General features: G+C 40.9%; 8 protein-coding genes, 2 long non-coding RNA genes, 2 other non-coding genes and 1 pseudogene across 23 annotated transcripts; 8 read left to right on the forward strand and 5 right to left on the reverse strand.

The window, feature by feature from the left end:
- Positions 1-4204: 4204 nt before the first annotated feature.
- Positions 4205-8495, forward strand: LOC138930863 (transcription elongation factor A protein-like 5). Its single transcript, XM_070291254.1, has 3 exons — positions 4205-4222; positions 7221-7288; positions 7974-8495. The coding sequence occupies exons 1-3, from the start codon at positions 4205-4207 to the stop codon at positions 8386-8388; spliced, it is 501 nt and encodes a 166-aa protein (XP_070147355.1). The 3' UTR covers positions 8389-8495.
- Positions 8496-24264: 15769 nt separating this feature from the next.
- TCEAL8 (transcription elongation factor A like 8) lies at positions 24265-26462 on the forward strand. 2 transcript variants are annotated; one of them, XM_070290985.1, is made up of 3 exons: positions 24265-24393; positions 24790-24861; positions 25480-26462. In XM_070290985.1, exon 3 carries the CDS (start codon positions 25519-25521, stop codon positions 25870-25872), a length of 354 nt encoding a protein of 117 aa, XP_070147086.1. In that variant the 5' UTR covers positions 24265-24393; positions 24790-24861; positions 25480-25518; the 3' UTR covers positions 25873-26462. The 2 variants fall into 2 exon arrangements, with proteins under 2 accessions (XP_070147086.1, XP_070147087.1); XM_070290986.1 differs by lacking the exon at positions 24790-24861 and having other exon boundaries at positions 24317-24393.
- A 27130-nt stretch (positions 26463-53592) lies between these two features.
- On the forward strand, positions 53593-53664 carry TRNAE-UUC (transfer RNA glutamic acid (anticodon UUC)). The gene has a single exon. It is a non-coding gene; the product is annotated as a tRNA-Glu (tRNA).
- A 6729-nt stretch (positions 53665-60393) lies between these two features.
- On the reverse strand, positions 60394-61893 carry BEX4 (brain expressed X-linked 4). The gene is made up of 3 exons (XM_070292168.1): positions 61878-61893; positions 61348-61425; positions 60394-60999 (listed from the first exon to the last, which is right to left on the reverse strand). Exon 3 carries the CDS (start codon positions 60992-60994, stop codon positions 60632-60634), a length of 363 nt encoding a protein of 120 aa, XP_070148269.1. The 5' UTR covers positions 60995-60999; positions 61348-61425; positions 61878-61893; the 3' UTR covers positions 60394-60631.
- A 19018-nt stretch (positions 61894-80911) lies between these two features.
- On the reverse strand, positions 80912-136067 carry LOC138931222 (uncharacterized). Its single transcript, XR_011446477.1, has 4 exons — positions 135971-136067; positions 135183-135377; positions 102823-102912; positions 80912-81025 (listed from the first exon to the last, which is right to left on the reverse strand). It is a non-coding gene; the product is annotated as an uncharacterized lncRNA (long non-coding RNA).
- Positions 93213-94921, forward strand: LOC138930048 (E3 ubiquitin-protein ligase RNF168 pseudogene; annotated as a pseudogene).
- Positions 131766-131837, forward strand: TRNAC-GCA (transfer RNA cysteine (anticodon GCA)). The gene has a single exon. It is a non-coding gene; the product is annotated as a tRNA-Cys (tRNA).
- Positions 136068-158816: 22749 nt separating the features above from the next.
- On the reverse strand, positions 158817-209139 carry LOC138930865 (uncharacterized). The gene is made up of 9 exons (XM_070291256.1): positions 209134-209139; positions 207315-208077; positions 201355-201459; positions 194901-194959; positions 183405-183534; positions 173921-174005; positions 173579-173644; positions 171543-171619; positions 158817-160410 (listed from the first exon to the last, which is right to left on the reverse strand). Exons 1-6 carry the CDS (start codon positions 209137-209139, stop codon positions 173971-173973), a joined length of 1098 nt encoding a protein of 365 aa, XP_070147357.1. The 3' UTR covers positions 158817-160410; positions 171543-171619; positions 173579-173644; positions 173921-173970.
- On the forward strand, positions 159951-163222 carry TCEAL4 (transcription elongation factor A like 4). Of its 6 annotated transcripts, none has more exons than XM_070292170.1 (3): positions 159951-160091; positions 160966-161038; positions 161392-163222. In XM_070292170.1, the coding sequence occupies exon 3, from the start codon at positions 161418-161420 to the stop codon at positions 162222-162224; it is 807 nt and encodes a 268-aa protein (XP_070148271.1). In that variant the 5' UTR covers positions 159951-160091; positions 160966-161038; positions 161392-161417; the 3' UTR covers positions 162225-163222. The 6 variants fall into 6 exon arrangements, with proteins under 6 accessions (XP_070148271.1, XP_070148274.1, XP_070148273.1 ...); XM_070292173.1 differs by having other exon boundaries at positions 159980-160091; positions 161397-163222; XM_070292172.1 differs by lacking the exon at positions 159951-160091 and adding an exon at positions 160245-160385 and having other exon boundaries at positions 161397-163222.
- Positions 172313-173792, forward strand: TCEAL3 (transcription elongation factor A like 3). The gene is given in 5 exon segments (XM_070291255.1): positions 172313-172344; positions 173161-173543; positions 173546-173591; positions 173593-173659; positions 173661-173792. Coding segments are annotated over 5 exon segments (660 nt in total).
- Positions 206680-208824, forward strand: TCEAL1 (transcription elongation factor A like 1). Of its 2 annotated transcripts, XM_070292175.1 has the most exons (3): positions 206680-206916; positions 207346-207405; positions 207772-208824. In XM_070292175.1, the coding sequence occupies exon 3, from the start codon at positions 207790-207792 to the stop codon at positions 208267-208269; it is 480 nt and encodes a 159-aa protein (XP_070148276.1). In that variant the 5' UTR covers positions 206680-206916; positions 207346-207405; positions 207772-207789; the 3' UTR covers positions 208270-208824. The 2 variants fall into 2 exon arrangements, with proteins under 2 accessions (XP_070148276.1, XP_070148277.1); XM_070292176.1 differs by lacking the exon at positions 206680-206916 and having other exon boundaries at positions 207254-207405.
- Positions 209140-220214: 11075 nt separating the features above from the next.
- On the reverse strand, positions 220215-230431 carry LOC138931225 (uncharacterized). Of its 2 annotated transcripts, none has more exons than XR_011446478.1 (3): positions 229934-230431; positions 227923-228030; positions 220215-223711 (listed from the first exon to the last, which is right to left on the reverse strand). It is a non-coding gene; the product is annotated as an uncharacterized lncRNA (long non-coding RNA). The 2 variants fall into 2 exon arrangements; XR_011446479.1 differs by having other exon boundaries at positions 220791-224274; positions 229934-230356.
- A 6234-nt stretch (positions 230432-236665) lies between these two features.
- MORF4L2 (mortality factor 4 like 2) lies at positions 236666-249178 on the reverse strand. Of its 4 annotated transcripts, none has more exons than XM_070290989.1 (5): positions 248679-249178; positions 245868-245953; positions 245137-245205; positions 239598-239695; positions 236666-238211 (listed from the first exon to the last, which is right to left on the reverse strand). In XM_070290989.1, the coding sequence occupies exon 5, from the start codon at positions 238185-238187 to the stop codon at positions 237324-237326; it is 864 nt and encodes a 287-aa protein (XP_070147090.1). In that variant the 5' UTR covers positions 238188-238211; positions 239598-239695; positions 245137-245205; positions 245868-245953; positions 248679-249178; the 3' UTR covers positions 236666-237323. The 4 variants fall into 4 exon arrangements, with proteins under 4 accessions (XP_070147090.1, XP_070147089.1, XP_070147091.1 ...); XM_070290988.1 differs by lacking the exon at positions 248679-249178 and adding an exon at positions 247354-247628; XM_070290990.1 differs by lacking the exon at positions 245137-245205 and having other exon boundaries at positions 248679-249154.
- Positions 249179-260939: the final 11761 nt, after the last annotated feature.

The raw sequence follows: 260939 nt of genomic DNA on the forward strand, positions 1-260939 counted from the left end.
ATAAAACTGGAGTAAATTTTACATTCATGGAATGGAAGACAGTATTGTTAAGATGTCAGTACTAGCCAAAATAATTTATAGATTCAGTGCAATCCTTATCAAAATTTCAATGATGTTTTACTCAGGTACAGAAAAACCTATCTTAAAATTCATATGGAATCTCAAGTGACCCTAAATAGCCAAAACAACCTTGAAACTGAAGAACAAATTTGGAGGACTCACTGTAAAGTTATATAATCAAGCAGTATCATTCTGTTATAAAGACAGATCAATGGAATAGAATACCCCAAATAATTCTCATATGTAAGTCAAATGAATTTTGACAAGAGTGCCAAGATCATTCAATGGGGAAAGAGTTCCTACCAGCCACTAAGACCAGAGTCCCAGCAATGCATGTGTGTTACCTTCCTTAAGATATTGACAAATTGGACACAACATATTTATTACTTTTCTTCCTTTGATTTTAGTGATCTTATTATGTCTTGAGTTCATCATTTATTTAGTACATGACCCTGGTATATGTTTTACTCACTGCCAAAACTTATACACATCTCTACTCCTATGCCTGAAGGGAAATCTTATAGAGGTTATTACTATTAATGCCACTATAAAAGTTAATGGAGATTATTGCTTTCCTCAGGAAGCAACTACCTCCTAGAACACTCCTCAACTACCTAGAAAGAGGACCTCCCACTTCTTAGCACCTTATCCTACTCTTCAACTCCAACTTTCTATCACTATCTCCTGTTCTATGTCTCTGACCATGGACACAATTACCTCTTCTCCTTGGCTATAAATACTAGTAACTTTTCCCATATATTTTACTAAACTATCAGTTTATACCCTCCAACAATATAACTACTGGACTTGTCACTAAGATACTTTTGTCATAAAAATATATAATTATACTTATAACACTTTTCAAGTCTACCAAAAATACTGTTAGAGACCTTGAAAACTTCGTATCTGATTTCTTGGCTAATGCCATATAAATAAGGAATTTGGTTATGGTTGGTCTACAAAGACTCTTTATTCTTCTATTTGTTTTCCTTCTTTAAATTCTCACAATAAAATGTTTTCTATGCTATTTAGGGCAACTTATTTCCTACTCTCTGCAAATATCCTCTACTATTTGGGCTGCTCAAATATCCCAAATAATCAAGCTTAAAACAGAAGTCAAGACATCAAGGAGTAAATTGCAATTTTTTTTGTAAAAATGCCTTTTGATCCATTCAAGTGACAGTGTATAATGCCCTGCCATCAAAAGAATCTTTGAATCTTATACATTCATCCCTGGTGGCTCAGAGGTTAAAGCATCTGCCTGCAATGCAGGAGACCTGGGTTCGATCCCTGGGTCAGGAAGATCCCCTGGAGAAGGAAATGGCAACCGACTCCAGTATTCTTGCCTGGAGAATCCCATGGGCAGAGGAGCCTGATGGGCTACAGTCCACGGGGTTGCAAAGAGTTGGACACGACTGAGCGACTTCACTTTCATAAAAAATTAACTCAAAATGAACCAAAGACCTAAATACATGAGCCAAAATTTTAAAAATCTTAGAAGAAAACAATGTGATAAATCTTCATGTCCTTGGATTTGGCAATAGATTCTTAGATATGACATTAAAAGCATGAACAACAAAAGAAAAACATAAATTGGACTTCATAAAAATTTAACACTTTAGTGAATAAAAGGACACTATCAAAAAGTGAAGACAACCCAGAATATACGAAAAATTCCTGCAATTCGACAACAAAAAGACAACCCAATTAAAAATAAGCAAAAGACTTAAATAGATATTTCTCTAAAGAAGGTATGTAAATATCAAATGAGCACATGAAAGGATGCTCAATTTCATCAGTCATTAGGAAAATGCAAATCAAAGCTACTTCTCACCAACTAGGATTATAAAAATAAAAAATGGAAATTAACAATTGTTTTGGGGAATATGGATACATTTCATACATTGCTGGTAGGAGTGCAGAATATTGCAGCCACTATGGAAAACAGTTTGGTAGTTCCTCAAATAGTTAGACATAGAAACAGAATTACCATATGACCTAGCAACTCCATTCCTAGGCATATACTTAAAAGAAATAAAAACATACATCCACATAAAAAACATACTTAAATGTTTAAGGCAGCACTAGTCACAATTGTTAAAAGGTGGAAACAACCCAGATATCCATCAATGTTTGAATGGATAAACAAAATATGATATAGACATAAAACAAAGCATTTTCAGCCATAAAAAGAAATGAAATACTGTACATGCTGCAATGTGGATGAACCTTGAAAACATTATGATAAGTGAAAGAAGTCAGACATAAGAGGTCACACATTGCATGATTCCATTTATATAAATTATTCCATAGAAGCAAGAGGTAGATTAGTTGTCACTAGGGACTAGGGAAAAGGGAGAATTGGGAGTGACTGTTTAATGCATATGGAATTGATGACAATGTTTTGGAACTAGATAGAGGTGATAGATTCACAGCATCATGAATGTATGCTATGCCACTGAGCTGTACACATTAAAATGGTTAACCATTAATGTTAATTTCTCCTAAGAAATAATCCTATTTGAAAAAAAATATGAAAAAATATATATATATTTTTTTACTTTATTTTACTTCATTTTTTACATAACCCCATTTGAGCATTTGAAGAAAGTAATAGATACTATCCTAGTCAAATGTACACACTCAGTAATATCCTACCCACCCCCACACACATGTAGACACACATCATTTTGAACATTATTCCAGGGGTTTCTTTAGCTAAGAATGCCTGAACACAAGGAGTAAGTGCTCTCCTTTAATATAGATCTGCTGCTATTTGTCTCTTCTGGTCTCATTCCCAAGTAGCTGCTTCTCCGCTGCCTTTTCTTGACCTCATAGCTCCTGCTTCTTCATGATGTCAACCAGCTCATGTCTCAGGATTTCTGAGGTTCCTAGGATACAGATCTTCTTTTCATAAGTCTACATACTTTCAGTTCAGTTCAGTTCAGTTCAGTCGCTCAGTCGTGTCCGACTCTTTGCGACCCCATGAATCGTAGCACGCCAGGCCTCCCTGTCCATCACCAACTCCCGGAGTTCACTCAAACTCACAGCCATCTCATCAGTGATGCCATCCAGCCATCTCATCCACTGTTGTTCCCTTCTCCTCCTGCCCCCAATCCCTCCCAGCATCAGAGTCTTTTCCAATGAGTCAACTCTTCGCATGAGGTGGCCAAAGTATTGGAGTTTCAGCTTCAGCATCATTCCTTCCAATGAACACCCAGGACTGATCTCTTTTAGAATGGACTGATTGGATCTCCTTGCAGTCCAAGGGACTCTCAAGAGTCTTTTCCAACACCACAGTTCAAAAGCATCAATTCTTCGGCACTCAGCTTTCCTCACAGTCCAACTCTGACATCCATATGACCACTGGAAAAACCATAGCCTTGACTAGACGGACCTTTGCTGGCAAAGTAATATCTCTGCTTTTGAATATGCTATCTAGGTTGGTCATAACTTTTCTTCCAAGGAGTAAGCGTCTTTTAATTTCATGGCTGCAGTCACCATCTGCAGTGATTTTGGAGCCCCCCAAAATAAAGTCTGACACTGTTGCCACTGTTTCCCCATCTATTTTCCATGAAGTGATGGGACCAGATGCCATGATCTTCGTTTTCTGAATGTTGAGCTTTAAGCCAACTTTTTCGCTCTCCTCTTTGACTTTCATCAAGAGGCTTTTTAGTTCCTCTTCACTTTCTGCCATAAGGGTGGTGTCATCTGCATATCTGAGGTTATTGATATTTCTCCCAGGAATCTTGATTTCAGCTTGTGTTTCTTCCAGCCCAGCGTTTCTCATGATGTACTCTGCATAGAAGTTAAATTGTACTACCTTTTAAACATATGCAACCTTGCCTATTATTTCAGGTGGTTCATAGACTCCCTCAGTTGAAAACACCTGGTCCAGTCAATCAGTATGGTTGGCTTGTCAGAATTCCTTAGAATTCTGATACTGGTCTAAATGTGGCTGAAAGCATGCCAGGGCAGTTGTGGACTAGCAGGCAGCAACTCTGCTGGTTCGCTAGGCTCCTCCAAGATGCCCTGGAGGTAAAGATAATAGAGTTGAAAGACCCAGCAGGCTGTATCTCCCTAGCTAGGTGGTAGGTAGCAGATAGCCAGAATCAAGGAAATTTTCACTTGGGCGCTGGGAATAATGGCAGACAACAAGCAGGTATGGAAGCTTTCCCCACAACAATCACTTCTACAGGCCTTATGGAACCCCTCTGCTGCAGGGGTCTAGAAGGGATCTGTTTTGGTCTCCAATTGTCAGAACAGCATTCCTGCCTCTGCTGGAATTGAGTAATCTCTGTGGGAATTTGGGGGAGGGAGGGGAGGAGCCAAAAGCATTTATTGAAGTCACCATCTTGGTCACCTCTCCATGTATATTTTTGGAGTAAGCAACAGTCAGGTAAGCAACAGTCAGGTAAGGCAGGGAAGATCAGATCCTGTTCGGCACCCCTCAAATGCTCAGCTGCCTTTATGCATGGTTAAACCTCTGAATGAAATAGCCTTAGGCCAGATTTTCAAGACTGATCTTGTGTTAGGCATCACATACCAGCAAGTGCACTTAGCACTCAGCTATTGTTTGGGAACATTAAATACATGGACTTTTCAGCAGAACATGACATTTATGAAAACTAAAAAAAAAAATATTTTATATGTAGCCAATCAAATCCACTTTCTATATAGTAAAAATATTAGAAACTTGCTCTCAGAATTCGGGGATCTTGGTTTTTTCCTCTATGTTGAACATGTTCTTTTTCCCAAATGAAAAGAGCTTTATTTAACTTATAAGAATAACTCATGCTGTGAGGAATACATTAAATAAAGCTGAAAGAAAATTATTTAGAAGAAAAGAAAATCGCTGTTTCAACTACCTGCTTCTCTACATGCCAATCCACCCTGTACTTATTACGTGAAGACAGAAAGAGTAACAATCAGGGTCAGAGTAGAGAAGTAGGAGAGGACAGGCACTTTGAGATCAAAGGAGAGAAAGAAATTCCTCAGAAATGTACCAGTGGGGCCAGTAGCCCTGGGAGAAGATATGTCAGCTGATAAGGCAGCACAAACACATACCACAGGAGCAGGGGCCCCATTTGACCTCTGGGATTAGTCACGACCAAAATGAGGGACAGGGCCTCAGGCAGTGAGGGAAAGGGACTGAAGGAGGGTGAGCTGGGAGTGGGCAAGTGAAGGGAGGAACTGGGCTGACTTCTGACACGCTTATTGCAGGAGGGAGGAGAGCTAGGGATCCGAGCCCACTGGTGACACTCCTTCCTGTGATCCAGAGCTGACGCCTGCAGAAGTCCCTCTCCTCCAGGTATCATTTCCCTATTTCTGTGGAGGAAGATAGATTTCAGATTGAAGGTTAGAGGGGACAACTGCCCAAGAGCCCCACAGGTCACAAGTTGGTACCAGCCAGAGCAGGGGAGGGGGAGACTTGAGGTAGGGATAGTAACAGAAAGAGAGGCTACACAGGATCCAGTCTGCTTTCCAGATGCTCCCCTATTCATTCTCCCACCCCTTTTCATTTTGGCGCAGAAAACTGTGTGAGTGTTGGGGGAGAGGTCCAGGTATCACTTATTCCCTAGTGAAGTACTGGCTTATGGCAACAAGGCTTCCCTGGTAAAGAATCTGCCTGCAATGCAGGAGGCCCCGGCTCAATTCCTGGGTCAGGAAGCTCCTCTGGAGAAGGGACAGGCTACCCACTCCAGTATTCTTAGGGTTCCCTGGTGGTTCAGACGGTAAAGATTCTGCCTGTAATGCAGGAGACATGGGTTGAGAAGATCCCCTGGAGAAGGGAATGGCTACCCACTCCAATATTTTTGCCTGGAGAAGCCCATAGAGAAGAGACTCGTGGGTGACTGAGTGACTTTCACTTTATGGGAGCAAGAAATTTGAGAAGGAAGCATCTCCCTGGAATGATCACAAAATCACTGCTGCTTGTGGACCCCTAGGGTGGGGGGGGGCAAAAGGCAAAGACCAGAGCAGGTTCAGGACTGGATTCTCTCTACCCCTTCCCTGATGTTTATCTATTTGGTGCAAGAGACAGAGGACTCCGTGGGAGGAGACAGAGAAGGACCAGAAGATGAGAATGGGTACCGGTTGGGATCTCCTAGGAGGCAGTTTATCAGGGACATTTGAGGAGGGAGAAGGCCAGGGGAGGGGGATGGAGAGGAAATGGTGTGATCCTTCCAGGATGGAGGGAAGAGGACAAAACCTGGGAACCCAGAATGGGGAGGCAAACCCCTTTGCCAAGGATCCGAGTCTGTTCTTCTTCATATTTGATCCATTTTGGAAGGGAGGGAGAGGGGAATAAGGGTAAGGAGAGGGGGAGGGGTGCTAAAGAGGAGGGGGACAGAGGTTCAGTCTGGAAAGCAGCTCCCTATAGGGCAGGGAGAGGCTTCTGAACTAGGAAGAGTCACGAGGAGGTAACATGGACCAAAATTTTAATTGAGTTTGGAAATAATTTATCTCTTGAATTGCAGGAAAATGTGGTTTTCTGTGTCTGCAGAGAGGGAGGGTGTGGCAGGAATGCTCTGGACATTTCTTCCCAGCTCCATGACTCTACCATCACCATTTTTCAGAATGACTGATGGGTTCATTCTATCTGGGTGTCCAGGCGTGGGGGTTTGGAGGGCAGAGACCTGAGCAGAGCTCACTCTGTCTTCTGAACATTAATGCCCTGAACCCCACAAGAAAAAGTGAGATAGAAACTTGGAAGGAAGATTGGGAAACATAGAAATACTTTGGAAAAAATCTTTCTCTGCCATTTCTCATGGCAAAAAGAAAAACGGAGGCTGTTAGGGAGGGACTGTAGAGGGGGAACAGTGAAGCAGGGGAAAGGGCAAGGGGATGGTAGGAGCTGGGAAAGTTTTGACAAGCAGTGGGAGAAGAATCAGTTTCCCCGGTGGCTCAGTGGTAAAGAATCTACCTGCAATGCTTGGTTGGGAAGATCCCCTGGAGGGGGACATGATAACCCACTCCAGTACTCTTGTCTGAGAAATCCCATGGACAGAAGAGCCTGGTGGGCTACAGTCCATAGGGTCACAAAGAGTCAGACATGACTGAAGCAACTGAGCATGCATGCAAGGGAAAAGAATCAGTATCCCCTTGCCAGTCATTCACTTCTCAATCCCTCATTCATCATCTGTCTCCTGTCTCTATAGATCTTCAGGTCTGTGGCTGTAGGCGCCAACCCAGACAAGGAAAGGAAAGACCGGAAGTATCAGTGCAGGTCAGTGGGAGAGGGCAACTGCCCCAGAACCCCTGGAAGTAGGAGTCACTAAAGCTTGAGAGAAGTTGGGGAGGCCACCATCTGCCACCCCTCCTCCAAGACTCCCTATTCCAGCCTCAGAATGCATGGCCTTTGTCAGGACCCTAAGGGAGCATGGTGTTTTATTGTTGGTGAGGACAGAGGGGAGAACAAGGAAGTGAGAGTTGGTAGGCATGGTATCCATGAAGCCCTTGAAGATATCAGAGTATCTCTGAAATCTGAGAACTGGCCATTGTTCAGTTGTATCTGCAGTTCTAGAAGTCTTACAACTGTAGACAAGAGGAAAAAGAAACTGGACAGAATTCTTGCAGGTCAGTCTAAATTGGGGCCACCAGGTTAAAACTGTTATGGGCATAGTCAAGACCAGAGCAAAGTTTAGGGACAAATCTGCTCTTATGGACTTGTCAGCACAGCACACTTAAATGGGAGAAATACTTACACAAGTGTCTGCAAGGCGGGCTCATATAAACGTGTGTGCCAACCTTGCAGACACAGGGCAAGAAAGGAGAAAATATATGGGCAGGAGTGCACCTGAAAGTTGGGATAGGCTGATAAAGATCCTAAATCATAGAGGCAACTATTTAGCAGGACCTGTATTTCGCCACCTAAATCCTGTCTACTTTGTCTCCATTCTGTCTCCTAACAGGCAAAGGAGGGCAAACCTCAACATGGAGAAGGTCTACAGAGAAAATGAAGGAAAGCTGGAAAATAAAGGAAATGTAGGCAATGAGGGAAAGCCAGAGGATGAAGTACAGTCTGAAAATGAAGGACAGTCAACTGAGAAAGAAAAGCTGGAAGTGGAGAGGAAGTCAGAACGGGAACCAGAGGTCCAGAATGAGAGGAAACCAGACAATGAGAGACAACCAGCCGGTGAGGGGAAGCAAGAAAAGCAGGGCAAGTCCGAAGCTGAGAGAAATCCACTCAGGGAGGGCAAGCGGGAATCCCAGGCAGAGCCAGGGAGCCAGTCTCACGCTGCCGCAAAGCGCCCTGCTGAAGATTATGTGCCCCGGAAGGCAAAAAGAAAAACGAACAGGACGACAGAAGATTCCCCCACACACTGAAGATTCTCCGGGTTGTGTCAGTAGAGGAGATGATCTTTTCATCTGTACTTTCCCCACTAAAGAACACAGATTACTGTTTGTCATAAAATAATAAAAGATTTTAAAAATAGGAAAGTGTATACAAAGCAATCAAAATAACTGCTTAGTGAGTTTATGAAAGTAGGGGATACACTTAAAATTATTGTTGTCAGGATGTGAAATGATGTGTGAAACACATTATCTCTGGGATTTGAAGCTGGAAGAATCAACTTGGCAGTTATTACAGATTCACTGCTGTAGAAAACAGTCTTGTGATCTGTGAATTGGGGATAAAACTTGCCTTCCAGGGCTATGGAAAAGATCAGATGATACACTGACTGTGTAAGCTGTGTTGGGCTGGCTCCTATGCTCTCCCCTGCACTAGCAAGGCCAGAACTCCATCAGATGTTTGGGAGAGGGCTGGGTGAGGTCTCAAGTGTGTCCATAAAAAATTCAGACAGCTGAGAGGTGGGTGCCACTCTGCCCTGGGTAATGCTGTTCCTGAAGCACACTCTACCTCTTCTCATGGGTCCTGTATTCTCTTAAGTGCCCCACTGCTGCTGGAGCAGTGAACTCCTCAAGGTAACACAGCTCCTTTGATTTCTCTAGAGTCTCTAGTGAGTTATACCCCACTATGTTCCCTACTGGCTTCCCAGATGGTGCTAGTGGTAAATAATCCACCTGCCAGTGCAGAAGACATACGAGACATGGGTTTGATCCCTGGGTTGGGAAGATCCCCTGGATAAGGGCATGACAACCCACTCCAGTATTCTCGCCTAAATAATTCACATGGACAAAGGAGTCTGGTGGGCTAAAGTCTATAGGGCTGCAATGAGTCAGACACAACTGAAGCAACTAAACATGTACACACACTCATGTTCCCTACTGAACTAAGGAGAAAGTCCCTCTTCTCACATTCAGTTCAGTTCATTCACTCAGTCATGTCTGACTTTGCAACCCCATGGACTGAAGCACACCAGGCTTCCCTGTCCAGCACCAACTCCCAGAGCTTGCTCAAACTCATGTCTATCGAGTCGGTGATACCATACAACCATTTCATCCTCTCTCATCCCCTTCTCCTAATGCCCTCAATCTTTCCTAGCATCAGGATCATGAGTCAGTTCTTCACCTCAGGTGGCCAAAATATCAGAGCTTCAGCTTCAGCATCAGTCCTTCCAATGAATATTTAGGACTGATTTGCTTTAGGATTGACTGGTTTGATCTCCCTGCAGTCCAAGGGACTCTCAAGAGTCTTTTCCAACATCATAGTTAAAAACTGAAGAAGCATCAGTTCTTCAGCACTCAGCCTTCTTTATGGTCCAGCTCTCATATCCACACATGACTACCGGAAAAACCATAGCTTTGACTATAAGGATCTTTGCTGGCAAAGTAATGTCTCTGCTTTTAAATATGCTGTCTAGGTTGGTCATAGCTTTTCTTCCAAGGATCAAGTGCCTTTTAATTTCATGGCTGCAGTCATCACCTGCAGTCATTTTGGAGCCCAAGAAAATAAAGTCTGACACAGTTTCCATTGCTTCCCCATCTATTTGACATGAAGTGATGGGACCGATTGCCATGATGTTCATTTTCTGAATGTTGAGCTTTAAGCCAACTTTTTCACCGTCCACTTTCACTTTCATCAAGAGGCTCTTTAGTTCCTCTTTACTTTCTACCATAAGGGTGGTGTCATCTGCATATCTGAGGTTATGGATATTTCTCCCAGCAACTTAAATCCAGCTTGTGCTTCATCCAGCCTGGCATTTCTCATGATGTACTCTGCATAGAAGTTAAATAAGCAGAGTGACAATATACAGCCTTGACTTACTCCTTCCTCAATTTGGAACCAGTCCATTGTTCCATGTCCGGTTCTAACTGTTGCTTCCTGACCTGCATACAGATTTCTCAAGAGGCAGGTCAGGTGGTCTGGTATTCCCATCTCTTGAAGAGTTTTCCATAGTTTGTTGTGATCCACACAGTCAAAGGCTTTAGCACAGTCAATGGGGCAGAAATAGATGTTTTTCTGGAATTCTCTTGCTTTTTCTATGATCCAACAGATATTGGCAATTTGATGTCTGGTTCTTCTGCCTTTTCTAAATCCCGCTTGAACATCTTCAAATTCTCACTTAGCTGGTAAAGAATCCACCTGCAGTGCAGGGGACCCCAGTTTGATTCCTGGGTCAGGAAGATCTGCTGGAGAAGAGATAGGCTACCCACTCCAGTATTCTTGGCCTTCCCTGGTGGCTCAGTCGGTAAAGAATCCTCTTACAATACAGGAGACCTGGGTTTGATCCCTGGGTTGGGAAGATCCCCTGGAGAAAGGAATGGTACCCACTCCCGTATGATAGCCTGGGGAATTCCATGGCCTGCATAGTCCTCGGGGTCATAAAGAGTTGGAAGCAACTTCTCACATTATAGTTTTATGAATGCTGACATAAAATGTGAAAAAATGCTTTGCAAAATCTTTCTTTTTGAATTTATCGATTTATTTTTTACTATACGGGGTCTTTGTTGCTGCACACAGACTTTCTCTAGTTGCGGAGAGTGGGGGCTTCTCTCTAGTGTGGTGCATGAGCTTTTCATTATGGTGGCTTCTCTTGTTGCAGGGCACAGGCTCTAGGCGCACAGGCTCAGTAGTTGTGGCTCACAGGCTTAGTTGCTCTGTGGTATCTGGGATCTTCCCGGACCAGGGATTGAACCTTGTCCCCTTCATTGGCAAGCAGATTCTTTACCACTGGACCACCAGGGAAGTCCCTGCAAAATCCCTGCATTTTTCAGGCACTATAATTAGCCTACTAGACTTGCTCTTTTCAAAATAAAGATTTTATCTTACTCATTTGGGTACCTATAACACATAATAAAAGCTTTAAAAATCAATACATTAATTACTGAGTCAGAACACCTCAATTCTTGACCCAGTTCTGTCCCTGATTGAATACAATGCCTTGAGCATGTAATTTCATTCTTTAGCAACTGAAACTTGCCAATCCAAAAGGAACATAGTGAGAGGGGTTATACCATAATCCATTGCTAAATAATTCTAACGTTGGATGTATAGTGTTTCTCAAAGTTTGCTAGCTACTAGCAGACAAATCACCTACCTTGATGTGTATCACCTACCTTGATCTGCTTGCTTTCCAAATAAAGTCATTATTCCTTGCCTAAACACCTTGTCTCCCAAATTATTAGTCTGTCATGAGGCGGTGAGCAGAGCGAGCTTGGACTTGGGAACAAGGGCGGCTGAGCCAGCCAGGAGCTTTGCTGCTTGAGGCTAGCTGGCCCTGATCAGGGAATATTGGGGCAAGACCCTAGCAGCTGCTGGGACCATTTGTCCTGAGGATCTTCCCTTCAAAATTCCCTGAAGTGGTACTGGGCAGTTGAAGCAAGGAACCGACAAACTTCTGAGAGTTGACCAACTTGATTTTGTAGAATAAGTTGCTCCAGTATGCACACTGGGACCATATTCCCCCTTCAATTTGGTCTTTTCCTTTATGGGACAAGTCAGTTTGTTTGATTGGGGTACCTTGTGGGAGAGGGAAATTATTGTTGGACTCTACCTGATTTAGAACCAGTTCGTTGGGAACTAGTTCATTGGTTTTTAGTTTTGTGTGCATTGATGCTAGAATTTGTTTGACACTTTTGTATTGGAATTTGCATTTTTGTGTGTTTTGGTATTATCAAACTTATAAAAATGGGAAATATTTCATCTATCCCAAATATATGGGACATATATGAGATATGTTAAGATCAAGAGTGATGGTCCCTGAGTGGGTCACCCAAGTATTATATGATCTTGCAATTAGAATTGTTTTGCAAACGAGCAGGCAAAGGAGATGAGAATCTACAGGTAGACATTTTTATGCTATTTCATCAGGAGAAGATATCAGAGGGTTGCCCCCTTATGGTATATCAATCTGAAAGGAAACCCAAGGGAGAACCTGTTCTACAAGGAGAAGAGAGAGGAAATGAGAGTGAAGACATATTATTTCAAAACTTAAAACCCCCTCTAGCCTATTTAGCTTCCCCGCTGGCTGAACAGGCTGCACTGGCAGTTTTTCCAACTGCCCCTCGCCATGCCACCAACATATTCATTCTTTTCACCACCTCCTATTTCCCCTACCCATGAAAATCAAAGAGAAGTTTCTATGTTCATCCCCAAAGCATAGGGCCCTGGCTTAGCATCACCATCTAAGGCCTTGGATGGACTTGAGGTGTCCAATTCTAATTTCCCCACAGGTGTCCTGGGTAACTGACAGTGGGGAACAAGTTGATTGATTTTCTAACAGATATCACTCCCCAAACCTTCCCTATTTATTTGAAGAGGCTTGTAAGTATTAAACATAGAGGAAACAAAGTTATTCTAGGAGAAACTTCCCTGTATCATGGAGATGCAAATGTCCTATCTGATCTTCTCAGGAACCCTCATCTTTGCCATACTTTTAAAATGCAAAATTTGAAAAGATGGTTAAGTAATTTAGAAACTGATTTGTTAAGGGTAAACAGAAATTCCAACTGTGTTTCTGTAAATATTTGGCCATCCAGACAAGTGAGCTTGATTTGTTCCATCTTCCAGAAACCTAACTTTAATCCAACCACTTTTATAAACTGATGGGTTTTACATTTCTGTACCTGACTCAGGGCTGAAATTGTGAAATGAGAACTATGAGGTCTCTCTGTTTGCTTCTGTGTTTGCATGTGTCTCTGTCTTTGGATAACATTGTTAAGGTTGACTTGTGGATGAGCTCTGTTCAGTGGGCTTAAAGAAAAGTAAGTGCTTACAATCCAAACAATTCTAAGTATAAGAAAAATTAAGCTAAATGAGTTTGTTTCACTTGAACTGGGAAATGTTCAATATTAAATTAATACCTGGCATTTACATTTAAATTTGTTGTTCCAATTAATATAGATCTATCTTCAAAGTCACCAACATTAAGTATAATACTTTAACTGCATTTAGATTTAATACTAATTAAATGAAATCTTGTTCTCTGTTGCAAATTTGTCAGCAAGAAAAATAACTTGATATGTTGAAACTTTAAAGTAAATATAAACAAAATAAGAGCTTTTAGGTAAACTCTATAAGAATAATTATGTTTTAAAAATCATCTAAAATAGTCTCTCTGGATTTTAATAACTATTACTTGCCTCTTGGTTTTCACTAGAAATCAAGGTTTTTAAGAGTCAGGGATTCTAAATTAAATATATAATTAGAGCTACTGAAAATAATATTTCAGTATGTGTTTTTGGTTAGGAAGGTATAAGGAACAGAACTACATTTTACTGAGAAAGTTTTATGCATGGTCAGGATTAATGAAATTTAGATTGAAGTTAACTAAGTAAATGTATTTTGATAAGTAAGTTAACACAAGACTAGAATTTGATCTCTCTGTTAGAAGTGCTCCTTTTTGATAACAGATTATATGAGCTTCTGTGCCCTCAGGTGACCCATATTTGTTTTCTTTTAATCATTTTGTGACTTTAGTTTTGTGACTTTAGTTAAATAAGTATTGTTTCACAGTGACCTATGATCCTGTTGTATTTAAAAGCTTTTTGGTATTTTTTGACAAAAGTTCCCAAGTCAAATTATAAGGAAGTTCCTTTGACCTTTAGCTAACTTTGGGATGCTTCAAAGGGCCCCCTGAAACACCCCAGAGAGAGATACTAAATTAGCTAATTTCACTTGGTATGTTAGATTACATGTGAAGTGTTGTCAAAAGAGTAATAAGTCTTCTTATGTTATATTGTATGGTAAATGCTACAGGTATTCTAGAGATTATATGGAGCTCCTAAAACTCTGATACATCCTGGTAAAATTATCAATCATACTTCTAGCTATTATCTGAAAGTGTTATATGTCCCAGCAGTAACCAAGTTGTTTTGTCAATTGCATTATAATCAGATTTAAATGTGCCTCCTTAAGTCTTTTGTCATTATAGAGTTACAGTTTCACTATGATGCCATTGCAAAAATGCTTCCTCTGCAAGATTTATAAAAAGGACTTCTGGGATAAATACAAGTCTCTGATATTCAGACCATTATCCTGAACTGAGTAAGAAACTGAAGAATGGGAAATCTAATGGCTTTATAACCTGTCAACAGAAGGGATTAGTTACATAGGACTGTGTGAACTGGTGAATATGCTTATAATATTTATGGTTTCTGTCTGAAAAATTACTGACTTAATTCTGTGTCTTTCCAAGGGTAAGGAAAACCTTTCCCTTACACTAATTATGACTTACAGTAATTTGGTAAATTATTACCATTGTAAACAGAATTGAAACATTTATCTTTTTCTGTTTACCTGGCTGATCCTGCCAGTAGCATATGCTTATCTCAAAGATTAAGCCATGCATGTCTAAGTACACAGGGCTGGTACTGTGGATGGCTCATTAAATCAGTTATGGTTCCTTTGGTCACTTATATCAACTGAATTACAGCTAGTTACACTAATCATTGTTTTTAATTTGCTCTTTGTTTCCAAATTTTTCTGCTTTGTGTCTCCATGGTGTACTATGTCCTTGTCAATGTTACTAGCTGAATTACTTATATCCTTTCTATTTTATCAGATTGTTGTTTCTCTCAATATCCAGTGTGTAACCAGGACTCCAACAAAACTTCTATGGCTGACAAAAAGAACTATACAGAAATGCTATGTTCTGGTAGGGAAATTTGTTTCTCACAGGGGTGCATGATAGAAATTCTGAAACTAATTTAATCACATACTGCTGCTGCTGCTGCTGCTGCTAAGTCGCTTCAGTCGTGTCCGACTCTGTGCGACCCATAGACGGCAGCCCACCAGGCTCCCCTGTCCCTGGGATTCTCCAGGCAAGAACACTGGAGTGGGTTGCCATTTCCTTCTCCAATGCTTGAAAGTGAAAAGTGAAAGTGAAGTCGCTCAGTCGTGTCCGACTCTTAGCGACCCCATGGACTGCAGCCTACCAGGCTCCTCCGTCCATGGGATTTTCCAGGCAAGAGTACTGGAGTGGGGTGCCATTGCCTTCTCTGAACTATATACTAGAGTTAATTAAATAAGTAAATAAATTATGCATAAAGGAGAACCAGGTTTCTCACTGTCAGAGATAGAAATTAAAAATAAAAAATAAGAGAGAAAGCTAAATGGATATGTGTGGTACTGGATTACAGTCACATGTATTAGTATGAACTTGTGTGTGTCTTTATATCATTTGTATCTATAGAGATACAAATAGCTATAGATATACATGATAAATAAATGTAGAGATTGTATATATACAGTTTGATATGCATCTCCTTGCTCTATCAGCTGAGAAATTTGAGAAGCAATGACACCCAAGTAGCAACCAGAACACCCTGCACTCAGATCTTAATTACTGAATATGATTATCCAATAAAATTAACCAAGACTCCTGAGAGAAATGGCTGATTATTGGGCTGGGAAAAGGATAAAGCCAGATGAATCTGGAAGATTTCATAGTACCAGAAAGCAAGGAAGCAGAAAAAGGATAAAGCTATGCCAACCTGAAAGAGCTCCCAATTGCCAAGGCTAGAAAATTTGGGCAAAAAACCCCCAAATGATTGTATTGTGTCATAACCCTGAAGATTTAAAAATCCATGTGTCACACTGATAGGAATGAATAATTGTACGACTAAATAAATGGGGGGGTATCTTTCTTACATAATAATTTCAAATATTAAATGTAGAAGGAAATGAGGGATATGAAAAGTTACCCTCAGAACGTCACAGTAATAATTTTTACAAATCCACAGAATGTTTGCACAGTCTCAAGTTATCTGACCCCATATATTTATCAATTACTGTGGTTGTTTTCAGACATATCCACAAATTCTTTGATGTTCCTCCCTCCAGGAGGTAGAGTTTAATTCCCTTCCTCTCTAATATGGGCTAGACTTAGTAACTTGCTTCTAAACAAACAGAATACGAAAAGAGAAAAACAGTAATTTTACAAGTGGAGAAACCCAGCAGTCATCTTAATCAAACGATCAAAGTTAACCTCACCAGTGATCAGTCATGCTGATGTCATGCAACCCTGACATTGTGATAAAAAAGGACACTTTCCCCAGATTAATAACAGCCACTGTAATTACAAGAAAACATAAGACAAATCCAAATTGAGGACCATTTTACAAAATATCTCACTCTTTAGAAGCGTCAAGGTTATGAAAAACAAGGAAAGACTGAGAAACTCTCATAGAATAAAGAGACATATTAACCAAATGCAACATTGTGTCCTGGATTGAATCCTGGGACAAGAAAAGGATAGTAGTGAAAAACCTGGAGAAATCGGAATAATTCTGTAATTTAGTTAATAGTAGTACACAAATGTTCATTTGTTTTTTTATAAATGTACAACAATTATTAGGCAAAGCAGGATGAAGTGTTTACAGAAATGCTTTGTACTACCTTTCAAATACTTCTTTAGAACTCAAATTATTTCAACACAAAAAGTTTAAAAAATAAACCAGACTGAGTTTCAAGAACCCAAAACAAAACTCTCTTAACGAATGAAAGTGATTGAATAGTTGAGAAAACAAACTGAAACATAATTGAACAAATTCATTATTCAGTGAGAAAGGGAAGATTTGACAGACCACAGCTGACAGCAATTATTGGAAAAAATAAAATTATTCCATGATTATACCAGAAAATTAGAACTACTTAATAAATTCATTGCATGCATATATATATATATATATATATGCACTATGTGTTTGTGTGTGGAAGAGTACTCTCTAAATACTGTTCTGCCACTTTATACACTCAAAAATACGACTTCAATATCATCTGCTGTTACTGCATGTGCAATATTTCATTACTTTTAATTTCTGCACAACTTCCACAGTATGGATAATTTCTTTAACCGTTCTCTTCTGAGTGAAAGTTTAAATCATTTCTGTCACCTTGAACTTTCATCACTGGAATGGTTACAAAGTTGAACCAGATAAGGTTTTTTGTTCTAATGGACTTACAGATAAATAAGGGATTCAAAGTAGAAAGTCAAAAAACCAGGGGGAAAGCCTTAGGATAGGTAAATAGAATGCCTCAAGGATAAAGTTGCACAGGCAACTAAGCAGAATCAAGAGGTCAGCAAAAAGACTTTCTTTTCCACTATAAAGTTAATTTTTAAAAGCACCCGGAGAGCAGCAATAACACTGTCTCCCCAGCAACTCTGTTTTTTGCCACAGGAAAAAGTTGCCTGGTCTAAGCTGTAGTACAGCTGACATGTGCCTCCCTGCAACCCAGCAACATGCTCCACATAGACATGAACCTCACAGTTTACGCAAAGCAATCTCAAGAATCCAGTTGAGGTGAGTCTTGAGCATTCTGTCACGTAGTAGGAAAGTCTAAGTAGACCAACTCAAGGATTCCTAGGACTGTGGCCAACACAGAGACCATGGGGACATATGAAATGGCAGTGGCTATGATACAGCATTTCAGGTTCACAGTAACTCATCAACATTATGCCCTTGATAACTAGAAACTCTTGACTACAATAATCTACAATGTGTGCAACATTTAGCTGAGAGTTCAGGAAGGAGGGCAGAATTATCTGGAAGAGATGAAAGTTGCACTTCAAATTATGTTCATTTGCTTGGATGTAGCAAATGTCTGTTTTGGAGAGTTTTTGGACCTTGTGAAACTTATGCATGCCCAGTTCCCAAAAGTGAAGGAACACAGTGACAGGAGGGATGGTAGATGACTTTACTTTCTGGGTTTTTGTTGTTGTTGTTGTTTTGAGTTTACTTTCTGAAGCAGGGCTTCCCTCATGGCTCAGAGGTTAAAGCGTCTGCCTGCAATGTGGGAGACCTGGGTTCAATCCCTGGGTTGGGAAAATCCCCTGGAGAAGGAAAAGTCAATCCACTCCAGTATTCTTGCCTAGAGAATCTCATGGACGGAGGAGCCTGATAGGCTGCAGTCCATGGGGTCGCAAAGAGTCGGACACGACTGAGCGACTTCACTTTCACTCACTTCTGAAGCAGAGACATACAATCTAAGTAGAAGTCTGCTTGGGCACTGTGTGCACCACTCACATCAGAACATGAGTGGATTCATGCTCAGCTGAGCAAAGCGGTGAAATGTGTTGGGTCTACTTCCATTCCAGAGGGTTTATCATCTCAGATGGCAGCTGCTTCAGTCCATGCTCTGAAGCCAGACCTTTGGATCTGCAGCAGATTCAGCCATATCGGGAGGGATGTTTTCAAGCCACAGACAGCGTACCAGAGAAACGAGGGAGAGAAACAGCCATCTCAAGCTCTTCTGTGGGATAAGCTTTGAAAGAACAATAAGAAATATGCAGGAGTTGTTGAATTCAGAGCTTCAGAAAATAACTTCTAAAGGGAGCATAGAAAATAATATTCTAGATGTCATAGGGCTGTTTAAGAGCTCCTTTCTCCTCCCCTCACACCACTTGAAAGGTTGTGGACTTTGGAGCTATCCCTAGGGCTCTCTTGGTACACAAAAACAGAATATTGATTGGGTCAGAGGGGCAGGGTGTCTACTCTCCAGAACTCACGTCTTCATTATTTAAATCAATGTGTACCTCCTCTTCTTTCCTTTTTAAAAATAGTTCTTAATTGACTATAATGCTCTTGTTTCTAAAAATCTTACATTTAAAAGCTACTGTGATTAACTTAATTTAAAAGTAGCTGAAGCAAAAATATATAATAGAGAAAAGACAATCTCTTTAACAAGTGATGCTGGGGAAACTGGTCAACCACCTGTAAAAGAATGAAACTAGAACACTTTCTAACACCATACTCAAAAATAAACTCAAAATGGATTAAAGACCAGAAACTATAAAACTCCTAGAGGAGAACATAGGCAAAACACTCTCTGACATAAATCACAGCAGGATCCGCTATGATCCACCTCCCAGAGTAATGGAAATAAAAGCAAAAATAAACAAATGGGACCTAATTAAACTTCAAAACTTTTGCACAATGAAGGAGCCTATAAGCAAGGTGAAAAGGCAGCCTTCACAATGGGAGAAAATAATAGCAAACGAAGCAACTGACAAAGCATTATCTCCAAAATATGCAAGCAGCTCATGCAACTCAATTCCAGAAAAATAAATGACCCAATCAAAATATGAGCCAAAGAACTAAACAGACATTTCTCCAAAGAAGACATACAGATGGCTAACAAACACATGAAAAGATGCTCAATATCACTCATTATCAGAGAAATTAAAATCAAAACCACAAGGAGGTACCATCTCACGCTGGTCAGAATGGCTGCTATCAAAAAGTCTACAAACAACAAATGCTGGAGAGGGTGGGGAGAACAGGGAACCCTCTTACACTGTTGTTGGGCTGCAAACTAGTACAGCCACTATGGAGAACAGTGTGCAGATTCCTTAAAAAACTGGAAATAGAACTGTCATATGACCCAGCAATTGCACTGCTGGGCATACACACCGAGGAACCCAGAATTGAAAGAGACACGTATACCCCATGTTTATCACAGCACTGTTTACAATAGCTAGGAAATGGAAGCAACCTGGATATCCATTGGCAGACGAATGGGTAAGAAAGTTATGGTAATATACACAATGGAATATTACTCAGCTATAAAAAAGAACACATTTGAGTCAGTTCTAATGAGGTGGATGAATCTGGACCCTATTATACAGAGTGAAGTAAGTCAGAAAGAAAAACACCAATACAGTATATTAATGCATCTATAGGTCAGGAAGCAACAGTTAGAACTGGACATGGAACAACAGACTGGTTCCAAATAGGAAAAGGAGTACGTCAAGGCTGTATATTGTCACCCTGCTTATTTAACTTATATGCAGAGTACATCATGAGAAACGCTGGACTGGAAGAAACACAAGCTGGAATCAAGATTGCCAGGAGAAATAGCAATAACCTCAGATATGCAGATGACACCACCCTTATGGCAGAAGGCGAAGAGGAACTAAAAAGCCTCTTGATGAAAGTGAAAGAGGAGAGTGAAAAAGTTTAGCTTAAAGTTCAAAATTCAGAAAACTAAGATCATGGCATCTGGTCCCATCACTTCATGGGAAATAGATGGGGAAACAGTGGAAACAGTGTCAGACTTTATTTTTGGGGGCTCCAAAATCACAGCAGATGGTGATTGCAGCCATGAAATTAAAAGACACTTACTCCTTGGAAGGAAGGTTATGACCAACCTCGATAGCATATTCAAAAGCAGAGACATTACTTTGCCAGCAAAGGTCCGTCTAGTCAAGGCTATGGTTTTTCCAGTAGTCATGCATGGATGTGAGAGTTGGACTGTGAAGAAAGCTGAGTGCCAAAGAATTGATGCTTTTGAACTGTGGTGTTGGAGAAGATTCTTGCGAGTCCCTTGGACTGCAAGAAGATCCAACCAGTCCATTCTGAAGGACATCAGCCCTGGGATTTCTTTGGAAGGAATGATGCTAAAGCTGAGACTCCAGTACTTTGGCCACCTCATGTGAAGAGTTGACTCATTGGAAAAGACTCTGATGCTGGGAGGGATTGGGGGCAGGAGGAGAAGGGGACGACCCAGGATGAGATGGCTGGATGGCATCATCAACTCAATGGATATGAGTTTGAGTGAACTCTGGGAGTTGGTGATGGACAGGGAGGCCCGGCGTGCTGCGATTCATGGGGTCACACAGAGTCGGACACGACTGAGCGACTGAACTGAACTGATGGAATTTAGGAAGATGGTAACGACGACCCTATATGCCAAGACAGCAAAAGAGACACAGATGTAAAGAATAGATTTTTGGACGCAGGGCACTCAAAGCTGGTGCAGTGGGACAACCCAGAGGGATGGGATGGGGAGGGAGGTGGGAGGGGGGTTCAGGACAGGGGGTGGGGCGGGACACATGTACACCTGTGGCTGATTCTTGTCAAAGTATGGCAAAACCCACCACAATATTGTAATTACCTTCCAATTAAAATAAACTAATTAAAAAAATAAAAGTAGCTGAGTGCTCTATTGATGTACTGAAATTGCTCAGGGACAAAGATGAAGGTGTAGGCATGTACCATCTGGCTCTTGGTCAGGTGTGCACCAGTGAGCTGACTGATCTCTCTTATGACTATTTAGGAAAACAGGGCAATATCCTCTGTCAGTAGCTCCATAAAAATGGTGTTAGTGTTGTTCTGACTAACCATAAGCAGAATAAACAGAGGAGGAGACAGTGAAATTTCTGCCCCAGTTTTGGGCAAGCAGGGAAGGTTCGTCTGTGAGCCAATTGGCATACAGCTCCTTCTGAATCTCTGAAATTTCTGGGAGATGCACTGTTTAAAATCCCAACAGCCACTCAAGCAGCTTGAGAGCTGGAGCCTGCCCCTACTCCCCATTAGCAACCCACATCTGAATATTTGCCTGGTTCAATAACCCCACCCAACATACACATTAATACACAGGAAAGGGGAAAGATACAAGGCAACCTTTGCTGAGGGTAATATGAGGGGTTCAGACCCTATGTGCAGCATTGACAGGGGAGTGAGAGCTCACTTACAGCTGGGGAGGCTTTTTAGAGGCTCGGTGATGGAGCTAGGTCCCTAAGAATGAGCAGGACCAGGATCTAGGAGGAAGAGGAGTGCAATCAGGAGGAACAAAATGGGGTGCAAGGACAAAGAGAGAGAAGAAAGCACACTTGGGCACAGTGAATGAGAGTTCCTTTTGGATGGGGCAGAAAAGTAGATGACAAGTGTGGCTCAATTCTGATCAACAGTGAAGGTCAGGATGAGAAAAGCAGGATATACTTGACAGATGGGTTGCCATCCAGAGCCTTTGAGCAGGAGAATGACAAGTTTAAAATAAGGAAGAGTGAATTTAATTTGACAAAAATGTGCAAAGTAAATTGAGAAGGGATAAGGAGGTATGAAGGTAGACAGGTCAGAGAAAAGGTTACCCTAACAGTCTGGTTTGAAGCAATCACGGCCTAACCCTGTACACAAATGTTTACAGCAACTCTTTTCATTATTACTCAAAACTGGGAAGAATAAAAATGTCCTACTGAGGGTAAATGGACAAATAAACTGGAACATATTTATACAAAATACTACTCAGTAAAAAGAAAAAATGGGTTATTAGTACATGAAACAGCTTAAATGATGAATCTCTAGGGCATTATGCTGAGTGAATGAAGCCTGTCTCTAAATGTGACATATTATAGATTTCATTTATATAACATTCTGAAAAAGAGAAAATGATAGATGAGAGGTTGCCAAAGTTCATGGAAGTGGGTAAAGTATAACTGCACTAGGTTTTTTTGGGGGGTGAATGAACTGTATCCTGACTATGGTGGTACTTCCACAAATATATACATTTCTTAAATTTCATAGAACTATACACCCTAAACAATGTTAATTTCACTATATGATAATTTTTTAAAAATATAAATTTCCCCCATTAAATATAAGGGAAATATTTTGTGGTAATGGTTACCTCTTTATAATTCAATAGCTATATTTATATTAAATACTCTCCCTTGAATACTAGGAAATGTATCCCTCAACTGTGGAATAAATAATCAAGCTTAAATATAAATTGTGAAACATAAAAACAACAAAAATACTTCTTCCAACCCTGCTTTCTCTGTGGTGGGCTCTGTCTTTGGCTACCACATCCCACCATGACCACGGTAGATAAGAGACCCCTCTTTACCTCTTTCCCTGACCCTCCAGCAGGCTCCACTGGCCAGACTGCCATTCCTGGTACCAACATACCTCCAAGTACCAGTGGGTGCTGGGTTGCAAGAATATCAGTTTCCTCTTTTAACCAATATTTTTACAGCAATGATGTTCTCTCTGCTTTCCGATTATAACAATTACATATGTTGTTTGTGGAACAAACTGATACCAGAATACCTCAAGAGCAGCCTGCATGAATGAAAATTCCACAAAGCCTCACACCAAACTGTCAGAACTCACCAGGAACTCTCTCCTTTCTGTACTCCAAGAGTGTGTGAGAGTTATTTTCCAACACATTTTTTTTTTGAGTTTCAAATTAAAGTAGACTCCATGGAAAGGAGGGTTTTCTATATATTAATCTGATTAGCAAAACGCTGGATTCTACAGAGGCCATAAGAAGAGGAAGCCTGAAGCCTCCACTTAAAACAACCAGAAGCCATGCAGCAGCAGTCCTCACAAACGGTCAGAGATTTAACACTTTACAACGTGAGTTTAACCAGAAAGAGAAAAACTAGTGGATTACTTACATAAAGCTGCTAACAAGAGAAAACTGGGCCTCTTCCCACCGGTTAATTTGGCGTCAGTTTTAAAAGGCGCTGTTTTAATAAGATTTAAAAAAACATTTTCTAACACATCAATATGTTTTGAAAACTGTCATTTCATTTGCAGCTATCAGAAAACTTTTCCAAAGTCTTAAAAATTGATGTAACTAATTTGTCTTCCATATTGTGTCAAATATTGCTTATGTGGCATTTCTTTTTTAAACATCATTTTTAAAGAGTAAGCTTATTGTTTAAAACATTAAAGCAGAAAACTATTTAAGAGAACTAGTAAAAAAAATCCCACACTCTCACTCCCAGATTCTTTTCTAGCCGCCCTCTCGCCCCGATCTACCACCTTCGCCCATTTTAATGCTAGACAGGACTCCAAGGGAAATGGTGGACTGTAGGATATTGGGGGGAAGAGAGGAGGTGAAATTGGAAGCAGGAGAAAGAGATGATTCCCCAAAGAAGGAGAAATTGTCTATTCACCCCGAGAGGCTGATTCTCCCTGGTAACCCGAGAAAGGCGAATAGAAACTGCAGGAAGAAGATACCAGTTTTATTGTCTCTGATTGGCAAATATGAAAGAAAAGATTGACAGCATCAAATGGAGGGAACGCAGGGGGCGGGCTGCAGTGTTAAATGGGAGGAGTAACCGAGGACTCGAGCTCATTGATGACGCGGCCCTCACGTGACCAGGAGTCGACGTGTGCAGAAGTCCTTATAGTCCAGGGCCTGTTTCCCAGGAGCAGCTCCCTATAGCTGGAGAAGAAAAGTGCCCGGGATCCTTTCAGGTCAGTATAAAGCCGGGCGCTGCCTTCGGGACGCTGGGGTCTAGAAGTCAGATAGCAGAAACCGAGCGTAGCCGGTACCACTTTCCTAACACCACGGTTCCGCTCAACTTCCATTTTTGTGCGGGGAATTTTGGGCAGTTTGAGGGTGGAGAAGGAGAAGGATAGCTAATTGAGGATCCCAAGAGAGACACAGGAACAATTTAGGAACAACTTGAGTCGCTCACTCTCTGCCTGAAGGGAACCGGTGGGCACCGGGGAGGGAGGGCGGGGTTGCCTTTAAAGGATCGCGACGATGAGGACGTGGGGAAACTTTTAGACGAACAAGGCCTAGAATCGTTAAAGGGACCCGTGATTCAGGTACTGACCTCCTCACAGAGCAGTCTTGTCGGTCTGCAGGACTCTTGGTCTTTGGGGAGCGACCCAAATCGACTGAGGGAAGAGGGAGGAAAATTCCCTGGATCCCTGCAGGTCAGTGCAAAGGTGCAGTTGCCTCCTGTTCCTGGGGGTGGGGGTGGGGGGGTGAGTGCGGATGACACCGAAGCCCATCCCGGGGTCACTGCAGCCTCTCCCCATCCGGATGAAGCGCCAGAGGCCTGTGCAGAGCCTGCAGCGGAAATGGGGCGGGGGAAGGGGGAGACTGGAGAGATGTGGAAGGCGGAGGGGAGGCCAGAGACTGGACCAGCCGGTCTCAGGTGAGAGGTAGGAGGTTGGAATGGCTTGGGAAAGCCTAAAAGGGCGGGAGTGTTGGAGATCGGAGGCGAGGGAGGGGTTAATTGCTTCCGCGCTTCTCGCTGCTCCCTGCTCCTGTTTCGGTGCTAGGAGAGGCCTGTAGCAGGGCCTGCTGGGAAATGGTGGGCTGGAGCGCGAGGAGAGAAGATGGAGCTGGAGCGGGAGGGGGAGGGTGAGGAGGGGGAGAGAGGGGCGGAGCCAGGGGAGTTCGGAGCCTGAGGATCTAGCCTTTTCCAGTTGGAAAACTTTGACAGTTAGGAGACCTAAATGAGAAGAAGCCTGTCTCTATGGAAACCCATACTCTAGCTGCTGGTTCATTTGCCTGGCATCTAGTTGTTCTGTTCCCTTGTTTTCCAGGGTTAATTTATTCAAAAAGGAAATCAAAAAATACTCAACATGCAAAAGTCTTGTGGAGAAAATGAAAGAAAACCACAGAACATGCCAAAGGCTGAGGAAGACCGCCCTTTGGAAGCTGTACCACAGGAGGCAGAAGGAAATCCTCAACCTTCTGAAGAAGGTGTAAGCCAGGAAGCAGAAGGAAACCTTAGAGGAGGGCTGACTCAGCCTGGTCAGGGATATAAAGAGGACACTCCCGTTAGGCATTTGGACCCTGAAGAAATGATAAGAGGAGCAGATGAGTTGGAAAGGCTTAGGGAAGAGATAAGAAGAGTAAGAAACAAGTTTGTGATGATGCATTGGAAGCAAAGACATTCACGCAGCCGTCCTTATCCCGTGTGCTTTAGGCCTTGAATTCTTCTTTTTTTCTGATATTAAAATCTTGCCCCAGCTTTCTGTTAGCATTTCCTGATGTATCTGTGACTTTTGCTTTATTTTTAATCATCTGGTGGAGTTTTGTTTTAGGTATAGTTTCCTTGTTTTCAGCATCTGCATTTTGTATTTTGACACATTCTCTAGGTCTATTTTTCGATTGGGAAATTTCGCACATATGCATGAAAATATGTTCATTTCATATTGTAAAGTAAAACATAACAGGTTACAAAGCAGCATATTTAGTACCAGCTCACATATGTAGGAGAAAGTCTCAAATTGTGTGTGTGCGCGCGTGTGTATACATACATGCATATATCAGAAATCTAACTGTGCTTGTTTCTGTGTGCTTTTTTTTTTGCTTATATGTATTTTTTAATGAACACATCACACACACAAAGAGAATTAAAGTTTTTTTATTAATTAAGAGTCAATCAAATAATTTGCAACCAGCTTATAAGGGCAATGGGGGCACTTAAACTCTTGATAAAAGAACTATTAAAAAAATGTAAACCTCGAAATACTTCTGGATCTCTTAGCCAGAGGAATAAAACTGGCAATTATTACAGATACACTTGCTTAAGACTTGATCTTTTCATGGGAAAACACTCATCTCACAGGGCTGCTGTGGGGAAGAAATGAGGTGACTGAGCTGTACTTGGTGGGCTCTTGTTCCCACCTAGGCATATAGAACCCCAACCCATTGTAGAACATCAGTTTTGAGGGAGGGTCCTAGTGTGACTTAACCTGTGCTCAGGAACAAGTCCAATAGGCAGGGAGGTGGGGTCTTCCATGCCAGGCCTCTGCTGTTGAGCTCCACCCCTGGTTTCCCTGGGTCCTGCCATGCCTGCTGGGCACTGGAGTCCGCCAGTGCCAAAACCCCACTGAGTTTCCTGGTGTCCCCAGTGGGTTGAATCCCTACTCTTGTCTTCTGAATCTCTCTCTGCTTTATAACGATGCTTAACACAGCGGGAGGACTTCCCAGGTGGCCTGAGGGGTAAAGAATCCGCCTCTAATGCAGGAGACACAGGTTCGATCCCTTGGTCGGGAAGATCCCCTGGAGAAGGAAATGGCAACCCACTCTAGTATTCTTGCCTGAAAAATCCTATGGACAGAAGAGCCTGGCGGGTTATAGCCCAGGGGGTTGCAAAGAGTCAGACATGACTTAGCAACTAAAAAACAACAACCACTTGGGGGCTGTTCCAGGATTGCATGGGCCACAGTGTGATGCAGAATTCTTAACAATAGTCCCATCCAATTTCAACCACAGGATACCTCATCCCTAGGAGTCAGACATGATGAGTCCATTTTGGGAATTGGGCTAGAGTTCAAATTTGAGTAAAAGATGCCACTCTACAGTCAGAGTTTCTGCTTTAAGTCTAAAAAACTGAAGTTTTGTCTTTTGTGGGATGATCTCTCCCTGAAGGCTCCTGGCAGGCCTGTCCTACTGGTTCAGAAGACTCAGAATATGTGTAAATTGCAAAAAGTAATACAGGAAACAGATCTAAGGGAACAGTTCCTTCATCCCATCCCCAATCGATAATGTGGGGAAAAAAAAACTTGAAAGGTAAAAACTTTATAAATACACTTAAAGTAGAATGGCTACTATATAAATATTAGAAATTATATTTTCCCTGCAGAATAAAGACTATCTTTTCCTTCTGATATCCACACATACTTGTGATACATCATGTTTCAATATTTAATTGATCTTTTATTTAGTTGATTTTCTGATTGATTTTTGCTAAGGAGCCAGTTGTTGTTTAGTCACTAAATTGTGTCCAGCTGTTTTGCAACCCCATGGACTGTAGCCCACCAGGCTCCTCTGTCCATGCAATTTTTTCAGGCAAGAATATTGGAGTGGATTGCCATTTCCTTCTCCAGGGGATCTTCCCAACCCAGGGATTGAACTGGCATCTCCTGCATTGCAGGTGGATTATTTACTGCTGAGCCACTAGGTTTGTGCAAATTCTGTCATTGACTCAATAATCTTCCCCAAGTTCTTTTATCGTTCTAGTATTATGATAAGCAATTCCAGGAAGAAACAGTTCATGGAATGGATTGCACTTCAAATGTTTTATCAAAGCCTTGCATAATTACCTGCATCAGAATCAGCTGGGGAGCATCTTTAAAATACTGATTTCTGGGCCCCACCTAAGACTCACTATCTGGAGGTGGGCTGTGGAAGTTTCAGTTAACAACTTGTTGGTCAAGCTGGATTCTGGCAGGAACTCACTTGCCAGCATTATAAGACTCCTGGCACTGAGGAGTGGCACTGGGGCAGGATGTAGAAGGGCTCCAGCAAGGAGGCACACCCCTCTTCAGGATGGTCTGACATTGGCTTCTCTGCTCCAGCCTGCAGCAGGTACCAAATTCTTCTAGACTGATGGCCCGGCTGTCCTGGACATGTGTACCTGAAGGATCACTGTCCCCATTGCAGGTCAGAGCACTAGACTTCCTTTCTTCCCTTTTTCCTTCACAAGGAGGCTTGATGGGAGCTTTTTTTTTTTTTTTAACTGTTTGAAAAACTTTATTTTTTTTTTACAGAAAAGCATTTTATTTTAAATATAGCTGTATGTACATGTCAATCCCAAATTCCTAATCTATCCCTTCCCCCAACTCTTTTCTCTGATAAACAGTCTGTTCTCTAAGTCTGTGAATCTGTTTTTTGTGTGTAAATAAGTTCATTTGTATCATTTTTTTAAGACTCCACATATAAGCCGTATCATATATTTGCCTTTCTCTGTCTGACTTACTTCATTTAGTATGATAATCTCCAAGTCCATTCATGTTGCTGCAAATGGCATGGCATTATTTCATTCTTTTTAATGGAATAATATTCCATTGTATGTATGTACATACCTCAGCATAATAAAGGCTGTATACAACAAACCTACATCATACTCAATGGTGAAAAGCTGAAAGCATTTTCTCTAAGATCAGGAACAAGACAAGAATGTCTACTCTCTCCACTTTTATTCAACATAGGTTTGGAAGTCCTAGCCATGGCAATCAGACAAGGAAAAGAAATAAAAGTAATCCAAATTGGAAAAGAAGTAAAACTGTCACTGTTTGCAGATGACATACACACACATAGAAAGTCCTAAAGATGTTACGAGGCAATGACTAGAGCTCATCAATGAGTCTGGTAAAGTTGCAGGATACATAATTAATAACAGAAATCTCTTGAATTCCCATACATTAACAACAAAAGATCAGAAAGAGATTAAGGAATCAATCCCATTTACCATCACGGCAAAAAGAATAAGATACATAGGTATATTCCTACTTAAGGATGGGAACTTTTAAAGGGAAAAAGACTTCAAAATTCAGTAACTGAAAACATTGGCTTTGATCATCTTTGGCCAAGGGGGATAGGTCTTAAACAAGATCTGCCTCATGCCTCTCCCACCCACCTTGCTCAGATTTCCAGAAGAGCCTCTGTTGTGTCTGCCTGTTTGGGGCTTCCCTGATGGCTCAGTGGTAAAGAATCTGCCTGAAATGCAGGAGACCTGGGTTCAGTCCTTGGGTCGGGAAGATCCCTTGGAGAAGGGAATGGCAACCCACTCCAGTGTTCCATGGACAGAGGAGCCTGGCGAGCTACAGTCCGTGGGTCGCAAAGAGTCAGACACGGCTGAGCACATGCAGCTCTGAGCTGTAGTGTCTTCAGTTCTGTGTGTGGCTGATGCAGTGCTTCTGATGTCTGCATGGGTCCAGATCCAGAGACAGAGGAGAGCCCAGGTGGAGGAAGCTTGCAAAGGCACGTGGCCCTACTGCTCAGGAGAAAAGGATTGTTGCCTCCTGTTTAAACAACCCTGTGTACTATAGTCCTAGCCCACAACTTGGGGACCAGGGTAGTCAAGTTATGAACTGGTATGAAGATGCTTTTGCAGGCATTGATGGTGGAGGAAGCAATGCCATTGTGACAGCTGTTCTTTAGGTCTGTCGTCTGAGAAGTCAATACTGCTTTTTCTGGTTGGGCAATAAGGTAAAGATGAACTTGGCTTTAGGAATGCAAAATGGTTAAGTACATGACTTTGCTGTACTGTGCTCCGCTAAGTTGCTTCAGTCATGTCTGACTCTTTGCAACCCTATGGACTGTAGCCCGCCGGGCTCCTCTATCCATGGGATTATCTAGGCAAGAATACTGGAGTGGGTTGCCATGCCCTCCTCCGGGGGATCTTCCCGACCCAGGGATCCAACTCTTGTCTCTTCTGTCTCCTGCATTGGTAGGTGGATTCTTTACCACTAGCACCACCTCAGGTTCCAATCTGGACTCTTCTTACAGTACGTGACCTTGCATAAATCTTTTCTTGGAGACCCGTGGGGTTCCCAGATATAAAACTCTTGGATCAAAGATAAAGGTTCCTCTCCATTACCATCATTGCTTTTATTATAATTATCATCATCATCACCATCATGATCAAGGGATAGTACTGAGTGAATACCCAGTGGATTCCTGTTGGACACATATCTCATACTGTGAAGGCTTGTAACAATCAGTGGCCAAGCCTTGGAAATCTACTCTCTGAATGGGTGGACACAATATAGTCAAAAACTACTGGCTAGTTTTGAATCCTCTAATAATAAGAAGCATGAGGACAGATTGGTTCATTCATCTGTAAATGAGTATAACCCACAAGATTGTCATGGGAAGTAAATGCAGAAAACGATGAAATTCCTGGCATATAATAGGCTTTCAGACAATGTTAGACCTTTGATCATCATTATCATGTGTTGTCATTATCATTGTCATCATCATTATCATCAGTTCAGTTCAGTTGCTCAGTCATGTCCGACTCTTTGCAACCACATGAACTGCAGCATGCCAGGCCTCCCTGTCCATCACCAACTCTCGGAGTATATCCAAATTCATGTCCATTGAGTTGGTGATGCCATCCAACCATCTCATCCTCTGTCGTCTCCTCCTCCTGCCCTCAATCTTTCCCAGCATCAGGGTCTTTTCAAATGAGTCAGCTCTTCGCATGAGGTAGCCAAAGTATTGGAGTTTCAGTTTTAGCATCAGTCCTTCCAATGAACACCCAGGACTGATCTCCTTTAGGATGGACTGGTTGGATCTCCTTGCAGTGCAAGGGACTCTCAAGAGTCTTCTCCAACACCACAGTTCAAAAGCATCAATTCTTCGGCGCTCAGCTTTCTTTACAGTCCAACTCTCAGATCCTTACATGACTACTGGAAAAACCATAGCCTTTACTAAACGGACTTTGGTGACGAAGTAATGTCTCTGCTTTTTAATATGCTGTCTAGGTTGGTCATAACTTTTCTTTCAAGGAGCTAGCGTCTTTTAATTTCATGGCTGCAATCACCATCTGCTGTGATTTTGGAGCCCAGAAAAATAGTCAGCCACTGTTTCCCCACCTATTTGCCATGAAGTGATGGGACCAGATGCCATGATCTTCGTTTTCTGAATGTTGAGCTTTAAGTCATCTTTTTCACTCTCCTCTTTCACTTTCATCAAGAGGCTCTTTAGTTCTTCCTCACTTTCTGCCATAAGGGTGGTGTCATCAGCATATCTGAGGTTATTGATATTTCTCCCGGCAATCTTGATTCCAGCTTGTGCTTCCTGCAGCCCAACGTTTCTCATGGTGTACTCTGCATAGAAGTTAAATAAGCAGGGTGACAATATTCAGCCTTGATGTACTCCTTTTCCTATTTGGAACCTGTCTGTTGTTCCATGTCCCGTTCTAACTGTTGCTTCCTGGCCTACATATAGATATCTCAAGAGGCCGGTCAGGTGGTCTGGGATTCCCATCTCTTTCAGAATTTTCCACAGTTTATTGTGATCCACACAGTCAAAGGCTTTGGCATAGTCAATAAAGCAGAAATAGATGTTTTTCTGGAACTCTCTTGCTTTTTTCCATGATCCAATGGATGCTGGCAATTTGATCTCTGGTTCCTCTGCCTTTTCTAAAACCAGCTTGAACATCTGGAAGTCCACAGTTCACGTATTACTGAACCCTGGTTTGGAGAATTTTGAGCATTACTTTACTAGCGTGTGAGACAGTGCAACTGTGGGGTAGTGAGCATTCTTTGGCATTGCCTTTCTTTGGTTTGGAATGAAAACTGACCTTTTCCAGTCCTGTGGCCACTGCTGAATTTTCCAAATTTGCTGGCATATTGAGTGCAGCACTTTAACAGCATCATCTTTTAGGATTTGAAATAGCTCAACTGGAATTCCATCACCTCCACTAGCTTTGTTCATAGTGATGCTTTCTAAGGCCCACTTGACTTCACATTCCAGGATGTCTGGCTCTAGGTGAGTGATCACAGGTGATGTTGCTGCTGCTGCTGCTAAGTTGCTTCAGTCGTGTCCAACTCTGTGAGACTCCATAGATGGCAGACCACCAGGCTCCCCTGTCCCAGTAATTCTCCAGGCAAGAACACTGGAGTGGATTACCATTTCCTTCTCCAATGCATGAAAGTGAAAAGTGAAAGTGAAGTCGCCCAGTCGTGTCCAACTCTCCGTGACCGCACGGACTGCAGCCTACCCAGCTCATTTGTCCATGGGATTTTCCAGGCAAGAGTACTGGAGTGGGTTGCCATTGCCTTCTCTGCAGGTGATGTTGAGCAATACTCAAATTGGAACCCAAAACGTCTGTGCTTCCTTGACTCCACAACGTGTTTCTGAAGCAAAAGTCTGTGCTTGTCCCTCTCATCCAACCTTCTCCCTTGCCTAAAGAAACAAATAGTACATAAACTAAATGCAGTAAGCGCCATTCGTTTGGAGTTAAAAAAGAAATAAATCATTTATAGACTCTGGTGCCATTTCTCTACTGTACGATGAGAAAAAATTCCCTCCACATTTCCATATTTAGTTATGTGCCAGAACATGTGAAATCATCAGGAAAATCTTATTGTTGTGAATTACAAAATATAATCTAGAAATGCCTCTTTGGCATGAAAAGCTGTTCCTTACATATTGTTTTATGAAAAAGCCAGCTGCAAAACACACACAGGTTAAAGATAAATATCAAGACATTTGAAGTGAATATTTCTAGATGACGTTAATACTGGAAATTGCAACTTCATCTTTATCCGTCTCTGTATTTCCAATTTTAACTTTTTCAATGAGCATGTGCAGTTTTTATAATTAGAAAAAAAAGTTCGTGAAGGTGAAAATAGTAAAATTATTTTTCTCCTTTCTTTTTAGTTGAGATAGGGGCTATTGGATCTTGAAATTCCTCATTTGCTTTCTGTTCCCTCTTACTTCTGAGAAGTACCTGGTATAAGTGTCAGAACTCCGTGGATCCTGGCTGAGAAGCTTTCCCTCTCTATGCTACCTCCTTGCCACTGTATCTTGTTAGGCAAATTTATGCTGTATTTCTATCTTTGGTCACAGGTGGCATTTCATAATTATTGATGCTTTTTAAATATTCTCCCATGAAAATGATCTTAATTTTTCAAAAACGGCAATAAACAAAACTTTCAAAGAACATTATTAAATGAATTCCTAATTCTGCTTTTAAAATGTACAGGTATAAAAAATATAGGAAGGATATACCCTCAGTTGAATTTGCTGCTGCTGCTGCTAAGTCGCTTCAGTCGTGTCCGACTCTGTGCGACCCCAGAGATGGCAGCCTATCAGGCTCTTCTGTCCCTAGGATTCTCCAGGCAAGAACACTGGAGTGGATTGCCATTTCCTTCTCCAATGCAGGAAAGTGAAAAGTGAAAGTGAAGTTGCTCAGTTGTGTCCAACTCTTCTCAGCCCCATGGACTGCAGCCTACCAGGCTCCTCTGTCCACAGGATTTTCCAGGCAAGAGTACTGGAGTGGGGTGCCATTGCCTTCAGAGACTCACAAATTTACATTTCATTTATTTATTCATTTAACAAATATTTACTGGTTGCCTACTATGTGTCAGCCAAAATCAATTTATCCTTCTCAGCATCTCAGACTTTTCTCCTGAGACTCTATTTTCAATTGCCTGCTGATATTGACCATTTGGACTAAGACAAATCATTGTCCAACCATATGGGCATAACCCTGCATAAACACATACTCATCACTTTTGACCAGTTTATCCTTTAATCCTGGAGGCTCACCATGTAATGTGGAGACAGTATGAAAACACAGGAAAAGTGAAGAATTAAAGTCAGAAAAACTTTTTCAGTAATAGCCCTTTTCTTATTTCAAAACATTTGTAACTGATCAAAAGAACTCTTGGTTAGGTAAGAAGTGGAATAATAATATCGCTTCAAATGCAAGACATACCTATACCAACTAAAGTTGAGAGTCATAATAGCCATTGTGCATTTGGCAACCGTTGATGTAGGTGATTTCCAAGGCCTGCTCCTTTTTTCCTCAATGTTTATCAAGCTCTTGCTAAGAGCCCTGGCCCTTGGCTAGTTCCTGAGACACAGCAGTGAACAAAAAGTTCCTGTCTTATTGATGCTTATATTCCAATTTACACACTTTAAAAAAATGAGACAAAATTTGTGTACAGTGAAATTCACAGATCTTAAGTGTGTACAATTGAGTGTAAAATAGGACATTTTCATTACTCCAAAAAGTTTCTTGTTCTCTTCTCAGCCCCCCTCCCACCACAGGTAATCATTCAGCTTATTTCTATCAATTTATATTATTTTTGTCTGTTGTAGAATTTCATATAAATGGAATCATACAGCATGCATTCTTTGGTGTTTAACATCTTTCACTCATTTTACTTGATATAATGTTTTTTAGATTCGTCCTTATAGTTGTGTGTATTGGCAAATGATTCTTTTAAAATCATTGCTGGATAGTATTCTGATTCTTTGTGACCCCATGGACTGTAGCCCCCCAGGCTCCTCTGTTCATGGGATTCTCCAGGCCAGAATACTGGAGTGGGTTGCCATGCCCTCCTCCTGGGGATCTTCCCAACCCAGGGATCAAACCTATGTATCTCACATGTCCTATATTGGTAGAGGAGTTCTTTACCACTATCTCCACCTGGGAAACTGTCAATGCCTTGGAAGAAGGCTAGAGAACTGTTCTCGATTAAAAGAAATTAGAAAACATCACAACTAAATGTGATGTTTGAATAAGGACTATAGTTTAGATAACAGTATTAAAGCAATGCTAAATTTCCTGAATGTGATCATTGTATTGTAGTTGTTTAGGAGACTGTCCTTGTTGTTAGGGGACAAAATGTTGAAGTACTATAAAGTCTGTTAGCTTAGTCTAAGTTAGTCTAGCTTAGTCTATTAGCTTAGAATATTAATAGTTCAGTGTTGAAAAAAAGAAAGAAAAAATATATATTTCTCTCTCAAGAAAGAGAAAGAAAATATGTATTTATATATTTCTCTCTCTTGAGAAAGAGATGGTAGTTAGCAAAATATTAATTGGTGAGTCTAATCTAGATGAAGGATTAAGAGTATAGAGGCATTCACTATATTATTCTTGAAATATTTTACAGGTTTTAATTTTGTAAAATAAGAAGTTGATGGTGGGGCTTTCCTGGTGGTTCAGTGGTTAAGATTCCATGCTTCCGCTGCAGGGGGCATGGATTTCCCTGATCAAGGAACTAAGATCCTGCGAGTCATGTGGCACAGTCACACAAAAAATGTTCTTGGTAGTGGTGGTGGGGGCGGGGGGAAGAAGAGATATCTTGTCAGTCCTCCAGAAGAAAAGGTGGCAGAATGAGAATCTAGAATCGAGACTGACGAATTTAGTCATCTTTAAGCATGAGGTATGTCGATTAAAGAAAAGCAACTTAAAAGTTGTGAGTTTTATTCAGAGCCCTTACTGAGGACAATAGGCCAAAGAGATAGCCTATCAGATAGTTCTGAGGAACCGTCCTGAAGAGGTGAGAGAGGAGCCAGGATATATAGGAGATTTTGCTGAAAAATAAAACATGTAGTCAAACCTCAAAACATTACTGCTAATTGCAACAAGACAAGACAAAACAAATTCAGACATTTCAAGTTAGTGATTTTAGTGCTTTCTTATGTATGGGAAGATGTAAGAATCTGGGCTTGTAGAAATTATCCCGGAGATACAAATCTTAATTATCTAGGGCCTATATCTTGTTATCCTTTTCCATCCTGAATTCCCCTCGGGGTGCACTGTTGAGAGGTGGCTGCACAGGGCTTGTTGGCAGCAACATTCTTTGTTTATTGAAGTGACAGGAGACATTCTTTGTCCACAGGTGTGACAGGTTATTCAAACAACTTTGTGTGAAGTCGCTCAGTCGTGTCCGACTCTTTGTGACCCTGCCAGGCTCCTCTGTCCATGGGATTCTCCAGGCAAGAATACTGGAGTGGGTTGGGTTGCCATTCCCTTCTCCAAGGGATCTTCCCAACCCAGGGATCGAACCAGGGTCTCGTGCATTGCAGGCAGACGCTTTATCCTCTGAGCCACCAGGGAAGCCATAAACACTAATTATAAGAGATACGTGGACCCCAAAGACCCCATGGACTATACACTCCATGGATTTCTTTAGGCCAGAATAGCCTTTCCCTTCTCCAGGGGATCTTCCTAACCCAGGTATTGAACCCAGGTCTCCCACATTGCAGGCAGATTCTTTACCAGCTGAGCCACAATAACTTTAGGGGAACACAAAGACAGGGATATCAGGTTGAACTCTGCTTCTGCAATAGTATAAGAAATCATTCCATAAGTCAACTTGTTGGGACAGACCACCACATGTCACCAAAACTTTGTGTGAGAGTTAAAATAGCAATATCTATACACCATGGATATGATCACACTCCTCTAGGAGGAAGAGAGCTAGGGACTCGAGAACATTTACGTATCCAGTTAAAGTGGTCTAGGAGCATCTGTAGGCTTAAGACAAAAAGAAGCATGTAGTTGAATAAGAAAAACTTATAGTATTATATCAGATTTTGATGTGGAAAGACCATGTGAGCTGCTTTGCCAGCAATGAAAGTATCAAAAAGAGAGAGAGTCACAGGGATCAAGGTTAGCCCTGTTCCATTAAACCCCCATCCAGTACAGGAGGAAAGCAGTGGTCAGGAACCCCAGAGCAAGTATTCAGAGTGAGTGGAAGGAAATGTAGGGATGCTCAGAATGGAGTAATAGGATATGAGGATGTAGCAAGGATGAGAGTAGAGCAAAAGAATCCAAAGCAAGAGTAACATAATCCGTATTTACGCAAGGCCCAAAGGTTCAGACTACAAATATGCCAGAGCTATAGTATAGTAGTTTTTCAGGACATAAAGTTGCCTAGCAAGAGCCACATTTTGCTTTTACTCCAATCTTCTAAACATTACACAAATGGGGCGCATCTCCAATGACAGCTAAAAGTTGCCATGAGAATACATGAAAATGTTCTCTACATGTTAGGTTCTTCTTGCCTTTGAGAATTCTGCAAAAGCAGATTGAGAATTTCCCAAGAATATGCTGACTTCATAGGGTTGTTTTAAGGATTATTTAATGTGACATCTTCCTGTATATATGGAATTCTGGAACCATCCTATTATGGGATGGAGCAATTCTTCAGGTGGGGAGTGTGAAATAAAATTTGTATTTTATGGCAAGACAATAAAAGTTTAAACATAATTTTTTTTTTGCCTTTTGGCCTCCTCTTTCCCCACTGCTGTGCCTTGTGTATCTACATTATGGATTGCCCAAACATCCCCATTGACAGAAATACCTGCAAGTCCATAAAGAGCAACATTCTCCTAGAACCAACAAGATAGCTCCTTAAAGGATAACATTCCTTCTTGATCTAATAAAGGGCCATGAAAACGCATGACCCACTACTCACTTTGTACACTTAGATCTGATTTGTGTAAACTGTCAATAATATGTCATCTAATGTACAGCCCTCTGTCTCGAAAACATGTATAACCGCACTTTGACCTCTTAACAGTGAACAGTTCTCAAAGCTTTCTGAGAGGCTGTTCCTGAGTTATAATCCTCAATTTGGCTCAGATAAAAATTTCCGTTCCTTTCTTAGATGGACTGGCTAATTTTTCGTCAACAGGAGGACAGAAAGGAGGCAGTTACATTGGTTTAAAGGAGAATAAGCAGCAGGTGTTGGTGACTGATTGCATGGGGGAGACACTAAGAGAAAGTCTAGCACCCAGAACTGGTTGAATCCTGATGCCATTAATTTAGCTATAGACCCCAGAGATTTGGCTGTGGAGAGAAAAGAACTGAGAAAACACTTAGTTTAGGGTAGGACATTTAGGTGGAAAATCCAAAAGTAAAGTAAAGTAGATAAAATAATGTGGAGCTCAAAAGAGAGATATAGGCTAGAGAAACAGCTTTAGGAGCAAATGCTTATGTGAAAGTAAAAATCATAAGATTATTTGAACATTGTTGTAGGCTGAACAATGTTCCTCAATGGTATCTAGGTCTTAAATCCCTGAAACATTTGAAATTGATGAAACATGAATTTCACCTTAAATGGTAAAAAGGACTTGGCTGATGTGATTAAGTAATAACCTAAATGGGAAAAGAATTTGAAAAAGAATAGACACATATTTATGTATAGCTGAATCACTTTGCTGTACACCTGAAACTATCACAACATTGTTAATCAACTATGCGTGTGCATGCCAAGTTGCTTCAGTTGTGTCTGACTCTTTGCGGCCCTATGGACTGTAGCCTGCGAGGCTCCTCTGTCCATGGGATTATCTAGGCAAGAATGCTTGAGTGGGTTGCCATGCTCTCCTCCAGGGATCTTCCCCACTCAGGGATCGAACCCGCATCTCTTATGTCTCCTGCGTTGGTAGGCGAGTTCTTTACCACTAATGCCACCTGGGAAGCCATAATCAACTATACTCCAATATAAAGTAAAAAGGTTTTTAAAAGATCTTGAGATGGGGAGATAATCCTGTATTATTCAGGTGGCCCCGAATATGTAATTGCAAGTGTCCTTGTAAAGGGAGGCACAGGGAGAGTTGGCTTTAGAACATGGAAACAGAAAGTGTAGAGGTGCGACTGCAAGCCGAAGGCATCTGGCAGCCTCCAAAAGCCAGAGCCTTCGGAAGGAACCAGTCCTGCCAACACCTTTAGTTTAGTCCTGTAAAACCGAGACTCTGGAGTTCTGCTCTCCAGGACTTAAGGAGAATACACTGCTGTCATTTTAAGTCACTAAGTTTGTGGCAGTTTGTTACAGTAACAATAGGCAACTAATAACATTTAGAGAATAACAAAAAAAGGTCCAGGAAATAACTGTTGTTGTTTAGTCACTCACTCATGTTAGACTCTTGTGCAACCCCATGGACTGTAGCCCACCAGGCTTCTCTGTCCATGGGATTTTCCAGGCGAGGATATTGGAATTGGTTGTCATTTTCTTCTCCAGGGGCATCTTCCTGACCCAGGGATCAAACTCACATCTCCTGCATTGGCAGACAGATTCCTTATCACTGAGCCACCTGGGGAGTCCAAAAGAACTGTAAGGGACACCAGTATTTCAGGGGCCTACATCCAATCAGTCCATTCTGAAGGAGATCAGCCCTGGGATTTCTTTGGAAGGAATGATGCTAAAGCTGAAGCTCCAGTACTTTGGCCACCTCATGTGAAGAGTTGACTCATTGGAAAAGACTCTGATGTTGGGAGGGATAGGGGGCAGGAGGAGAAGGGGACGACCCAGGATGAGATGGCTGGATGGCATCATGGACTCGATGGACGTGAGTCTGAGTGAACTCTGGGAAATGGTGATGAACAGGGAGGCCTGGCATGCTGTGATTCATGGGGTCGCAAAGAGTCGGACACAACTGAGCGACTGAACTGAACTGAACTGAACTGAACAATATAACTTATTGGCTATGACCATAAGTGGTGGTGTCAAACAGATCTGGATTCAAATTCACCTCTTCACTTAAAAGCTGTGTGACTCTGGGTGAATTTAAAAAAACTATATACCTAAGTTACACTGTCTGTAAAATTATACAATAATAAACAATGTATTTCAAAGGACATTGTTGAGGATTAGAGGTGAATATCCAGTCAATGTACCTGGTACATTAAATACTTCATAGATAGTAGTTTTCAAGAGCCACATGTATAAGCATGATTTATAGCTATTATTGTGTACTTTATGTTTTTAATGTGAAGATAAGCCAAACCTCGAGAGTTGCATTAGATTGTCCAGCTCAGTTTAGCAATGTAAGGGATTATATGAGGTTTGATGCCAAGGCCTGCACTTTTTAAAAATTTTATTTATTTAATTGGAAGATAGTTACAATATTTTGATGGTTTTTGCCATGCATCAACATGAATTGGCCATTGGTATACATGTGTCCCCCTCAATCCTGAACTTTCTCCCACCTCTTTCCCCACCTGATTCCTCTACAAGGCCAGCACTTTTAATAAAGAATGCATCCATCTGGACTGCTATATGTGTATATGTGTATTGCATACAGGTATATCCAGGTGGCGTTACTGGTAAAGAACCCACCTGCCGATTCAGGAGTCATAAAGAAGTGTGGTTTTAATTCCTGGGTCTGGAAGATCCCCTGGAGGAAGGCATGGCAACCCACTCCAGTATCCATGCCTGGAGAATCCTATGGAGAGAGGAGTCTGGTGAGCTATAGTCCATGAGTTCTCAAAGAGTGGGACATGACTGAAGCGACTTAGCACAGCACACATACATTGGGAACAAACAGGTAAAAATACAGCTTGTTGAGGATGTGAGATGGCAGAAAAATCTTTTTCTACTTTAATAGTTACTTAATGACTGTGTCAATGACACCACATTCTCTATTAAGGTTGTTCTCTCCTTCCTGATCATTTACATAGAAGTGAATTATGGTTACAAAGTTAATAAATTACCTCTTTGAAGGAACATAAACTTGAAATGGTTTTCAAATCCCTTGGTTCTTTCTGAAGTTTTTAAAGTAAGCTGGTGCAATATTCAGTTCAGTTCAGTTCAGTCACTCAGTCGTGTCCGACTCTTGCGACCCCATGAATCGCAGCACGCCAGGCCTCCCTGTCCATCACCAACTCCTGGAGTTCACTCAAACTCACAGCCATCTCATTGGTGATGCCATCCAGCCATCTCATCCTCGGTCGTCCCCTTCTCCTCCTGCCCCCAATCCCTCCCAGCATCAGAGTCTTTTCCAATGAGTCAACTTTTCGCATGAGGTGGCCAAAGTACTGGAGCTTCAACTTTAGCATCATTCCTTCCAAAGAAATCCCAGGGTTGATCTCCTTTAGAATGGACTGGTTGGATCTCCTTGCAGTCCAAGGGACTCTCAAGAGTCTTCTCCAACACCACAGTTCAAAAGCATCAATTCTTCCACAACTGGGTATTGTTTTTGCTTTGGGTCCATCCCTTCATTCTTTCTGGAGTTATTTCTCCACTGATCTCCAGTAGCATATTGGGCACCTAATGACCTGGGGAGTTCCTCTTTTGGTATCCTATCATTTTGCCTTTTCATACTGTTCATGGGGTTCTCAAGGCAAGAATACTGAAGTGGTTTGCCATTTCCTTCTCCAGTGGACCACATTCTGTCAGACCTCTCCACCATGACCCGCCCATCTTGGGTTACCCCGCTGGCATGGCTTGGTTTCATTGAGTTAGACAAGGCTGTGGTCCTAGTGTGATTAGATTGACTAGTTTTCTGTGAGTATGGTTTCAGTGTGTCTGCCCTCTGATGCCCTCTTGCAACACCTACCATCTTACTTGAGTTTCTCTTACCTTGGGGGTGAGGTAGCGGCTACCCATTCCAATATTCTGCCTGGAGAATTTTGTGGACTGTATAGTCCATGGGGTTGCAAAGAATCGGACATGACTGAGCGACTTTCACTTTATTTTTGGTTGCATTCTCTAGTTATAACTGTGCTTATCTTATTTTTAAAATTCTGATGTTACTGGTTTTATTTTTATTAAAGTATAGTTGAATTACAATGAGTTAATTGTAATTAACTGTACTAATTAACTACTTAACTGTAATAAACTGTACTGCTATATGGCAAAGTGACTCAGTTATACATATGTATATATTCTTTTTCATATTATTTTCCATTATGGTTTAACGCAGGATATTGAGTACAGTTCCCTGTGCTATACGGTAGGACCTTGTTGTTTATCCATTCTATATATACCAGTCTGCATCTGCTAATCCCAAACTCCTAATCCAACAGTCTCCCACCATCCCCCTTGGCAACCACCAGTTTATTCTCTATGTCCCTGATTCTGTTTCTGCTCCATAGATAGGGTCATTTGTGTCATATTTTAGATTGCACATATAAGTGATACCATATGGTATTTGTTTTTCTTTTTCTGACTTACTTCACTTAGTCTGATAATCTCTAGTTGTATCCATGTTGCTGCAAATGTCATTATTTTATTCTTTCTAATGGCTGGATAATATTTCATTGTACATATGTACCACATCTTTGTCCATTCACCTGTCAATGGACACTGAGGTTGTTACCATGTCTTGGCTACTGTGAATAGTGCTGCTATGAACATAAGGATGCATGTATTTTTTTTTTTAATTACAGTTTTTTCTGGATACATGCCCAATAGTAGGATTGCTGGATCATATGTTAAGTCTATTTTCAGTTTTCTGAGGAACATCCATATAGTTTTCCACAGTGACTGCACCAACTTACACTCCCACCATCAGTGTAGGAGAGTTCCCTTTTCTCCACACTCTCTCCAGCATTTGTTATTTGTACATTTTTTAATGATGGCCCTTTCTTGGAGAAAAAGGAACCCTCCTACACTGATGGTGGGAACGTAAGTTGGTGCATCCACTGTGGAAAACAATATGGAGATTCCTCAGAAAACTAAAAATAGAATTAATGTATTATCCAGCAATCCCATTCTCCAGCACCACAGTTCAAAAGCATCAATTCTTCGGTGCTCAGCCCTCTTTATGTTCCAACTCTCTACATCCATACATGACTACTGGAAAAACCATAGCTTTGACTAGATGGACTTTTGTCGGCAAAGTGATGTCTCTGCTTTTTAATATGCTGTCTAGGTTGGTCATAGTTTTCCTTCCAAGGAGCCAGTGTCTTTTAATTTCATAGCTGCAGTCACCATCAGCAGAGATTTTGGAGCCCAAGAAAATAAAATCTGTCACTCTTTCCACTTGTTCCCTCCATCTTCCTTCCCAGAAGTTCATCCTGTTTGGTGGAACAATTACAAATGTGCTTGGAAAATTCCCACTTAGAAAAGCATAGACAAAGGTAATATATAATGACTTTTTATTGGTTCTCAGGTCTATCCTGATTGAGCACTTCTTACAACTCTAATGCCTAAAGCAGTGCTTTTCATACCTTAGAGCACATCATAATCACCTGGCAGACTTGTAGACACAGATGTTTGAGCCCTAACTTCAGAGCTCTGATTTAGTCTGGAGTGAAGGGTGGAAATTTGCAATTTTAACAGATTACTAGGTGATGCTGCTGCTCTGGCCATTATACTTTAAGAACTACTGACCTACAATAGTAGTTGCTAGCCATTCAATACATTTGTTAAATAAATGAATGAATGAAATTAATCTTAACAACAAGTATTTGAAATACATTAGAATTACTTTTTTACAAACAGAGCATCTGAGGGACAAAGAATTGAAGTGAATTGTGCAAGGTAAGAATTGTACCCAATTTTCTTATATCTTAAGTTCTTCAAACTTAAGTGGGGGCGGGAAAGGCATAGTTAGGGAGCTTGGGATGGACATGTATATGCTGCTATGTTTAAAATGGATAACCAACAAGGACCTACTGTATAGCACATTGAACTCTGCTCATTGTTATGTGGCAGCCTGGATTTGGGGAAGAATGAATACATGTAAATATATGGCTGAGTCTGTTGTCTGTTTACCTGAAACTATCATAACACTGCTAATCAGCTGCGCTGCTGCTGCTGCTAAGTCGCTTCAGTCGTGTCTGACTCTGTGCGACCCCATAGACGGCAGCCCACCAGGCTCCCCCGTCCCAGTGATTCTCCAGGCAAGAACACTGGAGTGGGTTGCCATTTCCTTCTCCAATGCATGAACGTGAAAAGTGAAAGTGAAGTCGCTCAGTCTTGTCCGACTCCTCTCGACCCCATGGACTGCAGCCCACCAGGCTCATTCGTCCATGGGATTTTCCAGGCAAGAGTACTGGAGTGGGGTGCCATTGCCTTCTCCATTAATCAGCTATACCTCAATACAAAATAAAAAGGTTCTTTTTTTTTTTAAAGAAGGTAAAAAAAAATAAAGTTACGATTCTTAACAATTATGTTTTGCTATGGCCTCTGGGTCAATTTAATGGTTTTAACTTTAAGATATTAGAAAAGTTATTACCACATTCCAGTGTTTGGATGTTTTTCCTATTAGCATTGTTCAATTTTTTTTTCTTTTATTTTTCTGCTATAAGCATTACTATAACCAGAAAATTCAATAAAAATATTATAAATGCCTTAAAACAAAATAATATCATAAAGTATGTTAAGAATACATATAAACAATGCTATGCAATATTTACAACATGTATTACAGATATGGAGTTTTTCATAATATTTGGGTGGCTCTTACAACTCAATAGCAAAATGGACTTGGATATGAATGGAAAACTCAGAATAAGGGAAACATGAACTCCGGGAGATGGTGATGGACAGGGAGGCCTGGCGTGCTGCGATTCATGGGGTCGCAAAGAGTCGGACACGACTGAGCGACTGAACTGAACTGAACTGAACTGAAAGCACCAATAAACAAATGGAAACTCAACAACAGAAAAAATACAAATGAAAACAAAAAAAAATCCTTCCTTTGTTTAATCAAATCATAAAAATTAAAAAGGCTGATAAGATTCTGTGTTTGTCTGGGTGTCAATAAATATAAGTATCATATGCTGTGGGTAGGAATAATATATAAGCACAACCTTTATGAAGTAGGGTTTATATACAGATGTCAATTAGAACAATAAGGATAATATTGAAATTTGGAAACAACACAAATATCCATGAGTAGAGAGGACTGGTTCAATACATTATGATACACATACTGACAAGGAATACAGGCATACTGTGGAGACATTTTTTGGCTTAGTTCCAGACCACCACAATAAAGGGAATATTACATAAAACTCATCACACTGGTTTCCCAGTGCATATAAAAGTTATGTTTACACTATACTGTAGTCTCTTAAGTATGTAATAGTATTATGTCTAAACAAAGTATGTACCTTACTTTACAAATACTTTATTGCTTAAAAAACACAAACTATCATTTCAGCCTTCAGTGGGTCACAGTAGTAACAGCTATGTTACTGCTATGTTACTAACAGTAACAGTAGTAGCATAGTAGTAACAGTAGCAAAGATTACTGATCACAAATCAATATAATAAATATAATAATAATGAAAAAGTTTGAACTATTAAAAGAGTTACTAAAATGTGACACAAAGACATGAAGTGAACAAATGTTAGAAAAACAGTGCCAACAGACTTGCTTGATGCATGACTGCCTCAAACCTTCAGTTTGTAAAAATACAGTGTCTTCAATACACAGTAAATTGAGGTATGTCCCCTATAGATGTAAATATGTGAATGTATGTGTATATATGAATGAGTACCTATGTCTGTGTGTGTACCTATACATATACAAGTATTGCCTAATTTTTTCCACCCTAATTCTAATTCACTCTAGTTTTTCCTCCCAGAGAGCTTGGGAGCCCAGCACCCCAATAGCAATAAGCACAACTAGAGTCCATATCTTGTCTTCTAAATATTGTTATCCAATAAAAAGAACAAGGACTCTTTGGAGAAATGACTGATTACATGGACAGGGCAGATAAAGAATACAGCAGGCCTGGAACATTTTGCTGTGCCAGAAAGTAAAGTGCTCAAAAAATGACGGGAGGGGAGCATACCAAAAGGACAAAAAGGTCAGTCTGAAAAGGCTCTTTAGAAACCTGATAAGATAGAAAACAGAACAGCTACACTTCCGTGATATTCCTGCCAAATATGCATAATCTGAATCCACTTAAGAAATATTAAGCAAAGCCAAATGGAGGGGCAATGTAAAAAATAACTGAGCTACAATGTTGTGAGAGCCAAAGAAAGTTAGGGCATATTTTATACTGAAGGAGAAGAGACATGACAACTAAATGCAACTAGTGATTCTGAACTGGATCCTTTTGCCATTGTTAGAATAACTGCTAAAAACCTACTGGGAAAAAAATTAAAAAAAAATAAATAAAAACCTACTGGAATCTGAGTTTAGATGATAGTAATATATCAATGTTAATTTCTTATTTTGATAATTGTATTTTGGTTGTGCTGGAAAATGTCTGTTTGTGGGAAATGTGCACTGAAGATGCTTGGGGTTAGTTTATTTTCTATTGCTGTGTAATATGTTACCATGAGCTTTGCAGCTTAAAACAATGCTTGTTTATTAGCTCACAGTTCTGTAGGTCAGTAGTCTGGGAGGGCTTGGCTAGTTCTCTGGCTAGGTCTCATGAAGCTGACATCAAGATGCCGGCTGTTCTGTGCTCTTATTTACCTGGGTGATCAGGGGAAGAAGCCCCTTAGAAGCTTATTTGGGTTGGTGGCAGAACTCAATTATTAATATTTTGTACTGATAGGACTTATTTCCCCATCTCCTTGCCGGCTTTTGACAGAGGGTTGCTCTCAACTCCTAGAGGTTTCTCTCTGTCTTTGCATTTGGCTCCTGACATCTTCAGAGCAGCTATAGTGATGCATCCAAGCCTTATCATGTTTCCAAATTCTTTGACTTCCCCTTCTGCCAAAGGCCATATAAAACTTTCTCCTTTTAAAGAGCTTGTGTGATTAAATTAGCCCCACCTGAATAATCTCCATTTTTCCATATATGTAACATAATAGTAAGAGATGAAAGTCATAAGGGCCCTCTTCAAATTTTGTGTAACCCCATGGGGTTAATGGGGTGTCAGGCTGGCATTACTCTCAAATAATTCAGGGAAAAAAATTCTTGGTACAGCTTTTGCAATTTTTCTATAAGTTTGTGATTTTTCTTCAAATTAAAAGTAAACATAAAGATTTATACAGTGAAGTTCTGGTCCCAAGTAACATAGAATAAACACTTTCTAACTCTGCAGCCTTGAACAGAGCTGTGAAAAACCAGAGAGATTGTGTGTTGCAGCTATTTGAATTCTCTGTAAAGGAAATGTTAAATGGCAGATGTCCTGGTGAAGAATACCAGAATCTCAAATGGATAGATGTAAACAAGACCCAAAATTTCATAACATCATATTCAATGTCCAAAATACAAACCAAACTTCTATACTCAGCATAGAAGAAACCATGAAAATCTCCAAAAGTATGGGGAAAGGCAATCAACAGACACCAATGATAGGTTGCTATCTGTAAATATTTGCTAGTCTTTTAAGCAACTATTATAAAAGTGCTCAAAAGAGCCATCACCCTTGAAAAACTAATTAAAATGGAAATTATCAGCAAAGAAATAAATATAAAAAAGAACTTAATGGAAGTTTTAGAACTGCAAAATGCAATAACTAAATTTTAAAACAGACACAATAGATTTAACGCAAATAGGGAGATAACAGAGGAAAGAGATAGCTAATTGGAACATAAATCAATAGACATTGTCCAAATTGAGCAGCACTCAAGATAAAATAGATAAACTCATTAGCCCTACAACTATTAAAGAAATCATGTTCATGGTTTAAAAACACCCAATAACAAAACTCTACACCTAGATGGTTACACTGGCAAATTCTACCAAACATTTAAAGAAGAAACAACACCAAAGGTACACACTTACTTTCAAAAAGTAGAATATGTCGCGGGTAGGATGATGATTTCCAAATATCTGCACCCTAATTGCTACATGGCAAATGCTACATGGCAAAAGGGACTTTGCTGATTTGATTAAGAGTTTGGACCTTGAGATGAAGAGATTGCCCTCATTATCCATGTGAGGCAAATCTAATCTTTAAACTCAGAGAACATTTCCTATCTAGGTCAGAGAGATGAGATAGAAGGAGAAAGAGAAATTGAAAACGTGGCAAGCACTTTACCAGTGCTGGTTTTGAAGATGGAGAAAGAGAGTCATGAGCCAAAATATACAGTTGGCTTCTGGAAGCTGGGAATGACCTTTAGTTGACAGTCAATAAGAAAATGGGGATTTCAGTCCTACAATCACAAGGAACTGAATTTTGCCAACAGTCTTTGAGGAAAGAAACAGATATTCCCCTAGAACCTCCAGAAAGGAATACAACTCTGCTGACATCTTGATTTTTGGCAGATGAGGCCTATGAACCAGATAATTGTAAGGTAATATATTTGTATTGTATAAAGCTCTAAATTTGTGGCAATTTCTTATGACAGCAATTGAAAACTAATACAAAAAGGAAAAAATACACTCCAACTCATTTTGCAAAGGCTACATTACTCTGATACCAAACCAGAGAAATATACTACAAATAAAGAAAAGTAAGACCAATATCTCATATCACCAAATTAAATTTCTCAATATAGAGAAAGAATAATCTACTGCAACCAAGTGGGGTTTATCCCAAAAATGAAAGGTTAATTCAACAGTTGAAAATCAAGCAACACAATCCACTGCATTAAGAACCCAAAGAAGAAAAACCACATGAGCATAGCCATAGTTGCAAGAAATTTTTTGACAAAATACAATATCTATTAATGTTGAAAATTGTGAATAGAAGTCAACGTCCATAACCTGATAAAAGGCTTCTACAAAATCCTCCAGCTAACATATTTAATGGTGAGGGACCAAATGTTTTCTCTCAAGACTGGGAACAAAGCAAGGATATCCATTCTCAGCACTCTTATTCAACATAATAATGGAAAGCTTATTCCGTAAAACAGGAAAAAGGCAAAAAAAAAGAAAAAAGAAAAGAAATAAAAGACATAGAAATTGTAAAATAAATTTTTCTTCCATATTTGTGGATGACATTATTGTCTATGAATAAAACCCCAAGAAATCTATACTGGAAAAGAAGAAACAAAACCAAAATAACTGGACATGAATAACTAAAATATGGACTTCAGCACATACCTCACAACTTATAGAAAAGTAACTCAAAATGTAATGTACTTAAATGGTAATTTACATTTAAATATATAAAAATGAATTAAATATAAATGAAAGCATAATGTAAATCATAAAATGTAGATGAAACACATAAGAAAATAAAGATGAACTCCCCAGATCGGTAGGTGTCCAACATGCTACTGGAGAAGAGTGGAGAAATAAATCCAGAAGGAATGAAGCGGCTGAGCCAAAGTGGAAGCACTGGCCCAGTTGTGGATGTGTTTGGTGGTGAAAGTAAAGTCCGATGCTGTAAAGAACAATATTGCATAGGAACCTGGAATGCGAGGTCCATGAATCAAGGTAAATTGGAAGTGGTCATACAAGAGATGGCAAGAGGGAACCATCAACAGTTTAGGAATCAGTGAACTAAAATGGATGGGAATGGGCAAATTTAATTCAGACCATTATGTCTACGACTGTGGGCAAGAATCCCTTAGGAGAAATGGAGTAGCCCTCATAGTCAACAAAAGAGTCGAAAATGCAGTATTGGGTGCAATCTCAAAAATGACGGAATGATCTCAATGTGTTTCCAAGGCAAACCATTCAGTATCACAGTAATCCAAGTCTATGCCCCAATTGCTAATGTCAAAGAAGCTGAAGGTGAATGATTCTACAAAGACCTACAATACCTTCTAGAACTAACACCAATAAAAAGATGTCCTTTTCATCATAGGGGACTGGAATGCAAAAGAAGGAAGTCAAAATACCAGGAGTAACAGGTAAGTTTGGTCTTAGACTACAAAATGAAGCAGGGCAAAGGCTAATAGAGTTTTGCCAAGAGAAAGAACTGGTCATAGCAAACACCCTCTTCCAACAACATAAGAGATGACTCTACACATGGACATCACCAGATGGTCAACACCAAAATCAGATTGACTATATTCTTTGCAGCTACAGATGAAAAAGCTCTATATAGTCAGCAAAAACAAGACCAGAAGCTGACTGTGGCTCAGATCACGAACTCTTTATTGCAAAATTCAGACTTAAAGTGAAGAAAGTAGGGAAAACCACTAGACCATTCAGGTATGACCTAAATCAAATCCCTTATGATTTTACAGTGGAAGTGAGAAATAGATTCAAGGGATTAGATCTGATAGACAGAGTCTATCATAGCCTGAACAACTATGGACAGAGAAGAAAAAGAAATGCAAAAAGGCAAAATGGCTGTCTGAGGAGGCCTTACAAATGGCTGAAAAAAGAAGAGAAGTGAAAGGCAAAGGAGAAGAGGAAAGATATAACCATTTGAATGCAGAGTTCTAAAGAATAGCAAGGAGAGATAAGAAAGCCTTCCTCAGTGATCAATGCAAAGAAATAGAGGAAAACAATAGAATGGGAAAGACTAGAGATCTCTTCAAGAAAATTAGAGATACCAAGGGAACATTTCATGCAAAGATGGACGCAATAAAGAACAGAAATGGCATGGACCTAACAGAAGCAGAAGATATCAAGAAGAGGTGGCAAGAACACACAGAAGAACTATACAAAAAAAATTCTTAATGACCCAGATAACTACAGTGGTGTGATCACTCACCTAGAGCCAGACATCCTGGAGTGTGAAGTCAAGTGGGCATTAGGAAGCATCACTATGAGCAAAGCTAGTGGAGGTAATGGGATTCCACCTGAGCTAGTTCAAATCCTAAAAGATGATGCTGTGAAAGTGCTGCACTAAATATGTCAGCAAATTTGGAAAACTCAGCAGTGGCCACAGGACTGGAAAAGGTCAGTTTTCATTCTAATAGGAAAGAAAAGCAATGTAAAAGAATGTTCAAACTACCCCACAAATGCACTCATTTCACTTGGTAACAAGGTAATACTCAAAATCCATCAAGCTAGGCTGCAATAGTATGTGAACTGAGAACTTCCAGATATTCAAGCTGGATTTAGAAAAGGCAGAGAGGAACCAGAGATCAAAGTGCCAACATCAACTGGATCATAGAAAAACCAAAGGAATTCCAGAAAAACATCTATTTCTGCTTCATTGACTATGCTAAAGCCTTCATTGTGTGGATCACAACAAACTGTGGAAAATTCTTAAAGTGATGGGAATACCAGACCACCTTACCTACCTCCTGTGAAATCTGTTTGCAGGTGAAGAAGCAACAGTTAGAACCAGACATGGAACAATGTACTGATTACAAATTGGGAAAGGAGTACGTCAAGGCTGTATATTGTCACCCTGCTTATTAACTTATATGCAGAGTACATCATGCAAAATGCCAGGCTGGATGGAACACAAGCTAGAATCAAGACTCCCAGGAGAAATAACAACCTCAGATATGCAGATGATACCACCCTTATGGCAGAAAGCATAGAGAAACTAAAGAGCCTCTTGATGAAGATGAAAGAAGAGTGAAAAGCTGGCTTAAAGCTCGGCATTAAAAAAACTAAGATCATGGGATCCAGTCCCATCATTTCTTGGCAAATAGATGTGGAAACAGTGCAAACAGTGACAAACTTTATTTTCTTAGGCTCCAAAATCACTGCAGATAGTGACTGCAGCCATGAAATTAAAAGATGCTTGCTCCTTGGAAGAAAGTGAAAGTGAAAGTCACTGAGTCATGTCTAACTTTTCGAGACCCCCATGGGGTATACAGTCCATGGAATTCTCCAGGTCAGAATACTGAAGTGGGCAGCCTTTCCCTTCTCCAGGGGATCTTCACAACCCAGGGAACAAACCCAGGTCTCCCGCATTAGTTATGACTAATCTGCTGCTGCTGCTAAGTCACTTCAGTCGTGTCTGACTCTATGCGACCCCATAGACGGCAGCCCACCAGGCTCCCCTGTCCCTGGGATTCTCCAGGCAAGAACACTGGAGTGGGTTGCCATTTCCTTCTCCAATGCATGAAATTGAGAAGTGAAAGAAGTCGCTCAGTCGTGTCTGACTCTTAGCGACCCCATGGACTGCAGCCCACCAGGCTCCTCCATCCATGGGATTTTCCAGGCAAGAGTACTGAAGTGGGGTGCCATTGCCTTTGCCAACAAAGTTCCATATAGTCAAAGCTATGTTTTTTCCAGTAGTCATGTACGGGTGTGAGAGTTGGACCATAAAGAAGGTTGAGCACTGAAGAACCGATCCTTTCCAACTGTGGTGTTGGAGAAGACTCTTGAGAATCCGTTGGACTGCCAGGAGATCAAACCAGTCAATCCTTAAGGAAATCAACTCTAAATATTCATTGGAAGTCCTAATGCTGAAGCTCAAGCTCCAGTAATTTGGCCACCTGAGGCAAAGAGTCAACTCACTGGAAAAGAACCTGATGCTGGGAAAGACTGAAGGCAGGAGGAGAAGGGAATGGCAGAGGATGAGATGGCTGGATGGCATCACCGACTCAATGGACATGAGTTTGAGCAAGCTCCAGGAGATGGTGAAGGACAGGGAAGCCTGGAGTGCTGCAGTCTATGGGGTCGCAAAGAGTCGGACAGGACTGAATGACTAAACAACAACAAAGACAGAAGGAAATCTCATAACTTCCAGGAGAAAATATAGGAGAATATCCGTGATACACAGGTTTTGGCAATGAGTTTTCAGGTATGACACCACAAGAAAATATGTATTAGTATGACACTAGTAAAAAAATGATAAATTGAACTTTATCAAAATGAAAACTTTTGGTCTATGAAAGACACTGTTAAGAGAGTAAAAAGGCAAGCCATACTGTGTGAAAGTATTTGCAGATCACATGTCTTACAGAATACTTATATTCTGAATATTTTAAGAACTCTCAAAACTCAGCAAAAGAAAAAAATTCAATAAAAATTGTCAATATAACTGGACTTCTCTGGTGTTTCAGTTGTTGAAAATTCACCTGCCAATGCAGGGGAGATGGGTTTGATCCCTGGTCTGGGAAGATTTGACATGCCGAGGGGTAACTAAGCCCACTCACCACAATTATTGAGCACACATACTGTGACTACTGAAGTCTGAGTGCCCTGGAGCCCAGGCTCTGCAACCAGAGAAGCCACAGCACTGAGAAGCCCACGCGTCACAACTAGAGAGTGGCCCTTGCTCGCTGCAGCTAGGGAAAGCATGTGTGCAGCAACCAAGACCCAGCACAGCCAAAAACAGACAGTAAATAAACAGACACCATTCTTAAAAATTGTCAAAATGCCTGAAGAGACTTAACTGAAGGAGATATCCAAATGGAAAAAAAAACCATAAATGAAAAAATGCTCAATATTGAGAGTCATTAAGGAAATCCATATTAAAACCACAATGAGATACTAGTGTATACTTATTAGGATGGATAAAATTTTATTACCCTCCACAATTGCATACGGTGGTGAGAAAGTGAAAGAAGAACTCTCATGCATTGCTTTTGGGAATGCAAAATGATAGAGCTATGTTGTAAAACAAATTGGCACTTTAATATAAAGTTGAATATATATTTACCATATGGCTCAGTGAATTTCAAACTCATATTCACACAAAAACCTGCAAATGAATAATCATAGTAGCATTATTCATAGTCTCCAAAATCTGGGAATAATCCAGATGTTCTTCAACAGTTGAATATATAAATAACTATTGGCACATATATAAAATGGAATACTACTCAGCAATAAAAAGAAATACACTTTTGTTTCATGCAACAACATGTATTCATGTAAAATTTGAGTGCATTATACTAGTTGAATAAAGTCAGATACTAAGGGCAACATATTGTGTCATTACATTTATATGATGTACTAAAAAAATTAAAATTATGGAAGTAAAATCAAATCAGTGAGGGAATTCCCTGATGGTCCAGTGGTTAGGACTCAGCACTTTCACTGCTGTGACCGGGGTTCAATTCCTGGTTGGGGAACTAAGGTGCCACAAGCTCTGTGGCCAAAAAAAAAAAAAAAAATCAGATCAGTGGGTCACAGGGATTGGAGGTAATGGATGTGTTTGATAGCAAACAGGCTGCAAAAAGGAATTTTTAGGGTGGTAGAACTCTTCTATACATTATTATGGTGATTAACCTGCATATGTAAACCCATAAAACCATACACCACAGAGTGACTTTTACCTGTGCTAGTGCTTCTAAACTGGGAGTGATTTTGCCCATAAGGGGATATTTAGGAGTACCTGCAGACATTTTTTGTTCTCACACTGGGGAATTTAGTGCTACTGGCACCCTAGTAGGAGACTAGGAATATTGATAAACATCCAACAACTCACAGGACAACCATCCAAACAAAAGATGATCCAGCCCAAAATGTCAACAGTACCAAAGTTGAGAAAGCCTTCTACATGGAAGTTTTAAAAATCAACTAGACTGTCAGGAGAATACAGGAAAGAGTACAGATACATCTAACTGAAATTACGCATGTCTTAGTCTATTTGGGCTGCTATAATAAAACACCACAGGCTGGGTAGCTTATAAACAAAAGAAATTTGTTTCTCACATTTCTGGAGGTTGGAAGTCAAAGATCAAGGTGCCAGCATGGTCGAATTTTAATGAAGATTGTTTTCTGGGTTGTAGGTTGCCAGTCTCACTGCGTCCTCACATGGTGGAAAGGATTAGGGAGCTCTCTGGGGTCTCTTTTATAAGGACACTAACTCCATCCATGAAAAGTCTGCCTTCATGACTGAGTATCTCCTAGTACAATCACATTGCACATTAACATTTCAACAAATTAACTTTGGGGAGACACAAACATTCATACCATAGCAAAATGTATGAAATCACTTCCTTGAAGTGGATAGGGAATAATGGAGATGACCCAGGTAACTTTAAGAAATGACGTTTGACCGGGTGGTAGTAGTGTTTAGTCACTAAGTCATGTCTGACTCTGTGCAACCCCATGGACTGTAACCTGCCAGGCTCCTCTGTCCATGGGATTTCCCAGGCTAGAATATTGGAGAGAATTGCCATTTTCTTCTCCACCGGATTGTCCCAACCCAGCAATTGAACCCACGTGTCCTGCATTGGCAGGCGAATTCTTTACCATTGAGCTACCAGGGAAACCCTTTGACTGGGTACTGCAAAGCAAAAGACAAAATTAACTGTATTCTAGTTGGTATATCCATTTCAGAGTGTAGTATAGCAGTTCATTACATGCATAGCCATACATTGCATGTGTATGAAGGTTAAACAAAGACGTTTATATTATATGTTGTAGATAGTGGAAGCCAAGTTTCTCATGTCAGAGAAAGAAGTTGCAAAAAGGAAAGGATTTAGTGTCAGAGACATCAATATGAACTCCTGTGTGTGTGTGTGTGTGTGTGTGTGCACGTGCACAATTCGTTCTGTCCACTGAGAGGGCCTAGACACAATGCTGCCCCATTAGCAATGAACACACATAGGGCACAGATCTTGGTTTCTAAATACCATTTTCTAATAAAAGGAATCATGACTCCTTGAAGAAATAGTTGATCCTAGGATCGGGGCAGGGAAAGTACAAGATGAACCTGGAATGTCTTGTAGTACTAGAAGGTAAAGAAGTGTTTTGTAAAGAATATGTAAATGTATTTGTTTTCCTTTGCTGTGTAACAAATAACCACAAAAGTAGTGGCTTAAAACGGAAATCCAGGCGGGCTCAGCTGGATTCCTTGCTTAAGGTCTCAGAATGCTGAAATCAGGATGGCAGTAAGCTTGGACTCCTATCTGAAGGTTCTGAGAAGGAACCTGATGCTGGACTCATTCAGGTTGTTGGCTGAATTCAATCCGTGCAGTTAGAGGACTCTGGTCCCTGTTTCCTTCCTGGCTGTTGACTGGGTTTTTTTTTTTCCCCAGCTTCTAGAGACTCCTTATATTTCTTGGCTCTTGGTCACCTCCATTTTACAAACCCAGCAATGACAAATTGAGTCAATCTCTTGCTTTGAATGTCCTAGACATCCTCTCTTTTCTTTTCTGCCTTCTTCTTCTGCCACCAGCTAGAGAAGGTTCTCTCCTTCAACAACTCACGTGATTTTACTCAGCAGATCAGGATAATCCAGGATCATCTCCCACTCTTAAAGTCAACTGATTGAGTGTTAAATTATATCTGAAATAAATCTCCTTACAGCAATACCAAGATTAGTATTTTATTGAAGGACAGGAATCTTGAGGGGAATGTCTTTAAAATTCTGCCTAACACATTGGACATGTCGAAGGGACATGAGCCAATACCAAAGAGCTTCTAAAGGACAAAACTGGATCAATTTGAGAAAATCAGATGCTATTTGATTATATCACAAAGAATAAAACATCGAGGTAGCTCAGTGGTAAGGAATCTGCCTGCAATGCAGGAGACGTGTGTTCAATCCCTGGGTCAGGAAGATCCCCTGGAGAAGGAAATGGCAACTCACTCCATTATTCTTGCCTGGGACATCCCATGGACAGAGGAGCCTGGCAGGCTGCAGTCCATGGGGTCACAAAATAGCTGGACATGACTTAGCAACTAAACAACAATAGCAATACTGATATAAATTAATGATTAAATAAATAAGGTAAGACTTACTTACAGAATAATTCCAAGTAATAAATGTGGGTGATATGAGGGACATAGAAAATCACCGCAGGTAAGACCCACTGATGAATGTTAAACCTAATGGGCAAAACTTTAAGGAAAATCAAGATATTTGCATAGCTTCAAAGTATCTCACCTCCAAATTTTAATTAATAATTGTGTTTATTTTCATACTCACAAATTCTTTGGTACTTCTTCCTCCAAGAGGTGAAGCTTAACCCACCTCCCCGTTCTATTGACTATAAGCTGGACTAGATGACTGATTTCTAAGAAATAGAGTATGGAAATGGAGAAATAGAAATTTACAGAGGAAAAGCTTAGCTAAGGGATCAAAGTAAACACCACCACCAATAAGTCATGTTGATATATAATTTATATGAATGATAAAAAGAGCTATCAACTCTGGTCTTATTCCCCAAATCTCATAGTAATCCCAGTTATCATGGGAAAACATCAGACAAGTCCAAATTGAGGGCCATCCTACAAAACAGCTGATAAGTACTCTTCAAAAAGTGTTAAGATTATTAAAAAAAAATAATAATAAGGAACTGTCAGAGAATGTAGGAGAACGAGGAGACATGATGACTAAATACAATCAGTATCCTGGATTGAACCTTGGGTGGGGGGAGGACTTGGGGGAAAACTTGTTAACATTTGTATAATGTGTCTAGCTTAGTTAATAGTACTGAACTAATGTTAATTTCTTAATTTTAATAGGTGAAATATGTTAACTTAGGGGAATCTAAATGAAAGGTATACAGGAACTCTCCTTACTACCTTTGCAACTCTTCTGTAGATGTATAATTATTCCAAAGTAGAAAGTTAAGAAAGGATTATTAGTTTACTTGGGCTTTCCTTGTGGTTCAGCTGGTAAAGAATCTGCCTACAATGTGGGAGACATGGGTTCAATCCTTGGGTTGGGAAGATACCCTGGAGAAGGGAAAGGCTACCCACTCCAGTATTCTGGTCTAGAGAATTCCATGGACTGTATACCCCATGGGGTTGCAAAGAGTCGGACATGACTGAGCGACTTCCACTTAATTCTTGTGAGATTTCACAAAGAAAGGAAGACAAAAAATCTTGTAGTCAACTTGCAAAATTTAATCAGAAGTCTCCCCTAAGTTTTTGATTTGCTATATACTACAAATCATACCTCATACCTCGAGGCAGACCTCATTTTATTGTGCTTTGTTTTATTGTGGTTTTTACAAATAGAAAGTTTGTGGCAATCCTGCCTTGAGTAAAAAGTCTATTGGTGACATTTTTGAAAGAGCTTTTTCTCACTTTGTGTTTCTGTGTTACACCTTGGTAATTTTTGCAATATTTCAAACTTTTTATTGTTACTATATTTGTTACAGTGATTCATGATTGATGATCTTTAATGTCTCTATTGTAATTGTTTTGGTATTTTTATTGATAAGGTATTTTTATATTCAGATATGTATTTTTTAGACATAATGCTATTGCACACTTAATAGACTGCAGTATAATATAAACATAATATTGTGACTTGCTTTATTGTGATATCCACTTTATTGCTATTCTGGAACTGAACTTGCAATATCTCTGAGGTATGCTTGTAATGCTATTATAAACATTTGTGTACAGGTTTTGCGAACACGTTTTCAATTCTCTTGAGTATATACCTACAAGTGGAATTGCTAGGTCGAATGGTAGCTCTACATAGAACTTTTAGGAGGACTGCCACAATGCTTTCCACGGCAAGTGCATGATTACACTTTTCCACCAGCAATGCTTGAAGGTTATAGTTCTCCACATCCTTGTCAACCCTTGGTACTGATTTTTTTGTTCAAGGTGTCAGCAGGGCTGCATTCATTACAGAGACTCCAGAGAAGAATACATTTCTCTATTTTTTGAGCCTCTCAAGCCTGCCCACATTCCTTTTCTCAGAGCCCCTGTCCTCTTATCTTTAAAGCTAACAGCACCAAACTGAGTCGTGCTCATGTTCCCACTTCTCTGTTTCTACTGTTCGCTTTTTTTTTTTTTTTTTGGATACTAGCCTTGCTAGTGGATGTGAAGTGCTGGAGGGGCACATCCCCAGCGGCTCTGCTCTTCTCTAACCTTTCTGCAGAAATTGGTCCTCCTGACTGATTTACTTCTGGACCAAATTCTGCCATTCACTTGGAAACATTTGGCCTAATGGCATCCTTTTCAGATCTCTATCAGAAAGGATCTCAATAGGTTATTTCCATGAAGCTATACTCAACAAGTTGTGATGAGTGTAGGAAACTTCCAAAAATGAAAACGAGAGAGAAAGTGTCCTATGTGAAAGACTCAAGAGTTTTCAGCTTCTTTCAGTTTACAGAGACCCCAGGGGCTGGTTTAAGATGTTAGAAATACATCTTATAAGGTGACATTATTTCTTATATGTAAAACTAAAACAAGCTTTTCAAAGTAGTAATTCTTAAAACTACTTGTGGGTGATGAACAAATGCATTTCTTTTTAAAAAATTGCTTGTTGTGACCCACAAAACTGATTTCAAGAGCTGTAATTTGCAACAATTCCCACTATGAAGAACACTGGATTGAAGGATATTTGAGATTTCTTTCTGCTCTATTCTAAAAATTAACCACTCTACATTGGAAAGACAAAAAAGCAAAACACAGAAAAACAGCCTCAGTCTTGCTGAGTCTGGTCTTCTTGAGCTTGTTGTCAGTTAAAATAGTCAAATATTCTCCATTTCCAGATGACAAAGTCCTACAGAAAAAGCCCAAGTCAGACCACCCCCGCCCCACCAAAATGTACAGCAGAAGGTAACTTTGGTACTTGGCATCTCAACTTCAGTACCCTCATCTGCCATTGTCCCTACCCTTTTTATAATCAGTCTACTTTAAGGTCTTGTACTTTCCTTTTTTAATTCTTTTGCCCAGTGAATTCAGGAATTATTCATCATGTTATTACACTTACTTCATTTACACTTAATGTGACATGATACACATGTGTTCATGAAATATACATACAGTGGCTTAGTCAGTGAAGAATTTGCCTGCAATGCAGGAGACACAGAAGACACGGGTTTGATCCCTGGGTGGGGAAGATCCCCTCGAGAAGGAAATGGCAACCCACTCCAGTATTCTTGCTTGGACAGTTCCATGGACAGAGGAGGTTGGTGAGCTACAGTCTATGTGGTCGCAGAGTCAGACAGGACCAAGCAACTAACACTTCACTTTTCGGACAGGGCTAAGCGACTAACACTTCACTTTCCAACATACACACATACAATAGTGGCCTCTAGTGATATACACTAGAATTACCTGGAAAACGTACTAAAAACGGGATCATTTGGAGTTCCCACTCTGATTCTGGGCTTCCCTGGTGGCTCAGCTTGTAAAGAATCTGCCTGCAATGTGGGAGACCTGGGTTCAGTCCCTGGGTTGGGAAGATCCCCTGGAGGAGGGCATGGCAACCCACTCCAATAGTTTTGTCTGGAGAATCCTCATGGGCAGAGGAGCCTGTCAGGCTGCAGTCCATAGGGTCGCACATTCACTGAGAGACTAAGTAGTGCTCTTGTTCTAAAAGATAGAAACCAGAGGTCCCACATTCTCAGAGAGCTTCCCCCACTAAGGTATTTTTATGAAGATGGTGGACTCACACTCCTTGAAAACAGTAGGACATGCAAGGAGATCGAACCAGTCAATCCTAAAGAAAATCAACCCTGAATATTCATTGCAAGGACTGGTGCTGAAGCTGAAGCTCCAATACTTTGGCCACCTGATGCAAAGAGCCAACTCATTGGAAAAGACCCTGATGAGAAAGATTGAGGGCAGGAGGAGAAGGGGACAACAGAGAATGAGATGGTTGGATGGCATCACTGACTCAATAGACATGAGTTTGAGCAAACTCAGGGAGATAGTGAAGGACAGGGAGGCCTGGCATGCTGCAGTTTATGGGATCACAAAGAGTTGGACACAACTTAGCGACTAAACAACAACAATGCATTCTTAAACTTCTATCAGATATTGAATTATGAATATGACCCTTCCTGGTTGGTTGAGGACAAAAAAAAACCAAAGACAATTGATATTTTGTGTCTAGGGGGCTAGAAAAGTAACATTAACAAAAAATAAAACAAGGTGTGTACCAGGAAGATTGCTTTTAAAACTGCTTTATTAATTTCATATTATGAAAAGAATACTTTTTCTTATAACTGAATGAAATTGCCCTGCTGACAGAAAGTTATACAATGAGACAAAATAGTATTCAGTTAGAAACTGGTAAGTGGAAACACCAAAAGATTTACAGAAAAAGTAACTCACAAAAACTACAAGCATTTAGAGCAGAGGCCACATTATTAACCTCAGGAAAACTCTTAATATTCAAGGTATAAGGCAAAACTCATAATGATTGTCAGGTTCAGGAGTTTGGTAGGGCACATGATGTCTCATCTGCTGCTTCTTAGTCTTTCTCTTGATTTCTACCATTTGCCCAATATGCTTTTCTACATTATTTCCCACTTCATTGTGATCAATACGCCTGTTGGATATAGCCCATCGAAAATTAGGGACAAGCCGCCTAACCCATCCCAGCCTGATATTTCCTCCAGACTTCTGGACTTTGCCCCCTCCCAAGTCGCGTGATTCGTCTCCAGTCTTCAAAGGGGCCTGGTCCCCTCCTTCGTTTTCCTGTTGGGCATCTTCCATGTTGAAACTTTCTATTGCTCGTTCCTCTTTGGACGCCATTGCTCCTAGGAGACAGAAGATGCAACAAGGGGCTATTTTCTGGGTGGAATGATCAGCACTGAGGACAGATGCCCTACTACGCACCTCTCAAGATTCCCAGTCCTGGTGGTCAAAGGCTTTTCAAATTTTCCTTTTCCCACCTGGGAGGCCTCCTATGCCCTCTAGGAAGCCCCCAGTCCGAGCACTAGCCCCGCTCCCGCGCCCCAAACCCCCCCATTTTCCCTGCCGATCCAGGCCCAGGTCTCTGCAGGCACCAAAATGGAGGACGGGGTTGCAGGGAGCATTTGGAGTCTTAGGGTCTTCCCCATGTTCCCCCCACGGGCCCCCACCGCCCAACTGTCCCTCGCACCGACCTGGGCCTATCCTTGCTGTCTCCTGCTCCTCCTGATTCTTGCTGCAAGTGCGCCGCCGCAACACTTCGACTCGCAGACCTGCAGAGGGTCGGGGTGGGGGCAGGGGGCTGCTGCAGCCGGGTGCTCGGCCCCTTCCCGGGCCCAGGTCCCCTACCCTCAGCCACCCCCACCCAGTGTGCCCCGCTCCCACGGTCAACCGCCCGTCTCCCAGTCCCCACACGCCGCGCCGACCAACATTTTACAATCCCAGAAGAACGGGGGCGGGGCAGGGGTGTGGGAAAAGCTCGCTACCGTGCGAGAAGCAGGTATTAGCAAAGGCCTGCGGCCTTAAGGCCTCCCGGCCCGTCCCCCACCCCAGCCCCCAGGAAGGCCTGCCGCTTTCCGCGGCCAAACGCCGGGTGTCGGGGCGGGGGCGGAGTGGCGTTGGGGCTGCAGTCTCCACTCCGAGGCAGCGGACTCCCGAGGAGAGGTCCTCAGGTTGCGTCCGCTCGCCGGCGCCACCTTTGCGGACCCCGCTCTGGGTCCCTTACCTGCTCCTCTCGCTTCTCCTCTTAGGGGTCGTCCCCGGCCCGCGCTCCCTCAGGGCCACCCGGAGCAGGTACCAAGAGGCGAGGAGGCGACCGCCGGGTCTGACGCGAGAGCAAGCGTGCAAGCAAGACGAGGCACTGGCCGGTTACAGGGGCTTGTGTCACCGCGGAAAGCCACGCCCTCGCCCCGCCCTTCCTGCCCCTCGGGGTCTCGCAGAGCCCTTGGTGGTGCACACACACTTTCCGTTGCCCCTCACTCCTCACCACCACCACCCGCCGCCCCGTGACGCTTGTCCAGGAGCCGGCCGCAGAACCCTCCTTTCTTCACGTGTTCCTGGGCCTTTCTCTGCCGGCCACCTAAGGGCAATATCTTCACGGGGCCGATAGCCATTCCCATTTCTCTTCTGAGGACTTCCCTTTTCTCTCCTCTGCACCCAGGATACACCCCTCCCTCTGCTGGAATTTAGGCATAGCATTTTAGGGGAGGCTAAACCCCTCAGCACTGAAGATAATCACACTTTAATGCAGTATTCTAAAAAACAAAATTAATGCAAGAATATCAGTGATGAGCAAGGTGTCCCACCCACTTCACTCCCAAGCTGTTATATTCTCCTTATCATGATTGTCCACCATTTTCTTATTTTCTCTGACCACAAATGCATAGGGGAGAGTGGGGAACAAGAAATGAGTCAAGGAGATGGTATTGTTTCTAATTATTTTCACACTTTTTTTGGTTCCTATTTTTGATTAAAAATTCCTTCTATTTATAGTTTACATTAACTTTATCTTTTATTATGGAAAATTTCAAACATATGCAAAAATAGAACAGTATAATGAAAGGCAATGTACTCATCACTGAGTGTACACCACAACTGAAAATGTATCGGGACAACTCATGGTCAATCTTATTTAATCTATATCCCCTTACCCACTTTCCACCCTTAGAGGTTATCTTTGAAGTAAATCCCAGACATACCACTTTGTGCACTTCTACAAGGACTCTTTTAATGACAACCATTATATCGTTAACATGTGCTTAAGTTGCTTCAGTCGTGTACGACTCTTTGCGACCCTATGGATCATAGCCTGCCAGGCTCCTCTGTCCATGGGGTTCTCCAGGTGTGAATACTGGAGTGTGTTGTCATGCCCTCCTCCAGGGAATCTTCCTGACCCAGGGATGGAATCCATGTCTCCTTTGTCGCCTCTGCTGCAGGTGGATTCTTTACCAATAAGCCACTGGAGAAACCCCCTGGCTATGACAATTTGACGGCACTGTGTCTTGGTGAGTGTATCCTGCTTTGTTTGTTGAGCTTCTTGGATGTGTGTGTTTGTGATTTTCCTTGAATTTTAAAAATTCTATCCATCATTTCTTCAAATAATCTTTCTTCCTTTTCTCTCTTTTTTCTTTCTGCTCCTCAGACAGAGTAATAGACTTAGCTTAAAGTTTCCTGATTCCTTCTTCTGCCTGTTTACTTTTGATGTTGAACCTTGATATTTAATTTTTCATTTCAGCTACTGTACTTTTCAGCTTCAGGATTTCTGTTGGTTCCTATTTATCATTTTTTTCCTGTTTATTGATATTCTCTATTTGGTGAGACATCATTTCCCTGGTTTTTTTTAGTTCTTTATCCTTTACCATTTTGATAATATTAAAGACAGTTGATTTAAAGTTTTTGCCTAATAAGTCCAATCTCTGGGCTTTCTGAGTAATGCGCATGTTAAGTTGCTTCAGTTCAGTTCAGTTCAGTTCATTTCAGTTGCTCAGTCATGTCCAACTCTTTGCGACCCCATGAATCGCAGTATGCCAGGCCTCCCTGTCCATCACTATCTCCTGGAGTTCACTCAAACTCACGTCCATCGAGTTGGTGATACCATCCAGCCATCTCATCCTCAATCGTCCCCTTTTCCTCCTGCCCCCAATCCCTCCCAGCATCAGAGTCTTTTCCAGTGACTCAACTCTTCACATGAGGTGGCCAAAGTACTGGAGCTTCAGCTTTAGCATCATTCCTTCCAAAGAACACCCAGGACTGATCTCCTTCAGAATGGACTGGATAGATCTCCTTGCAGTCCAAGGGACTCTCAAGAGTCTTCTCCAACACCACAGTTCAAAAGCATCAATTCTTCGGTGCTCAGCTTTCTTCACAGTCCAACTCTCACATCCATACATGACCACTGGAAAACCATAGCCTTGACTAGATGGACCTTTGTTGGCAAAGTAATGTCTCTGCTTTTTACTATGCTATCTAGGTTGGTCATAACTTTCCTTCCAAGGAGTAAGCGTCTTTTAATTTCAGTCACCATCTGCACTGATTTTGGAGCCCCCCAAAATAAAGTCTGACACTGTTTCCACTGTTTCTCCATCTATTTCCCATGAAGTGATGGGACCAGATGCCATGACCTTAGTTTTCTGAAGTTGCTTCAGTCATGTCTAATTCTTTGTGACCCCATGAACTGTAGCTCACAAGGCTCTTCTGTCCATGGGATTCTCCAGGCCAGAATACTGGAGTGGGTTGTCATGCCCTCCTCCAGGGGATCTTCCTGACCCAGGGATCGAACCCACATCTCTTATGTCTACCTGCATTGGCAGGCAAGTTCTTTACAACTAGCGCCACCTGGGAAGCCCTTCTGAAGGACAGTTTCTATTAATTTTTTTTTTTCCTGTGAATAAGCCATATTTTATTTGCATGCCTCATAATCTTTTTCCTGTTGAAACTGGACATTTTGACTATTACTATGTGTTACCTCTGGGAATCATATTCTTCTCTCTCCCCTCGATTTGTTGTTGCTGGCCATTGTGATTTGTAGTTGAATTTTTGTTTAGAGATTTTTCAAAACTGTTTTTGTAAAGTCTTTATCCTTTATCATGTGTGTCCACTGAGATCTCTGTTGCCTAAACTTAGTGGTCAGCTGGTGTTTGGACAGTTTATATAAATACCTGGAGTCAATGAAAGTTAAGAAGAAAAAAGAAGAAACACTCTTCCAAATCTTTGCAGATTGGTCCTTGCTGGGGAACTCATTCAGTGTTTAGCCAGGCAATTTACAACTCTCTTAGTTTTTACTTCCTACTTCAGACTTTCCCTGGGTGGCTCAAATGGTAAAGAACCTGCCTGCAGTGCGGAAGACCTGGTTTCAATCCCTGGGTTGGGAAGATCCCCTGGAGAAGGAAATGGCAACTCACTTCAGTATTCTTGCCTGGAGAATCCCATGGACAGAGGAGCTTGGTGGGCTCCAGTCCATGGGGTGGCAAAAAGTCAGTCACAACTGAGTGACTAACACTTTCTTTTCTCACAACTGAGTGACTAACACTTTCTTTTCTTTCAGAGTCTGAAGGACATCCAGAGGTGAAAGCTTGGGGTCTCCTTAGGCCTGTAAAGCACATTCCCATTCTGGGCATATGTGTGGCCTTCTTGATACCCCTGCATATTTGAGAATTTTTAAAAGCCCTTATTCCCCCATGTGTCTCCTTTCACAACCTCTTCCTCCCAGTTTTTTCATTACATTTATTGCTGATTCTGAGTTTTGTCCTTTGCCCCAGGCAGCTAGGGCAAATATCTGAGCCTTTAAATGCTTTTAGCAAAACCCACTTTACTCCTTGGGAAAGCTCTGAATCAGGCAAAACAAAGATAAACATTCTGCCAGATGAGTTGAGATCCAGAGCCACAATTTACTGAGAATAAACTCCATAATGCTCCTTCTGGTACTAGCAGCCTTCACCAGCTGATCTGGGGTGTTGGGGATGACTACTTGGCAGTTTAAAATACCACAGCACTCTAACTACAATACAGGAGCTTCTCTCTTCAACAGGTTTTTCCCTGGTTGCTGACGAATGGCATGTTTCCTGTCATATCAGTAAACAAAGGATGTCACAGTCATCAACAATTGTAGCCACCACTGAAGGTGAGCTGATGAGCCCTGAGGGAACTCAGGGAGGAAAGAATACCTTCCATTTAGAAGCCATCAGACTGCACCACTTCCTACTCTGACCCTGAGGAAACTCAAGATCTGAAAACACAGGATACTGGCCCCAGATAGCTGAGGTGCACATCAAAAGAATGATTACAGTGAGTCCAGACTCTTGCATCTTCCCATACAGAGAAAAGCACTAAATTCTGTAGTTTGGCATATCTGGTTTCTCTAATCAGCAGTCTTTTGATGTTCCTGGCTACCTGCTCTTTGTTGCAAAACTCCTATATATCCTAGCTCCTCCCTCACCTCCTTGGAGCAGCAGTTTCTCAGAGCTATCTGGGAGGCTGTCTCCCCAGCTGCAGCCCTCATTTTGTCCCAGATAAAACTTAACTCACACCTCCCACATCGTGCATTTTTTCTAAAGCAACACTGCTGTAGTTGTTTGTGTTATTTAAAAATTAGATTCCAGTGTGATGCAAAAGTTTATTCTGACAGTTTTTGGTATGGACTCTGGATTTCTTATTACTCTGCCATTTTTTGAGATGTCTTCTCTCTGTATGTTTTTAAACTCTCTACAATATAATGTCAGCATGCAGTTATCTTTCAAAATTAACCTACGAAAGCAGTACAAGATTATGCTTGATTGTCAGTAATTTTAAAGTGGAATACTCGGTTAATTATAATGTTTGATACTTTGTCACAAATAAATTTATATATTTTACTTGATTAAAAAACATGCTTTCTTGAATATAGCTATGGAAATTTCATATTTCTAAATATGTTTAAAAGTTATTACAAGGTTAAAAATTATAGATAAATATCAAAAATAAGTTTTGTTACCATTGTGAACAGTAAATATTCGGGTACTGTTTGAGTTCTTCTCAATTTAAAAAATCATATCTAGTCAAAACAAATTTACTTAAGTTTTAAAGGTTACTAGTACATGTTTTCCCCTTTTACCTCATGCTCTTACCATGTCTGGTTACAGGAGCATTCCTTCCTTCAAGTCTCTAAAAAAAATCAGGATAAAAGATGAGTGAAAAAATAACTGCACATGACAAAAGATTCAAAATGATAGTGAAAGTGAAAGTTGCTCAGTCGTGTCTGACCGTTTGTGACCCCATGAACTATACAGTCCATGAAATTCTCCTGGCCAGAATACTGGAGTGGGTAGCTTTTCTTTTCTCCAGGGGATCTTCCCAACCCAGGGATTGAACCCAGATCTCCAGCATTGCAGGCAGATTCTTTACCAGCTGAGCCACAAGGGAAGCCCAAAAATGATAATAAAACATTATAATGAAATAGAATACGTCCTAGCAGCATTAAAAAAACCCCATTTGTGCAACAACCTATTTCTAGTCACATGGAAATCAGCACAAGATACAACCACACTTGCTCCATGAACCAAACTGTGGAGTTATCCAGAAATTACCAGCCCACAAAATGAAAGAAGGATTTGCATATTAAAACTCAGAGCTCTACTACTTGAAATATACCACATAGACTTGAGATTGAGAATCCATGTTATTAATGGTCAGTTGATTTTGCAAAGGCATCACCCTTATTTTTCAGCCATAATTGCAGAGACTGAAATGGAAGTTTTCTGACTCTGCATTAAGTATATTTCTCATTACACAAGTATACTTCTTTGTTCAATTCTCCACATCAGGGATTTCTGGCATAAAGTTACAATACAATATCCTTTAACATTCTCCCCTCTCCCCTAATAGGCAAGACGTGGCTTGCAAAGTAAACATCCTAGTGGGTTATATGTAGAGGGAAGCAGGCCATTACAAAAGGAGGGATAAGTCTAGTGAAGTGGGGTAGTTACTTGTCCAAAGTGGACAGAACACATAAACAGCCACTCCACAGCTTTCTTTTGGAGCTATCCTAGATAGAAAGACCCATGGCTGGGCCCACTCTAAAGAGGTTCATCCTAGGGGGTAGCGTCTTGTAAAGGAAAGAGCACAGCTGAATTGGGAGATGAACACCTGGGCTCTTAATACTGGTTCTGTCATGTGCTCACTGAAGACTCCTGAAGTTCATATGTTGGGAGTTCCTTGGTGCCCATTTTTGTCCACCTTTCCCTTTCATTCCACATTCTCTCCTTTGGCAGCCATCTCACCTATACTTATATCTTCAATTGCCATTCATCCACACATGACTCCTGCGTTTCCCTCTCTAGGTCAGTCTCTGATCTAAATATCTTGCTACATTCTTAACATTCCTACTTGGGTATACGAAGGTATTGCAAAATCAAGATGGTTCATCATGTTCCCACCAGAAAGGATCCATTATACATTGCTCATCCCAGTTGATATCACTACCTGTCACACAGATAATCGGGTGAAACAACTGAGAATCACACTAACACCTCCTTCTATATACCCCATCCAGCTCTCAAATCTTTCATGAGTTCACCTGTTTGTTCATTCTTTCATATGTCCTTTTGTCTAGTAGAAAGAAGACTGTTGCTGGCTCAAGGGAGAATGGGGAAAATCAATCACACAATCAGAGTCCTAGAGTGATCCATTGAAATTAGAAGGGGCTACTTCAGGAAGTTTTATCACAGCAGAGAAAGTAGGGAGCATAGGTGGTGAGGCAGGAGGTTCCGTTACCCTCCTGCTCTCCACCCAGGCACCCCTTCCTAATAAAGTCTCTTGTTTCGTAAAAAAAAAAAAAAAAAAAAAAAGAATGTAGGGGGCAAAGTGGGAATCAAAATGGCATCTTCTGAAGTGCCCCACTAGGTGCCCAACATTGGTACTTTAAAAATGAGGAAGGCTGAATGTCAGAGCAGTTAAATATCATTTTCAGGTCCCACAGTTAAAAGGCTAAGATATCTCCATGAGGGTTGTCTGACCCTAGTGACCAAGGTCTTACCACTCTCCCACTTGAACTTCTCTTCTATATGGTGGCCTTGCAAGAATGAGGAATGAGTGAGTTTATGCTTTCTGGGTAGGAAAATCTGTGTTGAGTGGTACAGGTTACCAGGGGATTTGTATTAATATTTATCTTCCTCCAATTGAAGATTTCTGATAGATACACAGGATTAGAGCTCATGTAAGAAGTCTGGGATGAAATGTGGATAGGATCCTAGCAGATACCTACTACATGCATGGTAGCTGTGTTCTATTTTACTCTTTCTTTTCTTTTTTTTTTAACTTTTAACAGTCAAAAAAACTTTTTAGTTCATTTATTTTAATTGGAGGCTAATTACTTCACAATATTGTAGTGGTTTTGCCATACATTGACATGAATCAGCCATGGGTGTACACGTGTTCCCCATCTTGAACCCCTCTCCCACCTCCCTCCCCATCCCATCTCTCTGGGTAATCCCAGTGCACCAGCCCTGAGCACCCTGTCTCATGCATAGAATCTGGACTGGCGATCTGTTTCACATATGATAATATACATGTTTCCATGCTATTCTCTCAAATCATTCCCCACCTCGCCTTCTCCCACAGAGTCCAAAAGACTGTTCTATACATCTGTGTCTCTTTAGCTGTCTTGCATATAGGATTATTGTTACCATCTTTCTAAATTCCATTATATATGCTAGTATACTGTATTGGTGTTTTTCTTTCTGGCTTACTTCATTCTGTATAAAATTCTTGCTGTTTACAGATGACATGATCCTCTACATAGAAAACCCTAAAGACTCCACCAGAAAATTACTAGAGCTAATCAATGAATAGAGTAAAGTTTCAGGATATAAAATTAACACAGAGAAATACTGTGTTCATGGATCAGAAGAATCAATAGAGTGAAAATGAGTATACTACCGAAAGCAATCTATAGATTCAATGCAATCCCTATCAAGTTACCAATGGTATTTTTCACAGAGCTAGAACAAATGACTTCACAATTTGTATGGAAATACAAAAAAATCTCGAATAGCCAAAGCAATCTTGAGAAAGAAGAATGGAACTGGAGGAATCAACCTGCCTGACTTCAGGCTCTACTACAAAGCCACAGTCATCAAGACAGTATGGTACTGGCACAAAGACGGGAATATAGATCAATGGAACAAAATAGAAAGCCCAGAGATAAATCCATGCACCTATGGACACCTTATCTTTGACAAAGGAGGCAAGAATATACAGTGGAGAAAAGACAGTCTCTTTAACAAGTGGTGCTGGGAAAACCGGTCAAGCACTTGTAAAAAAATGAAACGAGCACTTTCTAACACCATACACAAAAATAAACTCAAAATGGATTAAAGATCTAAATGTAAGACCAGAAACTATAAAACTGCTAGTGGAAAACATAGGCAAAACACTCTCTGACATAAATCACAGCAGGATCCTCTATGACCCACCTCCCAAAATAATGGAAATAAAAGCAAAATTATAAACAAATGGGATCTAATCAAACTTAAAAGCTTTTACACAATGAAGGAAACTATTTTACTCTTTCTGAGTCTGATTATTCTCTCTGTGAACTAAAGTTGCTAGACTAGGTAACTGGTAAGATCCCTTTCTGCTTTGTTTCTATAAGGGTTAAAGATGGCTACTTAGTAGTTTTTGGATGCTACAAAGTGAGTCAGAGTTCCTCATCAACACTCCATCCCTCCTTGTAGGCTGTACTTCAGCCATAGCAGACTGTCTCCTGGTTGTGTACCCCAAGCACATTGGGTACATTTCCTCTTCCATGTTCTTTGCATAGTCAAGAATATCCATATAGGTATTCCACTTCCTCTCAACAATCCTACTCCTGTACGATTTAGCTCAAAACTCATCTCCTTCCCTCATGATTCTGACTGGCCTTGCCTGGCATGCAATATTTTCTCAAGAAGGACAAAACAAAAGAATGAAGCCATTGCAGTGAAGGTTTAATATTCTTAATGCATAAAAGCAATAAATATCAGGAAATGTGGTTAACTGTATTGGTAACTAGGGAAATGGAGGTGAAAACAACAGAAAGCAATATTTCAGAGTAATCAGTTGAGAAAGACTTATTTTAAAATTCTAACATGAGTTTAGGTGAACTCCAGGAGTTGGTGATGAACAGGGAGGCCTGGCGTGCTGTGATTCATGGGGTCGCAAAGAGTCGGACACGCCTGAGCAACTGAACTGAACTGAACTGAAATACCAAAGTTCTGGGTTGTTTTTGGTTTTATTTTTTGTTTCTATGATACATAAACTGAGAATTTTTACCCATTGTTGGTGGCAGTTTAAAAAGGTAGAAACATTTAGGGGCATAATTTTATAATTTCAAGTAAATCTTATTCATATCCTAAGACTCAGATGTTTCATGCTTAGGCACATAACACCTGGAAACTCATATATACATACATACATATATTCATAAAACACTATACTACTTAAGGAGTGGGGTGAGAATTTTGTAATACTTTTTAAGGTCACGTAGCTTGTTAAGAGGATTACTGGAATTCTAACCCTGATTTTTCTCACCCTACACTAGCATACTGACTCCCCCACAGATAGTCGCCTTTTGAGACTCAGGTTCGGGTTTGTGTAAATTTATTTGATGTGAAAACCTGGGTAGAATCTTGTAGGTGTAAAGGACAGAACCACTAAGTAGGAGGTTGTTAGACAAGTTTAGGGCTGAACAGAGAGAAAGGTGTGAAGTAAGAGTTTGAATTCAGGTTGCCAGTGCCTGGCACATAGAAGTTGCTCATAAATATATAGTGAAAGGAGGAATGAATATTGGAAAGATCAGCCTTTGACAGTGATCATATTTCTTTCCAACCTTTTCTTAATTGTATACAAGATAAAGGCTTGTTTTATACTTCCAGTTTTAGAATCTGCTTTGTAAAAATTAATTTTTAAAATGTTAATTGCTTTGACAATGTGAAATACGAACTTCGGGTGATAAAGTGTATGTAGGTTTATTGATTGTAACAAATATACCACTCTGAGGTGGAATATTGGTAGTAGTGGTGGGGAGATTGTGTGGGTGTGCAGGAGCATGGGGTGTATGGGAACTCTCTGAACTCTGTACTGCTCAATTTTTCCTTGAACTTAAAGCTGATCTACAAAATAAAGTCTACGTAAACAAACAAAAATGTTTATTGCTTTGGTTTTCTTTCCTTGCTAAAATAAAGTGTTTCTGTTTTGAGAAAATTTAGAAATTAGAGGTCTTCATCAGCTGGTGACAAGAACTGAAATTGCAACTTGAATCTCATGGTTGAGAAGAACAGATTAGGAAGGGATGAGGGAGGACTAGGGTTCCCTTAAACTCATGTAACAGACTTTTCTAGATGTGAAATGCAGCACAAAACCCTGTGCTTCCATTGCTATTACCTATGCATTCTCTAAGCCTCATGACAGACAGATCCTACCTGATCAGTAAAATTTGGGATGATGGTATACATAGTATCTAATTTGCTTCCTCCCCTATTCATGATTAATTATGGAAATATTTTCAGAAAAGTAAATCTCTCATTACAACAACAATTCACAAATAAATTTAAGACCAGATTCCAGTCTCCTGTTTTAAAATGTTATTTTAATAGCTGTTTCAAATCCTGAAAGATGATGCTGTAAAAGTGCTGCACTCAATATGCTAGCAAATTTGGAAAACTCAGCAGTGGCCACAGGACTGGAAAAGGTCAGTTTTCATTCCAATCCCAAAGAAAAGAAATGCAAAACAATGCTCAAACTACTGCACAATTGCACTCATCTCACATGCTAGTAAAGTAATGCTCAAAATTCTCCAAGCCAAGCTTCAGTAATACATGAACCGTGAACTCCCTGATGTTCAACCTGGTTTTAGAAAAGGCAGAGGAACCAGAGATCAAATTGCCAACATCTACTGGATCATGGAAAAAGCAAGAGAGTTCCAGAAAAACATTTATTTCTGCTTTATTGACTATGCCAAAGCCTTTGACTGTGTGGATCACAATAAACTGTGGAAAATTCTGAAAGAGATGGGAATAACAGACCAGCTAACCTCCCTCTTGAGAAATCTGTATGCAGGCCAGGAAGCAGCAGTTAAAACTGGCCATGGAACAGACTGGTTCCAAATAGGAAAAGGAGTACGTCAAGGCTGTATATTGTCACCCTGCTTATTTAACTTATATGCAGAATAGATCATGAGAAACACTGGACTGGAAGAAACACAAGCTGGAATCAAGATTGCCAGGAGAAATATCAATAACCTCAGATATGCAGATGACACCACCCTTATGGCAGAAAGTGAAGAGAAGCTAAAAAGCCTCTTGATGAAAGTGAAAAAGGAGAGCGAAAAAGTTGGCTTAAAGCTCAACATTCAGAAAACGAAGATCATGGCATCCGGTCCCATCACTTCATGGGAAATAGATGGGGAAACAGTGGAAACAGTGTCAGACTTTATTTTTTGGGGCTCCAGAATCACTGCAGATGGTGACTGCAGCCATGAAATTAAAAGACGCTTACTCCTTGGAAGAAAAGTTATGACCAACCTAGATAGCATATTCAAAAGCAGAGACATTACTTTGCCAACTAAGGTCCGTCTAGTCAAGGCTATGGTTTTTCCTGTGGTCACGTATGGATGTGAGAGTTGGACTGTGAAGAAGGCTGAGCGCCAAAGAATTGATGCTTTTGAACTGTGGTGTTGGAGAAGACTCTTGAGAGTCCCTTGGACTGCAAGGAGATCCAACCAGTCCATTCTGAAGGAGATCAGCCCTGGGATTTCTTTGGAAGGAATGATGCTAAAGCTGAAACCAGTACTTTGGCCACCTCATGTGAAGAGTTGACTCATTGGAAAAGACTCTGATGCTGGGAGGGATTGGGGGCAGGAGGAAAAGGGGACGATCGAGGATGAGATGGCTGGATGGCATCATGGACTCGATGGACGTGAGTCTGAGTGAACTCTGGGAGTTGGTGATGGACAGGGAGGCCTGGCGTGCTGCGATTCATGGGGTCGCAAAGAGTCGGACACGACTGAGCGACTGAACTGAACTGAACTACATAAGTAGTAAATTTTGGATGTAAGGTAAATTCAAACAACACAGAAATACATATAATGTCTATATTTTGCCACAGCCCTGGAGATATTCATTACTGTAGTTGGTGTATGTATAATTTATATATAATGTACACTATTTAAAGAGCTTTATAGAAATACCATTTTGTAGAAAATTCTCCACATCCAGGCACCTGTAAATGCTGAATTCAGTGTTTATACATTGTCCTGGCAATGCAGAAGAATCAGAAAAACTAAAGATTGTTTATCATCTTCATCAACTTTTAGGCCTTGAACCCTCTATTTTCTTTATTAGGCCTTACATTTTCAACATTAATACAAACTGGTTTATGATTCTCTTTTCAATGAATAGATTAACATATATACCAAAACCTCCCAAAAACCCTTCCCTACAAATCAATATTCCTGAACTATATCCTCCCATCTCTCTTTTCATTTTCACAAACAACAAAGTTCTCAAAATAGCAGGGAACTATTAATATATTCACAGTCTCCACTTTCCAACCTCCCTGTCATTCCTCAGCCCATCCTTGTCTATTGCCTCTCCATTTAGCTCAATCTGTTCTTAACAAGGCCACCAATGGCATCATTGTTTTAAAATCCAAAGGGGTTCCTTTCAGCCCATATCTATATAGGAGCCCATGTTTCTGATGAAAACAATACATGCTCTTTGTTTCACCTTGTTAAAAAATCACAAACTTACAGAAAAGTTGCTGGTATAAAACAAAGGATCCTCTGCCCCACCTCCTTCTCTCGACCATAAGAGAGAAAGTTGCCAACACAATGCTGATGCCCTATAGCTCCCAAATACTTTAGAGTGTGTGTTTTAAAGACAAGAATATTCTCCTGTGTAACTAGAAGACAACCATCAAAATCAGGGAATTATCATTAATATTTATTACAAGCTAATCCTCAGACCCTGTTCAAGTTTTGCCAGTGGTCTTAACAATATCCTTCATAGAAAAAGGATCCAGGACAAAATCTTATATTGTCAGGTCTCTTTAGTTTTCCACAGTCTAGCAAAGCTGCTCAGTTTTTTCTTGACTTTGATGAACTCAACATTTTTGAAGACTGTGAGTCAGTTATTTTAAACCCTTTCCTCCCTCTCTTCCCTCTCCATTGCTTACTGCCTTCAGACTTTCAGAGCTACAATTGTAGATCTGATCACCAGGGGTATTTGTCCACAGAGACTGCATTTTACAGAGGAAAACCTATAATTTTCTTTCTTTCTTTCTTTTTCTTCTACTCTTATTTCAGTGACTCATCAAAACTGTTTAGTATTTCCATTATACTTTTCAAGTCTTGTGTATGACTTCTCTGGCATGTGATTAATTTGAACCAACACTTCACCTAAGGAATTACATAAATGGCAAATAGGTACATGAAAAGATGATCAACATTATTAGTCAATATGGAAATGTAAATTAAAATTACAATGAGATATCACTACACCCCTGTGTGAATGGCCAAAATTAAAAATAATGACTACACTAAGCACTGACAATATTGTGCTTGGAGGATTGAACCCTCATACACTGCTGATGGAAATGAAAAATGGTACAACCACTTCAGAACCAGTTTGGCAACTTCTCACAACATCAATCTTACATCTGCCATATGCTCCAGCCGTTGAACCCCTAAGTATTTACCCTACAGGAAGAAAGCATGTGTCCATCTAAAGACTTAAATACAAATGTTCATACTGGTGTCATTTAAAAGAGCTTCATATTGGAAACAATCTCATATCTATCACCAGATGAATGGATAAAACAAATTGTGATATATCCATATAACAGAATACCATTCAGCAATAAAAAGAAATTACCTATACAGGCAACAAATGAATAAATCTAGAAATAGGCTGAATGAAAGAAGCTAGAAAAAAGTACATTCTGTACAATTCTATTTACATAAAATCATATACAATGAAATTAATTGAGACAGAAGTCCAGTGGTTTCCTGGGAATGGAAAAGATCCAGGGGAGGAAGTTTTAGGCCAGAGGCAGGTGGGTGGGGAGGTTACAAAGAGGCAGGAGGAATTCATTGGCTCCTTTGTAGTATTAGTTTCATGATATAGACATGAGGTAGGAGGTAGATGGACCCCCACCACCCAGGAAAAGCAATTTAAGTTCCTTCCCTGTGGACAGAAACTCCAAACTATCAATAGCAGAACAACTGAGAGGAGGCTGGGCCCTACCCAGATAAGAAGTAAAAGATCACATATTATTCATTCTTTATCCTTCAGAGGCACAGGTCAGTAGTGGCCTGCCACAGGGACAGGGTTTCTGGCTGCGGCAGACCTGGGAGGTGCAGTGTGTGGCATGAGTCCTCTTTCAAGGAGGTCACCATTAGCTCCACTATAGAGCCACCGAGCAGATGACCCATAAACTGGAGACAAATTATACCAAAGAAGTTCTCACACTGTTACAACAGTTCTAGGGCTCATAACAGATTTCCCAAACTGGGGATGCAGCAAAGGGACTGAGAACTCCCAGGGAATTTGACTTTGAAGGCCAGTGGGATTTGATTATGGAACTTCCCTCGGACTGGGGAAACAGACTCTTGGAGGGCACAACGAAACCTTGTGTGCACCAGGACCCAGGAGAAAGGAGCAGTGACCCCACAAGAGACTGAGGCAGACTTGCCTGTGAGTGTCTGGAGTCTCTGGTGGAGGCATGGGTCAACAGTGGCATGCCGCACAGTCAGGGGCATGGACTACAACAGTCCTGGGAGCTGTGGTGTGCTGGCATAAGTCCTTTTGAAGGAGGTTGCCATTACAGCCATTACCCCTACCATAGCTTGGCCTCAGGACAAACTACAGGTAGGGAACACAGCCCCACCCAGCAGCAGAAAATTGGATTAAAGATTTACTGAGCATGGCTTTGCCCAACAGAGGAAGACCCAGTATTTCACCTAGCTAGTCCCTCCCATCAGGGAGCTTTCACAAGCCTATTATCCTCATCTATCAGAGGGAAGACAATATAGAAACCACAATCACAGAAAACTAATCAAACTGATCATTTGGATCACAGCCTTGTTTAACTGAATGAAACTATGAGCCATGCCATGTAGAGCCTCAAGACAGACAGGTCACGGTGGAGAGTTCTGACAAAACGTGGTCCACTGGAGAAGGGAATGGCAAACCACTTCAGTATTCTTGCCTTGAGAACCCCATGAACAGTATGAAAAGGAAAAAAAGATATGACCCTGAAGGATGAACTCCCCTAGTCAGTATGTGCCCAACATGCTACTGGAGGAGAGTGGAGAAATAGTTCCAGAAGAAAAGAAGAGGATGAGCCAAAGCAGAAAAAATGCCCTGTTTTGGATGTGTCTGGTGGTGAAAGTAAAGTCTGATGCTGAGAAAACAATATTGTATAGGCCCCGAGAATATGAGGTCCATGAATGAAGGTTAATTGCAAGTGGTCAAACAGGAGATGGGAAGACTGAACGCTGACAGTTTAGGAATCAGTGAACTAAAATGGATGGGAATGGATGAACTTACAAATGGGGATCCCTTATGATTATACAGTGGAAGTGACAAATAGATTCAAGGGATTAGATCTGATAGAGTGCCTGAAGAACTATGGATGGAGGTTTGTGACATTTTATAGGAGGTGGTAATCAAAACCATCCCCAAGATAAAGAAATGCAAAAAGGCAAAACGGTTGTCTGAGAAGGGCTTACAAATCGCTGAGAAAAGAAGAGAAGCGAAAGGCAAAGGAGAAAAGGAAATACACATCCATCTGAATGCAGAGTTCCAAAGAATAGCAAGGAGAGATAAGAAAGCCTTCTTCAGTGATCAGTGTGAAGAAATAGAGGAAAACAATAGAATGGGAAAGACTAGAGATCTCTTCAAGAAAATTAGAGATACCAATGGAACATTTCATGCAAAGACGGACACAATGAAGGCATGGACCTAACAGAAGCAGAAGATATTAAGAAGAGGTGGCAAGAATACACAGATGACCTATACAAAAAAGATCTTAATGATTCAGATAACCATGATGGTGTGATCACTCACCTAGAGCCAGACATCCCAGAGTGTGAAGTTAAGTGGGCCTTAGGAAGTATCACTATGGACAAAGCTGGTGGAGGTAATGTAATTCCAGCAGAGCTGTTTCAAATCCTAAAAGACGATGGTGTGAAAGTGCTACACTCAATATGCCAGCAAATTTGGAAAACTCAGCAGTGGCCACAGGACTGGAAAAGGTCAGCTTTCCCTCCAATCACAAAAAAGGGCAATGTCAAAGGATGTTAGAACTACCACACAATTGCACTCATCTCACATGCTAGCAAAGTTATGCTCAAAATTCTCCAAGTCAGACTTCAACAATTCATGAACCGTGAATTTCAAGATGTTCAAGCTGGATTTAGAAAAGCCACAGGAACCAGATATCAAATTGCCAACATCTGTTGAATCATAGAAAAAGCAAGAGAATTCCAGGAAAACACCTACTTCTGCTTTATTGACTATGCCAAAGCCTTTGACTATGTGGATCACAACAAACTGTGGAAAATTGTTAAAGAGATGGGAATATCAGACCACCTTATTTGCCTCCTGAGAAACCTGTATGCAGGTCAAGAAGCAACAGTTAGAACTGGACATGGAACAATGGACTGGTTCCAAATTGGGAAAGGAGTACATCAAGGCTCTATATTGTCACCCTGTTAATTGAATTTATATGCAGTGTACATCGTGCGAAATGCCAGGCTGGATGAAGCACCAGCTGAAATGAAGATTGCTGGGAGAAATATCAATAAACTCAGTTATGCAGATGACACAACCCTTATGGCAGACAGCGAAGAGTAACTAAGGAGCCTCTTGATGAAAATGAAAGAGAAGAGTGAAAAATCTGCCCTAAAACTCAACATTCAAAATACTAAGATCATGGCATCCAGGTCCATCACTTCATGGCAGATATATGGGGAAAGAATGGAAACAGTGACAGACTTTATTTTCTTGGGTTCAAAAATCACTGCAGATGGTGACTATGGCATTAAAAGATGACATTAAAAGATGCTTGTTCCTTGGAAGAAGAGCTTTGACAATCCTAGACAGCATATTAAAAAGCAGCGACATTACTTTGCTGACAAAGGTTCTTATTGTCAAAGCTATGGTTTTTCCAATAGTCATCTGTGGACGTGAGAGTAGGACCATAAAGAAAGCTGAGTGCCGAAGAATTGATGCTTTTGAACTGTGGTGTTGGACAAGACTCTTGAGAGTCCCTTGGACTGCAAGGAGGTCAAACCAGTCCATCCTAAAGGAAATCAGTCCTGAATATTCATTGGAAGGACTGGTGCTGAAGCTGAAGCTCCAATACTTTTGCCACCTAATGGGAAGAATGGACTCATTAGAAAAGACCCTGATGCTGGCAAAGAATGAAGACAAGAGGAGAAGGGGATGACAGAGGATGAGATGGTTGGATGGTATCACTGACTCAATGGACATGAGTTTGAGCAAACTCTGGGAGACAGTGATGGACAGGGAAGCCTGGTTTGCTGCAGTTCATGGGGTCACAAAGAGTTGGACATGACTGAGGGACTGAACTGAACTGAACTGAAATGGGCCTCAGGACTACTACAAAGCAAGTTTGCTGCTAATGGATTGACATTCCACTTGTTAAATCTCTTTCCCATGAGATCAAAGTACCTTCTCTACTTTTAGGGTAGAATCTCACAGGAGTATTTCTTTTTATTTTCTTAAAATATTTATTTATTTTTGGTTGTGTTGGGTCTTCATTGTTTCACTCAGGCTTTCTCTAGCTGCAGAGAACTAGGGCTACTCTTTGTTGCAGTGCATGGACTTCTTATGGTGGCTTCTCTTGCTGTAGAGCACAGGCTGTAGAGTGCACAGACTTGAGTAGTGCACATGTGTTCAGTAATTTTGGCTCCTTGGCTCTATAGCTCAGGCTCAGTAGTTGTGGAACATGGGCCTAGGTGCCCCACAGCATGTGGGATCTTCCCATACCAGGGATCGAACCATTGTCCCTTGCATTGCAAGGCAGATTCTTAACTGCTGGATAACCAGGGAAGCCCAGGAGCCATTTCATAACATGCTTTCATCCAGATCTATGCACTCACTAGAGCCAGATGTCACATTCCACCACGAAGTGAAGTGTTGGGGTCTCCAGAGGACCACTACCCTTGAACCTGGAGTAGACGCTCCATCAGCCATCAGGACACAGGTCCTCAGAACCTGCCTCCTTCAGACACCTGATATGAACAAGGCCATCAGCATGAGGAACCCACTCCAGTACTCTTGCCTGGAATATTCCATGGATGGGGGAGCCTGGTAGGCTACAGTCAATGGGGTTGCAAAGAGTCAGACTTTCTATAGTTCCTTTCGGAGAAGGAAATGGCACCCCTCTCCAGTGTTCTTGCCTGGAGAATCTCATGGACAGGGGAGCCTGGTGGGCTATGGTCTATGGGTTGCAGAGTCGAACACGACTAAGCAACGAACACACACACACACACACACGCACGCACGCACGCACGCACATATCTGCATGAGAGCTGCACAAGGAAAGACACATCCAGCAATCACCATGGTTTACTGGTGTAATTGTGTGCCCTGCACCGTGCTAGGCACTGGGTTAGTTGACAATGACACTGAAACAACTGGGTAGTGATTGTAACAATCAGATGTTACAATGAGCTTCTCACCATGGTCTTTTTCTTCTCCTTTCCTCATCTATCCCTTAACAACAAAGTTGAAAAGGAGTAAGAAGTGGCCTGACTTCATACAGACCTTCATGATCCCGCAATAACCACAGGACCATAGGCTTACTCATGTGTTATCAATGAATGTTCTCAGCGATCCTGTGGGGAAAGCAATCTTATCCCATTTTACAGAGGGAAAAACTGAGGCTCGGAGAGAGTCGCTACCTGTCTCATCTCCCGCGCTCCTGCCTTAAGGAGAAAAGTGGCTCCAGGACACCCCTGGAGCAGGATGCCACACTCACTGGGGCCGGGCGGGACCCCAGAGCTTTACCTACGAGACAGCGGGGCACCGAGACCCAAAGCGGGAAAGCGGCGGCTTTAATGCGGATCCCTTTGTCTCCCCACACCCCAGGGTGATCCAGCCCCCCACCCCCTGCCGGTCCCCATACCCTCAGCAGAGTCCCAAACACCTGAAGATTGAACATGTGGTACTCTCAGGTTACGCGTCTCCCCAGAAAAGCCGTCACGGTCGCCATATTTACGTCAGGTATCCATGGCAACGGCGATACGCAGGGTAGTCCGCCACATCCGGAAATGCCTTTTCACCTTCCTTCACCACCCCGGACTTCGGTGAAAGCTGAGCACATTAGCTTTGGCTGCCAACAGAAAAAGCGTACTAATTAGATGCACTAGACTGGGATCAGGGAAACTGGCAAACTCCAGGAGGAGAGTTTCCCCAGAGAGGTATCCTGGGGTTCTTAGAGATGAGCTATCCCTCAGAAGGCTAACAGCCGTCATCTGTGGTAGAACATTCAGAGAATGCCTATAATCATGTGATTGAACAATCTAGGAACTCGGAAAGACGTCATTTAAAGAGACATTCAGAGGTGCTTCAGGGAGGCAGGCCTAGAATAATATAATCATTTAATAGGCAGAAAGAAACCTGATCGATTCCCTATACAATTGGTTTCTGTTTGGGAAATTCTTATTATCCATTCCTGATACTTTCTTCCATGAGGAGGGACATCTATGACCAAAACATTTCTAGCTTCTTTATAATTCACTTCTCTACTGTGGGAATCAGTTATCTGATTAGTGGCTTTGGAAGGAAGAACACACAGCCCAGACCCTTTCCCTTCAAAACTCTTGAAGCAAGCTGCCCTTATGGAGCACATGTTTGCTTTGCTCTCAGGGCTGTGTCCACAGCTCTTCTTCCCTTCTCTGAGTATTGATGGCTCCCCAACTAGTCCTACAATCTGTTACAGAATGTTTGTGTCTTTAAGGGGTTCCCCAAATACATCCTTTCACCACATCTGGGCTCTGACCCAAGAACTATGACAAAAGGAAAAAAAAAGAACATCAATTCTATTACTTATAAAGGTGATATTGGGGGAAATGGCTTAGATTTGTAGGCAATTGAGCTTCCTTTTAATGAACCCCAGAATCGTACTGACTCGACCAAGTAAAAGTGCTTCATGAGGACTTCCCTGGTGGTCCAGTAGTTTCCAATCTGCCTGCCAATGCAGGAGACACAGGTACAATCCCTGGTCTGGGAAGATTGCACATGTGACCGGGCAACAAAGCCCAATCTTCACAGCTACTGAGCCCATGTACCAGGGAGCCCTAGAGCCTGAGCTCTGCAACAAGAGAAACCACCATAATGAGAAGACTGTGCACTGCAACTAGAGCAGTCTCCCCTCCCCTCCTGCAAATACAGAAAGTCTGCACACAGCAAGAAAGACCCAGTGCAGCCAAAAAGAAAAATACAACTGTTTCAATTGCAGCAAGTAAGTTTTTTTTAAAGTGCTTCATGAGACAGTCACAAAGGCCAAACGCCACAATGTAGAGCTATCTGCTGCTGGTGAAGAAACTGTCTATATGTGTTCAAGGAAAGTAACTTTTTTGCCAAAGGTCATCCCAGGAGCAAGAGAGTGTTTCAGGAAAAACCGTTGACAATCATTTCTCAAAGTGAATAAATACCCCTAGTTCTGACTGCATACTCACCAAGCAACTTTTTGAGGATATGATGCTCCATGGGTTCATGGAGCCAATTGTAGTAACTATCTCTCAGATCCTTAACACAGGAAATTGCACTGGAGGATCCTCTTGTGGAGGGGGATTGGAAATAGGTTCTAAATCCCAAGAGTAGGGTGAAAAACATGCATCATGAAAATTTCCTGTGGAAATCCCTTCAAGAAGGAATGGAAATATTCAGAGATTGATACCCACATATAAACCAGCATGCAATCTATAGCCAAAACTATAGTGAAGTGACAGAGGATGAGATGGCTGGATGGCATCACCAACTCGATGGACGTGAGTTTGAGTGAACTCCGAGAGATGGTGATGGACAGGGAGGCCTGGCGTGCTGTGATTCATAGGGTCGCAAAGAGTCGGACACGACTGAGCGACTGAACTGAACTGAACGGAACCAAGCCTTCAAGAATCAGTGAATCCCTATCCTAGTCAATGATTCCAGACCACAGGAAAAAAGTACACCTGAAATGTATGTTTTGGATATTCATTTTTACTTAATAAATTCCCCCCAATAATAGTCATTTATTATCTCTCAGGATTCAGTATGTTGACTTGGCTCAGTTGAGTGATTTTTGCTCTACATATTTATTGTCTGTCACTCAGGCTCACAGTCATCTGGAGGTGTCATTCAGCTGGGACATCCAAGAAAGGGTACTCACATGGATGATTGGTGCTGATTATATTCTGGGGGGCTCAACGGGGGCTGTTAAATTCACAGTCTCCTTCCCCAATATCAATCTAAAAGGTAAACTAAGGGGCAGTAAAATGACTAGTACATTAAAGAAATAGCTTGATGATCTTCCTTCACTCTGGATTCCTCAGTAAAGCCATCCTGCAACGCAGAAATGGCCTCAGGCTTGCTTTACTATGGAAGTGGTGTTGCTGTTGTTTAGTCACTCAGTCGTGTCTGCCTCTTGGCAACCCATGGACTGCAACATGCCAGGTTTCCCTGTCCTTCGCTATCTCCCAGACTTTGCTCAAACTCAGGTCCATTGAGTCAGTGATGTGATCCAACAATCTCATCCTCTGTCATCCTTATCTCCTGCCCTCAATCTTTCCCAGCATCAAGGTCTTTTCCAGTGAGTTAGCTCTTCGCATCAGGTGGCCAAAGTATTGGAGCTTCAGCCTCAGTATCAGTCCTTCCAGTGAATATTCAAGGTTGATTTCCTTTAGGATTGACTGGCTTGATCACCTGGCTGTCAAAGGGACTCTCAAGAGTCTTCCCCAGAACCACAATCCAAAAGTGTCAATTCTTCAGTGCTCTGCCTTCTTTATGGTCCAACTCTCTCATCTGTACATGACTACTGGAATAACCATAGCTTTGACTGTATAAACGTTTGTTGGCAAAATAATGTCTCTGCTTTTTAACACACTATCAATGTTTGTCATAGCTTTTCTCCCAAGAAGCAAGCGTCTATTAATTTCACGGGTGAAGTAACAATCCACAGTGATTTTGGAGCCCCTCAAAACAAAGTCTTTTACTGTTTCCACTTTTTCCCCATCTACTTGCCATGAAGTGATGGGACCAGATTCCACGATCTTAGTTTTTTGAATGTTGAGTTTTAAGCCAGCTTTTTCACTCTCCTCTTTCACCTTCATCAAGAGGTTCTTTAGTTCCTCTTCACTTTCTGCTCTTAGGGTGATGTCATCTGCATATCTGAAGTTATTGATGTTTCTTCCAGCAATCGTGATTCCACCATGAGCTTCATCTAGTCTGGCATTTCCATGATGTACTCTGCATATAAGTTAAATAAGCAGGGTGGTAATATATAGCCTTGGGATATTCCTTTCCCAACTTTGAACCAGTTGGTTGTTTCATGTCCGGTTCTAACTGTTGCTTCTTGACTTGCATACAGGTTTCTCAGAAGGCAGGTAAGATGATCTGGCATTTCCATATCTTTAAAAAAATTTCCACAGTTTGTTGTGAGAACAACAATGTGGCAGAATAGAAGGACGTGTGCATCTTCTCCTGTGAGAACTCCAGAATTGCAACTCGCTGCTGAACAACCATTGACAGGAGAATGTTGGTTCCCCCCCACACACAAAAAGATACCTCACATCCAAAGGCAAAAGAGAAGCCCCAACAAGATGGTAGGAGGGGCAAAATTGCATTTAGAATCAAACCCCATACCCACTGGAGAAGTTTGGAGGGCTCAAACAAAACCTTGTGTGCACCAGGTCCCGGGGGCCCCACAGAGACTGAGCCAGACCTGCCTTTGAGTGTATGAGTGTCTCCTGTGGAGGCATGGATCAGCAGTGGCCTGCTGCATGGACAGGGGCTCTGGCTTCAGCAGACCTGGGTCACCCAGTGTTAGCCGCCATAGAGCCACCAAGCAGATGACCCACAAACTGAAGAACAATTATGCCAAAGAAATTCTCACACTGTTAAGAAAGTTCTAGGACCAACAACAGATTTCACAACCTGTGGATCAGGCAAAGGGACTGTGATCCCTCACAGAATTTGAGTTTGAAGGCTAGTGGGATTTGATTACAGAATTTCCACAGGACTCGGGAAACATACTCTTCATGAAAGCAAAAGAGGAAAGTGAAAAATCTGCCTTAAAACTCAACATTCAAAAAACGAAGATCATGGCATCCAGTCCCATCATTTCCTGGCAAATAGATGGGGAAACAACAGAAACAGTGATAGACTTTACTTTTTGGGCTCCAAAATCACTGCAAATGGTGACTGCAGCCATGAAATGCAAAGACTCTTGCTTCTCAGAAAAAAAGCTATGACAAACCTAGACAGCATATAAAAAAGCAGAGACATTACTTTACTGACAATGGTTCATATAGTCAAAGCTATGGTTTTTCCAATAGTCATGTATGGATTTGAGAGTTGGATCATAAAGTAAGCTGAGCACCAAAGAATTGATGCTTTTGAACTGTGGTGTTGAAGATTCTTGAGAGTCCCTTGGACTGCAAGGAGATCAAACCAGTCAATCCTAAAGGATATCCGTCCCAAATATTCATTTGAAGGACTGATGCTGAAGCTGAAGCTCCAATACTTTGGCCACCTGATGCGAAGAACTGACTCATTAGAAAAGACCCTGATACTGGCAAAGACTGAAGGCAGGGGATGACAGAGGATGAGATGGTTGGATGGCATCACCAAACCAACTCGATGGACATGAGTTTGAGCAAGCTGCATGAGTTGGTGATTGTCAGGAAGCCTGGTGTGCTGCAGTCCATGGGGTCGCAAAGAGTCGAACACAACTGGGCGACTGGACAGAACTGAACCGAACTGAACACAGTTAAAGACTTCAGTGTAGTCAGTAAAGCAGACATAGATGTTTTTCAGGAAATCTCTTGCTTTTTTTATGATCCAGTCGATGTTGGCAATTTGATCTCTGGTTCCTCTGCATTTTCTAAATCCATTTTGCACTTCTGGAAGTTCTCAGTTCATGTACTTGAAGCCCAGCTGTTACGATTTTGAGCATTATGTTGCTAGCATGTGAGATGAGCACAGCTGTGTGGTCATTTGAACATTCTTTGGCATTGCCTGTCTTTGGGATTGGAAGGAAAATTGAACTTTTCCTGTCCTGTGGCCATTTTTGAGTTTTCCAAATTAGCTGGCATATTGAGTGGAATACTTTAACAGCAGCATTCTTTATGATTTGAAATATCTTAGCTGGAATTCCATCACCTCCACTAGCTGTGTTCCTAGTAATGCTGCCTGAGACCCACTTGACTTTACCCCAGGATGTCTGGCTCTTGGTGAGTGATCACACTATCGTGGTTATCTTGGTCATTAAGACCTTTTTTTGTGCAGTTCTGTTGTGCATTCTTTTCAATTCTTCTTAATATATTCTGCTTCTGTTAGTTCCAAACCATTTCTGTCCTTTATTGTGCCCATCTTTGCATGGAATGCTCCCTTGGTATCTTTAGTTTTCTTGAAGTGTTCTCTAGTCTTTTCCATTCTATTGTTTTCCTCTTTTTTCTTTGTTCACTTAAGAAGGCTTTTTTTTTTTTTTTAATCACTCCTTGCTATTCTTTGGAACTCTGCATTGAGATGGGTATATCTTCCATTTTCTCCTTTACCTTTTGCTTCTCCTCTTTTCTCAGCTATTTGTAAGGCCTTCTCAGACAACCATTTTGCATTTCTTTTTCTTGGGGAAGGTTTTGATCACAGCCTTCTGTACAATGTTACTAACCGTTGTCTTTAACTTTTCAGGTATTCTACTAGTCTAATCCCTTGAATCTATTTGTCGCTTTCATTGTATTATTAGAAGGGACTTGATTTAGGTCATATCTGAATGGCCTAATGGTTTTCCCTTCTTTATTCAGTTTAAGTCTGAATATAATCCTGAGGAATTGATGCCTTTGAACTGTGGTGCTGGAGAAGACTCCTGAGAGTCCCTTGGAGAGCAAGGAGATCAAACCAGTCAATCTTAAGGGAAATCAACCCTGAATATTCTTTGGAAGGACTGATGCTGAAGCTGAAAATCCAATACTTTGGCCAGTTGATGTGAAGAGCTGACTCATTGGGAAAGACCCTGATGCTGGAAAAGATTGAAGGCAAAAGAAGTTGGTGGCAGAGGATGAGATGGTTGGATTATTTCACTGACTCAACAGACATGAATTTAAGCAAACTTCATGAGATGGTGAAGGACAGGGAATCTTGGTGTGCTGCAGTCCTTGGGGTCACAAAGAGTCAGACATGACTTAGCAACTGAACAACAAAAACAAGAACAATAGGAAGTTAGGAGAAACTAGATAAAAGGGGAAAACTGCTTTTTAATATGTGCTTAGTCATGTAAACTATATTTCACTAAAGATTTCCCCGTTGAGTCCTGTAGCCTCCAGAACATGTCTGAATCCTAATTTCTTTCAGTACTCACATTTCATTCTGTCCAGGGTAGCAAATGTCTTAGATGTAATGAGCCATATTATTTTCAAATTATAATTTTTAAAATGTTAAAAACAGTATTACAAAATAATCATTAAATCTTGCTTGACAAGGCGGGAGTAAGTACTTACAAATTATATGGAGTGAGTTCTCATGATATTGAAGCATTCCCAGAGAAGTTCTAGAATAACACATGAAAAAGATGTCCATTTCTTCATAGGGGATTGGAATGCAAAAGGAGGAAGTCAAGAGATACCTGGAGTACCAGGAAAGTTCAGCCTTGGAGTACAAAATGAAGCTGAGCAAAGCCCAATAGAGTTTTGCCAAGAGAATGCCCTAGTCATGGAAAACACCCTCTTCCAACAGTACAAGAGATGACTCTACACATGGACATCACCAGACGGTCAATACCAAAATCAGGTTGATTGTATTCTTTGCAGCCAAAGGCGAGAAGTTCTATAGAGTCAGCAAAACAAGACCAGGAGCTGACTGTGGCTCAGATCATGAGTTCTTTAATGGAAAATCCAGGACTAAATTGAAGAAAGTAGGGAAAACAACTATGCCGTTCAGGTATGATCTAAATCAATTCCTTTATGGTATACAGTGGAAGTGATGAATAGATTCAAGGGATTAGATCTGATAGAATACCTGAAGAACTATGGATGGAGGTTCATGACATTTTACAGGAGATGCTGATTAAAACCATCCCCAAGGTAAGGAAATGCAAAAAGGGAAAATGGTTGTCTGAGTAGGACTTAAAAATAGCTGAGGAAAAAATAGAAGTGAAAGGCAAAATAGAAAAGGAAATGTAGAGTTCCAAAGAATAGCATCTCAATATAGAGTTCCAAAGAATAGCAAGGAGAGATAAGAAAGTGGACAATGCAAAGCAATAGAGGAAAACAATAGAATGGGAAAGACTAGAGATCACTTCAAGAAAACTGGAGATACCAAAGGAACATTTCATGCAAAGATGGGCACAATAAAGGACAGAAATGGCAAGGGCCTAACAGAAGCAGAAGATATTAGGAATACAGAGAAGAACCGTCCAAAAAGGATCTTAATGCCGAATAACCACGATGGTGTGGTCATTCACCTAGACCCAGACATCCTGGAATGTGAAGTCAAGTGGGCCTTAGGAAGCATTACGAAGAACACAGCCAGTGGATGTGATGGGATTCCAGGTAAAGATGAATGCTCTTAAAGTGCTGCACTTAATAGGCCCCAAATTTGGAAAACTCAGCAGTGGCTGCAGGATAGGTTAAGTTTAGTTTTCATTCCAATCTCAAAGAAGGGCAATGCCAAAGAATGTAGAAACTATGGTACAACTGTGCTCACTATATGCTAACAGGTGGCAGTAGTGGTAAAAACCCACCTGCCAGTGCAGGAGACATCAGCAAAACAGGTTCAATCCCGGGATCAGGAAGATCCCCTGGAGGAGGGCATGGCAATCCACTCCAGTATTCTTGGCTGGAGAATCCCTTGGACAGAGGGGCCTGGCAGGCTATGGTCCATAGTGTCACAAAGAGTCAGACACAGCTGAAGCGACTTAATACAGGTGTTTTTCTGGAATCCCCTTGCTCTTTCTATGACCCAATCGATGCTGGCAATTTGATCTCTGGTTCCTTTGCCATTTCTAAATCCATTTGTACATATGGAAGTTCTCAGTTCACATACTAATGAACCCTAGCTTGATGGATTTTGAGCATGACCTTGCTAGCATGTGAAATGATCTCAATCGTATGGTAGTCTGAACATTCTTTGGCCTTGCCCTTCTTTGGGATTGGAATGAAAACTGACTTTTCCAGTCCTGTGGCCACTGCTGAGTTTTCCAAATTTGCTGATATGTTGCATGCCACACTTTAACAGTGTCATCTTTTAGCATTTAAATAGCTTAGCTGGAATTCCATCACTTCCACTGGCTTTTCATAATCATGTTTCCTAAGGCCCAACTGACTTCACACTGCAGGATGTCTGGCTCTAGGTGAGTAGCCACACCATCGTGGCTTTCTGGGTCACTACTATCTTTTTTGTATAGTTCTGATGGACTTCCCTGGTGGCTCAGACAGTAAAGCGTCTGTCTACAATGTGGGAGACCCCGGTTCGATCCCTGGGTTGGGAAGATCCCCTGGAGAAGGAAATGGCAATCCACTCTAGGACTATTGCCTGGAAAATCCCATGGACAGAGGAGCCTGGTAGGCTACATTCCATGGGGTCGCAAAGAGTTGGACATGACTGACCGACTTCACTTCACTTCACTTCACTTCACCATGTGTTTTTGCCACTTTTTAAATCTCTTTTGCTTTTGTCAGGCCCTTGCTGTTTCTGTCTTTCATTGTGCCCATCCTTGCATAAAATGTTCCCTTCATATCGTAATTATCTTGAAGACATCTCTAGTTTTTCCCATCCTATTGTTCTCTTCTGTTTTGTGTTTTTTTTTTTTTGCATTATTCACTTAAGAAGGGTTGTCCAAGACACTTTAATTTGTAGAAAAAAATGAAAATGCATTTAGGAAAAAATCATTCAAAATCCCTGAAACCATCTTATTCATGAAGAAGAATTCCTAATGGTTGAGTATATATTTGTTTTTGAGACATTTTACTATATAAATATAACTGTTCATCTTAGACCATAGTAATGAGGTGATAGCCTACTTATCATTTTATACAACTGCTTTCTTTGGAGCAACACCAATGTGGGCTTCCTATGTGGTGCTAGTGGTAAAAGAACCCATCTGCCAGTGAAAAAGACCCAAGAGACAGGGATTCGATCCCTGGGTCAGGAAGATGAACTCAGGGAGGTCATGGCAACCCATTTCAGTGTTCTTGCCTGGAGAATCCCATGGACAGAGGACCTTGGTGGGCTAGAGTCCATAGAATCACAAACAGTCATGATATAGGCCCATGTAATCATAAAAATGGGAATAGAAACATGAATGGCCAATTTAGGTATGATAGTTCTAAGAAGTGTTAATTATTATTGCTGACTCCCTTGGTTCCCCACACAGTTGTAAGTACTAAACCTGTAGTTGCTCATTAAACCCTCACCACAGTCTATGAGGAGGAGCTACTCTTGCCCAACGTTAAACATCAGGGAAATGAGGCACATTGAGGGCAGGGCTAAGCAGTCACAAGACTAAGATGTGAACAGATTATAGGTGCCTGCTGAGCCCCACATCTAACTAGTGCCCACTGCTACCTCTCACCTGATAATACTCACTGTCATCAGGTCACACACACAACGCTTTGGAAAACCATACACAAAAACAAACTCAAAATGGACTAAAGACTTAAGTGTAAGGCCAGAAATTACAAAACTCTTTAATGAAACATAGGCAGAATAGTCTATGCCAAAAATCATAGCAAGATTCTCTTGGACCCACCTTCTAGAGTAATGGAAATAAAAGAAAAAATTAGCAAGTGCAATTTAATAAAACTTAAAAGCTTTTGCACAGCAAGGGAAACTATAAACAAAATGAAAAGACAACCCTCAGAATGGCAGAAAACAATTGCAAATGAAAAAACTGACAAAGGATTAATCTCCAAAGCTGCTCAGTCAGCTCAATATGAAAAAAACAAACAACCCAAACAGAAAAATAGGCAGAAGACATAAACAGACACTTCTGCAAAGAAGGCATACAGATGATCAATAAACACATGATGCGATGCTTCAGCACTGCTCATTATTAGAGAAATGTAAATCAAAACTGCAATGAGGTACCAGCACATACTAGTCAGAATGGCTATTATCAAAAAAATCTATAAACAATAAATGCTGGAGAAGATGTGGAGAAAAGGGAACTCTCTTGCACTTTCGGTGGGAATGTAAATTGATACAGCCACTGTGGGGAACAGTATGCAGACTCCCGAAAAAAAAACTAGGAAGAAAACTATCATATGACCCATCAATCCCACTATTGGGCATATATCCTGAGAAACCCACAACTCAAAAAGAAACATGTACTCTAAGGATTATTGCAGTACTATTTACAATAGCCAGGTCACAGAAACAACCTAGATGTGCATATACATATGAATGGACAAATAATTAGTGGTATATATGTACAACGGAATATTACTCAGCCATAAAAAGGAACGAATTTGGGTCAGTCATAATGAGGCGGATGAACTTAGAAACTGTTATACAGAGTGACGTTAAGTCAGAAAGAGAAAAACAAATATAGTAAATTAAAGCATATCTATGAAATCTAGACAAATGGCATTGATGAACCTATTTGCAGGGAAGGAATGGAGAAACAGAATAGAGAACAGACTTGAGGATATAGCAGGGGAATGAGAGGGTGAGACAAATTGAAAAAGTAGCACTAAACACACACACACACACACACACACACACACACACACACTACCATGTGTAGAAGAGACAGCTAGTGAGAAGTTGCTATGTAACACAGGGAACCCAGACTGGAGCTTTGCATGAACTAAAGGTGCAGGATGGGGGGAGGGGAGTGGAGAGGGAGAGGATACATATACATAGTTACAACTGATCTATAATGTTGTATGGCAGAAACCAGCACAACATTGTAATGCAATTATCCTCCATCTAAAAATTTAAAATGTTAAACTGAGGTCCAATATTTTCCTCCAATTTAATAACAAGAAATTTAAAGCACTGATATTCATCATTTTGGTTGTTATTGGAGGGGAATTTTCTTGTTATATGGAGGAAGGGGCTTCCTCAACCTCTAATCTCTCTTCCTGTCCCTGAAAAATATTACCGTTCTAAAGGCTTTTCTGGGGATGTAGTAAGAATGTACTTGATTCCCTGCCATTTTATGTTTTTAACACTTGCAAGAACAACAGACATCTCTTTTAGGTAAAAAATAAATAATATAAAAAAGAGCAGAAAAGCAACCTTTCCCGAAACATACAACCCCCAAACACCTGCTGAATGTTTTTATCTGCATTTCATAGTTCAAGAATATATTATATTCTTTCTTATGCAGGCATTTATATATTTATACATTTAGGCATGTGTTTGTTTACTGATCTACAAAAGGTAACATCTCATTTTAGTTTTCCAACCCTCCTATCACTATAGTGGGTTGACATATGTCTTGAAAAAGACATGTCCAAACCGCAACCCCTGAACCTGTGATGAGACCATTTTGGGGAATAAGGTCTGTGGCATGAAACTACATAAAATCATGAAATTGACATTAAATCATTTTGTATTTAGGGTAGACTCTACATCTAATGATTGGTGTCCTAAAAGAAAAAGGAGAGAGGGAGAGCGTTGTGACCTCACTAGCCCTTTTGAGATTGCTACAGCACCGCCCCCAAGATTAGGCTTTCCTTCTCCGTTAGTAAAAAATCCACCTGCAATGCGGGAGACCTGGCTTCGATCCCTGGATTGGGAAGATCCCCTGGAGAAGGGAAAGGCTACCCACTCCAGCATTCTGGCCTGGAGAATTCCATGGACTACGTGTCGCAAAGAGTCAGACACACCTGAGTGACTTGCACTGCACAAGAGAGAGGAGTGTCGGCTCAGAGCCCTGAGAAGTGCACAGGCGCGACCCCACAGCAAAGGTCAAACTGAAGTTTCTCTGCTGAGGCGGCATCCCGGAAGAAGCTTTGGTCTTTGTGGAGTGGTGGCCTGGGGCCTGTGCACCTCAGCGGTCTCGGGCTTAGCTGCTCAGGACTAAGGGAGAAGCCTCACCTGGGAACAGGGAGGAATGGAACTTGGCGCCTGCCTTCTCCCTCACTAGAGAGCCCTGCGCCCACCACTGCTGTACTGCAACAGTTGTCAGTGCCTGGGAGCAGTCAAGGTTCGTTTGCTTCCTTTCAGGATACTTGTCTTTAACACGGACAAATACACCACCTTCTGGGGCCGTACTGTTTACCTGGCCCACAGAACCTTTTTACTTAAAGACACTCGATGCTCCCAATCCTGAAATTCTGGTATTGATGTTGAATATAGCTTAGTAGCATATTAAAATGGCTGTACCCAAAGACAGCATCCCTTCCTTGTTGGAATGCCAGTGCCACATCTGTCTGGAAATCCTCAATGAGCCTGTGATGCTTCCTCGCAACCACACGCTCTGTAAAGCATGCTTCAAATCGACTGTAGAGAAGGCAAATTTGCACTGTCCTTTCTGTCACCCCTGGATCTCTTCGTGGACTCGGTACTGCACCTGAAGAAATTCCCTTGTCAATATGGAACTGTGGGAGATAATTCAAAACCACTATCCCGAGGAATGCCAGGTTAAAGTCTCTGGGCAACAATCAAAGGAAATCATTGATGACTATATGCCAGTTCATCTATTAAGTCAACCTGGGGAATTAACAGAATATGAAGAGGAGAGAAGCAAGGTGGAGGCAGAGTGACGAGCCATTCAGGAGGAAGAAAACAAAGCCAATGAAGAATACATAGAGATTACTGGCAGAAGAGGAAGAAGAGGAAAAGAGACAGGCAGAAAAAAGGCACAGAGGGATGGAAGAATAACTGAAAAGTGATGAAGCGCTGGCAAGAAGGCTAAGCCTTAATATTGGCAATGTCTGTGAGGAACGTGTCTCGGCTGTCCACTCGTATTCCAAAAAATCTAATCCAGTCACAACCAAGTCACAAAGGAAAAGGGAGAGCAAACGAAAAAACACTGGCAGTATTCAGAAGTATTTGTCACCGAATTCTCAACTTGAGTCAGCGTCACAGTCTGAAGTTGTAGAAGAAGACAGGAAAACCTCCAGGTCCAAGGACACTGACAGTGGTGATAGGACGAACCCTACATGGCAAGACACAGAAATTGAGGAAGATATGCCAGCACTTTCTCCTCAAATATGCCTTGAAGTTCAAAAGCAAGATGCAGAAGCTTCAGTGGAGTCACCTAGACCTCAGTTATGTGCCAGTGGTGGAGAATGGCACCTTGAAGGAAAAGTGAAAACAAAACAAAGCAGTCGTGAAAGAGTTATGTGTCATCAGTCATGAAGAACCTAAAGCTGGAGTTTCCTCTTCTGGAGAAACTGCAGTTAAGCCTTATGGCGAAACAGAGGGTGGATGTATAGTGTCAGATGTGACACAGACACTGAAAAATAACACAGATGTGAAAAGACAGAAAATGAGGAGTCTCACCTACTGACCAATAAGGATATCTCCAGAGCAAAAAACCAGGAATCTTTGTCTGAAGCAGTCAGCGATCCATGCTATTCTACAAAAAGAAGAAAAATGTTCCTCAAAGCTTCCTCCGACCAAGAGTAAACAAGTCCACTTAACCCTAAAACTGATAGATTTGGAACGTCTATTTTTTGAGAGATATAAACAAGAAGAACAGGATACGTTATTAGCATTGCAGCTTCAGAAAGAGGTGAATCAAGAACAAATGAGGCCAACCTGGCTAAAAGGATCCCCAGATGAATATCAGTTACATGCTACGTCTTCACCTCCAGGCAAATTACTAAATGGACAGAGGAAGAATGCCAAAGAGAGAAGCTTCAAAAAACAAACTGAAATAGAGCATCCAGTACCTCACAGAGCCTCAAAAAGTGAATATTTTCAACCTTCTTTTAAGTTCCAGTTGTAACATTGTTCAGTTAATGCAAGGAAGTACCAAGTTCTACTATAGATCCTTGTACATAAAATGACTCATTCCCTACAGCCTGGTAAGTCAAAGAAAAGTATTTTTCAGATGTTTCACAGATACACAAAGTAATGCTTGGGTAAGAAGAGTGTTTGCTGCTACTGCTGCTGCTGCTGCTAAGTCACTTCAGTCATGTCCAACTCTGTGGAACCCCATAGATGGCAGCCCAGCAGGCTCCCCTGTCCATGGGATTCTCCAGGCAAGAACACTGGAGTGGGTTGCCATTTCCTTCTCCAATGCATGAAAGTGAAAAAGTGAAAGTGAAGTCGCTCAGTCATGTCTGACTCTTAGCGACTCCAGGGACTGCAGCCTACCAGGCTCCTCCGTCCATGGGATTTTCCAGGCAAGAGTACTGGAGTGGGGTGCCATTGCCTTCTCTGAAGAAGAGTGTTTACAACCTAGTAAAGCTCGACTGTGAAGCTCTAGCATAGATTATAAATTTTTCATTAGTGCTGCTCTATGGGATTTTATATACAATAAAATGTCCTAGAGTTAATAATTCTAGGTTAAGTTTGTCAATGATTTTATACATTATTACATTTTTTGTCTGCAAATTACAAAACTAAAATCTGTAATCTTTGCATACTTGATGACATATACTTCAAAATTAATTGATAATGGGTAGAATTCTGAAGGTAATTTAAACTTTAATTTCCCCTTTCTCATAAATGATTGTCCCCTGAGTGATGATTGTGCTGAAATGAAGTGTAGTTAGAAACTCACCAAATTTGTCTAAAATAGACTAAAATCTCTCTTTTCATGAAACCAGTATTTTTTAAGACCTGTTTTGCTTTACATTTTAGGGATTCCTTGAATGAAAGTTTTGTAATTACATCTTCCTGGAGTAGTCCATAACCAAAATGTATCTAAAATAGTGTAATGTATTTAGAATTTACATAGATAGTCACTTATTTGTCTGTGTAAAGTTTTCCTGACTAACATCTTTTTTAAGGTAAATTTTCATTTTTCAGTTACTCTTTCCGATACTCCTACCATAAATGCATTTTTGTGATAAACTAGTAAATGTTTTGTGTCAGTCATTAGTACATACTGATGCTTTTTCTCCTATTTTTATGGAAGGGATATGACAGTGTGTAATTTCTCAGTGAGTAATAAAACTGTGCAGAGCTTGAGAATCTGGAAATGAAAATAATTGTTTAAAAGAAAAAGAAGAGAAGGAGAGAGAGATGTCACACAGGCAAGAAGGCCATGTGAAGATGGAGGAGGAGATTGGGGCCCTGCTGCCACAAACCAAGGAGCTCCAGAAGCATTCAGACCCGAGAAGAGGCAAGAATGGATTCTACCCCAGAGCATTTGGAAGAAGCATGGTCATGCCCAACACATTGATTTTGGGCTTTATGTCTCCAGAGTTATGAGAGAATACATTTTTTATATTTCAGACAACATAGTTTGTGGAGTTTTGTTAAGCAGTCTTCAGTAGCTAATATGCTCAGTAACAGCATCCCCAAATGTTCTTGTAAATAATCAACACACTGCATTCTGTATTTTTGATACCTACTGTGGGAGAAATTGCAATAAAGATTTATAAATAGAAATAAATATAGGTAATGTTTCTCATTACCAAGGTTTTTAAAATGTATTGTCACTTTCAGTGCTCACAGCATCCCTGTCATGTAGTCATTGTTACTAATTCCCATTTTATAATAAGAAAAAGGATAACCAAGGGACAGGGAGAAGAAGAACTTGGGGGAGAGAGAAGAGGTTACCCAAGAAAAATATAAAAAGTACAAAAGAGGCAGAAGTGTGTGTTGTTTAGTCGCTCAGTCGTGTCTGACTCTTTCGTGGCCTTGTGGAATGTAGCCCGTCAGGCTCCTCTTTCCATGGGATTTCCCAGCCAAGAATGCTGGAGTGAGTGGGTTGCCATTTTCTTCTCCAGTGTCACCTCTATAGAACCCCCTTAATTTAAAAAGAGAAGGAAGGGCTCACTGGAGTCAGAAATTCCTGAGAGGAGCTGGGCCTGGGATAGTGGGCAGGACCTAAGGGGGCTAGATGGAAAGGAGGGGATGGGGAGTCCATCCTGACTGGAGTGAAGAGTGGGGGTGCCAGGTGAGCAGACAGGGCTCAGAGGTAACTGATGGGGCACTCCAGGGATCTGAGGCCATCCGGGTGTAGGACTGATTGGGGAAGGACCATAGCTGCTTCCATGGGACACTACACAGCCCCTTTATACACTGATATGGTGTACAAAGTTGGTAAGGAGTAAAGTGCCCCGTGCTTCTGTCACCGGTCTACAGGGCAGAGAAGGACCAGGTCCATTGAGAGCAGGGAAGCTGAGCTGATACTCAGTTCCCAGAGCCTCCTTTAAAGTAGGAAGCAGACAGAAAGGGGAAGGATTCATGACTAAGGGGTCCCCCCCTCCCCCCCCCGTGGAGACCATACACCCTCTTTAGTTTCTCTCTGACCCCAGGTCCTATGGATTCCATCTGCCAGGGAGGTCCTGTCTGCCTCCTGGGGTCACATTCCTAACCAGAGCACTCTGTCCACTCGTTAGCTCTCCCCACGTTCTGGTTTGTTCCATCTCTGCATGCTGCAGTCCATGGGGTCACAAAGAGTCAGACAGGACTGAGCCATTGACACAGAAGTCTGGTAACGGAGGTATGTTGGTTCCACCTTGTGACAAAAGCCTGAACTGCAGTTTAAACATTTGGGAATAGGAAAGTGGGACAGAGGGGCAAACTCACCAGACAGAGCTTTCTAGAAGTCTGGATGGAAAGCGGGGAATTGCTTCGGTATGGCTATACTGATGGCTTCTTTCTGGCCACTTCATATAAAGGGAATCATATAATACATGATCTTTTGCATATTCGGGTTTTCACTTGGCATAAATTTTTCAAGGTTCCCCTAAGCTGTAGTGTGTATCAGTACTTCATTCCTTTTTATTGCCAAATAACATATCACGTTTTATTTATTCAGTCACAAATTGGTGGATATTTAGGTTATTTACACTTTTGGCTATTATTAACCATGATTTCTGTTCATATGTTAATATTTAAATGTCTTATTCAATTTTAAAAGGTTACTTTCCATTTATAGTTATTATGAAATATTGGCTATATTCCCCATGATGTACAGCACATCTTTGAGTCTATCTTATATCCAGTAGTTTGTACCTCCCACTCCTACTCCTCCACCCCTCTTTTGTTCCTTCCCACCCACCACTGCTAGCCATGAGCTTGTTCTCTACATCTGTGAGCCTATTTCTGTTATATTTGCTAGTTTGTTTTATTTTTTACAGTACACATGTGATATCATATAATATTTGTCTGACATTTCACTTAGCATAATACCCTCCAAGTCAATCCATCTCCGTTGCTTGTTGCAGGCATTATTTCATTCTTTCTTATGGCTGAGTAGTAACCATTCTCTCTCTCTCTCTCTCCATATATATATACCACATCTTCTCTTTCTCTCTATATATATCCATCTTCTTTATCCATTCATCTGTTGATAGACACTTAAGTTGCTTCCATATCCTGGCAATTATAAATAATGCCATGAACATTAATGCACATGTATCTCTTCACGTTAGTGTTTCTGTTTTGGTTATATACCCAGAAGGGGAAATGCTGGGTCATGCAGTAGTTCTGTATTTTAGTTTTTAAGAAACCTCCATGCTGTTTTCCACAGTGGCTGCACCAGTTTACACTCCCATCAACAGTGTACCAGGGTTCGTAAATCTCCACGTCCTAGGCAACATTTGTTATTTGTGGGGCTTTCATTAATGATAGCCATCTGACAGGTGTGAAGTGATATCTCACTGTAGTTTTGATTTGCATTTCTCTTATCATTAGCAATGTTGAACATCTTTTCATGCACCTATTGGCCATTTGCATTTCTTCTTTGGAAAAATGTCCCTTCAGTTCTTATGCCCACTTTTTCATTGGTGTGGGGCTGGTTTTTTTATGTTGATTTGCATGAGCTGTTTATGTAAGCAGAATATTAATCCCTTATCAATCATATCATTTGCAAATATTTTGTCCCATTCAGTAGGTTGTCTTTTCATTTTGTCAGTGGTTCCCTTTGCTGTGCAAAATCTTTCAAGTTTAATTAGGCCATATTTGTTTAGTTTTGCCTTTACTTTAGGAGATGGATCAAAAAACAAACAAACAAACAAAAAACATTGCTGCAATTTATACCCAAGGGTGGTCTGCCTATGATTTCCTCTAGGAGTTATATAGTATGCAGCCTTACATTTAGGTCTTTAGTCTATTTTGAGTTTATTTTTCTGTATGTTAGGGAATGCTTCAATTTTATTCGTTTGTAGTTGTCCAGTTTTCCCATGAGCCATTTATTGAAGAGACTGTCTTTTCTCCGTTGAAAGAACTCTCTGTTTAACTGTCTGAGGATTTGTCACACTGTTTTCATGACTCTGACAACCCTGAAGAGTACAGGCATATTTTGTTTTGTTTTGTTTTGTTTTCTTCTCATGATTAGACTGTGGTTATGGATTTAGGGGGGGGGAAATACCACAGAGTTGAAGTGCCCTTCTCATCACATCATATCTGGGAGGACATGGTACCCACATGACATCACTGAATCATTGGGAAGGTTGGCCTTCATCACTGGGTTAAGATGCTATTTGCTGAGTTTCTCCACTGTACAATAGCAGTTTTACGTCCACCCGCTCTATTCTTTATAAGTGAATCACTAAGTCAGCTCTGCCTTCAGGGATAGAAGGGGGAAGGTTCACCTCATGGAGGGAAGTTATCTATTTGTATTATTTTGAATTGTTTAATCAAGAAAATTTATTTCCTCTTTTTATTAATTCATTTATTTATATTAGTATGGATTTGTATATATTTTTATTATAAGGTTTGTGTTATTTTACTGAATGGATACATCCTAAAAATGTGATTTCTGTAATGCAGTACAAGTATTTTGACTTAAGAGCCAGGAACCTGCCAAAGACTTATCACCACCATTACACTGGTATTTCAAAACTAGTATATTGCTTAATTGTGGTATAACAGACAATGCTTTAGGTGACACATTTAACTGTGGCAAATTTTAGACATAATTTTAGATGATTTCATTGCATACTTGGAAATCTTTAAGAAAGAAATGAAAACAGGTACATTAGAGTTTATTTAAATGACCATAAAAAATTGCTAACATGCCTTAAATTTATTTATAAAATCCTTTTCAATGAAGCAAGAATATGGGATGTAAAAGGGAAAGTGTAGATTTCCCTGGTGGCTCAGATGGTAAAAGCGTCTGCCTACAATGCAGGAGACCTGGGTTTAAGTCCGGGTTGGGAAGATCCCCTGGAGAAGGAAATGGCAACCCACTCCAGTGTTCTTGCCTGGAAAATTCCATGGACAGAGAGCCCGGTAGGCTACAGTCCAGGGGGTCACAGAGTCAGACACGACTGAACGACTTCAGTTCACTTGTCTAAGGCACAGCCTTCACATTGTCTGACTGATTCTATGGAAGGTATTTTACAATTTGAGCTTTTTGGTAACTGATAGCATGACAATGGCAACCCACTCCAGCGTTCTTGCCTGGAGAATCCCAAGGACGGTGGAGCCAGGTGGGCTGCTGTCTATGGGGTCGCACAGAGTCGGACATGACTGAAGTGACTTAGCAGCAGCAGCAGCATGACAATATAATCTTTGTCTATATACAGCAAATGAATTCTGTCCTGGGGACAGACATACCTCCTGAAGAAATGTCTATTTGTCTACATTTGACTCATGATCTATAAATGTGACAAAGAGGTGAATATTGACACTGTCATGGTAAATTTAAAAGTGTGGGAGAACACAGCCCGTTAGATAAGGGATGAAGATTGAGTCAGAGGGCAGGTGCAAGGAGATGTGAGTTGAGTATCAAGAACTCTTTGTAAAATTTTGGTGCAAAGGGAAGAATATACATGAAGAGGACCATAACTAGAGATGTGGACAGATGCTCACAGCAGTAAATGAAGTTGTAAAAAATCACCATTTATAGAACACTTGAGCAGGTTGAGATCTTAATGAGAAGGATCCATCTCTTCTTAGATGTAACATCTCAAGGTACCACACCAGCCTTCCCATGCCTTACTGCCTTGTTTCCGTTCTAGAGACACCTAAGATTTATCCAAAGAGTGATGTAGAGTTTCTTCCTAATGCCTGTCAAATATATGAATGGAAGAATAGATGGATGTACAGTGTGTCAACGATGTGATAAGAATTTAAGGATCTTTATCCATGAGTGTGGAACTCCTCAGGGAGATGACTGAACCTGTGTGGTGGGTGGTTGAGAGGATATAACTCCTCAGGACTCTTCAACTGAGGCTGCAAGATAGGAGCCCTCTATTTCACAGCTAGGCAGCAGATTTAGTCAGACTGCCATACTTTACATCCTAGAGCGGTCTTTCCCTGACCTGAGCAGGTGAGTGAAGACAGGCTTGCCTTGCATCTGGGGAAAGGGACTACTGTCTGCTCAGACGCACGTTGTGGTCTAGCTGTGTGCCATTCAGAAAGACTTGGGAATGAGCAGATCAAGCTCCTCTCTAATCCTGAACTCAACATACATCACAGAGATATTCTCCACCTCTTTCCAGGGATACACACTGTCATTGGGAGCCCCCAGAGTCCACACACATACACACACACGTGCACACACAGCTGGAGCTTACAAGCAGGCAGTAGCATTAGGAGAACCTGCAGGCTTATGTGACTGTCACTCGTTGTTAGGCTTCCTATGTAAGTAGACTCATTTGCAGTTAAAAAAAAATGACAGTTATGACTGACAGTCTTGTATGGGAGGAAAGATTTATTTTCAATAACCTTGATATGCAGTTAAAAATGATGGCAAAAAAAAAAAAGTGATGGCAATAGATTTTGCATTCATCACATCGGAAAGTAAAACAACAGACTATGGAGTATTTCCAGTGGGTGAGCATGAGGGGAAACCTACACGTTCTGATACTGCTGGTGGGGTCCTCAATCAGTCAGTGTCCATTAGAGTCTGTGCACTCCCTATCTGTATGTATTTGGGGACTGATCCTTCAAGTAGTAATCCTCAACAGGAGAATTGTCCCTCTATTAGAGAGTGCATATTCCTTATGACATATAGGTTGTCTGGGGACTCTGCTTTCAAAAATACCTATAATAGTTTAAACATAGTCCCTTGTTTCTTTGTTTTAGCTTTACCAAGGTATAATTGATATGCCAAAAAATTATACATGTTTAACATATATATATTCTTGAATTTGGACGTATGCATAAACCCATAATAATCACCAAACCAAAGTCCTAAATGTATCCATCACCTCCAAAATTTTGCTTGTTTTCTTTTAATACTCCCCAGGTTTTACAGAATAGGAAATTGAGGTCGAATCAGGTTTACTGACTTGGAAAAATATAGGCAGACCTGGCATCCTGAAATCAGAAATGAAGATACAGATTACAGAAGTGACACAGGTCAGCAGGAAAGCAAAATTTACTTGATTTTGGCCTGACGTGTGGCTGAGTCTCATGTAGTCTCTGTGTGGACATGTAAGGTCTCTGCTTTTCTTAGTAGTAGGATGACCCCCAGCCAGGTTACCTAATCTCTCTATATCACTTCACCAGCTACAAAATGGTGTAGAAATCATATTCTCTACCTCCCTGGAATGTTGTGCAAAATACATGAGATTAGAAATAGTACACATTCAGGAAAGCTGAGTTCTTCATTGTTTCCTGAGGTCAAGGATCCTGCTTTTTGCAAGTTTTAAGTTCCAATCATCCTATGACCATGCATAAGTGGTCATTCAATTATGAAACAGTATGAGGACTTATTGAGTTCATCTGATACAGAGTGTGATAGGAGCTGGAGATTGGAAAGTGATTATTTGGAAATTACCACTTCTTCCTTCCCAACTAAGGTCTCCAAAGGAAAGGCTCTTTCCCATATGGGATCTCATTTACCTCTATATCTATCTCACAAATTTTATCTGAAAAACAACCAGCACAGGGGAAATGACTTACCCAAAGGTGGATGATGTAACTGGCGCCAGTATCCTATTGCAATGTTCCTTTGCAAACCTCCTGTTTCTGGATAATCTTGCATATATCATTCTGGAGAAATTAACACAGAAGATAAAAAGTGAAATGGGAAAGTATATGCAATAAAGTGACGTGGGGTGATGGTTTTGGTGGTTTCTTTCTCAAACCATATGGAGTTGGTCCAGTGATTGTTTCTTTCTTCCTAAACTAATTGGCAAGTTACGCCAGTGAAGAGATAGAACACAGAAGTTAATACATAATGGAAACTTACACATTTCTCTTCTGCTTAATATTTCCAGTTGTCATCATAGAGTAATGCTATTTGGATTATGTCAAGTGACGCTCCTATAAAGGAAAGATGGTATGGGATAGGAGGGGAACTAATATCTATTGAGTGTCCTATGTACAATATGCTGTGTATGACACTCGACATATTTTGTTCTTTTGCTCCTCAGAACAATTGTTTCCATTTTATAAATTAGAAAAGGCACACTCAGAAGTATTATATAATATCTAAGAATTATATGTGTGTATGTGTATATATATGAAAGTGAAAGTGAAGTCGCTCAGTCGTGTCTGACTCTTAGCGACCCCATGGACTGTAGCCTATCAGGCTCCTCCGTCCATGGGATTTTCCAGGCAAGAGTGCTGGAGTGGATTGCCACTTCCTTCTCCAGGGGATCTTTCCGACCTAGGAATTGAACTTGGGTCTCCCGCATTGCAGGCAGATGCTTTACCGTCTGAGCCACCAGGGAAGCCCAGCTTGTATATATATATATATATATATATATATATATATATATATATATATATATATATATATATACATATAAAAGCTGTGTGTGTGTGTATATCTATATCTATATATAATACCCTACCATAACTGCAGATATCACAGAAAAGCTAATCCTGAGGTAGTGCTCTCCTCATGTAAAACACTGCCTCCTTTTTACTTTGTGGTGATTCAGGGCTTAGAGATAAGTATTTTGAATTGAGTATGTTTTCCTTGACAATCATGCATGCATGGATGGATACTAATACTTTTCTTTCTCCAAGTGGACACTCTCAGTAAATATAAGCATCTAGATCGCAGAAGAGACATCTTCTAGGACGTGGATTTTCACTGGAGTGTCTGGCAAATAATATTCACCCAATAAAAATGCATTGAAATCACAAGTCCATGGATCAGTGAATGTACGTAGAGCTCCTACGACAAAATACCAAAGTGGACAAAATGTGTAAATAGTTCACAGATGAAGAAATTAAAATGGCCAATAATCATAAAAATATGTTCTAACTCACTAATAATTTAAAGAATGCTACTGAAAGCATCTAAATATTCTTTCATTATCTATCATCTGACAAATATAATTCACAAACATTTGAAAACTGGCTTGTGTGTTGGGGGTGCAGGTTGGGGAGGCTCAACTTCAGAATAAGTCAAGGAAACAGAACACAGTCAGAAATAAATGTAAATATTATGAACACAAGTTTAGAGGTGGGTAAGAAATGAGAACACTCTGACACCTTGTGAGAGAATTTAAACTATTGAAATCACATCCCAGGGAACATGGCAGGGAAATTTTTAAACATGTTCAAAAGTAAGCTGGTAAGAGGATATTTGCTGGAGCATTGCATGAAATAGAAAAGAAAAATGGAAATATAGGAAGCTTTCCAAATGTCCATAACTATGTGAGTAAAGGCTAACAAAACCATTTATACTTCTCTATGGGCTTCAAGGCGAAACGGAAAAAAAACGCCTAAAATTCCAGAGTTAGCTACTGATCAGGAAGAAAACAAACCTGTGTTCCTGATTAACTGAAATCCCCTAAAGTCAGTCCTGGAGGAAGGCATAGAAGCCCACTCCAGTATTCTTATTTTTGCTTATCTGGTGGCTCAGCAGTAAAGCATCCACCTGCAATGCAGGAGACGTGGGTTCCATCCCTGGCTTGGGAAGATTCCCCTGGAGGAGAGAAATGGCAACCCACTCTACTTCTCCATTCTTGCATGGAGAATACCATGGACAGAGGAGGGCTACAGTTCATAGGGCCGCAAAGAATCAGACACGACTGAAGCAACTTAGCACACACGCATGCAAAGTTAGTACTGTGTTCTGAATAATGGTCATAATAATGGGTAACTTGAATAGCTGCTAGGATTAAAGGACATGAAATATAAAATGCAATTCCTTAAAACACTTCTGCACATATCACTTGCCCTCCCTCCAGATCACCTGTCTCAAGGGCAGTACCTGAGCTTCTGCCTGAGCCCCACCCCTCTCTTCAGGGATGAGCCAATGCATGTGGCTGACACCGAGGTCAGCTGGCAGAAGGGGCAGGATTTCATCTTCTCTGTCCTCTTCCTCTCCCAATAGGGTAGATGAGTGAGTACTGTGGGACAACAGCAGGGGTGTGTGACCATTTCTCCAGCCCTGAAAGCCCATCTTCTGAAAGAATGGCTGCTCTGTGTCCTCAGGGAGGGTGAGGGATGGGACCTCATCCCATCCTGATACCTGCAGAGGTGATCCAGGCTCTGTCACCATGATCTTGGGCATCTGTGACTGGGACTCATGGTCCCTTTGTCACAAAGCTGTCTTGATGAATGAATGAATGAGGAAATCTGCCCAAAGGGTACAGCGCATGGTCAGACTTCAGGGCCCTTTAAGTGTTGGGGAAAGAAGTAGGGTCTGTCTGAGCCTTTGTCCTAAAGAAGGCACTGTGAAAAGTCATTTCTCATTTTTTTCTCCTATGACAATATACAAATCTTTATGAAGGAAGCAAGTATCTCTCTGTTATACCATAAGACAAACTTCTGAGATGAGATGGCTCTTTCATATTAACTGGTAATCTTTCAAAGAACTAATCCTTTTAGAGAGAGAATAGCATTGAAACATATACATTATCCATATGTAAACTAGATAGCCAGTGGGAGTTTGATGTATGATGCTGTCCTGCTCCCTAATTGTGCAGTGCTGGGCCATGTCTTTATGTCCCTGTCACTCAGCGTTTCCTCTATAAAATGGGGATGAGCACAGCAACAGTATCTACCTCATAGGGTGCTACAAGGACTGATGGAGATGATACATAAAAACGACTTAGCACATTAGTAAGTTTTAGCCATATTTCTTCCTTCTTATATGTCTTTATTGGCAATACTATCCCCACAGGCATAAAAAATAGGATATAGGCTGATGGTTCATTCATAACAGTCTCCTAGGGCCACCTTGGGGCTTCCCTGATGGCTCACGTGGTAAAGAATCTGCCTACAATGCAGGAGACTCGGTTTCAATCCTTGCATCAGGAAAATCCCCTGGAAGAAGGGAATGGTTACCCACTCCAGTATTCTTGCCTGGAAAATCCTATTGACAGAGGATACAGTCTAGGGATCGCCAAGAGTGGGACACAACTGGGTCACCGTAACAATTTATTATGAGCTTCATGGCTTAAAACGTCAGAAACTTCAGAGACAAGCTCTCATAGTTCTAGAGACCAGAAGTCTGAGATCAAGGTGTCAGCAGGGCCAGGTTCCTGCCAAAGGCTCCAGGGAAGCATCCATCCTTACAGCTGGTAGTGTCCAGTGGCTTCTGGAGCCCCTTGGTTTGTGGCAGCACAGCTGCAATCTCCGCCTCTCACTATCTGTTCACATGACTTTCTTCCTTGTGTGTGTGAAATCTCCCCTCCTTTCTCCTATAAGAACACTAGCCTTTGTCGATTTCACCTCAGTATCCTTAACTGGGGCTTCCCTGGTGGCTCAGAAGTAACGCCTCTGCCCGGAAATGGCAACCCACTCCAGTACTCTTGCCTGGAAAATTCCATGGGTTACAATCCACGGGGTCGTAAAGAGTCAAACACGACTGAGCCACTTCACTTTTCACTTTCAATCCTTAACTGAATCAAGTCTCTCAAGGCTAGTTTTTATTAAGGTCACATTAACTTGTATGAGGGTGTTAAGATTGGACACATCTTTTCAGGGAACCCACTTAACCAACTTCAGTGAGGTATGTAGGTTCCCAAAGTACATGTAGATGAGATCTTATCCACTGTAGATAAATATACAAATATACACATAAATGGGGGCTCCCCTGGTGGCTCAGTTGCTAAAGAATCTGCCTGCAATGAAGGAGACCTGGGTTCAACCCTGGGTCAGGAAGATCCCCTGGAGAAGGGAATGGAAACCCACTCTAGTATTCTTGCTTGGAGAATCCCATAGAGAGAGGAGCCTGGTAGGCTACTGTCCATGGCATCTCAGAGTCAGACACAACTGAGCAACTAACACTAAACACACAAATATATAAATATCTATGGGGAATTCCCTGCTGCCCAGTGGCTGAGACTCCAAGCTACCAATACAGGGTGCCCAGATTTCACCCCTGGTCAGGGAACTAGATCGCACATGCCACAACTAAGAGTTCCCATGCCAGAACTAAAGGTCCCACATGCTGCAATGATGATCAAAGATCCCGTGTATTGCAACTAAGACCCAGTGTAGCCAAATAAATAATAATCAATTAAAATTAAATAACCATCGATTGTTAGGTTAATAAAAAGATTAATATCTACATTAGAAAATTCTGGAGGAATATAATATAGAGGAAAATGCAGTTTAATTGGGTGGTATGTTTTGGGGTAATGCTTTTTTCACCTCTTTTCTATAGCATCTGTCTTTACCTAAAATGAATACCAATTGCTCTTGTACCTATATAAAAACAAAACAAAATGGAGCGGAGCAAGAGGGTTCCTAGCTCAAACATAGGAAAGCCTTTGGAATGGGAATGCCCTAGACGCACAGGAAGGGAGATGAGATATCGGGGAACCCTTCTAGATCATAACAGGACACATTCCACCCAATTCCAAACTATAGTGGTCACTATCACTATTTTAAATTCCTGTGTATTGAAGTGGGAAAAACAACTGTACATCAGTTTGGTTGATTATGCTTTGCAGATCTTATCAGATGAGAAGGAGTAGTGTCCACTGGTTAGATGTGGATCTCAGCAGCCACCCAGAATCTGTTCACATCTTAGTCTTGTGACTGGCGAGCCCTGCCCTCACTCTGTCTCACTTGTTGATGTTTAAATTCAGACAACAGAAGCTCCTCCTTGTGGGTTGCGGTGAGGACTAAATGAGCAAGTACACGTTTAGCACTTACAATAGCGTAGGCAGAGGGGAAATCAGCAATAACATTAAGTATTCTTATCACTACTATGATATACAAATTGACTATTAATGTTACCACTGCCATTTTTATTATTATGTGCATTTCTACTGATTGGCATAGACTGACCTTCACAATACATTTATATTAAAAAGTATTCTATAGTTTTCATTTGTATTCATTTTATTTTTTACTTGGAGGATAATTGTTCTACAATGTTGTGCTGGTTTCTGCTGTACAACAATGTGAATCAGCTGTAATTATACATATATCCTCTCCTTCTTGAGCCTCCCTCCCACCCATCTCACCCTTCTAGGTCCTCACAGAGCACCAAGCTGGGCTCTCTGTATTATATAGGAGCTTCCCACTAGTTATCTGGCTTACACCTGATAGTGTGTGTGTGTGTGTGTGTGTGTGTATACATATGTCTATGCTACTTCTCAATTCATCCTACCCTCTTCTCTCCCATATTATTTTTTAAAACTCCACATATAATCAATATGATATAATATTTGTCTTTCTCTGTCTGAGTTACTTCACATACTGTAAATGAACTATACTTAAATAAAAAAAAACTTACCAATTGCATAATAAAATTTATAAAAATGTATTCAAATGATAACAGTGCTTATCCACTGTAAGAATCTCTAATTTTTTTTCCTCTCCTATATTTCCCATTTTTTATTTATAACAAAAGTGTCTTGGTTTTTTGGTAGTAAAAAAAATAGTATTTTTAGCCCTTCCCAAAGGAAACTGTTCAGCAGCAAAATGAGGAACATCTCCAAGCCAAGGGAATGAGGTAACAGCATGGTCCAAGGTAGTTCATGAATCTACCACGTGACAGTCCCAACTGGGCAACTTTAGGGACAGGACAGAGGCTCAGGGGCGGGGCAAGCCTGTCTCTCAAATAAGCCTTCCAGTCAGCATTCAGATGATGTTGCCAATTCCCAGAATTTTAGTGATGTCAAGAGATGAAAGCGAGTCACAACATGCTTCTTTCTGTCCCCTCCAAATCAGGCCCCCTGAACTGAAACCAGGTTCACTGGTTTAACCACACAGTTAGCCAAGTTTAACTTGCAGCTGCTCCCTCAGGAGGAAAAGGCAAGAGTGATTCCCCTCTTCTTTTGCTCCAGGAAAATGTCTAGTAGACTCAATATCACACTTGGTTCTTCTCTACTGGATCTCGTTTCTGAGGCTCAGAGTCCATACCTTCTCTAATGTTCTACTGTAAGGAAGAGTAAGGAGATAAACACATGGAATAGAGAGGAAAATGAGAGGAAGGGAAAGCCCGTGAAAAGCAGGGGAAGGGGCTCAGGATCTGCTTGCCTGCCCCCTCTCACTTCCCTGGAAGCTGTGCAATGATGCCTTTCCTATTCCCCAGCTCCATCACACAGCCCCCTCCACACACAGCAGTGACACTGAGGCTCTCACATCATGGACTTGCTCCCTTATCCCTGCTTATGTTACATGTCCAGTATTCTCTCCCGTAGACATGCTATTATGGAAATGAGGCATCACATTGACAGAATCAAGGAGGTAATGTTGGAATGGGAACTAACATTGCTGAAAGGTTACTAGATGCCACACACGTTGGTTATCTTCATTTCCTCTTCATATGCTCAAAGTAATGCCTTGAAGTGAACATCATCACTTCCTTCCTGCAGACTGGCATATACTCACGCTCAGAGAGCAAAGCACATGTTCAGAGAATCCTAGGAAGGCATAAAATGGACAGAGAGACAACTTTGTAGGGCTGACAGGCCAATTTTGTGACAGTTTGATCATTAAAAAAAATAATTCTGTCAGATGGTAACCCTTTGAAAAAATAAGAATCTATGAGTCATACTAATAAAGGAAATATATGAATAAATAAATAAATAATAAGGGAGAAGGGAAAGCTCAACCCAACATCTGAATGTCAATTAACATCAATAAATCTAGAAGAAATGACAAAATTATAAAAGCAGCACTTAACAACTAACATAGTCATGACAGATTCAGATAAGAGTCACAAATGGATTTCAGTCTGTAATAAATCCCACAGCAGTCACTGAGTCACCATGGTAACCATGCTGACCAAGGAAATCTGTGATAAAACAAATAGCAATGATCTTGATACATTTCCTAATATGTGCTAGGAACTGAGCAAGGCTGACATAACACACAGAAATTAACCTCAAATATTCCTGACACAAATATTTCTCACAACTTTACCAATACACACAAACAAACACACACATCCCCACCTAAATACATGGATACCCACATTCATAATGCTCTCTCCCACTTTTTCTTACCACCCAAGAACCCAGGAATTCATCAAGGTAGATTTGTTTGAGGATAATGAAGATAACTCCACAATTCAATCCTAACCACACAAATGTTAAAGCCGTAAAACTATTTCATTTCAGTGAATGATTTTCTGGAGATGACCTATAGAATTATCTCTATGATATTTTTGTCCTTTGTTTTGGTACATTGCCAATGACATCTAAAAGCTGATATGAGCATCTAGGCAAATGAATATTGTGATGGTAATTTTATGTATCAACTTGCTGGGACCACAGTGCCCAGATATTTGATCAAACATTATTCTAGATGTTTCTGTGAGAGTGTTTTTGAGTGAGAATCACATTTAAATAGGTAGAATTTGGGTAAAGCACTTAGCCCTCCATAATGTGGATGGGCCTCATCCAATCAGGTGGAGGCATGGATAGACCAAAAGGCTGACCTTCTCTGAACAGAAGGAATTCTGCCAGCAGACTGCCTTTAAACTTCATCTACAACACAGGCTCTTTGTGGTTTGCTAGCAGGCTGCCTTCAGACTCCAGCTATAACTCTTTCCTGAGCCTCCAGCCTGTTGGCCTCCTACATTAGCCTTTGGACTCACCGAGCCTATTCAATTTCATTGGTCAACTCCTCAAAATACATCCTATTGTTTCTGTTTCTCTGGGAACCTAAGTAATGCACATAGTAAGCACCAAGAGTCTTTTCTATTCTCTTCTGTGGTGCTTTCAACCCAAAAGATTTCCCAGCAACATCTGGTTACTGACAGTTCAGTGAAAATATATCTGAGATTTGTATTTTAAAAAAAGTGCCATTCATGGAAGCAATTTAAATATCCATCAACGGCTGAATGGATAAAGATGGTGTGCTACATATATACAATGGAATATTACTCAGCCATGTAAAGTAACAAAGTCGAATCATTTGCAGAGATGTAGATAGAACTACAGTTTGCCATACAGAGGCAAGTAAGTTAGAAAGAGAAAAACAAATATGGTATATTAAAGTATACATGTAGCATCAAGAAAAATGGTACCAATAAACCTATCTGCAGGGCATGAACAGACATGCATAGAGAGTGAACTGTGGATATGGGGAGGGGGAAACAGGGGTGGGATGAATTGTGAGATTGGGATTGACATATACACATTACCATGTGTAAAACAGATAGCTACTAGGAACCTGCTGTATAGCACATGGAGCTCAGCTTGGTGATTTGTGGTGGCCCAGATGTGTGTGGGGGAGATCCAAGAAGGAGAAGATATATGGAGAGCTGATACACTACATTCTACAGCAGAAACTAACACATTGTAAAGCACTATTATCCCAATTTTTAAAAATGCCATCAATAATAGCATCATAAAGCATGAATATATAGAGATAATCTATGTAGCACACCTATGTCCATAGATGTGTATGACCTGTAATCTGAATCTGCAGAACCTTGCTGACAGAAATTAAAGAAGCTCTAATAAATAGACTGACTACAGCAGTCCTGAGCATGGCCCCACCCACTAGAGCAAGACCCAGTTTCCCCCACATCCAGTCCGCCCATCAGGAAGCTTCCACAATTCTCTTATCCTCATCCATCAGAGGGCAGATAGAATGAAAACCAGTCACAGAAAACTAACCAAACTAATCACAAGGATCACAGTCTTGTCTAATTCAATGAAACTATGAACCATTCTGTGTAGGGCCATCCAAGATGGATGGGTCATGGTGGAAAGTTCTGACAAAACGTGGTCCATTGGAGAAGGGAATGGCAAACCACTTCAGTATTCTTGCCTTGAGAATCCCATGAACACTATGAAAAGGCAAAAAGATATGACACAGAAAGATGAACTCCCCATTTTCATAAGTTCCATTTTCATAATGGAAATCTTATTGGTACAAGAAGGCAAAGTAGAAAGAGTAGAAATAAAAGACACACAAATTATAAAGTAAAAAGATTTCTTTCATCTTTGTGGATGACATTATTGTCTATGAAGAAAATCCCAAGAAAAGTATATTGCAAAAGAAGAAATAAAACCAAAACAACTGGACAGTTCAGTTCAGTCGCTCAGTCGTGTCCGACTCTTTGCGACCCCATGAATCGCGGCACGCTAGGCCTCCCTGTCCATCACCATCTCCCGGAGTTCACTCAGACTCACGTCCATCGAGTCAGTGATGCCATCCAGCCATCTCATCCTCGGTCGTCCCCTTCTCCTCCTGCCCTCAATCCCTCCCAGCATCAGAGTCTTTTCCAGTGAGTCAACTCTTCCCATGAGGTGGCCAAAGTACTGGAGCTTCAGCTTTAGCATCATTCCTTCCAAAGAAATCCCAGCATTGATCTCCTTCAGAATGGACTGGTTGGATCTCCTTGCAGTCCAAGGGACTCTCAAGAGTCTTCTCCAACACCACAGTTCAAAAGCATCAATTCTTTGGTGCTCAGCCTTCTTCACAGTCCAATTCTCACATCCATACATGACCATAGGAAAAACCATAGCCTTGACTAGATGGACCTTAGTTGGCAAAGTAATGTCTCTGCTTTTGAATATGCTATCTAGGTTGGTCATAACTTTTCTTCCAAGGAGTAAGCATCTTTTAATTTGATGGCTGCAATCACTATCTGCAGTGATTTTGGAGCCCAAAAAAATAAAGTCTGACATCGTTTCTACTGTTTCCCCATCTATTTCCCATGAAGTGATGGGACCAGATGCCATGATCTTTGTTTTCTGAATGTTGAGCTTTAAGACAACTTTTTCACTCTCCACTTTCACTTTCATCAAGAGGCTTTTTAGTTCCTCTTCACTTTCTGCCATCAGGGTGGTGTCATCTGCATATCTAAGGTTATTAATATTTCTCCCAGCAATCTTGATTCCAGCTTGTGTTTCTTCCAGTCCAGCGTTTCTTACTCTGCATATAAGTTAAATAAGCAGGGTGACAATATACAGCCTTGACGTACTCCTTTTCCTATTTGGAACCAGTCTGTTGTTCCATGTCCAGTTCTAACTGTTGCTTCCTGACCTGCATACAGGTTTCTCAAGAGGCAGGTCAGGTGGTCTGGTATTCCCATCTCTTTCAAAATTTTCCACAGTTTATTGTGATCCACACAGTCAAAGGCTTTGGCATAGTCAATAAAGCAGAAACAGATGTTTTTCTGGAACTCTCTTGCTTTTTCCATGATCCAGTGGATGTTGGCAATTTGATCTCTGGTTCCTCTGCCTTTTCTAAAACCAGCTTGAACATCAGGAAGTTCACGGTTCACGTATTGCTGAAGCCTGGCTTGGAGAATTTTGAGCATTACTTTACTAGCATGTGAGATGAGTGCAATTGTGCAGTAGTTTGAGCATTCTTTGGCATTGCCTTTCTTTGGTTTGGAATGAAAACTGACCTTTTCCAGTCCTGTGGCCACTGCTGAGTTTTCCAAATTTGCTGGCATATTGAGTGCAGCACTTTCACAGCATCATCTTTCAGGATTTGAAATAGCTCAACTGAAATTCCATCACCTCCACTAGCTTTATTCATAGTGATGCTTTCTAAGGCCCACTTGACTTCACATTCTGGGATGTCTGCCTCTGAATGAGTGATCACACCATCATGATTATCTGGGTCATGAAGATCTTTTTTGTACAGTTTGCATAACTAAAAAAATGGACTCTAACACATACCTCACAACTTATAGAAAAAACAAGTCAAAGTGTAGTATACTTAAATATTAATTTACATTTAAACATATTTAAATATATTAAAAATAAAAGTAAAGCATGCCATAAGTCATGAAATGTAGATCTAAGACCTAAGAAAATAAAGATGAACTCCCTAGGTCGGCAGGTGTCCAATATGCTACTGGAGAAGAGCAGAGAAATAGGTCCAGAAGGAAAGAAGAGCGTGAGACAAAGTGGAAACAATGCACAGTTGTGGATGTGTCTGGTTGTGAAAGTGAAGACAAAAGCTCACCCAGAAGTCTCCAAATCTACACTGAAACTAAGTTCCACTCAAGAGCCAACAAGTTCCATTGCAAGATACACCACGCTAATTCTCCAGCAAAACAGGAACACAATACTGAACATTAAAAGATGGGCTGCCCAAAGCTATGCAGCCCATAGAAACCCCAAAACTCACTCCTGGACACTTCATTGCACTCCAGAGAGAAAAGATCCCGCTCCACCCACCAGAACACAGAACACAAGTTCCTGCAACCAGGAAACCTTGACAAGCCACTGGTCCAACCCCACCCACAGATAGCAGTCTCCACAATTAAGAGGACCACGAACTTCCAGCCTGCAGAAAGGGCACCCCAAACACAGCAATTTAAACAAAATGAAAAGGCAGAGAAATATTTAGCAGGTGAAGGAACATGATAAAAAACCACCAAACCAAACTGAAGAGGAGGAAATAGGGAGTCTACCTGAAAAAGAATTCAGAATGACAGTAAAGGTGATTCAAAATCTTGAAAACAAAATGGAGTTATGGAAAAATAGACTAGAGACAAGGGTTGAGAAGATAGAAGAAATGTTTAACAAGGACCTAGAAGGAAAAAAGAAGAGTCAATCAATAATAAACAATGCAATAACTGAGATTTAAAGTACTCTGGAGGAAACCAACAGTAGAATAACTGAGGCAGAAGAGAGGATAAGTGAGGTGGAAGATACAATGGTAGAAATAAGTGAAGCAGAGAGGAAAAGAGAAAAAAAAAAGAATTAAAAGACGTGAGGACAACCTCAGAGAACTCTGGGACAATGTTAAATGCCCCAACATTCAAATCATAGGTGTCCCATAAGAAGAACATGAAAAGAAAGGGCATGAGAAAATATTTCAGGAGATAATAGTTGAAAACTTCCCTAAAATGGAGAAGGAAATAGCCACCCAAGTCCAAGTAACCCAGAGAGTCCCAAACAGGATAAACCCAAGGTGAAACACCCCAAGACACATATTAATCAAACTAACAAAGATCAAACACAAACAGCAAATATTAAAACCAGTAAGGGAAAAGCAACAAATAACACACAAGGGGATTCCCATAAGGATAACAGTTAATCTTTCAATAGAAACTCTTCAGGCCAGGAGGGAATGGCAGGAAATACTTAAAGTGATGAAAGAGAAAAGTCTACAACCAAGATTCCTCTACCCAGCAACTATCCCATTCAAATATGAAGGAGAAATCAAAAACTTTACAGACAAGCAAAAGCTGAGAGAATTCAGCACCACCAAACCAGCTCTTCAACAAATGCTAAAGGATCTTCTGTAGACAGGAAACACAGAAAAGGTTTATAAAAACGAACTCAAAACAATAAAGTAAATGGTAATGGGATCATATTCATCAATAATTACAGTAATTGTAAGTGGGTTGAATACCCTAACCGAAAGACAAAGACTGGCTGAATGGATACAAAAACAAAACCCCTGTATCTGCTGCCTACAAGAGACCCACCTCAAAACAGGGGACACATACAGACTGAAAGTGAGGGGCTGGGAAAAGATATTTCACACAAATAAAGACCAAAAGAAAGCAGGAGTAGCAATACCCATATGAGGTAAAATAGACTTTAAAATGAAGACCATGATAAGAGACAAAGAAGAAACCAAAGAATCAATTGAAGAAGACACAACAATTACATATATATATATATATATATATATATATATATATATATATATATATATATATATATATGCAGCCAACACAGGAGCACCTTAATATGTAAGTCAAATGCTCACAAGTATGAAAGGGAAAATTAACAGTAACACAATGATAGTGGGGGACTTTAATACCCCACTCACACTGATGGATAGATCAACCAGTTAGACCTAATTGATATCTACAGGGCATTTTGCCCCCAAACAATGGATTTCATGATTTTCTTAAGTGTACATGGAACATTCTCCAGGAAAGATCACACCCTGGGCCATAAATCTATCTTTGGCAAATTTTTAAAACTTGAAATCATTTCAAGCATCTTTTCTGATAACAATGAGGTAACATTAGATGTCAACCACAGGAAAAACACTATGAAAAACACAAATATATGGAGGGTAAACAACACCCCTCCTGAATAACCAACAGATCATGGAAAAAACCAAACAGGAAATCAAAATATACATTGAAACAAGTGAAAAGGAAAACACGACAACCCAAAACCTATGGGATTCAGTAAAAGCAGTGCTAAGAGGGAGGTTCATAACTATACAAGCCTACCTCAAGAAACAAGAGAAACATCAAATGAACAACCTAGATTTACACCTAAAGCAATGAGAAAAAGAAAAGTAGAAGAACCCCAAGGTTAGTAGAAGGAAAGAAATCATAAAAATCAGAGCAGAAATGAATGAAAAAGAAATGAAAGAGATTAGAGCAAAGATCAACAAAACTAAAAGCTGGTTCTTTGAGAAGATAAATAAAATAGACAAACCATTAGCCAGACTCATCAAGAAAAAAGGGAGAAGAAGCAAATCAAGAAAATTAGAAATCAAAATGGAGAAATCACAACAGAAAACACAGAAAAACAAAAGATCTTAGGAGAATACTATGAGTAATATGCCAATAAAATGGACAACTTGGAAGAAATGGACAAATTCTTAGAAAAGAGTACCCTTTCAAAACTGAACCAGGAAGAAACAGAAAATCTTAACAGACCCATCACAAGCACAGAAATCAAAGCTGTAATCAAAAATCTTCCAACAAAAATAAGCCTAGGGCCAGATGGCTTCACAGCTGAATTCTACCAAAACTTTAGAGAAGAGCTAACACCTATCCTAATCAAACTCTTTCAGAAAATTGCAGAGGAAGGTAAACTCCCAAACTCATTCTATGAGGCCACCACCACCCTAATACCACAACCAGACAAATGTGCCACCAAAAAAAAAAAAAAAAACCCAACCCTACTGAGCAATATCACTGATGAATATAGATGCAAAAATCCTCAAAAAAATTCTAGCAAACAGAATCTAACAACATATTACAAAGATCATATATCATGACCAAGTGGGCTTTATCCCAGGGATGCAAAGATTCTTCCCTATTCACAAATCAATCAATGTGCTATACCATATTAATAAATTGAAAGATACTCTCCAGAAAGCAGGCACAGAATAAATAATAAAAGCCATATATGACAAACCCACAGCAAATATTATTCTCAATGGCAAAAAATTGCAAGCATTTTCTCTAAAATCAGGAAGAGACAAGGGTGCCAACTCTCACCACTACTATTCAACATAGTTTTGGAAGTCCTAGCCACAGCAGTTAGAGAAGAAAAAGAAATAAAAGGAATCCAGATTGGAAAAGAAGTAAAAATCTCACTGTTTACAGATGACATGATCTTCTACATAGAAAACCCTTTAAAGATACCACCAGAAAATTACTAGAGCTAATCAATGAATATAGTAAATTCGAAGGATATAAAATTAATACACAGAAATCCTTTGCATTTCTATATACTAACAATGAAAAGGAGAAGGCAATGGCACCCCACTCCAGTACCCTTGCCTGGAAAATCCCATGGACGGAGGAGCCTGGTAGGCTGCAGTCCATGAGGTCGCTAAGAGTCAGACACGACTGAGTGACTTCACTTTCACTTTTCACCTTCATGCATTGGAGAAGGAAATGGCAACTCACTCCAGTGTTCTTGCCTGGAGAATCCCAGGGACGGGGGAGCCTGGTGAGCTGCTGTCTATGGGGTCACACAGAGTCGGACACGACTGATGCGACTTAGCAGCAGCAGCAACAATGAAAAACAAAGAAATTAAGGAAACAATTCCATTCACCATTGCAATGAAAAGAATAAAAAACTTAAAAATAAATTTACCTAAAAAAACAAAAGACCTATATATAGAAAAATATAAAACACTGATGAAAAAAATCAAAGATGACACAAATAGATATAAAAATATACCATATTCATGGATTGAAAAAAATCAATAAAGTTAAAATGAGTATATTACCCAAAGCAATCTACAGATTGAATGCTATCCCTATCAAGCTACCAATGGTATTCTTCACAGAACTAGAACAAATAATTTCACAATTAGTATGGAAACATAACAAAACTTGAATAGCCAAAGGATTCTTGAGAAAGAAGAATCGAACTAGAGTAATCAACCTTCCTGACTTCAGACTATACTACAAAGCAACAGTCATCAAGAGAGTATGGTACTGGCACAAAGACAGAAATATAGATCAATGGAACACTATAGAAAGCTCAGAGATAAATCCATGCACCTATGGACACCTAATATTTGACAAATGAGGTACAAATATACAATGGAGAAGACAATCTCTTTAACAAGTGGTGCTGGGAAAACTGGTCAACCACATGTAAAAGACTGAAATTAGAACACTATATGACAACATTTCAAAAGGTTCTAAATTAGAACACTTTCTAATACACTTTCTAACACCTTTCTAAATTCAGACTTAAATTGAAATAGAGAAAACCACTAGACCATTCAGGTATGGACTAAATCAAATCCCTTACAATTATACAGTTCAGTCAGTTCAGTCGGTCAGTCATGTCAGACTCTCTTCAAGTCCATGGACTGCAGCACACCAGGCCTCCCTGTCCATCAAAAACTCCCAGAGTTTACTCAAACTCATGTCCATTGAGTCAATGATGCCATCCAACCATCTCATCCTCTGTTGTCCCCTTCTCCTCCTGCCTTCAATTTTTCCCAGCATTAGGGGCTTTTCAAATGAGTCAGTTCCTCACATGAGTTGGCTAAAGTATTGGAGTTTCAGCTTCAGGTTCAGTCCTTCCAATGAATAATCAGGAATGATTTCCTTTAGGATTGACTGGTTGGATCTCTTTGCTGTCCAAGGGACTCTCAAGAGTCTTCTACAACACCACAGTTCAAAAGCATCAATTCTTCAGCACTCAGCTTTCTTTATAGTCCAACTCTAACATTCATACATGACTACTGGAAAACCCATAGCTTTGACTAGATGGATCTTTGTCGACAAAGTAATATCTCTGCTTTTTAATATGCTGTCTAGGTTGCTCATAACTTTTCTTCCAAGAAGCAAACATCTTTTAATTTCATGGCTGCAGTCACCATCTGCAGTGACTTTGGAGTCCCCCAAAATTAAATCTGGCACTGTTTCCCAATCTATTTGCCATGAAGTGATGGGACCATATGCCATGATCTTAGTTTTCTGAATGTTGAGTTTTAAATCAACTTTTTCACTCTCTTTCATCAAAAGGTTCTTTAGTTCTTGGCTTTCTGACATGAGTGTAGTGTCATCTGCATATCTGAGGTTATTGATATAACTCCTGGCAATCTTGATTCCAGCTTGTGCTTCATCCAGCCCAGCATTTCTCATGATGTACTCTGCACATAAGTTAAATAAGCATGGTGACAATATACAGCCTTGATGTACTCCTTTCCCAATTTGAAACCAGTCTGTTTTCCCATGTCCAGTTCTAACTGGTGCTTCTTGACCTGCATACAGATTTCTCAGGAGGCAGGTCAGGTGGTCTGGTATTCTCATCTCTTTAAGAATTTTCCACAGTTTTTTGTGATCCACACAAACAAAGGCTTTGGCATAGTCAATAAAGCAGTGGAAGTGAAAAACAGATTAAAGGGATTAGATCTTATAGAGTACCTAAAGAACTATGGATGGAGGTTAGTGACACTGTACAGGAGGCAGTGATCAAGACCATCCCCAAGGATGAGAATTGCAAAAAGGCAAAATCATTGTCTGAGGAGGCCTTACGAATAGCTGAGAAAAGAAGAGAAATGAAAAGCAAAGGAGAAAAGGAAAGATATACCCATTTGAATGCAGAGTTCCAAAGAATACCAAGCAGAGATAAGAAAGCCTTCCTCAGTTATCAATGCAAAGAAACAGAGGAAAACAATAGAATGGGAAAGACTAGAGATCTCTGCAAGAAAATTAGATACCAAGGGAACATTTCATGCAAAGATGGGCTCAATAAAGGACAGAAATGGTATGGACCTAACAGAAGCAGAAGATATTAAGAAGAGGTGGCAAGAAAATACAGAAGAACTATACAAAAAAGATCTTCATGACCCAGATAATCACGATGGTGTAATCACTCATCTAGAGCCAGACATTCTGGAATGTGAAGTCAAGTGGGCCTTAGGAAGCATTACTACAAACAAAGCTAGTGGAGGTGATGGAATTTCAGTTGAACTATTTCGTATGATAAAAGATGATGCTGTTAAAGGGTCACACTCAATATGCCAACAAATTGGGAAAACATAGCAGTGGTTACAGAACTGGAAAGGGTCAGTTTTCATTGCAATCCCAAAGAAAGGCAATGCCAAAGAATGTTCAAACTACCGCACAATTACACTCATCTCACATACTAGCAAATAATGCTCAAAATTCTCCAAGCCAGGCTTCAACTGTTCATGAACTGTGAATTTCTAGATGTTCAAGCTGGAATTAGAAAAGGCAGAGGAACCAGAGATCAGATTGCTAACATCCATTGGAACATAGAAAAAGCAAGAGAGTTCCAGAAAAACATCAACTTCTGCTTTATTCACTACGCCAAAGCCTTTGACTGTGTGGATCACAACAAACTGTGGAAAATTCTTAGAGAGATGGGAATGCCAGATCACCTTACCTGCCTCCTGAGAAATCTGTATGCAGGTCAAGAAGCACCAGTTAGAACTGGACATGGAACAACAGACTGGTTCCAAATCAGAAAAGGAGAACGTCAAGGTTGTATATTGTCACCCTGCTTATTTAACTTATATGCAGAGTACAAATTATGTGAAATGCCAGGCCTAATGAAGCACAAGCTGGAATCAAGATTGCCGGGAAAAATATCAATAACCGCAGAGATTCAGATGACACCACCCTTATGGCAGAAAGTGAAGAGGAACTGAAGAGCCTCTTGATGAAAGTGAAAGAAGAGAGTGAAAAAGCTGGCTTAACACTCAAAAAATGAAGATCATGGCATCTGGTCCAACCACTTCATGGCAAATAGATGGGTAAACAATGGAAACAGTGACAGACTATTTCCTTGGGCTCCAAAATCACTGCAGATGGTAACTGCAGCCATGAAATCAAAAGACACTTACTCCTTGGAAAAAAATCCATGACAAAACTAGACAGAGACATTACTTTGCCGACAAATGTCCATGTAGTCAAAGCTGTGGTTTTCCCAGTAGTCTTGTATGGATATGAGAGTTGGACTATAGAGAAAGCTGAGCATCAAAGAATTAATAATTTTGAACTGTAGTGTTGGAGAAGATTCTTGAGAGTCCCTTGGACTGCAAGGAGATCCAACCAGTTAATCCTAAAGGAAATCAGTCCTGAATATTCATTGGAAGGACTGATGCTGAAGCTCCAATACCTTGGCTACCTGATGCAAAGAAGTGACTCATTTGGAAAGACCCTGTTGCTGGGAAAGATTGAAGGCAGGAGGAGAAGGGGACAACAGAGGATGAGATGGTTGGATGGCATCACTGACTCGATGGACATGAGTTTGAGCATGTTCTGGGAGATGGTGATGGACATGGAAGCCTGGCGTGCTGTGTAGCCAATGGGGTCGCAAAGAGTCAGACAGGACTAAGTGACTGATATGAACTGAACAAAACATTAACTCTAAAGAGGAAATAAGAGGAAAATATGAGAAAAGTCAGTGGTTACTCTGAGGTGACATGGCCCCAGCAAATTAACTTCGTACTTTTAAGAAGTGAAAAAATATTTTTTAAAATCTGTTTGTACCTCTCATCCCCATACAATCACAGGCCTTCTTTCTCTCTCTTTTTTCCTTTCTCCCCGACCCTTCAACATCAAAGCTCCAGAAAGCATTTCTGCATTTGGTTTTTAATATGTTTCTTTTCCTACCGACCCCTTACCTTACCGCACTGTAGTTTCTGTCCCCATAATTGCAATGAATATGCTCTCACCAAGGTCACAAGTCTCCTTTTTGTCTCTAGCTTCAGATATTTTGTATAAATATGTTAACATCCTGAAAATTATTTTAATAACCATATAAAATATGCATGTTTGTACACATTGCTGCTATTGCTTAATATCAAATCTTCAACAGTTTCCTAGGCTCTGGAGCAGGACGTGCTGGGTTCAAACCCAAGCTGACCTGCTGCCTAACTGTGCAGTCCTGGGCCAAATCCTTATTTTTCTGTCCCACAGTTTTTTAATCTATAAAATGAGTATAAAAAATAAAATAAAATAAAATAAAATGAGTATAAACAATTGTATCTACCTCATAGAGGTGCTGTGAGCGCTGAAGAACTGATACAGGAATAGGACTTGGCATATGATATATAAAAAGGACTTGGCACAAATACAATTTTAGCCAATTTTGTATCTTGTTTTCTCTATCTTTATTGATACTACTATCCTGGAAGTTGTGAAAAATAGGGTTTACACTGATTTTTATTCATATTCAGTGACATCTGAGGGATGTTTTTACTGAGTGTGTTAGTTTCCTATCTCTTTGTATCACTCATTCATACACTAATTATAAATACATATTGAGCTTGAAACCCATACTATTCCATTAACACTTACTCACTAACTCTGAAGCGGAAATAAGAGGAAAATATGGGGAAAGTCAATGGTTAAACCTGAGATGACATGGTTCCTGCACATTAACTTTTATATTTTTCTGAACTGGCAATAAAAAACAAACAAACAAACATGAAATTCATTGCTTAAAACAACAGAACTTTTTTCCTCTTTCACTTCTGGAGACCAGAGTCCAAAAGTAGGGTGTTGACAGGGCCATACTAGAGCGGCAGACTCGTCTTTGCCTCCATCTTTCTTTACATGGCCTTCTTCCTTGTGTGTGTGAAATCACCCTGTCCTTTTTCTCATAAGGACACCAGTCATTGGTTTTAGGGGCCACCCTAAATTCAGTATGAACTCATCTCAATTGCATATGCTCAGACCATATGTCTAAATATGGTTGCATTCACAGATATGGGTTAAGGCTTGGACATATCTTGTTGGGGAATATAATTCAACCCACTACAGTGATATAAGCAGATTAAAAATCTAAAATGAGGTCTTACCTTTTGTACAGAGCATATGAATGCATCTGTACATGCATGAATACACATATTTGAAAGCTTTGAGGACCATATAACCCAGATGAAAACATTAGCAAGGATTATCTTTGAGTGCTATATTTAGGGTATTTTTATTTTATTTCCATTTGCTGCTGCTGCTAAGTCACTTCAGTTGTGTCTGACTCTGTGCGACCCCATAGATGGCAGCCCACCAGGCTCCCCCATCCCTGGGATTCTCTAGCCAAGAACACTGGAGTGGGTTGCCATTTCCTTCTCCATTATTTCCATTTATATGTTCCATTTTTTAACCTATAAACCTGTGTTACTCTTGTAAATACAGAAAATAATAAAAATCACTGAGAAACACAAGCAATCTCTGCTCTGCTTAAAGGACTGTCATAAATTTAGAACAGGACCATCCCTGAGACACAGGAAGGGAGAATAAGATGTTGGGGAGCCCATTCCACAGGATAACAGGACACAATTCCCAAATTCCAAACCATACTACTTACTATCAATATTTTAAATTCCTACCTATTTAGGTGGGGAAAAGGTGTTGTACCTCAGTTTGAATAGTTTTGCTGTGCCCTGATGAACAGTAAGGCTGAGGGTCTTATCAGGAGAGAAGCAGTAGTGTGTACTGGTTACATGTGGGGCTCAGAGACCACACAGAATCTGGGACATCTTAGTCTTGTGACTGGCTAGCCCTGCCCTCAACTGCCTCACTCCCCTGATGGTTGAAGTCCAGCAACATGGGCTTCCCTAGTGGTCCTCCATATTTTGCAGGTCTCATCCCTGGTCTGGGAACTAAGGATCCCGCATGCCCCATGGTACAGCCAAAAGAAAAGAGAAAACATTAAGTCGGGCAACAGTATCTCCTCCTCCTAGGCTTTGGTGAGGAGGAAAAGACTAAGTGTAGGTTGAACATGCACAAAAGTGTTAGGTAGTGAAGAGGTCAGGAATAAATATGAATGATTCTTATCATCATACTGAAATGGATCATTAGAAATTATAGGATCATTTTTATTATTCTGTGAGCTTATACTGGTTGGCTTGAATTGACCTATGGTGTTTGTCATTAAAAAGTAGCTTATAAAACCGTAAGAAGAATTTTACATCATTGTTATTCTTAAAAATGCATAATTATACTGGCATAGTACAATTTCTGAAAAAAAATATAGACAGTTCTTATCCATAAGAAATAGACCTTTCAGGTTTGGGAACGCATGTAAGAATTAAAGATATTAAAATTTAAAAAAAAAAAAAAGAATTTTAATGACTTTCTTTCCCTTCGTGAGTTGTCTACCCAGTTTTATCTACAACAAAAGTGCTTGGTTTTGGAAGTGCAAAATGTAGTAAGAACAAATATCCCTAGCCCTTCCTATAGGAAAGTGGGTCAGTGTCAAAATGGGGAATCCCTAAGCCATAGGAATTAGGTAACAGGTGGTCTCAGAACTAATTTTTGAATCTACCACATGACATTCCCAGTTGGGCAATGTCAAGAGAATTAGAAATGACTTAAAGGAAGGGCAATCATGTCTCTCAAATAGAGCTTCCATTAGGCAATCGAATGACATCTACACTTCCCAGGATTTTAGTAAAGGTTTTGAGATGAAAGCAGCTTCACAAGATGCTTCCTTCTGTACTCTCACAGTTAAAGCCCCTTGAGCTAACAGCAAGCCATGGTTTTAACCACCAGTTATCCAAGGAATGAGCTCCAAGGGAAAGGCAAACGTGACGGTCTGCATGATACTGCCCAGCCCCACAGCAAACCTAGAGGAGAATGCTTAAACAGCAGCATTCAGGGGGAAAGTTTAGTCACAGTTTCAATCAGACAAAGTCCCCAGGCACAATCAACATGTGAGAATGAAATAAACTTTAAAGTATCTTCCTGGGATGTCCCTGATGACCCATTGGTTAAGAATCCACCTTCTAATGCAGAGGACATGGGTCTAATCCGTGGTCAGGAAACTAAGATCCCACATGCCGTGGGGGCAACTAAGCCTGCATGCCACAACTAGAGAGAAGCCGCAATGAAGAGCCCACATGTCACAATAAAGATCCCACATGCCACATCTGAGACCCAACACAGCCAAATAAATAAATAAATATTAAAAATAAAATTGCAACCTCATCGCTAGAAAAAAGGAAAAGAGAAGAAAAGGAAAGGAAAAGAAAAAAGTACCTTCCTTATGCAACTAAAAATAATAAAAGAAAAGGAAAATATACAAAAGCCCAGCATTTCAAAAAAATTCAAAATGGGATACATGCTCAAGCCAACTGAGGGATCTGAGTGTTAGTCTGAACACAGGAGGTGAGGTGAGGTGAAGTCGCTCAGTCGTGTCCGACTCTTGCGACCCCGTGGACTACAGCCTACCAGGCTTCTCCGTCCATGGGATTCTCCAGGCAAGAATACTGGAGTGGGTTACCAGTTCCTTCTCCAGGGGATCTTCCCGACCCAGGGATCGAACCCAGGTCTCCCGCATCGGAGGCAGATGCTTTAACCTCTGAGCCACCAGGAACTACCTCTAATCATGTCACCTTTTACCTAGGTTCTGGATGTACAGGTCTAGCTGAGCAACAGTGGGAATGAAAGATAGAAAACTAGGCCTGGGCAAAGAGAAGAAGTTTCATATTCAGAAGGTACTGAGACACTGTTTAGAGCTAGGTGAGACCTGGCAACTCTTAAGACTTTGAACATGACGGATAAAAAGTGACTAAAAATAGTATCTGCTGATTCCCTTAGTGCCTCCTACAGCACAGAAACTGAGAAAATGGGTGTGTCCACCTTATCTTTGATAAAGGAGGCAAGAATATACAATGGAGTAAAGACAATCTCTTTAATAAGTGGTGCTGGGAAAACTGGTCAACCACTTATAAAAGAATGAAACTAGATCACTTTCTAACACCGCACACAAAAATAAACTCAAAATGGATTAAAGATCTAAACATAAGACCAGAAACTATACAACTCCTAGAGGAGAACATAGGCAAAACACTCTCCAACATAAATCACAGCGGGATCCTCTATGATCCACCTCCCAGAATTCTGGAAATAAAAGCAAAAATAAACAAATCGGATCTAATTAAAATTAAAAGCTTCTGCACAACAAAGGAAAAATAAGCAAGGTGAAAAGACAGCCTTCTGAATGGGAGAAAATAATAGCAAATGAAGCAACTGACAAACAACTAATCTCAAAAATATACAAGCAACTTATGCAGCTCAATTCCAGAAAAATAAACGATCCAATCAAAAAAAGGGCCAAAGAACTAAATAGACATTTCTCCAAAGAAGACATACGGATGGCTAACAAACACATGAAAAGATGCTCAACATCACTCATTATTAGAGAAATGCAAATCAAAACCACAATGAGGTACCACTTCACACCAGTCAGAACGTCTGCGATCTGAAAATCTGCAAGCAATAAATGCTGGAGAGGGTGTGGAGAAAAGGGAACCCTCCTACACTGTTGGTGGGAATGCAAACTAGTACAGCCACTATGGAGAACAGTGTGGAGATTCCTTAAAAAATTGCAAATAGAACTGCCTTATGACCCAGCAATCCCACTGCTGGGCATACACACTGAGGAAACGAGAATTGAAAAAGACACGTGTACCCCAGGTGTTCATCGCAGCACTGTTTACAATAGCCAGGACATAGAAACAACCTAGATGTCCATCAGCAGATGAATGGATAAGAAAGCTATGGTACATATACACAATGGAGTATTACTCAGCCATTAAAAAGAATACATTTGAATCAGTTCTGATGAGACGGATGAAACTGGAGCCAATTATACACAGTGAAGTAAGCCAGAAAGAAAAACACCAATACAGTATACTAACACATATATATGGAATTTAGAAAGATGGCAATGACGACCCTGTATGCAAGACAGCAAAAAAGACACAGATGTGTATAACGGACTTTTGGACTCAGAGGGAGAGGGAGAGGGTGGGATGATTTGGGCGAATGGCATTGAAACATGTATACTATCATGTAAGAATCGAATCGCCAGTCTATGTCCGATGCAGGATACAGCATGCTCGGGGCTAGTGCACGGTGATGACCCAGAGAGATGTTATGGGGAGGGAGGTGGGAGGGGGACTCATGTTTGGGAGTGCATGTACACCCGTGGTGGATTCATGTCAATGTATGGCAAAACCAATACAGTATTGTAAAGTAAAATAAAGTAAAAATAAAAAATAAAAAAAAGACCTTAAAGATTTAAAAAAAAAGCTGAAACTCCAATTAAAAAAAAAAGAAAGAAAGAAAATGGGTGTGTCCATTTCAGAACCTATAGAAGCTCTGAAAGAGAAGATACATGGCATAACATTCACAACATACATTTCCTTTCTGCTCCTTCAAATCCAAATGATCTCTATGAGCTCATCTTATTCAAGTCATCTCTTTTCTTGGGGGAGAACACAGGAGAAATGATACATATATTTGTTGAACTTTTACAATATTGAAAAACTGATATCTTCTATCGCTTTGTTCATTATTCCTCACAACAGATCTGTGAGGCAGGTATCAATTTGCCACTTCCTAAATGACCCACTATATAGTCACACACATCTACTTAGAGGCATCTCTCCTCATTTTCCATGGGTTATTTTTTCCAATGAAGAGACAATTTTTAGAAATAGAAACAAAAAGTTTCCTTTAAAGAAGATTATAAAAATTAACTATTGTATGATCCCAATGCCCTTTAAAGAATTCGTAGTGTGTATGTGAGTGTGTGAGTGATAGTTGCTTAGTCATGTCTGACTCTTTGCAACCCCATGGACTATAGTCTGCTGGCTCCTTTGTCCATGGAATGCTCCAGGCAAGAAAACTGGAGTGGACTGCCATTTCCTTCTCCATCATACATGTATAAAGAGAATGAAAGGACATATAGGTAGTTTTAATTTCCTGCTTACTCCTGAATCTACATCACATTTCTTTATTAACTGTGAGTTATGGACTTCTCTGGTGGCCCAGTGGTTAAGAACCCACCTTGCAATGTGGGGAGAAATAAATAAATATATATATATATATATATATTGTAATTGACTATATTTTTAAAAATTGAAAGTTAAAACTCAAATTCATAAAAGTGATTACCCATAAGATGACAGAGCAGCAGCTCAGGATGGAAGATGATATATATTCTCATTAAAAATACAATACATAATTACTGACTCCAGGTACTAAAAAGGACAACAAACAATGACCAACCCAGTAGTAAAGAGCAACTCTACTTGCTCAGATTGAATTAGACACATTTCACACTAAAAGGAACTGGCATTCTTTGGAGAAAAGGATGATTCCGGGACTAAGTGGGGATTGTAGCAGATGAGTCTGAACCAAACTCTCATACTAGAACACATGTCAAGGAGACAATAGCTACCCTAAAGACTCAGAAGCCAACCAAAAGGCTCTCACAGTCCAAAAATAGAACAATTTGAACATCGAAAATGTTAATACCTGCAATGGATTAAACATCAAGTATATAAACATCTAGAGCATATGATGACACTCTAAAAGAAAAAAAAAACAACAACTCAATTTTCACCTTTGGAGGATCCCACAGAAAAAAACTCACCATCTGGAAAAGTAGAAATACTGCAAAAGAATTAAGCATTAATTCCTCTCTTCTGTGTCAACCAGACATCAGTGTAACCTCATATTGATGAGAGGAAGTTTGTCTTATAGAAGAAATCCAGCTAATAAATGGAAAAGAAATTATAGAATTAAAATATTACCATTTGCAACCATTAATGGAATACAGATCGAGGTCATCATCTTAAGAGGCTAAGAAAACATGAGTTAAAAGGCAGATGGGAAATGTCATAATAGATGGATCAGATAACACCTGGACCCAGTGATCAGTCTCAAGGACAGAAGAGGAAGGACAGAAATGAAGAGGCTCCTGATATAGGGCTATAGGAAGTACACCACCACATCTCAGGTACTTTTTCCACAAATCTGAATCTGAGCAAGCCTCTATATGTACAGTAATCACTAATTTAAAGGAAATAGGATGAGCCAGAACAATAGAACCAACAGCACAATAGAGACATAATCAGCGTAATCCAGAATGCAGACTCCACAGGAAAAAGACCAGCTTGATAAGTAAATAAATAGAGATTTTAAAAAGGACATTTGGATGAAAAGAGATCAAGATTTCAGAGAAATTAAGCTTAAAACCACCATGAGCTGCTACCACATATCTATAAGAACAACAAAAGGAGAAAGATGGAAAATACCACATTGTCTAATGCGTAGAAATTGTGATGAATATTATCTTCTAATTTTTACAATCATTATCTTCACATTTTTGTTAAATAAATACACTCTGTATACGCAAAAATGCCTACCAAAACATAGTTTTCACCTAACAACAACTAACAGGGGCTGACATAGTTCAACAAATGTCTCTTTCTTCTTCCTAAGTATAATGGCGAGGAGTGTGGGCTCTGGAGACAGACCACGTCCAAGCCATCATTCTACCACTTACAAAATGGTATGAATTCGAACACTTTTACTTCACCTCATAGTCACTCAAGTGCCTCATCTGCAAAACAGCAATTATACAGAACTGATCATAGAAGAAAGAAGTTCAAAGTAAAAAATATTGCCTTGTGTTTTGGTTTCTACAAGGATAAATGGTGAGGGATTACATAATTTTAAAAAATCAACTGCAAAAACCTTGGGATAGCTGGCTCTCTCTGTACTATAGGAGAATGAAAGAACCTCTCTGGGCCTCAGTTTTCTCCTTTAAGAAGAACTGTCTTTACCTCATGGGTTGTTGCTTTGAGAATTAATTAATACATGCAAATACTTAGAGTGGCATGAGGCACACAATATCAGCTCAATAAATGGTACAATTTTCATAAGGACATTCGAGTTTTGATATTTTTACGAAAAGTTTCCATTTGTCTGCAATCAAGCTTGTCATTTGGACTCAACTCGAATATCACATCCCAAGAAAGAGCTTCACTGACAACTGTGTCTACAACGATCCCTGTCCTTGTAATTTTCTACTAATGGATTTTATTTTGTTGCAAGCATTTATTCCCATACAAATTAGTCCAGTTTATTGATTTGTTTCCTTGCTGATTGCCAGTTTCTCAAACTAGAGTAAAAGCTCAAGGGATACTGCCCTTTCTTATTCACTGCGTCGCATCCCCAGAAACTAGTTTCAGTGAATGTGATGGGTTGAAATGTCAACCCAAAAAGATATGTTGAAGTCTTAATTCCCAGTGCCCCTGAACATAACCTTACTTGGAACTATGGCTGCTGCAGATGTAGTTAGTTAAGATGAGGTCATACTGGAGTAGGGTGGTCCCTAAAACAATGTGAGTAGTGTCCTTATAAGACAGCCCCATGAAGACAGAAGAACAGGGATAATACCATATGATGATGCAAGCAGAGGTTGGAGTTATACAGCGCCAAGCCAAGAAATGCAAAGATTGCCATCAGAAGCTAGGAAGAAGCTTAGACAGATTCCCCAACTGGTTTCAGAGGGTGCATGGCCCTTTTAACACATTGATTTCAGGCTTCTCGCCTCCAGAACTGTGAGACGATACATTTCTATTGTTTAAGCCACCCAGCTTGTGGTACTTTGTCATGGCAGCCTTGGGAAACCACTGCAGTCCCTCCCATATAAAATGCTGAATAAGCATTACTGAAAAGAAAGAAGTGTTTCCTTTTTTACCCTTGTTGTTGTTGTTCAGTCGCTCCGTCATGTCCAACTCTTTGTGACCCCACGGACTGCAGCACACCAGGCTTCCCTGTGTGCCATCTCCAGAGTTTGCTCAAACTCATGTCCATTGAGTCGATGATGCCATCCAACCATTTTCATCCTCTGTCACCTCTTTCTCCTCCTGACCTCAGTCTTTCCCAGCATCAGGGTCTTTTCCAATGAATCAGCTCTTTGCACCATGTTGCCAGAGTATTGGAGCTTCAACTTCAGCATCAGTCTTTCCAATAAATATTCAGGGTTACTTTCCTTTAGGATTGACTGGTTTGATCTCTTTGCTGTCCAAGGGACTCTCAAGAGTCTTATCCAGCACTACAGTTCGAAAGCATCAATTCTTCAGCACTCAGCTGTCTCACATCCATACATGACTATCGGAAAAACCATAGCTTTGAATATATGGACCTTTGCCGGACTTTTCTACCTACCAGGATCAAATGCAGATATTTAAATTTGAGTTGTAGGAGGGAGAAGTTGACACCAAAATTATACATTAAAGGATTAAAACTTGTAAAACCACCTTCTTGCAAAGCCACAGCAGTGCTTTGCCAACTTGAATAATATCACAACCAACAGGAGAAATTATTCAACACATACACACCCTCCCAATCCACCTCCTTAATTTAGATACAGCAGACCCAAGGTGAGTCTAGAAATTGGCTGTTTCAACAGGCACCCCTGAACAGTTTTGATGAAGTTGTCTATGGACCACCCTTGGAAAAATCCTGACCTACACATCTGACATTAGTGTACTATTCCCTGGTGGCTCAGAGGATAAAGCATCTGCCTGCAATGCAGGAGACCCAGGTTCGATCCCTGGGTTGGGAAGATCCCCTGGAGAAGGAAATGGGAACCCACTCCAGTATTCTTGTCTGGAGAATCCCATGGACAGAGGAGCCTGGCGAGCTACAGTCCACGGGGCCACAAAGAGTCGGACATGACTGAGCGAATTCACTTCATTCAGAGGTCTCTCATAGCTGGTGTGTCTCTGTTAATGTAATTGCTCAAAAAATACACTGGTCCTCCCTTCCCACCTGCAACCACAGACTGCTTTCCCACATGGGTTCACAATTAAGCTCTTTTGGATTTTTTTCTTCCTTTTGGCCATGCTGCCACGTGACTCGTGAGATTTTAGTTCCCTGACCAGGGATTGAACGTAGGCCCTCAGCAGTCAAAGTGCAGAGTCCTAACCCTGGACTGCGAGGGAATCCCCTGCTTTGGACTCCATCTACAACATCAGCTCCTCATGACTTACCAGCAGACTACCTCCAGACTTCAACTAAAACTCTTTCCTGAGTTTCCCCCATCAGACTCCGCAAACTAATGTCTCCTTAAAATAAATCTCTCTATATATACATCCTATTGGTTCTCTTTGAGAACTCTGACTAATACAGGTATTAAAACTCAAGTATCTTTTCCATCCTAGTGTAACTTGTGCTTTCAACCAAAAAGATTTCCCAGCAGTAGTTAGCTACTGACACATTCAGTGAAAATATAATACCTGGAAATTATAATAAAAAATATTCCCATGACAGTATCATCAAAAAGTATTATCTACATAAAGATAACTTATATTGTACATCTGTGTCCACAAATGTGCAAGGCCTAAACTCTGAACACTATAAAACATTGCTGAGAAAATTAAAGTGGACCTAAATAAATCAAGGGATATGTCATCCTCCTGGGTCAGAGGACTCAGTATTGTGAAGATGTCTATTCTTCTGATCTATAGATTCCTTGTAACCCCAATAAAAATCAAAGTGTTCATTTTTTTTAAAGAAATTGACAAGATTATTCTAAACAGTAATTGAAATGCAAAGGGCTTAGTCTACAAAAAGGAACTTTGAAAACAAAAGGCTGGAGGATAGCACTATCTTATTTCAAAACTCATAAATCTATAGTCATCAAGGCATTGTGGTATTGGGATGAAGGTAGGAATGTGTATCAAAGGAATAAAATTAAAATTCTAGAAACAGACCCACATATATATGGGCAACTGATTTTCAACAAAGCTACAAAGGCAATTCAGCAGAAAAAGGAGTCTTTTCAACAAATGGTGCTGGGACAAGTAGATAGCCATATGCACCATAAACTGTGATCGATGGGGCTTCCCAGGTGGCAGTAGTGGTGAAGAATCCACCTGCCAATGCAGGAGATGCAAGAGACGCGGGATAGATCCCTGTGTAGGAAAGATTCCCTGAGAGGGAAATTGGCACCCCACTCCATATTCTTGCCTGGGAAATCCCATGAACAGAGGAGCCTGGCAGGCTATGGTCCATTGGGGTCACAAAGAGATGGACATGACTGAGCATCTGAGTGTGAACTTTGATCCATATAATGCACTACATACAAAAGTTAACTCAAAAAGAATGACTGATGTAAACATTAAAGCTAAAGCTATTTTAAAACTCTAGAAAAATTACAGTAGAAAATTCTTGTGACCTTAGGTTTTGTAAAGATTTCTTATATATGACATCAAAAGCAAGTTCAAAACCATAAATGAACAAATTGATGCACTGAATTTCCACAAAATTAAAACTTATGTTCTTCTAAGAACACTGTTGAGAGAATAAAAAGACAAGCCATTGAGTGAATGAGAGAAAATATTTGTAATTCACAGATCTGTTATTCAGAATTAAAAATCTCACAGAGGTCAGTAAAAAACAGACACTTCAATAAATAAGTGGACAAAATATTTGAACAGATACTTCACCTAAGATATACACCTGTCAAACAAGCACATGAAAAGATGCTCACCATCATTAGTCATTAGGAAAATATAATGGAAACTATGAGAAATCACTATACCCCTCTGTGAAAGTCCAATCCAAAATTAAAAAGAACGACCATACCAAATACTGGTAAGGTTGTGGAGGATGGAACTCTCATATCTCATACACTGCTGGTGGCAATGAAAAATGCTCTGACTACTCAGGAAAAAAGTTTAGCAGTTTCTTACATATTTAATTTTACAACTACCATATGACCCAACCATTTCTCTTATAAGTATTTATACAGAAAGAGAAAATACATGTCCTGGGAAAGAATTATATACAAATGTTCATAGAAGGTTTATTTCCAAGAGCCCCAAATTGGAAACAACCTAAATATCCATTAACAGGTGAATGGACAGAACAAATTGTTATATATCCAAATAATGGGATAGTTCCACATTATAGGAAAGGAAAGCTAATCTACAGTGACAAAAGTTAGTGGAAGCCTATGAATGAGGTAGGTTGAAGTAGGGAGAGAGGTAGAGGAGAGCTTGGTGGGCCAGTTACCTAAGAGCACAAGGAAGCTTTTTGAGATGATAGATATGTTTATTATCTTGACTGTAGTATTAGATTCACAGGTACATGCATATATCAAAACTTAGACCATATACTTTAAATATGCACAGTATATTGCATGTTGACCATACCTCAATAAAATATTTGAAATATATTTATATATTCATAATACTGATGCAATTAAATAAATCAGGTGAAAAATTCTTACAGTTAGGCTCTTGTAGTATTAACAGATCCACATTATATCTTATCAAATTGGTCATGCTCCATATAACCAAAATAATCATGTGCAATAAAATATACCCAAATATGAGGGTAAACTAAATGTTCATTTCTTTCTGAAGTACAGAAATAAAAATATTACATCCCAGGGAAATCATAATGATATTTAACAGGAATTGGTTATTTCAGGGAATGTGGCTGAGTATTATTATGTTAGGACAAACTCTAAAGTAAAAGTGCTTGTTTTTAAATAATAAATTCTATGGCTGACATTTTAAACTAGCACTTGGAAATTGTCTGTTTTTTTAAAAGACACGTCATTATAAAAAGGAAAAAAAATCTATCTGCAGCAGAGAACAATCTACATTTCAATGTCAAATTATTAGAAAGTCCTAACTACTGCATATTTGCATACCGATATGAGAGACACAGGGAATCACTGATTATTGTTATTTATAATGTGTATTTATTTAACCCTATTTACTACAAATGAATGTTAAAGACCAACTGCCTTCCCAGTTGGACAAACAATTGCTTTAAAGCACAAAAAAGAAAAAAAGGCTTCTCTCAGATGGGCCTCAAGGGTGACTGAAAAGCATGTAGCAGCTGATGGAACGTATTCCCACTTTCCAACTCTTTCCCATGAGATCAAAGTAGCTACTTTTAGGCTAGTTTGTGAACCTTAGAACTCATTTGAATCAGGCGTCATATCCAACTGAAGATGTGAAATGTTGAGGTCTCCGGAGGACCGCTGGCCTTTAACCTGCAGTAGAAGTTTCATCAGCCACCAGGAAACTGATCTTCGGAAGCTGTCTCCTTCAGACACTTAACATGAGCAAGGCGATCAGCATGAGGGCTGCACAGGGAAGACACATCCAGCAGTCACCATGGTTTACTGGTGTAACTGTGTGTCCCTCACCATGCTAGGCACGTGCTAGGCACCGTGCTAGGTTATGACAATGACACTAAAACCATTGGGTAGTGATCATAACAACCAGATGTTACAACGAGTTTCCCACCACGGACTTTTTCTTCTCCTTTTCTCATCTATCCCTTAACAACAAAGCGGAAACGGAATAAAAAGTGGCCAGAATTCATAAAGACGTCCATGATCCCACAACCACAGGGCCATCGGCTTACTCATGCGTTATCACTGAACGTTCTCAGCGATCCTGTGGGGAAATAATTCTTATCCCCATGTTACAGAGGGGAAAGCTGAGGCTCAGAGAGAGTCGCTACCTGTCTCACCTCCCGCGCTCCTGCATTTAGGAGGAAAGTGGCTCCAGGACACCCCTGGCGCAGGACACCGCACTCACAGGGGCCGGGCGGGACCCCAGTGCTTTACCTACGAGACAGCGGGGCCCCGAGACCCAAAGTGGGAAAGCGGCCACTTGAATGTGGATCCCTTTGTTTCCCCAGGGCGGTCCAGCGCCCCCCACAGGAACTCACTCTCCCAAATCAGTTCCAAACAACTGAAGGCGAAATCTTCTCTCCTCGCCAGGCGCTTCTGTCTCCATTAAAAAGTCTTCAAGGTCGCCTTGCTGACGTCACGTTTCTATGGTAACCGCCAGGCGCCTGGAGATCCTCTACCACCTTAAATACCAATACCCTCCCACCCTCCTGCACCCCCTTATCTTTAGCTTAAAGTAAAAAGCCTCAGCTCTTCAGGCTGCAACCGAGAAAACATACTCATTAGGGCCACTAGACTGGGACCCCGGCAACTAACAAAAATCTGTCCAGTTTGGAGAGACAAAATATGTGCTTGTGGTTAGAAACTGCGTTTGCTTTAAAGAGACTGTTGCGGTTGTCCGTCTAGTTATGGTTTTTTCAGTAGTCATGTATGGATGTGAGAGTTGGACTATAAAAAAAAAAAACTGGGCGCCGAAGAATTAATGCTTTTGAGCTGTGGTATTGGAGAAGACTCTTGAGAGTCCCTTGGACTGCAAGGAGATCCAACCAGTCAATCCTAAAGGAAATCAGTCCTGAATATTCATTGGAAGGGCTGATGCTGAAGCTGAAACTCCAATTCTTCGGCCACCTGATGCGAAGAACTGACTCATTTGAAAAGACCCTGATGCTGGGAAAGATTGGGGGCGGGAGGAGAACGGGACGACAGAGGATAAGATGGTTGGATGGCATCACCGACTCAATGGACTTGAATTTGAGCAAGTTCTGGGAGATGGTGTTGGACAGGGAGGCCTGGCGTGCTGCAGTCCATGGGATCACAAAGAGTCGAATAAGACTGAGCGACTTAACTGAATTGAACTAAAGAGGCAGTAGGGGATTCCCTGGTGGCTCAGAGGGTAAAGAGTAGGCCCGCAATGCGATAGACCTGGGCTCGATCCCTAGGTTGGGAAGATCCCTCGGAGAAGGAAATGGCAACCCACTCCAGTATTCTTGCCTGGGAAATCCCACGGACAGAGGAACCTGGCAGGCTACAGCCCATGGGGTCGCAAAGAATCGGAAAAGACTGAGCGACTTCAATTTCACTCTCTGCTACGATTCATGGGGTCGCAAAGAGTCTGACACGACTGAGCGACTGAACTGAACTGAACTGAAAGAGACAGTATAGGGCTTCCCAGGTGGTACAAGAATGTAGGGGAGGGGTGGAGGGTCTCGATTCCTATGTCAGGAAGATCCCCTGGAGATGGACATCTGCTCCAGTATTCTAGCATGGGAAATCCATGGACAAAGGAGCCTTTGGACAAATCCATGGACAAAGGCAGGCTACAGACAATGGGGTCGCAAGAGTCGGATACGACTTAGTGACTAAACCACCACCAGGGACATATTATCAGAACAGAGAGACCCAGGGAAATACCCTAGGGGTCTGGGAGATGAGTTACCCTCCCTCTGAGGGTGAATGTGTACTATCACAGTCCATGCTAAGCAGTTAGCCATCTGCAAAGAAATAACCTGTCTCTGGTCATGTGACTGATGTAGATACATACAGAAAAATGTCAATGAGGAAATCTCAGAGCGATTTCAGGCAAGCAAACCTGGAACATTTAATAGGCAGAAAACTAAGTCATTTAAACCATACATTGGTTTTTCTTGGGAAATTTTTATCCTCCATTCCTGATATTTTCTTTCACCATAGAGGAACAGGCCAGACCAAACCCATGTGACCTCTCCACACATTCACTCCTCTACCTAGAGAATCATTTCCCTGATTAGTGAGGTTGTATGAACAAACAAGTTGCACAGCAGAGGCCCTCTCCCATCAAAGCTCTTGAAGCAAGCTGCCCTTATAGAGCACATGTTTGCTCTGCCCTCAGGCGTGGCTGCTAAGTCACTTCAGTCGTGTCTGACTCTGTGTGACCCCATAGACAGCAGCCCACCAGGCTCCCCCGTCCCTGGGATTCTCCAGGCAAGAACACTGGAGTGGATTGCCATTTCTTTCTCCAATGCATGAAAGTAAAAAGTCAAAGTGAAGTTGCTCAGTCATGTCCAACTCTTCGAGACCCCATGGACTACAGCCAACCAGGTTCCTCCATCCCTGGGATTTTCCAGGCAAGAGTACTGGAGTGGGGTGCCATCGCCTTCTCCATCTACAAACAAATCCACAGCTCTTCTCCTCTTTTCTGTCTCACTGACTCCCAAACTATTCCTACGATTTTGCTCCAAAATGGTTGAGTTTTTAAGAGGCCCTGAAAATATACTCTTTCATGTCTTGACTCTAAACCAATTAGGAAATATGAAAAATAAGAAAAATACATCAACTTTGTTCCTTATAAAGCTGATAGTGTATAATGTGCCTTAGATTTCACACAAGGCAAGTGGGCTTCATATTCATGAACCCCAGAACTGCACAGATTTATCTACCCTGCACTGATGTACCAGGACAGTCCTAAAGGACCAGAACTGCAATGCATATCTCTCTGCGTTCTAGTGAAGGTATCCTATGTGTACTCAAGAAGAGTGGCTTCCTTGCAAGTCTATCCTTGTAGCAGGAGAAAGTGTTTCAGGACACCATCTTTGAGAAACTCTTCTCAAAATGGGTAAACACTGCTTGTTCTGACTGTGTACTCACAAAGCCATCTTCTGAGGACATGGCTTTCTATGCATCTCAGGGAGCAGTTTGCAACAATACCCTCTTCTTCCTTTCACAAACAGCAAAGACTTGTCTGGGCAACGGGATTGAAAAGAATTTCTAAAATTCCAAGAGTATGATGAAAGTCATACATCATGAAAATTTATCCTGGGAATCCAAAAAGGAATTGAGGAAATGTTCAAAACCTATCCCCACATATAAACCCACACACAGACTATAGCCAAAATTATGAAATCCTACCAAACCTTCAAAGATCAGCAAATCCCTGTCTTATCCAATGGTTACAAACTGGAGAAAAAGAAAAATCACCAAAACCATATGGTTCAGATATCCATTTCTGTTTGACAAACACCACCAAGACAATAGCCATATTTTAATCTCTCAGGATACTGTGGGTGGTTTTCTGCTCCATGTAGAGTCTCACCTGTGGCTGTTGTCAGCTGGAGGCTCCACTAGGCTAGTACATCCAAGAAAGCTCATTCACGTGGATGAGCATTGGTGCTGGCTTCTGCTGGGGACTCAGCTGGTGCTGTTGACAAGAGCATCTTGGTTCTCCTCCTGATCACTCCATTTGTAGGGTTACTGGATTATACTTAAACCATTTAAATTTGAATTTGAAATAACAAATATTTTTGGTGTAGATTTTTTGCATGAAATATTTCTTTGTTCATCTGAAGTTCAAGTACAACTGGGCATCCTGTGTGTTTACTTGCTAAATCTGGCAACCCTAGCAAAGAAGTGTGTGAATCTATAAGTTTAAGGACACAGCTTCTGAGGTGACTCTTCCACTGGGACTTGTCTGGGGAAAATGAAGAGATCCTATATGGAAATAAAGACAAAAGCTGCTAATGACTGATGCTGGTAGAATGAAGGGGAAATGGACAATGCCATACACTATTGGTGCCAAATGGGCATATGTATTTCTTAAGGCCCATGTCATTATGCCTAAATAAGTTGAATGCCTTTTGATACAGAAGCCCTATTTCCACCAACAAGGGAAATTAATATGAGGGTTTAGAAAAAGATCCCCAGGGTGACTGTGACCTGCAATCTGGGTAAGGCACCCTGACTGAAGGGGCAGGTCAGGACCACATAAGTTCTCTAATCAACAAAGGAAAGAGCTACTACTATTTATGAGGCAGATTGTTTAGAGGGGCCCAAATCTAGCTTCTTCATGTTAGTGACTGGATTTCATATCACAACATCACAGGTGTCATTATCATCTCTTCGTGGATGTGGGCAACTCCAAAGCATGTGCTCCTGAGCACAGAGAAAAATGGACAAGAAGTTGCTCCCCATGCAAATTGCCAGAGCCAGGATTGGGACCTGGCAGCCTGGGCACCTTTGGTTGCTGGTAGCAGAGCTTTAGCAAAGGTATCAGGACATGTACTTCCGAATTGGTTAATCTTTGCTCTCCCTGTGTTTACCCTCCTGCAGCAGGAAACCAGGCCTTGGGCTCCTGCCCCCTGCTACATGGGAGATTTATAACAGAGCAGGAAGCAGAAGTTGTCTGAAGCCAGTGTTTCTTCTGTCCTTTGTGAAAACTTATGGAAATGACTGGGCTTCCCTGGTGGCTCAGCCAGTAATGAATCCAACTGCAATGCAAGAGACACAGGAGATGCAGGTTTGATCCCTGGGTCAGGAAGATCCCCTGGAGGAGGATCTTCCCTCCACTCCAGTATTCTTGCTTGAATAATCCCTTTGATAGAGGAGTCTGGCAGGCTACCTAGTTGGGAGAATGGATATCTCAGGTAATAGAGAAGGAAGTGAGATTTCTCCCAGAGAGGGATGAGGTTGGAGGTCTACAGGTCCCTCCAAGTGTAGGGACTTGAGCATGGCTCCATATCAATGCTTTGAGTGGATCCATGGATGGTCCATCGAGGCCTGGTATCTGATCACGACATTTTTTGAATGTGGATCGTGGGATGGATGTAGAAGGAATGGGATTCCAGTTTTTGCCTTAATCACAATATACCATGCACTCTCAACAGATGACACCATGCCCAAGGGATCAAAGATGGGTTCTTGAGGATCAGATTTCCTAGATATTGCAATGGCTTGTGAGGGGATTCCTTGGAAGTCCAGTGGTTAAGACTTTGCCCTCTTACTGCTGAGGGCCTGGGTTCCATCCCTCAAACCATGTGGTGCAGACCATAAAACAAAACAAAACCCACAATGGTCTGTGAACCTCCAAAGGACCACAGCCACAGTACACAAACAGATCAACTACGTCTGGAGTATTAGAAATTTCACATTCTGCTGGGGAGTCAGGTTAGAGGTGATTAGGCAAAAAAAGGCTCCTGATAATGAAAGAAAATTGACAAACACTACATATACCCAGTGACCTCTTATGTAGGTGATAGGCCACCAGGAGTTAAGGACAGGTCATTTTTTTTTCACTTTATTTATTTATATTTTTGGAGGCTTATTACTATACAACTTGTATTGGTTTTGTCATACATTGACATGAATCCACCATGGATTTACATGGAACCCCCCTCCCACCTCCCTCCCTATCCCATCCCTCTGGGTCACCCCAGTGCACCAGCCCCAAGCACCTTGTATCATGCATCGAACCTGGACTGGCGATCCGTTTCACATATGATAACATACAAGTTTCAATGCCATTCTCCCAAACCATCCCACTCTCACCCTCTCCCACAGAGTCCAAAAGACTGTTCTATACATCTGTGTCTCTTTTGCTGTCTCGCATACAGGGTTATCAAAGGACAGGTCATTTAAAATCCCCCATAGGACAACTGCTCTTGGTGATGGTGATGATGATGGTAATGATGATTGATGATGATGAAAGCAATGAAATCCTACCCCTAGGTTCAAGAGAATTGAGTATGGGGATTATGTGAATTAATAACAGATGTTTCCCCTATGAAACACGATATGGAGGGTAAAGAAAATTAATATTTATAAAATTAATGTAGACAAGTGGTACTCTAAATTGTATTTACTTTAAACTTAACACTTATTCAGTTACCTGTTTAATCCTATACTTCAGATAAGGGTAAGAAGTTAGGAGAGGTGAAGTAGACCAGGGAAACTGCTTTGAATGCCTGCACAGTACTTAAACTTGAAATAACCCCAAAACTTGTCCCATTATATCCTGAAGCTACCAGGGTTCTAAATACTCTAATCTCGCTGAACACTGGCATTCAGTGCTGCCCAAATTATTGCTTGATTGGACATGAGTTTGAATGAACTCTGGGAGTTGGTGATGGACAGGGAGGCTTGGCGTGCTGTTATTCACAGGGTCACAAAGAGTTGGACACGACTGAGCAACTGAACTGATATTGCTTTTTAATTGAAGCATAGTTGATTTACAATGTGTTAGTTTCTAGTATAGAGCAAAGTGATTCAGTTATACATCAATTCAGTTCAGCTCAGTTGCTCAGTCGTGTCCAACTCTTTGTGACCCCATGAATCACAGTTATACATATATATACATATATCATTTTTAATATTCTTTTTGATTATGATTTACTATAAGATATTGAATATAGTTCCCTGTGTTATACAGTAGCACCTTGTTGTATTGATGTTAGTGTGTATCTGCTAATTCCCAACTCCTAATTTGTCCCTCCCTGCTCCCCTTTCCCCCATTGGTAACTGTAAGAGTGTTTTCTAACCATGTGAGTCTGTATCTGTTTTGTAAATAAGTTCACTTGTATATTTTAGATTCCACATATAAGTGATAGCATATGATAGTTGCCTTTCTCTTTCTGACTTACTTTGCTTAGTATGATGATCTCTAGGTTCATCTATGCTGCTGCAAATGGCATTAATTTTATTCTTTTTTAAGGCCAAATAATATTCCTATCTATATATAGGAATATTATATATATCCTCTTTATCCATTCATCTGCTGATGGACATTTAGGTTGCTTCCAAGTCTTGGCTACTGTAAAAAGTGTTGCTATGAATATTGGGGTGCATGTATCTTTTCAAATTAGAGTTTTTTTCAGATATATGCCCAGGAGTGGAGTTGCTGAATAATATGACAACTCTATTATTAGTTTTTTAAAGAGATTCCAGTATGTCAGCAAATTTGGAAAACTCAGCAGTGGCCACAGGACTGGAAAATGTCAGTTTTCATTCCAATTCCAAAGAAAGGCAATGGCAAAGAATGTTCAAACTATGACACAACTTCACTCATTTCACATGCTAGCAAGATAATGCTCAAAATACTTCAGGCTAGGCTTCAACACAACCCAGTCCAGTACCCTTGCCTGGAAAATCCCATGGACGGAGGAGCCTGGAAGGTTGCAGTCCATGGGGTTGCTGAGGGTTGGATACGACTGGGCAACTTCACTTTCACTTTTCACTTTCATGCATTGGAGAAGGCAATGGCAACCCACTCCAGTGTTCTTGCCTGGAGAATCCCAGGGACAGGGGAGCCTGGTGGGCTACCATCTATGGGGTTGCACAGAGTCGGACATGACTGAAGTGACGAAGCAGCAGCAGCAGCAGCAGCAGCAGCAGGCTTCATCAGTATGTGAACCAAGAACTTCCAGATGTACAAGCTGGATTTAGAAAAAGCAGATGAACCAGAGATCAAATTGGTAATATCCACTGGATCATAGAAATAGCAAGGGAATCCCCCCCACACACACACAAACACATCTGCTTCATTGACTATGGTAAAGCCTTTGACTATGTGGCTCACAACAAAATGTGGAAAATTCTTAGAGATGGGGGTACCAGACCCCCTTATCCATCTCTTGAGAAACCTGTGTGCAGGACAAGAAGTAATAGAACCAGATATGGAATAACAGACTGTTTCCAAATTGGGAAAGGAGTACAAAAAGGCGGTATGTTGTCACCCTGCTTATTTCACTTCTATGCAGAATACATCATATGAGATGCCAGGGCTGGATGAAGCTCAAGCTGGGATGAAGATTGCTGTGAGAAATATCAACAGCCTCAGATATGCAGATAATAACACTCTAATGGCAGAAAGTGATAAGGAACTAAAGAGCCTCTTGATGAAGGTGAAAGAGGAGAATGAAAAAGCTGGTTTAAAACTCAACATTCAAAAAACGAAGATGGGACTGGCATCCAGTCCCTTCACTTCATGGCAAATAGATAGGGAAACAATGGAAACAGTGACAGAATTCATCAAAATCACTACAGATGGTGAAAATAGCCATGAAATTAGAGATGCTTGCTCCTTGGAAGAAAAGCTATGATGAATCTAGACAGTATATTAAAGAGCAGAGACATCACTTTGTTGACAAAGGTCCATATCGTCGAAGCTATACTTTTTTCACTAGTCATGTACAGATGTGTGAGAGTTGGACCCTGAAGTGGAAAACCGCAGCGAAATATAATGTTGACTGATGGAGTTTTCAATAAATTAGCTATAGTAGATACCTATGTACATTTCAATATAGATATAATGCATAAGGCAAATATAGCATAAAGGGGGGTGGTAACAGGACATATTAAGGTGAGGTTTCTATTTATCAATTGAAGTGGTAACATACTGATTCTAAATAGACTGTGAAAAGTTCAGTAGTAGTTTATAATCCACAGAGCAACCACAAAAATGTTGCTCTACAAAGAGAGATATTCAAAATCAGAATTAAAAAATTAAAATGAGATACTCAAAGGCATTCAAATAACGCAGAGGAAAGCAAGAAAGGGGAAAGAGGGTAGTGAAAAACAGAGAGGACCAACAAAACATGGAAAATAAAGTGGTAGATCTAAGTCAAAACATACCACCAATAATTAATTGTCAATGGCCTAACTGCATAACTATATGAACTAGATTGTCAGAATGGATTTAAAAAACAACAATGTGAAACACAAATAATGCTCCAACTATATATTGTCTACAAGAAACTCACTTCAAATACAATGATAGGTAGCTTAAGAGTAAAATGATGAATAAAAATACACCAGGCAAACACTGATCAGAAGAAAGCAGGAGAATCTATAGATTATATTATCAGATAATATCAACTTGAAAACATAGTTTAAAGAGGATCAGTCAATTCACCAGGAAGATACAATAATTATAAATATGTATTATAGCTAACAACAGTCTTAAAATACATGAAGCAAAACTGAAGGAACTGAAAGGGGAATAGACAAATCCACAATTATAATTGGGATCTTCAATATTCCTCTCTCACTAATAGATAGAATCAGCAAAGTTATAGATGAACTGAACACCACCATCAACCAACTAGATTTAATTGACATTTATAGAGTGGTCCACCCAAAAACAGCAGAATGCACATTCTTTTCAAATGCATACAGAACACTCAGCAAGACAGACTATATCCTGAGTCAAGAACCAAATCTTAATAAATTAAAAAAAACTGAAACCAAACAAATTGTGTTATCTGACAATAGTGGAATAAAACTCTAGAAATCAATAATAGAAAGATAACATGAAATCTCCAAGAACTGGGAAACTGAACAATACATATTTAGTTCATGGCTCAAAGAGGAAGTCTCCAGGGAAATGAAAAATACATAGAACATTATTAAAATAAAAATAAAAGCAAAAATCTAGAGCTATAAAAATTGGGGAGTCAGAAAACACATAGGTCATTTTCAGGTTAACTACAAAAAGGCACAGGAGATTTTTTTTGGCATAGTGGAACTCTTGCATATCCTGATTGTGTAGTGGTTATATGACTGTATGTACCTTTCAAGGCTTACAGAACTGGACACTAAAAGGAGTGAATTTTATTTTCTCTAAATTATACCTTAATGAAAACAATTTAAAAGCACACATCTTGTTAAGTGAAGAATGTGAGTAGCAGATCAGTGTTATTCTGTGATTCCAATTTCATATCTAACAAATTAGTAAATCAGTTGATGAGTAGACCAATGTATCTATTTATGTATGTGTATTTCAATATACATAGAAAATTGTATGCCAAGTACCAATCAAACAGTAGCAGTGGCTACCTTTGGGGAGTGGAATGCAAAGGATTTCGCTTTGTCTGGCTGTGAGGCATATTAAACCGCACATAAATAATTTATATTGATAATCCATCATGAAACACTATATATGGAAGATATTCTAATAAACAGTGAGAGTACTGAGGAGCATAAAAGTAATATTCAATATATACTTAAAACACATTTGCCTAACTCTTTGATCCCCTGAAATTAATGTGGGAATGATAAGTAGCTCCATATGGTTTATAATCCAAAAAGGCAAAAAATAAAATCAAGTTCAGTGACTACAGCTAAAACTTTAAATAAATGTAATCTGTGTTCCTTTAGAATTATAGTTCATTTCAACCTTGAGTATTCATTGGAAGGACTGATACTGAAGCTGAAGCTCAAATACTTTGGCCACTTGATGAAGAAGAGTGAATCATTAGAAAAGACCCTGATGCTGGGAATGATTGAAGGCAGGAGGAGAAGGGGATGATAGAGGACAAGATGGCTGGATGGCATCACCAACTCAATGAACATGAGTTTAAACATGCCCCCTGACATGGTGAAGGACAGGGAAGCCTGTTGTGCTGCAGACCATGGAGTTGCAAAGAGTGGAACATGACTGAGCAACTGAACCACAACAAATGAAAACAAGGCCTTGTGTAGAGGTAATATTCATTGGATGAAATGCAGCACAAGAAACCCTGTCACAAAAGCTGACAAAGTTATATGTGCTTGCAATAGTTCCTGGACTATCTCAATCCATCTATTCTTCCCTGTTTTGGAAATAACTTTCTTGCCACCCTTCTGGGCAAAGATAAACTTAGAGGAATGCTCAGTTAAGAAGGACAGACCTTTGCAGTATCTTGAAATGAAAAAGTAAGGCAATGGAGATCTATAGGGTCTGTTTATATATGCTGTATTTAAGTAAGGCCTTGCATACAGTTCAGTTCAGTTCAGTTCAGTTCAGTCGCTCAGTCATATCCGACTCTTGTGACCCCATGAATCGCAGCACGCCAGGCCTCCCTGTCCATCACCATCTCCCGGAGTTCACTCAGACTCACGTCCATCGAGTCCGTGATGCCATCTAGCCATCTCATCCTCGGTCGTGCCCTTCTCCTCCTGCCCCCAATCCCTCCCAGCATCAGAGTCTTTTTCAATGAGTCAACTCTTCACATGAGGTGGCCAAAGTACTGGAGCTTCAGCTTTAACATCATTCCTTCCAAAGAAATCCCAGGGTTGATCTCCTTCAGAATGGACTGGTTGGATCTCCTTGCAGTCCAAGGGACTCTCAAGAGTCTTCTCCAACACCACAGTTCAAAAACATCAATTCTTTGGCGCTCAGCCTTCTTCACAGTCCAACTCTCACATCCATACATGACCACAGGAAAAACCATAGCCTTGCATTACAAGCTACATCTAATTTCACGCAATGCAAATAAAACTTGTCAAGACGTTCTAGGGAGTTATATGTGCTTGCAATTATTACTGTGCTATCTCTGTTCATCTATCCCTGTCTGTGTTAGAAGTGGCTTTCTTGCCAGCCTTCTGGGCAAAGATAGACAGAGAGGAATGCTCAGCCGGGAAGGACAGAAATTTAGAGAATCTAGGATAGAAAGAGAAAGGCAGTGGCAAGCGTATTTTCCATATTTAATATTGTATGCAAATTAAGCCTTGTGTAGATGCAACATCTGACTGGATGAAATGAAGTACAGAAAACCAAGTCACAAAACCCTAGGGAGTTATCTGTGCTTGCGATATCTACTATACTATCTCTATGTGTTCATCATAGTCTGTTTTCAAAGTGACTTGCCATGTTCTCCTCGAGGGGATCTTCCCAACCCAGGATTCAAACCCAGGTCTCACCAACTGCAGGTGGATTCTTTACCATCTGAACCACCAGGGAAGTTCAAGGTAGCCTCAGACAACAATTTTGTCTTGCTTTTCTTTTTCTTTGGGATGTTTTGGTCACTGTCTCCTGTACAATGTTATGAACTTCCATCCATAGTTCTTTAGGCACTCTGTATCAGATAATCCCTTCAATCTATTTGTCACTTCCACTGTATAATCGTAAGGGATTAGATTTAGATCATAACTGAATGGCCTAGTGTTTTCCCTACTTTCTTCAATTTAAGTCTGAATTTTGCAATAAGGAGCTAGCTCAGACAGTAAAGAATCCGCCTGCAATGTGGAAGACCCAGGTTTGATCCCTGGGTCACAAAGATCCCCTAGGGAAGGGAAACTACCCTCTCCAGTATTCTTGCCTGGAGAATTCCATAGACAGAGGAACCAGGGGGGCTACAGTCCATGGGGTCACCAAGAGTCGGAGACAACTGAGCAACTAACATCTGATTGAATGAAATGTAATGCAGGAAACCCTGTCAATAACCTAATGTAGTTATATGTGATAGTGTAGTTCTACCTGGCAAGAGCCAAATGAAAGGTGTGGAATAATCAGACTATCTAAAATCTTCTGTAGCCTTCACCTAGCCCTAGAGAGCACTTTGCAGGCGCCATCTACAGCACCTAAGTTGAAAAAAAATCAGTTTCCGGGCTTTGAGAGTCTGACTTCTGTAAACCAGGTCCATAATGCCAGAGGAAGGATGCAGGCCTTGTTTGGGCCGTTTGTGCACCAGCTGAGTATTTAAAAGCCTGGCTAAGCAACCCTGGCTTGAACGGTAACTCTCCAACCTAGGGAAGGAGCTCCTGGAAAATGGGACCAGTCTGGCAAGCCACTGCCTCCAATTCTGAACAAAAACCTCAGTGAACTGCAATAAAAAGGAAAACAGCAAAACCAGTTTCCAAATACAAAACACAAACAGAAGTAAACATATTTATAAAAAAGTAAAATATCCTTAAAAGTCAATCAAGATAAATGTTTTTTTCTTGACAATGCTTTAATCCCAGAAAAACAGCCTTAAATGTAAACTTGGTGAATAAATATGACAGCTGTTGCCTGGGGGGAAGAGATTACACATCTGAGTAACCTCCTTAGTGAGAAAAAAGGAATAATACAGAAAGTATTATTCTGTACAAAGGATATTTCTTTCAAGCATTTGTGATGATACATTGAAAAATTTTCTTAATTAATTTAATTAATTAAATTTAATTATTTTAATTGGAGAATTTTGATAAAACGTGTGGCTATGTGGAAAGTATAAATCACAGAAATTAAACCTTCTCTCCTCCCCACAAAAAGACTTAAGGATTAAGGAAATGAAAGAAATTGAGGCCACCAAGGAACTGCCATCCCAAATGCCCAAGTTTCCAAATGTACTTAATGTCAGACCATTTCTTAATGGTCCAATACTTAACAAGTATTTTTGTGGTTAGGCTTCCCTGGTGGCCCACATGGTAAAGAACCACACCGCCCCTCACCACCACCAATGCAGGAGACATAAGAGATGTGGGTTCGATCCCTGGGTTGGGAAGATCCCCTGGAGGAGGGCATGGCAACCCACTCCATATTCTTGCCTGGAGAATCCCCATGGACAGAGGAGACTGGCGGGCTACACTCCGTAGGGTCACAAAGAGGGACACAACTGAAGAGACTTGGCACAGACACAAACACTTTTGTTGTTGTTAATGAAGCAGTGTCAGATAATGAAGAACATTACATTTTTATTTAAAAGAAACAGAATATGAAAGGGGCTTCCCAGGTGGCACTAGTGTTAAAGAATCTGCCTGCTGATGCAGGAAACATAAGAGACATGGGTTCAATCCCTGGGTCGGGAAGATCCCCAGGAGGAGGGCATGGCAACCCACTCCAGTATTCTTGCCTGGAGAATCCCATGGACAGAGGAGCCTGGTGGACTATGGTCCATTAGGGCTGCAAAAAGTTAGACATGACTGAAACAACTTAGCATAGCATACTATGAAAAGAGCACACTAAAAAGAGTTTTGAGTGGTCACATTTATAAATAAGGATATAAAAATTCTGTATAAATGATTAGCAATTATATCTGGTATGGGAAAAGATGAAACAAACAGACAAAATATTTCAAATTGAGTAAAATACAAATGATTCACTTTACAATTTTAAAGGGAAAAAACCTTAATTAATCTCCTTTTCTAACATGATGTTTGTTTCATGGTCAGATACAAAAATTACCATCTTTAGAGACCAGATGCACAAAAATTGACTTTCTTGTCAGGAATAATTTATCATTATTTGACATATTAGAAAAACATTAGAAATATTAGAAAAATCTTATTAAAGGACTTGAAAAAAGGATTTTACTGCAAAGACCTAGACAAACTATCGCAAACTCAGCAACAAGTAAATCCACCTGGCAGGGTGGGATGCCATGTGACTGACCTACACATCAAAATAAATTTGGGAAAATGAAGGTTCTTTTCAGAGCTGTGTGTCAGGGAAAAAGAGCTATGGATATTTTCAAAAAAAAATTCACTAAGTCACTTTGTATCATGCTAATTGTTGTTGAGCCAATATTTGTCACTATGCCATATAGATGTTTTCACTAAAGCTATTGTAGCACATTGGTCTCATACATATTGTGTTAGAATGCATTTTGATATATCGAATCCATTAGGACAGTTTTATGTTTTGGCTGTTTTGCACTTGTAAATTCAGGAAATAAACAGAAGCATTAATAAAATAACATTTAAATGCCCGATAATTCAGCTGAGAGTGCAGGGTTGATTGAAACAGGTGAATCTGGTGAATAGAGAGACAAACCTGGCTTGATGTTAAAGACTGAAGGGGAGGGGATAATAAGTACATCTGACTTTTAACCTGATGGGCAAATAAGGAAAAATCATGCTCTGATGCTGTGTTTTTGGAAAAGGCTAAATAAGGGAAGTGAAGTTGCTCAGTCATGTATGACTCTTTGTGATCCCATTGACTGTAGCCTACCAGGCTCCTCCGCCCATGGAATTTTCCAGGCAAGAGTACTGGAGAGGGTTGCCATTTCCTTCTCCAGGGGATCTTCCTGACTCAGGGATTGAACCCAGGTTTCCCGCATTGCAGGCAGACGCTTTACCCTCAGCCACCAGCTGCAACTACAGTAAATAACATATTGCAAGTGTGAATCAGGGAGAAACAGTGTTAACAGAATAAAAATACCATAAACTTCTTTTGAATTCATTTTAATAAATAACAGCAACAAAATGCCCAGAAAGAGACAAATCAAATTTTCAAAAAATAATATCTTTGTCAAGTCTCCAAGATTCTGAAATTATATTTCATTCAGATTTGTTTTTGTTCTTTTCTGGCCTATAATCTTTCATTTTTAAAAATATAAGCCTTAATGATCTGCAATTATGCATCATTCTGAGAATGAGAGCATCCAGTGAGAGTAGTTCATGTCCCATTCTCCACTAGCTCAGCCAGTGAAGGACCTGCCTCTTGATTATATTAATATAATGGTATTAATTATATTAATAGGTGGTAATAGAGCAAGAGAAATATGACTCTCCCCCACCATCTTTTTTGTCAAGCTATCTGAATATTAAAGTTATTTTATTTTTTTCATCACCCAGCATGTATACCTGACAAAATAAAACCCAAAATATTAACTTGACAGGATGAAAACCTCATCCGAAGACAGAGACCAGTAAGATGGGGTTGGCCCTGATTCCTAACCTATCATCAGCCTCCTCCTTTTTGATCATAACCAGTCACTCCTGAATAAGAAGAAGATGAAATGAGTGTTGGGTGGAGGGGAAGAAAGCTTGAAAAAGTGGACATTTATGCTTTCTTCTTAATAAGAAGGACTTTAAAAGCAATCTAGGATTATTGGTGAGCACGAGCGGAGCATGAAGCTCTATAATCCCCTCTAGCAGGTTGTCAATCCAGTCCTTGCCATGCTGCCTAGCGTCCCTCTAGGGTTTGTGACTCGGCCAGTCCTGCTGCTCACCACCTCTGCTGGTGCCCTAGAATTCTTCTGAAATCTGGAAACCTGTCTATGATGTAACTAAGTCTTCCTTAAAAATGTTCCTTACACAGAGGTAAGTGTGAAAAATGTCAGCTCTTGGGAACTGGAGTTAGGTGGGGACCATATAACTGTGGGAAGACATGATGTTTGACCAGCTATTTTGTCATACACTACTGGGAATTTTGTTGTAAGAAATCATAAGACTCACAGTTATTGCTCTTGCTAAAATAATTTGACTGGCATAGTGAATTCTATCCCATTTAGGAACACAATGTCTTTTCCCAGATGGGATCTTCACAGAGAGGTAAAGGGCATTACCCAAGGTCACATAGCTACTGGGTAAGAACCGACACCAGGACCTAGGTGATCTCCCAAATCTCACTCTAGTGTCTGGTCTATCAGACATGGTATTAGCCTTTGAGTGTTTGGACCTATCAGAAGCTTATAGAAACTGTTTCTCTGCATTAATCTGCTTGACAGGAAATAATTTAAAAGAAAAGCTATTTGTTCAGTCACTAAGTCATTTCCCACTCTTTGTGACCCCATGGACTGCAGCATGCCAGGTTCCTCTGTCTTCCACTATTTCCTGGAGTTTGCTCAAACTCATGTCCATTGCATTGGTGATGCCATCCAACCATCTTATCCTCTGTCACTCCCTTTTCCTTTTGCTTTCAATCTTTCCCAGCTTCAGGGTCTTTTCTAATGAGTCAACCCTCCATATCAGGTGGCCAAAGTATTGGACCTTCAGCTTCAGCAATAGTCCTTCCAATGAATATTCAGGGTTGGTTTCCTTTAGGGTTTACCGGTTTGATCTCCTTGCAGTCCAAGGGACTCTCAAGAGTCTTCTCAAGCACCACAATTTGAAAGCGTCAATTCTTCGGTGTTCAGCCTTCTTTATGGTCCAGCTTTCACATCTGTACATGACTACTGATGTAGTCTACCATAGATCTGACTATATGGACCTTTGTCGGCAAAGTGATGTTTGTGTGCTTTTTAATATGCTGTCTAGATTTGCCTTAACTTCCCTTCTAAGGAGCAAGCATCTTTTAATTTCATGGCTGCAGTCACCATCTGCAGTGATTTTGGAGCCCAAGAAAATAAAATCTGCCACTGTTTCCACTTTTCCCCCATCTATTTGCCATGAAGTGATGGGACTGGATGCCATGATCTTAGCTTTTTAAATGTTGAGTTTTGAGCAAGCTGTTCACTCTCCTCTTTTGCCTTCATCAAAAGGCTCTTTAATTCTTAACTTTCTGCCATTAGAGTGGTATCATCTGCATATTTGAGGTTATTGGTATTTCTCCTGGCAATCTTGATTCTAGCTTGTGCTTCATCCAGCCTGGCATTCCATGTGATGTTCTCTGCATAGAATTTAAATAAGCAGGATGACAATACACAGCCTTGTTGTACTCCTTTCCCAATTTGGAATCAGCTCGTTCTTCCAAGTCCAGTTCTAACTGTTGCTTCTTGACCCAAATACAGGTTTCTCGGGAGGCAGGTATGTGGTCTGGTATTCCCATCTCTTCAAGAATTTTCCACAGTTTGTTGTGATCCACACAGTCAAAGGCTTTAGGGTAGTCAAAGAACCAGAAGTAGATGTTTTTCTGGAATTCCTTTGCTTACTCCATGATTCAACAAATAATAAATAAAATAATAAAAATAAATAAAAGCTGATACAGTGTTCATTTCTTTGACCCATCTCAGCCTCCACTTGGGGAATTAATCCAAATTAAAATATATAAGCATAAAATGCATAATGTTTTTCCCTTAATAAACTCCAACAGCTGGGAATGTCACACGTCAGGTTGAGTTCCAGGGTCTGCTTCTGCTTTTCCCTCTCCTAAATTCTTTCTTGTGACCACAAATCTGCCCCCATTTGTGACTCCACTGATAAGTGTTTTTGTAGGCAGGAGAGAGAGAAGGATTTACAATTGAAGTATCAGTGTTATATTTGTGATGTTTACCCCATGTTGTTTGTGTTTGTAGTTTGATTATTTTCATGTCTGTATTATAACGCGTTATAGGATTATAACACTCTTTTTTGCTTGATGGACATTTGCATTGCTATAAGTTTTAAGCTTACTAATCAGTCTTCTTCATATCTTTTGGTGGACACAAGGACATGTTTCTGTGGAAATATACCAAGACTGCAACTGCTGAGTCAAAATGTACATGAATGTTTAGCCTTAGTAGATGTTGTTTTCCAAAGTGGCTGTATCAATTTATACTTCCACCTAGAGTACCTATGTGTTTTTAAAATAATTTATCTATTTTTGGCTGTGCCGGGTCTCTTTTGCTATAAGCGGGCTTTCTCCAGTTGTGACGAGCAGGGGCCACTCTCTAGTTGCAGTATGAGGGCTTCTCATTGCAGTGGCCCCCTCTTTCTGTGGAAAGGGCATGCAGGCTCAGTAGTTGTGGTCCACAGGCTTAGTTGCTCCAAGGTATGTGGGATCTTCCCAGACCAGGGATCAAACCTGCATCCTCTGCACTGGCAGGTGGATTCTTAACACCTAGACCTCCAGGGAAGTCCACCGCCAGTCTTTTGACTGCTATCCATTCTCCCATTTGACAGATGGATGGGCAAACCAACTGGGCCTAAGAGAAGTTAAATTTTTTTTTTTTAAGTTCCAAGTCTGAATTCTAGGCTCTTCCTACTAGGCCATCAACTTTTACTGCATGGGTTTTCAATACTCAAGAATTAGTCATTTCAAAAATACATGGAATGATTTTTTATAAGATTAAAATTGTGTTAAAGTTACCCTCTTAAATGAATGAAATGTTACCTGAAATTTACCCTGAAATGCATGAATATTAGTACTTAATCAACATCATATCTTAATAGTAATGGTTGTGGCGGTAGTGGAGGTTTAGTTATTCCCTTTGGTCTAGGACCTGGGTTGACAAAATTTCTTTGTAAAGGACCAAATAGTAAATATTTTAAGCTTTGTGCACTATCTATTATCAAACCTAGTATTTACATATCCTTTATATTGTTCTGGTTACTATTGGTGCATAACAAATTACTCCAAAAATTAAAAGATTAAAATAATCATTTATATTCAGAAAGTATTCAGCTGCTAGGTTCCTTATTATTGTTATTCCACTATTATTTTCTTCCAGTTTTGCTGAGATATAATTGACATATAATACTGTATAAGTTTCAGATGGTAAAGAATCTGCCTGTAACGAAAGAGACCTGGGTTCGATCCCTGGGTCGGAAGGGAAGATCCTCTGTTGAAGGAAATGGCAATCCACTCCAGTATTCCTGCCTGGGGAATCCTGTGGACAGAGGAGCCTGGTGGGCTGCTGTCCATGGGGTCGCACAGAATCAGACATGACTGAAGCAGCTTAGCATAACATGCATCATCTTACATAGATACAAGATCAAAGAAATAGAAAAAAAAATTGTGATGAGAATTCAAGATTTACTCTCTTATTATTCATGTGTAACATATGGCAGTGTTAAATATATTATCTTGTACATTACATCCCTACTACTTATTTATCTTGGGCTTCCCTGGTGGCTCAATAAAGAATTCACCTGCCAAGGCAGGAGACAAGAAACACAGGTTGGATCCCTGGGTCGGGAAGATCCCCTGGAGAAGGAAATGGCAACCCACTCCAGTATTCTTGCCAGGGAAATCCCATGGACAGAGGAGCCTGGTGGGTTACAGTCTGTGGGGTCAAAAAAAAAAAAAAGTCAGACATGACTTAGCGACTAAACAACAACAGCTTATGTATCTTATCATTGGAAGGTGTACCTTTTGTCTGCCTTCATCCAATTCTCTTTTCTTCCCCACTCTGGTAACCACAAATCTGATCTCTTTTTCTTTATTTGTTTTTGAAGTTTAATTGACCTACAACACTAAGTTAGTTCCTGTTACACAACATAGTACTTTGGACTTTCTAAACATTTCAAAATGACCACTGCAATAACTCAAGTCACAGTATGTCACTATACCAATATATTACATAGTTGTTGATTATATTCCACACTGCATATTTCATACTGGTGACATTTATTTTGCAACATGAAGTTTGTACTTCTTTATCTCTCTCACTTCTTTCTTTCCTCCCGCAACTCCCCTCTCCTTTGGCAATCACCTGTTTGTCCTCTGTGTATGTAACTGTTTCTGTTTTGTTATGTTTATTCATTTGTTTTGGTTTTTAGATTCCACATATAAGTGAAATCATACAGCATTTGTCTTTATTTAATTCAGCATAATACCATCTAGATCAAATCATGTTGCTATAAATGGTAAGAATTCATTCTTTTTATGGCTAATATTCCATTATATATCACATCTTCTTTATCCATTCATCCATTGATGGGCACTTTGGTTGCCTCCCTATCTTGCCTATTGTAAAGAATGTTGCAATGAACATATGGGTGCATATATTTTTTCTAATTGATGTTTTTGTTTTCTTCAGATAAATACCCAGAAGTGGAATTGCTGGATCATATTGTAGTTCTATTTTTAATTTTTTGAGGAATCTCTATAGTGTTTTCCACAGTGGATGCATGCTCAGCTGTGTCTGACTCTTTGAGACCTCAGGGACTGTAGCCCACCAGGCTCCGCTGTCCATGGGATTTCCCAGGCAAGAGTACTGGAGGGGGTTGCCATTTCCTCCTTCACGGGATCTTCCTGAACCAGAGATTGAATCCACATCTGCATCTCTTGCATTGGCAGGCAAATTATTTACCACTGAGCCACCTGGGAAGCCCTTTTCATAGTGGCTGCACCAATTTACATCCCCACCAACAGTGCATGAGGGCTCCCTTTTCTTCACACCCTCGCCAACGCTTGTTATTTGTTGTCTTTTTAATAATAGCCATTCTGACAGGTGAGATGATACCTCATTGTTGTTTTGACTTGTAATTCTCTGATTAGTGAGAGTAAGTATTTTTTCATGTGCCTGTTTCTACAGTGGTACATCATTTCCCATTCCCACCATCATTGCGTGATGGTTCTAACTTCTCCGTGTATTTGCAAATGCTTGTTATTATCTGCCTTTTTATTATATCACTACTAGTGGATATGAAGTGGTATCTCATTGTGGTTTTGATTTGCATTACCCTGGCAGCTGATAATGTTGAACATCATGCTTATTGGTTTTCTATACATTTTCTTTGCTGAAATATCTATTCAGATCTTTGACCATTTTTATTCATTTATTTATTCATTGCACCATGAGGCTTATGGGATCTAAGTTCCAACCAGGGACTGAATCCATGGCCTTGGCAGTGAAAGTGCACACAGTACTAACTACTGGACAACCAGGGAATTCCTTGCCTATTTTTAATTGCATTGTAAGTTCTTTTTGTATATTCTAGATGTAAGTCCCTTATCAGGCATATTACTTTCAAAAATTTTCTCTTCTGCGGGTTGTGTTTTCACTTTATTAATTGTGTTATTTAAATTTAAAAGTTTTCCATTTTGGTGATGCCCCATTTTTCTATATTTCTTTTATTGCTTGAACTTTTAATGTCGTAGTGAAGAAATCATTGCTTAATCCAAGATCATGAAGAATTACACCTTCATTTTCTCCTAAGAGTTTAATAGTTTTAGCTTTTATATTTAGGACTTCATTTAAGTTCTGTATATGGTGTGGTGTGGGAGTCCAAATTCATTTTTTGCATCTGGATATCTAGTTGTCTCACATCATTTGTTAAAAAGATTCTTCTTTAAGCACTAAATTTTCTTGGCATTCTGGTTGAAAACCAACTGATTATAAATCTGAGGCTTTATTTCTGTATTCTCAATTCTGTTGGTCTGTATGTCCTTCTGCCAGTGCCACACTGTCTTGATTCCTGCAGATCTATGGTAAGTTTTGAAATCTGAAAGTGTGAGACCTCAAACTTTATCCTTCTCTTTCAAGATTATTTTTGTCTGTTCTGAGTTCATTGCATTTCTGTATGAATTTTGGGATCAGCTTGTCAAAATCTGCAGAGAAACCATCTGAGATTTTGATAGAGGTTGTGTTGAGTCTGCAGATCAATTTAGGAAATATCGCCCAACTCAATGATATGAAGTCTACCAGTCTATGAAACATAGGATATCTTTCCATTTATTTATGTATTTTTTAATTTTGTTCAACAATGTTTTATAGTTTTCAGTATACAATTCTTGGACTTTCAAAATTTATCTCTAAGTATTTTATTCTTTTTGATGATATTTTAAATGGAAATGCTACTTTTCTTTCCTCTTTGAATTATTCATTGCTAGCATATAGAAACACACTCAATTTTTGTTTATTGATCTTATATTTCTGCCACAGTGTGGAACTCTTTCATTCTCATAGTTCTTTAGTGAATTCCTTGGGATTTTCCATATGTGTGATCATACAATTTATAAATAGAGATAGTTTTTACTTCTTCCCTTCCAATCTAGAAACTTTTCATTTTATTTTTCTTGCCTACTCTGAAAAGAATTTGCGTGTTTGTCAGAAAATAAGGCTCTTCATTTTCTTTAACTATTTAAATAATCATACAAATTTACTTTCCATAATAACCTATACCTTACTACTGAATAGAAATGCTTCTTTATCTTATACTAAAAACTTTATACTTGGAGATGTTTTATTCCTCTTACTATCTTTATTTCAGTACTACAGTGAGTTAAGCTTGTAGCTTTATAAATCATTCTGCTTCACTGAAGTATGAGTTTTTCCATCAAGTATAAATGAAATCCACACCAGATAACATAAGGTAACAAGCACAGTGCCTGGCACATAGGTGGTATTCTCTAGAGCAAGGGTCCCCAACCCTCTGTTAGGAACGAGCCCTTACCGCCTGAGTTCCACCTCCAGTTAGGTCAGTGGCGGCTGTAGATTCTCACAGGAGCACAAACCCTACTGTGAACTGTGCATGAGAGGGATCTAGGTTGTGCCCTCCTTAGGAGATTCATCCCCAAACCATCCCCAGTCAGGGTCCATGGAAAAATTATCTTCCACAAAACCAATCCCTGTTGCCAAAAAGGCTGGAGACTGCTGCTCCACAGGTCAATACCACATCCTGTGGTTATCCTTTGGGTCACAGCATCCACAGTAATTTCGGGTTATGGATAGTAAATAATTATTTTTACTGCATTTTGAGCACCCAACATAAAAGGATTCTTTTCCTAACCAGATGTCCAAAGATAACCAGAGTAAACAAATATACCAAGAAGCTTATGTAACCCTGGTTTGATTCCTGGGTGGGGAAGATCCCTGGAGAAGGGATAGGCAACTATATCTGTACTGATGGACAATTGTGATGTTCCCTTTTTTCCCATTGTAAACAAAGCCTACAGAATCCCTACTGTAGCCCCAATTCCAGCAAAGGTTAAATGCATAATAAATAATTGGTATGGGAATTTAAAAACATATTAAAACACAAGATTCTATTTTAGCGTTTTATTATCTCCATGGGTAAATATTTGAGTTGGAATTGCTGAACCAAAATATCAAATATTTTTATTTTTAAACAATTTACAAAATTGCCCTGCAGAAAATTTTTACCAGTACACTCTACAAGAGCAGGGAGGGGTCGGGGTGGGAGGGAGGTGGGAGAGGATAGCAGCAGGAGTTTGGGGTTAGTAGATGCAAACTGATATATATAGACTGGATAAACAAGGTGCTACTGTATAGCACAGGGAACTATATTCAATACCCTGTGATAAACCATAATGGAAAAGAATATGAAGAAGAATGTATATGTATACGTAACTGAGTCACTTTGGTGTACAGCAACAATTAACACAACGTTTTAATGCAACTATACTTCAATAAAAAATAAATTTAAAAAAAAGAGCAGGGAGAAATGCATGTGTCCCCCATCTCTTACGTTTTCATGTAATCAAATCCATCAGTCAAGTTCTTAATTGTTCAACTTTCAGTTATTATGTTTTTAAAGATCTTCTACGAAAAGCTTATGCAGAAGCAGAAGCTAGTTATTCAGAGCTTGTTATAACAAGGGAGTTAGCCACCCTAACTTGTGTTTGGCAGAGACTTAAACAGGCAGGGCAATGGGAAAACTTAAGAGTGAAAAAAATGAAGACCATGTTTTCTCTGATTGGAAGTTGTTGGCAGTGAAACGCTGGTGAGCCAGAGGTATTTTATGTGATTGGTTTGGGGAGCATATTTAGATTTCTGTAGTTAGTGGCAGGGCAAAAATAGGAAGGCTGGTAGTCATTGATCAAGTCCAGAAGATTGCTGTAGAAGCTGTGGTTTGGCTTGTGGGGCTGCTTGCTACAGAGGTTGTGGGTTACAATTCTATTGTCATCTGGTCATCGTCCGTTCTGTATTCAGTCTCTCACTTAAAGATAAAAATCATTCTTTCATTTTGTTTCAAATATAAAATCATTTTCAGATCTAAATATTTAATTCATTAGAAAACTTATGTTTTGCATACCAGGACAAAGGGACAATTTCACTTTGACGGTAACATTTTTTCCTAAAAGTGCAATATTCTACTCTTTGTACAATATTAAAGTTCACAGTCATAGCATTTCATTTATACGTCTACGTTCTTTCAAAGGAATTTAAGAGCAAAGTTAGACTCCTCCCCCAAACTGCCCAACCCATAAAAAAAAAAAAAAAGCCTCTGAGGTTTTGTTTTGTTTTGGTGGCGCCAGGCAGCGTGTGGGATCTTAGTTCTCCCACCGCAGATAGAACCCGTGCCCCCTGCAGTGGAAGCGCGGAGTGCTAACCACTGGACTGCCAGGTAGGTCTCCACCTCTGTGGTTTTTACTAAAATTATTTCTTTGACCAACTTCTCAAGAAGAGGAAAGGGACAAAAGGGCCCAGAGAGGTTAAGAGGTACCTGCCCGAGGGAGGCGGTGGGCGGCTAGCAGACGCCGGCTGGTGGGCGGGGTGCGGGGGCGGAGCTCGGGTGACGCGACGCTCACGTGACCGCTGGGCCCAGAAGTGGGCACCGGTCCGGGTAGTGGCCCTCCCTCGGTGTTGTCGGACCCGGAGCCGTCTGCGAGCCCCTAGTTGTTGCTCCTGGTTCTTTCAGGTCAGTGTGAGGTCCTCGTCGCTGCCTGTGGGACACCGGAATGGGGGAGGAGGAACGGGCGCAGAAAGGAGAAAGGTTGGGGATGGGGTTCTGGTCGAGGGGAGCTGGCCAGACTGTAGCTAGAGATGGCGGAGGGAAGACGGCTAAGGGGGAGCAAACGGCCGTTGGGCGGAGGGAGGGGAAGGCGGACACCCCAAGTACCCATTCCCCTTTCTCTAAACATCCTTTTCTCTGCCCTCCGTCCATTTTGGAGCCGGAGATTGTGAGCTAGGGGGCGCCCCAGCAGTGAGGCAGTGGAAATAAATCCCCTCTGCCACTCTGTGCGTAGAGTAGAAAGTTGACCTCGAGGGTGGGGAGGCGAGTTGCCTTTGGGAGAGAAGGACGCAGAGATCCAAAATTAGTTTGGAAAACATCCTGGTCTGGCGCCCGAGGCATGAAAAGAAATGGCGGCTGGGGTGCAGGGGGCGGAGGAGGGGGTGGGGGAGGGAAACGGTGGGTGAGGAGGGCAGAGATTCTGGAAAGGGGCCCGAGTTCCTGTGCATCCACCGGTGCCCATCCCCGGTCTCCTGTCTGTCTGCAGGTCTACGTGTCTGTTGTTCCCTGCGCTCTACTGGGCTATAGAAAGAGGAGGAACCTGTCCAGAATCCCCGCAGGTCAGTGAAGGAAGAGGGCACTGGACAGGGACCCAGAGGGGTGGGGAGTGTGGAGGGACCGCCCGCGAAGAATTGGGGGCCCCACTGCCCACTTCCCAACACATTTACACACTGCCGCGCTGAGCAAGCATAGGGAAAAATGGCAGGGCCTGCCAGGGAAGTGTTGTCTCACGTGTGCACGAGGAATGGTGGGGTAAAGGGTGGGCAAAAGGCACTCTCGGAGGGCCAGACCAGGTCAGGAGATCCCTGACAAAGGGCAAGAAATGACTACTACTGTCCGGACCTGCATTTCCCCCCAAACCTCAGTCTCTCTTGTCTCCTCTTTGTCTTCTCTTCCCCCGCCCCACTCCCAGGACAGGAAAAGGAGGGGACGCTCAACATGGAAAAACTCTGCAGTGAAAATGAAGCGAAGCCTGAGAACCAGGGCAAGATGGAAAACAAAGAACAGCCACTGGATGCAGGAAAACCAGGAGCAGCTTGTGCTAGGGAAGATGAGGAAAACTTAGAAAACCAGGGAAGGACAGATCCCAAGGGAAAAACAGATGAGGAAGTATTAACAGTTACAGAAAGGCCAGAGAGTGAGACCAAGCCAGAAGAAGGAGCCCCAGAGAGCCAAGAAAAGCCAGAGAGTGAGGAACAAGCGCAAGAAAGAAAAGCAGAGAGCGAGGGGAAGCCAGAGAGCGAGGGGAAGCCAGAGAGCGAGGGGAAGCCAGTGAGTGAGGAAGAAGCAAAAGAAACAAAAGCAGAGAGTGAGGGGAAGCCAGAGAGTGAGGAACAAGCACAAGAAAGAAAAGCAGAGAGCGAGGGGAAGCCAGAGAGCGAGGGGAAGCCAAAAGAAGACAAGCCAGCCAGCGAACCAAGGGAACCGAGGGCTGGCAGAAAGCGCCCAGCTGGGGAGGATGTACCCAGGAAGGCCAAAAGAAAAACCAACAAGGGGCTGGCTCAGTGTCTCAAGGAATACAAGGAGGCCATACATGATATGCATTTGAGCAATGAAGAGATGATAAGAGAATTTGATGAGATGGCCAGGGTGGAGGATGAGGTGAAGAAAACCAGACAGAAATTGGGGGGGTTTATGTGGATGCAAAAAAGTTTACAGGACCCCTTCCACCCAAGGGGCCCAAGGGAACTCAGGGGTGGCTGCAGGGCCCCGCAAAGAGGCTTTGAAGACATTCCTTTTGTGTAGTGCCTCTGGCAGGCATTTACCAGGCCTTGTGCTTTATTAACCTTAAATGCTAATCCTATACTTTAGGTGTCGCTCTCATTATTCAACTGCAGCCCTCTATGTTTCAGTAGCAGATTTTCATCCATTGCATGGAAAAATGTTTATGGTGCATTGTAAAATTAAAAACAAAAATAGTTTTCAGAACCATATATATGGCATCAGTCCATTTTTGTAAAACTACAAAGATAATTTACTAGTGATCCATGTACAAGAAAAACTGAAAACTATCTACTAAAAAATCAATAGCAGTTATCTGTGGGTGATTTTTTTTCTGTTTTTTGTTCATCTGTTTATATTCTCTTAAAAAACACACAGCTTACTTTTTATCATAGCAATAATGAAAGATAAAAAATAGGAAAGCAGTACCAAGCAATCAAGTACTATTCAGTGAAGTGCCTTCTGAGGCAGTGGAGACACATAAAATTTGTGTTGACAGGATGTGAACTGAGTAAAAGTCACATTACCTCTGGGACTCAAAGGTGCAAGAATCAACTTGGCAGTTAGTACAGATCCATTGTAAGGGAAACTCTTGGCATCAATGAGTTGGGGATAAAACTTGCCTTCTAGGGCTGTGGAGAATATTCAATAAGATGCTGAGTATGTGAGCTGGTTCCCACTCTCTGCCCTGCACTAGCAGGGCCAGAGCCCCAGCAGATGTTTTGGAGAGGGCTGAGGAGGTTTCAAGTGTGCAGAAGTAAGTCCAGACAGCTGTGAGGTGGGTGGCCCTCTCCAGCTGGGGTAATGTCATGACTCTTGGGGGGTATGCCTCTGCTTGTTGGTACTGTACCCTCCTAAGGCTCCCACTGCTGCTGATGGGCTAGAGATCGTGATGGTCTAAAACAACACCATGTCACAACTGAAAGGTGGAGAATTCTCTACAGTAGAGTTACCCTAACTCACCTGGGTAGCACGCAGTTGTCACTTGGGTCTTGCTATTTATAAAGTTCTTATAAAACATACCTTTGTTGGTTTGTGTGTGTTTCTGTGTACAGCCATCTGCACTGGATTTAGATACTGGAGATTGAACCGGGAGAAAAATCTGACCAGATGCTGTGCTATTCTCACCTGTTAATCTCGTGTCTGCTGACGCTTTTTTCTTAGAAGTCGTCTCCTAGGAAATTCCTGTTAAGCCCTGGCTTATCATTTCAGCAGACCCATCTACCTATGTGATTTTTTTCCCTCTGTCTCTTCATTAGCCTTTTATTTGCTTATAGTGTTTCTTTAAATAAATGTTTAGGCTAGTTGTAGATTTACAGAATTATTACAAAGATACAGTTTCCATATACCCCATACCTGTTATTAACATCATTGGAAAAGACTCAGGCTGGGAGGGATTGGGGGTAGGAGGAGAAGGGGACAACAGGATGAGAGGCTGGATGGCATCACCGACTCGATGGACGTGAGTCTGAGTGAACTCCGGGAGATGGTGATGGACAGGGAGGCCTGGCGTGCTGCGATTCATGGGGTCGCAAAGAGTCGGACACGACTGAGCGACTGAACTGAACTGAACTGAACTTTTAGCTTGAAGCGTTCGTCACAATGAACCAATGTTGATAATTTATCATTAACCAAGATACATACTTTATTCAGAGTACCTCAGTTTTTCCCTAATGTCTTTTTTCTGTCCCAGGATCCTATCCAGGTTTTCATCTTACAATTAGTCATCATGTCTCCTTAGGCTCCTCTTGGCTGTGACAATTTCTCACACTTTCCCTGTTTCTTATGCCTTGACACTCTTGAGACGCACTGGTCAGGTACTTTGATTAGTGTACCGCAGTTTCAGTTTGCTTGATTTTTCTCTTATGGTTAGTGAAGTGAAGTAGCTCAGTCGTGTCCGACTCTTTGTGACCCCATGGACTGTAGTCTACCAGGGTCCTCTGTCCATGGGATTTTCCAGGCAATAGTCCTGGAGTGGGTTGCCATTTCCTTCTCCAGGGGATCTTCCTAACCCAGGGCTCAAACCCGGGTCCTCCCACATTGTAGACAGATGCTTTACCATCTGAGCCACCAGGGAAGCCTCTCTTATGGTTAGACAGGTGTTAAGTGCTTTTTTGGGAAGAGGATCACACAGGCAAAATGGAATCATATAAAGGGTACATACTATCAATATTATCACTTTATGTTAATATTGGTCACCTGGCTAAAGTAGTGTTCTCAGGATTCTACATGGTAAAGTTACTCTTTTATTTCTCCCTTTCTAGACTATACTCTTTGGGAGAAAATCACTCTGCACAGTCTACACTTAAAAGACTGTGGTGTTATGTTCAATCTTGTTGAAGATGGAGTATCTCCAACATTTATTTGGAATTCTACATATTTGATTTCTCTCCATTTATTTAATATACTTTGGACTATACTACTACTATATATATTTTCATTGCTCAAATTTTTCCACTTTTGGCCATTGGAAGTTCTTTCAGTTGGCTCTTGCATCTATTTAACATACCCCCATCATTGTGTACGTGTGTATGTGTGTGTTTATAAAACTTTCTGGTGCTACAAAATGGTCTAGTCATATCTTGCATATTTCCTGCCCAAATCCTAGAATCAACCATTTCTTCAAGGAACCCTGGTACCTTTGGTTGGAGAACAGTACTAGAAACCAAGATTTAGGTGTTAAGTATACACCCTACCATTTGGATATCATGGCTTCTAGGCCCTTTCAGTTGATAAAGAAGATATATATGCATCTCTTTCTGTCTCTCTCCATATATATATATATATATATATATATATATATATACACATATATATACATCTTTATATGTTTTAAAATATATATAGAGAAAATTTTGTCTTTAGTCTTAACAGACTCCACTCATTTCCAAAGTTACCTATATCAGTGCCTTATTCTTCCATCCCTTTCAGTGAAGTTGTTTCGTGCATTTGTGATATACTTGAGTCTTTTGTCACATTCTGTGTTGTGGGAATGTTGTTATAAATGCACTTTTAAATATCAATTCCAGTTGTTCATTGCTGGTATATAGGAAAGCAATTAAATTTATATATTAACTTATACCCTGTGATCTTGTGACCAGGAGTTTGTCAATGCTTTGGCATTTTCTACATAGACCGTCATGTCATCTGCAAATAGGGATAGATTTATTTCCTCAGTTCTAATCTGTACACTTTTTATTTCCTTTTTTGTCTTAATACACTAGCTAGGACTTCCAGTATGATGTTCAATAAGAGCAATGAGAAAGGACATCCTTGCCCTGTTCCTGACACTTCAGGTGAAGTGTCTCCTTTTATATCACTAAGTACCATGTTAGTTTCTTGTAGTTTTTGTTGTTCAGTCACCATGTAGATATTCTTTATCAAACTGAGGAAGTTCCCCTCTACTCCCAGGTTGAAAGCGTTTATCATGAATGGTTGTTGGAGTCTGTCAAATACTTTTTCTGTATCAAATAATATCATATAATTTTTCTTTTTTAGTCTGTTAACATGTAGTGGATTATATCGATTGATTTTCAAATGTTGAATCAACCTTGAATACCTGGAATAAATTTCAGTTGTTTGGCACATAGCTTTTTACACATTATTGGATTCAGTTTTATAATACTTTGTTGAGGATTTGTGTCTGTATCCATTAGAGATATTGGTCTGTAATTTTCCTTTCTTGTAGTATCTTTTATCTGGTTTTGGAATTAGGGTAATATTGGTCTCACAGAATGAGTCAGATGTTCTCTACTTCAGTTTTATGGAAGAGATTGTGGAGAATTGGTATTATTTCTAACATAAACGTTTGGTAGAATTCACTGGTGATTTCTAAATGTTTACTGGTGGTCCTTAAATATTTGGTACAAATTGGTCCTAGTGATTTCTATCTTTGGAAGGTTATTGATTCAATTTCTTTAATAGATACAGAACTATTCAGGTTATCTTTTTCCTCTCCTGTGAGTTTTAGGAGTTTGTATTTTTTGAGTAATTAGTCCATTTCATCTTAAGTTATCTAATTTGTAGGCATAGAGTTTTTCATAGTATTACTTCATTACCTCCTTAATATCCATGGGATCAGGAATGATAACCCCACTTTGATTTCTGATATTGTTAATTTGAGTCTGTCTTGTTTTCTTGATTACCCTCATAAGAGATTTAATAATTTTATCTTTTCAAAGAACCAACTTTTGGTTTTGTTGATTTTCTCTGTTGTTTTCCTGTTTTCACTTTCCTTTCATTTTATTTCTAGTTATTTCTTTTTTCCTATTTGCTCTAAGGTTCGATCCCTGGGTTGGGAAGATAACCTGGAGAAGGGAAAGTCTACCCACTCTGGTATTCTGGCATGGAGAATTCCATGGACTATACGGTCCATGGGGTTGCAAAGAGTTGGACATGACTGAGCAACTTTCACTTTCACTAGGCTTAAATTACTCTTCTTTCTTTAGTTTCCTAAGAAGAAAGCATAGGTTATTGATGGGAGAACCTTCTTTTCCATATATGCGTTTAAGCTAGAAATTTCCCTTTAAGCATTGCTGTTGCTTTACCCCAGAGATTTTGATATGTTGTATTTTCATTTAGTTCAAATCATTTTTAAATTTCTGTTGAGAATTCTTCTTTGACTCGTGTTATTTAGACATGTGTTGCTTAACTTCCAAATAGTTGGGTTCGCCATCTATCCTGTTATTGATTTCTAGTTTAATTCTACTCTTTTAAATTTGTTAAGGTGGGTTTTATGGACTCTCTTGAGCTCATGTTCTATATGAGCTTGAATGTTGAATGGAATGTTCTATAAATGTGAATTAAATCACCTTGATTAATAATGCTGTTCAGGTCAACTACGTATTAGGTGCTCAGTTAGGTGTCTTGACTTTTTGTGATCCCATGGACTGTAGCCTGCCAGGCTCCTCTGTTCGTGAAATTCTCCAGGCAAGAATACTGGAGTAGGTTGCCATTTCCTTCTCTGACTATATCCTTATTCATATTCTGCCTGCTTAATCTGTCAATTACTGATTGGGGGCATTAAAGTTTGTAACTATAATAATAATTTGTCTGTTTCTCCTTTCAGTTCTATCAATTTTTGCTTCATATATTTTGACACTTTTGTCATGTACATATAATGTTTAGGATTATTATATGTTTTGCTCAGAATTGATCCCTTTATCATTATGTAGTGCCTCTTTTGATCTCTGATAACTTTCCTTGTTCTGCTTTGTCTGAAATTATGTAACTACTCCGGCTTTCTTTTTTTGTCCAGTTTTTTTTTTTTTTTTATTAGTGCAGATCTTTCTCTGTTGCTTTGCTTTTAACCTCTCACTCTTTATCAGGGCTTCCCTAATAGCTCAGTTGGTAGAGAATTCATCTGCAGTGCAGGAGACCCCAGTTCGATTCCTGGGTTAGGAAGATCCCCTGTAGAAGGGATAGGCTACCCACTCCAGTATTCTTGGGCTTCCCTTGTGGTTCAGCTGGTAAAGAATCCACCTGTAATGCGGGTAGACCTAGGTTCGATCCCTGGGTTGGGAAGATCCCCCAGAGAAGGGAAAGGCTACCCACTCCAGTATTCTGGCCTGGACAATTCCATGGACTACAGTCCATGGGGTCTCAAAAGAGTTGGACACGACTGAGCAACTTTCACTTTCACTCACTCACTGTATTTAAAGTGGGCTTCTTGTACACAGCATATAGTTGGGTTTTTTAATTCACTCTGATAGTTTCAATCTTTAATTATGTATTTAGACCATTCATATTTAAAATGACTCAATATATTTGGATTTAGTATGAAGCATGTTTATAACTGTCTTCTATTTGTTGCCAGAGGCTTCTTTTTCTGCCTTCTCTAGTTTATTTTTGCCTGCACCAGGTCTTAGTTATGACATGTGGGATCTTTCAGTTTAGTTGCAACATGTAGGATCTAGATCCCTGATCAAGGATCAAACCCATGCCCCCTGCATTGGGAGTGTGGAGTCTTAGCCACTGGACCACCAGGGAAGTCTGCCTTCTCTAGTTTTCATTGAGTATTTTACATGATTCCACTTGTCTTCTCTTAGTGTATTGATTATATTTCTTTAAAATTTTTTCAAAAATTTTCCTTGAGTTTACATTTTTAACTAAGAACATTTTCAAATAATACTGTTCTGCTTTACTTATATGTAGTACAGGTACCTTAAGTGTTCATTTCACTCATCCATTTCCTGCAATCACTTAATACACTGTTATTTTATTACTTTTGATAAAGAGTTATCTTTTACATCAATTAAGAATAAGACAAAAAATTTCATTATACTTTCACTTATTGCATTTCCAACGCTCTTCCTTTATGTAAATCTGAGTTGCAGGCCTGCACCATTTTTTTGCAGAAAATCTTTTAACATTTCCTGAAGGAAAGGTTTGCTGATGCTGAATTCCATCAGTTTTTGTTTGTCTGAGAAAGTCTTTATTTCTCCTCCACATTTGAAGGATTATTTCACTGGATATAGAATTTTAGGTTAGTTTTTTTTTCTTTCAATATTTTAACTATTTACAGTTATAGAGATAGGAGTGTTAACACTGAAATGAAAGATATTTTTTTATTTCTTCTTGTAGTTCTGTCAGATTTATTTATTTTGTGGTCTATTTAATAAATGCATACAAATTTTAAATATCACTAAGTGATGCTTATGTCTTGTAATGCTTTTTGCTTTAAAGTCTATTTTGTTATTAATTTAACTATAATGGCTTTCTTTTGGTTAGTGTTTTCATGTTATTTTTCCCTTATACTTTTACTTTCAGTCTTTATGAATCTTTATATTTCAGATATGTCTTTTGTAAATAGTATATAGTTGGGTTTTTCCAGTCCAAAAATCTGTTTTTTAATTGCTTCATGTAAACCATTTACATTAATGTACTTACTGCTATTAATACTGGATATAACCATTGTACCACATTCCTTCTCTTATATCCCATCTGGTTTATGTTTGTTTTTCCTTCCTTAGGATTGATTAGTTTCTTATTTTTGCCCCTCTATTAGCTTAGAAGTTTTACTCTCTTACTCTTCCTTAATAGTTATCCAGTAATTACAGCATAGTCTTGACTTACTAAAGGCTAACATTAATTTATACTTATACATACTCTTTAGATAATGCCAGAACTTTAAATGCTTTTACTCTAGTCCTCTTGACTCCTGTGTTGTCAGTATGAATTAACAAGATAATATTATTTTATATAGTATTGATTTAAATTTAAATTTATAGATAGATATTTAGCCTTTTAATTACTTTCTTTTCCTTCCTTCATCCCCAGTCTTCCATCTGAGATCATTTTCCTGTTATCTGAAAAATGTCCCATAGAATTGAGTATTTCCTTTGGTTTCTGACTGCTGCTAGAAACTCTTTGTTTTGGTTTATTTATAAAGCTTTTATTTTGCCTTCATTTTTGAAGGGTATTTTTGCTGCTTATTTTCTTGGTTGGCATTTACTTTCTTTCAAGATACTAAAGATGTCACTTCACCATCTTTCATTATTGCTGTTGCAAAGCCATTAATTAGCCTAAGTTTTGTTCCTTTTGAGGCATACTCTATCGTTTTGGCTATTTTTATGATTTTATATTTGTCTTGAATTCTCTGTAAATTCACTATTATGTATTCTATGCATGGGCTTCTTTTTATTTATCCTGTTTGGGATTTGTTAGACTTCTTGGATCTATGGATCAATGTCTTTAATCAGTTTTGAAAAATTCTCCACCATTAAATCTTCAAAGAGTGTCTCTGAACAGTTCCATTTCTCTTTTCCTTTTGGAATTCCAATTGAACATGTATTAGACCTTATCCTTGTCTGTATTTTCCATCTTTTTGACCACCTGTGCAGCCTTACAGATAATTTCATCTGAATATAAGTTCTAGTTATTTAATTCTCTTGAGTTGCATCTAATCTGCTGTTAAAAGCCATCCACTGAGTTTCTAATTTCAGCTTTGTTATTTTTCAGTTTTGGAGTTTTCTTTTTTCCCTACTTTTTTTTGGTTTTCTGGTTCCATGTTGAAATTTTCAAGATTGGATTTTATTTATCTGAATACACTGAGCATTGTGGTTTTATTGTTCAGTCACTCAGTCGTGTCTGACTCTTTGAAACCCTATGGACTGTAGCATGCCAGGCTTTCCTGCCCTTTACTGTCTCCCAGAGTTTGCTCAAACTTGTGTCCATTGAGTTGATGATGCCAAGCACTATGGTTTAGTAGTCTGTATCTGATAATTTGAATAATTCAAAGCTAATGGATCTGCTTCTGTTGTCTATTGCCTATGGTGCTTCTTATCTATGATGTCTCTTCTTTGTTTTTCTGGTTATCTTTGTGTATGGGCATTGTACTTAAATAGCTGTTTGTTGGAATAATTTGAGGCTGAGGATGGTGGAATCTTTTCCAAAGAAGATTTTGTTTGCACTGGTTAGGCCCATAAGGATACTTCTTGTCTAAAACCACCATAATCTATATTCAAAAATTAAACTTTACTAGTCCACCTAGATGTTGCAAAGCCAAGCTAAAAGACTTTGTGAGGGCTAGTTTATTTCCAGTTTATAATTACCCTTAAAGTGAAACATTTGGAGTTCCTAGGAAACTCCTTCCCTTTTAATAAGACTTGGGCTTTGAGTTTTATTATTCTAGTGCTTTGAGTCTTCTAAAGCTTCAATTCACTTAACACTGGTTTATTCCTTAACCTTTACTCCTTAACCATAGATGCCCTTAAGACAAATACAGTTAACCTTATGAGTACTAAAAGAAAATGGGGAATTCTTCTTTGACCTCATATAGGAAAAGTTTTTAACTATGAGTCAAAAATCTAGATGCAATAAAAGACAAATCTGATAAATGTGACTACTTTTTTTTAATGTATGGCAGAAATACATCATAAAAAAAGTCAAAAAGCAACTAACAAGTTGGAAGTAAATATTTGCAACTTTTATAACAGATAAAGGCCTAATATAATGTATAAAGAACACTTCAAAAGTGCAAAGGAGCAATAACCCAATAGAAGAACGTGGAAAAGGGAATTCCCTGGAGGTTCAATGGCTAAGACTCCACGCTCCGAATGCAGGGGGCCCAGGTTTGATCCCTGGTCAGGGAACTAGATCCCACACACCACAACTAAAGATCCCACATGCGGCAACTAAGACATGGTGCAGCCAAATGAATAAAAATAAATTAAAAAAAAAAGATGTGGAAAAGACATGTACAGACAATTCACAATGATATTTAATTTGCTATTAAACAGAAATGCAAAATAAAATGCCATGGATATACTACTACTCACTTATATCAGTGAAAATTAAAAAGTATGCCACATTATGTCGAAAACGGGAAATAAGCACACTCACCTTTATTTTTGGTGGGAAAGCAAAAATGAGCTTGAGATTCAGGAGAGGGAATAACCTGGATGTGTAGATTTGGGAATCTGTGTTTACAGGAAAATGGACAGAGTCAGGGAGAGAGAACACGTGGATTGAGAAGAGCTGAGGCTCAGGCACGGCTACACAAGGTGGCAGCGCGGCTCCCTGGCGGGACCAGCACCAGGACTCTAGAGTCAGGAGGAGCTAGTCTTGAAAGCGGGCTGTGGGGCTATGTGGTGCTTTAGGCAAAATCTGGCACCTTCCTTGTGATCAGCTGCCACAACTGGGGATGATGGGCATCTCAGAGGGATGCTGAGCGAGGACCCGAGATGCTCCAGGTAAAGCACCTGCAGTCAGGAAGCCTCTCCACTCCTGCTTTATTGGTAATGCCTCCTTCTCCAACTACCACCACCCTCCGCCGGCCCCCACCTTCTGGAGCTGTCGGGTCCCTCTGGGCTGGGGGCGAGGGAGTGGGGCGGAGGACCTGGCTCAGGTGATGCGACGCTCACATGACCGGCTGGGCGCCAAAGTGGGCAGCAACCCCCATGCCCACCCTGCCCGAGCAGAACCAGTTCCCAGAGCTGCCCGGGCGAGGGGCGAGAGGGCTTAGGCGAGCCCGAGGAGGTGCAGACCTGGCCCAGGCCCCACAGGTCAGTGTGAAGGTGGCCACTGCTGGCGTCCCGGGCAGGGGTGGAAGCTGATGGGACTAGGATCCAGGAGCAGTGGGGAGAGATGGGGAGAGAGGAGGGGGTCCCGAGATGAATGTGGAGAATGGCGAGGCGCAACGTGGGTAGGTGGCCCCGTCTCCTCCTCGACGGCCCTCCTCTGTGCCTTCCACTCATTTTTGAGCCTGAAATTGCTAGGGTTGGGGGGGGATGCGCCCCCGCAGTGCAACGGTGAAACGTAGACAAATTCTGATAATAATTCCCTTTCACACTCTGAGCCCAGGAGGAAATAACTGACCTCACGTAAAGGGGTGGGGATGCGGCGGGTTGCTTGCGCGGGAGGAAGACACAGACCCAAAATAGTTTGGAAAGCATCCTGGTCTAGTGCTTGCGGCCTGAGAAGTAATGGTGGCTGGGATGCAGGAGAAGTAGGGGAAAAATTGTAGGATGAGGAGGGCCCAGATTCAGGAAAGGGACCCCAGCCCATGGACCGTGCAGTCCCTCTCTGTCTTCTGCCTGTCTGCAGGTCTGCATGTCTGTTCCCAACACTCTGCAAGGCTAGAAAAGGAGGAGAAACCTGGCCAGAATCCCTGCAAGTCAGTGAAAAATAAGAGGGCACTGGACAGGCATGGGTCTTGGGGGCACAGCTTTGGCAGCATTTTAAGGCCCCACTTCCCATCCCCCCACCAGATAAAATATATACCCTCCCTGCCACGCTAAAGGATGGTACAAGGTGGTAGGGCCTTCCAGGGAATGGTTGGCTCTCAGTGCAGGAGGAATGGTGGGGTAAAGGGTAGGCAGAAGGCACACTAGGCTGGGCCAGGTCAGGGGACCACTGACGCGGGTCAGATGCCAGTGCTGTCCAGACCTGCCTTCCACCCAAGCCCGCAGTCTCCCTTGTCTCCTCTTTGTCTCTTCTCCACCCCCACCTTCACCCCTAGGACAGGAAGGGGAGGGGACATCTCAACATGGAAAAACTGCAATGAAAATCAAGGAAAGTTGGAAAGTGAGGGAAAGCCAGAAGATGAAGTAGAGCCTGAAAATGAAGGAAAGTCAAATGAGAAAGAAAAGCCAGAAGTGGTGGGGAAGTCAGAATAGGAATGAGAGCTCCAGAATGAGGGACAGCCAGATGATGGGAGACAACCCGCACATGAGGGACAACCAGCAGATGAGGGGAAGCAAGAAAAGCAGGGCAAGTTCGAAGCTGAGGGAAACCCACTCAAGGGAAAGCCAGGGTCCCAGGCAAAGTCAGAGAGCCAGTTGCGTGCTGCCAAAAAGTGCCCTGCTGAAGATTATGTGCCCCAGAAGGCAAAAAGAAAAAAGGACAGGATTCCCCCAAGGACTATCAGGACAACTTACAGGAAAGGCATCTGGGAGGAGATACTGAGAGAATATGGAGATCTGTCAATGGCTCAGCTTGAAGAGCTAAGGAAAAGACAGAAAATTGGGTGGATTTCATTGGATACAAAGAAATGTACAGGATCTATTCACCCCAAGGGGGCAACGGGGTGTCAAGGGAACGAAGGGAGGAGGGAGGAGCCAAAGGGGCATACATGATATCCCATATCTTTAATGCCTTGGCATTTGATTCTGGTTTCTTTGATGAGAATATCACTGACACTGCTTTCCCTGGCAGGCACTTGCCAGGCTATGTGCTTTATCCTCAAGCTGATACTTTGCTTTAGGGGTCACTGTCCTTACCAGCAGCCATTTGATCCAGCTACAGTGCTCTGTGTTTCAGTAGGGGGTTTTCACCCACGTTCATGGAAGAGATGTTCATGGTACACTGTAAAAAGAGCAATAAAAAACACTAAATGTATAGTATCAAACCAGTTTTGTAAAAGGGCTTCCCTAGTGGCTCAGACTGTAAAGAATTCGCCTGCAATGCCAGAGACCTGGGTTTGATCCCTAGGTCTGGAAGATCCCCTGAAGGAGGAAATGGCTACCCACTCCAGTATTCTTGCCTGGCAAATCTCATGGACAGAGAAGTCTGGTGGGCTACAGTCCATGGGATCGCAAAGAGTCAGACATGAATGAGTGACTAATACTTTTCACTTTGTAAAAGTAGTAAATGTTTGCATAATGCATTTGTGCACAGAGAAAACCATGAAAACTAAAAACTAGGTGATAGTTTTTTCCTGCATTGTAGCCAGAAAATAGGTCTTGCCTGTACTCAAAGATGAGTCCAATCATCAGATGGTACCTCCATGCCATTCCTCCACAGGTATGTCCATCCCCATGTCTTCCCCTAGTTGTAACCATGTCAGTGGGCACTGGCAGCCCTTCTCCTGGGTCCTCTACCATCCTATGGCTCCTCCCAACATGTGTGATTCTTTTTCTTGTCTTTGCTCACTCATCTCTACTTTTTCTTAAATGATGTTTGTCATAATAAAAAAATTCCTAGAAATCAATACATGATAAAAAAATGGAAATGTTCAGTGAGCTTATGAGGGCAATGAAGATTCCTGTTGTCAGACTGTAAAATGATAAGTAAAACATTACATCTAGGACTCATAGCTAGAGGAATCAACCTGACAGTTACAACAGATCCAGTGCTCTAAAGGTCAGTCTTGTCATCTGTGAAATGGGACTAAAACTTGTCTTACAATCTGCTGAGTGGATCATATGAGGTACTGGATATGTTAGCTGTGTTTGGAGAGCTCCTTTGTAGCAGTAGGACTCTGAACCTTGTCAGACACTCAGGAGAGAGCTGAGGGTAGGTCTCACCGATGCCGAGGAACAAGTCTAAGCAGACGAGAAGAGACTGCCACTCTTCTCTGGATACTACCATATCTGCTGGGCATGCCTGCTCTTCCCGGCCCTGTACCCTCTGCTGACAGCTATTGATATGATGGAGGCCTTATGGTGACAAAGCCCCTCTGGTTCCCTTTAGTCCCCAAAGGGTCAAAGCCCCTATCTGACTTCTATAGGAATGTGGGTAAATTCCCTCTCCCAACTTCAGAGTTGTATCTACCCTGGTGGCATTGCCCCAGGGCAGTTTGGGCTCCATTATATTACATAGTTCTTAGCAAAGTAGTCATTAACATTTTAGTTCATTTTATATTTGCTTATAGTAGTTTCTTATCTCTTACAGGACTCATATATTTTGGGTCCCCTGGGGATTGTATCCTGAGACACATCTATGGATGAAACAGTAGATAGTTATTTGAACTACACACCACAGTACCTCAGGGAAGCCATATCTAAATTTATATACCATTATTAGTGTGAGTTTTCTCTCTAAAAAGTCTCCTGGTTGGTTTCCTACACAAATTCAAAGGACTTGTCTACACATAATCAGAGAGGGTTACACAACTGAATTTCAAACTGAAAATATCCCTTCCCATTCCAGACCAATTCCAACTAAAAACTGTAACAGTGCTCTTAAAAATATTAAAAACTCTCAATGTTAGGGATTTTAATTTAACCCACTAGTATGTCGCTTTTTCCAAATGAGGACTTTCTTATTCACATATGTTTAATAAATTATGTGATACATATACTTAATTATGAATGAATCAGAAGCCCTGAGTTAAAAAAAAAGATACCCTATTCATGGATTAGAAGCCTTGATAGTGTTAATATGGTAATTCTCTCCAAAAGTTATCTATAAATTCAATTTTATATGGAAAAGCAAAGGACACAGGATAGCCAAAATATTTTGAAAATGAAGAACACATTTGAAGGACTCGTTGCCTGATTTCAGGGCTAACTAAAACTACAGTAATCAAGACTATGTAGTATGGCATAAGGATAGACATATAAATTGATGGAATAAGACACAGTCCAAAAGTAGACCCACATGTATATCATCAATTCATGTTTTAAAAAGGACCCACAGGAATTCAGTGGAGAAAGATTTTTCAACAAATGATACTGGAACAACTGTATGTCGTCTTGGTCAGTTTGGATTGCTATAACAAACATACCACAGACAGGAATTTTTCATAGTTCTGGAGTGTGGGAACCCATGATCAAGATGCTGGCAGATTTCGTATCTAGTAGGTGTCAGATTCCTGGTTCATAACCAGATGTCTTCACATGACAGAAGGGGCAAGGGAGCTTTCTGGGGTCATTTTTATAATGAAACTAATTCCTCATGAGGGCTCCACTTGCATGGCTTAATTGCCAAAGGCCCTACTTCCAAATACCATCCAACTGGATGAATTTTGCAGTTACACAAACATTCAGTCTATAGCAGACATCAATATACAAAAAAAGTACCCTTACCTCACACCATATACAAAACATGAATTAAAAATGGCTCACAGAACAAAATGTAAAACCCCCAATTATAAAAACTTTATTTAGAGAATTCCTGGGTGATCTCAGTGGTTAGGATTCTGAGCTCTCACTGCCAAGGGCCTGGCTTCAATCCCTGGTCAGGGAACTAAACTCCCATAAAGCCACGTGATGTGGCCAAAAAAACCCAAAATAGAATAAAAATAAAAATTTCATTTAAAGATAGGAACAATATGGAATAGTTTGTTTCAGAATAAACTATTATTGTTTATTCTGAAGTAGTGTAAAGATTTTTTATTGTAATTTTTTATTTTAGGCTGCATAGGGTCTCCATTGCTGCTTGGGCTTTTCTCTAGTTGTGGTGAGTGAAGGCTACTCTTTGTTGCAGTGTGCAGGCTTCTCACTGTGGTGGCTTCTCTTGTTGCTGAGCACAGGGTCCAGGGCACTAGGGCTTCAGTAGTTGTGGCATGTGGGCTCCAGAGCACATGCTTAATAGTTGAGGTGCACAGGTTTAGTTGCTCCACATCATGTGGGATCTTCCCGAACCAGGGATTGAACTTGTGTCTCCTGCATTGGCAGGCGGATTCTTTACCACTGAGCCACCAGGAAAGCCCAGTTCAAAGATTTTTGAAATGAATTTTCTGCCACTATCTACTTCATAAGTTCCAGAGTTTTCTTCTACTAAGAAATGGGAAAAGGTGAATGCTAATTATAAAATATTACATGTGGACAATAAAATTTAAGATATCATTAGAAGAATAGGGAAAAGGGTAATCCTGGATTAGCATATAACATGAATTTGTGCCATATGACAATTGAAGATAATAACGACAATGAGGGTATTGACAAATTTCTGTGAAGTTCAAACAAGTCTAGAATATCTATCTTAGTAACATATATCCATACATATATAACCTAAGAAAGCATAATATTTCTTATTTGACAATGTTTCCCATGTAATTTAACATACCAAAAAAAATCTAATTGTTTTAACATCTCTTTTATAAAGTGAGAGACAATTTTTTTGAGATTTCCTAAGGACCCTCTGGGAAATCTCAAAACTAGTTTGAGGTCAAAAAGACTCCATTTAGATTTTGATTTTGGGAAGTTGCCAAAAATGACAAAAAGTTTTAATATTTGATTAAACAGGATCACAAATCAATATGAAACAATACTTACTTATCTATTTAACCAAAGGGACAATCAAAAAAAATTTTAAGGTAAATACAGAAGGTTACAAAACTATGAATGAAAATATAGCTCTTTTCACATTGAGAAGACTCAATTCTCCCACATAATCAAAGACCTGATAAAGACAACATGAAACACAAAAAATTCTTTTGGTAAGACAAAATCTTTGCTTTCCAGGCAGATTACCCAAAAGGTAAAGAAAAACATTTCACAATCTCTTGTCAAGAGAAGACCAATAGTCCAAAAGACATTTTCTTTTTAACGGAGAGAAAACCAAACTAATTTTGTACCATTGTACCCTCCCTCCCTCCCTTTCTCCCTGCCTCCCTCCCTCCCTTCCTTCCTTTCCTTTCTTTCTTTTTTTCTTGCCATACCTCTAAGCAAGCTAGATCTCACTTCCCCGACCTAGGATCAAATCCTTTCCCCCTACAGCGGAAGCATGGAGTCTTAACCACTGGACTGCCAGTAAAGTCCTTGTACCACTGTACTTTTGAGGTTAAAGCTCATTCTTTAAAAAACTTATAAATAAATCCATTCTAATCTTAGCAAGCTTGACCACACATAAAATTCCTTTCCCAAGATTTTGTTTACTGAAACTGTCTACCCACTCAGCCACTCAGGTTTTTTTACCTGTATTTTCCTCTTCCTCATTCTAGAATACCAGTCATTTGACTTTAGAACAAAATTACTCTTTTTCCCTTAACAAAAACATGTCTTTCACACTTCTTATCCAAAACACACATCCTACTTTTTTTTAACCTACTTTTCATACATAGTTGTTTCCTTTTACCCTTATTGTTTCTTGTATTTTTAATTACATATATAGATTAGCATTCTTAACCCTTAGAAACCTTAATTTCTACTGAAACTAAAAAGTAAACAATTGAGGACTGCCTGTTACTTAAGCATTCTATAATTGGCAAATTTATAAATATATTTCATAATTTCTAAAAGCATATTCTTTCTGACAGTGAATTTTCCAATATGGTACAACACATGTTTGCTGATACATACAAATATCTTCAGTTCCTTTATAAGAAGATGCCAAAGTAGATAAACCTATGTTCAGTAGTGTGTTTCCGTATTTTATTTTATCTGAAAATGATCTAGATATTCAATGTTTATCCATCATTAGTTAATATAACTTTTAAGTTTTCAAGTTATCAAAAAGATTTTTGAAACTATTTTTAAGTAGACATATCATGAAACATAATTACTGTGGAAAAGTTCATATATAAAGTTTTATCTTAATTATATCTATATAATTAACCTTTTAAATCACTCATGAAAATTTATTGAGGCATTAAATAGCTAACCATCATCTTAAATCAATTTTCTTTCTAACAAATCCTGTAACATAAATAATATGACTTTTAGTAAACCTGGTAGAATAAAAGCTGTATGTTTACATCATACTTAATGCTGATACCTCTGAAGACATGCCAGTTTTAATTAAACCAACAAAGTTAGACTAACTATTATTTATGAAAGATTATCCTCAGTTCAGTTCAGTTCAGTCGCTCAGTCGTGTCTGACTCTTTGTGATCCCATGAATTGCAGCACGCCAGGCCTCCCTGTCCATCACCAACTCCCAGAGTTCACTCAGACTCACATCCATCGAGTCAGTGATGCCATCCAGCCATCTCATCCTCTGTCGTCCCCTTCTCCTCCTGCCCCCAATCCCTCCAGCATCAAAGTCTTTTCCAATGAGTCAACTCTTCACATGAGGTGGCCAAAGGACTGGAGTTTCAGCTTTAGCATCATTCCTTCCAAAGAAATCCCAGGGTTGATCTCCTTCAGGATGGACTGGTTGGATCTCCTTGCAGTCCAGGGGATTCTCAAGAGTCTTCTCCAGCACCACACTTCAAACGCATCAATTCTTCTGCACTCAGCCTTCTTCACAGTCCAACTCTCACATCCATACATGACCACTGGAAAAACCATAGCCTTGACTAGATGGACCTTAGTTGGCAAAGTAATGTCTCTGCTTTTGAATATGCTATCTAGTTTGGTCATAACTTTTCTTCCAAGGAGTAAGTGTCTTTTAATTTCATGGCTGCAATCACCACATGAACTTGAAAAACATTTGGGCTAATTTCTGTATTTCTGAGAGAATACTTTAAAAAAAATTTTACTGGATCAACAGTCCAACTTTCAATTATCCAAATTCCTATATTAAGATTCAGGGGATTCTGAATTGCATGATTTATTAGCATAAATAAGTATAAATTTTCTCTGCAGGAAGTTTACATCATCCTAATCCTACAGTTATTTTGGTGAATAGTCTGTCTACATAGTAAAATGTAGCCAGGTACAAAATGAGTGCAGACATGAAAAAAAAAAATTCAGCAGAAACAACACACAGCAAATACAGATCTATAGGAGTTCCAGATATTGGAATTATAAGACTCAATTTAAAAATAATTTTTCTGGGAATTCCCTGGCAGTCCAGTGGTTAAGACTGCACTTCCACTGCCACTACATGGGCTGTGTTTGATCCTCGGTTGGGAAACTAAAATCCCATCTGCTGTCCAATGCAGCTAATAATAATAATAATAATTTTTCATACTAAATAGGGGATAAAAGACTGACTCATGGAAATTTCAGCCAATAACTAGAAAGTATAAAAAACATGAAATAGGCCATTCTATAACTAAAATTTTTAAATTTATTTTTCATTATAGTTGAATTACAATGTTGTCTTAACTACTGCTTACAGGGAAGTAACTTAGTTATATATATATATATATGTATATATATATAAAATATTCTTTTCATATTCTTTTCCATCATGGTTTTTCACAGGATATTGAGTATAATTCCCTGTGCTATAAGTAGGACCTCGATGTTACATGCCAGTCTGCATCTGCTAATCCCAAACTCCTAATCCAACAGTCTCCCACCATCCCCCTTGGCAACCACCAGTCTATTCTCTATGTCCCCAGTTCTGTTTCTGTTTCATAGATAGGGTCATTTCTGTCATATTTTAGATTCTACATATAAGTGATATAATATGGTGTTTGTCTTTATCTTTCTGACTTACTTCACTTGGTATGATAATCTCTAGTTGCATCCATGTTGCTGCAAATGGCATTATTTCGTTCTTTTTTATGGCTGAGTAGTATTCCACTGTATATATGTTCGACATCTTCTTTATCCATTCATCTGTCAATGGGCATTTAGGTTGTTTCCACGTCTTGGCTATTGTAAATAATGCTGCAGTGAACATTGGAGTGCATGTCTCTTTTTGAATTCCAGTTTTGTTTCTACTATCCTGATCATTTACAATATCTATAAGCACTTTTGATACAAATAGAGCAAATTTAGGATTTGGTAAAAATGATAGATAGGCTTTAATTGCTTCTAGAGCCACAAATTGAGTTCTCTAAAAGACTCTATTTGTAAGACAATTACAATTATTTTTAATTCTTAAAAGAACTGGGTTGAAACCTGAATGATATCAAGAGGCTAACCCACCCATCCAACTATCATCAATTTGCTTCTTTATATCAGGGAGAAGATATCCAACTAAGACAGAAATCAAAAGAATCATATGTTCTAGACTTAGAGCTGTATCGTTGGACATTATTTTCTTGGGATCCAAAATCACTGCAGATGGTGCCTGCAGCCATGACATTAAAAGATGCTTGCTCCTTGGAAGAAAAGCTATGATCAACCTAGACAGTATATTAAAAAGCAGAGACGTTACTTTGCTGACAAAGGTTCATCTAGTCAAAGCTATGTTTTTTTTCCAGTGGTCATGTATGAATGTGAGAGTTGGACTATAAAGAAAGCTGAGAGCCAAAGAATTGATGCTTTTGAACTGTGGTGTTGGAGAAGACTCTTGAGAGTCCCTTGGACTGCAAGGACATCCAACCAGCTCATCCTAAAGGAAATCAGTCCTGAATATTCATTGGAAGGACTGAAGCTGAAGCTCCAATTCTTTGGCCACCTGATGCGAAGAACTGACTCATTGGAAAAGACCCTGATGCTGGGAAAGATTGGAGGCGGGAGGAGAAGGGGACGACAGAGGATGAGATGGTTGGTTGGCATCACTGACCCGATGGACATGAGTTTGAGCAAGCTCTGGGAGTTGGTGATAGACAGAGAAGCCTGGTATGCTGCAGTCTATGGGGTTGCAAAGAGTCGGACACGACTGAGCAACTGAACTGAACTTATTTGGAATGTTTTAGTAAATCTTTCCACAAAGACTTCAGAAGGTCTCATTTTGTTTTCTGTGCTCTGGGTGCATAGTTTCATTTTAGCTTAGGGGTGGTGGTGGTGGTTTAGTCACTAAGTTGCATCCAACTCTTGTGATCCCATGGACTGTAGCCTGCTAGGCTCCTCTGTCCATGGGATTTTTCAGGCAACAATACTGGAGTGGATTGTCATTTCTTTCTCCAGGGGATGTTCCCAACCCAGGGATCAAACCTGGGTCTCCTGCATTGCAGGCAGATTCTTTACTGACTGAGCTATCAGGGAAGTTCTTGCTTAGGGGAAAAGCCTAAAAATGTTCCTATCAGGCTGTGAATATCAGCTTCCAATTTGCCAAACTTCTAACCAGAGCTTCCTTTAAAGAAAAATTTTCTCAAATATCTTATAAGGTTTTCAAAAACAGTAAATATTCCTGGCAATATTGAGCTCTTTAATATTTTTCCCTTTACCTTTAAGTCAAGTATATACCTATCAAGTTATTTCCAACCCAAAGCAATAAGCCTTTTATGATTAACCATGGACACTTCAAGCGTCCCCAAAGATGGTAAAAACATGTAGTTTTCCCATGATCCAGGACCACTTGCAAAGACAACCAAAGGAAAGAAAGACTTGGACAATTCCCCTGAGAGCTAGCAACAATCAGTAAGACACTAGCTGCAAATGGAACGCAAGTCATTCTTGGGGGTCCAAACCTGACAGTTGAGCTGCCTGTACATGTAAGCAGTGACAACTTGTGCTCCCCAGCAGGAAGAAACCCGAGCTAGTTCCTCAGTACACATAATGAGAGACACGCAGGAAAGTAATAGTTGTCCTTGGGGTGGAAAGGATTAATAACAAATGGGTATCCCCAAACCAAACTCACAGAAGTCTGAATTTAGAAAAGAAGGAACACCATAAATTTTTACTTAATATTCTCTCTACCATTCTGAGTATTTGGCTGATAACTGTTTTCTCATAAATAGATGAGCTCATCTAGGCTAAAAGTTTCTTACTGTGGCCACTGTAATTAAAAGATTATCTTTGGTAAAAGTAAACCATTTGTTCAGAAAAACATAGGTTTGGGGATCTTAATTTTTATCCACATTTATACTTGATATGCATAATATACATATTTATATTTATTTTTCATATATACATATAATCCCAGTTAACTGGAATCCAAGATGGAGGAGTCTCTGATTCTTTGGCCTTGAACAAACCCATTTTTTCTTTTTCTCTCTTAAAACAAAATTTATTTACTTGAAGCCTCACACTGGCCCAGTGCAGTTTAAGTCAGACCAGTCCAACTTCAGACCCAGTCTAGAAAAAGAAATGCTCAAGTGAAGTCAGCTCACTCATTATGCAAAAACAGTAGAGCTTGGATATCCAAGAGGGACTTATTCATGACCCCCAGACAGAGCAAGAAGGCAATGAGCACAATGGGATCAGCAGGTATCTGCTCTTGCTCATTGCTCCTTAGGACCATTGGTGATCTACTTTGGATACCACCAGGACATTTAAAGGGCTTCCCATGTGAGTTTAGTGGTAAAGAACCCACCTGCCAATGCAGCAGACATAAGAGACATGGGTACAATCCCAGAGTCAGGAAGATCCACTGGAGAAGGAAACAGCAACCCATTCCAGTGTTCTTGCCTGGAGAATCCCATGAACAGAGGAACCTGGAGGGGCTATAGTCCATAGGGTAGCAAAGAATCAGATATGACTGAGTGACTAAGCCCACAGGACAATTAAAACATATACCGAAGCATATTAAACATCTTAGAGTTTATCTGGGGCTTCCCGAGTGGCTCAGTGGTAAAGTATTCACCTGCCAATGCAGGAGACACGGGTCTGATGCCTGATTCGGTAAGATCCTGCATGTCACAAGGCAGCTGAGCCTGTGCACTACAGCTACTGAGCCTGTACTCTAGAACCCAGAAGCCACAACAGTTGAGCCTATATGCTGCAACTACTGAAGCCCGCACACCTTAGAGCCTGTGCTCTGCAACAAGAGAAGGCACCACAGCATGAGAAACCCTCACACCACAACTAGAGAAGTAGCCCCCACTCACTGCAATTAGAGAAAAGTCCATGCACAGCAACAAAGACCCAGCATAGCCCAAAATAAACTAATTAAATTTTTTTTAAAAGTTTATCTGAGCAAACATTGATGCAAACTAAGCTGTACAAAACCAGAAGTGGTTAGAAGCACTCCACCAACAGGACCTAGGGGGAAGGATTTTATAGAGAAGACACAGAAGCAAAGCAAAAAGAAAATTATTTGATCAGTTATAGCTTAAGTGGTAGCATTATTTTGGAAAGTCTAGTTGGCTGCTTGTGATTAGTTGTTCTTCTTAACCTTGAGAAACTTACAGGAATTGACTCTGGCTTACATGGACTACCAAAAGTCATTAGAGCCACCTCAGTTTAGTAGTCTCCTTGTTTGATTACTGTAAGAGTATAGTAGAGGAACACTTCCCAATTGACTCTATGAAAGCTGTATCACTCTGATATCATAACAAGACTAGGTACAACAAGAAAAGTACAGACCAATATTTTTTATGAATATAGAGGCAAAATCCTTAACAAATTACCAGCAAGCTGAATCTAACAATATATAAAAGATTATACACAATGGCCAAGTGGAATTTATTCCAGGAATGCAAATTTGGTATAACACAGAAAAATCAGAAAATATAAACTACTGAATTAATATAATGAAGGCCCCAAACCACATGATCATCTCAAAAGATACAGGGAAAAAAAACATAAATCCACTACTTTTTCATGATAAAAATATCCAACAAACTAGGAATAAAAGGTGACTTCCTCAACTTGATGGAGGAAATCTACAAAAAGATGCAACTGACATCACACATAAGGATGAAACACTAAAATATTTCCTTCTAGGAACTGAAACAAGACAAGGATGACTTCTATTGCCACTTCTGGAGGTTGTACTAGAGGTTCTGGCCAAGGTAATTAGGCAAAAATAAATAGGCATCCAGTTAGGAAAGGAAGAAGTAAAAACATCTCTATTTGAAGATAACAGTCTTGTACATAGCATAACCTAAGGAATCCATGAAAAAAAAAAACTATGAGAACTAATACATGAGCAGAACATGGTGGCAGGATACAATATCAACATACAAAAATCAATTGTATCTCTTTATAATAGAAATTAGCAATCTGAAAATTAACTGAAGAAAATGATTCTACTTATGATGACATCAAAAAGAAAAATATTTTAGGGATACATTTAACAAAAGAAATTTCAGGCTTATAAATTGAAAATACAGAATGTTGTTGAAAAAATTAAAGAAGACCTAAATAAATGAAAATAAATTCCATGTTTGTGGATTAAAAGACAATATTGTTCTATTGGTCATATTACCTAATTGATCTACAGATTCAGTTCAATCCCTATCAAAATCCTATCTGGCTTTTATGTAGAAAATGACAAGGTGATTAAAAAAAAATCAAAAGATGCAGAATAGATAAAACTTAGTTTAGAAAGAATAACATAGGCTATCTTATACTTCTTAATTTCAAAACCTACTAACAAACGACAGTAATCAAGACAGGGTGGTACAGCAACTAGAGATGATCATACTAAGTGAAGTGAGTCAGAAAGAGAAAGACAAATACCATATGATATCACCTACATGTGCAATCTCAAGTATGACACAAAGGACCCTATACATGAAACAGAAACAGAATCAGGGACATAGAGACAGACTGGTGGTTGCCAAGGGGGAAGCGGGTGGGAGAGGGGAGGAGCAGGAGTTTGTGGCTAGCAGATGCAACTGATATTATATAATGGATAAGCAGCAAGGTCCTACTGTATAGCACAGGGAACCATATTCAGTATACTGTGATAAACCATAATGGAAAAGAATATGAAAAAGAATAAATATATATGTATTTTATGTATTAAATGTCTCAGTATATATATACTGAGACATTTAATTGTACAGTAGTGATTAACACATTGGTATTCAACTATACTTCAATAAAAAGAAATTTTAAAAAAAGACAGAATGGCCCTGTATGCAAGACAGCAAAAGAGACACAGATGTGTAGAGTGGACTTTTGGACTCAGAGGGAGAGGGAGAGGGTGGGATGATTTGGGAGAATGGCATTGAAACATGTATACTATCAGGTAAGAAACGAATCGCCAGTCTATGTCCGATGCAGGATACAGCGTGCTTAGGGCTGGGGCACGGGGATGACCCAGAGAGATGTTATGGGGAGGGAGGTAGAAGGGGGGGTTCATGTTTGGGAACGCATGTACACCCGTGGTGGATTCATGTCAATGTATGGCAAAACCAATACAGTATCGTAAAGTAAAATAAAGTAAAAAAAAAAAAAAAAGACAGACTGGTACTGCCATAAAGACATATAGATAATGGAAAAGAATTTAGTCCAAAAGTTAATTATCACATATAGGGTCAATGGATTTTTGACAAATGTAACAAGACAATTCAAAGGGGGAAAGAATCATTTTAAAACTAACAGTGACGGAACAATTGGATATCCAGATGCCAAAGATTGAATTTAGATCACTACATTATAACATACACAAGGGTGATAAATATTAATGCAAGAGCTAAAATTATAAAAACTCTTAGAAGAAAACAGGAGTAAACCTTCATGTCCTTAGGTTTTACAGTGTTTTCTTAGATATGACAGCAAAGGCACATGTGACAAAATATAAGATTAGAAGTCATCAAAATAAAAAAAAAAACTGTGCATCAAATGATACCACTAAGAAAGTGAAAAGACAACCCACAGAGTGGGAAAAAATACTTGTGAATCATTTATTCAATAAGGAACTAATTTCCAGAAAATACAAAGAACTCTAGAAATTCAACTATAAAAAGACAAGTAACCCAACTAAAAAATGGGCAAATGATTTGAATAGATATTTATGAAAGTCATATAGATAACCAATAACCAATAAGCACATGTAAAGAAGCTCAATACCATTAGTTGTTGGGGAATGTAGATCAGAATCAAAAGGAGAGAACACTTCATATAAATTATGGTGGTTAAAATTAAAATGATGGAAAATGACATATTTTATTGAGGATGATGATAAACTGGAGCTTTCAGATTACATCTGAGTTTATACTAATGAGGTAACTCATGGTGAGTCCCCAGATAGCTTCAGGTTAGGGGCTGGTCACTATAAGGACCAAATAAATTATTAGAGGGATATGTGGACAAAAAAAATGTTACCTGCCATTCAGGCAGACAACATGTTGCCTACTATCAAGCCATCAGCCACTGCAAGCATCTACAGTGGTTCACCCAGAGGGTAATTCAGGATGAAGAAAAACAGAACACTGGCCCTAGGTAGTTAAGATTCGTATCAAAGGGAAAATTTCAGTGAGCCCAGACTCTTGTATTTTACCACACATAGAAAAGCACTAAAATTATTAACTTGAGAGGTCTGCTTTTGTGATTAACAATAATTTTTGATGTTCAACTACAAGTTTGTTTTTGGTTTTGTTTTTCAATAAAAACTCCTATATATCGTGGCTCCTGCCTTATCTCTTTGGAACAGTTCCTCAGAGCTATCTGACAAGCTGTATCCTGGGCTACAGTCTTCAGCAAGGCCACTGAATAAAACACAATTCTCAACTTTTAGGCTGTGCATTGTTTTTCAATCCACAGCTGAAACTTTCAGTCTTAACATCCCACCCCTCTCCCCTGACCTCTGGAGAGAGAAAGACTGAAGATTTTCTGCCGAAAATTTTGGCTCCCTGTCCACCAATGGCAAATAGAAATATGGAGACAGTAAGGAGGAAATAGAAAAGAGTAGTTATATTTTTGCCTGACAAAAGGGAAACACAGCAGGCTAATGCTAAGAACTGTATACTCCTTCCTGGGGTACTGAGGATCTTATAGGTGGAACTCATAGTCCAGGGTGAGTGAAGGTTTTGTATTCTTCTTCTTCTTGCATTATTATAAAATAGTCACTGCTGGCATCAGCCAGCCTGGTATATGGGTCCATTCCTTTCTGGGTTATTGGCCTGTGACCTTTTTTCTGAAATGTAAATAGCTATAAGGGGTAACCTGCTACAAGAGAGTACAGGGAGGATAAATACCAGTGCAGGACATAATTCACACAGTATTAGGGGGTGATAGGTTAGCTTTCTGAAGAATAGATCTAGCACAGACACTACAGATTAATAATAGTGAGTGAAGTCACTCAGTCATGTCTGACTCTTTGTGACCCCATGGACTGTAGCCTACCAGGCTCTTCTGTCTATGGGATTTTCCAGGCAAGTGTACTGGAGTGGGTTGCCATTTCCTTCTACAGAGGATCTTCCTGACCCAGGGATTGAACCCGGGTCTTCCGCATTGTAGGCAGACGTTTTACCAACTGAGCCACCAGGGAAATCCAGATTAGTAATAGTTAAAACTAAAATTAGCTAGCTCTTTCAGGCCAGTTTAGGTTTCTTCTCTAGCCTGTTCACTGTTCTCTTTATTTTCCTTGTTTTTCAGGAGAGAGGGAGAAAAAAAAAACCTCATTTCTTTTTTTTTTTTTTTTGGCAGCAGATTGAGTTCAATCACCATTGGTTGATGATTTAATCAATCATTCCTATGTAATAAAACATCCATAAACCACCCTAAATGACAGGGTTTGGGAAGCTTCCGGGTTGAATGTGCTGGGAAAGTGGTGTGTCTAAAGACAGCAAGGAAACCCTGCCTTTCTACTTCCCCCCAGTACCTTGCCCTATGCCTCTCTTCCATTTAGCTATGCCTGAGTTGTATCATTTAAAATCAATACTAGAAACTAAAGCATTTTTCTGAGTGTTGTGAGTTGTTCTAGTAAATTATTGAAATTGAGGAGAGGGTCATTCAGTTCAGTTCAGTCGCTCAGTCGTGTCCGACTCTTTTCGACCCCATGAATCACAGCACGCCAGGCCTCCCTGTCCATCACCATCCCCCGGAGTTCACTCAGACTCACGTACATCGAGTCTGTGATGCCATCCAGCCATCTCATCCTCGGTCATCCCCTTCTCCTCCTGCCCCCAATCCCTCCCAGCATCAGAGTCTTTTCCAATGAGTCAACTCTTCACATGAGGTGGCCAAAGTACTGGAGCTTCAGCTTTAGCATCATTCCTGCCAAAGAAACCCCAGGGTTGATCTCCTTTAGGATGGACTGGTTGGATCTCCTTGCAGTCCAAAGGACTCTCAAGAGTCTTCTCCAACACCACTCAGTTCAAAAGCATCAATTCTTCGGCGCTCAGCCTTCTTCACAGCCCAACTCTCACATCCATACATCATGGGCATCCCCAAATTTGTAGTTGGCTGGCAGAAGGGTAGGCAGCCAGGGCACCCCATTTGTGGCTGCTGTCTGAAGTGGAGACATTCTTGTAGGACTCAATCTTTAAACAGTGATGTTAGTCTCAGAATTGAATTGACTTACAGGACACCCAGTTGAGGTTGAAGAATCAGAGAACTGGTTGGTGTTGAAAAACACGCTGCCTCTGTTGTCAAAAGTGGTGTCAGATAATACCATACATGGTGAAAAGAAGCTGAGAGGACATTGATAGATTCATTGGAAATAGAAACTAAACTGCATGTCAGCTCATTTACCAGAGAAAACCTGGGAAAGAAAGAGCTGGGAGGAGACCTGGGAGCAGAACTAATTTCAGTCTGCAGAACAATTTATGCTTCAGGACATTGTTGAAAACAATAGAGCAATCAGCAGGCCAGTTGTCTCTGGAGAATCAGAAAATTGGCTGCTGTGGAAAAATGCACTGCCTTTGATATCAGAAATGGTGTCACATAACACCACACATGGTAAAAAGCAATTGAGAGGACATTGATAGATTCATTGGCAATATAAACTAAACTGTAGGTCAACTCATTTACCAGAGAAAACCTGGAAAGAGAGAGCTAAGAGGCCTGAGAACAGAACTAATCTCAGTCTGCAGAATAATTTATGCCTCAGGGTATTGTTGAAAACAGTAATGCAATCAGCAGGCAATTAGTAGTGTTTTAGTGGCAATTAGTGGTTGCATTTGGTCAGGGACAAAGAGAGTCCTGCCAAAAGGCACTGTCATTCCAGAGTGACTGTGGGCATACCTAAAGCTGTGCACACTGAGGAGCAACAAAAGACGTTCCACACATCTTATGTGTGTGGGCACAGGCATTACTTATTTAGAGACTCGCTGGATTACCAAAAATAATCTAAATTATCTAAAATTACCTAGCTAGTCACTAAACAAATAACCTTGAAAAAAACAATAACAAGCCCCACATGGGGAGGAGGAGTTGCTATATTATCTAATATGTTGTTTTCAACAAAAATTTATGAAACATGCAAAGCAAGAGGAAAGTATGACCTATATATCAGGGGAAAAAAAAAACAGGCAACAGAAATTGCCTGTGGGGGGGGGGGGAAACTGCCTGTGAGAATGAACATATTTCAGATTTAACAAAGACTTCAAAGTAGCTGCTATACATGTAATCACAGAACTAAGAAAAGTCATGATTAAAGAATTAAAGGAGGATGTGATGACGATGTGAAATCAATAAAGAGAATTTAAAAGAAAACAAATAAAAATTCAGGTATGAATTCAAAGTTACAATAACTGAAAAGAAAAATTCAACAGTGGATTTAAACAGGCAGACTAATTAGTTAACTTGAAGATAAACTGATGGATATTAATCAATCTGAACAATGGAAAGAAAGAAAGCTGACAAAAAATGTTCAGAGCCTCAGAGAAATGTGAGACACTATTAAACTCAATATTGGTTAAAGAAATGACTCCCAATTGATACATTATGGTGATAGATTATGGATTCTTGATCTCCAAAGAACAAGATTTAGCTTCGGACCAGAGACCAGCCTTGATCACTCAAGAGCTTTTGTGTAGCAGAGTTTTATTAAAGTGAACAAAGGGACAGAGAAAGCTTCTGACAGAGACAACAGAAGGGAGGCAGAAAGTGTCCCCTTTCGCTAGTGTTAGCAAGGGAGTTATATGTTTTAAATTAGTTATTCCGTTCACTTAAGTTCAGTCGCTCAGTCGTGTCCGACTCTTTGCGACCCCATGAATCGCAGCACGCCAGGCCTCCCTGTCCATCACCAACTCCTGGAGTTCACTCAGATTCACAGCCATAGAGTCAGTGATGCCATCCAGCCATCTCATCCTCTGTCATCCCCTTCTCCTCCTGCCCCAAATCCCTCCCAGCATCAGAGTCTTTTCCAATGAGTCAACTCTTTGCATGAGGTGGCCAAAGTACTGGAGTTTCAGCTTTAGCATCATTCCTTCCAAACAAATCCCAGGGCTGATCTCCTTCAGAATGGACTGGTTGGATCTCCTTGCAGTCCAAGGGGCTCTCAAGAGTCTTCTCCAACACCACAGTTCAAAAGCATCAATTCTTCGGTGTTCAGCTTTCTTTATATTCCAACTCTCACATCCATACATGATTACTGGAAAAACCATAGTCTTGACTAGACGGACCTTAGTCGGCAAAGTAATGTCTCTGCTTTTGAATATGCTATCTAGGTTGGTCATAACTTTTCTTCCAAGGAGTAAGCGTCTTTTAATTTCATGGCTGCAGTCACCATCTGCAGTGATCACTCACCTAGAGCCAGACATCCTGGAGTGTGAAGTCAAGTGGGCCTTAGGAAGCATCACTACGAACAAAGCTAGTGGAGGTGATGGAATTCCAGTTGAGCTATTTCAAATCCTGAAAGATAATGCTGTCAAAGTGCTGCACTCAATATGTCAGCAAATTTGGAAAACTCAGCAGTGGCCACAGGACTGAAAAAGGTCAGTCTTCATTCCAATCCCAAAGAAAGGCAATGCCAAAGAATGCTCAAACTACCACACAATTGCACTCATCTCACACACTAGCAAAATAATGCTCAAAATTCTACAAGCCAGGCTTCAGCAATTCACGAAATGTGAACTTTCAGATGTTCAAGCTGGTTTTAGAAAAGGCAGAGGAACCAGAGATCAAATTGCCAACATCCGCTGGATCATCAAAAAAGCAAGAGAGTTCTAGAAAAACATCTCTTTCTGCTTTATTGACTATGCCAAAGCCTTTGACTGTGTGGATCACAATAAACTGTGGAAAATTCTGAAAGAGATGGGAATACCAGACCACCTGACCTGCCTGTTGAGAAACCTGTGTGCAGGTGAGGAAACAACAGTTAGAACTAGACATGGAACAATAGACTGGTTCCAAATAGGAAAAGGAGTACCTCAAGGCTGTATCTTATCACCCTGCTTATTTAACTTCTTTGCAGGGTACATCATGCAAAGCGCTAGGCTGGATGAAGCACAAGCTGGAATCAAGATTGCCAGGAGAAATATCAATAACCTCAGATATGCAGATGACACCACCCTGATGGCAGAAAGTGAAAAGGAACTAAAGAGCCTCTTAATGAAAGTAAAAAGAGGAGAGTGAAAAAGTTGGCTTAAAGCTCAACATTCAGGAAACTAAGATCATGGCATCCAGTCCCATCACTTCATTGCAAATAGATGGGGAAACAGTGAAAACAGTGGCTGACTTTATTTTTTTTGCGGGGGGGGGGGGGGGAGGTGCTCAAAAATCACTGCAGATGGTGATTGCAGCCATGAAATTAGAAGATACTTACCTCTTGGAAGGAAAGTTATAACCAACCTAGACAGCATATTAAAAAGCAGGGACATTACTTTGTCAACAAAGGTCTGTCTAGTCAAGGCTATGGTTTTTCCAGTAGTCATGTATGAATGTGAGAGTTGGAATATAAAGAAAGCTGAGCACCAAAGAATTGATGCTTTTGAACTGTGGTGTTGGAGAAGACTCTTGAGAGTCCCTTGGACTCCAAGGAGATCCAACCAGTCCATCCTAAAGGAGATCAGTCCTGGGTGTTCATTGGAAGGATTGATGTTGAAGCTGAAACTCCAATACTTTGCCCATCTGATGCGAAGAGCTGACTCATTTGAAAAGACCCTGATGCTGGGAATGATTGAGGGCAGGAAGAGAAGGGATAACAGAGTATGAGATGGTTGGATGGCATCACTGAATCAATGGACATGAGTTTGAGTGAACTCCAGGAATTAGTGATGGACAGAGAGGCCTGGCATGCTGTGGTTCATGGGGTCGCGAAGAGTTGGACACGACTGAGCGACTGAACTGAACTGATCTCCACTTTGAGAGCCCCAGGCCTCTTTCTCCTCCTCGGGGACCCCAGACTTCTTACCAACCTGCCTAGGAACTGACTCTCATAATGGTAACTCAAATCCAGAGAAGCCAAGTGAAGAGACCCAGAAATGATGCATAAGAAGGTTGATATAACAAAAGCTATGAATATATACTAGCTTTCCTTCTTTCTCTCCTAAGTTATATAAAGTAATAATTATAACAGTATATTGTTGGGTTTGAAGATATATAGGTGTCATATATATAGATATCTCATGCTCATGCTCAGTTGCTCAGTGGTACCTGACTCTTACATATATGTGTGTGTGTGTGTGTGTGTGTGTGTGTGTGTGTTAGTCGCTCAGTCGTGCCCGACTCTTTGCGACCCCATGGACTGCAGTCCACCAGGTTCCTCGGTCCATGAGATTTTCCAGGCAAGGATACTGGAGTGGGTTGCCATTTCCTTCTCCAGGGGATCTTCCCAACCTAGGGATCGAACCCAGGTCTCCTGCACTGCAGGCAAATTCTTTACCGACTGAGCTACAAGGGAAGTATATACATACATACATACATATATATATATATATATATATATATATATATATATATATAACAATGAAGTCTCAGAAAAGGGTAAAGCGAATAGTTACACAGGAATAATTTTTCTGTATCTCAATAGAATTAAATTAGTTATAAATCTGCAGCTCATTCTGGTAAATTAATATGTATATAGTAAATAACTAAAAAATATAGCCAAAAAGTTAATGAAATTAGAATGCAACATTAGAAAATATTCACTTAATGCAAATGAGGAATAGAGGAACAAAAAAAAAAAATTATGAGCCATAGAAAACAAAAAGTAAAATGGTAAGTAGAAGTAAATCCAACTACATCAGTATTAATAGAAAGTGTAATGGATTAAACTATGCAAAAAAGATAGAGTTGTCAGACTGGATATGAAAAAAAGGCTAGGGACTTTCCTGGTGGTCCAGAGCGTAAGACTCTGCACTCCCAATGTGGGGGGGCCGGGAACTAGATCCCACATGCTGCAACTAAGAGTTTCATGTGCTGCAGCTTAAGATTCCAGATGCCACAATGAAGATTGAAGATCCTGCATGCCACAACTAAGACCCAGCACAGCCAAATAAATAAAATAAAGATTAAAAAATAATAAAGTCTAGTAATATGCTATCTGCAAGACACACACTTCAAAGATGCAAATAGATTTAAAGGAAAAGAATAAAAAAGATATACAAGCAGCAACCATAAGAAAGTTGATGTGACTATAATAATATCAGACAAAATAGACTTTAACACAAAAATGTTAGTAAAGACAAAGAGAGACATTTTATAATGATAAAAGGATCAATCTATCAGAAAGATATAACAGTTATAAACACATATGCACCTAATAAGAGAACATTAGAATACATGAAGAAACATTGACAAAAATAAATGGAAAGTAGACAGTTCAACAATTTAGTTGGAGATTTTCAATATCTAATAATATATAGAACACCTAAGCAGCAGACCAACAAAAAATAGAAACTTGAACATTATAAACCAACTAGAACTAATAGATATCTATAGAACTCTCCACCCAACAATAATAGGATTCTTCTCAAGTACACATGGAATGTACTCCAGAATAGACCACATGCTAGTTGACAAAACAACCATGATATATTTATCATCAACCATGATAAACTTGAAAGATTAGAAATACTATTAAGTATGTTTTCTGCTAACATGGAAACTAGAGAACAGAAAGAAATTTGGGAAAATCACAAATTCATGGAGATTAAACAGCATGCTCCTAAATAACCAATAGATCAAAGAAGAAATAAAAAAAAGGAAACTCAATTATATTGAGATGAATGAAAATGAAGATACAACATACCAAAACTTCTGGGACGTAGCTGAAGCAAGGCTTAGAAGTACAGGTGTTGCAATAAATGCCTATATTAAAAAAGAAGAAAGATCTCAAATCAATAACCTAACCTTTTACCATAAGACCTCAGAAAACAGCAAACTAAACCTAAAGCAAACAGAAGCAAGGAAGTAATAAAGACTAGACAGAAACTATTGAAACAGAGACTAGAAAAACAGCAGAGAAAATCAATCAAACTAAAACCTGGTTCTCTGTAAATATCAACAAAATCGACAAACCTATAGATTGAAAATAAAGAAAACTCAAACTACTAGAGTCAGAAATGAAAGAGAAGACATTACTACTGACTTTACAGAAATAGAGGGATTATGAAGGAATACTAAGAATAACTGTATACCAAAGCATTAGTTAACTTAGATGAAATGAGCAAATTTTTAAAAAGACACAAACTACCAAAACTGACAAAATGGGAAATATGAACATACCTATGAAAAGTAAAGAGAATTAATTAGTAAACAAAAAGCTACCCCAAAGGAAAAGTCTAGGCCCAGAGTGCTGCACTGGTGAATTATGCCAAACATATAAAGAATTACTACTACTCTCTCAAAAATTCTTTTAAAAAATACAAGAAGAGAGAATACTTCCTCACTCATTCTGTGAGGTCAGTATTATCCTGGTATCAAAACCATACAAAGACACCACATGAAAAGAAAACTACAGATTAATATCTTTATAAATATGGATGCAAAAATCCACCACAAAAATACCAAAAAGTGAATTCAGCAACATATATAAAGAATTACACACCGTGAGCAAGTGGGATCTATTCCAGGAGTGTGAAAAGTGAAAGTCACTCAGTCGTATCCAACTCTTTGTGACCCCATGGACTATACAGTCCATGGAATTCTCCAGGCCAGAATACTAGAGTCAGTAGCCTTTCCCTTCTCCAGGGGATCTTCCCAACCCAGGGATCAAAGCCAGGTCTCCTGCATTGTGGGCGAGTTCTTTACCATCTGAGCCACAAGGGAAGCCCAGGAGTGTGAGGTTGGCTTAACATCCAAAATTTAACCAATTTAAAATGCCATAGCCATAGAATAAAACACAGGGACTTCCCTGATGGTCCAGTGGTTAAAAGTCCACCTGTCAATGCAGGGGACATGGGTTCAATCCCTGGTCCAGAGACTAAGATCCCACATGCCGTGGGGCAACTAAGCCCATGAGCTAAGACTGCTGAGCCTCAGTGCTACAACTACTGAAGCCTGCACACCTCACAACAAGTCACTACAATGAGAAGCCCACACACTGCAACAAAGAGTAGCCCCCCCTTGTTGCAACTAGAGAAAGCCTATGTCCTGCAAAGATGCAGTGCAGCCAAAACTAAAAGGAATAAACAAACAAAAGACCCCACAAAAACCACATGATAATCTGAAAAGGTGCAAAAAAAGGTATTTTAAAAAATCAAACATCTTTTTGTGATAAAAACACACAACACATTAGAAATAGAAGACAACTTCCTCAAGCCGGCAAATGGCACATACAAAAAATGCACAGCTAACATACTTAATGGTGAAAGACTGCATGTTTTCTCCTTAAGATTAGGAACAATACAAGGATGTCTTCTCTTCCCACCTCTATTCATCATTGCGCTAGAGGTTCTAGCTATGACAGGCAACACAAAAAGAAAAGGCATCCAGATTGGAAAGGCTAGAAGTAAAACTATCTTTATTCACAGCTGACATGATTTTATATAGAAAATCCTGAAGGATCCACTAAAAAACTGCTGCTGCTGCTGCTAAGTCGCTTCAGTCGCGTCCGACTCTGTGTGACCCCATGGACAGCAGCCCACCAGGCTCCTCTGTCCACGGGATTCCCCAGGCAAGAATACTGAAGTGCACTGCCATTTTCTTCTCCACTAAAGAACTATTAAAACTAATAAATGTGTTCAACAAGGTGGCAGAATACAATTTCAATATATAAAAATCAACTGTATTTCTATATACTTGCAATGAACAATCCAAAAAAAGTGACAATGAGAAAGCAACTCCATTTACAGTAGCATCAAAAAATAAAATACTTGGTGATAAATTTAACAAAAGTGTAAGAACTATACATTAAAAAAACTAAGAACAGGACTCCCCTGGTGGTACAGTGGAAAATAATCCACCTGCCAATGCAGGGATCAGAGGTTCGGTCCCTGGTCTGGGAACATTCCACATGCCGTGGAGCAACTAAGACTGTGTGCCATAACTACTGAGCCCATGTGCTACAACTCCTGAAGTCTGTATGCCTAGAGCCTGTTTCCTGCAATACGAGAAGCCACCATAATAAGAAGCCTGTGCACAACAATGAAGAGTAGCCCATGCTCCCTGCAACTAGAAAAAACCCATGAGGGAACCAAGATCCAGTGCAACCAAAAGGAAAAAAAAAAATTTAAGAACACGGTTGAAAGAAATTAAAGCTCTAAACATGGAAAAACATCTCATCTCCATAGATCAGAAGACTTAATATTGTTAAAAAGACAATAATCCCCACTTGATTTACAGATTAAATGCACTCCCTATCAGAATCCCTGTGAACATCTCTAGACACTGACAGTTCAGTTCAGTTTAGTTGCTCAGTCGTGTCCAACTCTTTGACCCCATAGACTGCAGTAAGATGACTCTAAATACACAACACAGAGCTACCATATGACGCAGTGATTCCATGCCTAGTTATACACCCAAGAGAAACAAAAACATATATGTCCACACAAAAATTTGTAGATGAATGTTTAAAGCAACATTATTCATAATAGCTAAAAGGCAAAAACAATCCAAATGTCCATTAATTGATGGATGGATTTTAAAGTATGGTATATCCAGATGATGAATATTATTTGGCTATAAAAAACAATTAAGTACTGACACATGCTACATTTATGAACCTTGAAAACATTCTGCTAAGTGAAAGAAGTCAGTCACAAAAGACCACATATTATGTGACTCCTTTCATATGAAAGGTCTAGAATAGGTATATCCATATAAACATGAAGTAGAAGAGTGGTTTCCTAAGTATGGGGAGAATGAGGGGGCTGATGGGTGATAGCTAAAGTGTATGGACTTTTGTTCTGAGATGATGAAAATGTTCTAATATTGACTGTGGTGATGGTGGCACATATTTGCAAATATACTAAGAACCACTGAAATGTACACTTTCAATTGTATGATATGTGAATCATACCTCAATAAAATTGTTTTTAAAAAAGAATGAAAGAGGCCATCGTTACAGATACTCCAGACATTTTAAGGATAGTAAGGGGAATATTATGAGTAGCAATTATATCAATAAACTCAAGGACATACATAAAATTGTCAAATTTCCAGAAAGATACAAATTGCCAAAGTCACTCAAAAAGAAATTGAAGGGGCTTCCCTGGTGGTTTAGTGGTTGAGAATCCACCTGCCAGTGCAGGGGTCATGGGTTCGATCCCTGGTCCGGGAGGTTCCCACATGTCGTGGAGCAACTAAGCCCCATGTGCCACAACTACTGAGCCAGTACTCTAGAGCCTGTGAGCCACAATTACTGAGTCCCTGTGCTGCAACTACTGAAGCCCACTGCACCTACAGCCCATGCTTTGCAACAAGAGAAGCTACCTCAATGGGAAGCCCATGCACCACAGCAAAGAACAGCACCACTTGCAGCAAATTAAAGAAAGCCAAAGAGCAGCAACAAAGACCCAGCACAGCCAAAAATAAATAAAAATTTTAAAAAAATTGAAGACCTGAACAGAAGAATGGATTTTAACCATCAGGTCTCTAGAAGAAAATAAAGTCCTTAATTTATAAGTATATCTAGCTTCTACAGTGTAAACCATGGTCAATTTCAAGCTATCAATGTGACATCACTGAATGAAGATTAAAGAGATGAAAGCAATCAGCTTTCAATTAGCTAGTACAAGCCAGCTCTAACATGCCACTCCCTGTATCTATTAAAAAAAATAATTTGTTTTTAAAAACTTCCAGGAAAACTCCAGGCCCAGATGTCTTCACTAGTGAATTCTATCAAACATTCAAGGATGAAATAATATGAATTTTACAGACTCTTTCAAAAACTAGAGAAAGAGGTCTCCTCTTACATAATGAGGCTAGAATTACTCTGATACTAAACAAAAACATTACACAAAATCTAAGACCAATATACTTCATGAACATAAATGCAAAAATTCTTTAAAAAATGTTGGCAAATTGAACCCAGCTATATATACGAAGTATAATAAATGAGCTTTATCATGAGCTTGGTCATGCCAATATAATTCAACATACTAACAGGATACAGGAGAAAAATTATTACCATTTAAATAGATATATAAAAGGCATTTGATCCAAGACAATACCCACTTACGATAAAATTTCTTAGGAAATTCTGACTAGAAAGGAAGTTCCTCAGGCTGAAATAAGTCATCTATGAAAAAACTACAGCTGACATCATACTTAATAGTGAAACACTGAACACTTTCCTCCTATTAAAGGAACAATGCAAGGATGCCTGTTTTCACCACTGCTATTCAACAATGTGGGGCTTCCCTGGTAGTTCAATGGCAAAGAATACCCTTGCCAAGCAAGAGTTGCAGGTTCGATTCCTGGGTCAGGAAGATCCCCTGGAGAAGGAAATGGCAATCTACTCCAATATTCTTGTCTGAGAAATCCCACGGACAGAAGAGCCTGGTGGGCTCCAGTCCATGGGGCCCCAAAGAGTTGGACACAACTTAGCAACTAAATAACAGCAAGAGCAATTCAACAATGTACTGGAAATCTTAATTAGTTCAACTAAGGCCAGGGGAAAAAGTGTGTAGATGGGGAAGGAAGTAAAACTGTCTTTATTTGCAGGAATATTATGAGTATGTATATAGAATGCCCTAAGAATCTATTTTGGACTTCCCTTGTAACTCAGTTGGTAAAAAATCTGCCTGCAATGCAGGAGACCTGGGTTCGATTCCTGGGTCAGGAAGATCACTGGAGAAGGAAATGACAATCCACTCTAGTATTCTTGCCTGGGAAATCCCACGGACAGAGGAGCCTGGCAGGCTATAGTCCATGGGGTTGCAAGAGTCAGACACAACTTAGCAACTAAATCACCAAGCCAAGAATCTATATAAAGTTATTAGAACTAATAAGTGAATTTAGCCTGGTCTTATAGCAAAAACAGAAATGAGTCAACAGCCTTCAGCACATACCAGCCAAACAGGCCTGCAAGAGTTAAACAATCTTGGTTATTCTTTAGCTATTACTACTAACAAATATTTGCAGCTAGACTTGTCCTTCACAAAGCTAACTACTCTCTGAGTCCATATAGATTATACTCTACACATGGCATTCTCCTCCTCCAATACCCTGTTGTAGCATTCTGCATTTCAGAAAGAAGGTCCCAGGTCAATAACTTTAGGGACACCAGATCAAACAGTAAATTTTTGGTTTTTACTGTAACAGTAAAATTTCAGTTTATTTTACCAAACTGTAAAACAAAAACACTTGATGAGTTGCCTGGTACCAGCTGTGGCTGTTTTGAAACTTTGCAAAGAAAAAAAAAAAGCGAGACTTTCATTGGGATAATGAAAAAAAAAATCTCTCCAATCCCCTAGAGAGAGGGGGCATAGTTCTTGAGGCACTAGCCTGCTGTGTATTCCCCTTTGCCAGGAAAAGATAAAGCCATTTTTCTATTTCCTCCAAACTGTCTCTGCATTTTTTAAAATTTGGTACCAGTGGACAGGGGGCCAAGATTTTGGCAACCATCTCAGGATAAAAGGTAGCTATATGTGAATCAAGTATATATCTTAAATACTGGAAATAGTCAATTAGAAGATGAAAAACTTAAATACTATTTGCAATGGTATATCAAAAATAGTGAAGTCGGTAGGGATACATTTTAGGAAATACATGAAGACTTATACACTGAAAACTACAATATACTGCTGAGAGTAATCACAGAAGACCTAACAAATGACAAAATATACCATGTCATGTTTCAGAGAACTCAATACTGTCAAAGTGGCAATTCTCCCCAGATCTGTATACTCAGTATAATTCCAATTAAGATCCCAGCTGGCTTTTGTATATGTGTGAAAATTGACAGGCTGATCCTAAAATCTGTTAAGGAAATGCACAGAATCTGTAGCAGTCAAAGTAACCTTGAAAAAGAATATCAGAAGACTGGCAATAACTGACTTTGAGCTTTCCTATAAAGCTGTAGTAACCAAGACAGCATAGTACTGGCAAAAGGATAGGAGAGGAAATACACAGTGTGTGTGTCTGTCATTCTTGCTGTTCAGTTTGCACATTGCATTCCCTGCACCCCATGAGCACCAAATTCCAATGGAGACTTGAATGGGAGCTTAGCAAGACTCAAAGCAAGAAACTGGTAATCTGGTTACTTTTATGACTGCTGATAGCCTGGAGAGGCCACCCTCTTGATTGCACCCAGAACTTACTTGCAACACATAGTTCCATTCCAAAGAACGCAGAGGCGGTAGCAGCAGGGGGAATGTCTGGGCTGCAGAGAGAATTCCTCAAGTCCATCTCCAGACAGATGGGCCCTGCAAAGGCAAACCAGACCTCCATGGAGTCTGTGCTGGAGAGGGGCTCTCTCTGCAGGCAAGGGTCGGGGGGACTCTATCTGCCACACAAGTGCAGTCTCACCAGGGAGCAGGAATCCCTGAACCAGGACCTACCCTGGGCTTCCTCAGAGCTCCCAGAGAAAGGCCACAGCCCTGGAGACTGCTGTCACGGCAGCAGCTGGCAGGGGCTGACAGTCTTCCCCCTTGGCCTGCATGGCTGCCCTGCCTGCCTTCTGGGACCTTCAGCTCCTGTTCCCTGAAAAGGCCTCTGCTGTCCACCTTGACTGCAAGTAAAAATGCCTACAGCCCACTGCCCAGTAGCAGTTTTACAAAGTTGTTAAAGGTTCAGTGTCTCATGTCACATTACCAGGGTTTAAATCCCATCTCTGCTACTCACTGGGCTTCCTTGGTGGCTCAATGGTAAAGAATTCACCTGCCAATGCAGGAGATGGGTCCCTGGGTCAGGAAGATCTCCTGGAGAAGGAAACGGCAATCCACTCCAGTATTCTTGCCTGGAGAATCCCGTGCACAGAGGAGCCCGGAGGACTACAGGCCATGTGGTCACAAAAGAGTCAAACACGAAATGACTGAGTGACTAAACAACTGCTACTCACTATTACCTGTTTCCATGGGAACAATTTGTAACCTCTCAGAACCTGAGGCATCTCACTTTCAAAATGGAGTTCCTTAGACTAAACTGTCACGGGACCCTAAATCAGCAGTATCAAATCAAATCCACGGGGAGAATTATTTAATCATCATCACCTTCCCTCCCCCATATGCGCCAAGTAGCAGATCACATTCCTTTGTACCAAATGGTTGTCACCATGGCAGAACCCTCTTCACTTTATCCTCTCAAAGGAACCCCAAATTATCTACTGTCAGGAAGAAACTTAGAGCCAATACAAAGACATTGTCTTCATTCCTTCTTTCTGGTTCTAATTCCTCATACCTCCCTGTCTGCCTTCTGTGTTTACCAAGTTCTCATTAAGGGTTAATTTATATTGGTTTGGGAGATTTCAGAGGCAACCATTAGCTTCTATCAGCTCTCCAGGCAAGAATACTAGAGTGGGTTGCCATTCCCTTCTCCAGGGGATCTTCCCGACCCAGGGATTGAACCCAGGTCTCCCACATTGCAGGTGGATTCTTTATTGTCTGAGTCACAGCAGCAGAAGGTAAATCCACCCTACGAAAGGAAAGAAGCGGGGTTGGCCTGGCAAGGTATACTCCTGGCTGCCACACCCAAAGGGAAAAGGAATTTATTTTTTTCATTAGGAGTCAGAGCTCTTTGCTGAGGATCTCCCTTAGATCCTTCCTGAGCTTGCTGAAGTTATCATCCCATTTTGTACTAATAGTGTGCTATAAACTAATATTTTATAGCTAATGTACTGAATCTGGATTCAAAGAATGAGGAAGTGAATCTTACAGACAACATTTAACCCAGAAAAATACAAGCTTCTGCACTTGGGTTAAAACTAAACTGATGGACTTCCCTTTTGGCACAGTGGATAGGGAATCTGCCTGCCAATGCAGGGGACATGGGTTTGATGCCTGGTCCGGGAAGATTCCACATGCCACAGAGCAACTAAGCCTGTGCACCACAACTACTGAAGCCCACATGCCGAGAGCTTCCACTCGACAACAAGAGAAGCCACCGCAATGAGAAGTCTGCACACTGCAACAAAGAATGGCCCGCAATCACTGCAACTAGAAAAAGCCGACATGCAACAATGAAGACCCAGCTCAGTGAAAACTAGGTAAATAAATAATCTCTTTTAAAAAATCTAAACTGAATTACAGAAGTGCATTAACAGGGATTGAGGGGTTCTCAGCTGACTGCAACTTAAAGTGGATTCAACTGTGTGATATGGCATCTACGAAATCTACTACGATCTTAGGATGCATCTGTAGATATAACTCAGCTATTTTAGAATGAAGGATGTGGCCAAATCTCTCCATGCTACACCAGGAAGAATATTCAGTATTTTCAGACATGTATGAATTCAGAGGCATGTAGGATGGTGAGTGACTTTGAACAAATCTATCACATTAGAATGAGCCAAAATAACTTCGGAAATTAAACTGAACCAAAAAAAAACAATGAGAAGGTAATTGTTTAAAGATTAAATGAGACAGCATATGTGACAGTGCTTAGTGCAATGCCTGGCACACATGTTCAATTAATGTTAATAAAAAGGGATGATAATTAGTAGTATTAGTAGTATTATCATACTATCATTAGTTACTATTATTACAGTTAATACTTATAGAATGCTTTCTATATGCTGGGCACTACTCCAGGTCCTTTACATATACTGACTCATTGATTCCTCTTACCAGTCTTGTGAGGTAGGTACTAATCGTCTCCAGTTTTGCAGATGAGGAAGTAGAGTCACAGAAAAGTCGAGAATATCGCACAGTGTCTCACAGGGGGGCAGGGGAAGGAAGCAGAATGTTAACTTTGCCAGAGTCAGGCTGTCGGGGGTAAAAGGCATGTTTGTTATTTCATATGTCTTTGTGGGCTTCTCAGGTGGCGCTAGTGGTAAAGAACCCACCTGCAAGTACAGGAGATGTAAGAGACTCGGGTTAGATTCCTGGGTGGGGAAGACCCTCTGGAGGAGGGCATGGCAACCCACTCCAGTATTCTTGCCTGGGAAATCCTGTGGACAGAGAAGCCTTGTGGGCTACAGTTCATGGGGTTGCAAAGAGTTGGACATGACTGAAACAACTTAGCACACACGCACACAATTCTTTTGTAACACTCCAGAAGGGAGAACCAGGACCAATGTGTGTAAATTACAGGAAGGCAGATTTCAGCTCAAAGTGGGGGGGGAGTAGGGGGGGGACACTGAATGATTAGAACTGTCTGAAATTTCAGTGGGGTGTCTTTTAAGGTAGTGAGTTCTCCATCACAGGATGTAAGGGAAAAAAAGATAAAAGAATAAATAAATGGGATTCCTCTTGGAAAGAAACCATACTAATGATGAAGCCAACCCTTGGTGAAATGGATGAAGGGAATTCTCTGGTGGTCCAGTGGTTAAAAATCTAGGTTTCCACTGTAGAGGTAAGATCCCTGGTCTGTGGGTTGGATCCCTGGTCCAGGAACTAAGATCCTGAAAGCTGTGTGACCTGGCAAAAAAAGAATAAAGAAGGTAGATTGAAACTTGGTTTAAAAGACACATATTGGGACTTCCCTGGTGGTCCAGTGGTTAAGAATTTGCCTGCCAATGCACAGGACACAGGTTCAATCCCTGGTCTGGGAAGATTCCACATGCCATGGAGTGACTAAGCTCATGTGCTTTAGAACCCATGTTCTGCAGCAAGAGAAGTCACCACAATAAGAAGCCCTCATACCACAGCTAGAGAGTAGCCCCCACTCAAAATAACGAAGACCCAGTGCAGTCAAAAATAATAGAAAAATAAATAAATTTTCAAAAATTAAAAAAAAAAGAATCAGTTGGGTTGCCATATTTTTTTAAAGACGTAAAACAAAAGAAAAGTAAAACAGTTATGGAAAGGATATAATGTCTAGCTGTTTTGATGCTTCTCAACACAAAGTAAATTAGATGTTCAAGAAAAGTGACTAAAAGCTCTTAAAATGGGAAATTCCACATATGAACTTCTGTTTGGAAACTTACTAGACCACCTAGGATCCTCACAGGTCTAACGGTAACCTATCCTGAAAGTGTAAAATACAGTGAGGAGAGGTATAGTCTGCTCTCTGGAAAAAAGGGCATCTGCATGATAAAGTGGCATCTAGGTTGGTATGAGACGCAGGTATGAAGTTGAAGATCATAAAACACCATTAGATCCAAAAACACATGCTTGTAATAACTGTGTTAGCATGAGTTTAATCCTGGTACTCTGTGTACAGTCCACAGAATTATTGCATAGTTTAATATGAATGTCCTCTGTGCTGAATCTTTTTGGGTGTAGCAGTCCCAGGATGCAAATATTTGCTGATTTAATGAATTAATGTAAACTGCCTCAACCAGCAACACCAGGAGGTTGCTGTTCCAGAGACTGCTGGAACAGATTGCTGTTCCAATCCAAAGATTGAGTTCCAGCAAATTCTTTCTTACTTCTATTATAATTACTGAATTGTATATATACGTAGAGTACATATATACAATATGCAAATACATACATATATATATAGTAATGCCATAGTGTTAAGTTGCTCAGTCGTGCCGGACTCTTTGCAGCCCCATGGACTGCAGCCCACCACGCTCCTCTGTCCATAAGATTTTCCAGGCAAGGATACTGGAGTGGGTTGCCATTTCCTTCTCCAGGGGATCTTCTCAATGCAGGGATCGAACCCATATCTCCTGCATTGCAGGTAGATTCTTTACCGACTGAGCTACAAGGGAAGCCCATTAATAATGCCCTGTTCTCCAGAAGGCAATGGCACCCCACTCCAGTACTCTTGCCTGGAAAATCCCATGGACAGAGGAGCCTGGTAGGCTACAGTCCATGGGGTCACGGAGAGTCGGACACAACTGAGCGACTTCACTTTCACTTTTCACTTTCATGTATTGAAGAAGGAAATGACAACCCACTCCAGTGTTCTTGCCTGGAGAATCCCAGGGACGGGGGAGCCTGGTGGGCTGCCGTCTACGGGGTCGCACAAAGAGTTGGACACGACTGAAGTGACTTAGCAGCAGCAGCCAATGCTGCTCCCATTTCAGATAATCAATGTTTTCAAACTATTTGTACTTAGATGCATGAATGTGCATTCTGATTTATGAAAATCAAAGTACTCAGTCTTTTTAGATTCATGTTCTTTACAAACTTTACTTTATTCTAGAGTTCTAGAACTGAATGATTACTAATTTAGACTGGCGCTTCTGTTTGTGATTTAGGTCTAGAGACTCAAAAATCCTGAAGTCACGGAAAAGTGAAAGCTTATTGTCCATGAAAATGATAAGACTTGAGAATCATTTTGATAGAACCTAAACGGACATGATTGAGTTATGGATGTGGATTAAAACTGGAAGAGGTGGCATATGATAGTGGCTCATTAAAGAGAAACAGTCCAGTTTCAGTGCGGGATCTGAACTGTAAGGGAAATAATGGGCCTTGGTAGCTGATGACAGGAGAATGAGGGAGAGAGGTGTTATCAAGGGAAGGCAGAGAGGAAGAGGCAATAACCCTCAAGACTGGATGCTGACCGTCTCTGGTAACCAAGAAAAGGCACACGTAAACAAGAGAGGTGAGTGACGATGTCTAGTGTGTCAGGGGTCAAGAAATACCGGCTGGTTGCGGCAGCACGGCCGCCGGTCAAAGTGGTAACTGGGGATCTGAGCTCGGCGGTGACGCGCGGCCCTCACGTGACCAGAGCCCGTGTCTACCCAAGTCCTTCTCGTCCTGGTCCTTTTTGCCTGTCCAAACACCATCTGCCTATCGCCCTTTGGACGAGGGGAAAAGCAGAAGAAAGTAAGTCCCCTTCGCCCTCTTAAATCGGTGTGAGTGTTGGTGCTGCCCAGTAACCTCTGGGACTGGGATGGCACTGAGTCCAGGCGTTCTCCCTGCAAAACCCCGCCCCCGCGCCCCCATTTCGGTGTAAAAAATGGTGGTCTAGGGAGTGGGCTGGGGAGGTGAGTGGATCCCCCCGCCCGGGAAGACAACACGGGCATTGAGAACTAGTTTCTAAGCAGACCTTCGCTTTCACTTCCCGCCTGAAAAGAAATGACGAGCGTTACTGGGTAGGGGTGGGGTGGGGGGAGCACGAAGCTTTGAGCTGGAGCGGGGCGGGGGCAGGGGAAAACGGGGGGCGGCGGCCCGTGCCCAGAAAAGGGGCGTGAGTCAGTTTTTCCCTCCTCCCCGCCCCCTACCCTGTCTCGGCGTCTGTCTGCCGCTCCGCAGGTCACAGCGGCGCACCTGGAGGAGAGGCCGCCTCGGAACCAGCCGCCGGGAGAGGTCCAGGTAGGGGAAGGGGCGGCCAGCGGGCCGGGACGGGGTGCGAGGGAGGCTGCCGGAGGGAGCCGGGGCCACGGCACCGGCGGCCCGCTCCGCCCGGGTCCCTGCGGGAGAGGCCTGTGTGGCAAGGCCTGCCGGGAAAATGGTGGGCTTTCGGAAGGAGGGGGCGACAAGGTGGCGGGGGGTGGGAGGGGAACCGGACGCGGCGGGGCCCCGGGGCCGCAGGGCCCCTCGGTCAGCGGAGGCTGCAGGACTCGGGCCCGGGCTGGGGAAGAGGCAGGTACTGGAACTCGGGGGCGGGGTCTCAGTCCCGGCGGCGCGGACTCTGACTCGCCTCTGCCTTTCTCGTCTCCTCTGCATCACCGTGCTTAGAAAAAGACCATCCTGAACATGGAAAAAGCCGGCAAAGAGCCCGAGGAGCAGCCACAGAGCTCGCCCAAGGCGGGTGAAGAGCGGCCTTCTGTGGAGCCGTCTCCCGAAAAGTCGTCTCCGGAGGAGCAGTCTTCGGAGGAGGTGTCCTCGGAGGAGGAGTTCTTTCCCGACGAACTCCTTCCTGAGCTTCTTCCCGAGATGCTCGAGTCCGAGGAGCGCCCTCCCCAGGAGCGCCTGTCGAGGAAGGACCTTTTTGAGGCGCGGCCCCCCATGGAGCAGCCTCCTTGCGGAGTGGGCAAGCACAAACTAGAAGAGGGGAGCTTTAAGGAACGGCTGGCCCGCTCCCGCCCGCAGTTTCGAGGGGACATACACGGCAGGAATTTAAGCAACGAGGAGATGATAAAGGTAGCAGAGGAGATGGAAGAGATGAAGCGAGTACGGAACAAACTGATGATCATGCATTGGAAGGCCAGGCGGAACCGTCCTTATCCTATTTAATGTGTTCCGCTTTGAATTTTGTTTCGCCGGATGTATTATCACTTGAACTTGGCTTTTTCTTACATACCTTACAACGTCTTCCTAATCTGGACTTTTTGTGTGGCTATGAGGTATTTCTCTCGTAACTGGCATACAATTGCGTCTCACCCCCATCTGCAAGACGTCCTCTTTCAATCATGTCTTCTCCATTTGCATGGAAAGATGCACAGCATATATTGTGGAGTGGAGAAAAGCAATTTTCAAAAAGTATATGTAGTATCCCATTTTTGTAAAAAGTGTATATTTGTATATTAATATGCAAAGAAAAAACTCAGTATATACTGCAGAGATTTAACAGTGATTATCTGTGTGGTAGGATAACAGGTGATTTGTTTTGTTTTTCATTTTCGCTTCATCTGAATTTCTCATTTTCTCAAGATGAACACATTTTACACGTGTTACCAAAAAAAGACAATACAATGAGAAAAATTGTAAAGCAATGAAAAAATTTGTCAATCAGCTTATAAAGAAAATGTGGCACTTAATAAATACTTTGCAGAACTTTAAAAAAGAAAAGTAAATCCCACGTTTTTTTCCTGAATCTCTTAGACAGAAATGTAAACAAATGTTTTCCTACTTAAATAGGAATAAGATGATTTATTATTTATGATTTATTTATTACGGGGCCTCAGTGGAACCAAGTGAGGTGAAGGTCATGTGAGCTATATTTTTTCCTCTACTGGCACAGGCTGGACCCATCCCCTATAGATTCCCTTCAGATACTGGGGATAGTACCCAAAGGTCTTGTTTGCACTTACAAATCCTGTGTGATGCCAGATAAATGCTACATACTCCTCCTGTCCTGCTATTCTCTTCCCTGGATACTGCCATGTCGACTGGCTATAGCTGCCCCTTCTCCTGGGTCCTGCTCCTTCAGTGGCCCCCATCACAGCTGAGGTACCAGAGTTCTCCAGGTGCAAAGCTTTGTTGATTGCTCTGGAGTCCCTTCAGGACCAAAGCTGAACCCTGTCTCTTAAGATATATGAAGGATGCCCCTTCTCTAGCTTTAATACTACACCTATCCAGGTGGATACCATCCCAGTGCTGCTTAAAATCTCTAAATCTTATAGAATTCTTAGCAAAATAGTCCTTATTTATTTTTCTCCTGAAAGCCTCCCTTTTCTCCATTAGACACAATCATGAGTTCACCTGGGCTTGGAGAAAAATTTGTGAGCCAGACACAATGCTATGTGCCTAGAATTGGAACCCTCCTCTCTCAAATCATTTCCAAGGATAACTATGGTTGTAATTGCCCGATACTTGTCTTAGGATGAGTTCTCTCCCAGAGGCTTCTGGCAGGCTTGCCTTACCAATTCCTCTAACTTGCTCAGTAGGTATAAGTTAGAGGAAATTATGACTTAAGCTCAAGCTAGGATATTACCCATCTGCCCCACCCTACACCAACAAGAAACACGCAGAAGTACATTGTAAGTCATTAAATTACTATATATGTCTGTATCAGATATTATGATTTCTGTGTTAAACTTGTTTGTAAAAACCTAAAATTTTGTTTTATTGATTGTATTCACTCTAGAAACACGGACAGTGGTTAATAATTTCTCAGAATTGTAACCCAATCATGAACCCAGTCTGTCTCATGAACTACGTAAGCTTCAGTGTGTTCACATCTCTAGAAAGTGTAATTTGCAGTTCCAAAGGGATCTGGGAGAAGTATTGTTTCCCCAAATTCAACAGTAAAATTTAAATATTTCAGGTGTCAGTGTTTCTCCTATAAAATAAGCAGAGACCTGGGCTGTACCCCAGACCCACTAAATCTGCTTTTCTGTTTATAAGCACATAAGAAAGTGACTGCTAGCTATATACAATATATTCCTAGTTTTAGTAAGGATAAATTATGACATAAATAGAAGTACAGATGATTATAAGAAAACTAAAGAGGTAAAAGCCTTGTCCAACCATATTTTTAAATAAGGAATTAAAAATAACTCCACCAATTTTACTACATAAAATTTAATTTGGGGGGTGAGGGAGCTTCCCTGGTGGCCCAGTAATTAAGCCTCCATGCTTCCAGTGCAGGGGGCATGGATTTGATCCCTGGTTGGAGAACTAAGATCCCACATGTGGCATGGCACAGACAAAAATAAACAAAAAGTTTAGATTTTTTTTGTAGCAAAGCAAGACCATATACAGAATAAATATGGTATAAATAAATAAAAACCTAAGAGAGGTGACAAAACAGCAAGATGTATTTTCTATGACTGACATTATGGAATGCCTTGCACTGCTTCCTTACAATATGAGTAAAGTACATCAAAAATAAGTTCAAAGTTCTTTGGTAATCAGATCTCAAAGTGGTAAGCCAGTCCTGTGCCCTTGATTTTGCTTTTAATTTTTTCACTGTGTGATGCCATTTGGAGGATCTTCATGTCTTCAGACCATTCCTCAAGATTATGGTAGCCTGATCATGCTGATTGGGCTGGATTCTGGCTGGAGTGAGACGAGGGTCTAGCAACTCTATAGGACAGGTTGAATCTAGCCCCTGGGCAGGATGTGGAGGGGCTCCCCCAAGGCACATCCCTCTCCAGGGTGGTCTGACATTGGTTTCTCTGCTCCAGCCCGCAGCGGGCACCAGACTCTTCTAGGCTGAGGCCCAGACTGTCCTAGACATGCATACCTGGAAGACGACTGTCCCCATTGCAGGTCAGAGCACTTTGCCTCTCCTTCCTTCTCCCTCCCTCTTTTGGAGAACCTTCTATAGGGGAGGAGATAAAGCCCAAGGATTCCCAACTGGAAACACTGGTTGGGATACTTGAGCAAACAGGTGTCTGGCCTGGGCCTAACCAGGTAACTTAGGGCTGAAGCAGAAGGGCCTGCCCCTTCTGTCAGAGTCCAGTGAAATACCCGCCCCCATCCCGAAATGGAGTTAGACCTCAGACAAGACCTCACCCATCCCTCTCCCACTCACCTTGCTCAGATTCCCGGAAGGGCCTCAGATGTGCCCTGGCCTGTTTGGGTGGTTCTGTGGTGACTTTAGGTCTGTGTGTGCTGGTGCGGCGCTTCTGATGTTTGCGTCAGCCCAGGCCCAGAGGTACAGATGCCCCCAGGTAAAGGGAGCTTTAAAGGCCTGTGGTCTTACAGCTCAGGAGAACAGAGGTGTCACTCCTGTGTGAACACCCCTATGCACTGCAGTTCCAGGGGTCAGGGCAGTCAGGCTGTGGGTTGGTGTGAAGACGTTTTGGGGGTGTTGATGGTGGAGGGTCAGCAGCATCCAGAGCCTGGTTTTCTGGGCCTCTCACCACTTCCCTGCTCACACAGAAGGCTGGTATCCCTGTCACATGTCCAAGAAGCTACCAGCCTGCCAACTCCAGAGCACAAAGCATTGAGGGTCCAGGACCCTGGAGAGAGCTGTGTGCCACGCAGGATGCCCACAATGCCTGGGAGTGGGAGCCCCTCTGGTGAGGAAGCATAGAGGGATCAGGTTCAGGGTTCTTGAAAATGCCCAGAGACTGCTCCGTTTCCCATTCAGAAATACAAACTCAATTATTTTTACAAATGAGGAAGATTATACAGATAAATAAGAGGTAGACCATGTGTTCTCAGATTTATCTCAAACAAATTCTGTATTCTCCCCAGTCTGCCTCCAATTTAGATTGTAGCTTTCTGGGGCTTAAATAATAATTTATTTGGATTTGCTAAGTATGCTATCCTTGTTGGTTTGTGCATTTGGGTGAGTTTCCACACTATTATCTTTTTCCAGGTGGAAATGTCCAGTAGGCAGTTAGATATGTGTCTAGAATTTGGAAGAGACTGGCATGGAAATAGGGATTTTGGCTTGTGGTATGCAGTCCATCCCAGAAACTCAGCGGTTAAAGAATCTGCCTGCAATGCAGGAGACACACGTTTGATCCCTGGGTGGGGAAGAGCCCCTGGAGGAGGGTATGACAACCCACTCCAGTATTCTTGCCTGGAGAATCCCATGGACAGAGGAGCCTGGCGGGCTACAGTCCATGGGGTCACACAGAATAGGACAGGACTGAAGCGACTGAGCACGCACACACTTGGTGCGTAGTAATCAAGAATCTGATTGAATATCCTTCTACCCTTTACTATAAATATCCACGTTTCAGAGTGAGATTCTACTGAATTCACTGATTCATGATCTGTGTGTAAAAAATGAACTTTTTCTTTACACCTCTTTGCCAAGATAATGGAGAAGGCAATGGCACCCCACTCCAGTACTTTTGCCTGGAAAATCCCATGGACGGAGGGGCCTGGTAGGCTGCAGTCCATGGAGTCGCTAGAGTCGGACACGACTGAGCGACTTCACTTTCACTTTTCACTTTCATGCATTGGAGAAGGAAATGGCAACCCACTCCAGTGTTCTTGCCTGGAGAATCCCAGGGACGGGGAAGCCTGGTGGGCTGCCGTCTATGGTGTCGCACAGAGTCGGACACGACTGAAGCGACTTAGCAGCAGCAGCCAAGATAATACCCCCTTTTTTAAGTTTAGAAACTAGAGGTAAGCGCGCCATCTCGTGGCCTTAGCCAGAACTGCGAGTAGAAAACACCTATGCTGTGCCAGTAGTGTCTGGCAGGATTGAGGTCTTCTCCCCTCATCACCCAATAGTTTCTCCTTCCCTCTCCTTGAGTGAGTGAATCCGAATCCGACTCTTTGCGACCTCAAGGATTGGGGCCCGCCAGGCTCCTCTGTCCATGAAATTCTCCAGGCAAGAATACTGGAGTGGGTTGCCACTCCCTTCTCCAGGGGATCTTCCCTACCCAGGAATGGAAGCCACATCTGCATTGCAGGCAGACTCTTTACCATCTGAGTCACTATGCTTTGGCAATGCAGGAGATCCCAGTTCGATCCCTGGGTCGGGAAGATCCTTTGGAGAAGGGATTGGCAACCCACTCCAGTATTCTTGCTTGAGAAGTTCCATGAACAGAGGAGCCTGTTGGGCTACAGTCCATGGGGTCGCAAAGAGTCGGAGACGACTGAGCGACTAACACACTCACTCATTCAAGAGGGAAGGAGAAACTATCAGGTGATTGGGGGAAGAAGACCTCAATCCTGACTGACACTGGGCCGACATAGTTATCAGCTTCTTCCTGGGCAGGCAGGGGTAGTAAGATGGCACAAGAAGGTGGTTTAATCTTACACTATTGTCACTTTTTCTCTCAATGGGAAGTTACATATTTCTACTAGAAAAATATATGCAAATATAGAAAAGTATAAAAGAAGATATAAATTAGTTTATGTAGAGAAAATAATTAATATGCATTACTTATATTGTGTGTAAATATATATATATATATCTCCTTTTATATACTCATAACTTACTTTTTATATAGTATATATGTACTGGAAAAGGAAATGGCAACCCACTCAAGTATTCTTGCCTGGAGAATCCCCATGGACAGAGGAGCCTGGAGGGCTATAGTCCATGGGGTTCCAAAGAGTTGGAAAGGACTGAGGGACTAACACATATGTGTATTACTTTATATAATTATATGATATATATCTGAATACCTTTATGTATTCATATGTATATTTGTATTTATATCTTATATAGCATTGAATTGAATTGAAGTCGCTCTTCCGCCCATGGGATTCTCCAGGCAAGAGAATGGAGTGGGTTGCCATTTCCTTCTCCAGGGGATCTTTCTGACCCAGGGATTGAACCCAGGTCTCCCACATTGCGGGCAGACGCTTTAACCTCTGAGCCACCAGGGAAGCCATCTTATATAGCATATATTTTGTTTATTCCTTTATTTTTCTTTACGTGTGCCATGATATTCATATAGGTATTCATTCCATCAACCATACTGCTTGACAAGGAAAAGCATCTCACCATGTGTAATCAAGCTGGCTAAAACTGATATTGGTTCAGTTCAGTTCACTCGCTCAGTTGTGTCCAACTCTTTGCGACCCCATGAACTGCAGCACGCCAGGCCTCCCTGTCCATCACCAACTGCCGGAGTCTACCCAAAGCCATGTCCATTGAGTCAGTGATGCCATCCAACCATCTCATCCTCTGTCGTCCCCTTCTCCTCCTGCCCTCAATCTTTCCCAGCATCAGGGTCTTTTCAAATGAGTCAGCTCTTTGCATCAGGTGGCCAAAGTATTGGAGTTTCAGCTTCAACATCAGTCCTTCCAATGAGCACCCAGGACTGATCTCCTTTAGGATGGACTATTTGGATCTCCTTGCAGTCCAAGGGACTCTCAAGAGTCTTCTCCAACACCACAATTCAAAAACATCAATTTTTCAGGGCTCAGCTTTCTTTATATTTCAACTCTCACATTCATACATGACTACTGGAAAAACCATAGCCTTGACTAGACGGACCTTTGTTGACAAAGTAATGTCTCTGCTTTTTAACATGCTGTCTAGGTTGCTCATAACTTTCCTTCCAAGGAGTAAGCATCTTTTAATTTCAAGGCTGCAATCACCATCTGCAATGATTTTGGAGCCCCCCAAAAATAAAGTCTGACACTGTTTCCACTGTTTTCCCATCTATTTGCCATGAAGTGATGGGACCGGATGCCATGATCTTAGTTTTCTGAATGTTGAGCTTTAAGCCAACTTTTTCACTCTCCTCTTTCATTTTCATCAAGAGGCTCTTTAGTTCCTCACTTTCTGCCACAGGGTGGTGTTATCTGCATATCTGAGGTTATTGATATTTCTCCTGGCAATCTTGATTCCAGCTTGTGCTTCCTTCCAAGCCAGCTTTCTCATGATATAACCTGCATATAAGTTAAATAAGCAGGGTGACAATATACAGACTTGATGTACTCCTTTTCCTATTTGGAACCAGTCTGTTGTTCCATGTCCAGTTCTAATTGTTGCTTCCTCACCTGCATACAGGTTTCTCAACAGGCAGGTCAGGGGGTCTGGTATTCCCATCTCTTTCAGAATTTTCCAGTTTATTGTGAGCCACACAGTCAAAGGCTTTGGCATAGTCAACAAAGCAGAAATAGATGTTTTTCTGGAACTCTCTTGCTTTTTCGATGATCCAGCGGATGTTGGCAGTTTTATCTCTGGTTTCTCTGCCTTTTCTAAAACCAGCTTGAACATCTGGAAGTTCACGGTTCACAAATTGCTGAAGCCTGGCTTGGAGAATTTTGAGCATTACTTTACTAGCGTGTAAGATGAGTGCAATCACCTCCACTAGTTTTGTTTGTAGTGATGCTTTCTAAGGCCCACTTGACTTCACATTCCAGGATGTCTGGCTCTAGGTGAGTGTGAGTGATCACACCTTCGTGATTATCTGGGTCGTGAAGATCTTTTTTGTACAGTTCTTCTGTGTATTCTTGCCATCTCTTCTTAATATCTTCTGCTTCTGTTAGGTCCCTACCATTTCTGTCTTTTATTGAGCCCATCTTTGCATGAAATGTTCCCTTGGTATCTCTAATTTTCTTGAAGAGATCTCTAGTCTTTCCAGTTCTATTGTTTTCCTCTATTTCTTTGCATTGATTGCTGAGGAAGGCTTTCTTATCTCTCCTTGCTTTTCTTTGGAACTCTGCATTCAGATGCTTATATCTTTCCTTTTCTCCTTTGTTTTTCTCTTCTCTTCTTTTCACACCTATTTGTAAGGCCTCCTCAGACAGCCATTTTGCCTTTTTGCATTTCTTTTTCTTGTGGATGGTCTTGATCCCTGTCTCCTGTACAATGTCAGGAACCTCCGTCCATAGTTAATTAGGCACTCTGTCTATCAGATCTAGTCCCTTAAATTTATTTCTCACTTCCACTGTATAGTCACAAGGGATTTGATTTAGGTAGTACATGAATGGTCTAGTGGTTTTCCCCATTTTCTTTAATTTAAGTCTGAATTTGGCAATAAGGAGTTAATGATCTGAGCCACAGTCAGCTTCCAGTCTTGTTTTTGCTGACTACATAGAGTTTCTCCATTTTTGGCTGCAAAGAACATAATCAAATTGATATTATAAGGGTCTTTAAAAATAAGCTTTAGTATCAATAGTGTGGGGCTTCCCAGGTGGTGCCAGTGGTAAAGAATCTGCCTGCCAATGCATGAGATGCAGCTTTGATTCCTGGATGGGGAAGATCCCATGAAATAGGGAATGGCAAGCCACTCCAGTATTCTTGCCCGGAAAATTCCATGGACAGAGGAGCCTAGCAAACTACAGTCCATGGTGTATTTATATAAAACTAAAACTTAATTCTCTTTTTCTCTGGTATAAGGAAAAAGTTTCATAGACTATCAGTCTGCTCTTGATAAGAGATTATGAAAGGTTTTTCTTTACCTTTTAATCTGCCTAGAAAGAAACAAAATTTTGTGTCTTACCAAAGTAATTTCCTATGCTTCATATTCATCATCAGGTCTCCAGTTACTTAAAACCAAGTCTTCTGAGTATTTGCCTTTAAAATCTTTTTTTCACTTTGGTTAGATGGATAATTAAGTAGCTTCATAATGATCTGTGATCCTTCTTAGTTAAGCGTCTACCTTTTTTTATTTTGTATTAACTTCCCCAAATCAAATTATAAATGAAGTCTTTTTGACCTCAAAGTAATTTTGGAATTTCCCAAAGGTGCTCTGGAAAATTTCAAAAGATTTATTCTCTCTCCTTTTAAAAAAATGAGCTATTAAACTAATTAGGCTTATTTGATATTTTAAACTTTCTTTGGGTTATATTCATATATGTTAAATATAAGTGTTCCAGAAATTATATGAAAATTTCTAGATTTCTGATATGTCCTAGTATAATGTTATCAGTCATAATTCTAATTATCTTAGAATACTGCCACAAAAATAGCCAAATTTCCTTATCAATTGCAGTACAACGTACTCTCATCATATCTTTAATGATGGCCATTTTTAAGCCTTTTGTCATTTACAGAAAGATCAAACCAGTCAATCCTAAAGGAAATCAGCCATGAATATTCATCAGAAGGACTGATGTTGAAGCTGACACTCCAATACTTTGGCCACCTGATGCAAAAAACTGACTCCCTGGAAAAGACCCTGATGCTGGGAAAGATTGAAGGCAGGAGAAGGGGATGACGGAGGATGAAATGGTTGGATGGCATCACTGACTCAGTGGACATGAGATGAGTTTGAGCAATTTCCTGGTGCTGGTGATGGACAGGGAAGCCTGGCCTGCTGCAGTCCATGGGGTTGCAAAGAGTCAGACATGACTGAGCAACTGAACTGAACTGATTGTTTTATTCTGATGATTTTGCAAAAGTGCTTCATCTTCCAGATTCATGGGAAGGACTACGAGAACTACGATTTCTGAAATCTTTCACATCATACCACTGGACTGGATAAGAATTTACAGAACCCTAATGAAAAAACTGAATTCATAAAACTGCTAACAAAAGAACAAGATCAACAAGAGTTAATTTATGTGGGGCTGAATCAACTAATGAGGATGATTAGAATTTTTTATGACTTGTTTGAAACATCTTGATTCAATGTTTTGTTTTCCACATTTAAGGAAACCTCTTTTTCTTTTCTCTTAAGCTATCTATGACTTATATCTAGTTGTTCAAGTATACTCTTGGGGCTTCCCAGGTGGCTCAGATGGTAAAGAGTCTACCTGCAATGCAGGAAATGTGGGTTTGATCCCTGGGTCGGGAAGATACCCTGGAGAAGGGAATGGCTACCCATTCCAGTATTCTTGCCTGGAGAATTCCATGGACAGAGGAGCTTAACAGACTGGGGTTGTAGAGTCGGATACAGCTGAGTGACTAACACACACACAAAGTATACCCTTATGAACAAAGGTGAAACAATTGATTTTCCTCCCTATCTGATCCCTCTAGAATTTGGAACCTTACTGGGTAGTTTTCATGGCAATTAGCAATTAACAGGGCACAATTAGAAACACTGGTTATATTAACAAGGCTTTAACTGTGTAGGAGAAGAAATATAATTTTCTCTCTACCTTTCCAAGGTTGCAGTTGAGATCTGCTGTAATAAAAGACTAACAGGAGAAAAACAAGCAGAAGTTTAATATCATGTATACCTCCTGTTCAGTTCGTGGGGTCACAAAGAGTCAACACGACTAAAACAACTTAGCATGCATGCACGGATACCTCCTGTGAGGAGGTACCCAGGAAAACTGAGCAACTCCCCCAAATGGCCCAAGCCATCACCTTAAATACTATCTTCTGCGAAAGACAAAAGATGTTGGTGGAGGTGGGGGCAGTCACAGGTGGTTACTGTTACTGAACTGGCTTTATTTGCTTGATGTTCAGCAAGGTGAATGGTGAGATGCTGAGGTTTTATAGCAGAGGACAAGTTTATTCATAAGGCAGCCAAGTTTATTCACAAGGAGACAGGAGAACAAGTCTCAGATCTGCCTCCCCGATGTTGAGAGGCTTGAGATATTTATGGGATAAAGAAGCAGGGTGGCCATAGGCATGGGGAAAGGTGATTGGAGGTAGTAGGGAAAAGGTTAGGTAATTAGTGTTTTGTGCAGGCGTATCTGAGTTACCTGCTTCTTCATGGGATGTATGTTATGAAAAAATGGAGATGCTTATCATAATCTAAGGGTAGAGTTTTTGGCCCTCTGATGTTAAAAGGTCCTTCACTGGACACCTGTGCAGGCTTGATTTTAGGATTGCTGGTCCCAACCAGTTTTAGCCAGTTTGAACTGGACAGGAGCTAACTCCAAGTTCCTAGAAAACAACTTAAGCCCCGTTACTATAGTGACCCCTACGTCAGAGATGGTAGGCGTGGTTAAGAAGTCTTAAGATATATTACCTAAGCTTGGAGGATATGCAATAGAAGAAGGAAAAAAATAGAAAAAAAAAAGTTGAAAGCATGCTTAATCAGTAAAGACAGATTACAAACAGAGGGTTGTTTTTGTTTTTTTTTTTAACAAGCTGTTCCCTTATCTGCTGTTCTGTAAGATACACTCAAGGATTTCGGTTAAGGTGCCAGCTTCTGTTAACCCTATGGGGCATGGTTTTATAGTCAGACAAAGCACAGCAAACAAGAGTGCCGTTATTTAAGTTTGCTCCTTCTCCATGAGTTTATAGAGATTTCTGTCATCCTCCTCTTCCTGGTACCAAGAGGAAGACACCCTTACAAAGGAGACTTCCCTTACTAGACTCATTTTGCAAACTAATTAGTCTTCCTTTGATTATCCCTGATAGAAATGGGGGTGAGTGTAGAGAACAGAATTATGTTTTCAGTGGAAACTGTAACATACCTGTGTGGATTTCAGATTCTAGTCCTGTTAAATAAATGTGTTTGATGTTTTGTATTTTGCTTGATAGCATCTCATAACTGCCCCTCCCTCCAAACATCTTTCTTTTGTCTTTAGCTGAAGATGCTATTTAAGGTGGTTGTTTGGGCTATTTCAGGGAGTTACTCAGTTTTCCTTGATTATCTCCTGTGTATACAGGAGGTATATATAGTATCAAATTTCTGTTTGTTTTTCTAAGGTTGAAGTGAAGTGAAGTGAAGTCGCTCAGTCGTGTCTGACTCTTTGCGACCCCATGGACTATAGCCTACTAGATTCCTCCGTCCATGGGATTTTCCCGGCAAGAGTACTGGAGCGGGTTGCCATTTCCTTCTTAATCTATCTTTTATTACACAGGGGGGGTCTCAGCCAAGGCCCCAGAAGGATAGAGGGAAAATTATTTTTCCTCCCCTACAACACATGTACTCCTTTTATACAGTTTGTTCCCTGGTGGCTCAGACAGTAAGGCATCTGCCTGCAGTGTAGGAGACCTGGGTTCGATCCCTAGGTTGGGAATATCCCCTGGAAAAGGAAACAGCAACCCACTTCAGTACTCTTGCCTGGAAAAATCCCATGGACAGAGGAACCTGGCAGGCTACAGTCCATGGGTTCACGAAGAGTCAAACACGACTGAGCGACTTCACATACAGTTTGTCAATTTACTTTTCTATATAGTATATATGTATGTTACCTTATATATTTATATAATATTGTCAACTAAGAAGATGTGCATATGTATTCATTTACATATTTATTGTCATCGTATCTTATATAGCATATATTTTATTGATTCCTTTTTTTTTTTTATACATGTACCATGGCATTCATCCACATGGACATTCCATCAACCACAGTCCTGGACAGTGGTGTCTATAGTGAACATAAAATTGTTCTCATTGACTTCAGAGGCCTCTGTCTGAAGGCCACATGAATGGGCAGGTCCCCCAAAAAAGCATAAGGTAGAGCAAAGAGCACTAGCTCTGTTTGGAACTGAGCAAAGAAATTCAAAATGAGCTAGAACCTACTTTAGGCCAGATATTTAATCTCTGAGATCTTAAATCCTTACAACACTTTGAGGAAGGCGTTCATCCTTATTATAGACGAGGAGACTGAAACTCAAAAAGGTTTGGTGACTTATACAGGATCACACAATCTGTAGGAGGAGGCTGGATTTGAACTTACATTTGTCTGCCTCTTAACCATTATGCCTTGCTTGCTCCTAAAATTTCACACTGAGTCTAGTGGCACTCACTTTTTGGAACTCAGAAAAGGTGTGAACACTACCCCACTCTTATTATCTACCACAAGAATGCTTTTGCAATCAGAAAATTTAATAGAATGATCTCTTTCAAAATTTTTGAAGTTAAAAAAATCTCAAAGAATATCAACTGGCACATGAGAAACAGATGAAATATTTAAAACATATATTACAGATTTTGAGATAAACATACATTACAGATTTTGAGATAAACATATATTACAGATTTTGAGATATCTTTGAAATATATTAAAACATATAAATCTCCACTCACCAATAGAAAATAAGCAAAGTATATGGAGAAGTTCACATGAGAAACAATTCATAAACATGGAAACACACATATTCATAGAATTTGAATGATATTATATAAATGACATTATACCCTACTTTTCATTCAACAAAATGTTCTTTTTTCCATTCCAGCATGTCTTAGAAATCTATCCAGGTTGTTACCTACTATGGTATAATAAGAAATGTATTTGATTTTTGTCCCGTTACTTGCGCATTGCTCTTCAAAGCTTTGGAACTGCCTGAGTGGTAGGAGTCTATTGTTATTCATAGGGAGACCCTTTTGAGCTTATGCTTAAGAGGGTGGGGCCACTAGATAGCTTCAAGATGGGGCTGGTCACCAGAAACCAGAACTTTCAGCCCCAAGGACAACTGGGAAGGGGAACAAGACTGGATGAGCTTCCAGTTGGCTTCCCCAGTGGCTCAGTGGGTAAAGAGTGAAGTGAAAGTCACTCAGTCGTGTCTGACTTTTTGAGACCCCATGGAGCATTCTTCAGGCCAGAACACTAGAGTAGGTAGCTTTTCCCTTCTGCAGGGGATCTTCCCAACCCAGGAATCAAACCCAGGTCTCCCGCATTGCAGGAGGATTCTTTACCAGCTGAGCCACAAGGGGAGCCCAGTGGGTAAAGAATCCACCTGCAATGAAGGAGATGCAGGGGAGGTTTGTTTTTATTCCTCAGTCAGGAACATCCCCTGGAGGCTAGTGTTCTTACCTACAAAGTCCCATGGAAAGAGGGACCTGGCACAAAGAGTTGGACACAGCTAAGCATGCAAGCACAGGCTGGCGAATGCATCCACATGCTGAGAGGGTGGGACACCCCACTTCCTTGGGAACAGAAGTCCATGCATTCAGGTCCCTTCAGGACCTTGCCCCTACCTCATCTGACTATTCATCTAATTTCTTTAAAATAAACTGGAAAACATAAGTAAACTTCTCCAAATTCTGTGAGCCAATCTAGCAAGTGTATCAAACTGAGGCAGAGGTTCATGGGAACCTCTGGTCTATAACCAGTCTGTCAGAAGCACAGGTTGACATCTGGAGTACAAGAGGGCGCAGTCTTGTGGAAATAAGCCCATGTGGGATCTGACACCCCCTCAGTGTCAGAGTTGTTAATTTCTTGGTGGGTTAAAAAAACTGGCCTCTGTAATGGATATCTGTCATCTGAATTGCTGCTGGACTGGTTCAGTCAGATCTCTGAGGCCAAACCTCCAATGGCTTTGCCTCAAGCTTTCTCCTGCTTTCCCCCTTCTGTCTAGACTGCCCTCTGCTTCTCTGTTAAGCAAAAATCCTATTTAATCACTAAAACTCAACTGAAGTATCTTCTTCACAGTCATCAGAGTTACATGTCTTTTCCTGGTGTTCCTAGAATTACCAGTTGACTAGATTTATTATCAAGCTAAAACTATGTTTAGACATCTCTCTCCCATATAAAGGCTTCCCAGTTAGTTCAGTCGTAAAGAACCCACCTGCTAATGCAGGGGACATAAGAGATGCAGGTTCAATCCCTGGGTTGGGAAGATCCTCTGGAAGAGGGCATGGCAACCCACTCTGATATTCTTGCCTGGAGAATCCCATGGACAGAGGAGCCTGGTGGGCTACAGACCATGGAGTTGCAAAGAGTCGGACACAAATGAAGTGACCTAGCACACACGCATGCTCCCATATAAATCAGTGATCCCCGGGAACATTTGTGTCTTATTTGACATCCTATATAGGACAGAGGATAAAAGATTTATTAAATATAAGTTTGGTGAACCAAATATTCAAGATTGTAACTGTCTCCTCTGTTTCAATCTCTATCACCCAGACCTCAAAAAACTAGGGTTGATTTGGACCCTTTCGAGAGGCTGAGTGGCCAAGAGTAAGTAAGGCTGTGAGAAGGCTGGGGCTCAGGAGGGAGAGTTCTGTGCTCTAAGTTCACCTGGATTCTGGGAAAGGCAGCAGCCACCAGTCTGGAAAGGCCCCCAGTCAGGCCAAATGGTGTTCCTAAGAAAGACCCCTTTTCACTCCACTCTGGTGGACAGTGTGGACTCAGAGCATCCTGGGTCTGGAAGGGACCGTGTTCATTGCTCTATCACAGCCCCTGAGCCCAAGTTTCAGGGAGCAGGAGGAGGACACAGAAGTATGGAGAAGGGTAGAAGGCGCCCAGCCCCCACAGCCCTTCAGCCAGTGGCAGCCCAAGCCCTGCCCAGCCAAGAGCCCGCCACTGCAACCTTCAGCCCAGGTCTGCACCTGCCTTCCCTCCCCCTGAGTGTCTCCCAGAAAACGGAGGTGCCACCCCACCTTTCCTGAGAGTCCCCTCCTTCTTTCTCCGGGCATCTGCAAGGGTGTGTGCGTGTGTGTGTCCCTTCCTCATTTCTCTGGACATCTGCAGTGTGTGTGTATGTGTGCGTGCATGCGTATGTGTGTCCCGGTTCAGTTAGGATGAGGCCAGAAGCAGAAGAGAGGGGCTCCTGTCACTGCACTTCCCACCTGGCTATTCCCCCTGGGGCAGGAGTCGGAGAGGCAGGCCTGGGCGCCCCAGGCTGGACGGGGCCTGCTACAGTCCCAGGCAGCAAGTCTTGAGATCCAAGTACTGACACGGGTATCATTAGGAAAGAACGCAGAGGCGGTAGCAGCAGGGGGAACGTCTGGGCTGGAGAGAGCAGAATTCCTCAAGTCCATCTCCAGACAGATGGGCCCTGCAAAGACAAACCAGACCTCCATGGAGTCTGTGCTGGAGAGGGGCTCTCTCTGCAGGCAAGGCTCGGTGGGTACTCTGCATCTGCCACACAAGTGCAGTCTCACCAGGGAGCAGGGATCCCTGAACCAGAGACCTACCCTGGGCTTCCTCAGAGCTCCCAGAGAAAGGCCACGGCCCTGGAGACTGCTGTCACGGCAGCAGCTGGCAGGGGCTGACAGTCTTCCCCCTTGGCCTGCATGGCTGCCCTGCCTGCCTTCTGGGACCTTCAGCTCCTGCTTCCTGAAAAGGCCTCTGCTGTCCACCTAGACTGCAAGTAAACATGGCTGGAGCCCACGTCTCTGTGAGCAGCCTTCACCAAGGAAATATCCCTGTAGCATATTCTGAACATCTTTAGATGGTGGGATGTTGGGAGCAAGTCCCTCCTGAATCATACAAGCCATCAAGGAACCTAGTGAGGATAACCGGAAGTCCATAGATGTATGTCCCAGGGCTGGTCTCTTTCCTGGCTTGCTAGATGAACTTAGCAATATATTTAATCTTTTTCCAGGTCTATTTTCTCATCTGTAAATAAGATCAAAAGCAGATTTATAAAGTTGTGTCTGTATAGCATGTATAAATAAATTTTCAATCTGGTCTCAATTCAGAGATGCACAACAACGACCTTTTGGACTAGGTTCAAAGTGGTGTTAGTTTGGTTACAACTAAAGTAGCAAATATGCAAAGCAAAGGACACAAAAGAGATGATAGTGCAGGTGACTGAAGGAAGCAATCCCTTCTCTGTCTTGTAGGTCACTGTAGTGTGGCCAAAGCCCAGTGGTCTTGGCAGCCCATGTGACATGAGATGCTCACCAAGTCAGAGGAGCACAGAACTGTGGGTTCACCACTGTTTAACATGTTATTGACCAGCGATTTTTGTTGAAATTCACAACTGTGGCATTAATAAATCTCTTGTCAATAATGTGTTAAGCTCCCAGTGCTGTCAGCTTGAAGAAATAATTATAGACTAACCTACAAGGCGCTTCCCTTGTGGCTCACCTGGTAAAGAATCCGCCCACAAAGTGGGAGACCTGGGTTCGATCCCTGGGTTGGGAAGATCCCCTGGAGAAGGGAAAGGATACTCACTCCAGTATTCTGGCCTGGAGAATTCCATGAACTCTATAGTCCATGGGGTCACAAAGAGTTGAACACGACTGAGCCGACTTTCACTTTTACTTTCACAAGGCGCTCTATCAGCTCTGTGTGAGGCACTTCACCAAGACCTAATGCCAGCTTCTGGGCCTTGACATTCTGTGACAGCACTGAGAAATGCCTCTCTTCTGTATTTGGCCTTCAGGTAAGGAGTTTCCAGTGCATGTCAACTTAGGGGCATTTTTGTGGACAGGGCTAGACATGATCTATTTCATTGGGAGGAGAATATGTCCACCTCTGCTCAATTTGGCAGAAGAAAAGTCCTAGAATATTGATCCAAAGATTGTGTGGAAAAAAGTAAGGAATATATATTAACAGCATAAAGGGAGGCATGAGAAAGGATAAAAGAAGAGATCAAAGGTGTTCGAAGTGAAGGAGATCTTCACTATCTGCCATGATAAGTGATGAAATCAGATGTTGACTACCATCCAAGCCATGGGTCCACAGTGCTCTGAAAATAATCCTTTTTCTTCTAGCCTGAGCTCAAGTACCTGGTTCTCTCCAAAAGCAATGGTGGTGTGAGGCCTTTGAGGTCATATGTTCATATGGCTCTCTGTACCTGTGATCTATTTTTATGCTCCTGAAACATCTCAAGGAGCATGTCCTTTATGAGATGTGCCTTCCTTTATACTTCCTGTTCATATTCCTTTATAGTACCAGGTCTGGGTAACTATTCATTCTAGAAGAATGGCACAGCAGGAGCAGAATGGGTAAGGCATGTTGGGAGTCACACTGACTCGGGGTCGGGGTCTCTTTTCGCTGGTACAGAGGAAAAACTGTTAATAAAGCTTAGACTATGAGACTCAGACTAGATCCTGAAGAGTAATGAAGGTCAGGATAGGGAATCTAAGATTGTTCAATGGACTGTGGGCCAGAGCATTTGAGCAGAATGGCAAGATAAAATCAGGAAATATGGTAGATTAATTCCAGTTTGCACTGGACATTATCTTCTCCAAATTTCTACTGACCTGCTAATAATCCCCACCTCACACAAGAGGTGAGAGGGCACGAGGAGTTGTGCACTGGCCTATATAAAGCAACTGTCCCCATGCAGGACACATAGCAGGTACAGTAGTGATAAGTTCCCAGAGACCTCTAAAGGATAATCATTTCCTTGTGATTTGGCCTTTTTGTCTCCCCCAATTTATTCACCCTCAATGTAACATATACACTGGTGGTTATACAAAACAATCATAACTGCCTTTCATTGCATGCCCAAGATGGAAGGCTTCAGCACCCCCAATTTAGGTAAATGGTAAAATTCTTAGCAGCCAAAACAATGTTGGTTAATACAGCTTAGAAATTCTGTTAAAACTGTAAGCAGTAACTAATTCATGATTATGTATATGTGAGGTTTGGGGGCTCATTAGCCGAATACAGTTGCATAGATGAAATGGAAAACTCTGAATGCATAGATATAATGCAGAGGTTAATTCACCCTGAAAAGGGCCCCTTGATTTGTATGGACACTATCTAAGAAGGGTTATGGCAGGCAAAATTTTAAGATGGTCCCAAAGACCTTCAAGCTTATTCCCTCCTATTTATTGTAGATGGGACCGATGAATATGAAGAGCTACCGCTCCCATGATTATGTCTCATTATATGGCAAAACGGATTTTGCAGATAGAATCCATGTCCCAAATCACTGTGTTAATCAAAAGGGCAATCACTTAGTGGGTCTGACCTAAGTGAACAAGTCCTTAAACAGATGACCATTCCTTAAGTCAGAAAGACTTGAAGTGTGAAAAGGATTCGATGTGAGGGAGGTTTTCCACTTTTGGCTTTCAAGATAGAGGGGCCATGTGGGAAGGAACGTGAGTGACGTCCGAGCAAAGTGTGGCCCCCAGCTGATGGTCAGGAGGAAAGCCGGATCTCAATCCTACAACCACAAGGAACTTAATTCTGCCACAACCATGTAAGCCTGGAAAAGGACTCTAAGTTCCAGATGAGTGTAGCCTGGCTGACACCTTGATTTCAGCCTTATGAGATCCTGAACAGAGAACTCAGTACACGCCTGACTTCTGACTTACTGAACTGGTAGCCAAAGAAATGGATGTTATTTCAAGCAGCTAAATTTGGTATTTTGTTACATGACAACAGAAAACTAATACAGGAGTCATACAATGTCTCAGATATTTTTGTAAAGTTACCAAAGCAAAAGTACTGACAATTAAAAAATACTGTCTTTTTTCACTCTGACTCCCCTCATGTTGGTAGTGGTGAGATGGAGGTAGGCATATTTGGGATCAAATTAAGGTGAAGTTGATTTGGAATTACATTTAGTTTGGGTTTACTTGTATAATGTATTCATGCTTTTCTCAGTCACTTCTGCGTATAGTTAATTACCAGTAAGATTTCACAGTGAACTAAGTAGAAGCTCTAAGATACAAACTAGAGTTATCTGCCTCTAATGCTAATGAACTCATGCTATATTCTATTGCTGTTCATACTTTTAGTGAATCTTGAATAAATTTTACAGCTCAAATGAATACCATGGTGGTTTAACACCAGCCACTTGCTAGCATTTGATGCTATTTCCCACTTCATTACCTGATTCCAAGATACTTTTTCAGTCTTGGCTCCCATTGCTTCCCTATAAATATGTAAAATGTGATTTATCAAAGATGAACTTCTGATCTTTTGCTACACTAACAACATGTATGGGTTTGCCCAATCACATCCACATAGCTTCATATTAATTTCTTTGTGATATGGTATGAAATACTGACATTGACTAAGAAGATACCTTAAAATTCAAAATTTCTACTACTGTGAAGACTGTGGGAGAGGACAAATAATATTCCCTCTATCCTTCTAGGTTCTTTACTGAGACCCTCCTGTAATAAAGAACAGATTAGTAAGAAAAAAACAAACACATTTAATAACATGTATACATCCCAGGTGGCGCTAGTGGTAAAGAGTCTGCCTGCCAATGTAGAAGGCCCAAGAGAAGTGGCTTTGATCCTTGGGTCAGGAAGATACCCTGGAGGAAGAAAGGGCAATCCACTCCAGCGTTCTTACCTGGAACATTCCATTGATAGAGGAGCCTGGCTGGCAACAGTCCATGTAGTTGGAAACAGTTGCAAAGAGTTGGTCACAACTGAGTGAGCACACATGCACCCATAGGTCCTGTATATAAAGAGGAGACCCAGAAAAACTGAGTAACTCCCAGAAATAGCCCAAGACACCCCCTTAAATCCCATCTCCAGCTAAAGACAAAGGATGTTACTGGCGGAGGTGGGAATGCGGGAGACCAGTCAATAGAGGCAACCAGGAAAAGTGAGGTAAACAAGAATAAGGTTGTTATGCAAATTTAACTTGTAGCCTTCTCCATTGATAAAAGTTTCTAGAGATTTAGTCATCCTTCTCTTCCAGGTACTGAGAAGGAGACACCCTTACAAGTGGAAATTTCCCTTATAAATGTAAATATCTCTTAGGAAAGGGTAACTTACAGGTTTTCTGAGCTTCTGCTAGGTCTGGATTTCTTAAAAAATCATCAGCCTAAAATAATCTTGTGCCCAAAGGTATATTTTGGAGTGGCAAATTCTGCTCCTCTTTAGGACACTGACATCAAACTGGTTTGTAAGCATCATTATTAAGAGTATTTAAGATAAAAATATTCACAAGAAAACTTAAATGTTAAGCTCATAAAAGAAAGAAATTTGCCAGAGGTAGACAGCAGCTCTGCCTCTAAAATTTCACCTGTCACCAATAATGAGTTGTAAAACTAAAATTTTTATCAACAATAATAATAGTAACAAATGTACTAACCATGCAAAGGAAAGACAGAATTATATTTACATTTTTCTCTAAGAAAAATTATATTACACAGACATATGAAGAGAGGAGCAAAAGTTTGTAATAAAAAAAATTGTAGGGAAAAAATCATAGAAGTGGGCCAGGCAGTAATGAATAAAAATGCTGTGTGTATGGAAATTGAGATGTTTTGTATATATCAGCTGTTCAAATTTCATAATTTCTTGTGATTTATTAAAAATTAATATTAACTTTGGCACCTAGTTGTCTGCATTGCTCATGTATTTTTGACATCCTTTTTCATAAAGCACATCCCCTGAATTTTAAGTTTCAGGCCTCACAACTTAGATCTGTCCCTGAGATGGTAAGAAGTAGTATGAAGTTTTGATTGTAATTGGAAAGGGATAATATGGATGTGGCCATGATAGGGAACTAGGAAATAGAGGAATTGTGGAGGTTAATCACAATCTTGAAGACTTGAACATGTGACTGACCAGCTTTTAAAATCTGAAGCTCCAAGTTGGTATTATGAAATTATGTGACCTCAGAGGCTGACTTCATGGACCCTCCCCTCCCTCCGCCGCCACATACACAGGGGCCCTTCACAAGGGGAGCCTCAGCTGCTCTGTCCATTTCAAACTTCAAAAAAAACGTGGCTGCCTGAAGGATCCATATTTGTATTATCGCTGGGCAGGGAAAACAGGTGGCTGGGTTGTTTACTTATTTCCACACATGCTTGAATCTACCTCCTGCTTCCCAAATGACAGCAGAGAGCTCTTTTCTCTTTTTTAATGGCAAACAGGATGTAGGCTGATAGTAAGAACAGTAATGATAATAATAACTATAAGGAACAGAACTGACAAATATTAAAAAGAACTAGTAAAAATCTCTCCCACTCGGACCCTCAATTCCTCAACCCTATTTCAAGTGCCTGGACAGGACTGCAAGGGAAATGGTCGACCTCCGGGGGAGGGGAGGTGGAAAGTCTAGGAAGCAGGCGGAGGGAAAAAAAAGGAGACTCCGGGGATTAACCTTCAAGGGCTGATTCTCTCTGATAATCTGAGAAAGCCACACAGACATTCCGAGGAGATAACACACTTGACAAAAGATTTTCAGGTGCCGGGGGGCGGACACCTCGGCTCCAGCTGTGCTGTTGAGTTAATCGAGGACCTGAACTCACTGTTAACATGGCCTCGCTGGACAAAGTGCTGACGTGAACTCCACTCACTGTGTAGTCTGAGTCCTCTTTCCCGCCGAGGCACCGTCTCCCGCTTACCTTGGAGTAGGCGTAGGCGGGCGCGCTTCTAGACCAGAGGAGGAGAGTAGCATCTGCCCGCGATTTGATCAGAGGCTATCCAAAGGCGAGGGCGAACACCAATGCGGGCCCACGACTGCATTGCCTATGCTCCTTTCCTGCTCCTGCTCCTGTCGACTTTGGGGCAAAAAAAATGGTGGGCTTGTGGCGCGGCGGTCAGGCTTGGGTACCAGCTCCCTACTGCATTGAAAGCAGGTTGGCCTCCCGCCCAGGAAGAGAGGAGGAGGAGGCAAATCCCTGGGTTCCCTGCAAGTGCAGGTGGAAGCCACCTGCAAACCACCGGAAAGGAAAGTGGGGAGGGGGGACCGGGAGCAGATCCAGTACTGCAGTGTTCACCCACAGCCTCGTCTTCTATCCATTTTGATTCAGAAAATGGTGGGCAACGGGAATGCTGGGGAGGTGGGCGGGAACCCTGCGTGGGTGCAAGCTTCCTATTGCTGAAGACATGGGCGGGTGGGTGGAGGGAAAGATGGAGAGAGGTAAGCACACCGGATTCCTGCCGGTGGGGTGCTTGTAGACCTTAGGGGTGGGGGCGGGCAGACATGGAAGCAAATCCTTTCAGGGGCTGCATTCCCCACACTCTCGCCCTGTCGCCCTGCGGAGTTGATGGAGCTCTGGAAAGGCGTGTAAGGAAAACATGGTCTTTTTTCACAAGAAAATTCCTGACATGCCACACTAGAAGGTTAGCAATATAGTTCTGGATTTTTTTTTTTAATTTTTCCTCTTTTGTTCGCGTCTTCTGTTTTTCCATGTACTTGGGTAACAAATAAAGTTAAAAAGATTAAAAAGTATAAAATTCAAAAGGCTTTGTCAAATCATCAGATAATTGTTTTAACATCACTAGTCCATAAGTCTGTCCCCCAATATGTTTTTGTTACACAATATGTATTTTAACGTTTCACAGGTGACTCTTGCATCCTAAACTTTGAGAGCCATCTCTTGTCAGGTTAGGCTAAGCTTATGCTGGGATAACAATCCCCAAACTTCAGTGGCTTAACATGGTTTAGTTTTCAGCACACAAGGAATGCCCAGCATCCCTTGGTGAAGGTCAGGGGTGAGGGGGCTCTGATTCCTATAGTCTGTCATGGACCCCAAGCTGACAGAGGCTCCACAACCTGGAAGCTTGCTGGTTACTGTGGCAAGGGGAGAGTGCCATAGAAATCTCTCACCTCCTCCCTCTATAAAGTCACTGTAGTCTAGAAGTAACAGAAGTCACTGCCATGCACAGCTGATTAGCCAAAACTAATCCCATAACCTCACCTAATGATAAGGGGCTGAGGGAGCTATGGGATTAGAAGTATAGTTTTCTGTGTGTGGAGAGGCAGTGTATAAACAGAAAATATTCATAAAAATTCCAGGGGGAGTGCCTTTGTAAAGCACTAGAAGAAAAAATTGAAAATTGTAAAGAAAATTGACAAGTTTCTATGGAACAAAGCAAGAATGAATGAACCCTTGGCTTTTTTTTTTTCCCTCTATGTTGTTATTTTGGGGGAATCTTCAGACTATTCTTTAAGCTTGATGGATGCTGGTCCAGCTGGATTCTGGCTGGAGTGAGATGAGAGTCCAGCAACACACCAGCTCTATAGGACAGGATGAATCTAACCCCTGGGCAGGATGTGGAGGGGCTCCCCCAAGGCACACCGCTCTCCAGGGTGGTCTGACATTGGTTTCTCTGCTCCAGCCCGCAGCGGGCACCAGACTCTTCTAGGCTGAGGCCCAGACTGTCCTAGACATGCATACCTGGAAGACGACTGTCCCCATTGCAGGTCAGAGCACTTTGCCTCTCCTTCCTTCTCCCTCCCTCTTTTGGAGAACCTTCTATAGGGGAGGAGATAAAGCCCAAGGATTCCCAACTGGAAACACTGGTTGGGATACTTGAGCAAACAGGTGTCTGGCCTGGGCCTAACCAGGTAACTTAGGGCTGAAGCAGAAGGGCCTGCCCCTTCTGTCAGAGTCCAGTGAAGTACCCGCCCCCATCCCGAAATGGAGTTAGACCTCAGACAAGACCTCACCCATCCCTCTCCCACTCACCTTGCTCAGATTCCCAGAAGGGCCTCAGATGTGCCCTGGCCTGTTTGGGTGGTTCTGTGGTGACTTTAGGTCTGTGTGTGCTGGTGCGGCGCTTCTGATGTTTGCGTCAGCCCAGGCCCAGAGGTACAGATGCCCCCAGGTAAAGGGAGCTTTAAAGGCCTGTGGTCTTACAGCTCAGGAGAACAGAGGTGTCACTCCTGTGTGAACACCCCTATGCACTGCAGTTCCAGGGGTCAGGGCAGTCAGGCTGTGGGTTGGTGTGAAGACGTTTTGGGGGTGTTGATGGTGGAGGGTCAGCAGCATCCAGAGCCTGGTTTTCTGGGCCTCTCACCACTTCCCTGCTCACACAGAAGGCTGGTATCCCTGTCACATGTCCAAGAAGCTACCAGCCTGCCAACTCCAGAGCACAAAACATTGAGGGTCCAGGACCCTGGAGAGAGCTGTGTGCCACGCAGGATGCCCACAATGCCTGGGAGTGGGAGCCCCTCTGGTGAGGAAGCATAGAGGGATCAGGTTCAGGGTTCTTACAAAACACTCAGGCGCCAGAAGGTATGTGGACGACTGCCAGGAAAAAGTCACCAGGTCTTTGGTGGCCAGGGAGTCACATAGCTCAAATATTTCCTCAAAAGAACCTTTAGATCTCCCCTGACATTTATGCGAAGGCCACATTTGCTCCAGATTGTTCCCATACTCTGAGCACATTTGGGCAGCCAGAGCCAGGCAGTTTCTGCTCGTGGAAGGACTCCCTCAACTTTGCTTGTCCTCACTGGCCTGGCACAGACTCTCTTATTATTGCACCACAGTCTGAGACTCTTCCTGCCTAATCTGCCTTCGTTCCCTCTCTTCTTTCCACAGATGTGAGCTGTGCATCACAGTCTGACGGCTTTTCCCGGGTCATCTGGCTCCTTCCTCTATTTTTCATAGGAGTTCCCCCAGTAAATCTCTAATCTTGTCTAATCCTATCTTGGCACTTGCTTCCAGGAGGGCCTGCACCGATACACAGGCTCAGGGTATTTTCACAAATGGAAGCTCATGTTTCACATTTCTCAATAGCTGTACTGTTTTTCAGAGAGGCAGGGTAGTATAGTAAAAAGCCTGACTTCACTGGGTTCAAGTCCCAGGTCTGTTACTTTTAGCTGTGTGTCCTTGGCCTCTGTGCCCCTTTTCTAAAACCAGGACAATGACATTACTTCCTCTTAGGATTGTTGTGAGGTTATATGAATGATTTTTATAAAGAGCACTTAGTCTCTCACACATATTAAATAATATCAGGTATTTTACCATCTCTGGTAGATGAAGGTAGAAGAGGGGAAGGATCTTATCAAGTCCTGTAGCTATAGATGAGCTTCGCTCTGGAACTCTCAAGGTTCTAGAACTCTAAGTGTATATGCTTTAGTGACTTTTACCTAGAAGCTAAAGTTAAGGTACAGGCAAACACATGGACCAGTGAGATGGCATGATGACTCCCCTAACTTTTATTATTTAACAAAATCCAAAGTATCTCCAACTTGTTCTTCCTTATACAGACTTTCACATTTTGAAATGTCTATCTATATAAACTGTTAACCATTATTATTACAATAGTTCACAGTTCATGATATATTTTAAAATTTCATTTGAGTCTAGAAAAAGCTCAGCTAAGTGTTACCTCATAATGAATTATGAAAAAAATAAGAGGAAACAAATAAGGGTTCAATTCTTAACGGTATCTTTCAAAACCCTTAAGAGTCTGAGGACCTCAGGTTGAGAACCACAGATCTTAAAAATATATTATCACCCTTTTCTTTTGGGAAGGGAAACAGGTGAGAGAATTGTCATTTTTGAACATTTATTCTGTACTAGAAAATTTTCTTAGGCAAGACAAGGCTTATATTTAATGGCTACCTTCTTTACTTTCTAAGTGTTTAACTGGTGTCATGAGGTTATTTCACAACCTGCTTCCATTGTGAAATCCACGTACATTCTCCTGAATGGAAAACTTATTTTTGTTGTTAATCATATTGATGAAAATTACAAATGACAATTATAACAACATTATGGAACCACCATGTTAGCTAGGCATTGAATCTGATGGGGTAAATACATTCTTAAAACCACCCTTCAGTTTCAGAAGGGAAGCCATTTAGTCATCTAGATGGCTAGATGAAACTACATCACCTGTGTAGTTTGAGAAACTTGCTAAATCAACAGATTTGGATAATTTGGGTATAGTTATTGTAATTGTCTATTTTTTTAGTCAATAGGATAACCTGGTTTACATCCTAATAAAGTACTTTAGGCCTCTCCTGAATATTCCTAATGTATTTTTTAAAAATGAAGAAATAAGCTAACCACCTATGAAATGGGAAATATTGAATTATGTCATTGAGATATTAACATGTGTATTGTGTTCTTGTATTTTTCTCTCCTCTCATTTTCTGCAGAGATCCATGAGAGTGAGGTTTGTGGCAGAGCTGGAGACAGAAGGTACTTGAAGCCAATTGGTTTTATATTTTGAAAAGGATTATATCCTGACAAAATCAAGCTAGGTTTCACTAGGTGGGAATGGAGGCCATGTGAAGGTAGCAAGAGAAAAGAGGTCAGGATTTGTAGGTCCTTCCAGTAGCAGAGACATGAGTATTTTCCCTTATCAGGCCCCAGGGAAGACTCTGGTGGGCTCAGGGAAGCTGGGAACCTAGTCTTACCAAAGATCCCCCTACCCAAGGGTTGATGGAAGCAGCAGGGACGAAGGATCTGAAGATACTAGGCCAATTCGGTAAAGGTGCACCTCATCCCTAGCTAGTGTGGAGAGTCATCTGATGTCAGCAGGGATCTCCTCAGGCTTTGGTGCTAGATAAGACCATAGGATATCTGTACAACCAATAGAGATGGGGAATCCTCAATAATAACTTTAGTAAATATCCCACCAACATGCTACGGTTGGATCTCAGGGTCATATTTATGTTCATTTAGAGGCAATGTGATATTTCTAACACGGTCAGGCATGTGTGCTAATGGCTACCCACTCCAGTATCCTTGCCTGGAAAATCACACGGACAGAGGAGCCTGGTGGGCTATAGTCCATGGGTTCAGAGTAGGACACGACTGAGCAACTAAACAATTTTATAAATAATAAACTAAACAACTATTCCTATACTATAGAGATGATGTATTTACTTGTATACTAGGCTTCCTGTTAAATGGATAAAAGTCCTTGTTAAGAACTCCTCTAGTTGGCTAAGGCCCTAGGTCCCAGAGAGAACATAATAATTCTAATATATGACAAAGTATGAATGATGGTTAGTTTCAGGTATGTGTGTGCTAGAAATCTCATCTGCCTTCCCCCCACCAATCTACTTTTATTCCCTGCTGTATCCCCCAAGCTTACCAATGTAGATATATCAAATGTCATCTTTGCCTTTTGATTTCCAATGTGGCCAAAGGGAAATACCGAGCAGTAGATAAAACAGAGGGAAGAATGAGGGCAGGTACTTCACCCCAGTCCTTCCGGGATTCTGTCTTCTTCAAGGTTTCTGTGAGCTAACTGCATCTTGAATATTCCATTCCATTCCAGTCATTCCTCCTTCCCCTCCCCCTGCTCCTTCCTCTCACTCCTCCCCAGCTCCTATTCCAGTCTTCCCCCCTCCCTCCTCCCTCTCCTCATCCTGCTCTCTCCTCTCCTCCTGTCTAGAGGTAGTAACACCATGTTACAGACTGAATTGAGTTACCTCCAAACTCATGTTAAATTCCTACCACCACTTGGGACCCGACCCCAACACAGGATCTCATAGTGTGGCTGTTTGGAGACAGTCTTTATAGAGGTAACTAAGTTAAAATGAGTTCATTAGGGTGAGCCCTAGTCTAAGACGACTGGCCTCCTTTTAAGAGATTAGAATTTTTAAGTTACCCAGTCTGTGGGTGACTCCTTGACTGACAACTTGGGGAAAATTCTGTTAAACTCAAATCATCCATTTTGGGTCCCGTTTATTTCTTCAGACCTTGACAGACCCAGGATTATATGTGATTCTTACTCTGTTTGTTCTTAGTGTATTTTCCAAAGTTTCTGTGGTAACCATAGAATACTTTTTTCACTAAAGTAGTAACAGTGTTGTGAAGCAAAACTTCGTTTGACTAGGGGATTTTCACAGAAGACAGATTTATCGTCACAGGTGTCCAACACTGTCCCTCTTCTCCACAGACTCCCTAACTCTAGGATTCCCAATCTTATGTCCAAGGGTTTATTGAAGCATTGGGAACATGGCATTAATGCTGGAGCTGGAAAAGCTGCCATCCTTGTTCCCAAATCTACAAGTATGTCTAATACTGGAGGTGGCTGCCCATGCTTCCTCTGGTGGGAAACAGCAATGCTCTCCCTAACTTTAAAGGAGTGTTGCAGTACCCATTAAATATCCTATTATACTAGCCCAACTCATAGAGACAAGGGGCCTCAGGAACAAAAGTGGCTCTTATAAGCATCAGTAGAAAGCAATCCCACCCTGAGCAGCCACACAGAGGGGAGAGAAGAGAAGCTGACCTGGCAGGGTGCATCCCAGCTGCTACACCCAACAATAAAAGGAATTCTTTCACTAGGAGTCGGAACTCTCTCCTTTAGTACCATCTAGGTCTTTCCTGAGCCTGCCGATTTCTCAGGCTCAACAACATTAAAGACACACTGCAAATTGCTTGCTTTGAAATTTAGAAACAAATTTTATTTAAGATCTGAAATACGATTCCTAAAATATCAACTTCTCCGGAAAACCATGGCTACACAATAATGCATTGCCTCTATCATGTTAGAACGTGCATTAGACTCAAATACAAAAACCATGAAACAAACCACCATCCTTCAACAACTTGAGCAAAGATAGAATGAATGCCTAAGGAACAACATAGATGGACTTGCAGAGGATGGGCTGTTTTACTTCAAGCACCATAAAAAAAAAAGCACAATTGCATGGGTTTTCGGGTATATACATTAAGTTGAACCTTTGGCACTAGGAATCAGGGCATTTTTCACGTAGCATTAACACATATTAGAAAATTGTGTAGTGTCAAAGGGATAGAACCACCAGCATTCAAGCAATGTTGTCAACTAGGCAATAAAATGTTCTACTGAATGTTTCTTCTTTGTCTAATTACTGCATACACTGGTAGCAACTTTGAAATGAGAAAAGGAGCTTACACTCCTTTTATTTTCTGTTTAGGAGAAAACAGAAAACTGAAACATAAGCCCTGTTATACATTAACGATTTTAAAGAGTATCAATTATACAAGAAAAAAGACTAAGAACAAAAAGAGCGTTTACAGATACCAGACGTAACAGCGAGTGGTCAGTAGACCCTCACAGGGCTTTGCGGTGGTACTCAGCAGAAGCCACTTTATAATCGCTGGCAGTGAACAGAGACGCAGCATTTTTTGCCAGGTATTTCAGGAAATCATGCAAATAGCCCAACAATAATGCAAGGCTCTTCTCATCAAGGGGCGTGTATGCCAACATTGCCCCAATTCTTACAAATAATCTCAGGAGGTGTGGTGCCCCATAAACCTGGGACATTGGTGCATCAGGGTGAGCCAAGAGAATTTCGGCATACTGGGGCCTCTCAAATTTGTAGAGCAGCTGGGTGCCCAACATCACGTTGAAATACTCTTTTATCCCTCCCACCACCTCATTAACTGCATACTCCTTGTTGTCAACATTGCCTTGTGATCTTTTGCAGTTGGCGTATTCTTCCAAAATAGTATCCACGTTTTTCTTGGCTGGGAGTTGGAAAAGTTGCTTCTGCCTGGTGACTAAGTCCCAGTCCTCAACAAGCCATGGTTTTAATTCTTCAGGAATCTTCACCTTAACTTCCATTCTATTCTTAAAAGCATCCTCACTTTCAACTGTGGGGTCTGCCCGGGCCCTTTTCTTCCGAGGTGGCTGGGGTGCTTCGCTGGTGCTGCCACCATCTCCATTCCCAGGGGTCTTCTGTTTGTTCCTTCTGGTCTTCCTCACCGACCCCGATGGGGGATTCTCAGCAGAGCGACCCCCCCATCTGCCTGGGAGTGCTGCTTCCAGATTCTTCTGCTGGGGACCAGCTGTCTTCTTTCCAGAGGACCCTCTCATTTTACTTCTTTGCATATTGCTTCTAGTTGGTTTTTTGAAATTGTCTTCTTCGGCAGATTGGTGTCCACGGGTTTGAGAACCCTGCTTTCTGGAACTCATTCAACCCTGTTTTTATTCCAACCACTGTAATATATAAAACATTTTATTTGGTTGTTTTCTATGGAGACCTTGAACACAGTGTGCTTCCTAAAGGCCTATTAAAGCACAACACACACTACTCTCTTGAAATCTGGATTTCAGATCCTATTTCAGGGCCAACCAATTAATTGTTAGTGACTTACTACCTCTTTGCTCACTCTTTGATCCTCACTACCCCTCACCCACTACTCTCAGCCTACCCAGTCACTCATCAGACCTGCCCATAAATTAGTTTTTTGATGTTACTCAAACGACAAGAATATAATTTCAGAGAAAGAATGAATTAAACTACAAAAGGCAGTGGAGGTGAAATTCAGGATTTCTGAAGAGGAAAAATGACAAGACAGAAGAAACAAGAAAGATTAATTTAGCTGCCTGGAAGCAAAATGCGTACCAGCAAAGGTTTTTGTGTAAGTCCAGGTAGGCCTGAACTAGGCTGATGACAGAGTCAAGAGAAAGTGAACAGAGAACTTGGTAAATGAAGGAGAGAGAGGAGTCACAGGTGGCCCTACAATTTCAGGTCTGGGTAATTAATGAATTAGTAAAAGCACCAATTTTTAATGGTTAGTTTGGAATTAGTAATAAAATAGGAAACAAGTTAATTCATTCATTCAAGTTAGTCTTCATATATTACTGCTTATGTACTTTGGAACAGGTATTATGCCAGGTACTAGGGATTCGAGTATCTAAAGTGACAATTATGAAACAACAAGGTTAGTATAGTGATAGTTATATAAACACAGGATATTTTTAGAGCAAATAAGAAATGGTACCTAATGCTACTTTCAGCAATCGCTTGTTGGCAGTGATAAATTGGTGAGGGATAAAGTCCATGATGACTGCCAGGGTTTTGAGAATGGGTGATTAGGTGATAGTATTATCACCAAATAAGACTGTATCTAGAAGAGGAGGAAAGAGACTGGAGAGGAAAGTTTGGTATAGACCTATTAAGTGTGAGGTATGCAGTTAAACATGTGACTTTAATGCTTAGGTGAGAGGTCAGAAGCAGAAATGGAGACCTGAGTGTAATCATCATATAGATAGGAATAGAAATAGTTCATGGAGGATAGAGGAAGAACTGAACAAGTCTAGAATTCTGGACAAACCTAAGAAAGAATTATACTTAAGGGATGAGCAGAGAGAAAGACTACCAAAAAAAAAACAAAAAAAAACCCCACAAGCAAAAATGGTCCAAGCAGCCATAGGAGAATTAGGACAATGTTATTTTGGAATCCAAAGAAGTTGAGAATTTCAAGAAGGAAAAAGATGATTTACACTGTAAAATGCAGCAGAGGGTTAGTGAGATAAAGATGAAAACAAGTTTTCTGTGATTCTTACGGAATGACAGATTAAACAAGTCCTTTGACTTACGCAATCCTCTTCTTTCCCTGCCAAGAACTCCTAGTGTTTTCCCAGATGGAATCTTATAGATCTTCTGGGATGGTCGTGGAGATGAGGTGAGACACAACCTAGAAAGGGGAAGCAGGCATCAACAATGACCTTTTGTGAAATCCAGGAAAAAGAAAAAATAACCTAACTTTAAAACATGTGGTTTACAGTTGTGGTATCAGAGAAAACACATGGTCCTGCTGTTAGACATACTTCTACTTCAGTTAGGCTGTCATTTATGGGTTGTGAGGCTCTGGGCAAGATATGTTAAGCTTTCTTGGCCTCTTTCATCTATGGAATGTGGCGAATTACCCCTAGGTAAGAATTTCATAAATACAATGTGGCTGAACAGCCAACACAGTACCTTGCAGGAGTATCTGCATATGTGAGTAAGGATACAAGGATGTTCATTGCAGTGGTATTTGTAATACTGAAGAACTGGAAATATCTATTCTTCAATAGGGAAATGACAATAGAAACTATGATGTATGCACACCATGGAAGAACATTCAAATGAATTAAGCAGATTCACGCAGTGATGTGGGATGATATTCAATTATACACTATTAGGTAAACAGGCAAGTTGCATAATGTATGATGTTTACAACAGGATCCCAGAGATAGCCCAAGTGGAGAAATAAGCATGTTTTAGATAGTTCTTATCAACAGCGAGGTCCAACTTCTGTGTTTTAAACTGACGTGTATACATCAGAAAATATCTAGATGAATAAATATCAGACTATTAAAACCAGGGTTCCCTCTGGGAAAGAATGAGATGTGATGGTGGACAAGCCTGAAACCAGGTTTCTCTGGTAACCACAATTTTAACCCATAGAAAAAGCCCTTTTGCCAATTGCTAGGGCCCCTGAGATTATGTGAGCAGGTGTCAGGGAATCCCTGAAGGGGAAATGAGGTAAGTAATACTAGAAAACTAGAGCCCTGCATCAGGGAAGTCAGTATGATTTCCTCTGACAGAACACAAAGCTCTCAGCGGAAATCCGAGCAAAGGTGCTCTTCAGCATCAAAATTTGTGAATACAGACACTGACCCTGTAGGAATCAGAACCTTCTGGCTGAGAGGGATATATAGACACATCCTGTTAAGGATCAGATGTGGTTAGTGTTTCATGGTATTACATTGTAAGCTACTAGGCTTACAAAATGTTTCTTACAAAAATTTTACTATAACTGGGACAGAGGGGACACAGTATGTGAGGATATCAGAGTTAAGTAATAGAGAGGTGATATCCAGAAAACCTACCTGAGGAATAATGGGCAGAGCTTCCACAAACAAGGGGACAGTTAAAATACCAACTACTAAAAGCAAGATGGCCCAGTGCCAAGCAGACTGCAAAACACACAGAAGTGGAGCAAGGCTGCAGAGAAGTCTTCTGGATGTCACACTGGTCATTAGCAGTTCCTTACTGAGGAACCTAAGAATGACCGCTGAACCTCCTGTATATTATAGCATCGATTATACTTATTTATGGAAAGAAAACCATAAGGATTTCTACATGGTTTTCATTAAGTGAGTGAATTTCATCATTCTTTACAAATTCTATTATTCATATCAAGTCCAAAGTTGAATGAAATGTCTGACACTGAACAGGAAAATACCCAGGTTTGTGCTCAGACTGAATAAAGCCAAGGAAGCAGCCTTTCTTAGAATGGTCTCAGTACCTTTATTTTCATCTGAGTATCCCACAGATCAACCAACTATTACTACCTGGAGTCAGAAGCCAGATATCAAAGGGAGGAAAAACCATCCTTTTGATGTCTGTCTCCTACTTGTAATACAAACTTATTAGGGTCACTGCACTTTGCACCTCCCTTGCTAGAAGTTTACATCACTCCATCACTGGATGACATACATGCTGTGGATATTCCTCATTAAAAACGTTAGCACTACACATTGCTTTGAGCTGTTTTAAACTGAATGTGCCAGTTTGAGTTTGTTTACTGGCTTGTTATTTGCATCATGCTTCCTCCCTTCAGCTACCTCATCTACCAGGAAAAGTCCCATTAGATTTCCTAACTACTCTAGCCCCATCTCTGATACCATATGAGCTGTCAGTACTCCACAACTTAGTATTTACTTAAATGTTTCACCTGTTCTGCTTATGGAACTACACCACTAATCTCCACTTGTCATAAGCTTTGTAATATGTATCTCTCACTTTCTGCAGCAGCACTTAGGTCCCTTCTGGGTATACATTAGTGAATCAGTGAGGTGATTCAGCACATGGGGAAAATGGAAGCACAAATTAAGAATGACGGTCATCAAATATTTTCCCACTTGTTCCCTACGTCAGTTCTAGGGTATGCCAGAGAAAACATGTTCGTATGTTTGTGTTAGTTTTCTATCTTCCATTTCTGTGTAAATCCTTGAAGGTTTGGTATCAAATCTTAGATATTTAAAACCTTACTATTTTGACGGATCATTTCCCCATGTTAATAAGGTTGGAATATGCATACACCTTGAGAGCTGTATGAGATGAAACCAAATGGGCATACTTTCTAACCACCCTCTTTCTGGAAAGTGATTCCGCCCCTAAATTTTTCCTGTAATTAAAAGATTTTTTTTTTTGCCCCCAGATGTGGATTTAGTAGCTTAAAATATGCTGCCAAATTACTTCTCTCACAATTTGTACCAATTTTTAAACTCACAACTCTGGTCTGCACTGTAACCTGATAAGGAAAATAGGTGCTTGTTATTTCTTTTATTAGCTGTCTTGGTATTTTAAAAAAATGTTTCCTGGCCAGGTATATTTTACATGTCCTCTATTCATTTTGAGTTGCTTCTTAAGAGCTTTTTATAGTTGCTTATCAATTGTCATATCTGGGCAAATATTTCTCCCAGTTTATAGTGTCTGATGAGATTTTTAAAGATGCATATGATGAAACATGTGGTTTTTCCATTAAGCTTAAAAATTGATGACATTTTAATGGATTTTTAAAATATATGAATTCCTCAACCCACCCAAAAACTATTTATGTTGTGAACTGAAAATCTATATTCCCAAGTAATTAATTTTGTGGTAGCATTTGAGTAATAGTTCCTTTACATAATCATAAAATTACATAATTATAAACACCAAAATATATAGATATATATGGGCATCCTCTTACCACCTTCCCTCCCTGATCTCAGAATGTCTTCAAATCTTTTTATGTACACATTCACACAGAAACCTACTTTTAAAACTAAATGTGTCTGTTATGCTCTTATTGTGATTATGTATCATGGATTTACACTGTCTTGAGAAAGGTGAGACACATATTGCCCCTCACGTTTTCTCACTTTATCACAGGCATCTATGGCCACATACTTAGCTCATTCTTTTTAACATCCACATCGTTCTATAATCTCCACATAGTATAATTTAACCAGTCCCATATAAACGAACATTTAGGCTGTTTCCAACACTTCATTATTACAGAAATGTTGTTAACAGATATCAGTGTATAGATATATTAGCGAATTAAGTAAGTATTCAGAAGGGCATTCTCAACTGCTCAAAGGGTTTGCTTATTTACAACTTTGATGACTTAAGAGATAAATTTAATTTGTGAAGAAATGTTTTAATTTGTACTCCCAGCAAAAATGTTAAGCTTATTCACCCACAACTTCAGCAACACTGGATAAACATCTTTTTGGCAAAAAAAAAAGGGGGGTAATCTAATATGTAGAAAGATATTTTTATTTGAATTTGTGTGATACTGAGCATATGTTCAGATATTTGTATGTATCCATCTCTTATATATTTTGTCCCTGTTTCTACTATGTTGTTTTGTCTTTTATTGACTTCTAGTAATTAAACACTAGGTGTTTTTGTGTGTTAGAAATATTTTTTCCAAACTGTCATTATTCTTCTAAGTGGGTCACTGTGTGTATAAAAACACAAATGTGTCAACTTTTCCCTTTGTGAACTTTGGCATGTCATGCCTGGGGAAAATGCTCCCAAATCAATATTCTAAATGACTTCCTGTATTCTCTCTCAGTATTTTATAGTTTCTTCCAAATATTATGCCTAATTTTTTTCTAATTTATAGAGCCTATCCTTTCCCCACTGATTTGAATTGTTTTATAGCATTCTAAATTATATGGATCTTTAAAGGTACTTAGTTTCCAATGATTTTTGATTATTCCATTTTTAAAAGTATCACTGTTTCTAGGTTATCCAGTCTGTCATAATGATGTTTCCTCTCCCACCAGTATCAACACTGGTTTAATCATCATAATTTAAAGACATAAATATTGCCCTGGAATTAACACTTGTAAAGGGGTTCCAAGGATGTTTGGTGAAGTATAAATTAAACAGAAAACCACTGGGGTCAACCTGGAGGACTATCAATAGTGATTTGGCAAAACAAAACATGGCTTACTCTTTATATGGACTATCATACTAGTTAAAGGAATGCCACTGTGAATGGAATCAAACAACTCTATAATGGACATGAAGACATCCAAGGCAACTTGTCAAACAGTATCTATGATAGCATATTTATGTAAAAGAAAACACCAAAGAATATTTTATATATATATATATCCTACATTTTAAACAGGTGCATAATTTAGAGATCTAGAAGGAAATAGAACTGATAATATAGTGGTAAACTCTGAGGAGAGTAAGAGAAATGTGGGCGTGAGGAAAGGAAACCTGGGCCTACTCTGTAACATTTTAGCTTTGTATATTATGAGACTGATTCACATATCAATTAAGTGACTAAAGATTTACACTAAAATATGCATATTTAAAATCATTATTAATTTTCGGATCTATTCTTATTCATGGTTCTAACATACAGCTGGACTTAAGCATTGTATATCATATACTTTACATGCATAACATTTGAACTGGTTTCCTTCTCCCCTTATGGATTCTCTCCATCCTCAGAGGCCCAGGTCAAGGTTCTTTTCCCCCTCGAGGCTCCTTCAGGTTACCTTGACCCTTGCCTTCTCTGGGCTGCTACTGGCCTAACAGTCCACCTCTCTTTCACCTTTAATCACTCTCCAAATAGTCTCCCATGAAGAGGTTCTGTGCCCTCCCCCTTCCAATCTGTTGCATCTTTCCCACCAGGGCAGTGTGCCCTCCTCTGCAACTTAGCTTTCAGAAGGGGAGGCGGGAAGTAGCAAGGAAAATATAGTGACTCCATGGGAAAATAAAGCTGTCAAGAGACTGAAAAACCTTCTTTCATCTCCTCACCCAAATGATGGGCTATTCAGGAATACAGACTCCATTTACTGACATTTTTGTGTATGACTGTGTCAGAAATGAATGTGAACAAATCCAGTGGTTTGTTGGAATAAATCTTTAAATGCATATACACTGTGTCAGTTACATTTATATCAATTCTGGATCTTGGAACATTAATGTTTAACATTTTATTTTTTGAGTCTGAGACAAAAGAGGAATAATATAAAACCTGTTAGCAGACTGAATATGGTTTTGATTTGCTAGTTAAAAATTACAGTTTCTAGAAATTTCCTTATAAATAAATATGATCAACATACTCAATACCTTTCTAGAGTGTTAGGATAAGTCAGAAGTTATAATTTCAGAATTCAGTTCTAGTAGTAACCGCTGCTTCTGGAAAATCAGGAGAGAAATCAACAGTATTATTATTATTATTATTATTAACAACTCCAAAAAGGTATCTATTGCTTTTATTAGTGCGTGTGTGCATATGTGCATATGCACAAGTGTGTAAAACAGGATGTACCAGAAGGACTAATAGTCACAATGATTAATTAAATCAACTACTTATATGTGCCAAACAATTTACATGTAATTTCCTTAATAATCCAATGAAGTAGGAACCATTATCTTTATTTTACAGATGAGGAACTTTAGAGACAGAGTGAGTAAGTATTCTGCCCAGGATCCTACAGTGAGTGGCAGAACCAGGATTTAAATTCAGGAAGTCAGTATTTGCTCTTGACCACTCAATTATGTTGCATAGGGAATGCCACAAACTTTAAAAAATATATATATAGATGCACAGCTCTAACTATAGGCAGTATTAGAGAGTATCCTTTACCAAGGAATGTAAGATTACAGGGCCCACTGATTTTTAGGCACTTTCTATACTGAAAGCACAGATGGACTTAGCTCCATCCTTCCATTCTTAGAATGTAGAGTGCTTTCCTCGACAGGCCCTTATTAATCCTCAAAATATTCCTAGATAGTTATCAAGGTTATGTGGAATTATCTTGTTTGAGAACTGAGGCCAGGAGAAGGGAGGCACTTACCCAAGATTCTGTAATGAGGGATGTTCTGCAATCAGGATCAGACCTGATCCTCACTACACAGCAAACTTAGTTTTTCTGATGGTAGTCTAGAAGGTCAAACAAGGGGACAGCAAAGGACATAAAGATATGAGATGAACGTTTTGTTTTCCACCAATGCATTTTAACATACACAAAGGACACCAAAGCTGATAAAATACGTACAAGATTTTTCCCCCTTTCTTGTGGCTACATTTTCAAATTTACCTTATTGTACATTTATCATGATTTCCGATAATTTGTTTTTGCTTTTTTCTAAGTTTTATTAAGGATAATTTCAAATGGATAAAAATGTAGGGGAATAATATAAACCTTTGCGAATCTATCATCCAGCTTCAACAATTACCAACTGAAGGCCATCTTGTTTTATCTGTAACCCCACCCACTGCTTGCCGCCCCCCCCCTCTTGTTTTTCTCAAGAGCACTGAATAGCTGACTTTCTGTATTTTATTATGGAAAAATTCAAACATATACCAAGGAAGCTAGAACAATACAAGGAATCCCATAAGCTCATCACTCAGCTTAAACGATTCATTTAGTGCCAATTTTGTTTTATCTATGCCCCTCGCCACCTCCCCTTACCGCTGAGCTAATTCTGAAGCAAATCCTAGACATCAAGGTATTTTGAAGCCAGTCTGAATGCTTTTATTGTTTAATTCGTATTTTCGTATATTTCTGTAAGCTACAGGCAATTTGAAAACATAACCACAGTATCATTACAACGTCTAAAAACATCGTCATTAATTCCTTAAAAAAAAATCAAATGTCGAATCCGTCTTTAAAATTTCCTGATGCACCTTTAAGTATTTTTTTATAGTTGATTTCCCCGAATCAGGATTCAAACAAGGCCTACTCATCGCATGTGGTTCATCTCCAGCTAGCTCTCATTCCTCATTCTCCGTTTCTCCCCACCCCCGCTTTTTTTTTTAACTTTTCAATACGGAAAATTCCAATCCCCGCTATTTTGAGGTAATTGTCAAATAAATTATTTCATTGGTAAAGACTGATACGTCTCTTTTGTATCTCGAATTTCTTTTACGGAAGGAGGTGATAGGAAAAGCACTGTAAGGAACGACTTTACATAATTTTACGTTTTTTCTCACTCTATTACGCGGGTTTTTCTCTCCACAGTAATAGCTAACGTCTTCCGGAGCCACGGTGCGTATTAAGTTATTATACGTATTACATTACCTAGCAGTCGTATATTATACGCTCTAATATACAGCACACGCCTCTGAGGCACAAGTCTCTGAGACAGATACTATTATTATCACCATTTTACAAACATGGAAACCGAGACACAGAAAGAACAGCCAGCCCAAGCTGGGCGTTGGCGAGTAGGAATTCGAATCTAGTTCTGCCCGATAGTAAAGCCATTAATTAATCTTGTCTGTATACGCGACGATAAGAGGAAATCGTCAACCCTTTCTCCCCACCCCCACCCCGAAACCTGAAACGAGGATCCAGTTCTTTCCGACAGACGACGACGTGTGATCACTGCCGACTCTCCAACCGCCATAGTAAAGCCAGGTTTCTCTGGCAACTGATATCCATAGGCAGACACGTCACCCTGGAGGCGGGCTTATGCCCTACAGCCAATCACAATCGTCTCATCTAAGTTTTAGAATGTTCTATAACCAAATGATTGGATGAAGCTCACCACGTCAGCAATGACACTCCGCCGCAGTAAAGGCGGGTGCTAGCAACCTGCTTCTTCACCGTTAAGGCTTGAAGGAAACCAATTACCTTTCTCCTTTAGTGAGGGCTCTGACCAATGACGTTCGCCCTCTTAGGTTTTCAGCCCGCCCTCCAAAAGCGCGACAGCGGTTGGGTCATAAGTCTATAGGGCAGAGTGTTCACGTGGCCCACTTTCACGACCCAGAGTTCCCCTGCCCAGAGGTTTCTTTCTTTTTTTTTTTTTTCCTGCAGGGAGGCATTGTGGGTTCCCCCCCAACTGGGAAAGGAAGTGTCTACGTGGCCTGCGGAAACAGGATGGGCGGAAATGAGCTAAGGTCCCCGCGAGTGGGGAAGCGCTAGGTCAAATCTGCGGCCACGCCCCCGAACCTCTTGCGCAACTCCCGGAGGAAAAAAAAAAATAAAGGTTGACTGGGGGTTTTGATGTGTGTGCGAGTTGGGGGTGGGGGGTACTGCGGGCGCGCGGTGTCAGGGCTCCTGTGCGCAAGCGAGCCCGCGCGGCCTTGGCGTTGGCGTGTGCGCGAACGCCAGGCCTCGTGGCGCTGGAGGTGGCTGGTGTGCGCAGGCGTGCGCCCCTAGCGTCGGGGCTGGTGTGTGTTCTGGGGCGGGTGCGTGCGCGTGTGTGCGCGCGTGCGCGCGCGCGTTCTATGCGGATCATTTTTCTACTTATGTTTGAAAATTATTCATATAAAACGGAAATTTAAGCAATTAAGTTATGGCGACCATCACCGAGATAAAGGGTTTTCGCTAGAAATACTTCGGTCTCCCCTATCGATTTGATTTTAAACCCTAAAAATACTTTCTTGCCACGTCTATCTCCGAATCAAAAATCCCGTTCTAAGCCGTAGCCCAGCAGCAGTTAACAACCAAATCCCCCATTCGCTTACTAGCAGTTCCAAAAAGCAGCTTTGCTGTTCCCTAATAGCCGTCTTCCCCCAACCCCCGCTCCTTCCCCCGTCCATCCCCCACCCCCAAGTTGCGTCCAATTCTGCCACAATATTTTGCTGAGAATATCTGTACACGACAGACTTCCCCTCCACTAGGGACTCCGAATTTCTGTGGGGGCTGAGGCTCTCTTACCTGCTTGTTCTGATTTCCAGGCAGAGTGCTCTTAACGCAAGTATGCACTCTAATTTTCCAGAAAGTTCTCCGTGTGAGGTTTATACCTTTTGAGTTTGCCACTAGATGCCGCCAAATTCCAGCAAAGGATTGGCTGTTTGGTCCCTGGAATTATGGGATTCCCCCATCTTTTTTTTTTTTTTTTCTGATTTGCTGAACTTTCCAATCTATAAAGATCATATATATCTTTCATTTCTCGAGAAAAATCAAATTAACTTATTAATAGCCCTACCAGGTAGGGCTCTATTCAAATGTTTACCTCCTTTCTTCTTTCCTCCTTAAAAAAAAATTCCCCCTCCCATCTCTTTCTTCTTGCCTTTTTTGGGGGTGCTGCTGCTGCTGCTAAGTCGCTTCAGTCGTGTCTGACTCTGTGCGACCCCATAGACGGCAGCCCACCAGGCTCCCCCCGTCCCTGGGATTCTCCAGGCAAGCACACTGGAGTGGGTTGCATTTCCTTCTCCAATGCATAAAAGTGAAAAGTGAAAGTGAAGTCGCTCAGTCGTGTCTGACTCTTCGCGACCCCATGGACTGCAGCCCACCAGGCTCCTCTGTCCATGGGATTTTTGATGAATGACCCCCAAGCACTGACGCCGATTAAGATACGAAGATTCTAACCCTTTCTGTGGGGTTAGGATCTTTTCAAATGCTGCCACCTGCCCCGCTTTACCACCTCACCCTGACCCCTGCTCTGCTGCAGGGAAAACACAGGTGGTTTTCTGGTCAGTACAGACATTTGTCTTCACTGGGCTTGGACCCTGGGATTGAAAACTGATCTTTCACTTTTGAAATTATGATCGGATATTTGTGTTTTCACCCTGTCTTCTGCAGTAGTACTGTGAAACTTTATTATGTTTTTGGAGTTTAGAGGCCTAATTAGAGGCCTAATTTTGAGCCCAATTCCACCACTTACTAGTTCTGAGAACCTGGGATTTATGTTCTGTGATCCTGTTTTTTTGCATGCTTTCTATATTTTAGATGTTGTGTCATATCCCATGATATTCTTTACTTCTTCACAAAATCCTTGTTAGAGGCATACTAATAAAATAAAACAACACAAGTTATACTTATTTCAGTTATAGATTCCATACGTTTGTGTGTGTGTGCATATGTGTTTCTGGGCACACACGTGCACCCTTTGGGGAGGGGTGGGATTTAGAGCAGAGGCTCTCAAAGTGTTTTCCAGACACACCAATAGCACCACCTGGTGGGGAATTGTCAGAAATTTAGATTCTCACCTCCAAACTAATTAATCAGAAATTCTAGTAGTTGTTAGGGTTTGGGTGTCTGTGTTATAACAAACTATTCTGGTGATTCCAATGCACACTTCTTGGAGGGTAGAAATATAGTGCTTATTTTTGTACACTCCACTAGAGGGTGCTACAGAATGTAAAGCAAAATAATAAACATGTTTTTTATTGAGACACCCTGCATGCTATCTGTCCTGTTTCACAGATGAAAGACTGTTGTGAAGTGGTGTCTATTATTTTGTGCATACAAAATTTGGGAGCCAGGATTGACCTTTACCTGCCCTTTGAGCCCATGCCCTTGACAGTACTGTGTTGTTCAGCTGCATTATCTTGTCTTTTGGGGCCTCAGAATACATTATATATACCTTGTTCCCTGCCTTGGCTAACATTGACTGGAGTATCAAGAATACGGCAAGGAAGCAAACCAAATAAGTGGAAGCAGTTTGATGATTTCATACCTTCCCTCAACTCCATTCTATGAAAGATAACATATGAAAGCTCGTAGGTGTTTCCGTTCTTGCTTTTATTTTTCCCAAATGCCCCCTCTACCTTACAGTTATCTTTTTTAGTTTCTGTCTAAACCTCTTCTGTGTGGGGCTGAGGTAAAAGGGTGGTGAGGAAACACAGTTGCTGAAAGCCACACTCTATATAGCTCTAACCTAGTAATCTCAACAGAAAGCCTACAAATTAGGCGATGATTATCCCTATTTTATAGACGATGAAAGTGAATTCTAGAGACTATAATTATCTCTCTTTGGTTATATAATTTGTGAGTAGTGGAGCCTAGGTAATTCCTGGTGTATTTGACAGTAGTAAGCTGCTAAACTTTCTACTGCTTGGTTTTGAATCTGGTTTATTTACTATTTATGTTACTTTCAGCAAATTCATAAATTTTTCTAAGCCCCAGTTTCAACATACAGTAAATGGGAACAAATATTCCTGCTTCATTATCTTAGAGCTGCAGTATCTAATACAGTAACCACTGTCTAAATACATGGGTATTTAAATTTGAATTAGTTAAATTTAAATAAAATAAAAAATTTAGTTCCTCAGTTGCACTATGCACATTTCAAGGGCTCAGTAGATACTTATGGCTAGTGTTAGTACCAAATTAGATATTGTCAGATACAGAACATTCCCAACATCAGAAAGTTTTATGGGACAGTGCTGATTTAGCATATGTATATAAGGTATGCAAAAGGGCCTAACTTGGTGTGTATATCATGGCAGGTGCTCAAGAAAAGTAATTTCCTCTGCTCTTGCCTTTCAGCATCAGAGCTAGACGTGTTCTCTTGTTTTATTGATGGGATCAGGAGAGGGGAGTAACTTACTCAGTGTACATCAAGGGAGGTGTCTGGCATTGGGACCGATGTCTCCTGACTCTCACTTCAATATTCTGTCTGGTAGACCCATTCTTGGGGGCTTCCCAGGTGGCTCAGTGGTAAAGAATCTGCCTGATATTGCAGGAGATGTTGGTTTGATCCCTGAGTCTGGAAGTTACCTTGGCAAAGGAAATGGCAACCCACTCCATGTATTCTTGCCTGGGAAATCCCATGGACGGAAGAGCCTGGCAGACTACAGCCCCCGGGGTCACAAAGAGTCAGACACGACTGAGCAGAGCAGCACAGCACAGACTCGTCCTTATGCTCTATTGAATGAGGTCCTAAAAGCCAATGGTGTGAATAATGTGAATTAACTTTGGAGTTAGGGTGGTAGCAGAAAAAGACATAGGAGCTGAATGCCTTATATGTGCCAGGCAGCACTATGCTCAGCTCTTTACATCTATTATCTTTGTGACTCCTCACTGAAGCCCAGAGAAGTTAAATATTCACTTCAAGTTGCCAACTAGTAAACAGCAGGGCAAAGATTCAGAGTTCTCTCTTGTGACTCCAAAACCCATGATTTTTCCTATTATGTCATGGTACCCACTCAAAGGTGAATTATCTCCTGCCCCTTCCACTTACTAGTGGGATGAAGCTTCAGCAGATTCCTGACTCTTAATAGATTTTCAGATTTTCAGCAAATGCGAGTTACTCTTCTTCCTTTTCATTTTACAGCTGAATTACTGTCTTCACAGTCTGAGTTAACAGGAAGGGAAAGATAGCTTCAGTCAATGTTTAGTTTCAAGGCCCAAGGCCAGACAAAGGTTATTCATGGTTGCAGCCTTCGCAACACCTGACGGCTCTAAGATCTCTAAGTTAATTTTTAAGGCTACTATTTGCTCATATGATGCCTTTGTGCTAATTAGAAACATGCGCCACGTGGGGGCAGACAAATTGCAGAGAAGCAGCCACACTAGAGGAACAATTAGAAAAATGTTTTTCTTTCTCAGGAATGTTGGAGGCCACTAGGGCAGTTGAAGAATGAATTTCAGCCTCCATTTGCTCCCTCTCAGTTGGGTACCCTTGTGCAGGGTGGGACCTACCCTGCCCAAAGGTATCTGTTGGCCTTGCTTGTCTTACCCTTTGGCTAATTTCTTAGCCTAGGTCTGGAAGAGCCTAGGTCTCTTCCTAGGTCTGGAAGGTAGTGGTCAGTCTCTTCTGGAATATAAAGAGGGACACCAGTATCTTCCCATGGCTTCTGGGTAGTAGATGAAATTGCTCTATTCTAAGGTTAATTTGCTATTTTTTCATTTGGTTCTGACTAGCTTACTGGGTTCTGGTGGCTCAGATGGTAAAGAATTCACCTGCAATGTGGAAGGCCTGGGTTCAAGCCCTGGGTTGGGAAGATCCTTCGGAGGAGGGCATGGCAACCAACTCCAGTATTCTTCCCTGGAGGATTCCCATGGACAGAGAAGCCTGGCGGGCTACAGTCCATGGGGTTGCAAGAGGTTGGACACAATTGAGCAGCTAAGCACATGGGGCTTACTGGGTGTTTGTTTGTTTGAAGAATGATTGGTTAAGTTAAAAGTTAAAAAAAAAAACCCTAATATTTCAAGGCTAAGCAAAATGGTGTTTCTTTAATAACAATGTTTTTTCTATCTATTTATACCTACCTCGTTCCATAGGGATTTCATAAAACCAGTTCGGCAAATTAGTCTGGATCAGTCTAGTTTGCTAGCCCATGACAGACAGGGCCAATGATGGAGCTAGTCATGGGAAAGTTTTATCCTTTTGGGGGTTATCTACTCTCTTCTAATACCTCTCCTCTCCTATAATCAAACCCCCTCTGCTTCAACTAACTCATCTATGTGGCAGAAAGAGGTTACTATAAGTGACTGAGAACTTGCATCTAAGCGATGTAGTCCTTGAATGACCTTCGGATGCCAGACTTGCACCATAATCTCTTGGTTTTCCCTGCCTGAGTCAACAGTTTAGCATGTAATTCACCAAAATGTGTGCTTTTGTGAACCACACACTTCACTTGGAATGATTGTGTCAACCCATCTGTGGTACACATCAACCAACAGAGATGAGGACTGATTTCCACCAGTGTACGCTGGGTCCTATGATCCAAGCATTGTCTCGAGAGGATGCTTTGAGTCCTTTTTCAAATATAACTATGTTCATGCTTATAACCTGCCCCCACAGTCCTCATTTTAGTGGGAATGATAAAAGCTATACCTTTTGAAAATTTCAGCTGTCATTTTAAAGACTACTTTTGGGTGTTTTGGGGGAAGGTTTCTACAATAAAACAGTTTAAAAGAAAAAGAAAAAAATTAAAAAGTGCTGTCAGCCCTGGGAAGGAGAATACACATGGGATTCTTTTCTGTTAACCAAGGGCTTGGATAATATGCTTTTCCAACGGTGCAGTGGTAAAGAATCTGCCTGCAATGCAGGAGATGTTGATTCAATCCCTGGGTCAGGAAGATCCCTTGGAGAAGGGAATGGCAACCCGCTCCAGTATTCTTGCCTGGGAAATCCCATGGACAGAGGAGCCTGGCGGGCTACAGTTCATCGGGTTGCAAAGAGACAGACATGACTAAGATAATAATTGGATGACAACCAATAATAGGAAGACACCATGTAAAAAATGGGGAGGAGGTTATTTTAGATTGAAAAGACCTCTCTGCTGGAAATTCTGAGAAGGTCTCCTAGAAAGGGAGTCTCTTCTGGCCTGAAGTCCCTCTCTGCCAGATCCCGAAGACATGTTGCTATGATGAGCCACTGCAAGTGAGAGGAGTGAATCATCTCCCGTGGACCTTTGGAAATGGGAAGAGGGTGAAAACCAGGAAACAGGCCTCAGCTAACTGGTCAAAACTGTTAGCCAGTAGACATAGAAACACAGGCAAAGGGAACCTGGGGTCGAGAGATAGGGCTTCATTCTCACCCCAGGTGAGTGCTAGAGAGAGCAAAGGTGCTAGGGAAGGAGAAGGCCAAGAAACAGAATTTGGTGCAAAGAGGACCTTACTTAAGCTTTCAAAGGATATTCTGTAAAGGCTCCAGGCCCTATCTGATTTGCAGGTTTTAAAACAAGCAGGAAAGCTGTCTGCAGGCAAAGATCACACAAGCACACGAATGTCCAAGGGCCTGGAACCTTGTCTGCTCAACTTGGAAACTTGGCAGACTCCATAAAAGTACACACTGAAAGCTGGGTGGTTTGGTTCTTTTTGCTGTTGTGTTTCAACTTCGACTGAGCCAATGAGGGTGTTGGTACACTGGTGGGAGTCAGAGTATTTGTTTGGAGAGGTGGGACATTGTTTGGAGTGTGGGGGCCTGGGAGTACATGTTCTTTCAAGGCCCTGAAGTTGAGGTAATACGATTAGAGGCTGGGGCCAGAGAAGAGAGCCAAGGGCAGTGCCTAAAAGGTACAAAGCCGAGATTCACCCAGCTGCTCCCAGGCCAGAGTGGTGGGTGGGATGTCAGTGAGACTCAGGCGGGTGCAGCCAGTTTTCAATAGAGCTGGTCTGTGAAACTTGGCTAAGAGGACAGAGGAAGATTGATGTTTGCTCCAGCGTGGGGCTGTCAGCTGTGCTCACCACCTCGCCATGGTCCCAGCTGTAAACAAAAGTCCTGGCCCTTCATGGCACCACAGAGCAGTTCAGGCTGGCGTAAGTCTCTGAGGACAGCTAGGCCATTTTCTCATCCTGGCTGACAACCAGAAGACAGGAGAAACAATAGAAGGTGGTGGTGGTGGGAGAGGGGGCAGGATTGGAAGGGGAGTGAGAAGCAGTGACCAGTGGGAAGGAGCTGTCGATCTCGAATCTTAGGTCTTTGGAGGCAAGTAGCAGAAATCTTGTAGGGAAAGAAGACCGTTTCCTTATCAGCTTCACAGATAATAGGGAATTACTAAGGGAGCCCTGAAGGGGCTCTAGTGCCTCATTCATTCATTCATTGAGTGCCTTATGTGCTCATCACTGTGCTAGGTACCCTGGGTGATGCCAAAGGCATGGAAGACTATTCATAAGTTTCAGGAGCTTACAAGGAGTTTGCAGATATATGTAAAGTTAAGTAACAATACTAAATAGTGGATCTTTAAACGCCAAGTGACAAACATGGCATAGGGGTTTAGAAGCAAGAAAAGCCATATCTGGGTGTGAGCAGAGAAGGTGGGATTTGAGAGGGCCTGGAAAGATATACAGGATTTGACTAGAAGGAACTGGCACTCGGCATTCCAGGTTGAGACCAAAGCATTAGCAATCACGAGAACTGCTTTGGCTAAAGCAGAAGCTTACAGCGCTGGAGACTCTCCAACTCCTCAACCCCTCCAGCAACTCATGCCCAACCCAGCCTTCAAGTCTCACTTGAAATGTCACTTAACTCTAGGACCAGGTGAAGTGAGATTTTTTTTTTATGCTCTCCTAGCCTGGTGGGCTGCTGTCTATGGGGTCACACAGGGTCGGACACGACTGAAGCAACTTAGCAGCGGCAGCAGGACCTACTACTTCCCCCTTTATAAGTCGCCACCATCTTCAGGTAGTGTCCTACTCCTCCTCCCTGCAATTTGTTCCCCACACTGTGACTCAGAATGTTCTTTGCAAAGTGCCAATCTGTTACATTGCTTCCCTTTGAAAAACTCCCTTTGTTCTCTCTGGCCTCCCTTTAGGTCCTTCTTGCTTCCCTCCCTCTCACTTTCCCCTCAGGTCATATCTTAAGTGTCTCCATCTCAGAGAAGCATTCTGTGACACCCCTTCCCCCAGCTTCTACCGCAATCAGGTCAGTTCTGCCTCTTATGTATTTCCATAATACTTCCACACTTTCTCCATTTTATTCTTCTCTACTAACTTAGTACAAGTTTGTCTCCTCCACCAGAATATAAGCCCTCTGAGGGCAGGGGCCATGTTTCTTCTTCACTGCGTTTGCCCTTGTAGTTAGTACAGCGCCTGGCATATTGTAGTGGGTGCTCCACAAAAGTTGATGAATGAATCCAAGGGGAGTGAGGCAATGTTGGTAGGTGAAAGCCAACTGAAGAGATTATTTCATATCTATGGAATGCTTTTGATTATAGGATGAAGAAATCATTAGATAACACTGCATTTTTTTAAGGCCACACCCTGTGGCATGCAGGATCTGACCAGGGATTGCATCTGTGCCCTCTACGTTGGGAGCTCAGAGTCTTAACCACTGGACCACCAGGGAAGTCCAACACTGACTTTTGAAAAACAAAAAACAGTTCAAACAAAGAATACACAGAGAACTCCAACCCCAGCTTACCCTGAGCTCCAGACTCCTAATCATTTTGTGGACTCATATTCCCTCCCTACCTGCTCCCCCATACCACTCTCTCCTTCAAAACACAAGAACACTTACTGGTCCTTCCAACCAGAGAGAGTTGGCAGTAGGGCCAAATGCACGTGTGCACTTGTTCATTGGGCTGGCATTTATTGCCCATCCCCATTGTTGCAAACACTGTGTTCTTAGCTACAGATGAAGATCATATTCCTACCTTAATGAGGTTCCAGTTGAGTGAATTCTTCATACTGATCACTTAGTTGATAGCTTCAAATTTCTAGTGAAGAACTTTGCCTTACTTGAGGTCAATTTGGGAGATTTTTTTTTTTTTTTAGGGCACTAAGAGCCTACAGAGGACCTGAATCTCAGGGGTTGGTCCTCTGTAAAACTGGGGACTCGGTGAGATACAAAGAATGGATGTCAATCCACACTAGATTTTCATTCTTAAAGGAAGAGGTTAAGTAGCAGAGTGAAGAATATCTGGAAGGGCATTCGGGCAGTAGCCATTCTTGAACTTTATGAGGCTGAGCCTCATAAGGCAAACGGGCCTCCAAGGTACACCTCTTGGGTGAAACAGAGTGGAATCACAGGAAAGGCAATTAGTTTACCCAATAAAAATTAAGCTGGCCTGCCCCCTGAAGGGAGTTGAAATAAGCATGTGGCCCCCGGAAACCTTCCAAGACCATCATAAAGCCCCCGCCTTCATCCAGGAGTAGATGTCAATGCCAGGGGATGATGTCTTTTATCTTAGATTTGGTTCTCAGGTGGTTAGGAAGATAGCAGATGGGGATGTCAGAGAGACAGTGCACCCCTGTCCCTGGCCCCACTCCAAGGGAGAGTAAAGGGAAGCAAAGCTACTGTTTTGTATCTACAGTCCTAACTAGTTTTCTCTTGGTTGAAGGATAACATCAAACATGGTACCAGTGAAGCCTGAAAGATACAGTCATTAGTTTTTACTCTTTCTCTCTCCTTTGAATCCTTTACTCTGAAAATGAATCTACCACTGGGATATTAGGGAGAGAGAAATACTTAAGTAGCAGATAGACATGAATGAGATTAATTTCCATAGCTCATGGCTCTACTCTGTTAGGTGGCCTTGTGTGAAGAAGGTTCATACACCTGGAATTTGAAATTCTAAGAGATGGGGCAAGAAAGGTTAACTCCAAAATCAATGGAGTTAATTGACCAAAATCAATGGAGTTAACTGATCAAAATCAATGGAGTTAACAATCAAAATCAATGTATATTTCAAAGAAGGATAATGATGTATTAGTGAGAAATTACATTATGTCCTTCCTTAAAGGACCAACCTGAAACTTAGGCTAATCAAACGGTGATAACAGGTTATGTTTCCATTAGGGAAGGGGTAGGAGAAGTATAAGACTAAGGGCTTCACAGATAAGTTCACAAAGAGAAGGACACCCTGAGTTTGTAGAATTTGGATCGTGGCAGCACCATTTACACCTGTGCTATCCTAACTGTTGGCAAGATTAGTGCTATTCTCTTTCTGTTGGGACTTTGGACATCTAAACAGATTAACATGGGAGAGGTTGGGGACTGAATGGAGTTTCCTCAGCTACAGATACTCTTTGGCCTTGAATTTCCTGTAGTCAACTTGCCAGAGCAGTTTCAGAAGTGAGTCTCCGAATGTAATAAATTATGACACATTTTGTACCCTCCCTTTCTATTCCATTCTTTTCCTTAATACCTTCAAACTAATTTCAAAAGAAAGCAGGGGAGGAGTTACACTTACAGCCTGGACTTCACCCTACTAGACCTTCAGTGTAGTCTGATGTTGTCTGGTGAGCAGATGAAGACAAAATGGTCCAGGAAGGCCCTGCTAGCTCTCTTATGCCAGGATCTAGAATTCTAAGACATTGCGATCCGTTGACCCAGTTGCCTTATGGGAAATCCCATGAGAGATTAGTTCTCTAAAAGAGCCAATTGTTTCTTTCTCTGTGTGGGAATAGCAGTAAATGCAGTCAAGATAGCAAATGTGTTGCTGTGACCAAAGGTCCCAAACATTCTTGCCCTCTTGATAGTCAAGGCTGTCTTTATAACAGTGTTTCTCACTGCCTGAAGTAGTTAAGGATTAGTGTTAAATTGAGGACTGATAAAACAGATCAGTCAACAAGGCATTGTTAGAAAGTGTAAGGGGAGGGAGGCGGATAAGAACTCATGACTTCTGTAGGTTGATTAATTTGAAGAGGAGCTTAAAGTCAGAAAGATGCTCAATTGTCAGTTTCCTTTGTCATGACTGCCCTTCATTTTGGCTTATTTTTTTAAAACACAAGGTCTTTCTATACTAGTGTCCAAATAACACAGTTGTAACATTCATTGAGCTGTTAAATAAATTACCTCTGAAATTTGTAGAAAATGCAGGGTTTTTTTTCAAAAATTTAAAAGAAACAATAAACTCTTCCCCCCACCAACCACTCCTATCCCAGATGAGTATTATGGTATAATAAATGTTTCAGCTGAAAGTAAAGTTACTCTGACTGAAATGTGCGTATTGTGTGCATGTGAGGGGATTGGGGAAGGTGACTGCCTGTTCTAGGACTCCTTAAAGCTGACTTTAAAAATTCCTTGCCCAGTAAATAAGACATTAAACTGAGAAATAGGAAAACTGAGAAATAGGGTTTTGGTTTTGGCCCTGTTACTAACTCATTAACAGACTTGGGCAAGTCGCTTGGCCTCTCTGAGCTTCATTGCCTCATCTCTTGCATGAATGAATAATTATTTTCCCTAGAAGCTTTGCTTTAAGGATGACATGCCACTAAGTGCTTCGCAAAGGAAAAGACTGCAAGGATGCTTTTTACCTTGATCATATAGTCCCTCTTGACACAACCCCTGCAAAGTAAGTATAGTTGGTGGAAACTAATGTTGCAATTGAGTGATTGAAAATTTTAAACATTTAAAAAAATTTTTTAAGTTTAAGTGCTCATTACTTTAAAAATTATCTAGCAAACACTTTTCATTTCATATTGTGAGCTTGGTATAAGGAATTGAAAAATACATTGTAACCCTTGACTTTAAACTCATATAATTGTGAGGGGAACAGACCAAAAAAAAAAAAACCCACTATGTAATCTTCCAAGTACACATAGAGCTATATACAATGCATTATTGGAGAACCCAAATCTGTCTGGGTGTTGGGGTAACATGGGTTTTGAGAAGATTTCACAGAAAATATGATATCTGGTTAGAATCTTGGCAGATGAGTAGGGATACCTCAGATGGAAGAGGTCAGAGGAGGGCATTTAAAGGCTAGGGAACAACGTATACAAAGGCACAGAGCATTAGACAGGATGAGTTAATGGGTTCAGGGATCTGTGGGTGAATCAGCTTGTTCAAATGGAGCATGCATTTAGGGGAGCAAGGAGAGTAATGTGGAAAGAGGCTGGAGGCACTGGGATGGGCCACAGCAGAAAATCTCTTGGCGGTCAGTTTAAGGAATGTGTCCTCTTTTGTGAAGATAATAGGGAGCTGTTGAAGAATGAAGAGCAAGAAAGTGTTTCTCAAAGATTTCTGGTTTAGAAAGGTCAAATGGACACTAGTGTGAAAAGGGTAGGAAATCATAATGGAATCAAAAACTGAGCCAAAATGAGACCAGGGAGGTTGGAGAAAGAGGGACAGATTTCAGAAATATTTGAAAGGTGGACTCAGCAGTACTTGATTGATTTGATCTGAGGGTTGTGGAAGGAGTTGTCAAGGCTCACTCCCAAGTTTCTGGCTTGTAAGGAACTAGGTTTAAGGAAGGTTGAGAAGTGCTTGCAAACGAGACTCTCAACCAGGGCTGGACATTCTTGCAAACGAGATGTTCTGCCCAGTGTAGGGAACTAGGTTTAAGGAAGGTTGAGAAGTGCTTGCAAACGAGACTCTCAACCAGGGCTGAACATTCTTGCAAACGAGATGTTCTGCCCAGTGTAGGGAACTAGGTTTAAGGAAGGTTGAGAAGTGCTTGCAAACGAGACTCTCAACCAGGGCTGGACATTCTTGCAAACGAGATGTTCTGCCCAGTGTAGGGAACTAGGTTTAAGGAAGATTGAGAAGTGCTTGCAAACGAGACTGTCAACCAGGGCTGAGCATTCTTGCAAACGAGATGTTCAGCTAAAAATCCTGTTTGTTCCCATGGGAAAAGAACATTGCTTGCACACAAGGATGTTTCTCTGATTCCTCAAAAGGAACAGACCTTGGGACAAAACGGATTCTAAGTTGATAAGGAAGTTCCCCAAAACAAAGTCTTAGCTGCAGTAAATAAGCCAAGGAAAAGGTTATCTCGCCCTGCGCCTGCGCACTGTATAGTCTCTGAATCGTAGTGCTTGGCAGCTTGCCCTGTAGGTTGTTGTGCAAAGGATATAAAA

Source organism: Ovis canadensis, chromosome X (assembly GCF_042477335.2).
Source record: "Ovis canadensis isolate MfBH-ARS-UI-01 breed Bighorn chromosome X, ARS-UI_OviCan_v2, whole genome shotgun sequence".
NCBI lineage: Eukaryota > Metazoa > Chordata > Mammalia > Artiodactyla > Bovidae > Ovis > Ovis canadensis.

What these genes read in the sequence shown, in the direction of transcription:
- LOC138930863 (XM_070291254.1), top strand. An exon ending in GACCGGAAGTATCAGTGCAG is followed by an intron (nt 7,289 to 7,973) that starts GTCAGTGGGAGA and finishes GTCTCCTAACAG; the next exon opens with GCAAAGGAGGGCAAACCTCA.
- TCEAL8 (XM_070290985.1), top strand. Translation starts at nt 25,519, where the DNA reads ATGCAAAAGTCTTGTGGAGAAAATGAAAGAAAACCACAGAACATGCCA.
- BEX4 (XM_070292168.1), bottom strand. Translation starts at nt 60,994, where the DNA reads ATGGCGTCCAAAGAGGAACGAGCAATAGAAAGTTTCAACATGGAAGAT.
- TCEAL1 (XM_070292175.1), top strand. Translation starts at nt 207,790, where the DNA reads ATGGAAAAAGCCGGCAAAGAGCCCGAGGAGCAGCCACAGAGCTCGCCC.
- LOC138930865 (XM_070291256.1), bottom strand. An exon ending in AATGGAACTATGTGTTGCAA is followed by an intron (nt 194,960 to 201,354) that starts GTAAGTTCTGGG and finishes TTTTTAATATAG; the next exon opens with GCATTTATTGCAACACCTGT. An exon ending in GCTACGTCCCAGAAGTTTTG is followed by an intron (nt 183,535 to 194,900) that starts GTATGTTGTATC and finishes TATGGACTATAG; the next exon opens with CCCCTCCAGGTTCCTCTGTT.
- MORF4L2 (XM_070290989.1), bottom strand. Translation starts at nt 238,187, where the DNA reads ATGAGTTCCAGAAAGCAGGGTTCTCAAACCCGTGGACACCAATCTGCC.
- TCEAL4 (XM_070292170.1), top strand. Translation starts at nt 161,418, where the DNA reads ATGGAAAAACTCTGCAGTGAAAATGAAGCGAAGCCTGAGAACCAGGGC.